At 48.4% G+C, this 264017-nt stretch overlaps 3 protein-coding genes across 3 annotated transcripts; 1 reads left to right on the plus strand and 2 right to left on the minus strand.

Annotated features, from left to right (window-relative positions):
• The first annotated feature begins 23992 nt into the window (after nt 1-23992).
• RMI2 (RecQ mediated genome instability 2) lies at nt 23993-29362 on the plus strand. The gene is made up of 2 exons (XM_040230514.1): nt 23993-24309; nt 28222-29362. The coding sequence occupies exons 1-2, from the start codon at nt 24012-24014 to the stop codon at nt 28407-28409; spliced, it is 486 nt and encodes a 161-aa protein (XP_040086448.1). The 5' UTR covers nt 23993-24011; the 3' UTR covers nt 28410-29362.
• A 22238-nt stretch (nt 29363-51600) lies between these two features.
• Nucleotides 51601-52625, minus strand: LOC120855783 (histone H3.3A-like). Its single transcript, XM_040230529.1, has one exon. It carries the CDS (start codon nt 52538-52540, stop codon nt 52130-52132), a length of 411 nt encoding a protein of 136 aa, XP_040086463.1. The 5' UTR covers nt 52541-52625; the 3' UTR covers nt 51601-52129.
• A 10832-nt stretch (nt 52626-63457) lies between these two features.
• On the minus strand, nt 63458-229172 carry LOC120882450. The gene is given in 70 exon segments (XM_040266466.1): nt 63458-64140; nt 77294-77435; nt 77580-77696; nt 77950-78059; nt 78952-79129; nt 79240-79445; nt 83720-83904; nt 85925-86022; nt 86104-86288; nt 87899-88103; nt 88262-88354; nt 88577-88761; nt 89187-89355; nt 93109-93273; nt 95004-95165; nt 95802-95930; nt 96037-96150; nt 97626-97766; nt 98313-98434; nt 100535-100709; nt 103144-103281; nt 106718-106799; nt 107828-107940; nt 109284-109450; nt 112385-112592; nt 115032-115034; nt 117077-117097; nt 125218-125271; nt 126084-126103; nt 126191-126332; nt 126410-126639; nt 127518-127826; nt 140861-141054; nt 142983-143200; nt 147383-147475; nt 148585-148704; nt 148800-148937; nt 153440-153526; nt 153621-153783; nt 154883-155022; nt 155447-155635; nt 157486-157697; nt 162796-162976; nt 172752-172910; nt 174110-174243; nt 174861-175016; nt 175892-176078; nt 178391-178470; nt 178716-178875; nt 181568-181731; nt 183653-183744; nt 184775-184957; nt 185874-186058; nt 186543-186698; nt 194969-195157; nt 197551-197675; nt 198459-198617; nt 201171-201315; nt 203124-203276; nt 203404-203589; nt 205636-205801; nt 208498-208598; nt 213135-213265; nt 214915-215104; nt 216035-216172; nt 216243-216408; nt 218851-218921; nt 223032-223192; nt 224504-224557; nt 229106-229172. Coding segments are annotated over 70 exon segments (9966 nt in total). The 3' UTR covers nt 63458-64135.
• Nucleotides 229173-264017: the final 34845 nt, after the last annotated feature.

Raw genomic sequence — 264017 nt, forward strand, 5'->3', positions numbered from 1 at the left:
TGTATGATTCCATTTATAGGAAATGTTTAAATACGAATCCGTAGAGGCAGAAAGTAGATTAGCGGCTGCCTAGGGCTGACAGGAGGGGCAGCGGGAAGGGGTCATGAATGGGTACAGGGTGTCTTCTCAGAGCGATGAGAACGTTCTGAAATTGACTGTGGTAATGGTTGTACAACTCTGTGAATACCCTAGAAACCACTTGAAATGGGTGAAGCATAGGGTTTGTGGGTTGTATCTTAATAGAAGTGTTATTTTAAAATTTTCTAGAAGAGGAAAACATCTTTCTCACCCTGCACGAGAACCACAGAGCTGGGGCAGGTGAGCACAGAGGAGGGCCCTGTGCTATGGGCCACCAGTGGCAGAGGAGACCAGGGCCAAGGTAGGCGCTGTGTAGTTCGGACTGTGGCCTCTCCTGCAGTTTCGTTAAAATGCAGCCCCCGCCCTCCGCATCCTATGCTGTAGAGCAATGGGGCTGGAATGTGGATTTTAGCTCGCGTCCACGGGAGAGGACTAAACCCCCTCGTTTAAGATAACTGTGTACGTGAGAGGCCCAGCTGCCCGGGCGCTAGGACCCCTGCCCAGACACTGCTTGCTGCCGAGACCTCAGGGGCTCAAGGACCCCTGGGCCAGGGGGACACAGGACACACTCGCGAACATCTTGTATTCTCGTGCACTTTGGTGTGGTGGCTGCCAGGCTGAGACAGAGAGCCAGCCGCTCCCAGGAGCCCTGCACAGCCAATACCGCCCCTCCCTGGGCCCCGGGGTCATCAGACTCTGTCGCCAGAGTCCCTCCCCTGCCCCCTGTCCCCTGTCCCACGTAAATGCAGTCCTGCGGTGTGTCCTCTTCTGTGTCTGAATGGCGAGTCCGGGTTCCTCCCTCCATGGACGTGTGCTCACCTTCGCTTGTTCTCATCGCTGTATGGTATTCCAGTGTATGAACAGACCACAGTTTCTCTATCTGCCCTAGGGTCCATGAGTTCTGCGTTCCCAGCCTGATCTGAGCACCCTTGTCTGTCTGTGAACATGCAGCTGGGTCTCTGTGAGTCTTGCAGAGACTCAGAGGTGGGCTTGCGAGGTCATAGGCCATGCTCGTGTGCAGCCTGAGTCAGCACTGCCAAACAGCGGTCTGCAGAGTTGGAGCAACTTCATTCCTGCAGCAGCAGTGACTCCCCCTCCTCACCTGCTCTTTCTCATTTTGCACCTTCTGGTGGGTGTGTACTCAGTGGCTCCTTATTTGGGTCGGGGTCACTAGTGAAGCCGAGGCCACAGGCTATGGGGTGGAATTGGGTGCACATAAGACTTTTTGTGAAGGATCCCTGGTCTGATGCCCCTGATGACCCACTCATACCTACAGAGTCAGGAACTCAGGGGGTGGCCCAGCACAGTGTGGTTTAATAAGCGACCCCACCCTGGGGGTGCTGCTGGGGCTCACCCACCTATGAGCGCCGCTGCCCACAGCTTAATGGTGAGGACGTGGACTCCCCCTCAATAGCTGTGTCCCCTTGATGTGGTTCTTAGCCTGTTGGGCCTCAGTTTCTTCATCTGTAAAATGGGCACAATGACCAGGCCTACCTCACAGTATATTTTCAAGGATCAGATGAACTAATATCTACACTCTCACTGGAACTTGAAATGAATGTTGGTGCCTAGCTAGCACTCAACAAATAGCTATAAAAGTAAAAGATGGGGCTCTGCCTAGCCCAAGGGAGGTTGGCACCAGCAGGGCCTTGCACATCCGTACCTATGACTGTCAATGAAGTGAACATGCAGGAAATCTTCTGTGGCCTTCCAGGCCCTGGTCCTAGGCAAAACTCAAGTCTGAGAGTCTTCGAGAGCTGTGAGTGGGGCAAGAGTGTGACAGGGCTGTCCCCTGAGATGTTCAGAGAAAGAGAGGCTCCAGACCCTTATCTCTGGAGAAGACAACAGCCGGGTCCCTCTCGCCTAACAAGCTGCTCCCACCTTTCTCTGGTTCCGTTTTCAGTTTCCTGGAAAACACCTTCCCTCCCCTGGGCCCCTCCCCCAGCCCCCACCCAGGATCTGGGCACCAGAGGCGCCAGGCATCTTGAGCCCTGTCCAAGGCTGGCAGATAAGAAATGCCCCTTGTATCTGCCAGGGCTGAAATCACACACACCCAGAGCTGGGTGGTTCCGCCTCTGGGTGGCATCGTACAGAAATGCTCATAGACGCTTGAAAGAAGTGCAAGCAGCCTTGGCACAGACACGTTGTGGTCATAAAAGACTGAAGCCAAGCAAGTGCCCAGCAGTCTGGAGGTGGCGAAGTGGGTTAGCACACAGCCACACCACAACCCGGGCTTTATGTGCTGACAGGGAGACCAAGCGGTGAAGGCAATGGCACGCCACTCCAGTACTCTTGCCTAGAAAATCCCATGGACGGAGGAGCCTGGTGGGCTGCAGTCCATGGGGTCGCTAAGGGTCGGACATGACTGAGTGACTTCACTTTCAGTTTTCACTTTCACGCATTGGAGAAGGAAATGGCAACCCACTCCAGTGTTCTTGCCTGGAGAATCCCAGGGACGGAGGAGCCTGGTGGGCTGCCATCTATGGGGTCGCACAGAGTTAGACACAACTGAAGCGACTTAGCAGCAGCAGCAGGGTGACCAAGTGCAGGGTGATAAAAGCAAGAGGCAGGTCTGAATATATCAGGCACTCAGTCCTGTCTGACTCTGCCACCCCATGGACTGCAGCACGCCAGGCCTCCCTGTCTATCACCAACTCCCAGAGCTTGCTGAAACTCATGTCCATCGAGTCAGTGATGCCACCCAACCATCTCATCCTCTGTTGTCCCCTTCTCCTCCCGCCTTCAGTCTTTCCCAGCATCAGGGTCTTTCTAAGGAGTCAGTTCTTCACATCAAGTGGTCAAATTATTGGAGTTTCAGCTTCAGCATCAGTCTTTCCAATGAATATTCAGGACCGATTTCCTTTAGGATGGACTGGTTTGCTCTCCTTGCATGGACTGGTTTGCTCTCCTTGCTGTCCCAGGGACTCTCAAGAGTCTTTTCCAACACCACACTTCAAAAACATCAATTTTTCGGCACTCAGCTTTCTTTATAGTCCAACTCTTACATCCATACACAACTATTGGAAAAACCATAGCTTTGACTAGAAGGACCTTTGTTGGCAAAGTAATGTCTCTGCTTTTTAATATGCTCTCTAGCTTGGTCATAGCTTTTCTTCCAAGGAGCAAGAGTCTTTTAATTTCATGGCTGCAGTCACCATCTGCAGTGATTTTGGAGCCCAAAAAATAAAGTCTGTCACGGTTTCCATTATTTCCCCATTTATTTGCCATGAAGTGATGGGACTGGATGCCATGATCTTAGTTTTCTGAATGTTGAGGGGTTTTTTTCTTTGAATGTTGAGTTTTAAGCCAAGTTTTTCACTTTCCTCTTTCTCTTTCATCAAGAGGCTCTTTAGTTCTTCTTCTTTCTGCCATAAGGGTGGTATCATCTGCGTATCTGAGGTTATTGATGTTTCTCTGATACATATCAATACATGTAGTCATGTACATGAGATCAGTACATGACCACTGGAAAAATCATAGCTCTGAATACACACACACACACACACACACACACACACACACACACGGAGGAGACACAGGTTTGATCTCTGGGTTGGGAAGGTCTCCTGGAGAAGGAAATGGCAACCCACTCCAGTATTCTTGCCCGAAAAATCCCATGGACAGAGGATCCTGGTGGGCTACAGTCCAAAGGTTTGCTCAGTTGGACACTACTGAGTGACTAAGCACAGACGCACACATATGTTTGAGTATATGCTCCCGTTTGTATACATGAGGAAATACAGTATGGATTCCCATGTACTGGTCCACACAGAGCATCCTTGAAAAGGGGCGCAAGAAATTGATCACGGGGACTGCCTCCGGGAGGACAGGGGGAGGCTGGGGATGGCATGAGAGGGAAGCTGACTTTCTCCTCAACAGCCTTTGGCCATTTGGAATTTTTCTTTAAGTCATGTGCATGCATTATTATTGTGATTGACTTTTCCGGTTGGTTTTTGCTTTTTCCCCGAAGGAAGAAAGATGCTTTCTTTCTTTAGCTTGCTGGAGGGACATCCGCTATTGTTCACTGTGTGAGAGACTGAGGTTAAAATCAGGTAGGGCTCTGGATTCAGACAGAATGGATTCAGATATAGGCTGCACCGCTTGATAGCTGTCTGGGTAAAGTTGTCTAACCTCTCCAAGCCTTGGTTTTCTCCCCTGTAAAATGGCCCATTATGGATACGATATACTCACATTGATATGTGGATATTAAAAATAGTTCCTTTGGGATTTCCCTGGCAGTCCAGTAGTTAAGACTCCCCTCTCCTAGTGCAGGTGGCGTGGGTTCAATCCCAGTTCGGGGAACTAAGATTTTGAATGCCCCATGGTGTGCCCCACCCCCCAAAAGTCCTTTTTTTCACTTCGAACCAATTAATCCTAAAGGAAATCAACCCTGAATATTCGGTGGAAGGACTGATGCTGAAGCTGAAGTTCCAATACTTTAGCCACCTGATGTGAAGAGCCGACTCATTGGAAAAGACCCTGATGCTGGGAAAGATTGAGGGCAGGTGGAAAAGGGGGCAAAAGAGAATGAGACAGTTGGATAGCGTCACTGACTCAACGGACATGAGTTTGAGCAAACTCTGGGAGATAGTGGAGGGCAGAGGAGCGTGGTGTGCTGCAGCCCACGGGGTCAAAGAGTGACTGAACAACAACGGCAAGGTGAACAACAATGATGAAGCTTGTTCACCAAAGTGAGGCTGTGCACAGACATGCCTGAGAAGGTGCCAGGTGGGCACAAGTCCCCAGTGTTGCCAGGGTTCCCACTGCTGTGGGAGACGGTTGGGCAGAGATCTTTATGCCTATTTGCAGATGGGTAAGTTGAGGCACAAAGTAGCAGTAGCAGTGTCTAGGGCAAAAGGTCTGATTGGGGCATCTGGTGCCCTGCACCCATCAATTATCTGCTCTGTGACCGCTTTCCCTCCTTAGTGATTCATGGTGGGGGCAGTTAGAAGGCTCCCTGGGCCGTTGTAAGATGCTGTGCTAGTGAGAGCATGGGTCCAGGCCCAGCTGAGCTTGCTTCCAGGGGCGGGACATGATCCCCTGGGGTTTTGTTTGGTGGAAGCAGATTCTGACCCAGGAGATGCTGCTGGGAGAATCCCAGGGACGGGGGGACCCTGGTGGGCTGCCATCTATGGGGTCGCACAGAGTCATGACTGAAGCGACTTAGCAGCAGCAGCAGCAGCTGCAGCTCTGCATTCCAAGAGCTCCCTGGAGAGGGGGCTGCTGCTGGCCCAAGGATCACACTTAGAGGATCTGGGGCTCGAACGTTGATCTGGGTCACGGCTTATGCGCGTGTACATAGGTGTAAAACTTCAAGCCGTACGCTTTATGTGGGTTGTAGATTTTTTTTCGTTTTGTTGTTTAGCTGCTAAGTTGTGTCCAGCTCTGTTGCAGCCCGCCAGGCTCCTCTGTCTGTGGGCTTTCCCAGGTAAGAATACTGGAGTGGGTTGCCATGTCCTTCTCCAGGGGATGTTCCTGACCCAGGGATCGAACCTGTGTCTCCTGCACCACAGGCAGATTCTTGAATCCTGAGCCACCATATACCTTGATGAAAAAGATCTCTCTCTTAACACATACACTCACTCACACACATACACGTGATTTTGGGTGCCGCCAGGAAAAGGAATTAAACAGTATTAAATAACATTTAGAAAAAAAATAATCCAGCCCAAGAATGGTCTCAAGAGGAACTCAGAATAGTTAATAAAGCCCCGCCTGGGCCTGGCCACCCACAGTGCCCTTCAGCCCTCTGCCTTCCAACCCCCCAGTTACCTCATTCATCACCCTCCTCCCACCCACCCTTCCCCCCAGGTGCTGGGGGGAGGGGAGCGCCTCACACCAGCAGCCTTGCCTTTCTCAGGAAATGCGTGTGGTCCCTGGGCTGGGAGACAAAGCCACCCTCTTAGTAGCTTATCCCCCAAGAGGAGGAAGGGGAGAATTTCCTTAGGAGAGTTTCCAAGAAGTGGGATTACGTACTGCTGCGAAGGCAATGTACAGTTAAGTCCTCTGATAACTGCAGTGCCGCCTTCCGGGAGGGCCCAGACACGCCCTCCTTAGCTTAGTGAGGCCTGGGCGGGGGGTAGTCTGCAGGGTGGGGGTGGAGTCCCTCTGCCACGGTCTCCCTCCCTAGGGCCTTCTGCCCATCAGCCCTTGGCTGCCCTAGCTGTGTTCTGCCCTTCTGCCTCACTCTATTCCTTTATTTCTTCACTGAGTTTCTGGTCTCCCAGGGCCACAGAATTGAGTGGTACCAAGTGTGGGCTCTGGAACCAACCAGTATGGGCGGTCAAAACGCCGCACTGACCTGCTGTGTGACCGTGGGACACTAACTGACTTCTCTGTGCCTTGGTTTTCTCGCCTGTAAAAACTGACCTCATGGGGTATTTTGTGAGAATGAAATGCGCAAATGAAGGAGCCTTTAGGGGACTTCCCTGAGTCCAGTGGTTCAGACTCTGCTCCTAATGAAAGGAGCCAGGTTCGATCCCTGGGCCGAGAGCTGGATCCCGCATGCCACAACCAAGAGTTTGAATATTGCAACAAAGAGCAGATCCCGCGGGAGCAACTGAGACCCAGCACAGCCAAGTAGATATGTAAAACGATAGATTAGTTTTAAAAATAATTAAGCTGAACATATTTTTAAAAAAATGTGAGCCCTTAAAATTCTCAACACACAGTACGTGCTCAACAACCACCCACCTGGGGTCCGAATGGTCAGGTCATCTGTTGGCCTGAGGTTTGGCCACACCCCACCCTCCTCTGGGCTGGGGATCCAAACTACCCCCAGCACCCCCTCCTCCTGGTCCCCACTCCCTTCCTGTCTGCGGAGGCCAGCAGCTGGTCAACAAAGGATTCGCTGTTCCTGGAACGTGCCTGGCTGTGTTTGGAGCTTCCCTGCCTGTCCCTGGCTCTCTGGGGACCACAGGCAGAGACTAGATGACCATGGAATGGGTATTGCTTTTTTTGCAGCTTACTAGAAATTCCGAGACTCCCAGATGGAGAATGTGAAAATTGGGGCTGGAACATGGGGAGGGCTCTGCCAGGTACTGACCCTGGCTAATCGGGTGTAGGGGTTTAAATAGTGGCCCCTCAAAAGATAGGTCTGTGTCCTAAACCCCACAACCTGTGAATGTGCCTTTATTTGAGGGAAGAAAAGCAGGGGACTTCCCTGGTGGTGCTTAAGAATCTGTCTTGCAATGCAGGGAATACAGGTTTGATCCGTTTGGAGAACTAAGATGCCACATGCCAGGAGCAGCTAAGCCAGTGCCTTGAAACTAATACTCAACGCTAAATAAAAAGAGAAAATAGATAAATAAATGTCTTTGCAGATATAATTAATTAAGGATCTGGAAATGAGACCATCCCTGGATGTAGGGTGGGGAAGCAAATGGCAACCCACTCCAGTATTCTTCCCTGGGAAATCTCAGGGACAGAGAAGAGCCTGGTGGGCTACAGTCCATGGAATCACAAAGAGCTAGACACAACTGAGCGACTTCAGTTTCAGTTTCTGGATGTAGGGTGAAAAGCGGGAGACTGGGTTTTCACCTAAACCCAGTGAATGGTGTCCTTATAAGAAAAAAGGAGAGGGAGATTTGAGTCACACAGACATGGGGATGGGTGGTAAGGACTGAGGCGGGGAGGGGCCATGTGAAGATAGAGGCAAAGGGGAATCATTCGGCCACCTTGATTTCAGAGACTTCCAGAACCGAAAGAGAATCCATTTCTATGGTTTTAAGCTGTTAGGTCCATTTGTTGAAGCAGCCCTAGGAAACGGATATGCTGGGTGACCCTGGGCAAGTCCCCTCCTGTCTCTGGCCCCCTCTGTCCTCTTTTCAGCCCCCACTGTGCACCTGCCAGGCCCCTGGCTCACTGGCCTCTGACCCCAGCTGCCCAGGGACCCCTTCTGGACCTGTGGGGAGTGTGGTGGGCCGGGGAGCCTCCCTGGGACTGCCTTGGGCAGGCCCCCGTGGGTTTGTTACTGAGATCTGCCTGCCTGCAGACACATGAAGCTGGGGTCCGGAGATGCGGTCTCTGCTGCCGAACTTGGCGACTCGGACAAGACACCACCCCCCCCCAGGGCCTCAGTGTCCTCTTCTGTGAAATGAGCACCCTCTGGCCTCCTGGGACTGCTGGGGAGCGATCACAGGGCTCCTCCTGTAAACACAGTTGGCACTCATCTACCACCAGTGGTGTTCTCATTCCTTTAACAAGCTTTTACTGAGCACCCACTGCTTGCTTGGCTGGTCACACGACCCCTCTTGAGAACGAGGGTTCTTATTATGATTACAATCATCTCAGCTTTAGTGATGAGGGAGGCTGGAGTCCAAAAAAGGGTAAGCCCTCTGTGGAAGGCACCAAGCTAGCAGAGACACAGCCAGGAGGGCAGCCCAGTTCTCCCCACCTTCTGAGCAGTGATGGTGGCTAGAGGAGGGGGTGCGTCCTGGTGGGTGGGGCTGGTGAGCCCTGACCACTTGGATTGGCAGTGGTTTGCAGGGAGAGGAGCCTGTGATCAACTGTGCACGTGCCCGGATGGGAGAGGTGCACACACACACATATATGTGCACACACACATATGTCCCTCCGTGTGTGTGTCTGTGTGTGTGTGTGTCTGTGTCTGTGAGTTTTGCTTTCATATTCAGTGCTGCTCAGAGGCTCCGATTCCTGTAAACCTTCTGGTCTGGTTTCCAGCAGACGCCGTGCATCAGTGGCGGGGGACACCGAGGCCTCAGCTTGGTCTGATCTGTGGCTTCCTATTCTTGTTCCTCTGGCTGCAGCGGGTGGAGGGGATGTAAATGAGGGCAGGACGTCTGTCCCCACTGCCAGCTGCAAGCCTTGCCGGCTGTGGCATCTGTGGTCATGAAGCCAACTGTAAGAGCCCAAGGGAAGTCACACTCACCCCGGGGTGGCGAGCGCACAGCTGCCTCAGGAAATGAGGGTGCATCTTAGGGACCCATCGTGGGGGTCACTCAGGCCCAGTTGGCCAGAGAGAAAGACTAGTGAAGAAATCCACCGATCAGGACTTCCGTGATGATCCAGTGGCTCAGACTCCATGTTCCCAGTGCAGGGGGCCAAGTTCAATCCCTGGCTGGCGAACTAGGTTCCTCATGCCATAACTAAAGATCCTGCATGCCGCAGCTAAGACCGTATGCATCAAAAGGAAGAAAGAGAGAAGGAGGGACGTGGAGGGGGGAGGGAGGAAGAGGAAAGAGGAAGGAAGAAAGACCCAGGCATGGACCTTGGTCTCAGTTTCCCCTCCTGCAAAAGAGCGGTAGTAAGTCTTCCATGCAGGGGAGCAGGCAATCACTCATGCATCCATCGGTGAGACCTTGGAGACCGAACCATGAGTGGGACAGTCTTCATGGGCTCTTGGCTCTTCTGCACCCACACCTGCTTCCCCAAGTGAGCATAAAGGGGATTAAAGAGCAGCTACTTCCCTACCAAAGAGCGGCTACTTCCCTAAAACTTGACATTCACAAAACTAAGATCATGGCATCCAGTCCCATCACTTCATGGCAAATAGATGGGGAAACAAAGGAAACAGTGACAGACTTTATTTTGGGGGGCTCCAAAATCACTGCAGATGGTGACTGCAGCCATGAAATTAAAAGACACTTGCTCCTTGGAAGAAAAGCTATGACCGACCTGCTGCTGCTACTGCTGCTAAGTTGCTTTAGTCGTGTCCGACTCTGTGCGACGCCATAGACGGCAGCCCACCAGGCTCCGCTGTCCCTGGGATTCACCAGGCAAGAACACTGGAGTGGGTTGCCTAGATAGCATATTAAAAAGCAGAGACATTACTTTGCCAACAAAGGTCCATCTAGTCAAAGCTATTGTTTTTCTAGTAGTCATGTATGGATGTGAGAGTTGGACAATAAGAAATCTGAGTGCCGAAGAATTGATGCTTTTGAAATGTGGTGTTGGAGAAGACTCGAGAGTCCCTTGGACTGCAAGGAGATCGAACCAGTCAACCCTAAAGGAAATCAGTCCTGAATATTCATTGGAAGGACTGATGCTAAAGCTGAAGCTCCAATAATTTGGCCACCTGATGCGAAGAACTGACTCATTTGAAAAGACCCTGATGCTGAGAAAGATTGAAGGCAGGAAGAGAAGGGAACAACAGAGGATGAGATGGTTGGATGGGATCACCGACTCAATGGACATGAGTTTGAGCAAGCTCTGGGAGTTGGTGATGGACAGGGGAGCCTGGCGTGCTGCAGTCCATGAGGTTGCAAAGAGTCAGACACGACTGAGCAACTGAACTGACTGACTTCCCTATGACACTTCTGCTCCACCCAGAAATAACACTGGCTACCCCTAGTTATGTTCCAGGGGCCAGATGAGTGAGCAGTTCTTTGTTAATCCTGCCCCTACCCCCATATGGTGGGCACTTTTATTTCCAACCCATTTTGCAGATGAAGAAATTGGATCCCTTAAGGAACTCGCTCAGCATTGGGCACTAGGAGGTGGCCCCATGGGAATTCCAGTCAAGTAAGGGCTGGCTTCAGAGCAGCTACTCAGAAGAGCTCTTCAGAGGCCTCCGAGGCAGGGGTGGGGCTTCCACTGGGCCCCAGGAGAAGGGAGGGCCCTCAGACAGGAGGAAGGGCTGGAGGAAGGGAGAAAGCAAAGATGAGGTGGTGGGACCCAGTGTGAGCGTGGGGGTCAAGGGAAGAGCGCTTTGGGGAGCAGTGTGAGGTCAGGAGGAGGATGGAGAGGCCAGAGGAAGTCGGAGCACAGTGGTCCTCAAATCCGGCCCTGAGTATGATGGGCTTTTCCGGGGTGGGGGGTGGGATGGGGTTGGGGGGGGTGGCGTGGAGCAGGTGAAGAGAGTCACCGGGGAAGGGCGGATAGTCAGTTCTTGGCTGGGTGATTTGTTCACTTCCCCCTTGTCTCAGGCACCCAGTTGCTCAGTCTCCAAACCAGGGCATCATCCTCGACTCCTCTCTCTGTCATCGTTTATTGGGCCACCAGGGGGTTGAGCTGAAACAAGCCACTTGCCCTGTCTCCTTGTACCTGCTGCTCAAACCTCAGCATCTCCACTCACTGCAGCTACAGCCTCCTGGCTGGTCTCCCGGAGCCTCTGCCCGCTCCTTGACCTCATCACCGGCTACCCCTCTCTCAGGCCACCCGCCCATGCTGGCCTCACTGTTCCTCTCATTTCAGGTCTTTCCCACCTCAGAGCCCTTGCACCTGCCATTCCCTCTGCCAGGAGTGCCCTTCCCTGAATCCCTGGTTCTTTCTCATCCTTCTGGTCTCAGACTAAGCATCGCCAACTGCGGTTGTTCAGTTGCTCAGTCGTGTCCGACTCTTTGTGACCCCATGGACTGCAGCACACCAGGCTTCCTTGTCCTTCACTATCTCCCTGAGTTTGCTCAAACTCATATCCATTGAGTCAGTGATGCCATCCAACCATCTCATCCTCTGTTGCCCCCTTCTCCTCTTGCCGTCAATCTTTCCCAGCATCAGGGTCTTTTCTAATGAGTCAGGTCTTCACACCAAAGTACTGGAGCTCAGTCCTTCCAATAAATATTCAGTGTTGATTTCCTTTAGGGTTGACTGGTTCGATCTCCTTGCAGTCCAAGGGACTCTCAAGAGTCTTCTCTAGCACCACAATTTGGAAGCATCAATTCTTCTGCGCTCAGCCTTTTTTGTAGTCCAACTCTCATATCCCTTCCAAATAAAGACCCTCTCCGTGGCCCCTGCATACATATCACCCAAAACAGTGTCTGTCTCCCCACCCTTCACGAAGCTCTAAAGTTCATGAAATCAGTTTTTGTTTACTCCTGCATCCCACTGCCTGGCATATTGCAGGGCATTTGGTGAATGCTTGTTGAATGGAGAAATGAGTAAAGAGATCAGACTCAGTCTGTCACTCTGTAAAATGGGGGCAATTCAGACCCCCTGGCAGGGAGGTGTGGCTCAGAGGTAATGCTTACACACAGTTGAAGTTCTTCTCCCTCATCCAATGGCTCCCTGGAAGGAAGGGCTGTCCTACAAGCTCCTGGACTGGCACTGCCCAGCCCCTGTGCAGCCGGCCCTCTGCCGACAGGTCCCTGAGGATGGCGGCAGTCTTGTCTTGGCCCCCAGGGCCCAGCCTCAGGCTGGCACACACCATCTCCCACCCCAGTGGCTCTGGCAACCTAATACAGCCTTTTTAAAAGAAACTTTGGGGGTTGACTCACACTTCCTTTGTCTCCAGCTGTGTTCACTCAACAGTGCTGCTGTTTTGCAAGGCTGAGGTTTGGGTCTGCCTCAGTGACCCTGTCAGGCGGGTCATGCCCCTCCCCCAAACCTCAGTCTCAGGACAGTTGAGAAACAACTCTTTCAGGCACTCGGGGCATTCCACTTTGGAGAAACCGCTTTTGAGGCTTACGCGGGCAGTCATCATGACCATCTCTCTGCCTCCCAGCCTAAGCCCTCCTGAAACCCACCAGAAAAAGACACCTGCTACCCTTGTGGGGAGGGGCATTTCAACATCTCACCCAGTTTTCCTTTCTATTCCATCATCCCAGTTTTCCTTTCTATTCCATCATCCCAGTTTTCCTTTCTATTCCATCATCCCAGTTTTCCTTTCTATTCCATCATCCCAGTTTTCCTTTCTATTCCGTGAAATAAGGCATTCCCTTTTCCCTGCCTTGCTCAGAAGTTTTGAAGTATGTGTGTGTGTGTGTTTCTTTCTGTGCAAATGTGCATGGTGACACTCAGCCTCTCTTTTCTAGAATAGTTCCACTTTCACAGAACTGTGATCCTTTTGGGAAAGGAGTTCATTACAGTACAATATATTGGCCCAGGTTTCTTGTTTACAACCCTGGAAGACTTCATGTAAATCAGGTCACACTATCCAGAGGGGAAGGGATCCTGGCCTGAACTCTATGTCCCTAGTTGCAGTTTGAAAAATATGTTCTCTGAAGTCACGCGTATACTGATCAGAGGTCATCCTCGGCAAAGGAGACAAGGTCAGCTAGAGCTTCTAGGTAATAACCAGTCACTTTCTGGGGTAATATTTAACTCATTTAATCACATCTGCTCATGAAAAGGACTCAAGCTTTGAAGGCAGACTGACTCAGGGTCAGCCTCCTACTTCCTGTGTGGTCTTGGGCAGTTACTTAACCTCTCTGAGGCCTGGTTTCTTTGGGATAGATTTAGGGTATGGTTAACCCTGAACACTCCCCCCCCACACCCCCAGCCTTGGAACTTGAAAAAGATGAAATTCACAAAGCATAAAATTAACCATTTTAAAGTGAACGATTCCATGTGTTTAGTACATTCACAATATTGTACAACCACCACATTCATCTAGTTCCAAAACATTTTCAGCAGCTCCAAAGGAGACACTCCACCCATTAGCAGCCACCCCACCCCCATCTCCTTAAGCATTCATTTGCATACTTCTGAACTTTCCTGGGTTTCCTAGGCTTAGTCCCTTGAAGAAGAAATAGTGTTTCCCACTTGGGCCACAGTCAGTGATGGTAGGCAACCTGTTGTCAGTATCGTGTAGTTATCTATCCTGGGGCGCTCTGTTTGTGTGTGTGTGCGCGTGCGCGCGTGTACAGTTCTGTGAATTTTTCAAGATGTAATTGATTTATCGGAAAAGGCAATGGCACCCCTGACTTAGCAGGGTCTTCATCGCTGTGCACAGGCTTCTCATTGCAGCGGCTTCTCTTGTTGCACAGCATGGGCTCTAGAGCGATTAGGCTCTGTAGTCGTGGCACAGGGGCTTAGCTGCCCCACAGCAGGTGGGATCTTCCCAGACCAGAGATCGAACCGGTGTACCCTGCATTGGCAGGCAAACTCTCAACCACTGGACCACCAGGGATGTCCAGTGCTGGGAGTTTTAACACGGGTAGAGACTGTGTGATATAACTACCACCACAACCAGCACACAAAATAATCCCAGTACCCTAAAAGTTCTCTCCTGACACCTCTTTGCAGTCAGCCCCTCCATCTCCCCCAGCCCCTGGCAACCACTCATCATCTGTTTTCTGTCCCTATAGTTTTAGCCATTGGAGAATGTCATATAAATGGAATCTTATACAATATGTCAATGTTTTAAAAGTGAGCTTTTAAAAATTAATTAATATTGTTTATTTTTGGCCATGCTGGGTCTTGGTTGCTGCCCACAGGCTTGCTGCCCACAGTTGCGGTGAGTGGAGGCTACTCTTCATTGCGATGCTTGAGCTTCTCTTGTTGCAGAGCACAGGCTCTAGGCACGTGGGCTCAGTAGCTGCAGCGCACAGACCTAGTTGCCCCAGGGCATGTGGAATCTTTCCGGACCAGTGATCAAAGCCAAGCCCCTGCAGGGGTTCGCAGATTCTTAACCGCTGGACTACCAGGGAAGCTCCAGTGTGTCAACGTTTTTTTTTTAAGCGAGCTAATTTTTTAAATAATTAATTGATTAATTAATTTGTTTATTCTTGGCTGCACCGGGTCTTCGTTGCTGTGTTCAGGCTTCCTCTAGTTGCGGCGAGTGGGGGCTACTCTGCCCTGTGGTTTGAGGGCTTCCCACTGTGGCGGCCTCTCTTGTTGCAGAGCCTGGGCTCTAGGGAGGGTGGATGCAGTAGTTGTGGTTCACGGGTCAAGTTGCCCCATGGCATGTGGAATATTCCTGGATCAGGGATCAAACCCGCGTCCTCTGCATTGGAAGGTGATTCTTAACTGCTGGACGACCAGGGAAGCCCCCGTATGTCAGCTTTTGGGTCTGACTTCCTTTGCCCAGCGTAATGGATTTCAGATTTGTCCAGGCTGCTGTGTGTCTCAGTTGTGCATTCCTGGCTATGGCTGAGGAGTCTTTCACGGTGTGTGTGTACCGTAGTTTGCTTCCCTGTTCACCTGTTGAATGGCGTCTGGGTTGTCTTTGGCTTTGGGTGATAATGAGTAGACTGTTATCAACATCTGTATGTTTGTGTGCACCCAAGTTTTCATTTCTCCGGGCTCGACGCTCAAGAATGGGAACGCTGGGTTGTAAGGTGAGTGTGCATGACTCTTCTCCATTTGACCTTGAATAAGTTAAACTGCACTGGGCCTCAGTCTCCTAAATCTGTAAAATGGGTGTAATAACACTGCTGCCTCATGAGGATGAAGCGAGATGACATATGTGAGGCATAAAGCAAATGTTCAATAACTGTTACCTCTAGCTCTTAAGGGGGAAGGTCGTCCATGGTTTTGGCCATAATTTCACCTGCAGTGGGGGGGTTACCAGCTAGGGTTGTCATGAGAGGCAAGGTGTGAGGATCTCCTTGCCTTGGACCAGAGGATTTTCTTTCTGAACCCAGAGGTTGACGTCCTGGGGAGCTCATTATCAAGTCGGGGGGAGTTGTGAGTTAGGGTGGTCTAGCTCCTTAATTCCCCAGAAGGGGAAGCTGAAGCTCAGAAACTGTTTAATGGATGTTGGCCACCAGGTGCTCAGATTTCATGATCAACTCATCTCCCAGCCCCACCTTTGGCCAGCACCTCCCTCACCCCTCAGCCAGGAGATCTGGTTGTGCTTCAGCAACCTGGACTGGCCCATAGAGGCCCTTAGAGGGTGTGGGCTCGTGTCGGGGGAGTAAGAAGCAGACCTGGGACGGTCAGCTCTTTGGAGTCAGACAACATCCATGCATGCTCAGTCGTGTCAGTCATGTCCGACTCTTTGCGACCCTATGGACCGTAGTCTGCCAGGCTCCTCTGTCTGTGGGATTCTCCAGGCAAGGGTACTGACAGTGCTTTTTTTCATTTCCCTAATGACTCATGACATTGAGCATCTATTCGTGTCTTACTAGCCATTTGTATACCTTCTTTGGAGAAAATTTCTTTCAAGTCCTTTGGCCATTTTTAAATTGAGTTGCCTTTTTGTTACTGAGTTGCAAATATTCTTTAATATATTCTGGATACTGGACTTTCATCAGATTTGTGATTTATAAACGTTTTCTCCCATTCTGTAGATTGTTCTTTCTTTATAATGTCCTTTGTTGTGCCAACATTTTTCATTTTGATGAAGTCCAATTTGTTTTTTTCTTTTGTTGCTTGTGCTTTTGATGTCATTTCCAAGAGTTCATTGTCATATACAAAATCATGTATATGTCTTTGATCCATGTTGTATGTGGTATGAGGTAGAGGGGAGTCCAGTGGGCTCCCCAGGTGGCTGTAGTGTTAAAGAACCTGCCTGTCAATGCAGGAGACATAAAAGATGCAGGTTCAATCCCTGGGTTGGGAAGATTCTCTGAAAAAGGGCATGGCAACCCACTCCAGTATTCTTGCCTGGAGAATCCCATGGACAGAGCAGCCTGGCAGGCTACAGTCCACAGAGTCGTAAAGAGTCAGACACAACTAAAGTGACTTAGCACACAGGGGTCCAACTTTCATCTTTTGCATCTTGTTTCAGAACCATTCATCGAACAGACTGTTTTTTCCTCACTGAATGATCTTGTCTCCCTTATCAAAAAATAACTAGCCCTAGACATATGAGTTTATGTCTGGACCCTCAGTTCCATTCCATTGATGTATTTGCCTCTCCCATGTCAGTGCCGCATGGGTTTGATCGCTTTCGTTTCTTTTTCATTTCCTTCTCTGTAAAGTGGAGGTGGAGTTAGGTCCCTGGCAGAGGTTTGTGGATGAAATGAGCTGATATAGATATAGCAGCTGGCACCATGCCTAGCTTCTAGTGGTCATGGCGGAAGCAGTTGCTCTTATCATTAGCCTGGAAGTATGGATCTTACTTCTAAAATGTGGGTTATGATGGACTTCCCTGATGATCCAGTGGTTAAGATTCCCCTTCCACTGCAGGATAGCTTCCCTGGTAGCTCAGTTGGTAAACGATCCACCTACAAGGCAGGAGACCTGGGTTCAATCCCTGGGTTGGGACGATCCCCTGGAGAAGGGAAAGGCTACCCACTCTAGTATTCTGGTCTAGAGAATTCCATGCACAGTCCATGGGGTCTCAAAGAGTCAGACATGACTAAGCGACTTTCACTTCCACTGCAGAGGGCACAGATTCAATCCCTGGTCAGGAAACTAAGACCACACTTGCTGCACAATGAAGCCAAAAAATAAAAACAAGAAGTAAAAAATATATATATATATATATATATATATATATATATATATATATATATATGGACAGTGCTTCAAGGCTCCTCCAAGAAGCTGCAAAAAGGCTGGCCACCTTGAGTGTGCAGTGGAGAACAGACATCACCATTGGTGCAAGGGGCCCGGGAGTGCCGGCCACCATGCATAAAGGCATGACACTCTGCTTCTTCCTCCTGATCTCTGAGCCCACCCCAGAGCTGGCTGCACTGCAGCTTCCGTGGCTGGGGCCTGTGGCAAGGAGGACCCCACGCTCTGGCGTGGAGTCATGGAAAAGGGGCTCCAGAGACCAATAAGCGGCAGTCTGTCCAGTGACCTTCTGGTGATATTCTGTGATGAAGGCATAGGAAGCATGCTAGTCACTGGGTGGGGCTGGATATTGACTGGGCTTCAGAGTCATTCTAGGGTCCCATTCCCCAAGATTCTGATGTAGGAAGGCTGTGGGGTGGCCCTGGAACCTAGAATTATCCCCCATCTCTGTACTTTTGAAAGAATTGTCCAGTGGGTCCCATGCATCCACCTCTGAGATTCTACAATGAAATGTATCTTACCACAGATCTGGTCTCCTGTCCTTCCCTCTTTCCACCCATCAGTCTACCTTACCTTTTCTTTAATAAGTTTTTTAAAAAATTAATTAGTGTATATTTTGGTTGCGCTGGGTCTTCCTTGCTGCTTTCCTGTAGTTGCAATGAGCGGTGCAGGGGCTTCTCGTTGCAGGGGCTTCTCTTGTTGCGGAGCACAGGTTCTAGCAGCGTGGGCTGCGGTAGTTGCGGCACACGGGCTTAGTTGCTCCATGCAAGTGGGATCTTTCTGGACCAGGGATCGAACCCTTGTCCCCTGCATTGGCAAGCAGATTCTTAACCACTGGACCACCAGGGAAGCCCTCTACCTAACTTTTTTTTTTTTAGTTTAAATATTTACTTGTAGTTTATTTTGTTTTTTCTAAATAGACAATCACAGCTGCAAACAATAGGATTTTTTTTCAGCCCCAACCCTCAAGTCCTTACAACTTTTTGTTCTCACATATAGGCCAGAAATGCCATTGTTGTCATTTAGTCGCTAAGTTGTGTCTGACTCTTTGCGACCACATGGACCACAGCCTGCCAGGCTCCTCTCTCCATGGAATTCTCCAGCCAAGAATACTGGAGTGGGTAGCCATTCCCTTCTCCACGGGATCTTCCCAACCCAGGGATCAAACCCGGGTATCCTGCATTACAGGCGAATTCTTTACTGTCTGAGCCACCAGGGAAGCCCCTTTTTGACAGAACCTGTACTTTAAAAAAATTTCCCTGAGGAATTCATCTTGGTGATGACCCAGGATAGTGGGTAAGAGCCCACTTCTCTGAGGTCCTGATTATGGAAAGATATGGGAGAGAGACCCTTTTGTCCAGGTCCCGAGCCTTGGAATCCCTAGCCCTACCTCTTACCAGCTGTGTGGTTTTGGGCAGGTCACATCACCTGTCCATACCTCAGTTTCCCCATCTATAAAATGGGCTTAAGAAAAGCACTTACAGACTTCTTTGATGGTACAGTGGATAAGAATCCACCTGCCAATGCTGGGGACACGGATTCGATCCCTGCTCCAGGAAGATCCCACATGCCTCGAGCCACAACTCCTGAGCCCGAGCTCTAGAGCCTGCGGGCTGCCCCTACTGAAGCCTGAGTGCCTAGAGCCCATGCTCCGCAACAAGAGAAGCCACACAATGAGAAACTGTGCACCACAACTAGAAAGTGACCCTGGCTTGCCACAACCAGAGAAAGCCCGTGCACAGCAACAAAGACCCAGTGCAACCAAAAATAAATAAATAAAACTTAAAAAAAGAGCAGTTACATCTTAGGGTTGTTCTGAGGAGTTACAGACTCTGCACATAAAGCACTAGGCATGGTGATTAGTATATAGTAAGCGCTCAGCTAATGACAGCTTTTGCCATTTTGTAGATGTTCCGTTCAGTTCAGTGCAGTCGCTCAGTTGTGTCCAACTCTTTGTGACCCCATGGACTGCAGCATGCCAGGCTTCCCTATGCTTTACTATCTCCTGGGGTTTGCTCAGACTCATGTCCATTGAGTCGATGATGCCATCCAACCATCTCATCCTCTGTTGTCCCCTTCTCGTCCTGCCCTCAATCCTTCCCAGCATCAGGGTCTTTTCTCTCTTGTAAATCCTGTTTTTGCCTTTGTTCCTTGACAACAGTCACAAATCAGTGTCCCTTCCAACCATCTCATCCTCTGTTGTTCCCTTCTCTTCCTGCCTTCAGTCTTTCCCAGCATCAGGGTCTTTTCCAATGAGTCAGTTCTTCGCATCAGCTGGCTAAAGCATTGGAGCTTCAGCTTCAGCATCAGTCCTTCCAATGAATATTTAGGGTTGATTTCCTTTCACGTTGACCAGTTTGATCTCCTTGTTATTGCACGGATGATCTTTCAGAGCAAATTCTTTTCCTTGGACATTAGGGTTTGGTTTTGTTCCTAGCAATCAGAAGCATTTTTTATTTGATCTGGTGAATGAGTGGGTTGAGTGTGAGGCCAAGGCACAGAAATTCCCCTTGCCTTACCTTTGTCCTCGTGGCAGGAAACTCCCTTTCAGGAGTTTGTGGTCTCACTGGGAAGCTGGGGCCTGGGAATGCCCTGCACAAGGGTGGCTCCAGGCCCCAGGTAAGGGTGGCAGGAGGGGAGGGAGATAGCCCTCCACCAAGGAAGGGCTCACCCAGCATGTGTTGGCAGACCCCAGCTGTCTACTCACGATAATAATTTGAGACACCCATTTTGCAACTCCTAGAACTGGTGAAACACTTGGCCCAGCCCTCTGGATATTTTGCAGGAGGTTCCAAGGAGCTTTCCATAAATGAACACGCAAGCTGCTCAGTGCCAGGACCAGAGTTCACCTTCCAGGGGCCTCACTTGCAGACTGGCCGCCCTTGGGCCAGGATGACCACAGGCTGCGTTTAGGACCACAGAGTCTTTGTTTGTATGTTTGTCTGTCTGTTTTAGGGGCTTCCCAGGTGGTGCAGTGGTAGAAAAGAAAAAATCTGCCTGCCAATGCAGGAAATTCGAGAGACACAGTTTTGATCCCTGAGTCGGGAAGATCCCCTGGGGGAAAAAATGGCAACCCACTCCAGTCTTCTGGCCTGGGAAATCCCGTGGACAGAGGAGCGTGGCCAGGCTACAGTCTCCATGGGATTGCAAAGAGTTGGACACAACTGAGTATGCACACACACTGTTTTAGAGTTGAATATATTGCCAACTCTTTTTTAAATGTGGAGATTATACATTAAAATGTTAGTGCTTGGACCCACGTTCTCATGTGGCAAACACTGGCTGAGTGTGATCAGCCCCTCGACTGGAGCCTGCGAAGCCCAGCGTGTCACTGCTCCACCAGGGTTACCTGCTCGGCCACTGTTGGCCCCAGAGTTTGAACCTTTGGTCTGCTGGTGAGACAGACTTAGACTCAAGTATTTATAGTTCAAGATAGAACATGGTGAGTCTGCAGATGAGGGCAGTGTCTCTCAGCAGGGGGTGATTTCACCCTCCAGGGGACACTGGTGACACCTGAAGCCACTTTTTGTTGCCACCTTGGGGACAGTGCTACCAGCAGCTAGAGGTGAAGGCCAAAGATGCAGCTCAACATCCCAGAAGGCACATTGGACGACTCCCTCAACACTGCGTTACCTGGCCCCAACTGTCACTCGGGCTGAGGCTGCAAAACCCTGGACTGGGGTGTCAGCTGCCTGGTCTGCAAGGTTAGCGTTGACTCCAGTTGTGGGCTCAAGAGAGCTCCCTAAAGAGAAGTGGTCCTGGTGGTGGCAGGCACGTGGTGACTGAGCCAGCTGGGAGAAGCTGGGGGAAGGCGTGTCGGGCAGAGAGAAGCATGAGCAGAGAGGTCCGGAGGCATCTTTGATGGGGAGGCGGGATGCAGGTGTGGTCCAAGGAGCATGAAGTGTGGGGTCAGATGGATTGAATTCTGACTCTGCCCCTCACCATCTGTGTGGCCTTAACCTTGTCATTGGCCTGAACCTCAGTTTCATCATCTGTTAAAACGGGGATGAAGAGTGAGGTCATTATGTAAGCACAACCTCCTTTATTCCCACTCTTCTGTTTGCACTCTGTGTCCCAGCTGTTCTAAAATCCTAGCCGTTTTTTCGGTGCTTCCTTCTCTCTCTCCTTTCTGGGCCCTCCTGGTGCATTTCACTCTGCCTGGAATGCTCATATTCCAGGTGTAGGAATGACACCATCAGGAGGTTATAAACTGAGCACTGATATGTTCAGGCTTGTGTGTGTGTGTTTTGAATATTATTTATTTATTTGGTTGCTCCAGGTCTTAGTGGCAGCCCCCAGAATCTGCGATCTTTGTTGTGGCAACCGGAATCTTTCATTGCGTGTGTGAACTCTGAGTTGCAGCATTCGGGATCTGTTTTCCTGACCAGGGATCAAGCCTGGACCTTCTGCATTGGGAGCTTGGAGTCTTAGCCACTGGACCACTAGGAAGGTCCCCAGACTTGTGGGGTTGTTTTGTTTTTCAGCTTCAGCATAGGTATTTAATCTCAAAATGATCCAGGTCAGTTCTAAGGAAAAAAACAAAACACAGACCTCTCAGTCACACTACCTAGTTACCGGTTGTCAAGATAAGCAGTCACATGGTAAAGGAAACTGAATAATTTAAACTGAAGGAAGAGGAAAAGTCATAACGCAGGGTAGGTCAACTCTATCTAAGGTTACAGCAGCTCTATATGGGTGAGGGAATGCTGACGTTAGGTCGTGCTCAACACTGTAGGCTAAAGCCTTCTTATGGCCAAAGCAAAGAAGCCCACACTGTTTTTAAGCCTAGAAGTTGATCTAATCTGAGAAAATCTCAAAGAAAGATGATCTGAAGGGCTAGGTTCCCAAGCAGAAGAAACCCTACCGCAGCAGGACATAGTGGGTGTGGCAGAAGCAAAACAATCAAGATACTGTGATCCCTCCTGAAGTTTAAAAACCAAATGGGCCCCAAATCAAAGTCTCAGGTACCAGTCATGTCCAAAGAGTAAGGAAGGAAAAGACTCTCAGGTGTGGTTCAGGCTGCATCTTCGTCCCAGTTCCTTCTTTCCTTCCCTGGGTAAGGCCAATAGGGACCCATCAGGTTAGAAGGGGTGAGACTCTCTCTTGGTTAAAATCCCCACTTCCTTCCAAGTTAGGAATCTGGTTACTCTACAGCTTAGGGTTGAGGTATAGAGCCCAGAACCCTACAGAGGCTACTTCCAGGAAGGCTGTAGGCAAGCCACCTAGCTTCTGTGAACCTCAGTTTCCCCACCTTTGTAGTACACTCTCCCTACAAAGCTCTAAGGACAGAGCCTTGTTCAGTATGTCTTCTTGTTGTTCATTTGCTAAGTTGTGTCTGACTCTTTATGACCCCATGGATCCCAAGCAGCATGCCAGGCTTCCCTGTCCTTCACTATCTCCCAGAGTTTGGGCAAATTTATATCCATTGAGTCAGTGATGCCATCCAACCATCTCATCCTCTCTCGCCCCCTTCTCTTCTTGCCCTCAGTCTTTCCCAGCATGAGGGTCTTTTCCAATACATCTTAGCTGCTTTATAAAAATTGAGCTCTTGATGAAGACTCTAAGCCTGGTATTGCAGTAGGTCCCAGGAGGACAGTCTCCTGACCACTGGTCTTGACTTAAAGGATTGGTTGGTTTAGGATTTGACTGATTGAGGACATGCAAGTTTTAGGGAGCATTTGGGCTTCTCTTGTGGCTCAGGCAGTAAAGAATCTGCCTCCAATGCAGGAGACCTGGGTTCAAGCCCTAAGTTGGGAAGATCCCCTGGAGAAGGGAAGGCTACCCACTCCAGAATTCTGGTCTGAAGAATTTTATGGACTGTATAGTTCATGGGGTCGCAAAGAGTCAGACACAACTGAGCGACTTTCAGTCCACTTCTAGAAATTTATCTGAAACATGAACAAAAAAAGTAGGTTCACTGTAAGTTTCACTGTAACAATTTATAAAGTGAAAAACTGGAAATAGCCTATGTCCTCCTCTAGGATATCAGTCATGTAGGTAATGAGACAAATAGAATCTTATACAGTCACTCAAGAGGAAGCAGAGGGATATTTGTTGATATGGAAAGATACTTATTATTAACTGAAAGCAACATACAAAACAATATTTGTGTGTATATATTTTGAAACCTGGATGCTAATACACCAACAGTGGGTGGATATCTCTGAATGATTTCTACAATTCTTTTCTGATTTTAGATTTCCTTTCCTAAATTTTCTATAATGAACATGAATTCCTGAAAAATATAGTCATATATCTTATTAAATTATTTTATAATGTTATTAAAGTATAATAAACATAGTAATAAAAGAATGGTCAATTTTACTAGCTGTACGTGTCCCTCTCTCCAGCCTTATCTCTCCACTCGATTCTTGATAACTGACAATAAACATAGCTTCATCATTGCTACTGTTCATTTCAGTATTTGCTAGTATTTATTGGCTTCAGTCGGACACGACTGAGCGACTGAACTGAACTGATTAGCCTCAGAGAACCGTACGAGGCCAGGCGATGTAAAGATGAATTCTCACATTCTTCAGATGACTTGCGTGCACACCAAATTTTGAGGTACGCGGAGACAAGGAGTTCTTTACCTCCCTCCTTCATTTATTTTTTCTCTTTTAATTCATTTAATCCATTCATTCCTAACTTGGCGGGCGGGGCGTTTAGTTACCTCACATACGCATGCGCACTCCTTCGCGGGGAGGGGGGGCGGGGGGTTGCCGCTCTGCGTGGCGGCCCCGCCTCCCGGCCCCGAACATTGGCCGGCCCCGCCAGCGCGCCCCTGATTGGTAGCCGCGGACCTGGCCTCCCGCTCATCAAAGTTGGCGGGAACGCGAAGGCGGGGCAGAATGGCGGCGCCCACGGACTCGTTGTCCGTCAGCGGCCCCACGGCCGTGAGGCTGCCTCGGTCGCCGCCGCTCAAGGTGCTGGCGGAGCAGCTGCGGCGCGACGCGGAGGGCGGCCCGGGCTCGTGGCGGTTGTCGCGGGCGGCGGCGGGCCGCGAGCCGCTGGAGCTGACGGCCGTGTGGATGCAAGGCACTGTAGTGGAGGCCGGCGGCGGCGAGGCGCGGCTGCGGGACCCAAGCGGGTCCTTCTCGGTTCGCGGCCTGGAGCGGGTGCCGCGCGGGCGGCCTTGCCTCGTCCCAGGTAACAGCCGGATTCGAACCCTCGCTGGCCCTCGGTTTGTACCGCCCGAAGGCGGGGCCAAGCCGTCCCGCCTCCAGGTCTTTTGCAGTGCTGCGGCGGCAGCGTGGTGGTCACCAGGCTCGATACCCTTCCTTCCTGCTCCTTCCCAGCCAGGCGCCACCCAAGCCGTTCTGATGATAAGCATCACCCGCAGCCCATTTAAAAAATACGAGTTCCTAGGATTGCACCAGCCTTTCCAGCTGGAATCTCCAGGAGAGGGACCCCCCCCAGCATCAGGAACAAAGCCTCCTCCGCAGGCATGATTCCCCTCCCCCCTCAAGTTTTGGAAAATACCGTAGTGGGGAACTTCTGTTCATCCCTAATGACTGGACTCAAGGGTACCTTCCTTAGGGAAGCTCTCCCCACTTCCGGGAGTTGGGGGGCCCTGCTGTACCCCTGCCTCATGGGACTGTCAGGCTGTAGTTACTACTCTCCTTTCAAACTGCACATTTGAGCGTGCATCAGACTTACACTGAGGGCTTATTAAAACTGCTGGCAGGCGCCACCCTCACAGTTGGCCTGGGTGGGGCTGAGAACTTTCTAACCAGCTCCCAGGTGCTGCTGGTCTGGGGGCCACACTTTGAGAACCACCGGGCCAGACTACCCCAGGGTGGGGTCTGTGGCTTTCTGACAACTGATCTCAGCATTAGGTTGAACTGGCTCGGGCCCTTTTCGGATGTTCTGCCTGGAGAATTGTTCTTAACGTTTCTGGACTGCCTTTCAAAGGGACTAATAGTTGCTGCCTGTTGTATGGATTCAGTACATTTTTAAAATGGCCTTAGCACAGCTCCTAGGTCATAGTGAGGGTTGTGACCATTGTTTTTTATGTGATGCTCCTGCAGGCTTCTCTCCACACCCCAGCCCCATCCTTCAGCCTCCCTCTCTCTCTGCCCTCCATTGCAGTGTTTATCTAGACATGGTCTGCAAACCTCAGGGTGCCATCTCTTTTTGCTTGGCCTATGAGCAAAGAGTGATTTTTCCGTTTTCAAATGGTTGAGAAAAAACGAAAGACTTCATGACATGTGAAAAGTATAAGAAATTCAAATATTCGGGTCCATAAATAAAGTCTTCACAGAACACAATCATTTAGGTATTGTCTGGGGCTATTTTCTCATTACAGCTACAGACTTGAATAGTTGCAACAGAGACCTTGTGACCTTCAAAGCCTGAAATATTTAGTATCCAACACTTTCCAGAAAATGTTTTCCCGCCCTTGGTGTAGCACGTAGCCTGAGGTGTTTGGTGTCTTGGTCCGTAGGCAATGCTCTTTGAAGGCAAGCTGGGACTGTCTCCCATGGGTGGCTCCAGCCCTGGCTTAAAGTTGGTACCAGTCGGTACCTGAGTGGGCTTCCCTGATGGCTCAGACAGTAAAGAATCTGCCTGCAATGCAGGAGCCCAGGGTTTGATCCCTGGGTTGGGAAGATCCCCTGGAGGAGGGCATGGCAACCCACTCCAGCATTCTGGCCTGGGACATCCCAAGGACAGAGGAGCCTGGAGGGCTGTGGTCCATGGAGTTGCAAAGAGTTGGACAAGACTGAGCACAGCACAGGTACCTCAGTGGTCATTGCACGTTGACGAACCCATCTGACTTACCCACTGGCCTGAATGCCTGCATGCCTGGACCTTGCCATTTCCTCTTGCTAATACCAAGGTTTGATTGACAAGTTGGTAACTACTTTCAGACAGGCAGCCTGAAGAGTAAGCAAGCCAGTAAAACACAAAGTGCTGTGTCATAGGCTTGAGCTTGAGTGCAAGCTGCCGTGGGCGCTGAAGAGGGACAACTGATTCAGGCCTGTGAGGTCATGAGATGAAGGCCAGATGGAAGGGAGTGAGTGGGGAAGGGAGGGGGCACAGTAGGGAAGGAGGGACAGTGGAGAGAGACTCATCAGGGGAGAGGCTGTGGGTAGAAAGAACCAGACCAAGTAACCGGATTGGCTGATCATGAAAGGCAAGAACAACTCAGTCCTTTGGGTTGTGTTATAACACAACCATCCGTCTGTTTGTGTTATATGCCTCGGTGTGTACAGATTTCCCGCGTGGATTACCTCTCCTATTGGGATCTCTGTGGGTTTGTTCTTCCTTTCCTGGGTCTTCAGTCATTTTCCTAGGGTTCCATCTCCCCCAGTATTGCAGGCCTATTCAGAGGGGTATGTCCCAGAGTCACTTGCTCAGGTTGAAAGTAGAGATGGGTTCAGGGAAACCTCAGTATGTACTACAAGGGGCTGATGCCCAGAGGGTAAGGTATCAGCTCTCCTGGCTTCTTTTCGTCAGAGCCCCGGGGCCTGGGTGCAAACCCAGCCCTGATGTTGGAAGCAGTATGATTAAAGCGGCCTTGTAGGGGCACGCGGTGGAGGCTGGCCACGTGCCTGCTTTTCCTGCTGTGTTTGGGTTTTTGTTTTTTTTTTTTTTACACAATTGAGTTTTGTGTGGTTAAGACTGGCCAAGTTTTGCTTTCAAGGAGAGCCACTTCCCCAAGGGAATGGGAAGAGCGTTGCGGTTAATATGTCATGAGATCATTGAATGGCAGCCTGCCCTCTCCATGACTTGCTTGCATGTGCCCAGCTGACGGCAGAAGGCAGTGGAGATTGGTCCCAGGCAGCTGGAACGATAGGGTGTTTTGGGGGGTGCTGCCCCTGCTGAAACAGGAGGGAAGGGGGCAAGGCACAACTTCTGAAAAAAAGACACAGCCCGAGGGTGCGACATAAACCAATTAGAATCAGATGGGTCCAAGATGTCAGACAAGTCAACTTCAACTAGACCTTGATCCTCAATCAGCAAGTGAAATGACACACCCAGAGGCGCCATGACAGTTCCAAGGCTGACCATCAAAGAGCAAAAAGTAGGCCGTGGCCCAACCCCTGGAAGTCCCCCCGCTTCCCCAAAAGAGTTGGAATAATCCTCCCACTCATTAGCCTATGAAATTACCCAGCCCATAAAAGCTAACCATGCCACATTTTGAGGCTGTTGCACTTGCCCTCTGCAATGGCCTGCACTCTTATCTGTGGAGTGTGTTTCTCTCTGAATCAATCCACTTCTTACCTGTCACTTTGTCTCTCACTGAATTCTTTCTGCGATAAGACATCAAGAACCTGAACTTCATCAGGTCCTGAAACCAGGTCTATCATCTCAGTTGGAAGGCCATGGTGTTGGCTGGGTTCGTAATCCCAGTCTGAGGTACGCGGTTTCACTGCCCAGTTCTTGTGGCAACACGAAGGGGAATTAGATTTTTGCTTTGGGGCTGTCAGAGTTGTTGTTCAGTTTCTCAGTCTTGCCCCACTCTTTGTGACCCCATGGACTGCAGCATGCCAGGCTTCCCTGTTCTTCACCATCTCCCAGAGTTTGCTCAAACTCATGTCCATTGAGTCGGTGAAGCCATCCAGCCATCCTCTGTCAGGAGTTGTCTGTGCAGAAAGAGGACCAGCCTTGTGTATGGAGACCAGTCGCAGGCTCGTGAATTGAACAAGAACAGGGAGAAGCGAAAAGCTCAGGGCTTTCTGGCCCTGCCTTAGAGCAGACTGTCGAATTACAACTCATCCTCTGGTATGAGCATCTCTTCCATTTCTTGGGCAGGATAGCTTTATGTAGTGTGCTCTGATTTTAACATTTGAAAATCAGAAGCCAAAGTAGATACGGATGTCATTCTCCAGGTTAAATGTGGAATTTACTATCATTCTCCAGGTTAAATGTGGAATTTACTATCGATATATAAGTATTTTAATCACCTTGGCATTTTGGTATTTACTGTCTGCATTTTTTTTTTTTGGTCTCCAGTTTGCCTCCCTGATAAAGTTAAACCCTCTCTAGGACTCCTGTCTCTGGTTTGTGTTTTCTCTATCAGTGTGGACTTTTACCACCCAGCTTTTCTTCTTCCAGGAAAGTATGTGATGGTGATGGGAGTGGTTCAGGCCTGCAGCCCCGAGCCCTGCCTGCAGGCTGTGAAGATGACAGATCTTTCAGATAATCCCCTCCACGAAAGCTTGTGGGAGCTGGAAGTGGAAGATTTACACAGGCATATATATTCCTTAGATGATGTTGGAACCAGCGATAAAAAAAACAACTGAAGTTCTGGAACAACTTGCATTCTTACCATGTGGATTTCATAGACATCACTCGATATATATTTCTCAAAGGTTTATCAGAAAGCTTTGCTCTGAGGAGTCCAGATGCAGGACCACTAAATGCTGGGACACTCTGGTGAACTCAGCCCCTGCTGCCCTTTGCTTTGACTGTTTGCTGATGAAAAGCAGATGTTTTGTTCTCTCTCTTTTTTTTTTTTTTTGCTCTCTCTGTGTTAATTCTCTCTCCCTGAAGCACACAGAAACTTCATGGTGCCTTTTCCAAGCTTTACAAGTGATGATGCTTTTTCCATTACCACCGTGGCCCTGTTTTACAAGGCCGAATTTGAACCTCAGTCACGGCCCGTGGAGATGAAAAGCGTGGTTATGGGCAGGAAAAGAGGCTGCGTAAAAAAGGAATGACCTCATGGCCCCGCGTCTCCTCCATCCACAGCTTCCATATCCAGCCTGCAAGTCAAACAGCATTTTCTGACTGCAGGCTCTGGGCCCTCTCAGAGACACAGCCCGCTTTCTGCCTCAGATACCACTCAGCCCTAAATGTGAGGTCCCTTCTCCACAGAGCTGGACGTGGATGCCTGCCCTTCTTCCTTCCACTGGGGATGTTGAAACACCCTCAGAACTTCTTGTTGAAACAAAAATCAAGATGAAGAATGACTTGCAGGCATGAACTAAACTCCTGCCTCATAACTTTTGATGAGACGTCGCGAGGGGCAGCCTGCTGGTTAGATAAGAGTCTTCATGGTGTTTTCTGTAGGGAATGGAGTTTGGTTGTGATTGTATTGAATGTTGGGTGGCTGCTCTCTGCTTCTTACCCAACCTTCACTTTTCCTTAGATTGTAAATGTCAAGGGAGGGAGGGAGTCAGGTTTTGTTCCCCATTGCTGTAGACTTTTGCTGGAGTTGATTTTCTACCACCAATAAATTGTTTCCTATGCTGTATTCTTTTAAATAGATTTTCTTTTTTAGGCATCTTAGATTTCTAGGGGGAAAAAAAAGAGCAGAACCTATAGTGAGGTACTTTATATGCCCTCAGGTTTCCCGTTATTAACATCTTACATTGGTGTGATACCTTTGTTAAAATCAAGGAGGCAGCGTTGAATCATTATTATTAACTCAAGTCCATCGATAAGATCGAGTCAGTTTTTGTGACATACAGTATGTATAATATATCTATCGTTACAGCATCATAGGGGATAGCTTTGTTACCCTGAAAGTCCTCTGTGCTCCGACTGTTGGTCCTTGCCTGCCTGGTAACCCCTGGCAACCACTGATTTTCCTGCTGTCTCCATAGTTCATAGTTGGCCTTTTCCAGAACCTCGGATAGTTGGAATTGCAGTCTGTAGCCTTTTCTGACTAGCTTCTCTCAAGTTAGCAATATGCATTTAAGGTTCTTCCTTGTAGTTTTGTAACTCGATAGCTCATTTCTTTTTACTCTGACTAATCCCTCATTGGATGGATGTACCATGGTTTGCTTATCCATTCACTTATTGATGGACACCTGTTTGACTCCAGTTTTTGGCAGTTAATAGGGCTATTGTAAACATTCATGCACAGGTTTGGTATGGTTTTCAGCACACCAGGGTAAATGCCTGGGAGCCCAGTTAGTGTTTATATGGTCAGTCTATGTCTTGACCTTGTAAGAAACTGCCAGACTGCCTCAGTCTGCTATAACAAAGCGCCATAGGCTGCAGCGGGGTGGGTGGGGTGGGGCGCTTAAAAACATCAGAAATTTACTTTTTCTAGTTCTGGAGGCCAGAGTCAAGGTGCTCGCAGATTCAAGGCCTTCTCCCCGTGTCCTTGTGTGATGCCAGAGGTTGAGGTTCTCCCAGGGGCCTCCTATAAGGGCACTGATCCCATCCCGTTCACTTCCCAAAGGCCCCATAAACCGTCACACTGGGGCTGGGTTTCAACTCATGAACTTGGGGCGGGGCGAGGGCACACATTCAGCCTGTGGTCCTTTGGAGGGGACAGCATATTCAGTCTGTAGCACTGTTTTCCAAAGCAGCTACAGCATTTTGCTTTCCCCTCAGCAGTGTGCGGAGCTCCTGTTCTACAGCCTCACCAGCGTGTGGTGTTGTCTGTGTTTTGGATGTGCTGTATATCCACGCTCACACACATACTTGTGTGTGGCGCTCAGTCGTGTCCAGCTCTTTTGCGACCCCATGAACTGCAGCCTGCCAGGTTCCTCTGTCCATGGGATTTTCCAGGCAAGAATGCTAGAGTGGGTTGCCATTTCCTTCTCCAGGAGAACTTCCTGAGCCAGGGATCAAACCCAGGGCTCCTGCATTGGCAGGCAGATTCTTTATCACTGAGCCACCTGGGAAGCCCATATATATTTACATAAATACACATATATGCATATGCATAAGTATATATGTAATCACACACACATATATATTTGGCTGTGTGGGCTCTTCATTGCGGACTGAGAACTTTCTCCAGTTGCAGGGTGCAGGCTCTTTAGTTGTTGCACATGGGCTTAGCTGCCCCACAACATGTGGAATCTTAGTTCCCCAGCACAGATTGAACCCACGTCCCCTGCATTGGAAGGCAGATTCTTAACCACTGGACCCTGAGGGAAGTCCCTAGATATGCTATATTTTTTAACTCTAGCATTTTCTTTTAAAGGTGGGGAAATTGGAAAATGCATATTGTTTTTCCTGCCAGTCTGGGTTTTGTTGCCTGTCTGAAGTTTGTTTCGAGTCAGTTTATGTTCAGAGTTTGGTCAATGTTGCTGAGCTTCACTAGGACCTCTGCAGCCCTGTAGACCTGAATATGAGCCCTTCATCTGTCCCACCTACTCTCTGCTTTAGTTTCCTCATCTATAAAACGCAGATTATACTGAGCTCTCAGCACTGGTGTGAGGAATAAGTGAGGAAGTGTGTAAGTCACTTTTACGTGTGCCTGGCACTCGGTAGGCCCCAAATGATTATTGCTGGTAATAAGTTCAGATTCAGATGCTTCAGTTGCCTCTTAAAAATATATATATATTTTAGAATAGTTTTAGGTCCACAGAAAAATTGCAAAGACAGTACAAAGAGTTCCCATTTACCTGCGCCCAGTCTCCCCTATTATTAACATCAACACAAATATGACACATTAGTTTCAATTAGTGAACCAACACCGAGATGTTATTAACCACATTCTACCCTTTATTCAGATTTCCTTAGTGTTTTTTTCCAGTGTCCTCTTCCTGTTGCTGGAGCCCGTCCAGGACACCCTATGACAGAGTCAGCATGTCTCCTTAGGCTCCCCCTGGCTGGGAAAGAGTTGACCATTTGCTTTTGATTACACTAACATTGCATTCTGATTTGTCCACGCCATCTCTGTCATAGGATTCTTCAGCCAACCGTTTGTTCCACAATTAGCCTGGATTTCCCGATAGTAACCCTGGAGCTGGTTGTATGGTAGCCTCTCTAAGCCCTTAAACTGAAGTCTGCCCTGCTGAGGTCAGGCTCTTCTATCTGAAGCCGGCTCTCTGCTCCAAGACCAACCCAGGCTGCTAAGAACCATATCCTGCCTGCTCCGTCCTCACCTAACTTCTGCTAACAAACGCCTGAATGAAAAATCGCTGATTGGGCCAGGCCGCCTGGCAGTGAACTACCTTAAGAGTGTGGGAGGTGGGGAGACGAGGGTGCCCATGTCTTTCCGACAAGTCCCTGCAGACGCTGATGGCTCCCCAGGGGCTCAGAGCTGGCCCTGGGCCCTCTCGGTGTCTTAGCTGTTAGCTGAGCTCTTGCGGTCTGCCAGAATATTAAGAACTCTCACTGTTTCGCCTCCTGTTTCCTCCTTGACATCACCAAATGAAGATGCATCTCGGGTGGGGGTTTTAGTTTTCTGATGCCAAATCAAAGTTGGTTTATCAGCAAGCTCCCCTCACCAGACAAGGGCAGGCTGTGTGCTCCGGCTGCAAAGCTTCCCTTTTGAAATTGGCTCTTTTCTAAGAACTGAAAATAAGCACCCTGGGCTGTGACTTCACTTTTCTTGGAACTGCTTTACATTAGAAGAAAAAAAGAAGAGAGAGAGAGAAGAAGAAGAAAAAAAAAAAACCCAGCTCATTTAGCTGGTTTTGGATCACTGAGTTCCCTAAATCTTTCTGTTGCATATTCTTGTAAAGCTGTAGTTTTACCACAAAATTCTTATGCATCAGGTAAAGCAGGAAGAAGGAAAGACCACGTGAAAAAAGTCAAGCATTTTGTCTCGTAGCCTGCTGTATGTGATTTAATGGTGAGGAGGAAAAGGATCCTGAGGACACACCATGGACAGAATCGCCTTCTAACCTCGGCGATCGAGCCGTGACTGCGAGGCCCTGAGAAATGTTGGTCACCAAATGGACTAGGACCCAGGGTCACTAAGCCTCGGGCCACAGGCCAGGCTCACTCAGCAGCTGCCCCCGTGTGTCACATCGAGAGGGAAACACATCTTCGGCCATAGTGACCTATATTTAGCAGACATCTTGGAGCCAGTGCAAAGGACCACTTTTGGGGGTCCCTGCCTGCTGAGGCCGAGAGGGGCTTAGCCACACCTGGGCAGTCCCGGCCCTGCCCTCGCTTGTCCGACTTGGGCTTGGAGACCAGTCTGTAGAGTGAATGAGACCCAAGAAGATCATGGGAACCCGAATAGAAGCCCTTTCCCCGCACAGATCTACAGACAGGCACAGAAATTGCTCCAAAAGGTCTGTCAGTATCTCTGTCCCCATCGAAGGGGCCTCCAGTGATGTGACTGTGTCTTAGGTATCCGTCTGTCCATGCACAACACACACGGGCAGTCAGTGCGTGTTCCATGAAAGGCTGGTTTTTCAGGTAGGAAGACGGAGGAAATAGACATGCAAAGACACCGTGTTCTAAATTGACACTCAGCCCTCAAGAGCTCCCCACAGGCAAGGAGCCCCCTTGCAGGCGGCCTCTTGAATCAAACCGGCTCGGGTAATTTCTAATCAGCCCGGGCGCGCCGGCCAGAACGTTGGAGAGCCTACCGAAGTACAAATAGGGAAGACTTGGTGAAAAGGAGACTGGAGGAAAAGGAGAGAGACAGCTGAGTCAAAATAAAAGATTCATGTGGTTTGGGCAGAATCTGAAATGATAGTCCTGCAAGAACCATTAAGCATCTCCTGATAAAGAATGCAAATTCAAGCAAGGGTTAGGAGCCTGTTGTTATTTTATTTCATGTGTCAACGGCCCCGGGGAGGGGCTTCCCCTCCCCTCGTCTCCCCTCCCCTCCCCGCCCCGCCCCGCCCCGTCCCGGCAAAACTGCTGCCAAGAAGATGGAGCTCTCTGCCCAAGGACATGTGGCCAGCAGGCGGTGGCCGAGACGGGCCAGTTGGGTGGCCGTGCCTTTCTGTGGGGGAGGGGACCAGGGCCTCCATTCTGAGAAAATCAGACCCTCTGGGCCCGCTGGGTCTTTACATTTGGGTGCTGGCGCCCCCTGCTGGTTGGCCCCCGGCAGAACTGCCCTGTTCCATCAGAAACGGTCTGCCAGCCAGCGACCAGGATGGAAAGCCAAGGAAGGAAACAAAGGAGCACACCGGGCCATAAGCTTCCTGGCTTTCCACCCCGGGGAGTTTCGCCCACTAGGGCCAAGACCCAACAGCGGCGGGATATGGGGGCGGCGTAGGGTTTGGTAACCAGATGGGTTCTGGCGGTCCCACTTCTGAATCTCAGCCCTGCTCTTTATTTACTGGGTGACCTTAGGTGAGTGGCTTCACCTCTCTGAGCCTTGTTTCTGTCATCTGTAGAAAAGGAGAGTTTGGGGTCAGAGAGGTGAAGCCACTTGTCTGCATGGCCGTTAGAGAATCCAGGTGCTCAAAAAAATATTCGCTTCACTGGTCTGTCACCAAGCACTTCCTGAGAAGGTCCAGGCTCCGAGGATGTGAAAAGTCTCGTAATTGTCTCTCCCTCCCCATCATTGCTCCTTCTTACCGCCCAAGAAGTTTCCCGGCTCTTAAGGACTCCCGTGACTAGATTAGGCTCACTAGGTAATCTCCCTGTTTCTAATCACATCTACAAAGTCTCCTTTGCCGTGTAAGGTAACATATTTACAGGTTCCAGGGACTAGAATGTAGACATCTTTGGCACAAGGCCTTCAGCCTATCCAGTGCCCCCTAAAGATGCAGGTCTGTCCCAAATGCAAAATACACTCACTTGGTTCCAAGGCTCCGAAGGCCTCATCCCATTTACGTGCGTGCAGGCTGTCATTTCATTAATGTCTGACTCTTTGCAACCCTATGGACTGTAGCCTGCCAGACTCCTCCATCCATGGGGTTCTCCAGGGAAGAATACTGGAGTGGGTTGCTATGTCCTCCTCCAGGGGCTCTTCCCGACAGGGATTGAACTTTCATCTCTTTCGTCTCCTACATTGGCAGGCAGGTTCTTTACCACTAGCGCCACCTGGGAACCCCCATCCCATATACAGCACGACTCAGTCTTACATCTCAGCTAAATGTCATTATCTAAATCGTCTGTGTCTGGCTGGTGGGGGGCGGGGGGGCCGGTCTGGGTGGAATTCATCCCGAAAGCGATTCCTCTCCATCTGTGAGCCCGTGGAGCCCAACAAACAAGTTGAGTTCAGTTCAGTCGCTCAGTCGTGTCCGACTCTTTGAGGCCCCATGAATCGCAGCACACCAGGCCTCCTTGTCCATCACAAACTCCTGGAGTTCACTCAAACTCATGTCCATTGAGTCGGTGATGCCATCCAACCATCTCATCCTCTGTCGTCCCCTTCTCCTCCTGCCCCCAATCCCTCCCAGCATCAGAGTCTTTCCCAATGAGTCAACTCTTCACATCAGGTGGCCAAAGTATTGGAGTTTCAGCTTTAGCATCAGTCCCTCCAATGAACACCCGGGACTGATCTTTAGAATGGACTGGTTGTATCTCCTTGCAGTCCAAGGGACTCTCAAGAGTCTTCTCCAGCACCACAGTTCAAAAGCATCAATTCTTCGGCACTCAGCTTTCTTCACAGTTGAACTCTCACATCCATACATGACCACTGGAAAAACCATAGCCTTGACTAGATGGACCTTTGTTGGCAAAGTAATGTCTCTGCTTTTTAATATGCTGTCTAGGTTGGTCATAACTTTCCTTCCAAGGAGTAAGCATCTTTTAATTTCATGGCTGCAATCACCATCTGCAGTGATTTTGGAGCCCCCCAAAATAAAATCTGACACCGTTTCCACTTTTTCCCCATCTATTTCCCATGAAGTGATGGGACCGGATGCCATGATCTTCGTTTTCTGAATGTTGAGCTTTAAGCCAACTTTTTCACTCTCCTCTTACACTTTCATCAACAGGCTTTTTAGTTCCTTTTTACTTTCTGCCATAAGAGTGGTGTCATCTGCATATCTGAGGTTATTGATATTTCTCCCGGCAATCTTGATTCCAGCTTGTGCTTCTTCCAGCCCAGTGTTTCTCATGATGTACTCTGCATATAAGTTAGATAAGCAGCCTTGTTTAAATAAGCCAAGTTAAATATACAGCCTTGACGTACTCCTTTTCCTATTTGGAACCAGACTGTTGTTCCATGTCCAGTTTTAACTGTTGCTTCCTGACCTGCATATAAGTTTCTCAAGAGGCCGGTCAGGTGGTCTGGTATTCCCATCTCTTTCAGAATTTTCCACAGTTTATTGGGATCCACACAGTCAAAGGCTTTGGCATAGTCAAGAAAGCAGAAATAGATGTTTTTCTGGAACTCTCTTGCTTTTTCGATGGTTCAGCGGATGTTGGCAATTTGATCTCTGGTTCCTCTGCCTTTTCTAAAACCAGCTTGAACACCTAGAAGTTTATGGTTCACGTATTGCTGAAGCCTGGCTTGGAGAATTTTGAGCATTGCTTTACTAGCGTGTGAGATGAGTCCAACTGTGTGGTAGTTTGAGCATTCTTTGGCACTGCCTTTCTTTGGGGTTGGAATGAAAACTGACCTTTTCCAGTCAAGTGGCCACTGCTGAGTTTCCCAAATAAATTAACAAACAAGTTAATCTCCCCCAAATACAATGGGTGCAACCCAGAGGGGAGGCAGTCTAGCTCTGGGCCTGATCCCAGGGACCAGAGATGTGATATGCAAGAAAGATACAGAAGAATAAAGAAGGAACAAGGAGGCTCTAGCACCTGGAAGTAAAATACTAAGCTTCGCTTCCTCCAGAAGGAAAGAGGAAAAGGAGTTGCCTCAAACAGGGAGTGCCCTGCTTTGCCCTGGGGTCAGAGAGCCGCCCAGCCTGGGCCTCAGCATGGCAGCCTCAGGAGACTGTCTGAAATGGCTGATGATCAGCCCCAAGGGGCTGCTTTTAACTTCATTTCCACCCACATCATCATTGTTCATTTATTTACTCAATCGAAGTATAGTTGATTTACATATTGTGTTAATTCCTGCTATCCAGCAAGGTGACTCAGTTATACACAGATACAATCGTTTCCATCAGGTTTGTCATAGGATATTGAATCTAGTTCCGCGTATACAGTGGGGCCTGACTGTTGATCCATTCGGCATCTAATAGTTTGCATCTGCTTACCCCCAACTCCCAATCCGTTCGTCCCCTACTCTCCTCTTGGCAACCGCAAGTCTGTTCTCAATGTCTATCGATCTTTTTCAGAGATAGGTTCATGTTTTAGATTCCGCATGTAAGCGATGTCATCTGGTATTTTTCTTTCTCTTTCTGACTTCCTTCACTTAGCATGATCATCTCTAGGTTTATCCATGTTGCTGCAATTGGCATTATTTCATTCCTTTTTATGGCTGAGTAATATGTATATATATGACTTCCCTGGTGGCTCAGACAGTAAAGAGTCTGCCTACAATGTGGGAGACCTGGGTTCAATCCCTGGGTCGGGAAGATCTCCTAGAGAAGGAAATGGCAAATTGCCTGGAAAATCCCATGGACAGAGGAGCCTGGTAGGCTACAGTCCATGGGGTCGCAAAGAGTTAGACACAACTGAGTGACTTCACAGTATATATACATATATATGTACATATGCTATCTTTTCCCATTCATCTATCAATGGACATTTAGGTTGATTCCATGTCTTGGCTGTTGTAAATAGTGCTGCTGTGAATATCGGTCTACCCACATCTTTCATTTGAATCCACGTGGCCAGGGCTCAGGAAAATAGCTTTAGAAAGTTCTCCAAGTGAGTCTTGTAACCAACCAGGTGCAGTGGCTGCAGATCTCCAGCTTCCGGGCCTGGAGGTACCTGGCGGAAGTCAGAGCTACCCCGGCACTCATTGACCCCTGGGCCCTTTGCCTCCTCGGATGGAGATCCTGACGTCCAGAAGAATTGGGCCTTGGCCAGAGGAAGGCCAAGTGAAGAACTCCAAAGCTCATAGGACCAGAGCTAAGGGGGCCACTCACCCTCCTGCTTCCCTGAGGAGGAGGAGAAACAGAGGATGGAGAAAGCAACAGGGAGGAACTGGGCCAGACACCTCCAGGTGTTCTTGGATGTGCTGGGCTGCCACCAACGGAATCTTAGGGTACTGATATCCGGTTTCCTTTTAAAAAAAAAATTTTTTTTTTTTTTTTTTTAATTTTTAGCTGTGCTGGGTCTTCATTGTGGCACAATGCAGGCTCTTCTCTAGTTGCAGCAAGTGGGGGCTTCCCATTGCAGTGGCTTCTCTTGTTGTGGAGCACAGGCTCTAGCATGTAGCTCAGTAGTTGCCACAAGCGAGCTCTGGAGCATGCATCTTCTTTTTAAAGTGAGCTTAATTAAAGGAAAATGTTAAGCGAACAATAGTGGGGGTGGTATGTGAAGAGCCTGTGTTTGGATGGCCTGCGTGCTTTGACTCGATGCTGTCTGCTGTGGCAGCCACTAGCCTCCGGTAGCTGTGGAGCACCTGACATGTGCCGGGTGCCAAATTTAATACAGGAGAGTACAGGATGCCTCCCACTCCTCAAGCATGGGCGGTGCGTGGTGACGCCATGGCAAGGGGGAGGGTATAGGAGGTGGAAACTTGACAAGCACACCCCGACTCAGGGGGGCAAGCTCCACATCAGCTGTGGTAAGTCACGTTGAAAGCATGCGCTCTTTGGGACTTCCCTGGCGGTCCAGTCGTTAGGATTCCGTGCTTCCATTGCAGGGGGCGTGGGTTCGATCCCTGGTTGGGGAACTAAGATCCCCACACACTGCAAGATGCAGCAACCCCCCCTCCCAAAAGAAAAAACCCCAAGCACGTGCCCTTGCTCTGTGTTGAGCTCTGCACTCAACCTCTGTGACCTTCCTCCCCCAAACCCATAACCCCCAGTATAACTCATGAGAAAAACATCAGACAAATCCCAATTGAGGGACATTCTGCAAAGCATTTTTCAAAACTGTCCAGGTCATCAAAAAAAAACAAGAAAAGCTTGAGAAATCGTCATGGCCAGGGCAAGCAACACCATGTGTGGCTACTTAAATCTGGGGGGAACCTAAGGAGGCCTGATGACTCAGCATAACAGGGGGTCATGGGATTGTGGCACAGTGAAAAAAGATGCTTGGAAAAAACTAAGGAGGTCTGAACAGACTATGCACTTTAGTTAATAATAACATTAACAGGGCGCATTCATTGCAATAAATGTAGCATATAAATGTAAGAAGTGATACGGGAGGGAACTGGCTGTGAAGTATGTGGGAACTCTGCTGCTGTCATGATTTTTCTGTAGATCTAAAACTTCTGAAATAGTCTGAAAAAAAGAAAAGACTGCCCAGTTAAATTTGAATGAGAAACAAAACCTTCTTTTAGTGTAAGTATATCCCATGCAGTATCTGGGGCTCAGTTATACTAAAAAATGATCTATTTGTCTGACAATTCAAATTTAACTAGGCAGCCTGTATTTTTATCCAGCAAGCCAACTCACCCAACTGAATTTTTAATTCTACTTAATTTTCATGCATTTGAATTTAAACAGCCGTCTGCAGCTAATGGCTACAGTTGGTCTTGGGCGGCACAGATGTAGGCTGTCTGTCTTACCCTGAGGTCAGCAGTTAAAGCAGATGAGGCACCCGAGAGGCTCAAGACTTGCACAGCATCTTATAGTTTCAAGGGCAGTCCTCTTCTCACCCCACTTACCTGGTTCTGGCCAAGAAGAACAGTGCTCTAAGGGCCTGTGGAAGCTGGAAGGGGCAGCTCAGAGGCCCGGAGAGGCACTGAGGACGTGGGGTCTTTGGCGGCTGTGGCAGCTGGGACTGGTATTCAGACCACGTGCAAGCACTGTAGTGGCTCCTAAGACTCAGCAGCTTGTCTGACTCGGCACGGTTGGTTTTTTGCCCAGGGCTTCACTGGCTGAAGTCAGGGTGTTGGCTGGCTGAGGTCCTTTTTTTTTTTTTTTTTTAAATATTTATTTATTTGGCTGTGCTGAGTCTTAGTTGCAGCATGTGGGATCTTGTTGGGTTTCCCAGGTGGCTGAGTGGGTAAAGAATCCTCCTACAATGCAGGAGATGTAAGACACACAGGTTCAGTCTCTGGGTCGTGAAGATCCCCTAGAGGAGGGCATGGCAACCCACTCCAGTATTCTTGCCTGGAGAGTCCCCATGGACAGAGGAGCCTGCCGGGCCACAGTCTATAGGGTTGCAAAGAGTCGGACACGACTGAGGGACTTAGCACAGGATCTAGTTCTCTGACCAGGAATCAAACCAGGGCCCCCTGTGTTGGGAGCACGGAGTCTTCGCCACCAGATCACCTGGCTGAGGTCTTTTCAGAAGGCTGTGGGAAGAAGCCATTTCCAAGCTCACTCAGGTTCTTGGCAGAACCCAGTTCCTTGTGTTTGTAGGATGAGATCCCCATCTCCTTCCTGGCTGTGAGTCAGGGCCTGCTCTTGGCTCCTGAGCCATCCTCATCCTTTGCCGTGCACCCGCCTCCATTCTTCAAGCCCCAAACAGCGTCAGATTCTTCTCATGCTTCCAGTCTGATCTCATTTGTCCTCATGGCTCCACTTTAAAGGGCTCGTACAATAAGGTCAGGCCCATCCGTCTCAAGGTCAGCTGATTTGAGACTTTCATTACCTCTCCAGATTCCCTTCACAGCCACAACTAGATTAGCATTGGATTGGATGACTGGGAGAAGATGTGTGCACACCGAGGGTGGGATTCTCGGGACTGGGCATCTTTGGAATTCTGTCCAAAGGACCCTCCAAATGCAACAGCTTACGGGCTAAAGCAGGTTCTAAAGACAGACAACATGGTTTTATGGCAGGAAGGGGGACCCCCTTCCAGGGCCTGAGAGTGTGCTCTTGTCTAACACTTGGGAATGAATTGTCCAAGGACACACGTGTGCTGGCAAAGCAAGAGACTTTAATGGGAAGGGGCGCCCCGGGTGGAGAGCAGGAGGGTCAGGGAACCCAGGAGAACTGCTCTGCCACGTGGCTCACAGTCTTGAGTTGTGTGGTAATTGGGTTAGTTTCCAGGCTGTCTCTGGCCAATGACTCTGGCTCAGGGTCCTTCCTGGTGGCACGTGCTTCACTCAGCCGAGAAGGATTCCAGGAGGCTGGCAGGACATATGGACTTGCGTCTCCTCTCTCCTTGTGACCTTCTGTGAATTCTTCTGGTTGGTGGTAGCTTGTTAGTTCTGCATTCCTTACCAGGACCCCCCGTCTAAGATAACTCACGCCCGTGGTCAATAGGGGGCCTGGCCAGGGCAGGCAGTTTCAGTCAGTGGTTTCCCCGTATGGTTTCAGAGCCCAGCTCCACCACTGCGCAAGGTGTGTGTGGCCTGGGACCCTCAACCTCTTCTAGCCTCTGTTTCCTCATCTGCAAAACGGGAGTCAGACTGACCTTGTTAGCTCATATCTGGTGGACATGCCCATGTCTAACACTGACACTCTGGCCATGATCACACACAGCGCTGTTCTCACTTCCTGCTCTCCGAGCTGCCCTGCCCGTTGCGAGACCCACTTTGTAGGCGTGAGAATAGCATTTCCCCTGCTCTCCCCACATTCCCTGCCTTTCCAACAAGGCCCTTTAAGGAGAATGACCTCACGGCTTGGGATCTCGGTCTCCTCTCCTTGGCAGGCTAGACCAGACTTGGCAGGGGGTGAGAAATGTCAGCCAGGGAAATCTTCTTCAAAAACATATGTGTGTAGTAAAATGTATATCCAAATCTAAAACAAAGGTAATTGCTCGCACTGAAGGGTGTTACTCGCCCGAGGTGGGGAATGCTTGTAGGTAGAGGTTAATTTCCATCTCTTCCCTCCTTGCCCGGCTCATGGAGGATGAGACTTTGGACCTTGGTATTCTGGTGTAGGCATTTTGCCACGAGCATCCTATCTATTTCATGGTTATGGGCCTTGAGTACCAAGTCAGCTTAAAAACCTTGTGAATACTAATGAGAAAGAAAGAAGGATGTATCTTGGATAATGTGGAAGCGAGCGGCCAGTTTTGCAAATGTTCCAACATGGGTGGTTTATAACTAATTGGAAAAACATGCCTCTTCTCTGTTGCCTTAATCCTTTCTGCAGTGCTCAGGCTGTAAGTGTTCCCAGAAGGTTTAAGCAGGGAGTAATCGGCTCCCAGGGTGATTATCACAGCGGGCAAAGTTCTCATGCTAGCATCTGAGGGTCCTGCGGCTATTGCCAGCTCCGTCTGGGGGACAAGAGAGCCAGTGGGTCACCAGCGTTCCAGTCAGGCTCCAAGAGACAGGTGTCGGGCATAGCAGAGAGTAGGTGTTCATTCTGGCTTTAAAGTTAGCCTTTGGGTTTCCCCGGTGGCTCAGTCGGTAAAGGGTCTGCCTGCAATGCGGGAGACCCGGGTTCAATCTCTGGGTTTGGAAGAGCCCCTGGAGAAGGACATGGCAACCCACTCCAGTCTTCTTGCCTGGAGAATCCCATGGACAGAGGAGCCTGGTGGGCTACAGTCCATGGGGTCACAAAGAGTCAGACACGACTGAGTGACTAACACTTTGAAAATTCTGGAGGCAGAGTTTGGGACCCAAACGGGAAAAGAAAACTGCCAACTGTTAAGTCGTCTCTAAGCTGAGAAGCCCATGAGGCTTTTTGATTGTAAGCACAGAGCTTGGCTTTTCAGAGATAGAGAAGGCGATGAATGGTCCCACGGTCACTTCCCCATTGGGTTTCTCTGTAAGAGAATGTTCCCAGGGACTGATGATCTGGCTCAGCCCTGGCCCCACCGGTGTCCTTGAGAGGGGAGCCTCCGCCAGCAAAGTGACCCACAACCCAGATGGGCACCACAGCCCCTCTGGTCCGAGCACGGCAGAAGCAAACGACTGACCCCAGATCAGAGAGACCCCGTGTGTCCCTGTCCTGGCTTCGCCGGCCTCTCTCAGCACCTGGTCCTCATCTTGCAGAGCCTACGGTGTTGCTTATAAAATGGGAGAATGACACCCTCCCCTCCCCGGGGGGTGGTTTCAGGATGAAATGTAGCAGGTGCAGCCCCCACCCCCCATCCTCTGCAACCCCCCGCCCCAACTGCACCAGCGTGTCCCCAGGAGAGGGCCGTGGACCAAAAAGCGACGCTGCTATTAGAGTGATAAGGGTTTGCGGTTTCCTCTCTCTGTCTTCACTTCCTTCCCGAAACCCCAGAAGAGGCTTCGCGGGAAAGGAAGGGCCTTTCAGATCCCGGTGCACAGCAGGGAATGGACAGAGCCCAGGATGGTGACTGGGCTGGGTGGTGGGGTTGAGCCACCAAGGCCCCTGAGGCACAGCTGGCCAGCTGCCGGGCGCTGCTGGTCACCCTGCGGACACCACCTCTGCACACCCTGGGAGGTGCCCCGTCACTGCAAAAGGTGTTGGTCGGGTCTTGTTCTGCTCAGGACAGACCCCTCCGAGTAACACAGTAAGGGCAGACTGGGTCCTGTGCGCCCAGGAGTTTTTAACAAAGAACACGTGCAACAGGTCCTGGTCCTTTGGCACTGGCCCCTCTTGCTATTTTATTTTTGGATGTACCACGCAGCCTTGCAAAATCTTAATTCCCAGACCAGGGAGGGAACCCATGCCCCCTGCAGTGGGAGCAGAGAGTCATAACCTCTGGACAGCCAGGGAAGTCCCTTGTTTTTCCCCGCCTCTTGTTACTGTTAATGCCACAGTTATGTGAAACAGATCTGCTCTTGCAGAAGTGGGCTATCAATCTCAAAATAGTCTTGGGGGGTCAGTTACCCAGCTGTTTAAGGCTCCAGTAGGAAGGGGCTCCGAGTCAGTTGAATCTAGAGTCGGGGATGGGTCTCCTTGCTGGGAGGGGCTCCATGGCTGGCCAGCCCCTTGTTTTATGTTAACTCTGATCTGTGCCAGTCACCCGAGCATCTGCATTAGACTCTCTAGCAGGACCTGCTACATAAAGTGGGGGTCCCAGTAAACAATGAAAACGCAGGGCCCCTCATTCAAAAATTAAGATTCAAGACGGAGACTCAGAGCACACAGGAAAGTGTGGAGAGTGGGCGTCTGGACACAGGGCCTGGGCTGCATGCTTTGCTTGCTCATGAAGCCGGCCCTGGTCTGGAGAGAGAGAGCACGAGGCAGGCAGCTGATCCACAGCACACGAATGAATTTGGTCACTCTACTTGGCACTAGGGGGCTTCCCAGGTGGTGCTAGTGGGAAAGAACCCACCTACCAGTGCAAGAGACATAAGAGACACAGGTTCAATCCCTGGGTCAGGAAGATCCCCTGGAGGAGGGCATGGCAACCCACTCCAGTATTCTTGCCTGGAGAGTCCCCGTGGACAGAGGAGACTGGTGGGCTACAAAGGAGTTGGACACAACTTAGTGACTGAATCAGAAGCACGCACACCCTTTGGGTGAGTGAGCACAGCTCTTCTGTTGGTTGGGGAAACCTGGTGAGATGAGCAGAGCTGAGAGGTAGGCTCTGTGTGCCATGTGGGGGTGGGGTGGGGTGGGGGGCAGGGCTCCAGGCAGCGTCTTTCTCTAGAAAGGGAGGTCCCTGGTCTGATCATCTTGTCACGGGGTTCAAAGGAAAATCAGGTAACAATGCGTTACTTGGGGAGTTGTCGCTCCCCAAGTCATTTTCCAAAACCATTTTTCCCTAATTTGTCCTGTCTGTGATTTTGGATTATGCGTTTTGTTTTTTTCGTGTTTTTTTTTTTTTTTTAATTTTACTGCTATCAGATGCCAAATTGATGAACTTTGAAAGCAAATCATCACTGTTAGAATTCACAATAGCATGGAAAGATAAACTAAAACATTACTTCTTGTTTCCTTGGCCTTCAGCCCTCAGCCCTGGACATTCCTGCTGATGCTTTGCCCATTTGTGAAAACCTCAACTTTTCTGTTTTAAGTGAGATTTCAAGATTAACTTAGATTTGCTGGAAAAGGACAGTCCAACTGGAGAGAATTCGTGTCTGAAGAGAATGGGTCAGAGGTTGCTAAGGAAACCATTGTTTGCAAAGTTGGCTTATATAAATTATTGGCGGAAAAAGAAAAGTGCCATTTAATTTTTTCTCCCAGATGATAAACAGGAAGGAAGGCTGTTACTCAGTTAAGTGAGTCATGGACTGTGGGAGGTTCAGATCCCAGGGGAGCTATGGGACTCCTCTCCTTTTACTTGGGGTCCATTTCTGATTTACCTGCCAGGCTCCAAGGCCCCAAATTAAAAGGCAGAACAGGCCTTTTACTGGGTGGAAACAGACACAAAATTCTCTGGGTGGATGGATGAGGAGACGAAGGAAGTGTGCAGAAACTGAAAGAGATTTCCTCTCTTTCTTTTTTTTTTTTAAATCCCTTGTTTTATTATGAAACCAAAGTATCATTTTCAGCACTTTCCTTCTGCTACTAGTCTTTCTACAAGAATTGAGATATAATTCACAGAATATGAAGTTTATGTTTAAAGTGTACAGTCCAGTGGCATTTGGTGTATTCACAAGGTTGTACAACCATCACCAGTGATTCTGAACACTTTCATCACCCCTGAAAGAAACTCCATACCCATAGCTCCCCACCCATCCCCCGCCCATCCCACCATCCTTCTCATGCCTGACAACCACGAGTCTCCTTTCTGTCCCTTCCAATTGATCTATCCTGGACATTTCATGTACGCAGAATTATGTAACATGTGGCACTTTGTGTCTGGCTTCCGTTGCCCTAAAACAATAAAACAGCCAGTTACTTTTACCAGGAAGATAGGTTTATTTGGGAATAGCAAAGAATGGCAATTCAGGACATGCCATCTATGACAAACCACTGGCAAATATATGGAACAGAAGAGAGGTAGGTTCTTTGATAGAGGAGAAAGGAGAGTTGAGAGAAGGTGTTATAAACAGAGAACCCATCGGAGGAAACTGCAAGTTTGAAGTACAGTGGCTTTTCATTGGCTGAATTGTGACAGTCTCTCATTAGCTGGGCAGTTGCTAGGTGAGGAGAAAATCTTCCTTCCTCCTGCTAGGGTAGTAAAGTAGTACCATGGAGACACAGATTACATCTCTTCCTATCGTGTCTCGAATTGACATCTAGTCGTGGGATGTAAGAACTCCCCTTCTGGCTTCCTGACTCCATTTTAAATGAGGTTTCTGTTTTAATTTTTACACTTCTTTCACTTAATGTTTTCATGGCCCATCAATGTTGTAGCATGTTTCAATGTTTCATCCCTTTTAATGATTGAATTATATTCCGTTGCATGGAGAGACCATATTTTGTTTATCTATTCTTCAGTCAATGGGCAGTTTGTTGTTTCTAGTTTTGGGGAAAAGGGACTCCTAACTCTTGAGAGTCCCTTGGACTGCAAGGAGATCCAACCAGTCCATTCTGAAGGAGATCAGCCCTGGGATGGAAGGAATGATGCTAAAGCTGAAACTCCAGTACTTTGGCCACCTCATGCGAAGAGTTGACTCATTGGAAAAGACTTTGATGCTGGGAGGGATTGGGGGCAGGAGGAGAAGGGGACGACCGAGGATGAGATGGCTGGATGGCATCAGTGACTCGATGGACGTGAGTCTGAGTGAACTCCGGGAGTTGGTGATGGACAGGGAGGCCTGGTGTGCTGCGATTCATGGGGTCGCAAAGAGTCAGACACAACTGAGCCACTGAACTGAACTGAAAACCTAATGAAACTGCAAGAATCTCAGAGCTGGGCCTGGCTGCTAGGAAACAGAAACATTCCTGGAAGTTGAGGAAAAGATGGTATAGTATTTGGTATTCCTCATTTTTTAAAAAAGGCCTATTTCTTAGTTTTTAATTATTCCATCCAAAAGTACTGAAAATGTTACGCACTCAGTCGTGCCTGACTCTCTTCAACCCCACGGACTGTATCCCACCAGGCTCCTCTCTGTTCATAGAATTCTCCAGGCAAGAATACTGGAGGGGGTTGCCGTTCCCTTCTCCAGGGATTTTCCCAACCCAGGGATCTAACCAGGGTCTCCTGCATTGCAGGCTGAGTCTCTACCATCTGAGCCACCAGGGAAGGCCCAAAAGTAGGGAAGGGTAACAGAATATGCCACCCCAAATAATGTTTCTTCGACATAAGATTATTTTGAGATAATGGCAGATACATGAGAAGCTTTTAAAACAGAGCAGAAGTTACCCTTTTGTAAAGGGAATTTACATTTTTAAAGGAAATCTCTATTTGTAAAGGTGTCTCCCTCTCTTCCCCTTGTTAATTATGCTCGTAACCTCCCCACAGCTGATTTCATCACATCTTTCTTTTGTCTTTAGTTGATAGTATTTAAGCTGGTAATTCAGGCCACTTTGAGTGTTAACTCATTTTCCCCCTCAATATCTCCCGTTTACATGAGGTGGATATGTTAATAAATCTCTATTCATTTTTCTGTTGTTAATCTGTCTTTTTAAAAAATATTTATTTATTTGGCTGTGTTGGATCTTGTGTTGCGGCCCGTGGGCTTAGTTGCCCTGAGGCACACGGGATCTTAGTTCCCCAACCAGGGATCAAACCCGCATCCCCTGCATTGCAAGACAGATTCTTAACTACTGGACCACCAAGGAAATGCCTCTGCCTTTTATTACAGAGGTCTCAACCAAGAACTCAGAAGGCTAGGGGGGGAAATTATAGTTTTCTCCCCTTCAGTTCCTGGTGACTTAGATGGGACCCTCTGGGATGCTCTTCTTGCCCTGGAGCCTGAAGATGGGATGCTGAGTGAACTGGCAGAAGCCAGTGGAGGATAAAAATTCTTACCAAAGTCCACTCTTCCAGATCTCTCTGTAGTACCCAGTTGAGAGAACAGGGTAAAAATTTCTCATCCTTTCCTTTCCCAGTTCAGATGAGTGGGAGAAAAACATTTGTGAAAATTAGTTCTTTGGATTGTTTCTCATTCTATTCTGTAGATTTGGGCTTCCACATAGGATCATTTTTCTTTAGGCATGAACAACTTTTTCTTTTTTTAGATTTTTAAAAATTTGTTTATTTGGCTGTACTAGGTCTCAGTTGCAAGCATGAGGGATCTTCACTGTGGCATGTGAACTTCTTAGCTGCGGCATGTGTGATCTGGTTCCCTGACCAGGGATCTAACCTGGGCCCCTGCATTGGGAACATGGAGTCTTAGCCACTGGACCATCAGGGAAGTCCCTGAACAACTTCTTTTAATATCTCTTGCACCAAGGATGTGGTAGTGACAAATTCTCTCATCTTTGCATGAAGTGTTCTTTATTTTGCCTTCATTTTGACAGATGCTGTTGTTGGATATAAAATATTCAATTGATAGTGTCATTCCATTTTCTTCTGCCTTTTACTGCTTCTAATGAATTCATCTGTTACTATTGCTGTTATTCCCATGAATGTAATTTATTCATCCTTTAGCTGCCTTTGAGATTTTCTCTTTTTCTTTAATTTCCATTAGTTTCATGTGCTTAGGTGTGGTCTTTGTATTAATCCTGTTTGGGATTTGCTAAGCTTCTTGAATCTGTTTTGAGATCTTCAGTCAACCTTAATAAATTACTGTCTGTTGTCTTTTACCGTTTGAGCTACTCGAGAAGCACCAAAATACTGGATTGAGTAGCCATTCCCTTCTCTAGGGGATCTTCCAGACCCAGAGATAGAACCTGGGTCCCCTGCATTGCAGGCAAATTTTTACCGTCTGAGCCAACAGGGAAGCCTGGTGGATGGCATCACTGACTCAATGGACATGAGTTTGAGCAAGCTCCGGGAGATGGTGAAAGACAGGGAAGCCTGGGGTGCTGCAGTCCATGGGGTGGCAAAGGGTCAGACACGGCTGAGCGACTGAACAACACTCTATCTTAAGATATTCTTCTGCCCTATTTTCTCTCTCTCTTCTCCTTTTAGGACTCCAGTTACATTGCTTAGAATTCTTTCTTTCTTTCTCTTTTCTCTTGTGATTTTATTTTTAATTCTTGTTTATTTCTGTGCTTCTGTTGGATAATTACTACTTACCAGTCCTTAGTCACTGATTCTTTTCTTGGGTTGTGTCCAGTCTGCTATTAAATCCATTCAGTGGATTTTTCATTTCCAACATTTTTTATATTTCATTTCTAAAACTTCTGTTTGGTTCTTTGAATTTCCATTTTCTCTTTTTAAATTTTCACCCATTGTCTTGTTTTACTTCTAGATTCTTTAACACATTTAAAAATCCTATCACACCTATATATATCTGCTAATTCCAACATCTGGGTCATACATGGATCTACTTTTATTAGCAGTGTGCTCCTGTTTCACAGGGCTAGTAATTTGAATTGTATGCTGAGCTTTGTGGATAACATGTAAAACTTCCAGATATATTATTTCTCTAAAGAATATTGAATTTTGTTCTTACAGACAGTTAAATCACTGGCTGGCTGATCACCTTTGACCCTATCAAGGCTTGGTTTTCAGCTTTGTTAGAGTGGGTTTTCCATTACACCTCATAGGGTCTCATTGTGTGCCTGTGCAGTTTAGGATTTGGTCAAGGATCTAAGGATCCTCCTTGCAGATTTCTGTGTGACTCCTTCCCCTCCTGTGCCTTGTCACACAAGTCCAAAATACCTTAGCATCCTTGAACTCTGATCTCCCTTTCCTCTAGTTAGCCAGACTGCTGCTTCTATGTAAGCTATACATCCTCACTCAGCAATCTGAAAAGTGCTCCTTTTTCTGAAGAAAGCTGTGGTGAGATTTCATCTCAGGAACTTCCCTTCTCTCAAGGATTGCAGCTCTGTGCTGCACTGCCCAATTTGTACAAGCAATTGTTTTGTATATTCTGCTTAGTTTTAGAGTTGTTTATGAGAGGGGGAGGGCTTCCCAGGAGGCTGAGTGGGTAAAGAATCCTCCTACAATATAGGAGATGTAAGAGACACGGGTTCAATCCCTATGTCGGGACGATCCCCTGGAGGAGGGCATGGCAACCCACTCCAGTACTCTTGCATGGAGAATCCCAGGGACAGAGGAGCCTGGAGGGCTACAGTCCACGGGGTCACAAAGAGTCAGACATGACTGAGTACATAGCACGTGACAGGGAGAGGATAATCCTTTGGGGCTGGCCCTGCAGACTTTTAAAACTTTTTATTAGTTTGTGTAAAAATGGGATTTCTGGGTTTTGAGTCATGCTTAGAGAGGACTTTCCTAACAAGAGATGGTTTAAAAAATTTCTTCTAGTACTTTTACTATTTAACTTTTTGTGTTTAAATCTTCTATTCAGAATTCATTTTGGTGGAAGGAATAACATAGAGGGTCCTAACAATGTTTTCCCCATATGCTACCCAGTTGTTCTAATACCAATAACTAGAGAGTGCCTACCCCACCTCTGGCTTTGAAGTCTTTAGTGGTATAATAAATTCTTGAATGTATTATGTGTATTTGGCATTTTCTTCTGTGCCATTGATTTGTTATACATATGTATAAATATATATCCATGTATATTTGTTAGTATGAAATTGTTTTAATTATTGCAGTATAATCTGATTTACTATCTATTAGGGTTAGTTTTTCTTCATTGTTCTTTTCAGAAAATTTCTGGTTGTTGTTTAAAATTTCATCAACTTTAGAATCAGCTTGTCTAGTTTAAAAAATATGCACAAACATATATATAGAGACATGTACGTATATCCCTGTCAGATATTTGTATTGAGATCGTGTTAGTCTCTGTTAAATTTATGAAGTTAATTTTTTCACTTCTTTTTAATGGCATTTTTATTTTTAAAATTTATCGGTTTATTTTTGGCTGAATCTTTGCTGCTGCACACAGGCTTTCTCTAGTTGTAGTGAGTGGGGGCTATTCTTTACATGCCAGGGCTTCTCGCTGCAGTGGTTTCTCTTTGTTGCAGAGCACAGCCTCTAGGCTCTCGGCTTGGTAGCTGCTGCCCGTGGGCTCAGTAGTTGCAGTGCGCAGGCTTCGTTGCTCTGCAGCATGTAGAATCTTCCCTGTCCAGGGACTGAACCCATGGCCCTTTCATCGGCAGGCAGATTCTTATCCACTGTACCAACCAGGGAAGTCTTACTGGCTTTATTTTTTTATACAATAAAAATCACTCATTTTAAGTGTACATTACAATGACGTCTAGTGAATTTGGAGTTGTGCCGCCATCTTTACGTATTTGAGAAACTTTTCATCACCCAAGAAGATTTCTCTGTGCCCATCTGCAGCCATTTCCTGTTCCTCCCCCTCAGGTCCAGGCAGCAACCAACCGGTGTTCTCTGTCTATAGTTTCCTTTTCTGGACATTGCATATGAATGGAATCATACAATATGTGGTCTTTTGCATCTGTCTTTCCCTTAGCATAATGCTTTTGAGATTCATCTCTGTTCCTTTTATGTGCATTGGCTCAGATGGTAAAGAATCCGCCTGCAATGCAGGAAACTTGGGTTCGATCCCTGGGTTGGGAAGATCCCTTGGAGAAGGAAATGGCAACCCACTCCAGTATTCTTGCTTGGGGAACCCCTGGACAAAGGAGCCTGGTGGGAGTCCGTGGGGTCGCAAAGAGTTGGACATGACTGAGCGACTAAGCACACCCCGTAGTATGGACATACCACAGTTTGTTCATTCATCGAACAGCTGATGGGGCTGTGTGCACTGTCTTTGTCTAAGTGTATGTTTTCATTTCTCTGGGGTAGGATACTTAGAAGTGGAACTGTGAGCCATATGGTAAATATATTTTTAACTTTTTAAAAAATTGTTAGTTTCCTAGGGTGGCCACACCATCTTACATTCCCTCCAGCATGGGTGAGGGTTCCAATCCCACCATTGCCTAACACCTGGTATTGCTAGTTCCATCTCTTTAGTGTTGAACCTTTCTAAATTGGAACATAGGCAGCACAGCCTTCTTTGCATTTGAAGTGTTTTAGCTCCCTCCTAGCTTTTATTTATTTATTTATTTTTTATTTTTATTTTTTTTTTATAGTTTAATGTATTTTAATAGCAAACTTACAGGAACAGCACAGAAGACAGACAACGTTAAAAACATGTGCTTGCATGTAGGACAACTCAGTTAGAAAAGTATAGTGAATGGATGGAATCTACTGCATGATAAAAATGCTACAAACACCATTTAGTTGCAGTCAATAAGAAATTTACTTGTTTTAAAAAAATCCAAATGCTGGCATTGTCCAGAAAAATTTAACAGGTTTATTTATAATTGTTATAAAGTTGAACTGCTGAAACTTGTTCACTGAAACATTTTGACTTTCATTAATGCTTTATGTCCCCGCATTTATATTAAAAATTCACACACAAATGAAAATGGAAAAACTGCCAATACCTGATTTCTGTCCCCTATTTTCCACTTGCAATCATATACTTAGGTACCTTTTGACCCCATGGAAAAAAAATATCTAACGTTCAGAACTACCAATAACAGGAAGAAGAGAATTTTTTTTTTTTTTTAAAGAATGAAATGTTTCCCATCATAGTGGATTCTTAAGCACGTTCTCCACGTATGCGGCGTGCTAGCTGGATGTCTTTTGGCATAATTGTTACACGTTTGGCATGGATAGCACACAGGTTGGTGTCTTCAAAAAGGCCAACCAGATAGGCCTCACTTGCCTCCTGCAAAGCACCAATAGCTGCACTCTGGAAGCGCAGATCTGTTTTGAAGTCCTGAGCAATTTCCCGCACCAGACGCTGGAAGGGAAGTTTGCGAATCAGAAGTTCAGTGGACTTCTGATAACGTCTAATTTCACGGAGTGCCACAGTACCGGGCCTGTAACGATGAGGTTTCTTCACCCCTCCAGTAGAGGGCGCACTCTTGCGAGTGGCTTTTGTAGCGAGTTGCTTCCTCGGTGCTTTACCACCGGTCGATTTGCGGGCAGTCTGCTTTGTACGAGCCATGGTATAGAGACCTCCTTACTTACCCCCCTTCTCCTTCGGCTGGAGCTCGGCGAGCTAGAGGCGGCGCTGGCGTTGGAGAGCGACGGCGGCGTGGCGGCGGCTGCGAACACCCCTCCTAGCTTTTATAGAGTTCTTCACATAGGTTGTGCACATCTTTGTGCACTTATTGCTTGGGAGATTTATTGGGGGGTTATTCTTGTAAGAGAAGCAGAAGATATTGAGGTGGCAAAAATATACAGAAGAACTGTACAAAAAAGATCTTCACAACCCAGATAGTCACGATGGTGTGATCACTCACCTAGAGCCAGACATCCTGGAATGTGAAGTCAAGTGGGCATAGGAAGCATCACTATGAACAAAGCTAGTGGATGGAATTCCAGTTGAGCTCTTTCAAATCCTGAAAGATGATGCTGTCAAAGTGCTGCACTCAATATGCCAGCAAATTTGGAAAACTCAGCAGTGGCCACAGGACTGGAAAAGGTCAGTTTTCATTCCAATCCCAGAGAAAGGCAATGCCAAAGAATGCTCAAACTACTGCACAATTGCACTCAACTCACACGCTAGTAAAGTAATGCTCAAAATTCTCCAAGCCAGGCTTCAGCAATACGTGAACCGGGAACTTCCAGATGTTCAAGCTGGTTTTAGAAAAGGCAGAGGAACCAGAGATCAAATTGCCAACATCCACTGGATCATGGAAAAAGCAGGAGAGTTCCAGAGAAACATCTATTTCTGCTTTCTTGACTATGCCAAAGCCTTTGACTGTGTGGATCCCAATAAACTGTGGAAAATTCTGAAAGAGATGGGAATACCAGACCACTGGACCAGCCTCTTGAGAAACCTATATGCAGGTCAGGAAGCAACAGTTAGAACTGGACATGGAACAGACTGGTTCCAAATAGGAAAAGGAGTACATCAAGGCTGTATATTGTCACCCTGCTTATTTAACTAATATGCAGAGTACCTCATGAGAAACACTGGGCTGGAAGAAACACAAGCTGGAATCAAGATTGCTGGGAGAAATATCAATAACCTCAGATATGCAGATGATACCACCCTTATGGCAGAAAGTGAAGAGGAACTAAAAAGCCTCTCAATGAAAGTGAAAGAGGAGAGTGAAAAAGTTGGCTTAAAGCTCAATATTCAGAAAACTAAGATCATGGCATCTGGTCCCATCACTTCATGGTAAATAGATGGGGAAACAGTGGAAACAGTGACAGACTTTATTTTGGGGAGCTCCAAAATCACTGCAGATGGTGATTGCAGCCATGAAATTAAAAGACGCTTACTCCTTGGAAGGAAAGTTATGACCAACTTAGATAGCATATTCAAAAGCAGAGACATTACTTTGCCAACAAAGGTCCGTCTAGTCAAGGCTATGGTTTTTCCAGTAGTCATGTATGGATGTGAGAGTTGGACTGTGAAGAAGGCTGAGCACCGAAGAATTGATGCTTTTGAACTCTGGTGTTGGAGAAGACTGTTGAGAGTCCTTTGGACTGCAAGGAGATCCAACCAGTCCATTCTAAAGGAGATCAATCCTGGATGTTCTTTGGAAGGAATGATGCTAAAGCTGAAACTCCAGTACTTTGGTCACCTCTTGTGAAGAGTTGACTCATTGGAAAAGACCCTGATGCTGGGAGGGGTTGGGGGCAGGAGGAGAAGGGGACGACAGAGGATGAGATGGCTGGATGGTATCACTGACTCGATGGATGTGAGTTTGAGTGAACTCCAGGAGTTGGTGATGGACAGGGAGGCCTGGTGTGCTGCAATGCATGGGGCCTCAGAGTCGGACACGACTGAGCAAGTGAACTGATTCTTGTAAGTGGAATATTTTCTTCTAACTTTTCCATGTGCCTGCTGTTTATGCATAGGAATGTGAGGTGTTTTGGTAGGTTACTTCTGTGTCTGACCCCCTAGAGAAATCTCTCACTGCCTGCCACCTTTTCTGGTTGCCTCCCTTGAATTTTTCCAGAGTAAACATAATTATTTGACCTCTTCCTTTCTTCTTAAAGGGCTTCTTTTTTTTTTTTCTCTTGCCTACTTTCATCAGCTAGAAACCTCATACAAAGCAGTGGTGCAGGGCATTGTTTTGTGCCAGAGTCTCATGGAGCCTTCTGTTGCTTCCAGTCATTACAGATGAATCTGATTTGGGGGCTTGGTGCATGTGTGTGTGTGCGTCTGTGTGTATAATTTTATCATGCTAATGATATGTTAATTAGGTACCTCAAATTAGAAGTATACTTTTCTAATTTGATAAAAGATTTTGTTAGTAAATGATAAATGCTGTCAAATGCCTTTTAACATCTATTACAGATGATGATTTTTCTTCTTTAATATATTAATGTAAAGTGAATTAAAATATGTCCTAATATCAAAACTTCCTTGTTATATCATACAAGTCTCACTTGTTTCTGGTGACTTTTTCCCTTTCAATGATCCTGTGGATTTTATTTGCTAATATTTTATTTTGGAGTTTTGCATTGATTTCTTTCTTTTTTTTTTTTTTTTACATAAATGAGGTTGGGCTGTGGTTTTCCTTTGTTGTGCTATAGTGGTTGGTTTTTGGCCTCAACAGATTCCTGATAAAGAATTTGGAAGTATCTCTTCTTCCTCTAGGCACTGGAGCAGTTTACAGAGCGTGGAAGTTAGCGTTTAAGCTGGCTGGTTTCACCTGGGAAGCCATCTCTGCCTGAGGCTGGGGTCCCTTCTCCCCACTCCCACCATGGGGCTTTGGGGATGCTGGTGTCATTTTTAACAGCTTTCTCAGTTTCTCCTGATCTAGTTAGATATTTTCTCCCTTGGTGCTTGTTGGCACCTTGGGCTTCCCAGGTGGTGCCAGTGGTAAATAACCCACCTGCCAATGCAGAGAGACACAAGAGATGAGGGTTCGACCCCTGGGTCAGGAAGATACCCCAGAGAAGGAAATGGTACCCTGCTCCAGTATTCTTGTCTGGAAGATTCCATAGACAGAGGGGCCTGACAGACTACTGTCCATGGGTTTGCAAAGAGCTGAACATGACTGAACATGCACACACTCCTTTTTTTTCCCCTAGATAATATCCATCTCCTCTTGAGTTTTCAGATTTGTTTACATAATCAGCCTCGACAGTCCCCTTTTCATCCTGATCAACTCAACCCCTCTCCCCACCAGTCCCCGTGGACTGACTTAAGGTTGTCATTTTTCTGTTCGTTTATCAATTTGTGAGAACTTTGACATTCGGAGAATGCATACATGCTTCCAGGGAGAAATAAACTAAGACACACATCACATCCCAGATGCCCTGAGTCAGCGGGAACTCACTGGAAAGCATCCTTTATTGGACAGCGCCAGGGATCTTGCTCCTCTCTGGGAAGCTGAATTCCAAGTTTACAGGCCAGAGTGCTTCAGCATGACCTCATTTCCACCCACTCCTTCCCCATCTTTAAAATAATTGAGAAGTGAGATTAGGTAATAAAAGCTGACTCAGTTTTTCCTTAGATGTGGGTTGAGTGGGTCAGCTCTCCTCACTTTGACAAGGGTCCACATGAACTGCTTTTTCTCTTCCACTTCTGTTGTAAACTCAGACTCACCCTTAAACAATGGCCATCCTTTAATGTGGTCATAACCCCAACAGACGGCAAGAAGGGGACTGAGCGGTGAAGGGGAGCACACATGCAACCCCAAAACGTGCCACTTAAGTATAATTGTTGTTTCGAGCTGAAGGCAGTTGTGTTAGTTTTGGTGTGCAGCAAAATGATTCAGTTTTACATGTACGTATATCTATTCTTTTCTTAGATTCTTTTCCCTTCTAGATTATTACAGAGTGTTGAGTAGAGTTCCCTGTGATATACAGTAGGTCTTGTTGATTACCTATTTTATATATAGTAGTGAATATATGGGCTTCCCAGAGAGGTAAAGAATCCACCTGTCAATGCAGGAGATGCTGGTTTGATCCCTCAGTCAGGAAGATCCCCTGGAGGAGGAAATGGTAACCTACTCCAGCATTCTTGCCTGGAGAATCACGTGGATGGAGGAACCTTGCAGGTTATAGGGTCTCAAAGAGTCAGATATGCCTGAGCACGTGTGCGCACACACACACATACACACTCACAGTGCATATATGTTAATTCCAGCCTCCTAATTTATCCCTGCCCCACCAACTTTACCTTTTGGTAACCAAAAGTTTGTTTTCCAAATCTGTGAGTCTGTTTTGTAAATAAGCTCATTTGTATCCCTTTTAGATTCCACATATAAGTGATATCAGATGGTACTTGTGTTTCTCTTTCTGACTTCACTTAGTGTGATCATCTCTAGGTCAATCCATGTTGCTGCAAATGGCATTATTTTATTTTTTTCTATGTAATACTCAATAATATACCACACCTTTATCCATTCATCTGCTGATGCACATTTAGGTTGCTTCCATATCTTGGCTATTGTAAATAAGTGCTGCATTGAACATTGGAGTGCACGTATCTTGGTTTTCTCCAGATATATGCCCAGGAGTGGGATTTCAGGATCATATTATAGCTCTATTTTTAGTTTTTTAAGGAACCTCTATACTGTTCTCCATTGTGAGTACACCAGTTTACATTCCCACCAACAGTGTAGGAGGATTCCCTTTTCTCCATATCCTTTCCAGTGTTTATTTTTGGTAGACTTTTTGATGGTGGTCATCCTGACCAGTCCCTGAGGTGGTACTTCATTGTAGTTTTGATTTGCATTTCTCTAATAATTAGCAGTGTTGAATGTCTTTTCATGTGCTTTTTGGTATTTCTTGCTATCCGTATGTCTTCTTTGGAGCAATGTCTATTTAGATCTTCTGCCTATGTTTTTGATTTTTTTTTTTTTAATTGAGCTGCATGAGCTGTTTGTATATTTTGGAGATTTAACCCCTTGTTGGTCACTTCATTTGCAAATATTTTCTCCCATCTGTCAGTTGTCTTTTTGTTTTGTTTATGGTTTCCTTTGCTGTGCTAAAGCTTTTAAGTTTAATCAAGTCCCATTTGTTTATTTTTTGTTTTTTCTTTACTCTAGGAGGTGGATCAAAAAAGATCTGTGATTTGTGTCAAGGAGTGTTCTGCCTGTGTTTTCCTCTAAGAGTTTTATAATGTACAGCTTTACATCTAGATCTTTAATCTATTTTGAGTTTATCTTTGTGTATGATGCTAAGGAGTGTTCTAATTTCATGTAGCTGTCCAGTTTTCCCAGAACCACTTATTGCAGAGACTGTTTTCTCTCCGTTGTATATTCTTTCCTCCTTTGTTATAGATTAGGTGGCCATAGGATCATGGGCTTGTCTCTGGGCTTCTATCCTGTTCCATTCATCTATATTTCTATTTTTGTGCCTGTACTATACTGTTTTGATTGTTGTATTTTTGTAGTACAGTCTGAAGTGAGAGAGCTTGATTTTTCCAGCTCTGTTTGTTGTTGTTGTCATTTGTTTTTGGCTGTGACACACAGGACCTTAGTTCCCAAACCAGGGATCAAACCCATGCCCCTGCAGTGGAAGTATGGAGTCTTAACCACTGGGCCACAGGAAAGTCCCTGTTTTTCTTTCTCAAGATTACTTGGGCTATTCAGGGTCTTTTGTGTTTCCACACAAATTGTAAAAATTTTTTGTTCTAATTCTGTGACAAATTCTGTTGGTAATTTGATAGTGATTGCATTCAATCTGTAGATTGCTTTGGGTAGTGTAATCATTTTCACAATATTGATTATTCCAATCCAAGAATATGGTATATCTCTTTGTCTGTCTGTGTTGTCTGTGACTTTTTTCATGAGTGTCTTTACTGTGTTACGAGTACAGGTATTTTGCCTCCTTAGGTAGGTTTATTCCTAAGTATTTTATTCTTTCCATTGCAGTGATAAATGCAATTGTTTCCTGAATTACTGATCTTTCATATTGTAAGTGTATAGAAATGCAAGAGATTTCTGTGTGTCAACTTTATACCTTGCGACTTTATCAAGTTCATTGAGCTCTAGTGGTTTTCTGGTGGCATCTTTAGGATTCTCTGTGTATAGCATCATGCCATCTGCAGAGAGTGACAGTTTTACTTCTTTTCCTGTTTGGATCAGTGTTGTTTCTTTTTCTTCTCTGATTGCTGTGGCCAGGACTTCCAAAACTATGTTGAATAAAAGTGGTGAGAATGAACGTCCTTTGTCTTGTTCCTGATCTTAGAGGAGATGCTTTCAGTTTTTCACTATGATGAGTATGATATTAGCTGTAAGTTTGTCATATATAACCTTTATTATGTTGAGATAGGTTTCCTTTATGCCCACTTTCTGGAGAGTTTTTTTTTTTTTTTTAATAATAAGTGGGTGTTGAATTTTGTCAAAAGCATCTACTGAGATAATCATATGGTTTTTATTTTTCAATTTGTTAATGTGTTGGATCACACTAATTGATTTGCAGATATTGAAAAATCCTTGCATGTTGATCCCAAATTTCCTAACCATCCCTTCCCTTATCCTTTCTCCTGGTAACCATAAGTTCATTCTCTATGTCTGTGAGTCTGTTTCTGTTTTATAAATAAGTTCATTGGTATGGTTTCTTTGTAGATTCTGCATATAAGGGAAGTCTGCTCAATATTATGTGGCAGACTGAATGGGGGAAGTTTGGGGGAGAATAGATACATGTATATGTATGGCTGAGTCCCTCTCCTGTCCACTTGAAACTGTCACAACAGTATTAACCATCTGTACTCCAGTATAAAATAAAAAAAGAAAAATCCTTGCATCCCTGGATAAATCGCATTTGATCATGGTGTATGGTCCTTTTAGTGTGCTGTTGGGTTCAGTTTGCTCTATTTTGTTGAGGATTGTTGCAAATATGTTCATCAGTGATGTTGGCATGTCATTTTCTGTGTGATATCTTTGTTGGGTTTTGGTATCAGGGCCTCGTAGAATGAGTTTGGGAGTGTTCCTTCATCTGAAGTTTTTGGAAATAGTTTCAGAAAGATATGTGTGTCAGAAGGATCTCCTCTCTAAATGTTTGATAGGATTTGCCTGTGAAGCCATCTGGTCCTAGACTTTTGTTTGTTGGGAATTTTCTAATCACGGTTTCAATTTCAGTGCTTGTAATTGTGTGGCAGTCACTCAGCTGTGTCTGACTCTTTGCGACCCCGTGGACTGTAGCCCGCCAGGCTTCCTTGGTCCATGGAGTTCTCCAGGTGAGAATACTGGAGTCGGTTGCCATTCCCTTCTGCAGAGGATCTTCCCAACCCAGGGATCAAACCTAGGTCTCCTGCAACAGGCAGATTCTTTACCGCCTGAGCCACCAGCAACCCTTTTGCTTGTGATTGGTGTGTTCATATTTTCTATTTATTCCTGGTTCATTTTGGAAGATTGTATACACCTTCCTAAGAATTTGTCCCAAATCCTCTAAGTTGTCCTTTTAATTTTCCTCTCATGATCTTTTGTATTTCTGTGGTGTCTGTTGTAGCTTCTCCTTTTTCATTTCTAATTTTATTGATTTGAGCTCTGTCCTTTTTTATTCTTGATGAGTCTGGCTAAAGGTTTATCGATTTTGTTTATCTTTTCAAAGAACCAGCATTTAGTTTCATTGATCTTTTCTATTGCTTTCTTCATCTCTATTTCATTTATTTCTGCTCTGATCTTTATGATTTCTTTTGTTCTGCTAACTTTGACTTTTGTTTGTTCTTCTTTCTCTAGTTGCTTTTGGTGTAAGGGTAGGTTGTTTATTTGGGATTTTTCTAGTTTCCTGAGGTAAGATTATACTGTTATAAACTTCCCTCTTAGAACTGCTTTTGCTATGTCCCACAGATTTTGAATCATCATATATTCATTTGTCTCTAAGTATTTTTTGATCTTCTCTTTGATATCTTTAGTGATCCATTGGTAGTTTCATAGCATATTGTTTAGCTTCCATGTGTTTGTGGTTTTTTTTGTTTGTTTGTTTTTGTAGTTGGTTTCTAATCTTGTTAGGGAGAGACCACTTTTAAAATCTGTTTATTCATTGATGGACACTTGGGTTGCTTTCTATCTTCTTCCTTCCTTCGTTTTTAACCTTTAAAAACTCTCAGGGACAAAAAGCATCATGTACACCTGTGGTGGATTCATGTCAATCTATGCCAAAACCAATACAGAATTGTAAAGTAAAAATTAAAAATAAATAAATAAATTTAAAAAATAAAATAAAATAAAATAAAAATAAATTAACTTAAAAAAAAAAAAAAAACCAGCTACACGTCATGCCCTTCCTATATGGAGTTTCCATTTTCTTCTATTCCTAACCATCTTTTGTCCATATGTAGTCATTATTATTACAGATTTTAATGCACTCTTCCGCTTTACTTGGAAGCTAATTCTTTTTTATGTTAAGACATTGCCTGATGCTGAACTTTTTGACAAATGAGTTCAAGATAGTGTTTGCAATACAAGTTAAAAAAAATTTTTTTCCCTGTTGGCTGTCTTTAATTTTTATTATCTGGAGTAATAAAATTATTTTGAAATCTTTTGGAATCATTTGTCTCCTTTCACTCCCTCGTTTTGGATAAAGGCCCGGGAATGGGCTTATCAGGTCAAAGGAAAGAATGGTTTTAAGACTTTCAAAACCTGCTACTGAGGTTGTTCGTAACTGAAACTGCCCTTTACAGAATTTGAGGGGAGGGATTTTGCTGACAGCCTCAACGGTTCTGGGTATTATTATTTATGTGTCTATTTTATAATGTAATAAGTTAGGTTATGATTATTGTTCTCATTCACATTTGATTTCCAGTCTTGTTAAATGTTCTGCCTAATGTTTACTTGTCAGCTGTATTTTTCTACTTTTGAATTGCCTTCTCTGACCCTTTACCAGATTATCTCATGGAGAGTCAATTTCAGAGGAATTTACCTGGACCTGCTCTTAGCTGGCTGCAGGTATAAACATTTATAGGTATTAAATTTTTTTTTTTGGCTGTGCTAGGCTTTCGTTGCTGCATGGGCTTTTGCTTTCTCTAGCTGTGGTGTGCAGGCTTCTCACTGCCGTGGCTTCCCTTGCTGTGAGCGCAGGCTCTAGTGTGCATGGGTTTCAGTAGCTGTGGCTTCCAGGCTTTAGAGCACAGGGTCCATAGTTCTGGCTCATGGGCTACTTATAGGTAATTTTTAATGGAATCCTTCCCTGTTTTTCTAAATGCCACACATGTGCATGCACACCCCCACACACTACAAATCGCCAAGTATTGCTGTTGAGTCAGCCTGGAGAAGGAGGAACTGTGTTCCGTCCTGGGGGCCCCAGTGCCCCGAGCCCACTGCTAGGTTCCTGGTCAGTGTGTGAGGGACAGGGCGGGGAGGCAGGCTGGCAAGTTTTTCTGCAGTTTCCTTTCTGGGCCGGAAATCCCTGAGCCATTGCACAGGTTTAGAAACCTACAGGTGGTTGTAACGTGTGAGCGCAGCCATCTCCGGCCTCTTTAGGCCCCTGCATTCCAGAGGTTTGCCTTCCATCACCCCCTTCCCTCCTCCTCCAGGGCCAAGTTCCAAGGCCCAACACAGCACCTCAGTGGGTGCATTTCTGCTCAGGCATGAGACGGCTTTTGGGTCATTTTGATGCCTATTTTTTTCCTTGTATTTATAATTTTAAAAAATCTTTTTTATTTGGCTGCACCGGGTCTTAGTTGGGGCACACAGGATCTTCAATCTTCATTGCAGCATGTGAGATCTTTAGCATGCATGCAGACTCTTAGTTGTGGCACGTGGGACCTAGTTCCCTGACCAGGGGGATTGAACCCAGGTCCCTGCATTGGGAACGTGGAGTTTTAGCCACTGGACCACTGGGGAAGTCCCTGTTTTGATGCCTATTAGGAAAAAGTGAACAAGCATTCCACATTATGGTTTGGGATACAGCTGAAGTTCATTTAACTCTTTTGTAAAGATCAGACTACAGGCACACCTCGGTGATGTCTGGGTTCAGTTCCAGACCACTGACATAAAGTGAGTCATAGAAACATTTTGGCTTTCCACTGCTTACAACAGTTATGGTTATACTGTAGTCTATTGAGTGTGCAATACCATTGTTTCTAAAGAATAAAAAAAAAGCAGTGTGCATATCTTAATTATTGCTAAAAAAATGCTAGTTGTAGTAGTAACATCACAGATTACCATAACACATACAATAATCGTGAAAAAGTCTGAAATATTGTGAGAATTACCAAAATGTGACACAGAGACACCAAATGAGCGATGCTCTGAGGAAAATGGCACTGACAGGTTTCCTCAACACGGGGCTGCTGCAAACCTTCCATTCATAAAATGTAAGCAACCCCTCCAAGCCCTCAAAATGCAGTGTCTGCAAAGTGCAAAGAAATGAGGTATGCCTATAGACTGTCCAAGGCCGCCGTGAAGTGGAAGGCAGATGGTTGTGGTGGGGCAGACGGGCCCAGATCAGCGCCAGCCTGGCCATCTGCTAGTCGTGTGACCTTGGGTACATGCCCTGGGCTCTCTGAGCCTGCTGCCGCTGCTGCTTCTGGTACTCAGGGATCGTCCACACCTCACTGGGTTATTATAAAGTCAGAGGGAAGAGCAAATGTGTTTTGAAGAGCAGAGCTTGGACTCTGGAGTCTTCTGGTTGTAATAACCACGGCAACACAGCACCCCTTCCAGAGTGTAGGAATGAGCAGGACCAGATCCCCAATTTGCATTCACTGCTGGAAAGTCTAAAACCCTCTCGAGTTCCTCTTTCTAAACTTCACTGAGCACCTGCTGTGTGCCAAGGATTACATGTGGGGAGGCCAAGGAAGCTGAGAACTGGCATCTGGCTTTCTGGTAGCCCCGAGTCTTATGGCTGACAGCTCACCCACTGCTCTGGACTCTTGATTCAGTGTAGAGGGTGTCTTGGGGGCCCCCTACTGGTGAGCGGGTTTCACAGCCACCCACGCCTCCCCCCTCCACCCCATCCCTCCAGTGGAACAGCTGACTCCACCAATCTAATACACGTGTGCTTGGATTCTGCCAGCTTTAATTTTTCAAGAGCAATGCCTTCCCCCAAAGAAAGTGAACAACTCTGCAGGCTGTACCCTTGGGGGCTGAATGCCCAGAGCACAGGTCCGTGGAAACCGGTCCCCTGGAACATTCAGCCTTAGAATCAGGATCTATGCCAAGAGGGAAGCACCCAACCAGGCTTTGATTAAGGGATTTGGGACCATCTGTTCCCCTCAAGGAACCTCATGCCTCAGGGGAAGCCAATCCCAAGCTAGGAAGACCTGGGGCAGCCTGACTCATACAGCAGAGGCTTCAGAAATAGCAGCCAGGCAAATGAAGAAATATCACAGGCAAGAACAGTTCCGAAGTGGCATTCCCTCTCCAGAGCGGGAACCAGTGGGCCAGGCTGTCTCCTGGATCACAGGGCAGGTGTTGAGGGAGATGGAGAATTATCCAGACCAGTGAGGGCTCCATCGCCCCCAGAGGTATTTCAAAATCACGAACAGTCCTTCTTTCCTGGATCCATCTCAGTCCCGATCTTCTCTGACTTCCTGGTATTTTGTGCTCATCATTCTACCCCAGACAAGAATCTTGACCTTGCTGGATGAGATGAGATTGAGCTGGATGAGATGGGATTGTGGCAGAAGGAGAGGAAGTCTCAGATCTTTGGCAAGCCTGGTGCTGGCTCAGGCAGAATCTCAAGCTGCAGAGAAAAGAGGAGAGAAGTATAATGCTTTGTGGACCCAGAGGACAGGGAACTCCCTGTTTCCTGGAATCAAGCTGGGGGCTCTTGTTACAGCCCTTGGCACAGTGCAGGCCCAGTAGGGTCAGGCCTCAAGTGGCCCCCATTAAAAGAGTATCTCCCCCTTCTAATGAGGAGATGGTTCCCAGCCTGGGAGAGGACTGGACCCCAGCACCTGATACTTTGGGAGTACAGATGATGTACCCAAAGTTGGTGGGTAAGGGGGTAAAAGAATCTGCCTGCAATGCAGGAGATGCAGGTTTGATCCCTGGGTCAGGAAAATCTCCTGGAGGAGGGAACCCACTCCAGTATTCTTGCCTGAAGAATCCCATGGACAGGGGAGCCTGGTGGGCTACAGTTCAGGGGGTCACAGAGAGTCAGACACAACTAAGCTATCTAGTCAGTTGGTGAAGGGGGAGTTCAGGAGCTGAATCCTGATGGAGAGAGGGTATCCAGGTCATGAAAGCAGTAGGGATATTCAGATGTTTCTGGAACACTTGGTGACCTCTGGATGACTTCTCTGCACGTTTAGAAAGAGCCACAGCCTTACCCCTTGGATCTCCAGTTCACTCTGAAGCAGGGACCTCTTCAATTTAGGGGTCACAGACCCAGGCAGATCCTCTGCACCTCTCTGAGCAAGACGCCATCAGCAGGTGAGTTTGTAAATTTAAAAAAAAATATTTATTAATTTTGACTGTGCCGGGTCTTAGTTGCAGCACACTGGATCTGTGATCTTGGTTGTGGCACACGGGATCTTTAGTTGCAGCACGCAGGATCTAGCTTCCTGGCCAGGGACTGAGTCTGGGCCCCCCTGCATTGGGAATGCAGAGTCTTAGCCTGTGGACCACCGGGGAAGTTTAGCAGGTGAGTTTTAATCTCTGTTTCTTTCTTTTTCTGGTCTCTGTGTGATGGGGTCATCAATATAATACGAAATAAAAGCAGAGACAAGAGTGTCTGTCTCCTTGCCAACCTGCTTCTGATGTTTGTCCATCAGCTATGATGTTAAAGGCTGGGTACCAAATACCTGAAGTTACCAGGTTAAGGAAGGTCCCTCCCAGACCTCGTTTGGTAAGAGAATGTTTAAAAGGAAAGTATGAGCATTAAAGAAGCTTACTGAATGCCTGTTCTGTCATCTGTTGATATTCTATCTTTGGTTCTTTTTCAGACGTGATATTATACCTTTAATAGTTTCTAGTTCCCTGCCAGAATGTACAGCCTGTGTTGGAAAAACCCACTTCTGGATTCCTGTTTGTGTCTATTGTCTGGTCTGTACTGGTTCTTGCTCTAAGAATTTTGTCTCCTTAAGTGTATCTATTTTTTCTTGATAATTACAGTGGTTGTAAGTACAGTATTTAGAGTTGTATCACCATGCCTAGCATATGAAGTAAGTGCTCAGTAAAAGTTTTTCATTCAAAAGTTTTTAGTTGTGGCAAAATACGCATAACAAAAAAGTTGACCATCTTAACAGGTCAGTAGTGTTAAGTTACTTTCAGTTTGTTGTGCAAACAACCCCCATCTCAGGAACCCTTTTCATCTTGCAAAATTGAAACTCTGTCCCCGTTAAACAACTCCCATTATCCCCTTAGACCAGCTCATGGCAACCACCATCCTATGTTCTATTTCTATGAATCTAACAACTATAGATGCCTCACATAAGGGGAATCAGAGAGTACTGGTCTCTTTGTGACTGGCCTATTTCACTTAGCGTAATGTCCTTGAAGTTCAGCCAGGCTGTGCTGTGTCATAATTGCCTTCCTTTTTAAGACTGAATAATATTCCATGGTACATATACACATATTTTGCTTATCCATTCAGGTGTTGATGGACACTCGGATTCTTGAAACTCATGGCTATTGTGAAGAATGATGTTCTGACAGTTGTACAAACATCTCTTTGAGACCCTGCTTTCACTTCTTTTGTGACATTATACCCAGAAGTGGAATGACTGGATCATAGGGTAATTTAATTTTGGGGGAACTGCCATGCTGTTTTCCATATTGGTTGCGCCATTTTCCATTGCCGCCAACAGTGCACAATGGTGCCAATTTCTTCACATCCTTGCTAACACTGTTCTCTAAGTTTTTGACAGTAGCCACCCTAATGGGTGTGAATTTGTATCTCATTGTGATTTTGATTTGCATTCCCCTAATGATGAGTGATATTGAGCATCTTCTCACGTACTTATTGGTCATTTGTATATCCTGTTTGGAGAAATGTCTAGTCAAATCCTTTGACCAATTTTTAAACAGGTTTTGTTGTTGAGTTGTAGGTATTCTTTGTCTATTTGGAATACTAACCCCCTATCAGATAATGATTTGCAAGTATTTCCTCCCATTCCACGACTTGCCTTTGTACTCTGTTGATCATGTCATTTCACACACAGAAGTTTTTAATTTTGGTGACGTCCAGTTGGCCTGTTTACTCTCGTTTTAAAGATTCATTTATACTTTTGGCTGTGTTGGGTCTTTGTTGCTGCACGTGAGCTTTCTCTAGTTGCGGCACACGGACTTCCCACTGCGGCAGCTTCTCTTGCTGCAGAGCAGCGCGGGCACCCGGGCTTAGCTGCACACACCACGTGGGGTCTTCTCGGATCGAGCCCATGTCCCCTGCAGTGGCAGGCAGATTCTCAACCGCTGGACCCCCAGGGGAGACCCCCCCTTATGTTTCCTTGTAAGAGTTGTACTGTTTTAGTTCTAATGTTTATGTATTTTATCTCTTTTGAGTTAATGCTTTAATATAACATTAGAGATGATCGTGTGTTTTTTTCCCCATCATTCTGTTAATATGGGGCATTGCATTGATTTTCTGTGTTGAACCATCGTTGCATTTCAGGAATAAACCCACCTGGTTATGATGTATAATCCTTTTAACGTGCTCTTGAATTCTGTTCACCAGTACAGTTGTCCCTCAGTATCCAATTGGCTCCAGGACCTCCCATGGATACCAAAATCTGTGGATGCTCAAGTCCCCTATATAAAGTGATGTAATATTTGCATACAGCCCATGTACATCCTCCTGTATAGTTTAAATAATCTCTAGGTTACTTAGAATACCTAAATACAATGTAAATGCTATGTAAATAGTTGCCAGCATGCAACAACTTCAAGATTTGCTTTTTGGAACTTTTCCGGATTTTTTTTTCAAATGTTTTCAATGTATAGTTGATTGAATCTGTGGATGTGGAACTCATAGGTATAGAGGGCCAACCGTTGTTTTTTTTTTTTTTGAGGATTTTTGCATCAGTATTCATCAGGGATATTGTTCTGTAGTTTTCTTGAAGTGTCCTTGTCTGACTTTGGTAACAAGATAATTCTGGCCTCATAAAATGGATTTAAAGATGTTCCCTCTGCTTCAAATTTTTGTAAGAGTTTGAGAAAGCTTGATTTCAATTCCCTAAATCTTCAGTAGAACTAGGCCATCTGGTCCCGGGCTTTCCTCTGTTGGGAGGTTTTTGATTACTGATTCAACTTGCTTGCTAGTTATAGATTTCTTGAAGATTCAGTTTTGGCAGGTAATATGTTTCTAGGAATTTATCCATTTCATCTTGATTGCCCAACTCATCATACAAGTGTTCATAGTACTCTCTCATAATCCTTTTTAGTCCTATAAAAATCAGTTGTAATGTTCCTGATTTCACTTTGGATTTTTACTTACTTGGGTCTTCTCTCTTTTTAAATTAGTCAATCTAGCTAAAGATTTGTCAATTTTGTTGATCTTTAAAAAAAAACAACTTTTGGTTTCATTGACTTTCATTTTTCTACTTTCTACTTCATTTATCTCTGAACTAATCTGTATGATTTCCTTCTTTCTGCAAGCTTTGAGTTTGATTTCCTCTTTTCAAGAATCCTTAAGAAGTTCGGTTGTTGATTTGAGCTCCTTTTTAAATGCAAGGATTTACAGCTATACATTTCCTTCTTAGCACTGCTGCTGCTGCTGCTAAGTCGCTTCAGTCATGTCCGACTCTGTGCGACCCCATAGACGGCAGCCCACCAGGCTCCCCCGTCCCTGGGATTCTGCAGGCAAAAATACTGGAGTGGTGCTTTCCCTCAATTCCATAGTTTTCATTTGTCTCAAGATATTTTCTAATTTAGCCTGTGATTACCATTGGGTGTTTGAGTGTGTTAATTTTGTATAATTTATGATTTGTCCAGTTTTTCCTTCTGCTATTTCTGGTTTCTTTGTGAGTGAAAAAGGGTTTGTATGACTTGAAATTTTAGAGGTTTATTAAGACTTGTTCTATGGCCTAACCTGGACATCGAACATTGAGAACAATGCTGAGAACACTTGAGAACAATGCTGCTATGTATATATATATGTATACGTCAGGTCTGGTTGAGCTGCAGTGTTATTCAAATTCTCTGTTTCCTTATTAATCTTTTCAGTTGTTCTATCCATTATTGAAGTGTACCCTCTTTCAGTTACTATTTGTATGCAATACCTTTTTCCCCATCCTTTCACTTTCAACATGTATGTGTCCTTAGATCTAAAGTGAGTCTCTTGAAGACAGCTCAAATTATTCCAATTTTCAGTTCCTGAACTTATTATTATAATTCCTACTTCTTTGTTGAGAGTCTCATTTTTCTCATACTTTCTCATATTTTCCTAATTTCACTTAGTTGCCTGCCGTCTTTCCTCTCCTTCAGCTTGTTGAGCATATTTGAGACGTTGTTTTGAAACCTATCAGTAAGTAACAGGCCTATGTTTCTTGAGAGTTTCTGGAGATCTACTCTGTTTCTCTGAACGGGCCCAGTCTCCCTGCTTCTTTGTATGTCTTGTCATCTTTTGTTGGAACAGGGCATTTGAAAAGACACCCACCTCTCCCATTCTTTGCAGACTGCCCCTGTTCAGGGGAAGGCCTTCACTAATCAGCCTGGTATGAAAGTTCAGGGTTCTTTCAAATACTTTCTAGAGGGTGTATCTTCCCTGGGCCGGTCTGTGTATACTTTAACTCCAGATTCCCAGCAGACTAGCCGTCTCACCCCCACTTCTCAGGGATTTAGATACAGTGTTGTATCCGTCTGTCCATAATCTTTCCCCCAGTCACCTGCAGGCCTGCAGACTCTTGGCAGCTGTCTCTGGCAGCAGCACCTACCCCTGCTTTCAGCAACCACCCACATGGTATCCAAACCACGCCAGCCTTCTCGTCACCACTGAGTCAGAGACAGGAACCTGTGCCCTGGCAGGTCCCAGACAAGTCAGCACATTGCAAGCCAGTTCCATTCGTTTCCTTCTACCCCAAAGCAGGAGCCAGGAACCGACTGCTTCTCTGAGAGTGTACAGGGAAGGCAAGCAAAAAAACATGCCATGAAATTTCCTACTGTTTGGAGTGAGACTTTTTCTCAGTCAGGCACTCACTTGATTGTTGCTGCTGCTTAACTGGTTTCTAGGGTTCTCACAAAGCTACTTTGGTCCATTTATTGTTCTATAGTCAGTGTTTCCACAGAGGAATAAGGATTTGTAGATTTCTAGCCTGCTGCCTTGCTGATGTCACTCTCCGATCTTCCCCCTGGATTTTGATCAAGATATTTCCAAAACACCATTTTTTGCTGTTTTGTCCAACATTATTAGATATCCTACCAGAAGGATTGTCCTGAATAGTCTAAATTGCCTACTTTAATACACTGGTCTTAAATACCATCCTTGGGTTCCAGAGATTACTTCCAGTTGGTCATGAAGTTCTCCTAGCTTATGTCTCAACACATTTTTGAATTCCACTCACTAACATATTAGTAAGATCTACATTCAAGTTTGCAGTTGGGCTTCTAACTCTCCTCTCTTGCCCTTGAGTTGTCATCTTCCATCAGATAATACTAATTTCATTAAAATGAGTTGGGAAGAGGATGGTTTCATTTTTATATTCTGGAACAGTTGTGGTACATTATTACAACTTGCCTATAAAACTATCTGGGCCTGCTGTTTTATATTTAATTTAAAAATCTATTTAAAAAAAATTATAGATTGGGAGGAAGTTCAAAGATAGTATTGGCTTTCTGGGTGGCGCTAGTGGTAAAGAACTTACCTGCCAATGCTGGAGGTGTAGATTTGATCCCCGGGTTGGAAAGATCCCCTGGAGAAGGGCATGGCAGCCCTCTCCAGCATTCTTGCCTGGAGAATCCCATGGACAGAGGAGCCTGGCAGGCTATAGTCCATAGGGTTGCAAAGAGTTGGACAGGACTGAAGCGACTTACACACACACAGATAGTAGAGAGATGTCCTGTGTATCTTTTATCCCACTCCTCCCAGTGTTTAAATCTTCCACAATTACAGTACAATAACAAAACCCAGAGGCTGACATTGTGTATAGTTCTGTGACATTTTGCCACAGTTGTAGATTCATGTAACCACCACCATCAAACTACAGAACTGTTACATCACCACAAACATCTCCCTTTTTCTACCCTATTGGAGACACACCCACTCCTCCTCCAAGTGGCTACTAATTTGTTCATTTTTATAATTTGTAGTTTTGAGAATGTTATAGAATCATACAGCACATGATCCTTGAATTTGTCTTTTTCCATTCATGCTTTGGAGATCCATCCAAGTCGTTATCTGTATCAATAGTTTGTTCCCTTCTATTGCTGAGTGGTATTCCAGAGTACGGACATACCAGAATTTAACTACGTACTGACCGTAGGCTATTTTGGTGGTTATAAATTGCTCAAGATTCTCCAAACCAGGCTTCAACAGTACATGAACCATGAACTTCCAGATGTTCAAGTTGGATTTTGAAAAGGCAGAAGAACCAGAGATCAAATTGCCAACATCCGCTGAATCATTGAAAAGGCAAGAGAATACCAGAAAAACATCTACTTCTGCTTCATTATGCCAAAGCCTTTGACTGTGTCCAGTTCAGTTCAGTCGCTCAGTCGTGTCCGACTCTTTGCGACCCCATGGACTGCAGCATGCCAGGCCTCCCTGTCCATCACCAACTCCCGGAGTCTACCCAAACCTATGTCCTTTGAGTCGGTGATGCCATCCAACCATCTCATCCTCTGTCGTCCCTTTCTCCTGCCCTCAATCTTTCCCAGCATCAGGATCTTTTCCAATGAGTCAGCTCTTTGCATCAGGTGGCCAAAGTATTGCAGTTTCAGCTTCAACATCAGTCCTTCCAATGAACACCCAGGACTGATCTCCTTTAGGATGGACTGGTTGGATCTCCTTGCAGTCCAAGGGACCCTCAAGAGTCTTTTCCAACACCGCGGTTCCAAAGCATCAATTCTTCGGCGCTCAGCTTTCTTTATAGTCCAACTCTCACATCCACACATAACCACTGGAAAAACCATAGCCTTGACTAGATGGACCTTTGTTGACAAAGTAATGTCTCTGCTTTTTAATATGCTGTCTAGGTTGGTCATAACTTTCCTTCCAAGGAGTAAGTGTCTTTTAATTTTATGGCTGCAATCACCATCTGCAGTGATTTTGGAGCCCCAAAAAATAGCCAGCCACTATTTCCTCATCTATTTGCCATGAAATGATGGGACCGGATGCCATGATCTTGGTTTTCTGAATGTTGAGCTTTAAGCCAACTTTTTCACTCTCCTCTTTCACTTTCATCAAGAGGCTCCTTTAGTTCCTCTTCACTTTCTGCCATAAGGGTGGTGTCATCTGCATATCTGAGGTTATTGATATTTCTCCTGGCAATCTTGATTCCAGCTTGTGCTTCCTCCAGCCCAGCATTTTTCATGATGTACTCTGCATATAAACTAAATAAGCAGGGTGAAAATATACAGCCTTGACGTACTCCTTTTCCTATTTGGAACCAGTCTGTTGTTTCATGTCCCGTTCTAACTGTTGCTTCCTGACCTGCATATAGGTTTCTCAAGAGGCAGGTCAGGTGGTCTGGTATGCCAGTCTCTTTCAGAATTTTCCACAGTTTATTGGGATCCACACAGTTAAAGGCTTTGGCATAGTCAATAAAGCAGAAGTAGATGTTTTTCTGGAATTCTCTTGCTTTTTCGATGGTTCAGCGGATGTTGGCAATTTGATCTCTGGTTCCTCTGCCTTTTCTAAAACCAGCTTGAACATCTGGAAGTTCATGTATTGCTAAAGCCTGGCTTGGAGAATTTTGAGCATTACTTTACTAGCATGTGAGTTGAGTGCAATTGTGCAGTAGTTTGAGCATGCTTTGGCATTGCCTTTCTTTGGGATTGCAATGAAAACTGACCTTTTCCAGTCCTGTGGCCACTGCTGAGTTTTCCAGATTTGCTGGCATACTGAGTGCAGCACTTTCACAGCATCATCTTTCAGAATTTGAAATAGCTCAACTGGAATTCCATCACCTCCACTAGCTTTGTTTTTAGTGATGCTTCCTAAGTCAGCTCTTGGTCTTGTTTTTGCTGACTGTATAGAGCTTTTCCATCTTTGGCTGTGTAGATCACAACAAACTGTGGAAAATTCTTCAAGAGATGGGAATACCAGACCACCTTACTTGCTTCTTGAGAAATCTGTATGCAGGTCAAGAAGCAACAGTTAGAACTGGACATGGAACAACAGACTGGTTCCAAATTCAGAAAGGAGTACGTCAAGCCTGTATATTGTCACCCTGCTTATTTAACTTATATGCAGAGTACATCATGTGAAATGCCAGGCTGGATGAAGCACAAGCTGGAATCAAAATTGCTGGGAGAAATATCAATAACCTCAGATATGCAGATGACACCACCCTTATGGCAGAAGACAAAGAAGAACTAAAGAGCCTCTTGATGAAAGTGAAAGAGAAGAGTGAAAAAGCTGGCTTGAAACTCAGTATTCAAAAAACGAAGATCATGGCATCTGGTCCATGATTATGGCATCACTTCATGGCAAATAGATGGGGAAACAATGGAAAGTGACACACTTTATCTTCTTGGGCTCCCAAATCACTGCAGATGGTGACTGCAGCCATGAAATTAAGACACTTGCTCCTTGGGAGACAAGCTATGACCAACCTAGACAGCATATTAAAAAGCAGAGCCATTATTTTGCCAACAAAGGTCCATCTAGTCAAAGCTATGGTTTTTCTAGTAGTCATGTATGGATATGAGAGTTGGACTATAAAAAAAGCTGAGCACCAAAGAATTGATGCTTTTGAACTGTGGTGTTGGAAAAGACTCTTGAGAGTCCTTCCTTGCAAGGAAATCAAACCAGTCCCTCCTAAAGGAGATCAGTCCTGAATATTCATTGGAAGGACTGGTGCTGAAGCTGAAACTCCAATACTTTGGCCACCTGATGTGAAGAACTGACTCACTGGAAAAGACCCTGATGCTGGAAAAGATTGAAGGCAGGAGGAGAAGGGGACGACAGAGGATGACATGGTTGGACGGCATCACTGACTTGATGGACATGAGTTTGAGCAAGCTCCAGGAGTTGGTGATGGACAGGGAGGCCTGGCATGCTGTAGTTCTTGGGGTCGCAGAGTCAGACACAACTGAGCGACTGAACTGACCTGAATAATAGTGCTATGAATAATCATACACAGGTTTCTGTGTGAACACTTGTTTTCATTTCTCTGGGATAATATCCACGAACGCATTTGCTGGATCACATAGTAAGTGTATGCTTAGCTTTTTTCCCAGTGACTGTAGCATTTTACCTGCCCACAGCAATATATGAGAACAAGTTTCTCCACACTCTTGCCCGCATTTGGTACTGTCCCTGTTTTTCATTTTAACTGTTGTAATAGGTGTGTAAAGTGTTATCTCATTCTCCTACTGGCTGGTACTGCTGAATATCTTTTCAGGTGCTTATTTGCCGTCGTGGGTGAAATGTTTCCATGTGTCTTGTCCATTTTCTATGTAGATTGTTTTTTGACTTAAATTTGTTTTTAGGTTTTTTTTTTTTTTTTTTAAGAAAAGAAACACGGTTATCAAAGGGGAAAGCGATAAATTAGAGGAGTTTGGGATTATTATATCCACACTACTGTATATAAATGTAACAGATAACAAGGTCCTGCTGTATAGCACAGGGAACTAAATTCAATATCGTGTCATAAACTATAATGGAAAAGAACCTAAAAAGAGTGATATATAAATATACACACACACATATAAACTGAACCAGTTTGCTGTACACCTGAAACCAATACAACATTGTAAATCAACTATATTTCAATAGAAAGTTTTCAAAGGGAGGATAATTGCTGGGTTGGTTTCTGCCATACAGCGTAAATCAGCCGTAAGCACACACACGTCCCCTCCCTCTTGCGCCCCCTCTGCGCGCCCATCCCCCACCCCAGGCGGTGGCAGAGCTCTCAGCTGAGCTCCCTGTGCTGTGCAGCAGCGCCCCACTAGCCAGCCATTTACATATGGCGGTGCACACGCATCGGCGCCACTCTCAACTGGCCCTTCCTCTGCTGCGCCCACAAGTCTGCTCTCTGTGTCTCTGTTCCTGCCCTACAAATAGGTTCATCAGTACCCTTCTCCTAGCTCCCATATGTATGCATTAATATCTGATATTGTTTTTCTCTTTCTGACTTCACTGTGCATAACAGGCTCTAGGTTCATCCACTGTTAAATTTTGAGTTGTTCTTGTATTCTAGATATGGGTCCTTTGTCAGGTATCTGGTTTGCAAGTATTTTCTCCCAGGATTTTGTTCTTCCATTCTTTTGACAGGCAACAGCAGACAATTTTGATGAAGTCCGATTTACTGATTATTTTTTTTTCTCTTTTATGAATCAGGCTTTTGGTGTCATGTCTAACAACTCTTCACTAAACCGTACCTGTTGTCTTTCAGGGGTACATTTCAGCCTACAGATGCAGTGAATTTAACAGCTATGAGATACTTTTAGATTTTTAATATTCCTACTGCAATCAGTTTGGGCAGATTGTATTTTTCTGGGAAATATTTTGTTTTGAAATTTATCAGCAAAGTTGAGTCCCCTTTTGAAACCTGTCGTTTTGACTCCTTGTTCCTAGTACTATTTATTTGTGCGTCTCTTTTTTTCTCTCTTGAACCATCCTATTGTTCATTTCTTCATAATTCATTAATTTCCTTCTGCTTTCCTTGGTCTACACCAGGGATCAGCCAACATTTTCTGTAAAGAGCCAGATAGTAAATATTTTAGGCTTGGTGGCTGGAGAGTCTTGGTCACAAATACTCCGCATCATAGCACAAAAGCAGCCACAAACAGCAAGTGAATGAATGCACGGCCGTGTCCCTTAGCACTAATGGACAACTCACCAATGACATTTTCAGGCAGTTCAGTGCTGGAAGTGTCCCATCTTAAATATCACCTGAACTGGGCGTAGAATATAAGTTGACAATTATTTTCTCTTAATGCTGTAAAGGCTTATTCCACCATCTTCTGTCATTGCTGGTAAGAGAATGGTTCCTTGAAAAATCACCTCTTTTCCATTTGTTTTGGTGGCACTGAGGACCTCTGCTTGGGTTTTCCACAGTTCCATGCATCATGGTAGAGGTTTATTTACAGTGTTTGGGAAACACTGTGCTTTTTTGTGGGGGCTGGGCGCACCACACAGCATGTGGGATCTTAGTCCCCTGACCAGGGATCAAATCCACGTGCCCTGCGTTGGAAGCTCAGCGTCTTAACCACTGGACTGCCCGGGGAGTCTCACTGTGCTTCCTGGATCTGAAAACTTTCTCATTCTAAAGTTCTCACTTCATCTTCCTCTTCTCATATTTTCCAGTTAATTTTCTCTTTTGCTATTAGCAAGAAGGCGATGGCACCCCACTCCAGTACTCTTGCCTGGAAAATCCCATGGACAGAGGAGCCTGGTAGGCTGCGGTCAACGGGGTAGTGAAGAGTCGGACACGACTGAGCGACTTCCCTTTCCCTTTTCACTTTCATGCATTGGAGAAGGAAATGGCAACCCACTCCACTGTTCTTGCCTGGAGAATTCCAGGGACGGGGGAGCCTGGTGGGCTGCCGTCTATTGGGTCACACAGAGTCGGACACGACTGAAGCGACTTAGCAGCAGCAGACCAGAGACGAATTAATACATTTTTGTCACCTAAATGTTATGTTATAGAATATTGACACCTATCAATATTTACTTACATAACAAATTCCCAGCCCCAGACATTGGTTTCTGGAAAGATCGCCTGGTTCAATAATGTGTTGTCTTAAATTTCTGTGAATTTTTTTTCATTTCTAGAAATCAGTTCTGGAATTGTGATCATCTTTGATAATCTTTCATGCTAGCATCCAAAAGTCTTGGAGAAAGACTTTCTCCTTGACCAGACTCTACTCAGGCTCCTTTAGAACTCTTCTCAACTAGGTCCTGACTTTTGGGCTTCATGTCTTCATTGTCCAGTTTCAGCAGGTCAGTCCCTTTATCAGGATCTTCCAGAGCTAATCACCTTGACCTCTGCAACTGGGTGATGTCTGATCTCCCTAGCCTGCCTTCAGCAACACTTCTGTTAGGTCAGTTTAGCCAGAATCTCCCTGACCCCTGATCTTTCCTTTTAGTAATCTTCCATCCACTGACCCCTTCTCCCCCCTGCTCCTGGACTCTAAATGCCCACTTCTCCTTGTGAAGAGATGAGCCCAGTCTTTCTGCCCCTACTGCAGTGGTCCCTGCATCTCCAGACCCCCAGTAAAGCCTGCCTAACTGTTCTCTTACAGGTGTCATGGACACTTGCTCCAGTATCAGGGACCCACGGCCACTGTCTGCTGCAGTCGCCAACCTCCCTGTCTGGGTAGTGGGACACGAGCCATGGGAATCGCACACGACTTGGTTGCAGGTGTGCCCGAGGGTTTCCAGACCTTGTAGGGCGTGTATATTCACATCCTCTAAGGGCAGGCCTGTGGCTACTATTTTCAGCAGCTGCCTGACCTCCCCAAGCTCTCGTCTCCTGCACCAGAGGTCACCAGGCTCACTAGACCGAGTCTGGGGCCCCTTTTTGTCTTTCTTAGTAACTTTCTTAATAACTCCTGGGACTTCTCTGGTTAGGGAGCTGGAGCCCACGTGCCACAACGAAGACCTGGCCCAGCCAAATAAAAGTTAAATTTTTTTTAAAAAGTGCTCCTTTGCACATAACTTTGCTTTGCCTTTTAGCTCACTGTACAACAACTGAGTGTGTGTCCTTGGGGCAGAAGCGAAGAGAGAGGAATAGGTTTTCCCTCCGGGATGGAAGCAGGGGGTCAGAGTGCTTGCTGCCGCGGCCACTCACCACATTGTGGAGGCGGGTCCATGGGCACGAAGCCCCTGGCACACAGGTGGACGTAGGCGGCGGCCAGGGTGCAAGCAGGCTGGCGCTCCTGGGTGCCACAGGTGTCCCGGGCGCACAGGCTGAGGAAGGGTGTTGGGTCTACCTGAAATCCAGCACCCAGAGTCAGTGTCCCTGCCCACTGCACCCTGGGGAGTAGCATAGAGGAGGGGCGTAGGCTAGATCGGGGTGAGGGTCTCTTCTATCCCACGGTCCACCTGCTGCACGGCCTCCGCGGCCACACACTCACCACTCCGAAGCAGCTCGCCAGGCTGGAGTGGGGGTCGTGGAAAAAGGCTCGGCAGGTGGGGCTCTGTTCCAGGCATGCTGGCCGAGTCTTCTCCACAGCTCTGCAGTCACCAGCCACCTGGGGGTGTGAACCCAAGACTCAGGCCTCCTGCCTGGACCTCTGTCTCCTGGGCGCCTCCACTGAGTGCCCCAGCTGCAGGAGGGGACCACCACCCCCTCGGCCTAGGATGGAGAACCTCTGAAGCCCTGGAGATGAGGTCCCCACACTGCTCAGGCGCACGGCCAATCCACACGGATGGTTCCCTCTCCACCCCCAGCATCCTAGTGATGATGCCCAGGCCCGCAGAAGGGCGGGCTGGTCAGCAGCTCACCTGCCAGGCCAGGGTGAACTCCTCCAGGCTGCTGGCCACCGTGCCGTCCGGCAGCATCAGCTCGTTGCCAGCCTCATTGTCATTGGTGCCCAGGAGGCCGGCAGACAGGCCTGTGGGGCAGGGAAGGCAGGACGGGCTGTGAGAGCCCGCTGGCCAGGGTCGTGGGCATGGCCAGACCCTGCATCCTCCAAGGCTGACCTCCCTAAACACCAGCCCTGGCTTTGAACCTTCTCTCCAGAGGGAGAGGAGAATAAGGATGGTGAAGGAAGCTTCTGTTCCCCTCCCGGGCCCTTCCCTGTCCACTAGCCCTCTCCCAAGTGGCCGGGATGCAAGCTCTTCAGTGTTCCTGGGATGGCCCAACCAGGTCAAGGGGAGGGGGCAGAACGTGGGGTCAGAGCCCTGGGCTCAAAACCTGGCACCGCTGCTCAAGGCTGGGGACATGGGGGTGAGCAGAGTAACGTGGGTCACCTGTCCCAGGGAACAACAGTGGGGGGATCAAAGAAGGAGCTGACCATGCAGCGTAGCTCCTAAATCAGGGCAACGGTCAACCAGCCGGCCGCACCCAGAGTTGTACACCCCTCAGTTCGATCCCCGGGTCAGGAAGATCCCCCCTGGAGGAAGGCATGGCAACCCACTCCAATACTCTTGCCTGGAGAATCGCATGGACAGAGGAGCCTGGCGGGCTATAGCCCATAGGGTCGCAGAGTCGGACACGACTGAAGCGACCTAGCGTGCACGCACTCCCTGAGGTAGGGGCTGTCCCAGCACTGACCGTGATCAAAGCTGGAAGAGATGGGCTTTGCACCTCTTCCAGTTCTGGGCTGTTCTGATATCCGCTCAGGTTGTGAACCCCCAGGACCAGCAGAGGCCCAAGAGCATCCCTGGGCTTCCCACCCTCACCCTCCCAAGGACACGGAGTAACTGCCCGCTGGGATCGGTCAGCCTCAGCCCCGGAAGCTGACTGCACCGACTCGGAGGCTGCCAGCGGGGGCCCAGACCCACCGTGCTGCCAGATGCTCAGAGTCAGGCTGCAGAGGCCGGTGGGGACGTCGCAGGTGATGGAGACGCCATCCTCACTGGTCAGTTCAATTCTGGGTTCGTCCCTCCTGGTCTTGGCTGGAGGCAGGTCCCTGTCCAGACAGCTGTCCCCAGGCAGGGAGTTGCTGTACAGCCTGTAGGTCTGTGGGCCAGACGGGGGCTCAGACAGGCTTCACGGGGCACATGCATGTGGACATGGCGGGAGGCAGAAAAGATGGCCGGTGACCTTCCCACCCCACTCACCAGGCTCACCTTCAGGCTGGGGTAGAGGGCGAGGATGGTGTGGTTCAGCCCCACGGTCAGTGATGTGAGCCCCGAGCCCGCCCGGGTTAGCATCAGCGAGAACGTGTCGTGAGCAAAGTCCTGGGCCAGCAGCAGGCTGCCACAGCGGTCCCCAATGCCCCACACCCGGCCGTCAAAGGTCACCATGTACCTGGCCCCGGCTACCACGGCGTGGTCTGGGGAGAATAAGCCAGAGGCAGGGTGAGTGGGGCCCACTGAGCCGGCTGCAGGGTGGTGGGGGGCCTGGAGCCCACAGGGCAGCCCAGGGCGTCCCTGCTCCTTGGCTGGTGTCCTCAGGGGCAGCCCACCTGGGGAGTGGGGTCTGTCTCCAGGAACCCCAGCTTCTAGACAACTTGAGCTCTAGGGATGCCCCGAAGTGAACAGTCTACAGCCAAGTCGGCAACAAGAAGGAACCGAGGGGTGATGCACGTTTTAGTACTGGGGACCCTTGGAAACTCCAAGTGAGAAGCCTGGGCACATGTTACATGATGCCGTTCATATAGTTTGTAACAGGCAGATCCACAGACGGAAAGTGGACTGGGGTGTAGTTGAAGGATGGGGACAGACAGCTAAGGGATGCAGGGTGTCTTTTGGGGGTAAGGAAGGTTCTGTAGTTGACCTTGTTGATGGATGCACACCGGCCCCTGAATTGGACACTTTAAATGGACGACCTGCAGCCTCCCAAGGCGATAGAAATACGCAGAAACAAATGGGACCTGATTAAAGTTACAAGCTTTTACATAGCCAAGGAAATCATGAACGAAATGAAAAGACAACCTACGGAATGGGAGAAAACGTTTGCAAACCGATGTGACCAACCAGGGCTTAATTTCCAAAATATAAAACAGTTCATACAGCTCAATAAAAAAAAAAAAATAGAAAAATGTGCAGAAGACCTAAATAAACATGTCACTAAAGAAGAAATAGCCAACAGGCACATGAAAAGATGCTCAACATCATTAATAATTCAAGAAATGCAAGTCAAAACTACAGTGAAACACCATCTCACACTGGTCAGAATGGCTCTCATGAAAAACCACCGTAAATGCTGGAGAGGATATGGAGAAAAGGGAACCCTCCTACACTGTTGGTGGGGATGTAAGTTGATGCAGCCACTATGGAAAACAGTATGGAGGTTGCTCAGAAAAGTAAAAATAGAATTACCACATGATCCAGCGATCCCACTCCTGGGCATATATCCAGACAACTCTAATCCAAAAATTTACATGCAGCCCTGTGTTCATAGCAGCACTGTTCACAAGAGCCAAGACATGGAAACAAACATCCATCAACAGATGAACAAATAAAGAAGATGGGGTACGTGTATACAGTGGAATATCAGCCATTAAAAGGAATGAAATAATGCCATTTGCAGCAACATGGATGGACCCAGAGATGGTCATACTGAGTGAAGTCAGACAGAGAAAGACAGACATATCTTATGTGTAGAATCTTAAAAAAAAAAAAACAGAGATACAAATGAACTTATTTATAAAAGAGCAACAGACTCACAGACTTAGAGAATGAACTTACAGACACCAGAGGGGTCGGGTAGGGGGAGGGACAGTTACGAGAGTTTGGGACTGACATGTACTGGGTTGGCTAAAAGGAACTTTTGGGTTTTTCTGTAAGATGTTACAGAGTGAACTTTTTGGCCAACCCAATACATACCACTATATTTAAAACAGATGACCTACAACAAGGACCTGCTCTATAGCACGGGGAGCTCTGCTCAATATTATGTAACAACCTAAATGGGAAAAGAATTTGAAAACGAGTAAGATATATGTATGGGCTTCCCAGGTGGCTCCACGATAAAGAATCCACCTGCCAGTGCGGGAGATGCAGGGTTGATCTCCGGGTCAGGAGGAGCTCCTGGAAAAGGAAATGGCAACCCACTCCAGTATTCTTGCTTGGGAAACCCCATGGACAGAGCAGCCCGGCGGGCTGCAGTCTATGGGATTGCAAAAGAGTCAGACACAACTTTGAGACTAAACAACAAGATGCGTGCACATGTGTAACTGAATCACTTTGCTGTCCTCCTGAAATAAACACAACACTGTTACTCAACTATACTCCAATATAAAATAAACAGAGACAAATGCCATATGTCACTAGCATGTGGAATCCAAAACATGACGCAAATGAGCCTATCCACAGAACAGACTCACTGTGGCCGAGCGGGAAGGGGAGGGGTGGGGAAAGGACTGGGGTTGGGATCAGTAGAAGCAAACTATTACATGTAGGACAGATCAACAATGCATGTATGGATAGCATAGGGAGCTATATTCCATATCAATAACCATAAATGAAAAGGAATATTTTTAAAAAGCATATGTATAACTGAGTCACTTTGCTGTACAGCAGAAATTAACACAATATTATAAATCAGTGACATCCATACTTCAGAAAACAACAAAAGGATTTACACCAGGTTCCTTGCTGGGAGAAATATCAATAACCTCAGATGTGCAGATGACACCACCCTTATGGCAGAAAGTGAAGAACTAAAGACCCTCTTGATGAAAGTGAAAGAGGAGAGTGGAAAAGTTGGCTTAAAGCTCAACATCCAGAAAACTAAGATCATGGCATCCAGTCCCATCACTTCATGGCAAATAGATGGGGAAAGTGGCTGACTTTATTTTTCTGGGCTCCAAAATCACTGCAGATGGTGATTTGTTTGCAGCCATGAAATTAAAAGACGCTTACTCCTTGGAAGGAAAGTTATGACCAACCTAGATAGCATATTCAAAAGCAGAGACATTACTTTGCCAACAAAGGTCCGTCTAGTCAAGGCTATGGTTTTTCCAGTGGTCATGTATGGATGTGAGAGTTGGACTATAAAGAAAGCTGAGCGCCGAAGAATTGATGTTTTTGAAGTGTGGTGTTGGAGAAGACTCTTGAGAGTCCCTTGGACTGCAAGGAGATCCAACCAGTCCATCCTAAAGGAGATCAGTCCTGGGTGTTCATTGGAAGGACTGATGTTGAAGCTGAAACTGCAACACTTTGGCCACCTGCTGCGAAGAACTGACTCATTTGAAAAGACCCAAATGCTGGGAAAGACTGAAGGCAGGAGGAGAAGGGGACGACAGAGGATGAGATGGTTGGATGGCATCACTAACTCAGTGGACGTGGGTTTGGGTGAACTCCGGGAGTTGGTGATGGACAGGGAGGCCTGCAGTACTGCAGTTCATGGGGTCGCAAAGAGTCAGACATGACTGAGCGACTAAACTGAACTGAACCACACCTCTGCCTCCAAACTGAACTGACCACGTCATTTTATTTATAAAGATGAATGCAAATGGCATTTTTCCATTTGTCTCTCATTTCTTGTCACCCTTGACGGAAGGGTCAGAATTTGTTGAATTGTACCCACAGTTCAAAAAAGACCTGGGTAGCAGGTGGACTGTAACCTCACTGAAGCTACAGCAAAGAGACACAATCACTATTTTAAGAAAAAGTACAAAGGCTCTGTCCCACAGGAGGGAGGTGCCACTTGGGCCAGGCCCTGCCCTCTTCACAGTGAGCAGAAGGGGGCTTGAGACAGGGCGGTTCTGACCTACCGGGCCAGCAGAGGAGCAGAGGCTTGGGTAGGGAGCAGATAAGAGAAGCCCCGTCTGTTGAACACACACCCAGGCCAGCCCATGGTAGCCTCACAAGGAGGGGGTCCCTCTGTCAGGTGTCAGAGCCGAAGGTCATAAGCTGACCCCAGGTCACACATGTGGAACCTGGGGACCGAGCTGTTTCTAGCTGCCCCGCTGCCTGCCAGACAAGTACCCCTGACTCCGGTGGCTCTCACCTGCCCGCATTCCCACCTGTCCTCACCTGTGCGATCACAAGACCCCCCAGGCTACCCACTACTCCTCTCCAAGCCCTGCCCACTGACTTGAGACCCTCCCAGGCGCCAAAGGCATACACCCGTTACCTCCCAAGTGAGCCACGTTGCCCCTCCGGGTGGCAGAGAGGTGGGACGGCTCGCCAGCACACACTTGGAGGAGAGAACGCAAACTCCCAGGCGGTCCCAGCCCCCAGAGTTGTGTCTGCTCCTGGCCCTGCCTCTGGCTCGAAGTCTTGCCTGACAGTCTGGACTCGATTAGTGGCCTTCTGGCTGCAACTGGAGGTCTGTTTTATGCTTTTCCTGCAGAGTCCCCCCCGGAGGGAGCTGGCCTGGTCCTCAGTCGCTCGCCATGCTTCCATGCTGGGCTTCAGGCTCAGGCTGTGACTTTCTGGACAAATGCCTTGGATCTGCAGCCCAGCCCTAGTCCTGTGTGACCCTGGGAAGCCCAGTAGCCTCGCACTCAGCCTGGGAGCAGATGGGCCCAGCACCGTGATGCTAGGGTGTCCCTGTCGTAGCAGGGGATGGTCCCACTGTCCATCTGTCCCTGCCGGGTCAGGCCGCTGCATCCCAAAGGGCAGAGGGGCTCCCAGAGAGGAGGAGCACAGGACTTACATCCAGAGGGGGCCCCCAGCAGGCCATGTTTGAGCCGGTGGTACTCGGCCAGCACACTGGTCCCGTACAGCGCTCGGAGTGGCCGCAGCAGCAGCTCTTCCACCAGGTGGCTGGTCACGCGGGCCACATCCAGGGGCTCGTCCCCTGCCGGCAGCATCGGCAGCATTACCACCACTGAGTGGTCCCTGGAGGGAGCACAGAGGAGCTGGGAGACCCCAGCATGAAGGCCTCCCGACCCTTCCCAAAGTGCTTGATGGCCCAGGCCTCAGAAAGACAGCTTGCCTCAGTGGGGTGTCCGGAGGGCAACTCAAACTCAACAGGCCAGAAAGGAGCCCCACGCCACCCACTTCCAGCACAGCAGGCCGAACAAGAGCCCCAAAGACGCCCAAGCCGCTGAAAGGCTACATCATCTTAGGTGGCCAAAGGGACTTTGTAGGTGTGACCACACTAAAGATTCTGAGACAGGTTAAACATGTGGCCAGTGGAATCACAGTGGACCTTGTAAGAGGCAGGAGGATCAGAGGAAAGATATAAGGACAAAGGTCAGAGGGGAGAAGCTGCTATACTGCTGGCTTTAGAGATGGAGGAGGGGCCACAAGCCAAGGAAAGGTGGCCAGTAGAAGCTGGAAAAGGGAAGGAAAGAACCTGAAATTCATTTTGAAATTCTGACCCCTGCAACCACACGATACTGCATCTGTGTTGCATCAAGCCACTGAACTTTTAGTAACTTGCTGCAGCAGCCACAGGCAACTAAAAAAGCTCTAAGCTGATCCCTGTACCCCAGTCACCCCCCTTACTCCACAGATGAACCCTCCACCCTTTCAGTATCAAAGCCCAAACCCTTGGAGTCATCCCCGCCTCTTCTCTTTCACCACCTACATCCAATCTGTCGGCCAGTCCTACAGGCTGGTTCAGAGTCTGACTGCCTCACGCTCCTCCATGGCTGCCCCTGCCCGGTGCAGCCACCCTCCCATCTTGCCTGGACCATTCTAAACTGGGCTCCCCACCTGTGTCCCCCGCTTCCTGCCCCCAGTCTTTATTCTCTACATGGGGGCCAGAGGGATCTTATTAAATGAAAGGCAGAGCATGTCCTTCCTCAGCTCAAAACCTCCTGTGCATTCCAGAAGCCCGTTATCTCCCTAACTGCTCCCCCTGGCTTCCTTCATACTCCTCCAGCAGCAGGTGCAATTGCTCCCCCAGGCCTTTGCACAGGCTTTGCCCTCCTCCTGGAACTCTCTTCCCATGACTACACCCAGCTCACTTCCTCACCCTTCAAGGCTCAAATGCTGCCTTCTCACTGAAGCCAACCATGGCCTCACTCTTTAAAATGCTCCCATCAGTGTTTTCCCTTGCAGTCCAGTGGTTAAGACTCTGCGCTTCCACCGCAGGGGGCGTGGGTTCAGTCACTGGTTCGGGAACTCAGATCCTGCATGCTGCGCCACATGGCCAAACTAATCAATTCATTTAAAGATTAATGTTTAAAAAATGCCCCATGTCCTTTTTTTTTCCTGTGGCATTTAGATAACATACTAACTCAGGGGCTTCCCAGGTGGCACGAATGGTAAAGAACCTGCCTGCCAGTGCAGGAGATGTAAGAGAATCCCTGGGTCGGGAAGATCCCCTGGAGAAGGGCAAGGCAACCCACTCCAGTATTCTTGTCTGGAAAATTCCATGGACCGGGGAGCCTGGCGGGTCACATCCATGGGTCACAGAGTCATACCTGACTAAGGCGACTTGGCACACACACTACCTCAAAGGTGGGTAGACTACGGTCTGTAGCCAAATCCAGCCTGTGTCCTGTTTTTGGACAGCCTACAAGCTAAGAATGGCTTTGACATGTTCAAAGAATTCTTAACAGAAACAAAAGACCAAGGCTACATGAGAGGCCAGCTAGCTACAAAACCTGTACACATCACTTCTCAGGCCGTTTACAGAAAGGCTTGCTGCCCCCGAGGGGCAGATAACCTGGTCACTGTCTCCCCAGGCAGCCAGGGGGAGGGCCAGAACCTGTCCCACTCACCACTGCGTCTGCAGCATCTAAAACCCCACCTGCTCAGAGAGAGCGCTTATAAAATATCTGCAGAATGAAGACCAGACCTCAGTTTTCTGATCTGTAAAATGGAGATGAAAATGCCTCTGGAAGGGGAGTGGATGAGGTAGAAGGTGTGCCTGGCATGGGGCAGGGCCTCGGAGGGGAAGAGTCACCTGGCCGAGAAGCTGTACAGGTGCAATAGGGGTCTGCAGAGCTGCCTCAGTGCCCGTGAGAGCGTGGCGTCGGCCCAAGACAGCATCTGGTGGGCGGCCTGGATGGGGTGGGGGCCGCGAGAGCAGTCAGGGCCATCCCCGCCTGACAGGCCACCTCCCGCCCCTGTGCCCCACCTCACCAGCTCCAGGGCGCCCCCTGTGGCCTCCAGCACTGTCCCGAGGGGCCCGGACCCCCAGGTGCCCGGCATCCCGGACACCCAGGCCTGCAGCTGCCGCAGGGCCTCCTCTGCCCACTCCCGCCATACACCGTCCAGCGGCTGCACCGTCACCTCCAGGTAGGCGTCCTTCAGCGTGGCCAGGGGCCCTGCAAAGGCAGCCACCGCCCCCCGTGAGGCCTCCTGGGCCTGGCGGCAGGTGCACGCTGCTGGCCGCCTCCCAGGCCCATGCAGGGAAACCAGCCCGCCTCTCCCAGACGACCCGGGCCCCCAGGAAGGAAATAGAGCCTGCAACCTAGAATGAGGTGGCGGCACTAGAGACTGTGGACATCCACCCAGCAGGCCCAGACTGCCCGTCTGCAAGGCCTGTTCGCAGGGCGGCCCCTGGCTGGGTTCTGGGGGCGTCCTACCATTCCCAGACCTAGTGAGAGGGCCTTCCTGGGCCTGGGGTGCACAGACAACACGCTGAACACCCCCTTTCCTTCTGTGAATCTGTGACATCTGTCTGTGCCAGGCAGGGGCTCCCACCTGACTGACCTGCAATGAGAAGCCTGGGTGTGGAGCCTCTAGTGAGCTCCCTTGGGCAGTTGATGTCTGACATGTGTTGCCACAATCTGAAGCTGGGGGTGCTGAGGGCATTCTGTGCACCCCCACTGGGGGACAAGTCTGGGAGCTCGTTGTTGGGGGGGGATCTCCCTGGAGCCTCCTCTACACCTGTCCCTCCACAGTCTGGCTCTGCTTCTTGGCCCTACGGCTGCAGGTGCAGCTCCAAGCTGAGAGCCGAGTCCTAGTGAGTCATCGAGGCCAGGGTGGCCCTGGGATTCTGACTAGACACACAAGCAGGGGTGAGAGGATGCTGAACGGCCAGTCTGGCCCAAGCACCGGCCACTCTCAGGATGGCCACCCTGGTGCTGGGCAGGGTCCTGGGGTCCCCCACTGGGCCAGCTGGTGCTCCCGGACCCTGGGAGAGGCTGGAGGGTCCCGGTGTCGCCAGGAGGGCGCTAGGGACAGCAGCCGTCACAACCGGCGTGGCCTCCCTGGTGCTTATTGCAGAACCAGAAACAGGCCCTGGAATCTACAGCAGTGGGCTTTGCAGAAATAAAGCTGTACGCCCTAAAGAATTCAGGCAGAGGCTGAAGAAACTCGGGCAGAGGTCCCAGAAGAAATAAGGCGGTGAGCACGAGGGATGTGAGCTCGGAGACCTACAAGAACGGACACGGCTGGCTTCCCCGGTGGCTCAGTGGTTAAGAATCTGCCTGCAGTGCAGGAGACGTGGGTTCTGTTCTCAGTCGGGGAAGATCCCACATGCCAAGGAGCCCGTGCAGTGCAACTATGGAGCCTGGGAGCTGTAACTACTGAGTCCATGTGCCGCAACACTGAAGACCCCTCAGCTAGAGCCCGCGCTCCACCACGAGAAGCCTGTGCACCACAGCTAGAGAGTAGCCCCCCTGCCCCGCTCGCTGCAACTAGAGAAAAGCCTGCCCTGCAACAAAGACCTGGCACAGCCAAAAACAGCAATAAATCAGTAGACTCCTTCTTTAAAAAATGCACACTGCTCCCCAAGTCTGAAGGGCGTAGGTCCATGAGAAATAAGGCAGAGGACTCTGAAGGAAGTTGGGGTGCAGGCCTGTTGGAAATCCGGTGGCCTTCCTGCTTGAACCAGTGCCCCGGGCCAAGTGTGAGGGGCCTGGGTCAGGGGCCCTGGGGTCAGGCATGGTTCAATCAGGGCACAGTCACACCCTCCCACCCCTGTACTCACGTTCTAGCTCCTTCTGCAGCTGTTCCAGCCCCGCCCGCAGCCTCTCCAGGGAGAGCTGCATGTGGAGGGTGAGCGCCCACCTGGCAGGGCTCAGGCCCCACAGCGCAGCCACTGCCCTGCTGCCATCCCGCACGGCCCCTAGCCCTGCCTGGCACAGCTGCAGAAGTGGGCCAGCCATGCCATCCAGGGTGCCCGCTGGCTGCACCTGGGCAGGGAGAACAGAGGCTGGATCAGCGTGAGGGTCTGGGGCCACCTGCACCCCTTGTGTCCTCAGAGGGGGCCCCAGACAGAGCAGAGCAACAACCCCACTCAGCCCCACACTCCCTCCCTTCTCTAGCGACACCCCAAGTGCATTCTACCCACCAGGCGCTGGAACCGTCTCACGTAGGCGTCCAAGCTGTGGATCCTCTTCTCCAGCCCGGCTTGCACCTGGGACCCGAGAGCAGCCAGCCTGGACTGCGGACACAGAGGGACAGGCTGGCCCCCTGGGAATGCAGCGGGCAGAAAGCTCTTGCTGCCAGCAGCAGGGCTGCGGACCTGTGTGCCACGCTATGGGCTGTCTGCCTCCGCTTTCCTTGGCTCCACTGGATTCAGGGAGCCTGGGCCTGTGACCTCAGGGTAGGGCTCAGGTGGGGGTGGTAGGAAGGGCCACCCCTCCCCCACCCCCAGCCATCTCACCTCCATGTGGCCCAGCAGGGTCCCCTGGCAGCCGTGTGCAGCCAAGCGGAAGCTCTGGTTGGCAGCCTCCAGGGTCAGGCGAACCAGCGGCTGGACGGGCTGCCCTTGGTCCTGGAGCAGGGCCTCCACCTCTGCCGCCCGCCTGTGGGCACAGGCCCGCAGCAGCACGCTCTCCTCTTGGCTCCCTGGGGCCAGGAAGGGACCTGCAGCTGAGCCCGGGACTCGTCCGTCCACCTCCCAGTTGCCCGCTCCTCTGGCACTGCACAGCTTCCTACAGCTCCCCACTGCCCACAGGCAGAGGCTCAACGGCCCTGGGACTTGAGGGCCTCAAACTGAGCTGCCTACGTCAACCTTCGGACCCCCCACCCCACCCCCAAAGCCTGGTTTCTTCCCCATCCCCACACCCACCTCTGATCCAGACCTTCCACCAGCCTCTGCTGGCATCACAGTCAATCCAGATAGCCATGGAGAGCTCCTCTCCTCCTGGCTGTGGGGGGCCACGAAGCCCTACCAGGGTTGCCTTTGACTTTTGAGCTCACAGCACCCCAATCTCTGACTTCTCCTAGGCCAAGCTGAGCCCCACCGAGCCACACCCAGAGCCTCCACTCACCTTCCTCATGGGCCACCGAGGCCTGGAGGCAGTTAGGGGCCCGAGACACTGACAGCCTCACTTTCTCATCCCCGTCGTCCACACTTCCCTCCAGATGGAGCAGGCTTCGAGAAGCCGAGGTGGAGACGCGGCCCAGCAGGCCAAGCCACTGAGCTTTGGGGCCACGGAGCTGGGGGAGAGGGCAGAGGCCTGAGTGGGACCTGGCCCCTGCCCTCTGCTGCCCCAGACCTGGGGAGAAGTGGCTGGGGAGACAGGTTGAACCTTCCCGGGGAAAGGCAATGCCCACCCCACCCCATACCTTCAGAAGCAAGCGCTGGGTCCCTCTCACCCGACGACCCTGCCACAGGCCTCAGCTCATGCTCACGCGCACTCGCTCAGTCATGTCTGACTCTTGCAACCCCATGGACTGTACCCCGCCAGGCTCCTCTGTCCATGGAATTCTCCAGCCAAGGATACTGGAGTGGGTTGCCATGCCCTCCTCCAGGGGATCTTCCCAACCCGGGGACTGAACCCGGGTCTCCCACATTGCAGGCAGATTCTTTACCGTCTGAGCCACCAGGGAAGCACAGGGCTCAGAATCCCTACTGACTGCATAAATGCTTATTAAAATCCACATCCAGGGACCTAACTGTGCACGGACACGGCATCCAGACGGCTTAAGAATTCCTGATGCTCAGGCCTCACCCCAGAGATTCTGACCTAACTGACTGGGCAAAGGGCTGGACCCTGGCATTTTAACATCCCCAGCACCTGGGTGTCTCCCCCGCCCAGCAAGGTTTTCCGTGTTTGCAGGAGAACCACTGCAAATGTCTCTGCAAGGTCAAGGAGACATGGTGGGTGGCGCCTGAGCAGTTCATCCCAGCCCCTGTAGCCACCAGCCTAGACAGGAGGGGACACAAGACGGGTGGCTGTTCAATCACCAAGTTGTGTCCCACTCTTAGCAACCCCCATGGACAGCCAGTGGAACAACTGTCTGGAACAACTCATGACATGCCAATAAAATAGTACTGAACGTGTGTGCTCAGCCGCGTCTGACTCTCTTGCGACCCCATAGACTGTATGCAGCCCTCCAGGCTCCTCCATCCACGGGACTGCCCAGGCAAGAATACTGGAGTGGGCTGCCTTTTCCTTCTCCAGGGGATCTTCCCGACCCAGGGTGGGGCAGAGTCAGGAAAACCCTCAGCGGCCTAAAGGGAAGGAACCCTGAGGGAGACCCAGGGGGAGGGGAGGCAGCAGGCTGACTGAGATGCAGTTGTCGGGGAGGCGAGCCCCCTCAGGCCTGAACTCAGCTCCTCTGTATTCTGGTCCAAATACTGCATCTCCCAAGCGGTGCAGCCCAGAGTGTGTTACCCCAGTTTCAAAATCTGTAAGATCAGAGGTAGAACAGTGGTTCTCAAAATTTATCAGGAGTCAGAATTCGTGTGTGTGTGTGTATTTGTGTGAATGTGTGCAGGAGGTGTGTTATGGGTTGAATTGTGTTCCTCAAAAAGATCTGATGGAACTCTAACCCCTGGTACCTGTGAACGTGGGGTCATTTGCATGTCTGTCCTTTGCAGATGAAATACATTTGCGATGAAGTCATATAAGGACACCTAAATCCAATGACTGGTGTCCTTATAAGAAGGCCAGGTGGGGACTTCCCTGGTGGTCCAGTGGCTAAGACTCCATGCTCTCAGTGCAGGGGGCCCGGGTTTAATTCCTGGTCAGGGAACTAGATCTCATACCACAACTAAGACCTGGTATAGCCAAATAAATAAAATATTTTTTAAAAAAATACTGGAGTGGATTGCCATTTCCTTCTCCAGGGGTCCCGAGTTCAATCGCTGGTCAGGGAACTACATCCCACATGCTGCAACCAAGACCCAGCACAGCCAAATAAATAAAAATAAACATTAAAAAAGGAGAAGGCCATGTGCAGACAGAGGCAGAGATTGGGATAATGAAGCGACTCCTGGATTGCTGGCAGCCCCTAGCAGCTGGAAGAGACAAGGAAGGATTCTTTCCTGGAGCTTCTAGAGGGAGCATGGCCCCGCTGACACCTTGATTTTAGCCTTCTAACCTCCAGAACTGTGAAAGAAGAAATCTCTGCCGTGTTAAGGCACTCAGTTGGTGGGTAATTTGTTAGCCATAGGAATCCACTTCAGGGTGCTAGCAAAACATGCCATTTCCTGAGTCTCCTTCCAGCAGATTTCTGAGTGGGTGGGAGGAGTGGTGCCCAGGAATTCCTAGGAGATTTCACAGGCTCGGGCAGTGAGCCTGGTGCAGTGGGAGGGGCGGGGTGGGGGGGGAGGTCATGCATCTGCAGACCACACCTGGGGTGTTCCTCGTAGAAGGCCTCCTGCGTCTGAGCTCCATCCTAGTCACTGAGTGGCTGGGGCCCCAGCAGCTGGGGTAAGTGCCTGCCCCCCTGAATTTTGTCCCTCTTCTCCATTTGGTGTGAACACCAAACCAGGCTGAGAAAGCCCTCCCCATGCCACAGACCCCAGAATGGAGCGAGAGGGCCTGGGCAAGGGAGAAGCGGTCAAAGGCAGCCACCCACGGGCTCGGGATGGAAGCAGAGGGACCAGCCGCTCCCTGACCACCCACTGCGGGAGACGTGAACCGGGGGGGCACTGGGATTACACATGTGGGGGCGGCTGGCGGCCTGGCTGGCCAACGGAGAAGTGAGAGCCAGCCTTGGCAAGCCTCAGGAAGGAAAACGCTTTCGAAACCATCACAGCTCCTGGGCTCGGAAACGGGCTGGGTGAGCTCCAGACACAGAAACGCCTCGTCCAGCTCTGGACACTGGCAGGAAATGCCCTGCGCATGAGCACTTCCTGTGTGCGTGTGCTGTGCGAGCTCTGTCTCTTTTTTCCCCAACACTTCTGCAGAGGAGGTGGGATTTGTCCCCATTTGACAGAGGGGAATATTGAGGCTTGTAAAGGGAAAGTCACAAGGTCAAGGTCAGGGAGACACAGAGATAGGCATATGGCAGCACTGATGGGGCACCTACTCTATACCCATGCTGTGTGGGTGGAGAGGAGGGGTGCCCAGAACCCCACTGACCACCTTATGAAATATATCTGACCCCCACTTACAGGTAAGGAAATGGGGCTCAGAGAGGTCCCTTTCCAATACCGTTTGGCCAGATGCGGGCAGAGCAGGTATTGAACCCTTTCTACCTCCCTGGGCTGCCAGGAAAGGGAGAGATTAGAGAAGACTGGGCCAATAATAGCCAATAATAATAGCAGCTGGGGTTTCCCAGGTGGTGCAGTGGTAAAGAATCCACCTGCTGATGCAACAGATGCAGGTTTAATCCCTGGGTCAGGAAGATGCCCTGGAGTAGGAAATGGCAACCACTCCAGTATTCTTGTCTGGAAAATTCCATGGACAGAGGAGCCTGGTGAGCTACAGTCCATGAGGTCACAAAGAGTCAGACATGACTGAGTGACTGAACAGACCCACACAATAAAAGAAGCTAATCCTTAGTGCTGGCTTTGTACCTGGCTCTGTTCTAAGAAATACACACATGGTAACATATTTAATCCTTACAATATTAATCCCATGGGAGGTAGGACAGGTGCAGTGATTGCCCCCCACTTTACAGGTGAGGAAACAGGCACAAAGAGGGGAGGTAAATTGCTAGCTAGGAAGAGGTCGGGCTGGGGTTCAAACCCAGGCAGTCCAGCCATTGCCTCTTGGTTATGGGAAGGGCTGGTGTTGGGGCAGCAGAGGAGCTGTTTTGTCTTGGTGGCAGAGGGTTGGGGGTGGGCAGGTTCAGGGGGTCCCACTACAAGTAAGCTCAGGCCCCCTCCGTGTGCCTGTCTGCAGTTCCAACATTGGCCACTAGATGGCAGGGCTGCCCAGTCAGTGGTGGTCCACTGGCCAGACCGGGACAGATGGTCATCAGGCTCTCTTCCTCTGGGGCAGGCAGCCACCTTACCTCCAGCTCCCCGGAGTAGTCATGTGTCCGGGACCTACTGTGGTTGTGGAGCATCAGGCTGAGGTGCAGGCCGTGATCTGGGTCTGGGGCGAGGCCTAGCTGGCATCTGGAGTGTAACAGGAGCTCACCACTGCCCAGGGTGTGCTCCCCAGAGACCAAGAGGGCCTGGAACAAGAAGGCGGAGGTGTCGGTGGTCAGGGAGGCACAGGAGCACAGCTTCCTCTTGCTAGGCCCTGGTCCAGGTGACAGGCCCTCATGCCAGGACAGTCTCAATAACCTATCCCAGCCTCCACTCCTGTCCCACCCTATAGCCCTTCCTCCATTTTACCTTAAAAAAAAAAAAAAAATGCAAATCAGACACTGTCCCCATGCTCAAAGCCTCTGTCTTCCCATTGCACTTGGAGGAGAAGCCGGTCTCCTTGGCAGGTCCTGTGGACGTGCATTATCTTCCTAACCTCACCTCCTTGCTTTCTCTGTAAAAGCCACCCTGTGCTCCTCAAACACCTATAAGCATGCTCCGGCCACAGGGCCTTTGCACTGGCTGTTCTCACCGCATTCTGCATTCGTCCCCTCTCCCTGCTTCATTCTTTCATAGCATTCACTACCCCTGTCTTGTTTATCTTCTTCTACCCACGGGACTCTGAGCTTCGGGAGGGCGGGCACCTGGTCTATCCCTTTCACCGTCCTTGTCCCTGCACCTAGAACAGAGCCTGGCATAAGTAAGACCCACAAATGCTCTCTGAGTGGATGGACAGGTTGGGGGCTGGCAAACTTCAGCTCATGGGCCAAATCTGGCTCACCGCCTGTTCTTGTAAATACGTTTTTATTGGGACTGGCCATACCCCTTCATTTACACGTCCTCCACAGTGGCCTTCACGGCAGAATGGCAGACTTGAGTGGCTGCAACAGAGCCCATATGGTCTGCAAGACCTGAAATATTTACTGTGACTTCCCTGGTGGCCCAGTGGTTACGAAGCTGCCTGCCAACTTGCACAGCTATAGGAAGCTGTGCCTGCCAAGCTGCAGGGGACACGGGTTCAGTCCCTGGTCCGGGAAGATCTCAGTTGCCACAGAGAAACTAAGCCTGGGCGCCGCAACGGCTGAAGCCCTGGCGCCTACAGCCCACGCTCTGCAACAGGAGAAGCCACCGCAGTAAGAAGCCCGGGCACCGCAGCGAGAGAGCAGCCCCTGCTCGCTGCAACTAGAGGAAGCCCTCACGCGGTGACACAAAGACCAAAGCCCCAACACAAACAAAAGTAAACCGTTTAAATAAATAAAATATTCACTACCTGGCCCTTTGGAGGAAAAGTTTGTGACCCCCAGGACTGTTAGAGAGATGAGAGGGTGTGGGGAATGGGAGAGGGGAAGGATGGATGGAAGGGAGGAGGCTGGAAGACGGGGAGGATGAAGGAATGGATGGATGGATGGGAGGATGGGTTGGAGGGTGGGTAGATGGCTGGCTGGCTGGCTGGCTGCCTGGATAGCTGGCTGGCTGCCTGGATGGCTGGAAAGATGGGTAAAAGGTGGGTGGAGGAAGGCAGAAAAGACCAATCAACTAGCTAACAAACCCAGGGGAATGTTGGGGGATAGGGGTCCCAACACTTCCCCCTAACAACAATGAAAACAGCAGCTTGGTTTACATGTCGAGCACTTTCCCGGTGCCACATCTTAAATCTCCCCATCACCTCACGTGCTAGAACCAACCGTGTCTCCCATCCCTCAGATGAAACACCAGATGCTCAGAGAGGAGAGAGCCCTGCCCGGGGCTGCCTGCAGGCCTGTGCAGACCTGTGATGATGGGACCCGGCTCCCTCACTCACACCCCTGCCCTGGGTGGGCACCCTCCTCTCTCTTCACCCCTGGGTCCCTGGGCCCTTCCCCAGGGACAGACTCACCCTGGGCAGGTGGCAGAGCCCCAGCTGCAGGGAGTGGCGCAGCCAGCGGGCATGGTCCGTCTCCACATCCCCCTGGAAGCTCTGTGTGGGGCAGGGGCCCCCGAGGACGTGCTCCAGCACAGCCTCTGCGTGGATCCTGTCCGGGAGGGACGGCTGGCGCCTCTGGAAGGAAAAGGGCATCTTGGGATGGGGGCTCATCCCAGAAGAGAGAAGGAGACCCTCACGAGAGGAGAGGAGGTGCCAGGAACCCCATCAGAGCCCCGGGCAGCCCCACAGAGGGTGTTTACACTCCGGGCAGGACCTCTGTTGGGAGACGGAGGGGCTGTGGGCCTAAGGAAACCCAGAAGGGACAAGGGCACTTCCAGGCCAGCTGCCCTCATCTCTCCACGGCCCAGCCCCTGCCCTAGGCTCTGAAGAGCAGCACTCAGTCCATCAGGAGCCCTGGGCAGATGGTGACGCTGGCGAGACCTTGACCCTGACACCTCTGGGAACCTGAGCTCCCCACCTCCCCCTACCCCTCTCTGGCAGCCCACTGGGCTCACCCACTCCTCTGTCTGCTCCCCAAGTGCCCACCTCATGCTGGGCACCTTGCTTTTCTGACCTCCCAGTGCTCTCACAACATTACAGTCAGGGAAGGATACTTGTACCCATTTCACAGATGAGAAAACCAAGGTTCACAGTGGAGAAATGAATTGCTCGGGGCCCCCAACACAATGAGCACTTACATCCAGGACCCTATGGCCCCAGAACCAGGCACTTTCTGCAGCCGGTGGGGCCACCCAGCTCCCTGGGCCTCACCTCGTACGTTAGGTTCTGCTGCACCCGGCGTCCATCCCAGGACAGATCCAGCCACTCGCTGAGCACAGCTGGGGTCTGTGTTAAGGCCCCACAGGCCCTGAGGGCGCCCAGGCCCCAGGTGTCCTGGAGCTGACGGGGAAGAGGATGGTAGATGTGACTGGGGCGCAGGGGGGCAGCACAGGGCCCAGGGTTTGGGGGAGCCCGGTGCCGGGTTGGGAGGGCAGGCAGTGCGTACCTGCCCCAGGGAGGCAGCCACGCAACCATCCCAGGAGGTGCTCTGCGTCGAGGACTTGTCGGCCCAGGTGAGCTGCAAGGCCAGCGGCTGCCCTCCGTTCCAGGCAAGCTGCACCTGCGTGGAGACGCGGCCAGTGGCAGGTGGACGGGAGAAGTGGGACGGAGGAGAGGCTGAGGTCCCCCCATCTGTGTGTCGGGGTGGGTAGGTAAGAGGGAAGGAGAGGTGCAGAGCCTGGGCGGGGGGCGGTGGAGAAGCTGGTAGTCCCCTTGCCCACCCTCTAGGGGATGGAGGCGGCAAGCGGGAGTTGAGACAGACTTCTCTTCCGGCTCATGCCTGTAAGAGCGCAGAGCCACGCTCAGACTGCAGACCAGAAGTGTTTACTGGGTGGAAAAATCCTCATTCTCAACACATTTCCCAGAACAGGGAAATCTGAGCCCCTCACTGGGGCCTGTGGGTCGAAGCCCTAAGCTGCAATGTGACAACATCAGGAGGTATTGGGAGGCGATTAGGGTTAGACGGGGTGGGGCGGGGGGGTCACGATGGGATCCATGCTCTGTAAGAAGGACTCCACAGAGCTTTCTCCCCAACGTGTGAGGACACAGAGAGAAGGCTTCAGACCAAGAAGAGGGCTCTTACCAGAACCTGACCGTGCTGGACCCCTTGATCTTGGACTTCTAGCCTCTAGGCTGTGGTTTAAGCCACCCAACCTGTGATGTTTTGTTATGGCAGCCCCGAGCTAAGACAGTTGGTCTGCCCCCTCACCTGACCTCAGCTCTCCCGCCTCACCAGCCCCCACCCCATCATTTCCTCCGTGCTGGTCTTAACTGCCTCTGGCTCCTCCTAAAGCTCCCAGCCTGTTCCCACCTCAGGGGCTTTGCACTTGCTGCTCCTCCAGCTCGTCCGGGCTCCCCTTCATCCAACGGTCCTCAGCTGACAAGCTACCTCCTCCATGAAGCCCTCTCTGACCACCCCATCTAAAGTCCCCTCCCCACCGGACTCCAGTGACTCTCTCTCTTAGTACCCTTCTTGCTTTCTTTATAGAGCTTATCACAACTCTTAATTTTTTATTCACTCGTTCTCTTGAGTTTTGGTCTTTTTGCTGGCACACACTGGCCTACCGTCTCCCATTTTATAGAAAAAAAAAAAACAAAAACTGAGGCTTAGAGAGGTGCTAAAGACTGCCCAAAGCCTCCCGGTCAGATGCAGGGTCCAAGCTGCCCTGTGTGAACCCCTGCAGTGACCAACTAAACAGACCAGCGCATCAGTGATGAACCAGACATCCGCGCGAACTGCTCCTCCCACTAAAATGTGAGCTTTATCAATGCAGGGACTACGCCTGCACCTCAACATGTCCTGGAACACATTAGGTGCTTAATACAGTCCCAGTGAAGGAGTGAATGCATGAAGGCCCCCCTGGGGTTCCAAGCTTCAGGACGCTGTGATTCCAGAGACGTCCTTGTCTCTGATGAACAAACAAGATTCTCCTCCCCCAAACGTGGTCCCAGCTGTCCCACCTGTGGCCTCAGCCATGCGGCTCACCCACCTCCAAGAGCCATCTACCCAGGGCCCCGCGGCTGCTCCCTACTCACCTGCCGGCTCTGCCTGCCGCCTCTGCTCTCAGCAAGGCCACTGGCCTCGGCCCGCCGCCAGGAGAGGCTGAAGGGGTGAGCCAGGGCCAGGCGGGCGGCCAGCTTGCCTTTCCCCAGCCGCAGAGAGGAGGACAGCGCCACCTGGGGAGGGGACAGGCTGAGCGGGAGGCCTCCTCCAGAGAGGCCCTCCCCACCACCCAGTGCAGGTCACCTCCTTCATCACGGTCAAGGGAGTGAGGGCTGCTGGCCCACCACTGGGGGAGGCCCTCTGGGAGCTTCAGCCCATTTTTCAGAGGAGTAAGTTGAGGCTTGGAGAGCAGCAGATAGGGACAAGCATATGATGGAGAGGGGACTGGGGGTTAGAGGCATTTCATGGATCTGAATCCCAGCCCTGCCTTTCAGTAGCTCCATTCCCCTCTGAGCTTCGGTTTCATCTATGAAACAGGGCTGGGCTGCCTAGCACACAAGAGGCCGTCGCTATGCATCAGCCACTGGTCTTCTGTTATCATCCAGGTGGTGCTGGGACCCAGGCTCCCTCCTCCCCGCCAGTGCTCTTCCTGTGGTCCTTTGGGGACCGGGGCTCAGCCCGGTTGGCCCCATAACGCTCCTCGGGCAGGGCAGGGCCCCAAGTGTCCCGCTCAGGCCACAAGGTGGGCTTCCCGGGTCCCCTTCCAGCCAGACGCCTACCTGGTCCTTGCTGTCCCAGCCCACGACCAGGTCATCCTGGTGACGGCGTGTTGAATGCTCAGAGGTCAGGCGGAAGCTGCAGTGCCGTGGCAAGGGCAGGGGCAGCGGGTGGGTGAGCTCCACTGGGCAGGGAGGGGCATACAGGGAGGGGTGGGGGCATCAGCCTGAGGCCAAGAGGGGGCCAGGGGCCATTTTGGGGCCACACACACATGTAATCTGCACAAAACTCAGAAGCTGTCCCCTCTCTTGATCCCCATGCCACTCAACAGTCCATCAGCATCCTCATGAAAGCCCCATGCCAGGACTTCTGCAAGGAGGCCTTGTATTGCCTCCATCAAGAGGTAGAATTTGTTGCCTTGGCCCTGGAACCTGGGCTGGCCTCATGACTGGCTTGTAGAATTTGGTGAAGTTGACACTGCAAATCCCCAGCTTCGGCCTTAAGGCCTCAGCTCCGTCTGGCTCTCTGGGACCCCTGCCCAGCCATCGTGAGATTAAACCAAGGCTGGCCTGCCGGACACTGATGCCACACAGAGGAGAGCCTGGATGTTTCAGCAGAGACTGTCCCGGACCAGGTGACAGCCAACCAGCCCCCAAACAAGTAAGAAAGTGCAGCCGAAATCAGCAGCAGCACCTATCCAAGTTAGGGCCTGACCATGATGCACGAGCAAGACCAGAGAGCTGCCCACAGGCTCGTTAGCAGTGATGAATTCTTACTACTGTAAGCCACTGAGTTTGCAGTCATTTGTTACACAGCAGTAGCTGACAGATACGCCTTCCAATATCACTCTTGGGTCCCTCACACACAGTTACCCCGGCCACTTTGAATGCTCCACACCCGCCTGGTCACACTCAGCTGCTCCGTGCTCTTGTTCCACCCTGGGGTACGACACAGCCCATTGCTGAGACCTCCTTGCCCTCGATTTTCTTCCTTCATCTCTGAAGCCTGAGTCCAGCTGCCCTGACCTCCGGCACCATCTGACTCCATCCCATAAGGCCACCAACTGCTCCTGCCTTCCTAGACCCCCCAGAGCAGGAGTCCACCTGAGACTCCACTGCAGACAAAGACCACCTCTGAACCCTCTGGAAGGGGGCTGTCCCTACATGGACCCTGGGGAGCTGTGCCCAGAGACAGTGGCTCTAAGCTGGTCACCAGTCCAGGAGCACTGACCACATGCAGAGCCGCTACCCCTCCCTCCCTCCGCCTGACCCGCTGCTTTCTGCACCCAGTACCCACACAGCAGGGTCCACAGGCTGCTCAGCCCATCCATGGCCCCCTCAGCATGCACACACTCTCACACATGCACACACTGACATGCACAGCAAACACTGCTTGGTGTGCTGAGGATCCTCTTTTTCTCTGCTTTGCAGGGCACACATGTGGCAACCCTGACCCTGGGGAACCCCACTGGGCCACCCACCAAGCCGTGCTCGCCCCGGGCCAGGGTCTGCACTGCGTCTCCCGCTTGGCAGTCCGGCAGGTCAGTTTCTGCTCTGTGTACGTAGACTCCTCAAACACAAATTGACAGCCTGTGTGTCTGCATGGCCCTTGGGGATGGGGCTGTTTCCTGAAGGGCCTCAGGGGGTCACGGGTGCCCTTGCGGGGGCCACACTCACGTCCCCTGCCAACCTGCAATCTGTCAGCCTCAGCTTGCAACCCCTCGGGGATACAGGGGGTTGCCACGTCTTCCACATGCTAACCTTGCCCTCCTGTCTTATCACACTCAGGAAAAACCCCAACTCCTTGTCAGAGGCTGAGACCCTGTGTGTCCTGGCTCCCCTAACCTCTCCCACCTCATCTCCTCCCCTCTGTCCACTCCAGCCACAAAGCCTGTTCCCACCCCAGGGCCTTTGCACCTGCTGTTCCTCCTTTTCTGCCCACGATGATCTCCCCAGAGCTTCACCTTCTTGTCACTCGGGGCTCAGCTTGAAAGTCACCTCCTGAGAAAAGCCTTCCCAGACCACCCACCTGGAGGAGCTCCACCCCTCCTCCCCCCAAACCAAACCCTGCTTGTTTTCATAGGCGTTCTCACTCCTGGAGACACTCTGATGTTATCTTGTTCAGTGTGTGTCCCTGCTCACAACCCGCCTCCCTGAGATCTGGGACCTGGGCCATCCTGCTTCCCAGTGGAACCCCAGTGCCTGGAACAGTGCCTGGGATAAGCAAGCATGCAGTGATGATGCTCTGAGCGAATGCGTGAATGCCTGGCACCTGGGAGACTCACCCTGCAGACCAAGGGTCCCAGCGGGCTTGAGGAAGGGCATGGAGAGGCTCCCATTGAGGATCCCCTTGAGGGCCACGCCCTGCCCGTCCCACAGCACTATGTGGTGCAGCACTTGGCTGCCACGGGCTCGCTCGTATGAGGTCTGAAGGACCAGCTCCCCAGGAAGGGCGTGGAACTGGGGAAAAAAAAAGAGATGGAGCTGGGTCACTGGGGAGCCCAGCCCATGTTCCTGCTGAGGGTAGCAAAGGAGAGAAGCTTTCAGAAAAGGAAAGACAAGAAACAAAGCTCTAATTGTTTACTGGGCTGGTAGATAATGTAACGGAGTGGAGCAAGGGGGCAGAAGGGGTATGACAAACCAGAGACTGACGCCCCCTGAGAAGAGGACAGCTGCCTCTCAGCTCCACTTCCAAGCTGTGTGGCCTTGGGCTAGTTTCCCAACCTCTCTGAACCTCAGGTTCCTCATTTATAAACTGGGGTAAGAATAATAGTGCTGACTTCAGTGAGACAAGGGGAGTGATGCGCTCAGCTCAGGGCTGGACCCATGGACAGTGCCACGAGGGGCTGCTGTGGTCGGCAGAAGGATTTCTCAAACATTTAATGAGCTGGTGTGATGTTCCTGACCCAGAGCTGGGGGTTGGGGGACAAAGATAACCAAGACTGACCCTGGCCCTTCAGGGACTCCAGGCTGGTGTGGAGACAGTCACAGAATTAGGAAATGATGGGGCAAGGTGACAAGAGAAGCCATGGAAGATATTCAAGGGGGAACGGAACACAGAGAAAGAGGCTGCCTGACAAAACAGGGAAGGGCATTCTAGGCAGAAGGAACAGCCTGTGTGAAGGCTCAGCAAGGGGCACTCTCCCTGCTGTTGGGTGCCACAGGAGGATGGTGGAGGAGACTTTCAGAGGGAGGAAGGGAGTTTACTCTTAAATGTCCCTAAAGCCCATCACCACTGCCCCCATCTCGGTCCAAGACACCATCATTCTTGAGACCCTCAGTTCAGTTCAGTCACTCAGTTGTGTCTGACTCTACAACCCCATGGACTACAGCACACCAGGCCTCCCTGTCCATCACCAACTCCCAGAGTCTACTCAAACTCATGTTCATTGAGTCGGTGATGCCATCCAACCATCTCATCCTCTGTTGCCCCTTCTCCCACCTTCAATCTTTCCCAGCATTAGGGTCTTTTCCAATGAGTCAGTTCTTTGCATCAGGTGGCCAAAGGACTGGAGTTTCAGCTTCAGCATCAGTCCTTCCAATGAATATTCAGGAGTGATTTCCTTTATGATTGATTGGCTTGATTTCCTTGCAGTCCAAGGGACTCTCAAGAGTCTTCTCCAACACCACACTTCAAAAACATCAGTTCTTCGGCGCTCAGCTTTCTTTATAGTCCAACTCTCACATCCATACATGACTACTGGAAAAAGCATAGCTTTGACTAGACGGACCTTTGTTGGTAATGTCTCTGCTTTTTAATATCTTGTCTAGGTTGGTCATCGCTTTTCTTCCAAGGAGCAAGCATCTTTTAATTTCATGGCTGCAGTCACCATCCACTTGAGACTCTGCTCACGGCTTACTCACTGGTGCCTCTGCTGCCCCCTGTAGGTCACTCACTGCACAGCAGCCAGAGGAGTCTGAAAGCACCCTTTGGATCAGGTCCTCAAAGGCCTCCAGTTTCAGAGAGGATACAATCTCAACTCCTCTCTGTGGCCTGACACACCCTGCGTGATTAGATTCCCACTCCTGCCTGCTCTTTTCCCCCTCACCCATCCTGCTCCAGCACAGTGGCTGTTCCTCAAACATGCCAAAGTCATTCCTGCCCCAGGCCCTTTGCACATCTTGTTCCCTCTGCCTGGAAGGCCCTGTCACCAGGCTTCCAAATGGTTAACTCAGGCTAACTCTGTTGTCACCTCCTTAGGGGGGCCTTTGCTGGCCTCCTAAATAGCTCCCCAGTCATGCCCGCTCATATCACCCCATACTGCAGGCAGGGTCTTTACCGTCTGAGCCACCAGGGAAGCCCTTTTCTATACTAGGTATCATCATCTGGTATATTTTTCTTATTCGATTTTCTTTATGTTGTTGGTCAGTCTCCCCACTTTTGGTGGTTTCTTAGTCACCAAGTTGTGTCTGACTCCTGCGTGACCCCATGGACTGTAGCCCACCAGGCTCCTCTGTCCATGGGATTTTTCAGGCAAGAACAGTGGAGTGGGTTGCCATTTCCTTCTTCAGGGGATCTCCCTGACACGTCTCCTGCCCACGTCTCTGATGTTTTGCAGGCACAGTCTCCCCACTAGACTACATTCGATGAGAGGAAGGACTCATCAGACTGCTCTAAGCAACATCCCCAGCTTCTGGAACAGTGTCTGGCCTGGCACCTAGTACATGCTCAGTAAATAACACGAAAGGGAGGGGGAGAAGGAGGGATGGGGGAAGGGAAGAAGGGACATTGAGACCAGCTGAGAATCCACTCCAGAAGATTTTGCCCACACCACAGCCCTGCCTGTAGTGGATCCTCCCAGGAAACAGGACAATTCCTCTTTTCTTAAAGAGCTGGCCCAGGAACATCCCCCTTCCCCCCGCCGCCAAGCCTGCGCTGGCCTCCTCCACGCACCTGGGGGAAGGTCTGCTCCAGCTTGATGATGTTGGTAAGGCTGTTCTTAGCAGCTGCGAGCCTGGCGCCCATGTGGAAATGATGCTCCTCCACCATGAACACAAATGTGCCCTCGGCTCCACCCTCAGAGTATTGTAGCTGGGTCAGAAGGAAAGCAAGGCAGAATTCCTCAGCCAAGTCTCTGACAGAACATTCAGGAAGGTGCTGGAAGTAGGCTCTGCCTCCCAAAGCCCCCAGCCTTAAAGACCCACAGCTCCCTGGATGAGATGCATTGTGATGACGTGAGGTCCAGGGAAGACCCCCTGGAGGAGGGCATGGCAACCCACTCCAGTATTCTTGCCTGGAGAATCCCATGGACAGAGGAGCCTGGTGGGCTGCAATCAATGGGGTCGCAAAGAGTCAGATATGACTGAAGCAACTTAGCATGCACAAGGGTCCTAAGCTCAGGTTAGACCACCAGGTGTGGCCAGGACAACAATCTCCCATGCCCTTCATGCTCTAGCATTGACTTGCAGGTGGCTACCAGCCTGCAGCAGGCAGGCATTCTAATTATCACTGTAAATGGGAAGGGGCAGTCTGGAGCAGAGGATGGCACACAGACAGTGCATCAAACAGCCCAGGATTCAGCTCTGGCTCTTCCAAGCATGGGGTGAGTGACCTCTAGCTAGTTCCATAATCCCTGAGGACGTCACTCTCTAACCAGATAAACTGGGATAATGAAACGCACTTTATTAATGTGTTGATGTGGAAACTATGTGAAATCATGTGCTAATTTCCAGGCTGGTTGAAGAGCAGAATCACTCAGGGCACATGCTAAAAAGATAGACTCTAGGGCCCCACCTAAGACCTGTAAAAAGAGAGCCTCTAGAGACTGGGTCAAGAATTGGGATTTCTAAGAGCTTTCCAGAAACATCATTAATTTAGTGACTCCCCTGTCAAAAACGTCCAACCTGAATCACACCTCACACAATTAATCTGACAAATTCAAACAGAGGATTTTTGCAAAATGATTGCCTGGACACTGCAAAATCGTCCACGTGAAAGTTTTCTTTCTTTTTAAAAACTGAACTATAGTTGATTTACAATATTGTATTAGTTTCAGGTACACAGCTTCAGATTCTTTTCCATTTTAGGTTATTATAAGATATTGATTATAGTTCCCTGTGCTATACAGTAAATCCTTGTTGTTCAATACAGGAGTTCTTCAAGGTGGTTAATGATATGAAATGTTTAGGGGGAAGTATGTCAGTATCAGGAACTTACTTTGAAATGCACTAAAAAGGTGGAGAGCTCTGTGATAAAGTAGAGCGAAATATGAATGAAAAAATCTAGGTGACAGGTATGTGAGTATTTGCTAGGAAGCTGTTTGAATCTTTCAGTGTCTGAAAAATATAATAATAAAATGTTAAAGGAAAGAAAGGTAGGTGGTAGGAAGAGAATCGCTAGATTGGGGTCAGTCTTTGCGCCAAATTTGGCCCACTGCCTGCTTTGTAAATAAAGTTTTATTGGAACACAGCCAAGCCCATTTATTTACATATCGTCTACGGCTGGTGTTTTATTATAATGCAAAATGGAGTGATGACAACAGAGAGGGTATTGGGTATAAAGGCTAAAATATTTATTATCTGGCCTTTTACAGTAAAAGCTTGCAGACCTCTGTCCTAGATATTAAGAAACTAAAGAGACATGACAACTGAATGCCCTGGGTGATCTTGAACTGCATCCCAGATTTAAAACAAACAAAACAGCTCAGAAGGGCCTTATTGAGAAAGCAGAATTACTGCATAACTGGGAAATTTTATGATGAGCTGTATACTCAACAACGATATTATGTCACATGTTAAATTTCCTGAATTTGGTAATTCTACTGTGTTATACAAGAAAATACCCTTGTTATAGGAAACACCAGCTGCAGTATTTAGGAGTAATGAGACGCCTCCAGAAACAGCTCAATATTACAATACAAAAATATGTGTGTGAATATATACAAGTATGTAACATATTAAATAGAAAGATGTGGCAAGATATTAAGACTTGGTGATATAAGATAAATACCAGGGATGTTTGCACAGTCAGATGACTACTGTTAACCCTGCTGGATGATATATTTGAGAGTTAAGAATGGTACAAGTGAACCAGAGTCACAGATGCAAAAAACAAACTTACGGTTACCAAGGGAACGGAGGGATAAACTGGGAGGTTGGGACAGACATATATGCACCTCCAGAGACAAAATAGGGAACTAGTAAGACCCTACTGCGTAGCACAGGGAACTCTACTCAGTACTCTGTAGTGAACTTATACGGGAATAAAATCTAAAAAAGAGTGAGTATATGTATATGTGTGACTGATTCACTTTGCTGTACAGCAGAAACTAAATGTGTAAATCAACCATATTCCAATAAAATTAATTTAAAAAACGAGAGCAAAGAGATCCTAACAGTTGTCATCACAAGATTTTTTTTTCGCTTTTCTTTTTCTATCTCTCTCTGAGATAACAGATTTAACTAACTCATTACAGTCATTTCACAGTAGATGCAAGTCTGATTAATGTGCTGTACACACTAACAGTGCTGTATGTCAATTACATGTTAATAAAACTGGGGGAAAAGCCAATTGGTAAATGGTCACTGCCCTATAGTACCTTCTCTATAGGTTGGAAATTATGAAAAGAAAGATTGGGGGAAAACTAAGAGGTTCCCTGAATGATGGTGAGTGAAGTCTGCAGAGCTCTGAGATTGTGTGTGATGTGCTGGTACACAGCCTGGCACACAGTAGGTGCTCTATAAACAAAGTCAGCCTGGGCCAAGGCCAGTGGGCGGGTGCTTTTTACAAAGCTGGGTGGCTGGTAGGATGAGGAAGCGACCAGCTGGTGTGTGTACTCATTCATTCACTAGTCCCGTCATCCATTATTGCTTCCCTCACTGTCTCTCACTAAGCACCTACTATGTGCTGGGCCCTAGGCCAGGTCCTGGGCACACCTTCCAGGATCTCCCACTTCGAGGAGCAGGAGCAGACAGAAAGAAACAATGGCAGCACCAAGGGAAGGGGAATCGCGGCTCTCACTGGCCCTCCTGTCCACGCCCAGCACCCCCAGATGCTACTCAGAGCAGATGCCCGAGACAGCGACATCCCAGGGTTCCAGGAGAACACGGGACTTGCAGACACAGGGCAGGAAGTCACGCAGAAGCCGTGGGAAAGGCAGATGGGGCACCTGGGAGGGGAGGCTGGCTCAGCTCAAAGGCCGTGTCATCTGATCCAGTGCCCGGGAGCGTGCCAGGCTGAGGGGAAGTGGCACCAGGCACTGGTGGGCAAGACTCCCGTGGCTCCTGGGGGTCTCGTGGGCCCTGCTGGGGGCTGCAGGGCCAGCCCAGGAATGTAAACCTGGGCCTGTTTGGGAAACCTGGAGCCAGGGGTTTCCAAGGGTGGCCCAGCGCGGCCTGCTGCAAGCTGCGGGACACATGTGATGTGTTAACACTCCGCAGCAGTGGGGCCAGCCTGCGCGGCCCCCACCCACCTCGGGCAGGGCATCTGGAACTAGTTAGGGGCTCAGGGGTGGCCAGGACACGGTTACCTTGGCTGAAGCGGAGGCTCTGCTGGGGCAGCGGCCAAGGAGGACGGGGAGGTGATGCCGGCCGGAGAGCCGCAGCTCTTTGCTGGAAGCAAAGAAGGTGTGAGAAGCCTGGCTTGAGGGCGCTCTGTGCAGGCCGGGTCGGGACCAAGCCAACCACCCTAGCAGAGGGCTAGAGACCCAGAAACATGGCAGCAACCCAATGAAGGGCTATTAACATGCCCGGAGGCCTGATGGCCATGGGGTGCAATGGTCAGGGCTGCAGCGACGCGCGTTTGCATTCCAGCTTGGCCTCTGCCTGGTCCTGGCACAGTGGGCAAGTGCCTCCGTTTCCCTCCAGCACAGGGGCTGGGTGGTACTCAGCAGCAGGTCTTCTGTGGGCCCACCCATGGGGCCCCCTCACTTTGGACAGCAAGCTTCAAACCCGGCCCCCTCCTGCAGCCCTGGGCTCACAGCACCCCTCCCTCGCCTCCTCAGGCCAGGCACTCACAGCTCCCCACTGCCGCCTGCCCTGGGGGCTGCCCTGTCCGGGGGTGCCCCTACACCATGGGTGCCAACCTCAGCATGGCTGACACCGCGGGCCACACCAGTCATCGTTGTGGGCTGGCCCGCGCATTACAGGAGGTCTGGCAGTAGCTGCGGCCCCCGCCCGCGAGGAGCCGGTAGACACCCCTTTCTGGCTGTAACAACCAGACCTTTCCCCAGACACCGCCCAACGCCCCCGGGTGAGAACCGCTGGTCTGCATCATTAACAGTGGCTTCTTCATCACCCTCCCTCACCTGGAGCCTGGTGACTCACCTGACTTCATCCGAGTGTTAAGACCCCTGACCCCAGAAGGTTCCCAGAGTGAAGAGCCATACTAGTTATTACTATTCGAGGCCTGGGATGCATTAACTTGCGAGAATAAGAACTCCTTCGTGTCCCGAGCCCCAGAGGTCAAAGATGTTTTGTTAGCTGTGTGACCTCGGGCAAGTCACTTGGCCTCTCTGAGCCTCCCATGCCACCTCTGTGCAGCGGGGCTGTGGGGAGGGTTTGAAGCAGCGCTCAGCTGAGGCCTCTACCTCACCCATTCCTCTCCCCTCGGGGCCCCCAGAGTGTGGCAAAGCCCTCACCTGAGTGCCTGGCTGTGGCCTTGGATGCTGAGGGCCAGGCAGGTTTGAGAACCACACGCCAGCTGCAGGGAAGAATGCATCTCTCCCTTTTCCCAGAGCCCCCGGAGCGTGAGCTGGAGAGGGGACAGGACGGGGAGAGGGTCGGGGGGCAGGCTGGGAGGAGCGGGCCTGAGGACCCTCGCATCCCGTCCGCCCACCAGCCCGGCAGGGCAGATGCCCGTTAGACTCGGCCCCATCTGCCCACCCTTGGATGGTGAGGACCCCCGGGCAGGCCTGGGCTGGCTCTCTCGCTGCAGCCCAGGTTGCCAGCCATGGGTCTCCAGTGTCCACCTGTACTCCAGACATCGGCAAAGAGCCGGCATCCTACAGACCTCCCCACCACCCAGGCTGAGGGCAGGGAAAGGGGATTCAGATGAAGTGCTGCTCAGCGGTGGGTCACAGTGACTCAGTCCCTCTGCGGGAAGAGTGACATCCTGGGGCCCTGGACTCCGGGAACTGCCCCTCCTCCCACGGCAGAGGGGAGTGAGGGGCAGGGGGATTGCCAGATAGCCCAAAGCAGAAGGCTGGAAAAGAGACTTGGATGTACGTGCTCCATGGCTTGTGAGGGAGAGGGAGGCCCCACTAAGCAAGTTGAGTTCACACCAATTGCCACTGGCCCGCTGCCTGGGGACTCAGCACAGTTCCTGTCTTAGAGGGTGTGGGGGCGCATCTCAGGGAAGGACCCGGTACCAAGTCTGAGCCCCTGTTTTGATGCCTACTTGCTACACGACCTTGGGCAGGTCACTGAGAGACGGACCTGTGACCCGAGGATGCTGATGACTACAGCGGCCAGCATCACCAGCACCATCAGAGCAGCAAAGGCTTCTGAAGCATCGGCTCCAGCCACACACCATCCCAGGGGCATCACTGGTACTGACTCACTCCATCCTCACAACCCTCACATTAACAGTACCGGTATTATCCCCATTTCACAGATGAGGAGACTGAGGGCACAGAGGGGCTAAGGAATCTGCCCAAGGACAGCCAGCCAGCAAATGACAGAGCTGGGACTGGCCTCCAGAGATGGCATGTATAACAACTGTGCTGCTCTGCCTCTTACTGGGGTGTTAGGAGATGAGGCAGTGCGAATGGGACCCTCAGAACAGTACCAAGCGTGCAGTAGGTGCTGTACAAACACAAGCTGGAAGGGTGGAAAGGACACAGGACCAGGAGCTGGAACACAGGGGCAGGGGCCCATCCACACCAGCCCCACAGCAGGGAGCACAGAGGCCGCTGGTTACAATTATTATCATTATTAATAAAGCCTTTGCAAACTGTAAAGTGCTGGACAGACACAAGGCAAGACCATTCGCATCAACTGTGCACACAGTGGTCCCTTGCCCCTGGGAACAGGATGGGAGTTGACAGAATTAGCAGGGGCGTCTGCCCCTGCCTGGGCTGGCCACCCACGCCTCACCTGGCTGGCAAAGGGCAGGCCCAGCCTCCGGAGAAGAGGTGCCGTGTGGCTGACATTCACCACCAGCTCCAGGGGGCCATTCACTGGCCGGGCCACCAGGGCTGCCGTGTCCATGCTGATCCCATCGTCCCCACCTTGGAGGACCACACGGGCCTGTGTCTGGGTCTCTAGAGACAGAGAATGGCAAAGGCTGCTGGGAACTGGGGTTCATTTCCCATTCCAGTTTAGGGTCACACCCTGTGGATACCAGTGAGACTGACCTGGGTGAGCCTTTCACCTCTGAGTCCCTGTGACAGCATCTGTCACGAGGCTTCCCCCAGTCTTGGCCTGGCCAGCTCCTTCTCGCATTGGAGTCACTGCTGCTATGACACCTCCTCCGAGCAGCCTCCTCTGATTGCCCCTCTAAAGTACCTCTCAGCCCCTCCTGCTTCCTCCCTCGCCAGAAGGTCAGCTCCATGTGGGCAGGACCTTTAGTCTATTTCCTTCCCTGCTGTGACTCCAGCACTTAGTACTGCCCCAGACACATCACAAGTGCCCAGAACCTAATGAGGGAGTGAACAAACCAATGATGCTTTTCTCCAGGGTTAATATAATATCAAATCAATATCAAATAATATTGACCTGCAGCTTGCCTGGCCCAGGCAGAAGGGTCTGCACCCTCCTCTAGCATGTGCGGGTATTTCTTCCAGTCCCCTGCCTCCAAGCTAGGCCACAACTCAGCTCAGCAGACAGAAGAAACTCCTCCACGAAAGGAGATTCTGGGATCTCGCTCAGTCCCATCACCTGGGAAGCCCTCCTTGGCAGACAAGGACAAGCTGGCAACTCTGAGCCTCAATTTCCTCACCTACAGAGTGGGCATAGGCCACCCACCTCAAGAGACATCGCCAAGATTAACTAAGATAACACATCTGCACACTGGGCACCTAGTAGGTCTCATGAAGGGTCTGTCTCCTTCCTTCATTATGCAGTGTTCACCCATGTGCACCTACTATATGTGGGGCGTGAGTGGGGAGTAAACACACGTCCAAGGGGACTCAGTCCCCTTATGCCTGGGGAGGTTCCTGATTGTGGGGACACCAAGAATATTGACACTAGGCAGAACGTGCCCCCTGAGAGAGAGCAGTGGCGGGGGTGAGAAGCCACCATGGCTGAAGGCTAGCACCCCAGGCCTCCTGGCCCGGGAACTGGGGCCGTGGGGAATCATTCCTGGGACACTTGTCCCATCACTGACCCACAACATCCCTGACAAACCCTTCCTCAGAGCATTCTGTGAGACAGTCCCCTGTCTGATCCAGGTGCCTGCTCACCCTGCAGGAGGCTAAGAACCAAGGCTGGAAAAGTTCAAGGCCAGAAGAGGACCATCCAGGAGACTCGGGGCCATGCAGGGATCCTGATCTCTGCCATCTACGCAGGGGCGGGGGTGGATCAGAGGGTGGCTCTGGAGTCATGCTGCCTGGATTCATCATGAGCCAGCTGTATGGCATGGGACAAGTGACTCAACCTCTCTGAGCTTCTGTTCCTCCCCTGCAGAACAGGGATGGTGTTACTCTCCACTCCCTCCTCTCTGTTCACTCAACAGATGATTAACTGAGCACTTACTATCTGCCACTCTGCAAACAAAGAGTGGAGTGTGGGGTGGATGGAAGGTGGGAAGTGAGAAATAAGGATATTTAAGAAGTGGGTTACACAGCTTGTTAGAATGACAAAGTCTGGGAGAGAGGTGGGGAGAGCTGGAGGGAGGTGGGGATGCAAATAAACAGGGGGAGAGGCAAGGCCTCCATGAGGAGATGGCATTTGAGACGCAGGTGGCGAGGGGCTGTCTCCTTGTTTCTCCCGCAAGGAGACATGTGGGGAAGAGTGTTCCATGCAGACGGAACAGCCTGTGCAAAGGTCCTGAGGCAGGAGTAAGCCTCATGTGTTGGAAGAATATCAAGGAGTGGAATGAGCAGGGGTCAGGAGAGAAGTCAGAGGGTCTGAGGACCCAGAGGCCCCACTGGGGGCTTCAAGCTTCCCTTGGTGTGAACGGGGTTGTCTAGCAGACTCACTGAGCTATGTACTGAGAGCTTGCCTCGGTGATTACATATGCAGTAATCATTCAATCAACGCCGGCTCTTGGGACTTCCCTGGTGGACCAGGGGCTAAGACTCCACAGTCCCAGTGCGGGGAGCATGGGTTTGATCCCTGGTCAGGGAACTAGATCCCACCTGCCGCAACTAAGAACTTGCATGCTGCAACTAAAGATCCCACGTGCCACAGATAAGACCCAGCACGGCCAAATAAATAAAAATAAAATCCCTCATTAAAAAAAAAAACAATAACAAAAACACTGACTCTTATTACTGTTACCTTCCCTTCCTCCTCCAATATGGGTTAAACTATTTCCCCTTAAAAATTATGTTTGAAGTTCTAACTCCCAGGGCCTGTGGATGTGCCCTTATTTGGAAATAGGATTGGTGGCTCAGCTGGTAAAGAATCCACCTGCAATGCAGGAGACCCGGGTTCAGTCCCTGAGTCGGGAAGACTCCCTGGAGAAGAAAGTGGCAACCCATTCTAGTCATCTTGCCTGGAGAATCCCATGGACAGAGGAGCCTGGTGGGATATAGTCCGTGGGGTCGCAAGAGTTGGACACAACTTAATGAGTAAACCACGAAGCAAGCCAAGGTGAGGTGCTGGGTTGGGCTGGGCCATAACCCAATGGCTAGCATCCTTACAGAAAGAAAGGCAGAGACTCGGCAGCAGAGACCAGGGTTATACAGCCCTAAGTGCAAGAATGCTTGGGGCTACCAGGAGCTGGCAGAGGCAGGTAAGGGTTGAATCCTAAAGACTCTGGAGGGAGCATGGCCCTGACCACACCTGGTTTCTGACTTCCAGCCTTTAGAAGTTGGAGAATAATTTTCTGTTGTTTTAAGCCACCCGTTTTATGGTGCGTTGCCTTGGCCACCCTGGGAAGTGAATACCCGCTCCTTTAAGAGTCAGGCTCCAAGGCCAAGGGCATCCTGGTTAGTCCTGAAACTCAGGGTCACACCGGGCCGGAGGCTGGTGGGCAGGTGTCAGTGTAGTGGGGCTGACTCCCGATCCCGGGCAGGGTCTGGCTGTCGTACTCTGCATCTGCAGCTCAGCGCCCAGGCGGGCCTCTTCTGGGAACCCTGCCTGCTGCAGGGCCCAGCTGTTGTGCTCGCTCCAACCAGAGAACTCCAGGTGCCCATCGCGGTGACGGCAGCTCACGGAGTAATTCAGAGACGTGGACCCTGATGAGACGCGTCCTGAATTCTCAAAGCCAGCGCGACTGCTATCAACGTCCGTGGAGACCTGGAACAACACCCAGGAGATGCCAGACCACCCTGAGCAGAGAAAGCCAGCCTGGCGCAGCTAGGACCCGCTCGCCCAAACCCTGGGGTCTTGTACCGTCCACACCACTGGGGTGGGAAGAACTGGGGCCCTGAGCGAGCAGGATGGAGGAACAGCTGGGTTACACTTGGCAAACAACACACGTGCTGCTTGGCACTAGAGGGCGGGGAGGTGCCTGCTGAGGAGTGATTGCTCGTGGGTAACAGGGCTCCCATCTGGGAGGGGGGTGAAAATGCTCTGAATTAGAGAGTAGCTACACGAATTTATCAGTGTACTAAATACCTAAATTGTACACTTTAAAATAGCTCAGGGGACTTCCCTCAAAGTCCAGTCGTTAAGAATTCGCCTTCCAATGCAAAGGGTGAGGATTCAATCCCTGGCCAGGGAACTAAGATCCCCACGGGCAAAAAAACCCAAAACATAAAACAGAAGCAATATTGTAAGAAATCCAATAGAGACTTTAGAAAATGGTCCACATAAAAATATCTTCAAACAAAATAAAACAGTTCAAATGGTAAAGATGTATTTCACCTCAACAAAAGTTAATACATTAAAAAAAAATTTTTTTTTTCAAAAAGTTAAAAATATACCACTTGGAAGACTTTAGACAGGGTGTAAGCTCTCTAGGTCCCCTTACAGCTCACACTGGAGTTCTCCACGGGGCCCCAAAGGCTTTGAGTTTGCAAGCTCCCCACCAGCGTGCCTGTGAGTTAATCACTGAAACCACAACAGCACATTAGCCATTACGATCGGAACACACAGTGCGTGGCAGCAAGTGGCCAGCAGATTCCTGCTTTAAGTCGCCCACTCTATAAAGCGGGAGGTATCACTCCATCACTCCACCATGCCGACTGAACACCTACCACTCGCTGGGTCCTGTTACACCTTCGGAGGCTGCCACATGTGAGACAGACAGAAATGTCTGAACTTTTACATTACCACGTGGAACTTAAACACCGGCAGTGGGAGTCAGACCGGGACCACACCGAAGGCATCACGTGACGGATGATGGGACGTCAATGGAAAAGAAAGCTGGGGAGAGGCGAGTAAGGGCGTGGCACAGTAAAGCTGCAGCTGCGGAGGCCTCTGGTCCCAGTTCCTGCTAACAGTTGGTCTTTGAGCCCAGTTCCTGGCACAGAACTCACAGCTTTGTAGACTGAATGATGGGAGGGGCAGGAGAATGTGACATGGAGCTCACAGGTCCCTTGGAATTTCCTGGGTGATAGGAGAGTCTTTGGTTCTAACGAGGTGACGCTTTAGGGGGTTCCTGGATGAGAGCTTGGCCAATCGAGGTTGATTTCAAGGGTTTGACTACACGGTGGGAAGGATGAACTAGGCATTGCTTGCCAAGATGGAGAGAGACAGGGAGGGGCCGGTCTGGGGGGCTCGCCTGTCTGGTTTTGGAACAGCTAAAGTCGGAGGTGCCTGCCAGGCGCCTGAGTGGAGATACAGTGGGCAGGTGGGCCTACTGATCTGGGGTTCAGGGGAGGAAGAGATGGGGGACACGGCAGTGCAGATACGCCGTTGATATGAGAGAACGGATAAGACCGTGAAGGGAGTGTGTATGGACAACGTGGAAAAAGAGGGCTGAGGACGAGCTCTGGTCTGCCGGGAGTGGGGGAGGGGCTCTAGAGGAGAGAATGTGTAACAGTCCTGGGGGCACGGCTGGGTGAAGGAGATGAATACTGAAAGTGAAACGTGAAGGGAGAGTCACTCAGTCGTGTCCTACTCTTTGTGACCCCATGGACTGTAGCCCCCCAGGCTCCTCTGTCTCCAGGCAAGAATACTGGCACGGGTGGGGGTTCCCTTCTCTAGGGAATCGACCCAACCCAGGGATCGAACCCAGGATCGAACCGAATTGCAGGCGGATTCTTTGCCAGCTGAGTCACCAGGGAAAAATGAGTATCAGCAGCCCCAATTTCCAGATGTAAAGACTGAGGCTCAGAGGGAGGTCTGAAGCTTGTTCTACTATCCCCTTGTCTCAGAGGTACTTCCAAAAAGGTTTGTTGAATGAATGAATGAATGATTGCCATTATCACTGCCGCTCACCAAGGCTGACCTGAAGGGCCACCCTGTCCTCCACCCACAGCGTCCGCAGTACGGGCATGCTGTGCTGGAGTCTGCAGTCCAGGGAGACGTGCTCTGGCCACCGAGTGAAGGTCAGCTCCTCAGATACATGTCAGGGTGGAAGACGTGGGACCAGGGCCGTTGGGCCAGTTCCCAGCCCCACCAAGCACCCCCTCACCCTGGCAGAGCCCCCACCTCTTTGCCATCCACTCTGACCCGCAGGGTGTGTCTGTAGCTGGGCCCGAGCCTCTTGTTGGTCAGGTACAGCAGGATCTGGGCTGGGAGGGCCAAGGGGTTGGGCTGAGGCAGGTTGTGTGTGAGCAGCAAGTTCACCTCCTGCTGGGTCTGTAACAGAGCAAGAAAAACCAAGACTCACATGAGAGATCACCAAGAGATACTTGCACACCCGTGTTCATAGCAGCACTCTTCACAATAGCCAAAAGGTGGAAGCAACCCAGTGTCCACTGATGGATAAATGGATCAACAAAATATGGACCATTCATACAATGCAATATTATTCAGCCTTAAAAAGGAAGGAAATTCAATAGAGCTGGGGGGGTGGGGAGGGCGGGAAATGACAAGTTGTTGTATTGGGGGTAGTTTCAGTTTTGTAAGATGCTGAGAGTTCTGGACACTGATGGTGGTGATGGCTGTACAATCATGTGAATGTAGTTAATGCCACTGAACTGTGCACTTGAAAGTGGTTAAGATGGTAAATTTTGTCGTATTATATCACAATGAAAATATTTTTAAAATAAAAAAAGTATTTACTTAATTAAATATACAATAAAAAACTAGACACTGCCCAAATGCTAATGGATAAGATGAACAGATGAATTGTGATACCAGCACACCATGGAATACTATACAGCAGTGAAAAAGGATACAGACCACGTGAATCCCACAAACATCATGATGAATAAAAGGAGGCAGATGCAAAAGCGAGCAGGCTGTGTGCTTTCGTGAACATGACATTAAAAGTCAGATGAGCGATGGCTCCTGAGGAGTTAGGAAGGGGAAGGGGCAGCTGAGGGACTTCTCCTCGGAAGTCTCATTCCTCTACTCATGGACCCTGAAGCTCTCATCTGCCAGGGTCCTCTCTGGAGCTCAGCTGGTATCCAAATGCTTCTCTCATCAGGAGCACATGGCCCTGGCATCCAGGCCATCCTGGTCTGCACCCTCACCTCGGTGGTACTGAGGACAAGCAGCCCCCGTAACGTGCTGGCATCCACGGTGACCAGCACCTTAGCGTCCATGGCTGTGGAGTTCACCACAATGTAGCCGGAACTGTTGACTTGGCCTGGGACCCCCAGGGCCTGGAAGGGTTGAAAGAGATGGAAGTAGGTCGTCTTAACTAGGGTGGGTCTCAAGTAGGCATCAGGGGTCCCATGATCTCCCTTGAACTGAAAACAAAATGGGGTGAGGATGTGCCCACATGAGTCTCTACAGGAGAGGGTTTGTGACTTGGGTCAGATTTTAGGAGTGCCAGAGGGCCCCACTTCAGTAGCCCTGCACTGTCAAACGAGCTTCCTCCGGCCCCCTTCCCAATTCCCCAAACCACAAAGATCACATCTTTATTCCCAAGCATCCCGTGCTTTTCACGCATCCCATGAAACCAACTGGTCAAGAGCCTTGGAACACTGGCAGCTCTGAAACATGTATTTCCCCTCCTCTCCTCCCCCAACCTCTCCAACTCCCCAGGCTCACAGAACCCAGACCCCTGCTCCCGAGAGGCGATGGGAGCCTGCTCAGGAAGCAGGCTGCAAGGCCGGCCCACGTGGCCATCTCCCTAGGCGCCGCCCACCAGCGCATCGCTGAGCACAGGGTAGGTCCATCTAATCATGACAGTGGAGGAGGTCACTGCACCCCATCTACGGCGATGACTCGGAAGCCCCAGGAGGAACAGGGATGTGCTCAAGGCCACCAGGGACAAGGGGCAGAACCTTAATTCACAGTCTGGGCTTCCTGGCCTCACAGGTGGCCTTCCAGTGCCCAGGACAGCTGCCCGGCTCCACCCGCCTGACACAGCGTTTGATCCTATTAACCCTTTCCTCCCCAGCCTCGAGACCCCTTCTCCCTTGGGGTTCCTCCTCCTCCTGGCTTGTTCTTGGTACCGTTGGCTGTTTCCTTCTCATCTTCCCCAGCTTTGCAACCTGAGTGCCTAGTCTCCACCTACCCCACAGCCATCCCAGCCAGTCTGTGACTTTTTTGAGAGTTTTTTTCTTTTTGATGTAGACCATTTAAAAAATCTTTATTGAATTTGTTACAATATTGCTTCTGTTTTATGTTTCGGTTTTGGGGCCCTGAGGCATGTGGGATTTCACCCCCCGACCAGGGATTGAAACTGCACTCCCTGTATTGGAAGGCGAAGTCTTAACTACTGGACCACCAGGGAAGTCCTCAGTCTGTGGCTTTAAATGTGACCACCGAGAGGAGGACACCTCCAGTTCAGACCACAGCTGACCTGATTGCCCCCACCGTCTCCACTTGGCCGTTTAAGAGCCCTGTCAGATTTAGTTCAGTTTAGTTCGGTCGCTCAGTTGTGTCCGACTCTTTGTGACCCCATGAATCACAGCATGCCAGGCCTCCCTGTCCATCACCAACTCCCGGAGTTCACTCAAACTCACGTCCATCAAATCGGTGATGCCATCCAGCCATCTCATCCTCGGTCGTCCCCTTCTCCTCCTGCCCCCAACCCTCCCAGCATCAGAGTCTTTTCCAATGAGTCAACTCTTCTCATGAGGTGGCCAAAGTACTGGAGTTTCAGCTTTAGCATCATTCCTTCCAAAGAAATCCCAGGGCTGATCTTCAGAATGGACAGGTTGGATCCAGATTTAACACATCCCAAAAGGGCCTGTGAGTCAGCGACACCCCCTTCCCAACTCTCCTTCTCCACCCACATCCTTCCTATCACCAGGAACAGCAGCAGCCCCAGCCCTCTTCTCATAGAGTCGCCATCTGGCCCCCCTATTTCTCACACCTACATCTGACTTCTACCCAATCCTATCTCTCCACCTCTGTGGTAGATCCTGAATCCGAGGGTGCTCCCACCCCTTGGGCTTTTCATAAAACAGAAGTCAGCAAACGCCAGCCCACCAGCCGCATCCAGCCCTCTGCCTGCTGTAAATAAAGCTTTATTGGAACACAGTCATGCCCATTCACCACACACCGCCTATGGCACATAGCACTGCAGCAGCAGCATGGAGTGGTTACAACAGCGGCTGAATGGCCTGCAAGGTCTAAGGTATTTGCCATCTGGACTTTCAGAGAGACGGTCTGCTGATCCCAGCCCCAGAGAATGCCCTTCCCTCTCCAGCTCTGCCTCGAGGCCTTTACACTGGCCATGCCCAGAACATCCTTTCCCCTTGGGACTTCTCTGATGGTCCAGTCACTAAGACTTCACATCCTCAATGCAAGGGTCCTAGGTACGATCCCTGGTCAGGGAACTAGATCCCAAATCCCACAACTAAGAGTTCGCATGCCACAACTAATGATCCCTCATGCCTCAACTAAGACCCGGTGGAACCAAATAAATAAACAGAAATCTTTTTTTTTTTTAAAGAGAAAACCTTCTCCCCAGGTACCCACAGTCCTACTCTCTCCTCTCCTTCAGGCCTGTGCTTAAGTGTCACCCTGTTTGGGGGACCAACCTTGACCGACATAGAAAATTGCAGGATCTGCCCTGTTTTTCATGACCCCCTTTCCCACTTTCTCTCTCTCCTTAGCCCTCACCCCTGTGTAATACACTCCACAGTTCGCTGATTTATCCTGGGGGTTGCCTGTCTGCCCCAGGGAGGCACTCATCTCTGCCATGTTTACAGCTATATGTCTAGGGCTTAGAGGAGGTTCTCCAGTCCTCCAGCGTTCACCCCATCTCTCTCACTTTGGCAGTAGTTAAAAAGGAGGGTTCCCGCCTGGAGACCCTGGCGCTCATCCCTCCCACTCACCCCTGGCACACGTACCTGCAGGCCCTCGCAGGAGCTCTCAGCCACCACCTGCCACTGCAGCCGGCGGTCCAGCTGCAGCTCGCCACTGCCCTGAAGTTCACAGGCCCCCATGTGCAGCTCCAGGCGCAGCTGGCGCCTGGCCTCCCACCCACACTGGACGGTCAGTGAGGTCTCCAGGGGAAGCGCGTGCGGTGCAGGCAGCGTGGGCCTCAGTTTCGCTTGGAGTGTGGCCTCGGATGGATGCAGGGTCACCGCCAAGGTCAAGGAAGCAGTCTGGCTGGCCGCCACAAGGACCCCTGATGCTTCTGCTTCCCCACTGAAGGCCTGCCGGGAGTCGCTGAGCTGCGTCACTGCTGGGAGGCCCAGGCCCTGCTGGACCCCAGAGAGAGGGGTCAGAGGGTGGTCCCACACCAACGAGTGGCCCGATTCTCCATCTTCAACCCTCTTCCTCACCCCTACTCCTCTCCCATTACAGTAACAACAAAACTGCAGCTTCAACCACAACACACAACAGTTGTCCATCAGAGAACACTCAGTACACACACAGTCTCATGTTCTCTTTTCACCCTATTCCAATGACTCTGAGATTGGTAGTTACTAGTCCCCATTTTACAGATGGGAACACTGAGGCTCAACAATGCAAAGTCATTGCCCAGAATCACATAGCTAATAAATAGAGGAGCTAAGGTTTGAACCTGATCTGTCTTCAGTCTGTGCCTCACCTCTATGGTATCCACTAGGATAGTCACTAACCACATGGGGCTGCTGCTGCTGCTAAGTCGCTTCAGTCGTGTCCGACTCTGTGCGACCCCAGAGACGGCAGCCCACCAGGCTCCCCCGTCCCTGGGATTCTTCAGGCAAGAACGCTGGAGTGGGTTGCCATTTCCTTCTCCAATGCATGAAAGTGAAAAGTGAAAGTGAAGTTGCTCAGTCGTGTCCGACTCCTATCGACCTCATGGACTGCAGCCTACCAGGCTCCTCCATCCATGGGATTTGCCAGGCAAGAGTACTGGAGTGGGTTGCCATTGCCTTCTCCACCACATGAGGCTGGTTGCATCTAAATTAAAGTGAAGTCCAAGTAAGAATTCAGTTTCTCTGTAGCATGAGTAAAATCATCTTAAGCCCACAGTAGCTCCCTGTGGCTAGTGGCTACTCTCCTGGATAGCAAAGAACATTTCCATCATTATAGAAAGTCCTAGTGGGTAGGCCTGCTTCACCCCATGATGCTCTGCTCTCTTGTGGACCAATCCTGTGTTGACCTGATTAACACTGACAGAACATCTGCCCGCGCCCAGCCCTATGCTCAGGGATGCTGAGTGGACCAGACCTTGTCTCTGCGCCCAGGAAGCTCCATCAGGAGACACAGGGCAGGGGCCTATGCCACTCAGACAAGGGCACCAGCCCTGTCTGCTGACCTAGACTCCAGCTTCCCCCTTTCCTGAGTCACGGGGTCCCCTTCCCCCAAACATCACAGGACAATTCTCAGACTATCTCTTGGCTCAGATAAAATCCAGTCTGTGGTTTTTAACAGGTTATGAAACCAACATGCAACTGTTTCCAACTGTCATGAGAAGAGTTCCTCTCATTCCCTTCCTGCTCTTAAAATTTTACTAAAAAGACAGACTCTCATAAATTTTGAGTCTGTGGTCCTCAAGTTCCATGGCACTGTGTGCCTCTAATCTCACCCAGCCTCGATCTCCTCATCTGTCAAATGGGAACACAGGATGAGAGATAAGAGGGGTCAAGTGTCCAACAGGGCTTTGGGGAAATAGTAGCTGGTCTTGGGAAGTCCCTGGAGGGGGTGTCAGCCAGGCTCAGGCCTCACGCTGATGCGAAGCTCCTCTCCAGGCTTCTCGCTGGCCCGCTATACGCACCTCCAGCAGCGGGCAACCCGGCTCGGTGGCCAGTGTCCACGTGCTCTGGTTCTCAGTGTGCTGCTCCAGGGCACCCTGCAGCCGGCATGGCCCCATCTGGAGGGACAGGGAGCTGTGGGGGGCGGGGCCAGGCTGGACGATCAGGCTGATGGCACTCTGGGGTGGCAGGCCCAGTTGGCCCAGGAGGGGCAGGGAGTGGGTCAGGTGCCCCAGGACCAAGGTCTGGGGCCCGCAGGTATGGGCCAACTGCAGGTGGGCATCTCCACGGTCACTATGGAAGTCCATGGTCAGGTCGAACTCGCAGGGGCCGCAGCTTAGGCTGCCCTCGGAGCGCAGGGCCCGCGGGATTCCTGTCGCCTGGAATATGGAGAAAGTGGTTGGATTTCAGGTGAGTGCCAGGAGCCAGGTGGCGCCAGTGGTAAAGAACCCGCCTGCCAATGCAGGAGACATAGAGATGCGGGTTCGATCCCTAGGTCGGGAAGACACCCTGGAGGAGGGCATGGAAACCCACCGCAGTATCCTTGCCTGGAGAACCCCATGGACAGAGGAGCCTAGTGGGCTACTGCCCATGGGGTCGCAAAGAGTCGGACATGACTGAAGTGACTCAGCACACACACACACACCAGAAGTCAAGGTGAGGGAGCTGGAGACGCGTCTGGGTGGGAAGAGGGCAGCAGTGGCCCCAGGGCCTAAACTCCATCAGCACCTCCTTCTGCAAGGTGAGCGATACCAAGGGTACCCCATTGAGAGATGTGGGCTCAAATTCCTGTTCTACCACTAACTCGGTCTCTCCAAACCCACGGACTCAGTTTACCCATCTCTAAAATGGGAGTTGATCATAAGTTGCTGGGAAATGGAAGTAAGTTAATCCTTGTGAATCCAGAGCCAGGCATCCAGAAAGCACTGGCTATTGGAATGAGATCACGAGCATCAATGTTCACTTACTGGAGGGCAGAGGCGTTAAGCAACTTGCTCCACCGGGGCCTAAGACACACCCAACATGGGGGCAGAGACCCAACATGGGAATGAAAGGGTCCCCCCAGCTCTCTGGGCCCCAGTGTATCATGGGGGAACGAAGGGGTACAAGCAGCCCTTTCCCCCAGGGGCTAAGGATTCAAGGGGCCTCAGAGGGTACTCAGCATTCATGTTATTACTCTGTACTAGCCTCATTCTTACTCCTGGATCCTTGACCCCAGGGATGCAGGAAGTGAGATATAAGAACAGAACCAACTTGAACCACGGAAAAGATGCAAACCAGTGTCTCAGGAGGGCCCTTTGCAAAAGAGGAGAAAAATTGAATTCTGGTCCTGTTTTTGGCTCAAAGCTTTATAGCCAATGAGTCCCCCAGTTTAAGTGACAACAGCAGAGGAGAAAAATAGCCCAGAGTTTCTCATGCTGAGTGCAGCGCTGGGCATACAGTAGGTAGTTAATAATTTATAAAGGGAGGTGGGAACCCACACTGACATGTGGGGCAGGGGGCTTACCTCCAGCGGAGGGCAGTGATTCACCAGGGCCAGGGTCCAGTTGTGTGTGATGCTGGCCTCTGATCTGAAGTCCCCACGGGCGGTCAGGGTGCACAGGCCCAGGGCCACGTCCAGCTGGGCCCGGGGGGGTTCATCTCCCCCCATGGACACTCGGATGTGGTTGTTGGGGGGAACTCCCAGTGCCTGAAGTGGAGGCCACGCGTGCTGGAGGCCAGTGTCCAGGTGAGCACGGTGGCCACAGGCTGAGTGGATGTGGGTTCGGATGAAGGTGTCCCCAGATGATACCTGAGCCACCAGGCTGGCCCCAAAGGTGTGCACCAGGAAGGAGCTGTTCAGGATCAGCACAGCTGGATTCTGCTGCCAAGAAAGGCCAGGTGAGGGGTCCCTACAGAATCTCATGAAGTGTGTCCACTGTCCGTTTGTCCACAGGTGGTCAAGAAAGCCCTCATCCTCCAGGGGCATCCACACCTCTCTTCTCTTTGAAGAGCTGAAAACAGCCTCCCAGGGGGGTCAAGAAATCTAACCATTGAGAGCAATTTGGGGCTCCTCATGCCCTCCTCACCTGGGGCTTCCCTGGCAGCTCAGATAGTAAAGAATCTGCTTGCAAGGCAGGAGGCCTGGGTTCGATCCCTGGCTTGGGAAGATCTCCTGGAAAAGGGCATGGCAACCCACTCCAGTATTCTTGCCTGCAGAATCCCATGGACAGAGGAGACTGGCAGGCTACAGTCTACGGAGTCGCAAAGAGTCCGACACGACTGAGACTAACAGGAATAAAAAATGCCCCCTCCCCTGAGGTCTCCGTTTTCTCCTCTCTTTTCCACAATAGAGCACGGGCCTCTCAACCTCTCTGGTCTGGACATGTCCCTCTTAACGCCCCAAATGGAAGTCACTTGCGCCTCTAAGTGGTATATTCTCAGGACCTGGGGTTCTTAGGGGAGTCTGCACCCCCAGGACAGAACTGGGAGCTGCCCTCAGCCCCTTCCTGTCACCCAGCACTCTGCCCCAAATGGAAGTCACTGTGCCTCTAAGTGGTATAGTCTCAGGACCTGGGGTTCTAGGGGGAAGTCTGCACCCACAGGACAGAACTGGGAGCCGCCCTCAGCCCCTTCCTGTCACCTAGCACTCATCTGTCTGCCTGGGGTGGGGACAGCGCCGCCGGTGATGGGGTGAACGCACGTATCAGCTCCATCGCGGCCAAATGGAGACCACAAGAGGAGCCACAGAGCTCGGGGTGGCCTCCCATGGGGCCCAGGGCATGGTTCTCCTGCTTGGATGTCACTGGCCTGATGCAGGACTGAGGAATGCCCCCTTTCTAGCCCTTCCCTGGAATTCCAGGCCATGACTCTCAGAGGGAAAGTTCCATCTTCACAGCTTCTGTCCTAACCCTCCTGCGCAGTGAGTCCTTGCAGCAATCACCCTCCCCTCCTGCTGCCAGCTCTGAGTCTTTCTCACACGTGTAGCTATTCATTTCACATGCCCCCTAGTCTTAAGTTTCCTCTGGGGGGAGGCAGCCAATTTGTCCCTTACTGCTACTGCTAAGTCACTTCAGTCGTGTCCAATTCTGTGCGACCCCATAGACGGCAGCCCACCAGGCTCCCCCATCCCTGGGATTCTCCAGGCAAGAACACTGGAGTGGGTTGCCATTTCCTTCTCCAATGCATGAAAGTGAAAAGTCCTCAGTCATGTCCAACCCTCAGCGACCCCATGGACTACAGGCTACCAGGCTCCTCCGTCCATGGGATTTTCCGGGCAGGAGTATGGAGTGGGGTGCCATTGCCTTCTCCTAATTTGTCCCTTAAGACCCCTTCAATCCTGATCCTCAATTCCCTTGGTTAACCCTCGTGCCATCTAGGCCACTGTGCAACCCTAGGATGGTGACTTCACCTCCCTAAGCTTCAGTTTCCACATTTGTAAAATGAGATTATGATTCCCTGGTAGCTGAAACCAGGGCAAAAGAGAGAGTACCCAACTGAGATGGCACTTAATGTGTATTGGTCCACTTCCTGCTCGACAGCGTAAGGTAGGGACGTACTGTATACTGCCACCTGCAGTATACAGATGACAAGGCTGAAGCTCAGAGAGGTTAAGGCCAGGCTAAAAGTCATACAGCAGGTGAGTGGCAGGTCTGGGCAGGAAGCTGTGGTAGTTTGATTTTTCTGGTCCTTGTGTCTCCCTGTGTTGAGTGAAGTCACTACCACTACCAAGCTGGAGGCATGAAAGCATCACACGTTTTGTGCACACAGAGGGGACACTGGCAGAAATCGTCCTCCCCAAGGAGGTTCCCTTTACCTGGACAGCCAGGTGGCGAGCCCACAGCACTGGCTCCCAGGGCCCTCAGGCAGTGCCCCAGGTGGGACACCCAGCAGCACCCATTCAACACCTCCAGATTCGTGTCTCCCTGATCCCCGAGCAGGTCGGTTCCTTCGGGTGGCTCCTCCAGGGGAACCAGCAGGCAGCCAGGCCAGGCGAGTGTGAGCCTCCCCCAGGGCCATCTCCAGGGCCATGGTCACTGGTGGCTGGTGATGCCCCCACAGCCAGCTGGGCTGAAAGCTCTGCTGAGCCAGGCCTAAACCAGCTGTCCGTGCAGCTGCCCACAGGGCAGCCCTGACTGGGTCCACTTCACCCACAGCTCTTGGTCCAGGAGACAGTGGGCGCCGCTGGAGATGAGGGAGTCCAAACCCTGCACGCGGGCCTCCCCACCAGGCTTTGCCTTTGAAGGAGATAACCTACTGTTCACCTGGGCCCTGGCCTGGGAGAGCTCAGAGCTTCCTGGGCCGGGCTGAGGCCCAGCCTGGGCAGCACGTGTGCCTGTAAGGCCCATGCTCTGTCTCCCCCGAAAGGCCCAGATGTGCCTGTCACCAGCCCAGACAACCCCCCCCAACCATTCCCGCCCCCAGGGCAAAGGCTGGCTTGAGACACTTGGATCCTGGGTCCTTGTCACTGTGTTTACAGAAGGAACCACCCATCCACTGTCAGGCTGGGCTGGGCACCCAGATGCATGTCCCTGGGGATGCGAAAGGCTTGCAAGAGGGGACTGTGCAGGTCAGCCTAGCAGTGGCCACTAGCCTTCCCTAAGCCATCCAGCAGGAAGGCCTTGGTGCTCAGACTGTGCCTGCCCCTCCCCAGCCTTTCCCGGAGGCAGACTACCATCTATCACTCCTGCCCTGATGGTGACAGAGACCCTGGCACCTCAAGAAGCCACCCGGTGATGTACCCCCCAGCAAAGCCCTGACAGCTAGGCAGGCACAACGTCTCCTCTGCAGTTGACCTAGGATGGCCAGCAGGGTGGCCACGGGGCATGTGTAAGCATGAGGTGTTTTCCCCAACCTTGACCCTGGACAGAGTGTTAAGATCCAACTGACCCCATCTCTCCTAGTGAAGGCCTCCCTGGGAAGATAAACCTCAAAGAGAGGTTTGTGCAAACTGAAGTGCTAACCCACAGCATCGTCACAATCGGAAGTAACCAGAGCTCACGTCCTCACAGGGCCTGTGTGCCAAGCTCTCACTGGTTCCTCATCGGATCCTCGAGGTAACTGTGGGAGGCAGGCATTATTAACAGTCCCATTTTGCAGATGAGAACACTGAGGCACAGAGAGAGTAAGCAACTGGCCTGAAGTCACGCAATCGGTAAGCGATGAAGCAGCTTGGCTTCAGGTCACACACCTTGCTCACTCACCCTGCCTCCCGCACACTCTGGATGGTTTAGCCACACCCGTGAAGGGCAGAGGTGGTTTCCTATTTTTCGTTCTTGAGACCAATGTAAAAGACAGCTGGCCAGTGTTCCAGGTTTCCCCAAGGGAGGTACTCAGAACATGAACTGATGGGTGCGAGTCTCAGCAGACCAGATAAATCCAGAGTGTCTCCACTCCACTGCCACTTACAGGGGCAGGGGAGGGAGCATTAACAGGACGAGAAGATAAGTGGGCAGAAGAAGAGAAGGCAGGGTGGGGAGGAAGAAAGGACAGGAATGTGGATGAATGGGAGGGGAGGGTGGGAGGAAAGGAGAAAGGATGGATGAGAAGAAGGGAGGATGGGAAATTTGGTGCGAGCCTGGGAAGGAAGGTGGGAGGGAAGGTGGGCGGGGAGATGGGCGGGGCAAGCTGGTGGAAATTGGGTAGGTTACTAGAGACGTTGCAGAGGCAGTGAGCCTGGCTTGGGCCCGACCCACATGAGAAACTAAGGGTCACTTACGTGGAGCCTTATGAGGCTGGGGTTCAGCCCCAGGGTCGGCTCCCGGCCGTCACCTGCTCCCTTCCTCTCCTTGGCTCCACTGAGTTCCTCGCCATCCACGCTCACCACCAGCCCCGCCTCCAGACTGGGTCCCGAGCTCTGGGCAGAAGCACAGCTGTGGGTGTCCCTCGGACCCACTGCCCCCACGAGGCCCCGGGCCCAGCCCTCTCACCCACCTGCAAGTGTCCACGGCCGTCCACGGAGAAGGGGAGGCCCCAGCGCCTGAGGCCGGGCACCGTGTGGCAGAGGCTGGCGCGGAGCTGGCTGCCCGGTGCACTGGTGGCCACGCCCTCCAGGCCAAGGGCCGCATCCAGCTGACCCCCGGAACTTCGCAGCATCATGCTCACTGAGAAGTTGGAAGCCACATGGGTGTGTGACAGGAGCATCCCTGCCTCGGAGGAGAGCCCTGGGGGCGAGAGGAACCACAGAGATGGCATGCCCCACGGGAGCCAGAATGGGGTCTCTGACAGCCCGCCTTCTCTCTTGAGGGTCCCCTGAGCCCTGAGGCGAACTCGCCTCCCAGCTCCTTCCTAAGACCACAATGGCCACACCTAGCAAGTAATAGGCCCCATGTCCCCTTTGGATTCCTCGCTCCCTAAAGGTAGGGTTGGGCTCTTAGGAAGCAGGGGTCTGATCCTGTGCTCTCACCTTGCTGCACCTTCAGGCACCCCCAGGCCCATGGAATTGTCCCCAGGAAGCTAGAGCTGGGGGTGTCTGAGCTATTTCCTAACTGCGGTGCCAAGAACATCCTGGAAGTCCTGCTAAACCAGGTTTCCAAGCCCAGAAGCTGGACTGGGGGTGGGGAGTCCTGGGAGGAGGGGCGGGTGGCAGGGGCTATCTGCCCTCCAGTTTGGAGGTGTGTCTGTGGTGGTGGTGGTGGTAGCTTAGTTGCTAAGTCATGTCCGACTCTTTGAGACCCCATGGCCTGTAGCCCGCCAGGCTCCTCTGTCCATGGGATTTCCCAGGCAAGAATACTGGAGTGGGTTGCCATTTCCTTCTCCAGGGGATCTTCCTGACCCAGGGATCGAACTTATATCTCCTGCTTGGCAGACGGATTTGTTACCACTAAACCACCTGGGGAGCCTGGGTGTGTCTCTACTGGGTTGCAACTGGTGTTCTGGCTGAATAAGAGCCCAGGGAAGATGGAGGCACTGGGAGAAGGTGGTGGGGGAAGGAAATAGAGCTGGGAGGTGGATTTAGGGACTGGGGGCTCTAACTCCCTTGGTTGCAGGCCCTGGGAGTCTTCAGGGAAGGAAGCCACTGGGCTCTCTCAGCCCCTCCTACCTGCCTCACTCAAAGCGCTGATGTTGTGACTCAGGCTACCAGAGAGCTGGCCGTGCCCAGGGCCCCAGGTGCAGACCCCACCCAGGGCCAGGCTGGCTGTGTCAGCACGGACGCTGGCCTGGCCCCCGAGGCTCCCTGTCTGGGCCTGCAGCCGCCCGCTCAGCCGGAGCTCTCCTGGGAAGGCCTGGCTGCTGTTCTGGGCAAGGATGCAGGTCACACTCTGCATGCTGGTGCTGTTCCCTGCCCTCTCGTGCTTGTCCCGCAAGAGGAATCCCAGCACGGCTGAGTCGGCAGTGACCTTGACAGTACCTGCAAAGGATGGGAAATAGTCTGAAAAAAGAAGGGGGTCAGCCCAGGGCACTGGGCTGCTTTGGGAAGGAAGGAATAGAACCCAGGGGAAGGAAGTTCCTAGATTCAAGATGTAACGTTAACTCATGTCAGAGAGAGCATATCTGAGAACAAGACCAAATGAAATCAGCTTCCCCTGCCCCCACGATGCTCTGAGGACCAAACAACCTAATTCACAAATAAAACAGCTTCGGCAAAAAAGTAGTAAGCCTGATAAGGCATGTCTGTTAACACCAGCACTGCTGAATCCTGCTCAAGAGGGTCACATATCACCATGATGGAATGGCCCCATTTTACAGGCAACAAAACTGAGACCTGGAAATTTTGGAATTTTAGGGAGGAAAAGATTGCTCAGAGGTCTCTTCCACCCACCCAGAGAAAAAGATTTCATACCCTTGACCCAGGCCATATATAAGTCATGCATTAGGGATATTCTTGCTCTTATCAAAACCATTTAGGTTTCCTGACCACCACCAGTCTTCACTAGGGCCTTAATGTGGTCCAAGTGCCCAAGTTCCCTCCTGTCATTCAAAGTTTGACTCAGGGGTCACTACCTCCAGGAAGCCTTCCTTGACTCTTCTGCAGCCATAGACCTGGTTAAACACCCTCATTCTATGCTTCCAGACACCAAGCGCATGCTAAACTCTGTTACAGAGTACTTTCCATACAGATAGAACTTTCTCACAGAATCTTGCAATCATCTTTTTTACAGATTCTTTACATTGTAGGGCCCTGTGTCTCCATGTCCTCTAGGATGTTAACCTGTCCTTATCTGGAAAACATGGATAATCAAGAGTAAAACTTCACTTGATAACTGTGAAGAAAAATGAAATAATGTCAATGGAATAGTATAGAATTCAAGAATAAACCCACCACAAATGCTCAGTTATTTTTGACAAAAGTGCAAGTGGAAAAAGGACAGTCTTTTCAAAAAATGTGCTGAATTGATTGGAAGTCCACATGTAAAAAAGCTACCATGAACCTTGCCCAAACCCATACACAAATTAATTAAAAACTGACCACAGAAGAAAAGGGAACCCTCCAACACTGTTAGTAAGAATGCAAACTGGTACAGTCACTAATAGAGAACAGTATGCAGGTCCTTAAAAAAATATAGAACCACTATATGATCCAGCAATTCCACTCTTGAGCATATATCTGGAAAAGATGAAAACTCTAATTTAAAGAGATAAATGTACTCCAATGTTCATAGCAGCACTATTTATAATAGCCGAGACCTAAGGATCCATTAACAGATGAATGGATAAACAAGAAGTGATACACACACACACATATATACACACACGATAGAATATTATTCAGCCATAAAAATAAAATATTGTCATTTGCAGAAACACGGATGGACCTAGAGATTAATAATCTTCACTTAGTATGATTACTAAGTGAAGTAAGTCAGACACAGAAGATGCAATTAGAGAAAAGTCCAACAGCAACAAAGACCCAGCACAGCCAATAAATAAATAAAATCACTTAAAAAAAAAGACTAGCCATAGATATTTTCAAAATACATATCTGATAAAGGACTTGTATAAATGATTCCCACATTCAATAAGAACCCAAGCAACTCAATTTTTCAGATGAGCAAAATGTGTGTTTGTTTTTTGGCCATGGCACCACGAGGCATGGGGCTCTTAGCTCCCCAGCAGGGATTGACCCTGTACCCACTGCACTGGAAGCTCAGAGTCTTAACCTCTGGACCACCCAGGAATTCCCTAAAGTGGGCAAAATGTCTGAACAGACACTTCCCCAAAGAAATTATACAAGTGACAAGCCTATGAAAAGATGTTCAACAAAATTAGTCATTTGTGTGCTTAGTTGCTCAGTCGTGTCTGACTCTGAGACCCCATGGACTGTGGCCTCCTGTCTCTGTCCATGGGGATTCTCCAGGCAAGAAGACTGGAGTGGATTGCCATGCCCTCCTCCAGGGAACCTTCCTAACCCAGGAATCGAACCAGGGTCTCCTACATTGCAGGCAGATTCTTTACCAGCTGAGCTACCAGGGAAGAGGGAAGTCCAAATTAAAACCAAGATGAGATACAATTACAACCCAATTAGAACGATCAAAAGAAAACTCAAAGCCGAAAACTGACAATACAAATTGCTAGCAAAGACACAGAGCAACTAGTATCCTCACACACTGCTGCTGGGAGCAGAAAATGGTACAGCAACTCTAGAAATAGTCTGGCCGTTTCCTATAAATATATACTCGCCATACAACAACACAACAATCCCATTCCTAGGTATTTACCAAAGAGAAATGAAATCACATGTTCCCACAAAAACCGGAACACAACATTTTAAAGTTGTTTTTTTTTTTAAATAAAGCAATAAGTGTTAAGATCAGCATGCGAGTCTGTTATCAGCTGCAAATGACAAACTTCAAAGATGAAGGGGAGACCACCAGAGTAAATCAAAGTAAACTTGAGAACAGTACCCTGATGTCACTTTCTTTACTTGATTAAGTATTTTCAAACCTATGTCCTACAGTCTTAGACAGGTATTTTATTATGAAATTTGCTTTCTTTTTTTTTTTTTAAAGTGGACCATTTTAAAAGTCGTTACTGAATTTGTTATAATATTGCTTCTGTATTATGCTTTGCTTTTTTGGCCATGACGCAAATGGGATCTTAGCTCTCTGACCAGGCATTGAACCTGCACCCGCCTGTGTTGGAAGGCAAAGCCTTCACCACTAGACTGCCAGGGAAGTCCCTGCAATTTGGTTTTACCACAATTTAACCAATTAGGAATTAGGAGGGTTCATGTTAATATTACTCCAAGATGAGAGAATGATTCTATTTCCCCGAGGTTGGTAGAAAAGCAGAGTCTTTAGTTTCTGAAAAACTGGGCCCTGGACAGATGTTCAGGCAGGGCATGACGGTCAAGGATATTTGGGCAAAAAATCCCTTTTTGTGAAATCCTGATTTTTGGAACCCTGTAGTTTCACATAATCAAAAAATAAATACACAAAATTGATAGATTGGAAACTTGAAAATGGAATATAAACAGAAACCAGTGAACCAATTGTATTTCAAATGATTAACAGCATCACACATGATGGGTGGAAGATTAACCACAACTAACGTTTAAACACCATGTTAGTATTTATTTTTTTGTCTTCAGTCATGTCCAACTCTTTGTGGCCTCATGAACTATATACCCCACCAGGCTCCTCTGTCCATGGAAGTTTCCAGGCAAGAATACTGGAGCGGGTTGCCATTTCCTACTCCAGGAGATCTTCCTGACCCAGGGATCGAACCCACGTCTAGTACCTCTCCTGCACTGGCAGGCAGATACTTGACTACTAGCGCCACCTGAGAAGCCCTGTTTGGATTTATACCCTCAGTCTAAAGACAAGAAGAAGTCTAAACAAATGCCGAATTCTAGTTAAAAGGCTTTGTTTTCTCAAAGATATAGGTTAGTAATTCTACTACTTTCTATGTATTCTAGGGCTGAACAAATAAGTAAATGTATTGTGGATAAGTAGAGCCAGGTTTCTTGCCGTTGAAGAGACGAATAAGAAATATGGAAGGGGGGAAGAAACAGAATGAACTTTTTCATGATGGACTGGAATTAAGAGCATCAGTATGAACTAGTAATTGTAAACATATACCTATAGACAGAAAGATATGTGTGTTATGTATGTACACATCCATCTATTTTCTTGGTCTGTTCGCTGAGAAGGCCTAGAAAGACTGATAAACACATCTACATCCCAGATCTTAGTTTTTAAATACTATTTTCGCACAAAAGGAGTCAGGAATCCTTGGAGAAATGGCTTGTTCCGTATCAGGGAAAGTATAACGTGAGACTGAGACATTTTTTTGGCCATAAAGGAAGAAGTGGCCAAGGTATGATAGGGATATATCAAAAAGACACAGGAGATTTATCTCCATTAATGGTGGGATGGTGGGGACACTTCAATTGAGTAACCCTCTCAAGGTAACAATTGCATGTTCTGGACAAAATATATGAAACAATTATCTGAAGTGGCTGCAGAGTGACAATGGAGGGGAGTTAACACTTGGAGGAAAGGACCAGCAATAGTTGAGCTGCATGATTTTACTCTTCTTGGTGCCAAGAAGGATGAGCAAAACTCAGACAGAAATCCATGGTCTTATCAATTATAGAATCAGAGAGCAGAGTTCAGGGTGATGATAGCGAATGGAAAGTGAAGTGAGAAATTCCAGAGAGAGCCACAGGAGAGAATCCCAAATTCTGCCTATGAAGTCTATCCAGAGCTAATCCTTGAACAAGGGTGGGACAGACTTCTAAGCAGATCTCCTAAGATAAAAGAGTTGAAAATTATTTCCACTGCAGCCCACCAGAAGAAAGACAGAGTCTAGATTTTGAGACCAGCCAAGTTTACTGCATGCTAAAAAATTTTTTTTAAATAATAACACTCTTCAGAGAAATAGAAAATAATCAGAGTCTTAACATCATTCAAAACATCTAAAATACAATCTCAAATTACTCAATGTACAAAGAAATAGTAAAATGTAAATCACATTTAAGAGAAAGGGCAATCAATAATCAAGGGAGATCAACCTCAAGATGACCTAGACACTGGAATTAGCAGACAAAGATTTTAAAACAGCCCTTATAACCATGTTCGAAAATATAAGGAAAATATTCTTGTATTGAATGAAAACCAGAAATAAAAATAACCTAGTGGTGATTCTAGAACTAACAAATATTAAATCTGTGATTGAAAAAATCATTGGACGATCTAAAATTTTTTGATTGGGGGGTGTTTGAAGAAGAAAGAGCTAGTGAACTTGAAGATAGATTGATAGATATTTAAAGCAAAGAAAAAAAGGACTAAAAAGATCAACAGAGCCTCAGAGATCTGTGGAACAATATAGAAACTTCTAAAACATGTACAATTGGAATCCACAGAAGAGGACAATGAGAACAGGTCAGAAAGAAATCTTTAAAGAAGCAAATATGAAAGTTTTCCAAATGTGTCAAGAAATATACAATTTAAAAATATCCTTTAAGAATTAAGGCAAAATAGGACCTTTTCAAATAAATAAAAATTAAGGAGATTTATTGTCAGTAAGCCAGCCTTCCAAGAAATGCTAAAGGTGATTCTTTATACTGAAGAGAAATAATACCAGAAACTCTTAAGTAGACTGTGAAAGAATATACAGAGGCATAGTTGAAAGAGGAATAGATAAGTTAAAACTGAGTTCTAAAAATTCTTAAAATCATCAGAAAGAAGGCAAAAGAAAATAATAACAGAGGAAGAAAAAGTATATGATAAAGTAGAAAACAAAACAGCAAAATAGTAGACAAATCGAATCATATCAATAATCATGATAAACATAAATCGACTAAATACTATAATTAAAAAGCAGAGACTGCCAGACTAGATACATAAAGCAAAATCTAACTGTATGTGGGCTATAAAAAAATGTGCCTTAAATATTAAGGAAGTAAATATGTGGGAAGCAAAAGGGTGGAAATATATATATAGTACAAATGCTAATAAAAAGCAAGAGTGGCAACATAAATATCAGACAAAATAGACTTCAAGACAAAGAACTGTGAGAGAGAGAGCAGTCCATTTCATAAGGATAAACCTGGTCACTCACTAAGAATAATAATCATATATGCTTATACACCTAATACCAAAATGCAATGCACATACATGAAGCAAAAACCAAATGAACAAACTAGAGAAATCCATACAGTCGGCAAGTTTACCACCTTTCTCTGCTTGATACAATGACCAGGCAAAAAAATTCAGTAAACTATGTATCAGAACAATACAGCCAAGCATCTTGACTTAACTAACATTTATAGGACATTACACCCAACAACACTACAGAATACAAATTCTTTTTATTGCATAAGATGTGTTCACAAGATAGACATAGATTGGCATATAAAACAAGTCACAATGAATAAAAGGACTGATCCTACAGAAGAAATCCTCTGGCCATAACGAAATTAAATATTACAAAGCTATCTAGAAAAATCTCAAATATTTGGAAATTAAGCAACATACTTCAAATACATGGATGAAAGAAGCAATCATAAGAGAAATCTGAAAATATTTTTAAATAAATCAATAAAAATACACAACATCAAATTTTGTGGGATGCAGCTAAAGGAATATGTATGGTTTTACATGCTTATATTAGAAAAGGAAAAAGGTCTAAAAGTAAATGGCTTGAGGATCTGCCATAAACAAATCATAAAAAGCACAGCAAAGTAAACCCAAATTAAGTGTAAGAAAGGAAATAATAGAGATAATGTCTGAAGTCAGTGGGATTGAAAAGAGACAACAAGAAAAAAATAACAGAACATTTAAAAGAAAAACATTTGGTTCTTTGAACAGATTTTAAAAATTGACAAAATCCTAGTTAGACTACTAAGGAAGAGAGAGATGAAATATAATAATGACTGTCAAGAACAAAAGCGAAGGCATCATTATAGATACCTTAAAAGATTATAATACATATAATAAACAACTACCAATATAGCTGACATCTTAGTTGAGATGGATAAACTCCTTGAAAAACAGAACTTACACAAAATGATAAGGATGAAATAGAAAATATAAATAGATTTATAAATCTATTCATTATCTAAAAAAAATCCCACAAAGAAAATTCCAGACGGCTTCTCTGGTAGCATCCATCAGACAATTACAGGAGTGTTCACACCCATCTTGTACAAGCTCTTTCAGAAAATAGAAGGGAATAAAGTACTTTTCAACTTGGTTTATGAAGTTAGCATACAAAAGGAAAAGATACTTAACAGTGAAGAAACTTAGCAGACACCACTTTAACCAAGTGATCAAGACTGATGTCACCAAGAGTATAGGGACAATCTGACACCAGGTGGCACTCTGCCAACAAGGCTTTTTTGAAAGCATGTAAGGAGTTGGACTGTGAAGAAGGCTGAGCGCCGAAGAACTGATGCTTTTGAACTGTGGTGTTGGAGAAGACTCTTGAGAGTCCCTTGGACTGCAAGGAGATCCAACCAGTCCGTTCTGAAGGAGCTCAACTCTGGGTGTTCTTTGGAAGGAATGATGCTAAAGCTGAAACTCCAGTACTTTGGCCACCTCATACACAGAGTTGACTCATTGGAAAAGACTCTGATGCCGGGAGGGATTGGAGGCAGGAGGAGAAGGGGACGACAGAGGATGAGATGGCTGGATGGCATCACCGACTCGATGGACGTGAATCTGAGTGAACTCCGGGAGTTGGTGATGGACAGGGAGGCCTGGCGTGCTGCGATTCATGGGGTCGCAAAGAGTCGGACACGACTGAGCGACTGAACTGAACTGAACTGAACTGAACTGAAGGAAGCATCCAACAAAGCCCACGTGAGGGATATTCTACAAACTGACTGCCCTGTACCCTTTGAAATGTGATCATGAAAGAGAAAGAAATACAGAAGAACTGATCCAGAATAAGAGACCAAAGAAACAATATAACTTAATGTAATGCACAATTCAGGATTTTCTTTTACTATAAGGGACATGATTGGGACATCCAGTGAAATCTCAATAAAGTCTGTAGCTAACAGCAATATATAAATGCTAATTTTCTGAGTTAAGAACTGTATTGTAGAATGTAGGAGAATGTCTTTATTTTTTTGGAAATAAACGCAACTATTTAGGGGTGAAGAACTGTTACATCTGCAGCTTATTAAAACACAGTTCAAGAATTAAACAATTTTAGGGACTTCCTTGGCAGTCCAGTGGTTAGAAACTCCATGCTTCCTTTGCAGGGGGTGTGCGTTTGATCCCTGGTTGGGGAACTAAGATCCTGCATGATGTGCAATGTGGCCCAAAATTTAAAAATTTGTATGCAAATAATAATGTTCTATACACACATATACACAGAGGGAGACAGAAAAAGAGAGAAAAAAATGATAAAGCAATTGTGATAAATGTCAATAATTGGTGAAGCCAGGTAAAGAGCCTCTGGGATTCTTTGCAATCACTTTTCTGTATGTCTGAAATCATGTCAAAATAAAAAGTATTCGATGTAACCACTTTGAAAAACAGTATAGAGATTCCTCAAAGAGTTAAAAATTGAATACCATGTGATCCAGCAAATTCACTTCTGGGTATTTATCTGAAGAAAATGAAAGCATTAATTAGAACAGATATATGCACCCCTACCTTCATTGCTAAATGAAATCATTCATTTCGTCTCTAAATGAAATTTAGAATATATCCTTCATTAGTAAAGTCCTGAATTTTCATTGGAAGGACTGATGCTGAAGCTGAAACTCCAATATTTTGGCCACCTGACGCGAAGAACTGACTCCTTGGAAAAGACCGTGATGCTGGGAAAGATTGAAGGCAGGAGGAGAAGGGGATGACAGAGGATAAGATGGTTGGATGGCATCACCAACTCGATGGACCTAAGTTTGAGCAAGCTCCGGGAGTTGGTGACGGACAGGGAAGCCTTGCTGAAGTTCACGGGGTTGCAGAGTTGGACACGACTGAGCGACTGAACTGAACTGAACCTTCATTGCAGCATTATTTACAAAAGTCAAGACACGGAAGCAACCTAAGTGTCCACTGATAGATGAATGGCTAACGAAGATACAGTATATATACACATAATGGGATACTACTCAATCATGAGAAGAATGAGATCTTGCCGCTTTCGACAACATAAGGGTGTTATGAGGGACAAATACTATATGATTTCACTTATATACAGAATCTTAAATAAGTGAACAAACATAACACAGAGAAGATGCAGAGAACAAGCAGGTGGTTGCCAGAGGGGAGGTGGGCCAGGGTGGGGGGCAGACAGAAATAGGTAAGGGAGATTAAGAGCTACAAGTTTCCAGTTGCAAAATAAATGAGTCATGGGTATAAAATGTACAGAATGGGAAAGTAGTCAATAACTATGTGATATCTTCGTATGGTAACATATCATAACTAGACTCATCCTGGTGATCAGTTTGAAACATACAGAAGTATCCAGTCACTATTTTGTGTAACAGGAACCAACAGTGTTGTAGGTCAATTACATTTCAAAAACAAACTCATACAAAATGAGATTATTCAATAAGTGGTGCTGGGAAAATTGGACAGCTACATGTAAAAGAATGAAAGTAGAACATTCTCTAAAACCACATACAAAAATAAACTCAACGTGGACTAAAGACCTAAATATAAGACCAGAAACCATAAAACTCCTAGAGGAAAACATAGGCAGAACGCTCTGGCATAAATCGTAGCAATATTTTTTTTGAGTCTGTCTCCTGAAGCAAAGGAAATAAAAGCAAAAATAAACAAATGGACTCTAACTAAACTTGAAAGCTTTTGCACAGCAAATGAAACCATCAGCAAAACAAAAAGACAACCTACTGAATGGGAGATAGTGTTTGTAAATGATATGACCAATGAAAGGTTAATATCCAAAACACATAAACAGCTCACATAATTCAACATCAAGACAAGACCACACAATCTGAGTAAAAAATGGACAGATGACCTGAATAGACATTTTTCCAAAGAGGACATGCAGGTAGCCAATAGACACATGAAAAGATGCTCGACATCATTAACCATCAGAAAAATGCAAATTAAAACCACAGTGGATATCATCCCACATCTGGCAGAATGGCTATCATCAAAAAAATAATAATAATAACAAATGTTGGCAAGCATGTGGAGAAAAAGGAACCTTTGTGCACTGCTGATGGAAATGTAAATTGGTGCAGCCGCTATGGAAATCAGTATGAAGATTTCTCAAAAATTAAAAATAGAACAACCATATGAACCAGAAATTCCACTCCTGGGTATATATCCAAAAAGAAAAAAAAAAGAAAATATTAATTCAAAAAGATGTATGTATCCCAATGCTCATAGCAGTGTTATTTACAATGGCCAAGATATGGAAGCAATTCATCCATCAACAGGCAAATGCATTAAGAAGATATAATACAAACACACACACACACACACACACACACACACACACACAGATGAATACTACTCAGCCATAAAAAGGAAGGAAATTTTGCCATTTCCAACAATATAGATGGACTTGGAGGTTATTATGCCAAGTGAAATAAGTCAGCCAGAGAAAGACAACACTGTATATCACCTATATGTAGAATCTAAAAAATAAAACAAAGTAGTGAATATAATGGGAAAGAAACAGACTTACAAATACAGAGAACAAACTGGTGGTTACCAGGGGGAGAGGGAAGCGGGATGGAGGATTAAGAGGTAAAAACCGTTATGTACAAAGTAAAAGAGCTACAAGGATATATCATACAACATGGGGAATATAGTCAATATTTTATAATAACTTCAAATGGAGTATAACCCTTAAATGGTGAGTCACTATGCTGTTCAACATGTAACTTATATAACATACATCAACTATGCTTCAATGTTAAAAAGATCACATTTATGGTTATCAGAGGCGGGCGATGGGGTATTGGATGAAGGCAATCAAAATGTACACGCTTCTTGGAGGGAATACAAGTTGGTGCAGCCACTGTGCAGTTTTGAGCCAGGATGGGGGTTCTTCAAAAAAATAAAAATAGTATTACCATACGATCCAGCAATCCCACTCCTGGGCATGTATCTGGACAAAACTATAATTCAAAAAGACACATGCACCCCTAAGCTCACAGCAGCACTGTTCACAAGAGCCAAGACAGGAAACAGCCTACATGTCCACTGACGGATGGAGGGATAAAGAAGATGTGGCGCACATGCAACGGAATACTACTCAGCCATAGAAAAAAAATAATGCCCTCTGCAGCAACACGGATGCAACCAGAGACCCCCAGACTAAGTGAAGTAAGTCAGAAAGGGAGGGACAATACCAGATGCTATCACTTATGTGCTGTATCTAAAATACGGCACAAATGAGCCTGTCCATGAAACAGACATGACTTAGCAACCGAACAACAACCACGGCAAAACAGAGACAGAATCACGGACACAGAGTAAGAACAGGTCTGTGCTTGTCCAGGGGAGGGGGTTGGAAAAGGGATGGAGTGGGACCTTGGGGTTAGCAGAGATGGATATATCATACAACACCATATTATGTTATGTGACTAGTGATAACAATATGTCACTATGTTGCATATTCACTATCCTATGATAAGCCATAAAGGGAAATGACATAAGAAAAAGAACATATATATAACTGAATCACTTTGCTGTACAGCAGTAATTAACAACATTGTGAATCAACTATACTTAACATTTTTTAAAAGTTTCGAACTTCCAGTTATAAGATAAAGAGGTACTAGGAATGTAATATGCATGCTCAGTCACTGAGTCCTGTCTGACTCTGAGACTCCATGGACTGCAGCCTGCCAGGCTCGCTGTCCATGGGATTTCCCAGGCAAGAATACTGGAGTGGGTTGCCATTTCCTCCCACAGAAGAATGTCATATACAACATGATAAACATAATTAACATTGCTCTGTGTCATACATGAAAATTAAGAGTATAAAATCCTAAGAGTTCTCACCATAACAAATTTTCTATTTCTTTAATTTTGTGTCTAAATGAGATAGATGATGGATGTTCACTAAACCTACTGTGATTATCATTTCCTAACGTATGTAAGTCAAATCACAATGCTGTACACAAATATCGTGCTACATGACAATTATATTTCAATAAAACTTGAAGAAAAACAAATTGTTAGAGGGACTTCCCTGGTGGTCCAGGGTTAAGAAACTGCCTTCCAGTGCAGGGGATGTGGGTTTGACTCCTAGTTGGTGAACTATTCATTGGAAGGACTGATGCTGAAGCTGAAGCTCCAATACTTTGGCCACATGATTCGAAGAGCTGACTCAATGGAAAAGACCCCGATGCTGGGAAAGACTGAAGGCAGGAGGAGAAAGGGGTGACAGAGGACGAGATGGTTGGATGGCATCACCAACTCAATGGAAATGAGTTTGAGCAAGCTCCAGGAGTTGGTGATGGACAGGGAAGCCTGACTGCAGTCCATGGGATCACAAAGAGTTGGACACGACTGAGCGACTGAACTGAACTGGTGAACTAAGATCCCACATGCTGAGGGGCAACTAAGCCCATGTCCCGCAGCTAGAAAGCCCATACGGCATAAATGAAGAGCTGACATGCCACAACAAAGACCTAGCACAGCCAAAAAGTAAAACAAGTGTTAGAAGGGCACATTGCCCTCAGCCCCCTTCCTGGATATTCACAATATCCATGAGCATGTTAAGGCTCTGACAAGTCCTGTACAAGGTAGCCCGTTTAGTTTGGTTTTCAATTTTAAAAATGTGTTGCATAATTTAAAAAAAGGTAAGATGTACAAAGAAATCATGGGATATTCATACAACAGACTACAATGGAGAAATGACATTTGCTACTTGTGACAACATGGATTAATCTCAAAACACAACAAATCCAGTTTGTCCTCCACCCTCGGAAAAGGAAATTACTCAGTCCCGTGTGTCTCATCCAGTCACTCCCTCTGTTTAGTATTTAGACAGCAGAAGGTTCATTTTTAAAGTGTTGCTCGCTCAGTCGTGTCCAACTCTTTCATGACCCCATGGACTACAGTCTGCTAGTACCTCTGTCCGTGGAGTTCTCCAGGCAAGAATACTGGAGTGGGTTGCCATTCCCTTCTCCAGTGGATCTCCCCAACACAGGGATCGAACTCCAGTCTCCTGCATTGCAGGCAAATTCTTTACCTTCTGAGCTACCAGGGAAGTCCGAAGAATACTGGAGTGGGTTGTCATTTCCTCCTCCAGGGGATCTTCCTGACCCAGGGTTCGACTTGTGTTTCTGGAGTCTCCTGCACTGGCAGGCAGATTCTGTACCAGCTGAGCCCCTAGTGAAGCCCAAGGTACTAACTGCTGATCAAAGGGCATCATGAGTGTGTGTGATGCTGGAACAGAGCATCTGTGGGCTTGAATATGTGTAGGATTTCATCTACATAGAGGACCCACAGAGAGTGCTCGCCCACGATCCCACAGTGCTCCCCAGGCTCTCACCCTCTCTGAGCACCTCCTTCTGCTTCAGCACCCCCATGAGGGTCAGAAGACGGGGCAGGGCTGCCCAGGCAGCCACTGTGTGCTGGGCTTGGCTCCGCAGGGTCAGGACCCGGCCTCCTCTCCGCTCCTCGGAGGCCTTGAGGAAGAGCTGCACTGTGTTCTGGTCCAGCAGGGCTTTGGAAAACAGCCAGATCCTAGGAAGGAAAGTGATGGGGGCGTGGAAAACATTAGCAGCTATCTCTGCAGCAAACGGTGTTTTTCCCTTTCAAGTAAGCCAGTCTGGCCGTATGAAGTGCGTTCCTGAACCCCACGTTCAGACCCATCATGGGATCGCCTTACTGGGCCCTCAGCCTGCAGGGATGCAGCGTAACAGCAGGCTCAGATCACAGGCTTTGAGGTCAGTCAAATGGGAGGTTGAATCCCAGCGCTGCTGCCCACTCACCGTGGGGCCTTGCACAAGGACACAACTCCCTGAACCTCAGTTTCTTCTTCTGTAAAGTGGAGGAAAGCGTGGAACTACTGATGCTGAACTGATATTGCTAATGAGTTATCAGTCTATGTTATTACGGTGGGGGACAAGGGACAAAACAGTCCCAGGAAGCCTGCTGTTACAATTCCTGGAGAATCGGGACAGGTGACAAGGTGCCAATCACCCACACGTTTTTTTGTTTGTTTGGGTTTTTTTCTTTTCTTGACTCAAGTCACATAAGGCTTCCCAGGTGGCGCTAGTGGTAAAGAACCCGACTGCCCACGCAGCAGCTGCAGGAGACACGAGTTTGATCCCTGGGTCGGGAAGATCCCCTGGAGAAGGGCATGGCAATGCACTCCAGCATTCTTGCCTGGAGAATCCCATGGACAGAGGAGCCTGGCAGGCTATAACCCATGGGGTCGCAAAGGGTCGGACATGACTAAAGTGACTTAGCACACACGAAGCATGTAAAAACTTAACTTTCCTGACTAGGGATCGAACCGGTGCCCCCATGTTGGAAGTGCAGAGTCTTAACCACTGGACCACCAGGGAAGTCCCACATGGTATGTTCTATATATGACACCGTGGGAGAGGCTTTCCATGGGAATACCAAGACCAGGGACAAGATCAGCCATGCTTTCCTTGGTGCACACTCACACAGGTGTGAGTGTGTATGTATGAGTGTGTGTGCGTGTGTGTGTGTGTGTGTGTATTTCCCTAAGGAAAGGCACTATTTACAAATAATGCCATTGTTTGGTTGCTTACTTTACAATGGCTGCTAGGGAGCTCAGAGTCAAATCATCAGCTCCACTCTAGAAAAAGGCATGCATTTTGTTTACTGATGCCACTTTGATCACCTTCCCATTTTTCCTTCCCTTCACCCTAATTTCCTCATGTATTTTTTTTTTTAAACCCAGAATAAGAATTGACAAGCTGTGGGCCAAAACCAGCCCACCTGTATAGTAAATAAAGTTTTTTCAGAACTTGGCCATTTGCGTTGCTTTACATGTAGTCTATGATGTTTTTGTGCTACAATAGCAGAGTACCTGTCACAGAGAGCATGTGGCCTGCAGATCTAAAAATATTTACCATCCTGTCCTTCCCTGAAAGTTTGCCAGTTCTTGACCTAGAACAATGTACACTTTCATAATCTACCTCAAACCCTTTGAAGTTTGGGAATAAGGTTTCCCAGGTGGCTAGGCAGTAAAGAACCTGCCTGCCAATGCAGGAGACACGGGTTCAATCTCTGGTCCAGGAAGATCCCCTGGAGGAGGAAATGGCAACCCATTCCAATATTCTTGCCTGGGAAATCCCATGGACAGAGGAGCCTGGCACCCTATAGTTCACTGGGTCAGTAAAGAATCAGATATAACTTAGCAACTTAACAACAATTGTGAATGCTGTTATAACTAAAAAAGAAAGGAAAATAGATCAAAGTGGAAAACTGAATGTCTCCTCCCTCCTCCCTTCTACCCCCTCAAGCCTTAAAATCAAGAATGGCGCGGATGGTCCCATCCCGTTCAGCGATGGTCCCATCCCGTTCACCGATGGTCCCAGAGGGCACTTCTGGGTAATGATTTCCCATCTCCCAGGACGTCAGCCCTTCAACCTCAGAGGCCCCCTCCCTCCTTGAAGCCACCTGGGGATGATCACCTGGCTGGGGCGACCTTGCTGGACAGCTGCAGCTGAACAGCCCTGGGGGCTCTGAGGACCTCCTGGTGTAGGAAGACGCTCATACCCCAGCCCCGGGTGTTCCTCCGGCTGTCCTGGCTCGCACTGGCCTCCAGCAGAACCAGCTCCTCGCCAGACACGTGCACAGACAGGGAGCCGTTGACGCTGCGCTCTCTGTAACGCCTGACAGCCGCCTGCACCTGCAGGGTGAGGACAGAGTTCAGAAGCAGGGGTGTTGGGGGTTCTTCCCTGATGCTCCAGTAGTTAAGAATCTACCTTGCAATGCAGGGGACAGACTAAGATCCCACATGCCACAGAGCAACTTAGTGTGCGAGACACAACTATTGTGCCCTTGAGGCTCAAGTAGAGGATCCGTGTGTTGCAACGAAAGGTCTCCCATGACACAAGGAAGGCACCATGTGCCACAACTAAGACCCAACACAGCCACATGATAAATAAATACAAACTTTTATAAACCAGTAAGAGTGAAAGCATTAGTCACTCAGTCATGTCCGACTCCTTGGGACCCTATAGACTGTAGTCTGCCAGGTTCCTCTGTCCATGGGATTCTCCGGGCAAGAATACTGGAGTGGGAAGCTATTCCCTTCTCCAGAAGATCTTCTCAACCCAGGGATCAAACCTGGCTCTGCCTGCATTACAGGCAGATGCTTTACCATCTGAGCCACTGGGGAGCCCCTCTTTTTTAAAAGATACTATTAAAAAAAAAAAAGCAGAGGAAGGACAGGAAGGGTCTGTGGGATCTGGGTATGTAGGAAGGCCTCTTCTTCCAGGAAGTCTTCCCGAGTCACTCCAGTACTGAGCATCACCAAACACAGTGGACAGCAAACACTCAGGAAGAGAAATAAGACAGAGGGAAGAACAGGGGAAAGCCTTCCCTGACCCCAGGTCCTTGCCCAGGAACAGGATCACCTTGTCCTTCCCACTACCTATGAGGTGGGATTTCTATCTTACAAATGGAGAAACTGAGGCTCAGAGACTCACATATTCAACCTGGGCCTGCCTGGCTCTAGAACTCATGCTTGTGCCTGAAATAGGGCTGCTGGGGGGAGCAGAAGACCCCTGGGCAATTCAGTTACAGAAAAGGATGCTCCATAGCGCCCCTTGGGGCCCAGAGAACCCCTAGAAGCTCTGGAGGTCAAAGGGGAGAGTGTCTGGTGCATAAGGAGGGGTCACACTTGGGGTGAGTTCCCTGGTGGCTCAGAGGGTAAAGCGTCTGCCTGAAAGGCAAGAGACCTGGGTTCCATCCCTGGGTTGGGAAGATCCCCTGGAGAAGGAAATCGCAACCCACTCCAGTATTCTCGCCTGAAAAATCCCATGGACAGAGGAGCCTGGTGCAGGCTACAATCCACGGGGTCACAAAGAGTCGAACATAACTGAGCGACTTCACTTTCACATCTGGGGTGAGGTTGGAGCAAAGGCCTGGCCAGGCTCCCCAGGGTGATGGGGGGAAGAGAAGGGTTCGAGCGGCGGGGCCCACCCTTCTACCAGCTCTGTAGGATCTGAAGCCCACTTCCTGATCTGGGCCTCGGTTCCCCCACTACAGGGTAGAAACTGGCCCGGCCCAGTCTGCACGTTACAATCGCATGGGGAGCTTTTACAAGTATGCCTGGCCCCTCGCTACTTGAATTGATAGACAGTAGTGTTTCCCATGCAAGGCAACAGTACTGAGTGATAAAAGGAAATGAGCTATTAAGCCATGAAAAGACACAAAGGGATTGTAACAGCACATTCTAAATGAAACAAACCGATCTTTCACTTCAAGGCTACAAACTGAATGATCCAACTGTATGATGTTTCCGGGGAAAAGGTGAAACTAAAAATACAGAAAATGGTAACTGGTGGCCAGAGGGTAAGAGAGAGGGGAGGAGGAACCGAAGGATCGCAGAGGGTCTTTAGGGCAGTGAAACCACTGTGTATGATACAGCAAAAGCTGCTTTATGACAGTAGGCACTTGGCAAAACCCACAGAATGTATGGCACAAAGAGAGAACCTTAAAGTAAATGACGCACTTTAGTTCATAATGAATTAATATCGGTCCCTCCATTTTAGCAAATGTACCACACTAAGGCAAGATGTTTGGCTGATTTTTTAAACATTCTCCTTTTATCTATTTATTTTTTTTATTTTGGCCAAGCTGTGTAGCATGCAGGATCTCAGTCCCGGGCCAGGGATGGAACCGGCACCCCACAGCAGTGGAAGCCCAGTCTACCACTGGCCTACCAGGGAAGTCCCACAAGATGTTGATAAGTGGGAAAACCGCGTGGAGAACAGGGGTCTGTGAGAACTCTCCGTACTTCCTGCTCAATTTTCCTGTAAACCTAAAACTGCTGTAAAAACTGAGATTTATTAATTTTTTAAGAGTGCCTGGGATGCCCTAACTAATCAATTCAGCATCTCCAGGTTGCAGTCCAGGTATGTGCTATTAATAAAACTGCCCCCACCTGCTTCTAACATGCGGCTGAGGCTGGGAACTTCCAAGGGACCCCGTGCCTTCTCTGATTGACTCTGTGGGCCCGAGAGGTCTTGTGGAGCGTGCATTCTCAACAGAGGCAATATCGCTTTAAATGCATAAGTGGTTCTGGTGAGGGGGCTTTGGTTAAAAAAAAAATAACTTCTTACACAAGGCACAGATATGCATCCGCACATAACAGAAATACAGGACATGTGTGGACTTAAATTTTCATAGAGGGGACAATTAGGGAAAAAGTGTCTAACAAGCCTCCTTGGTCGGGGATACAGTAATGAAAATTAGGTTGAGAAACATCAGTGAAGAGATACCTGATGTTTTGGGGGGGATGGGTTTAAGAAGGCTGGGTTCCTGCTCTCATTCAAACCCAGAGACAATGTGAGCAAAGGTTCCTGCTGTTTTAAAAAGCAATAATATACTCAATACTCTTAATGGCCTATATGGGAAAAGAACATTAAAAAAGAGTGGAGAGAAAGAAAAAAAAAAAGAGTGGAGATATATATACATATATGAAGTGAAAGTCACTCATTCGTGTCCAACTCTTTGCGACCCCATGGACTATACAGTCCATGGAATTCTCCAGGCCAGAATACTGGAGTGGGTAGCTGTTCCCTTCTCCAAGGATCTTCCCAACCCATATGTATAACTAAATCACTTCGCTGTAGATCTGAAACTAACACAACATTGTAAATCAACTATACTCTAATTTTTAAAAAAGTAATAATAAAGCCTGAATCCATTAGGTGACCCAGCACCCAAGGTTCCAACAGGACTCCTCCTCTCTCTCCATGAGTGCTGGGGCCACACTGGGCTCCACATCCAGACTGCCTGAGTGCCCATCCAAGACCCTCCACTTATGCGCTCCACGACCTTGTACAGGGCACATCACCTCTCTGTGCCTCAGAGTCTCATCTGCAAAATGCTGAGACAGCAGCACCACGAGGCATCCATGAGAAGATCCACGTCAAGGGCTGAGACCAGAGCCTGGCACCCAACAAACATCCAAGGGCCATCAGCTCCTGTTATAACTGACTATGGCGATGGCACATTTTCCAGTCTGACAGGTGCCATGATTTTATACATCTCAAAAGTGAAAAGGCTGCCGCTGAGACAATGAACCAGTGTGGGTCTGAAGACACATCCTGATTTCAGAGATACCAACACATGTGAAAACACACCTCTGAGAGCGATCAGCTTCCATTCTTCAGAGCCCTTCTCGGGCTCCCCTCGAGTTGTCAAAACCCACAGGCACAGGACTGAGGCTACAGCAGGCATTTAAAAATTGCTATCGAATTCTGGTCCTCATCACAGTGGGAGCTACCCACCTACACCTCCATGTCCCCAGCCCACAGCCTAATTCCTGTGTACACAGCATACTCTCAAAGCAACCAAGGTGGGGGGCTTTCTACGGAGCCGGCCCTGGAGGAGCAGAACACAGCCCTCCCACCTGCACGCCTCTCCCTGCCTCTTCCTTTCCCTGGAGAATGAAACCCTATGTTTCTACCCCACACTGGGCAAAATACTCTGGGATCTAAAAAGCCATCCTGAAGGCTCATGCAGTTTCTTCCAGACCCAACCACAGAGCAGGGTTTCGAGGACAATTCTGCCTCTCTCCATTTTCAAGGGTGAAATGTGATCCTTTCACCCTCCAGGGAGCTGAAAACCCTCCTTGCCTGGACAATCACTTCCAAATGACGGATTTGGAAATCTCCTTCCCATCTGTTCTTGATTCTGGAGGGGCTGTCTGGCTAAGCTTAGCATCATGGTGTGGCCCTCCCCCTGCTCCCTCCCCTCCTTCCTCCCTTCCTTCCGCTCCATCTCCCAGCAAGCTGGCTGCTCAAAGACAACACTTGGCAGGTAACTGAGGTCATCCCAAAGGGACCACCATCTGTACCTCTAAGTCTGGAGGAAACGTGAGTCCATGGGGACGTCTGAGCTGCAAGGAAACCACCGAGTGGGAGTCAGATCCGTTCAGCTGGACCGAGACCTGTTGGGAGGGGAAAGTGGAGAAGGGGTGAGGGGGTCAGAAGGAGCAAGGAGTGAGATGCAGAATCCAAGAAGGTGGCTGGTTGGGCACTCAGGAGGGACAGGTTTGGGACAAGTGTCCCAAACCCAGGCCCCACAGCAGATGCCTGAAGCCGCCATCCTTCCAGGACGGTTCTCAGCCTAACTCTTACGGAGACTGCCTTACCTGGAAGCTTGAGAAGTGAGGCCCCAGACACGGGGCTGAGAGGACAGCTCTCGGACTGCAGACTGCATCCTCCCCCTGCCACGGTGTCTGATCATGCCTCCTGTGTTCATGGCTGCCATTTATGTGACCCTTACTATGAACCAGGCACTGGGAAGCAGGTTTTACAATCATCATCTTATTCAATCATCACCCCTGCTCTCACAGGCTGGTATTACTATCCTTCTTCACAGGAGGAAAAACTGATGCTCAGCGAGGTTGAATAATTCACCCAAGGTCACACAGCAAGTCAACAGTGGAGCTAGGATTTGAACCTGAAAGCTCCTTGGAGATGGGAACAGAAACACAGTCATCCGTGCAGTCCCAGTACATCGCACAGAGCCTGGCATGCAGCAGAGACACTATCTACATATGGTGAATTAATGAATATACCCACAGTGGCTGCTATATATTCACCAAAATGCACTTCCTTTCCCTCTAGGACATACAGCTAAAACTACATTTCCCAGCCTCCCTTGCAGCTGGGTGGGGGTCAAGTGATGAGTTCCCACCAGTGGAATTACTTATGCACCTGACCAACAAAAACCTCCTGCAAAATTCTCACCCTCTTTCTCCTCATCTAGCCTGCTGGGGCAGAGCCACAGGGTGGTGGGAGCCTGGGTCCCCGAGTGACTATGTGGAGTAGACCCACAATGAACTGTGACATGACTGCAGAATAAACTTTCACAGTAAAGCAAACTTTTGGCACAGTGGTGCACCCTGATTCATCATAGACACACCGCCAAAATAAAGCCTGTGCTACCAGCTTGCCAGGGCTGATAGCCCTGCCACCTCCCATACAGGACACCCGCATGCTAACATTAAATCCCCTCCTCCCCCAGCTAAGAGGCAGAACTCAGTCTTCTAACCTGGGACGTGACGTTGCGGTTGATGGTAGCTCGTGCATCCACGCCACAGTCAAATGCTCCCTCGTGACTCTGTCTGAAGACAATGTCCCCGTCCACATTCAGGGCTTGGGGAAACCTCAGCTAGGAAAGAACAGACAGTACCTTTTACTCTCGCCAACAGTCAAGCTCTGCTTGGAGGTCACCAACCAGCATTTGCCCAGCCCAGGGATGGGTACCTGGAAGGAGTGAGCCACGTCCAGGGCCAGGTTATGCCAGACTTCACCACGCTGCGATCTGTCATGGTAAAGAGCCTTCACGTGCAGTGAGACTTTCTGGTTGACTTTCAGAGTGGCCTCGACACCTCTGTTCTTAGCCTGTACAAGAACCGACGGCCCTGAGAGAGGGGACTTCCCATCTCTGAGTGCCTGCAGAGGCCACCCTCGGAACCCAGCAATCAAAGTGGTCCCAAGATTGATGGGTGAAAGCAGTCTACACTGTGCCACTCACAGGAAAGAAAGTGGGGCAGGTGCCCAGGAGGTCTTTGATATGTATGGTAAACTCCAGCGCCCACAGGTAGGGCGAGCAGGGTAGGCTTGAGGGCCTGTGTCTCATTCACAAGGGTGATTGTTCTAGTCACTGCTGCAGTTGTAACACTCAGCATGGCACCAGGTGCATAGTAGGTGCTCAACAAATATCTAGACGAATGCAGAATCGCTAGTTGTAGTTATAGCCTGAAATCCCAAGGGCAATGCCATGCTAAGTGGAAGAATGTTTAATTTCTGGCAGGCAGAAAAATACCCACCTTCCCCAAAATGTCCATGTCCTCAACCCTGAACTCTGGGAATCTGTTACTTTACAGGGCAAAAGAGATTTTACAGTTAAGGATCTTGAGATGGGCAGATTATCCTGGATTATCCAATGAGCTGATCACAAGGCTTTTTTGGTCTGTGTTGGATTTTTCTTTTTGGTCAAACAGCACGTGAGATCTTAGTTTCCTGACCAGGTATTGAACCTGCGCCCTCTGCAGTGAAAACATGGAGTCCTAACCACTGGACTTCCCAGGAAGCTTCAAGGATTCATATAAGAGGGAGGCAAGAGAGTCACAGTCAGAGAGAGGAAGATGCTACTCTGTTACCTTTGAAAACAGAGAAAGGGACCATATATCAAGACACATGGGTGGTTTTTAGAAGTTAGAAAAGGCAAAAAAAAAAAAAAAAAGGATTCTCCCCTGGAACTTCTGGAAAGAATGCAATCCTGGAAACACCTTGATTTCAGCCAAGTGAAACCCATTTTTTATTTCAGATCTCAAGAAATGTAAGATAAATTTGTGTTGTGTTAAGCCGCTAAGTTTGTGGCAATTTATTATAGCAGCAACAGGAAATACACACACAGTTAATCACTTATTCACTCAACAACTATTTCACTTCTGCCACATGCTAAGTACAAGCAACAGGCTGCCATCTTTTCTCACCTGTGCTGACTGAGAAGTTAAAAAATGTCTTGCCACTAGAATTTTACCATTGGTGAATGTCTCTAAAAGAATACACAGCTTTATTTTAGAGCCAGGATGGAGAAGGAAGAAACAAAGGTCCAAGAGAAGCAAAAAATGTGTGTCATTAAACACAGATACGGTTTTAAAACCCTGGAGAAGGAAATGGCAACCCACTCCAGTATTCTTGCCTAGATAATCCCATGGACAGAGGAGCCTGGCGGGCTACAGTTCATGGGGTCACAAAGAGTTGGACACGACTGAGTACACAGCGTTTTAGAAAGAATAGTCAAATTAAATTAAATTAAAGGATCTCCACCTACTTGGTTCTAGTCTGTTGGTGTCAGGTGGGGTTTCAGGCCCAGTGGGTCAGATCTTCCAATTTTTTACAATTAGAAGCAGAGATCTGGGTTTTATTCCAAATCCTCTGATTTAAATGTTGACACTTTTTTCCCTTTAATTTAAATGCTAAGCAGGCCAAACAAAACACATCTGCAGGCTAGATTTGGCCCATTCGCCATTTTGCAATCTCCGGTTTAGAAAACAGGACACACCACTGGGAAACATTTGCGCAGGTGTTCTGGGTCGTCATCTTGCCCATGGTTTCCCCTCAGGACCTCCAACTCCCAAACCTGGGGCCTGCTCACAGCTTCAGTTTGACAAGCGGGGAAGTGAGGCCCCAGAAACACAGGTCTCTCTCCATGTACAGCAGCTGGCCCAGCTCCAGCCCGAGACCTGTGGATATCCCCAAGGGAGAAACCACCACTATCTTCCTTCTCCAGGGCCCGGCACACAGCAGTTGCTCAATACATGCTTGCTGGAGAATGGGATCATCTCTTGGAGCGTCTTTTCCTACAGGGGTCAGGAAGGAGACTTGGATGAGGGCCTATAGCCATGTTGTAAGTACTCAAGATTAAACCCAAGTACAATCTTGGAAGGACTGATCCTCCAGCTGAAACTCCAATAGTTTGGCCACCTGATGCAAAAAGCTGACTCACTAAAAAAGACGCTGATGCTGGGAAATACTGAAGGCAAAAGGAGAAGAGGGTGATAGAGGATGAAATGGTTGGATGGCATCACTGATGCAATGGACATGAGTTTCAGCAAACTCCAGGAGACAGTGAAGGACAGAGGAGCCTGGCAGGCTGCCGTCCATTAGGTCACAAAGAGTCAGCCATGACGTAGCAACTGCACAACAAGTACTCAAGAAAGATCAGTGTAATCCATTTCAATCCTCGTAACACTGCGTAAGAGATGAAGATTGCTGTCTCCTCTGCACAGAAAAGGAAACTGAGATCCAGAGACATAAGATGATTTGCAAAGGGCACAGAGGCAAAAATGAATTTCACTCCTAGGAGACAAATGCCAAGACCCTCTGCTGCTGCTGCTAAGTCGCTTCAGTCGTGTCTGACTCTGTGCGACCCCATAGACGGCAGCCCACCAGGCTCCCCCGTCCCTGGGATTCTCCAGGCAAGAACACTGGAGTGGGTTGCCATTTCCTTCTCCAATGCATGAAAGTGAAAAGTGAAAGTGAAGTCGCTCAGTCGTGTCCACCTCTTAGTGACCCCATGGGCTGCAGCCCACCAGGCTCTTCCATCCATGGGGTTTTCCAGGCAAGAGTACTGGAGTGGGGGTGCCATCGCCTTCTCCGAAGACCCTCCAAGTCAGGGGTTAAAAACTACAGACTGGGAGCAGGGGAAACTGGCCAGCCTGGTTTTTTTTAAGCTGCTATAACAGAAAACCACAGACTGCGTGACTCAAACACCAGAAATTTTACATCTCACAGTTCTGGAGGCTGGAAGTCTAAAACCAAGGTGCCAGGCATGGACGGGTTCTGGTGAGAAACCTCTTGCTGGTTTGCAGATGGCTTTTCTCATTGTGTCCTCAGATGGTGGAGAGAAAGCTCAGCTCTGATCCTCTTTTTGGAAGGACACTCATCTTACCATTAAGATTAATCACTTCATGGCAAATAGATGGGGAAAAAATGGAAACAGTGACAGACTTTATTTTCTTAGGCTCCAAAATCACTGCACACAGCGACTACAGCCATAAAATTAAAAGAGGCTAGCTCCTTGGAAGAAAGCTGTATGACAACCTAGACAGTGTATTAAAAAGCAGAGACATCACTTTGCTGACAAAGGTCCATATAGTTAAAGGTATGGTTTTTCCAGTCGTCATGTACGGATGTGAGATTCAGACCATAAAGAAGGCTGAGAACAGAATTGATGCTTTCAAACTGTGGTGCTAGAGAAGACTCTTGAGGGTCTCTTGGATTGCAAGTAGATCAAACCAGTCCATCTTAGAAATCAAACCTGAATATTCATTGGAAGGACTGATGCTGAAGCTCCAATACTTTGGCCACCTGATGCAAAAAGCCGACTCACTGGAAAAACTCTGATGCTGGGAAAGATTGAAGGCAGGAGGAGAAGGGGGGCAACAGAGGATGAGACAGCTGGATGGCATCACCAACTCAAGGCACATGAGCCTGAGCAAACTCTGGGAGATAGTGAAGGAAGGGAAACTTGGTGGGCTGCAGTCCATGGGATGGCAAAGAGTCGGACATGACTGAGCGCTGAGCAGCTGAACAACCATCTTATCATAAGGGCTCCACCCTCACGACCTTAATTACCCAAAGCCCGCACTTCCAAATGCCATCACATTAGAGCTTCAACATATGAATCTGGGGAGGGGGGTGGGTACACAAACATTCAGCCCACAGCAAAAGTTTTATCAGAACACAGTTGTGCCCATTCATTTGTGTGTTTCCTACAATGTTTGTGAGCTACAAAGGCAGAGATGAGCAGTTGCAACACTGGCTGTATGACCTGCAAAGGTTACAATAGTTACCATCTGGTCCTTCAGAGAAAAACTTGATCAACCCCTGCTCTAAATTAGGTATGTAATGCATTTTTTCTTTCTATTTTTAAAATTGTGGTCGCCTGGAACTTCCCCAACCAGGAATTGAACCTGTGCCCCCTGCACTGGAAGCACAGAGTCTTAACCACTGGACTGCCAGGGGAGTCCTAGAATGGACTTGCAACAGCACCAGGCCCAACAGCTATTCATTAAGCACTGACTGTGCGCCAGGCCTTGCGGCTCTCAGGATTACAAAGCAGACACGTCCCAATCACGGTCTCGGACTAGCACAGGGTCCGGGCTGGGGTCTTTCTCCCAAGAGAAGAGGTGAGGGTTTTTAAGTAAGGGGGTGACAATGACTATGCTGGCGTGTTGAAAAACTTCCTCGGGCTCTCAAGTAGATTGAATTAGGCAGACAGCAGAACAGAAAACTCAGGCCGGAATTCTCCGTTTGCTTCGTCCAGTTGAGAGAAGATGGCAACCTGAACCGGGGACCACTGGGATGAAAAGAGCTCTGGGATCTTCACTTACCACATGCCGATTCCACAAAACCACGCACCCATCCAAGCTCCTGGGGATGGCCCTGCCGTCGTACGGGTGGGTCAGGCCCGCGCAGACCTGGGAGGGACAACCACACATATGCACACGTGTGCACACACACACACACACACAGATGGAAGCCCCTCCCCGTTGAACCCTGGAGCCTACTCACATAGGGGTGCCCGGCCTGGTAGCCCAGAACCACGGTCTGCAGGGTCTCCTCCTGGGCACCCAGGACCACCCTGCTCTCCAGGGAGTAACGCTGGTGCCGCCTGTCGGCCGTGAAGGTCTCCTGCAGGAGGATGCGCTGTGGGAGGAGCACAGTCCAGGGGTGCCTGGCATGGAGAGCGGGGAACAGGCCGAAGCCATTAAAGCAGATGGCGGGGTCAGAGGACACCTGTGCCCCAGGGTCCTGTCACTGTCTTGCAGAGTTGAGACTCTGTTACAGGGGACTAGCCTAGTGGTCCAGTGGTTAAGAATCCACCTTCCAATGCATGGGATGTGGGTTTGATCCCTGGTCAGGGAACCAAGATCCCACATGCTGCCTAGCAACTAAGCCCTCACATTCCAACTACTGAGCCCGCGTGCCACAGCTAGAGAGAAGCTTGAGCGATGCAACTAGAGAAGCCTGAGCACTGCAACAATGATCCTGTGTGCCTAGCTAAGACCTGATGCAGCCAAATAAATGTTTTTTTATAAAAGACTTTGTCTATGTGCGTGCATGTGAAGTCCCTTCAGTCATGTCTGACTCTTTGCAACCCTATGGACCATGGCCCACCAGGCTCCTCTGTCCATGGGATTCTCCAGGTGAGAATACTGGAGTGGGCTGCCATTCCCTTCTCCAGGGGATCTTCCAGACCCAGGGATGGAACCCAAGTCTCCTCCATCTCCTGCACTGCAGGCAGATTCTTCACCATCTGAGCCACCAGGGAAACCCTGGAACACAGTAGGTGCTCAATAAATATAAATGTGATTAAAAAGTGGATGAAACCTTGGCAAATGCAGTGGCTGTTAGTTTTGGGTTACTGCTGCTGTTCTGACAGTAGATGGCTAAGGGTCCCCAGCTGGTCAGGGCACAGCCTGGACTTCAGGCTGGGTCTTCTGACTCCAACCCTGTGCTGTTCACCCCCCAACAAAAAACAGGCTTTTCAACCAGCTGGGCCTCCAGGAACTGAAATGGTTCCCCCAGAGCAGCTTTCAGCCTGGCGTGATGAGACTGTTTTCTGCGCCCACCTTGGCACACGAATGAAAGAGGGTGAGGGACATGGGGGCTTTCAGGGAGGGGGCTTGCCTCTGAGCTCTGGGTTCTGTCTGGGCCCCTCCAGGCAGCACAACACACCCCACTCCCTCGTGACCCTCCATGCTGGAGAACAGGAGACCCGGGCAAGCACTACTCCTCGGGGGAAGCAGCCTGGGGGAAGGGGCCCCACATACAGAAGGAAGAAGGTTCCCTGCTTCCGGTACAAACTCCTGTCTCGAACCAGCTCCTCCAGGATGCCCTCCAGCTGCAGGCCCTCAGGATGGCCCCTGGCACCGGTCCCCAGAGCCGTCAGTGATATATGACTCTTCCATGGCTGCAATGAGGACCAGGCTGATGCAGAGGGATGCCCGGAGGGTCCAAGCTGTGAAACATCCTGCCCTGGGAGTCTCCAGGGGCAGCCCCCACTGCCCACTCATCACCCCAGGAATGACCACCAAGAAGGGCTGATCAAATGGGCTGCAGCCTCCACACCATCAGACCTCAAGGTTGCACAGGCACACTGCTATGGCCAGACCTCTCCCGGGGCCCAGCAGGAATGAAGCACTTGGATGTCCAGTACCAGGTGGCCGACCTTTGCTCTGTGGTCAGCGCTAGTATGGCTGGGTTCCATTTTATAGATAAAGAAACTGAGGCTTGGGGAGGCTTATAGGCCAAACTAGTAGCCTTCCCCATCCCAGATATGGGATTCAGGGTCTCTCGATGGCAAAGTCTCCAGCACAGGCCACCTGGACCCTTACCTGCTCCATGTGCCTGTAGGCTGCCGTTAGGTTCAGCTCCCGCTGCGGGCCCTTCAACCAGCAGTGCAGGATCTTACGGTCTCGGCTGTTCTCAGCATGAATCTTGCTCTGCACCGCTTCGCTCCAGGCTGATTCTATTTCACTCTGGCTGCTAAAGAGGCTCTGTGCCAAGGCTGTCACCGTGGAAACCTGCAATGAGGATGAAGAGGCTGACCAAAGCCTTTGCATACCGTATTTCCTCCTCTTGGGATTCCCTTTCTCTCAGTCCCACTTGGCAAACTCGTACTCATCCTTCAAAACCCCTCCAATGAAGGAGGACATACAAGAGAACAGAAGGGTAGCCTTCTCTCCCTGCATCATTGCATGGTTTTCAGAGCCATGGGAGGATCGAGGTGTTACTGGGGCTTGTAATGGAGCTGGGGGAAGTAGAACTCTTTAGCCTTGTGCTGGGCTGTATACCCAGCCCACTACCCTTGGCACAGGCCCCTCTAGGAACAAGGCTCTGCCTTGTGCCCTGCTGGCCTCTGTCCCTTGTTCATACAGCTCCCTCAGGGGACTCATGAGGAGAGGTAATGGGGCCAAGATGGAGTTTGGTAATTACCAAACCTCCTGCCAAATACTACAACTACCCAAGACCTTACCCCGTGCATCACTGACCTCAGGTCACCCCCAGAACCCACGGGCCCCATTTCAGCAAATGGCACCTACTCCTACACAACCTTGTTGTTGCTGTTCAGTCACTCAGTTGTGTCCGACTCTTTGTGACCCCACAGACTGCAGCATGTCAGGCTTCTCTGTCCCACACTATCTCCTAGAGCTTGCTCAAACTCATGTCCATTGAGTCGGTGACGCCATCCAGCCATCTCATCCTCTGTCGTCCCCTTCTCCTCCTGCCTTCAATCCTTCCCAGCATCAGGGTCTTTTCCAATGAGTCAGCTCTTCGAATCAGGTGGCTAAAAGATTGGAGCTTCAGCTCCAGTCCTTCCAGTGAATACGCAGGGTTGATTTCCTTTAGGATGGACTGGTTTGATCTCCTTGCAGTCCAAAAGACTCTCAAAGAGTCTTCTCCAGCACCAGAGTTTGAAAGCATCAACTCAGCACTCAGCCTTCTTTACGGTTCAACTCTTAAATCTGTAGACGACTACTCAAAAAACCATAGCTACACAACTGCTTGAGCCAAAAACTTGGGATCATTTGTCTCTCCCTCACTTCCCCAAACCAATCCATAAGCAAGTCAGTCATCTACACCTTTAAGTAAGTTCTGCAATCTGACCACCTGCCTCTGCTGTCTTCTCCCAGGCCAGGTCACCATCATGCCCCTGAGCTGGGTCACCTGCAGGAACAGGCCAGCTGACCCCTCCTTGCGTCCTGTCCTGGCTTTATCTGTCACATAGCTGCCCTCTCAAGGTCCCTAACCTTGCTGGGAGTCACTTGCTCCTCCTGAGTCCACCCTGGTGCCACCTGGCCCCTGCCTCGAGGGTACTGGGCTGTCCTCAGACATGCCCACCGAGCTGCCTCCTCCTGAGCCGAAGTCAGGCCTGGACCACCCCTCCCTCATGTCCACTCATCATCCCAACACAGGGAGAGGCTTGATGTACCGGGTTCCCACACGTGACACCAGGGAAGTCCTTCTCTTGTTGATTTCCTTTCAAACTCTGCTATGCTGCTTCACTCGTCAGGTGGTATAAAACTGACCTCCATCCTCAAAGTTTTCATTCTGCGTTTTGGTAAAAGCCTCCTATCTATTTGTTTCCAAGGTACCAGCTCAACCTACTTTCATATTTTATTCTATCAGCTGCTAAGCAAGAACATGAGACATTGAGGTTTATTTTGCGGTCCACTCTCCCAAATTCCCTCCGCAACTAACTCTGAAGAGTGTCAATACTGAGTGAGCTAGACCTCACACATCGGGGACCCAGTATGGAAAACCCCCGAACCTCAGTTTTAACCCTTTTCTCAGAAGATTCAAGCCACAAGAAATCAGCCTCCCCGGCCACTGGTGAGGGGGCTGGGCAGGGGGCGTGGCTGAGCATGCGCACCCGAAGGTAGGTGGTAGCTGGGGTGTAGACGTGGATCTTGCCCTGCCTCTGGAGGCCCTGGCCCCTGCAGGCCACGTTCACCACCAAATTCTTCAGGGTCCAGGCCTTGCCCAGCGTCAGCTCCAACACAGCCTGGAACATGGCTCGGTTAGGCCAGTACAGCCTGTGAGCCGTGGAGACCATCAGCCAGGGACTATTCAGGTTCAAGGCTCCTGAGACAGGCAGAGAACAAGAAACTAGTTATCTCCAGGGCAAGAAGGGGGCTTCTGGCAGGCAGCAAGAGCCCCCTGCAGAGTCACCACGGTCACTGCAGGGCACATCTCATCACTGGGAATGACTGGGGGTAGAACATAAGGGAACCTTCTAGAATGACTCAAATGTTCTGAATTTTGACAGGAGCTTGGGTTTCACAGATCTGTGCACCTGTCAAAACTCATCAAATGGTACCCGGGAGATGTTGGCATTTCACCTTAGTGAATGATACCATACTGAAATGTTGAGGGGTGAGATGGACCACGGTTTACAACTTAATTTGACCTGTTACCAACAAATAAGACAGATGGCTAAGTGGACAGATAGGTGACAAGATAGGTGGAGTAAAATGTTCATAGTAGAATCCACACTGAGAATATGTAGGTGTCCCCTGCAGCACTCTTTGCACTTTTCTGTATGTTTGAAATGTTTTCAGGAAGATATGTTAGACAGAAGAAACGCTAGGAAAGTTGGAAAGGGGGCACTCCTGTGAGGTGATCAAGAGCATGGCCTTTACTCTTGCAAGCTATGTGACCTCTTTGAGCCTGTGCTTCCATCATCTGTAAAATGGGTACAATAGTACCAATCACTGTGTCTTGGGACAGAGGAAGCATCCACTCAGAAGAGTAAAGATCAATCATCACCATCATCAAAAAGTTGACATTCTACATAGCACGTTGCCCTTCCACAAGGAACTAAAACCAGTTACTGGACCCCTCTCATACTTTGTAATAAATCTCCCACTTGCTCAAGGACTAATTCAGTAAATATTGCTCCAGACTCTCAGAACTTGGCAGTGAACAGGAGGCATAGTTGCTGCCTTGATGGAACTCGTCGTCTGGGGGCAGTGGTGGCGGAGAAATCTTGAATAAACATATAATGAGACCTGTGCTGTGCTGTGCTTAGTTGCTCAGTCCTGACCAGCTCTTTGCAACCCCATGGAGTATAGCCTGCCAGGCTCCTCTGTCCGTGGGGATTCTCAGGCAAGAATACTGGAGGGGGTTGCCATGCCCTCCTCCAGGGGATCTTCCCAACCCAGGAGTCGAACCCAGGTCTCTCGCATTGCAGGCATATTGTTTACCGTCTGAGCCACCAGGGAAGACCTACCTAGGAGGAAAATGCTGAGTGCTAGGAAGGAAAAGAAAGAGGGAGCTAGACCAAGGTCAGGAGGATCAGTGAAGACTCCCATGAACAGGACCATTGAGCTCAACCCTGAATGAGAGGCAGTGGAGTCTGTCAAAGGGAGGGAGCACTTCCCCACCTCCTAGTGGAGACAGAAGATTCACTATGTGGGGAAACTGAGGCTGAGAGGCCAGGATTCAAGGGGACCCAGCACAGAAAGGGTAGAGGGTGAGCTGCCAAGTTGAGAACAGGGAGATATTGAGTAGAGTGTAGTCAGGTACCCTGACCTGAGGTATCAGTTCCACAGGAAATGAGGAGCTTGCTCCACAGAAGAACAGAGTGACTGGAAAAAAATGGTCCACAGATATGGGGCCCAGGGTCCTCAGGGAGAGCCAGGACCCCACCCAACAGGGAAGTCCATCAGTCAACAAGAGCACCCCCACTCATACATACATACACATATACAAATGAAATACTACTCGGCCATGAAAAAGAATGAAGTAATTCCATTTGCAGCTACATGAATGCAACTAGAGATTATCATCTTAAATGAAGCAAGTGAGAAAGGTAAATACCATGTAATATTACTGAGACATGGAATCTAAAATATGACGCAAATGAACTGATCTATGAAAAAGACTCATAGACACAGAGAACAGACTTATAGTTAACAAGGGGAGGGATGGATTGGGAGTTTGGGATTAAAAGATGGAAACTATTATATATGGAATGGATAAACAACAAGATCCTCCTGTATAGCACAAGGAATAATATTCAATATCCTATGATAAGCCATAATGGAAAATAGAAAAAATGTATATATATATATGTATATAACGGGATCACTTTGCTGTACAGCAGAAATTAATAGAACACTGTAACTCAACTATACTTCAACATTTTTTTTTAAAGAGCACACACACCCTCCACCTCCCATAGAGCCTCCTTCCAAACAAGTTCCAAGTTACTGACTCTTAAACAAAAGCACATACCCTACTCTTACCTGGCATGTGGGAAAGCTACTAAAAGGAACTTCAGAAACATAAAGAAAAAAGAAATTCAGGGGGAACAGATCAAAGCCCCCCCGATTCTATAACTTATGTTCACAGAGAAGAGAAGATAATGTATCATGAAGAACCTGCAGGAACGCAAAAGAGCTCTTGTGAATACAAGCTAAACAAACTAAAAAGGTCAGCAGGAGCGCTGGTGGATGAAGCTGGGGAAATCAGCCCTCAAAACAGAACAAAAGGACAAAGAGACGGAACAGAGGAGAGAAAAGAGAAAATCAGAGGTTTAGTTTCTGAGGACCAACATCTACCCGACCAACAGGAATTCCAGAACACAGAAAGAAATTACCAAAGAAACGGTACAAGAAAACTACCAAGACCCAAATGGTAGGTCTCCACATCGCAAGGTTATATGCCAAGTCCTTAGTACAGTGAATGAAGATAGATCCAAACCAAGGCTCATCATCGTAAGATGTGAAGATATGAGGAATAAGAGCTTCCCTCATAGCTCAGGTGGTAAAGAATCTGCCTGCAATGCAGGAGACCCTGGTTCTATTCCTGGGTCAGGAAGATCTGCTGGAGAAGGGATAGGCTACCGCTCTAGTATTCTGACCTGGAGAATTCCATGGACTTTATAGTCCATGGGGTGGCAAAGAGTCAGACAAGACTGAGCGACTTTCACTTTCAGGAATAAAGAGAAGCTCCTAAAAGCTTCTAGAGAGAGACAAAAGGGTCACAGACAAAGGATGATGGATCAGAAATAGCACCAGACCTCTCAGTTGATTCACATAGACAGTGGAGCGATGTCTTTGAAATCTCAAAGGGAAATCATTTCCGACCTTGAGTTCTCTATTCAGCCAAATCATATGAAGACAGTTTAAACATTCAGGGTTTCAAAATGTTTACATCCTGTTACAGGTTGAATTGTCTCTCTCGAACAGATATGTAGTCTTAACCCTGGGCACCTCAAAATGTGACCTTATTTGGGAATGGGGTCATTGCAGATAAAATTAGTTAAGATGAGATCATACCAGAGTCCCAGGTGACTCAGTGATGGAAGATCCCCTGAAGGAGGAAATGGCACCCCACTGCAGTATCCTTGCCTGAAAAATCCCATGGACAGAGGAGCCTGGTGGACTACAGTCCGTAGGGTCACAAAGAGTCGGACACACTGAGGGTTCACAGACACTTAACGGCATAGGGGAGGCCCGAAGTCTGACATGACTGGTATCTTTATATGAAGAGAGAAGTTTGGACACACACACACAGACACAGAGAACCCTGTAACAACAGAGGCAGAGACTGTTGTTGTTGTTTAGTCGCTAAGTCATGCCCGATTCTTTGCGACCCCATGGACTGTAGCCCACCAGGCTCTCTGTCCATGGGATTTTTCCAGCAAGAATACTGGAGCGGGTTGCCATTTCCTTCTCCAGGAGATCTTCCCAACCCACAGATCGAACTTGTGTCTCCTGCAGGCAGAGATTAGAACAATGTAACTCTAATGTAACTCAATGTACCAACCAAGGAACGTCAAGCATTAATAGCCACCACCAGAAGCTAGGAAGAGGCAGGAAGGATTCTACCCAGGGTCACAGAGAGAACATGGCCCTACTGACGCCTCACCTTCAGAATTCTAGTCTTGGAGACTGTAAGAGAATAAATTAGTTGTTTTAAGCCACCCAGCTTGTGGTGATTGGTTAACACAGCCCTAACTAACAAACACACTTTCCATGTATCCTCTCTCAAGAAGCTACTGGAGGATGTACTCCATCAGAACAAAAGAGTAAAGCAAGAAAGGACATGAACGCAAGAAGCAGGGACTGTGGCCCAGAGAAGTGGAAGGCACTCCCTGAATGATGGTGAGGGGAGGCCCCAGGACACAGCTGGTCTACCCTGGAGCAGCAGTGGCTCCAGGAAGTGTCGACAAGAAAACTAGGAGAACTGATCGAAGCTGACATGTAATCGAAGTGTGTGACCCTCTGGAGAAGAGTTTTGCAGTGTTGCTAAAAATTCTAGGAATAATCATAGGAGGAAAATAGAAAATTAATCAAACAGGGGGGAAAGGCTATTAGAGCTCCAGGAAAAACAAAAAGTTAGAATTCTAGTATACCACATGTCTCAGCTGTGAGGAACACAATTATATCAACAGTGAATATTAACAAACTTTAACCGTTTGGGGGAAGAGAGGGAAATACATATTTTAAAAAGGATGGTGCAAGTTAAATTCTCATCCTCTATAATAAGAAATACATGGAGAATAAAAATTCCTAAGAGAGAAAAAGCAAGAAGTAAGTGTGATTAAAAGATGGAAGGTCTGATAAGAAATAGTAAAAAGAATTTACAGTGATTGCCATTTCAAGCAAAATTTGGGGTAGGAAGACATGAAACAGAAAATTACTGTGTTTGTTATAACTTTAACTTTTAAAACTTTAAAAAATTTTTCAAGTACATACATGAATACAGAGACTATGATGAGATTCCCATGTAACATTCACCCACCTTCAACAATTTCCATGTCATAGTCTAATTCACTTTTCAAACTATGTATTTCTTCAATAAAAATTAATTCAAAGATAAACTATGGTACATCCATCTTTTAAAATGGGAGACAGTGTTCCAAGGAGAAGAAACAACAAGTGCAAAGGCCCTGAGGTATGTCTGGGGAACAGAAAAGAGGCCAGGAGGCTTGCAGGGTGATGGGCAATGGGGAAAGTAGGGTGAGATAAGGTCGGAGAAATGGGCAAGGCCCTGTAATGTAGAGTTCTGTTGGTAAGGGTAAGAAATCGGGATGTGTTTGGGTGTTTCCTGCAACACATTTAAGGCCTGAGTCTGGAGATAGCCAGGTAGACAAAAGGCAAGGGTGCTGCAGATGGTGGGCATGACTTGAGTGAGGACCACTAGCCAAGGCCACCCCATAGATGTCACTCACCTTCCCACTTCCACAGGGCGGCCCTGGACGTGTCCTTCCACTGCAAGCCCGCCACGAAGGGCAGCCGCCCGTTGTACTGCGCCTTCAGGTGTGTGCTGGTCTCCACGTGCGGATGGCGGAGGCTCAGGTGGTGCAGCTGCATTCGGTAATCCACCTGCCTCTCCAGCACCTGTAGCACAAACTGGAGACCCCCACCCACGATGCTGATCAGATCTGGTGCTAACCACGAGGCTGCTTCCGACCTAGAACATTCCACTGGCTCTCCACTGCAGCCTGAGCCCCCTGGCTACCAGGAACTGCCCCAGTCCACCCCAAAGGAAACCCTGCACCCATTAGCAGTCACTCCCCATTGCCTCCTTCCCATACACTCCAGAAACCTACCTTCTGTTTCTATTAATTTACCTCTTCTGGACATTTCTTACAAATAGAATCATATAGTATGTGGCCTTTGGTGTCAGGCTTCTTTAACATGGCATGATGCTTTCAAGGTTCACCCATGTTGTAGCATGTGTCAGAATTTCATCTTTTTCTTTTTAAATTCTACTTATTTTAATTGGAGGATAATTACTTTACAATGTTGTGTTGGTGTGTCATACATCAACATGAATCAGCCATAGATATACATATGTCTTCTCTCCCTTGAACCTTCTTCCCACCTCCAAATCCATCCCACCCCAGAACTTCATTCTTATTACTGAATGATCTTCTATTGTATGGATAAATATATGTGTCAACTTATTCACTGATGAACATTTGGGTTGTTTCTGCTTTGGGGTTATTATGAATAAAGCTGCTATAAATGTTCATGTACAAGTTTTGGGTGGACATAAGTTTTCAATTCTCCTGAGTACCTCCTGAGTAGAATTGTTGGGTCATATGGTAACTCTGTTTAATATTTTAAAGAAACATAAAATTCTTTTTTCTAAACCATCACACCATTTTATGATGCCACCAATATGAGTCCTAATTTCCCTGCATCCTCACGAACCCTTGTTAGTTTCTTTCTTTCTTCATTTCAGCTATTCTAGTGGTGGGCTTCCCAGGTGGTGCTGGTGGTGAAGGAATCCAGCTGCCAATGCAAAAGACTCAAGAGATGTGAGTTCAAGGCCTGGGTCGAGAAGATCCCCTGGAGTAGGAAACAGCACCCCACTCCAGTATTCTTCCCCAGAAAATTCCACGGACAGAGGAGCTACACTCCGTGGGGCTAAAAAGAGTCAGACACAACCGAGCAATTGAGTACGGCCTGATGTTGGTAGCATCTCACTGCGGTTTTGATTTAAATTTCTCTGTGTGGATCACAATAAACTGTGGAAAATTCTGAAAGAGATGGGAATACCAAACCACCTGACCTGCCTCTTGAGAACTCTGTATGCAGGTCAGGAAGCAACAGTTAGAACTGGACATGGAACAACAGACTGGCTCCAAATAGGAAAAGGAGTACGTCAAGGCTGTATATTGTCACCCTGCTTATTTAACTTATATGCAGAGTACATCATGAGAAACACTGGACTGGAAGAAACACAAGCCGGAATCAAGATTGCCGGGAGAAATATCAATAACCTCTGATATGCAGACGACACCACCCTTATGGCAGAAAGTGAAGAGGAGCTAAAAAGCCTCTTGATGAAAGTGAAAGAGGAGAGTGAAAAAGTTGGCTTAAAGCTCAACATTCAGAAAATGAAGATCATGGCATCTGGTCCCATCACTTCATGGGAAATAGATGGGGAAACAGTAGAAATAGTGTCAGACTTTATTTTTGGGGGCTCCAAAATCACTGCAGATGGTGACTGCAGCCATGAAATTAAAAGACGCTTACTCCTTGCTAGAAAAGTTATGACTAACCTAGATAGTATATTCAAAAGCACAGACATTACTTTGCCGACTAAGGTCCATCTAGTCAAGGCTATGGTTTTTTCCTGCGGTCATGTATGGATGTGAGAGTTGGACTGTGAAGAAGGCTGAGCGCCGAAGAATTGATGCTTTTGAACTGTGGTGTTGGAGAAGACTCTTGTGGAAGGAATGATGCTAAAGCTGAAGCTCCAGTACTTTGGCCACCTCATGCGAAGAGTTGACTCATTGGAAAAGACTCTGATGCTGGGAGGGATTGGGGGCAGGAGGAGAAGGGGACGACCCAGGATGAGATGGCTGGATGGCATCACGGACTCGATGGACGTGAGTCTGAGTGAACTCTGGGAGTTGGTTATGGACAGGGAGGCCTGGCGTGCTGTGATTCATGGGGTCACAAAGAGTCAGACACGACTGAGCGACTGAACTGAACTGAACTGAACTGAATAACTAAGCAACTTTTCACATATCTATTGGCCGTTTGTGTACCTTCCTTGGAGAAATATCTGTTCAAATCCTTTGTCATTTTCATGTTGAGTTGTGAGCGTTTTTTGTATATTCTGGAGACAAATCCTCTATCAGACGTACGATTTGCAGATGTTTTCTTCCATTCTGCGGGATGTTACTGCACTTTCGTGACAATGTCCTTTGAAGACAAATTTGGGTTTTCTGTTGTTTTTTTAAATTTTTATTTACTTAGTTTTGACTGCACTGGGTCTTCGTTATAGCCTGTGGGCCTCTCTAGTTGTGGCATGTGGGCTTAGCTGCCCTGTGGCAAATGGGATCTTATTTCCCTGATCAGGGATTGAACCCCCATCCCCTGCATTGAAAGGTGGATTCTTAACCACTGGACCTTCAAGGAAGGGCCAGGTTTTTAAGTTTGATGAAATCCAGTGTATTTTTGTTGTTATACTCTCAGTGTCGTATCTTAGAAATCCAAGGTAATAAAGATTTCCTCTTATGGTTTTTCCTAAGAGTTTCATATCTCTTGTATTTAGGTCTATAGCCTATTTGAGTTAGTTTTTATATATGATATGAAGTGTCCAACTTAATATTCTTAAACATGAATATTCAGAGGTCCCACACCATTTGTTGAAAAGATTGTTCTTTCCCCTCTACAATTACCTTGGCACCCTTGTCGAAGATCAACTAACTGTAAGTAGAAGGGCTTATTTTTCAATTCTGGGTTCTATTCTGTTGGTCTGTATGTCTATCCTTATGCCACTACCATAATACTCTTAATTACTGTAACTTTGCAGTAAGTTTCGAAATTGGGAAGAGTGAATCCTCCAAGTTTGTCCTTTTTCAAGATTGTCTTACCTACCCTGGGTCCCTTGAAATTCCATATGAATTTTAGGATCAGCTATCAAAAAGACAGTACAGATTTTGATAGGGAGATAGAGATTGTTGAATCTGCAGATCAATTTAGGAGGTCTTGTAAACTTCACATTAAATATTCCAATTCAAGTACATGAGATACTCTCCCATTTATTTGGGTTTTCTTTAGTTTTTTAATTAATTTATTTTAATTAGAGGCTAATTACTTTACAATATTGTCGTGGTTCTTGCCATACATTCACATGAATCAGCCATTGGTGTACGTGTGTTCCCCATGCTGAACCCCCCTCCCACCTTCCTCCCCATTTCTTTAGTTTCTTTCAACAATGTTTTGTAGTTTTTGAGAGTATTCATTTTATATTCTTCTGTTAAATTTATTCCTAAGTATTATTCTTTTTATGCTAGTGTAAATGAAATTATTTTAATTTCTTTCTCAGGTTTTTCATTGCTAGTGTAGGGAAATACAACTAATTTTTGTATATTCATTCTGTATCCTGCAACTTTGATGAACTCATTCATGAGCTCTAATAGACTTTTTTTTTTTTGGTGAGTTCATTCAGTTCATTTACTCAGTTGTGTCCGACTCTGTGCGACCCCATGGACTGCAGCACACCAGGCGTCCCTGTCCATCACCAACTTCCAAACCTTACTCAAACTCATGTCCATCGAGTCAGTGACACCATCCAACCATCCCATCGTCTGTTATCCCCTTCTCCTCCTGCCTTCAATCTTTCCCAGCATCAGGGTCTTTTCTAGTGAGTCAGTTCTTTGTATCAGGTGGCCAAAATATTGGAGTTTCAGCTTCAGCATCAGTCCTTCCAAAGAATATTCAGGACTGATCTCCTTTAAGATAGACTGGTTTGATCTCCTTGAAAGGGACTCTCAAGAGTCTACTCCAACACCATAGTTCAAAAGCATCAATTCTTCGGTGCTCAGCTTTCTTTGTAGTCCAACTCTCACATCCATACATGACTACTGGAAAAACCACAGCTTTGACTAGACGGACCTTTGTTGGCAAAGTAATGTCTCTGCTTTTTAATATGCTGTCTAAGTTGATCATAGCTTTCTTTCCAAGGAGCAAGGGTCTTTTAATTTCATGGCTGCAGTCACCATCTGCAGTGATTTTGGAGCCCCCCCAAAATAAATTCTGTCACTGTTTCCATTGTTTCCCTTCTATTTGCCATGATGTGAGGGGACCGGATGCCATGATCTTAGTTTTCTGAATGCTGAGTTTTAAGCCAACTTCTTCACTCTCCTCTTTCACTTTCATCAAGAGGCTCTTTAGTTCTTCTTTGCTTTCTGCCATAAGGATGGTGTCATCTGCATATCTGAGGTTATTGATATTTCTCCTGGCAATCAATTCCAGCTTGTGCTTCATCTAGCCCAGCATTTTGCATGATGTACTCTGCATAAAAGTTAAATAAGCAGGGTGACAATATGCAGCCTTGACATACTCCTTTCCCAATTTGGAACCAGTCTGTTGTTCCATGTCCAGTCCTAACTGTTGCTTCTTGACCTGCATACAGATTTCTCAGAAGGCAGGTCAGGTGGTCTGGTATTCCCATCTCTTTAAGAATTTTACACAGTTTGTTGTGATCCACACAGTCAAAGGCTTTGGCGTAGTCAATAAAGCAGAAATAGATGCTTCTCTGGAACTCTCTTGCTTTTTCTATGATCCAATGGAGTTGGCAATTTGATTTCTGGTTCCTCTGCCTTTTCTAACAGAAGCAGAAGATATTAAGAAGAGGTGGCAAGAATACACAGAAGAACTGTACAGAAAGATCTTCACAACCCAGATAACCATGATGGTGTGATCACTCACCTAGAGCCAGACATCCTGCAATGAGAAGTCAAGTGGTCCTTAGGAAGCATCACTACGAACAAAGCTAGTGTTCTCTGCCAGCTTGAACATCTGGAAGTTCTCGGTTCAGGTACTGTTGAAGCCTGGCTTGGAGAATTTTGAGCATTACTTTACTAGTGTGTGAGATGAGTGCAACTGTGCGGTAATTTGAGCATTCTTTGGCATTGCCTTTCTTTGGGATTGGAATGAAAACTGACCTTTTCCTGTGGCCATTGCTGAGTTTTCCAAATTTGCTGGCATATTGAGTGTAGCACTTTCACAGCATCATCTTTCAGGATCTGAAATAGCTCAACTGGAATTCCATCACCTCCACTAGCTTTGTTCATAGTGATGCTTCCTAAGGACCACTTGACTTCGCATTCCAGGATGTCTGGCTCTAGGTGAGTGATCACACCATCATGGTTATCTGGGTCATGAAGATCTTTTTTGTACAGTTCTTCTGTGTATTCTTGCCACCTCTTCTTAATATCTTCTGATTCTGTTAGGTCCATATCATTTCTGTTCTTTATTGTGCATGAAAGATTCCCTTGGTATCTCTAATTTTCTTGAAGAAATTGCTAGTGTTTCCCATTCTATTGTTTTCCTCTATTTCTTTGCATTGATTACTGAGGAAGGTGAGTTCATTAGGGTCTTCTATTAATATATACAAGATTGGGCTTCCCAGGTGGCGCTAGTGATAAAGAATCCACCTGCCAATGCAGGGGACACAAGAGACATGGGTTCGATCCCTGGATAGGGAAGATCCCCTGGAGAAGGAAATGGCAACCCACTCTAGTATTCTTGCCTGGAAAACTCCATGGACAGAGGAGCCTGGTGGGCTACAATCCACGGTGTTGCAGAGTCAGGCATTACTGAGTGACTGACTACAACACATATACAAGATCATGTCATCTGTAAATAGAAATAATTTTACTTATTTTCCAATCTAAATGGCTTTTCTTTACTCCTTTCTGTTTTATTTCTTTTGGGGCTGAATGTCCTAGCTAGAACCTCCGGTATAATGTTAAATAGAAGTGGTGAAAAGCAGACATCTTATCTTTCTCCTGATCTTAGGGGGAAACCATTTAGCCTCTCACCACTAAGTATGATGTTAGCTGTGGGTTTGTCACAAACGGCCTTTATCAGGTTGAGGAAGTGCCCTTCCACTGCTAGACTGCTGCAGTGTTGTGCCAGATACTTTTCTGCATCTTTTGAAATGATGTGGCTTTTGTCCTTCATTCTATTAATATATTACACTGATGGATATTCAAATGTTAAACCGATCTTGCATTCCTGGGATAAATCTTATTTGGTCATATTGTGTAATTCTTTTTATAGATTGCTCAGTGGAGTTTTGGTAGTGTTTTCTTGAGGACTTTGCATCTGTGTTTATAAGAGATAATGGTCTCTAGTTTTTCTTATGATGTTTTTGTCTTGTTCGGGCATCAGAATAATACTGGTTGCATAGAATGAACTGGGAAGTGTTTTCTCTTGACTGATCATTTAGTCAATTATTTTATAGTAAATTAGTTCTGGCACAATCCAGTCCAGTCAAGAAGTGAAAAGCCTGAGGCAGACTGGACTTTGAATCCCAGTTCTGCCATAAAGTAGCTGAGAGACCTCATACAAGTCTGTTTACACCATTTCTCTTCTATAAAGTGAGAACTGATAATACTTGCTGCCCAAGGGTTAAATGAGATAATACAAACAAAGCACCTGACACGTGGTCTGGTGATACTTTATGACTCATCACTGACCGCTCTGCCTTTCCCTCTTCTACTCACTGTCAGCTTCTTAAAGATAAAGATTACCTTATTCATTCTTGTCTCCCCAGAACCTCACATGGCATCTGCACACTTTGGAAGGCTTGCAGAAATGCTGCTGCCAATCTCTTAATCATTTCACTAAAACCCTGGGGACCAGATGTTTTCCAGAAATAAACTTCCCAACTCAGAACATTAATATGATGTATAAACTGCAATTACATGTAGAATTCCCACCAACCAAAAGCCAAATATACTAATTTTTTCCAAATGTCAAACACTATGAAAAATCAGTTCACAGAAAGGGTAATGCAATAGTAGAATAAATACATAAAACAGTGTCTCCCAGCCTTAAGTCATCAGGAAATGCAAATTCAAACAACGGGATACCGTTTCCACCCACGTCAGCAATATTTTTCAAGTGCTAAAAGTACTGGGGAGAATATGGAACTTGCTCCTGTTGGGCATGGCTCCTGTTGGGAGGCAGGTGATGGGTCTAGACATTCTGGAGGGCAAATTGACATAAAGCCAGCAAATGAAAAATGCCCAAATTTCCAGAAATTCTACATTGTGACATCTGCCCCAGAGACCCCCGACACACGTGCCCAGGGAGGCAAGCCCAAAGATGTTCAGGAATGCACTCTTAGAAACCACCAGGAGGGAAACGGCCTAATAAAATGCAGGACAGAAGCAAATGCAACATGATGCAGGTATTTTAAAAAGATAGAGTAGACTTCTATAAGACAACAAGGGACGTTCTCTAAGATCCACTGCCAAAGGAAGCACAGCATGACGTCCCAAACAAAACTAAGTGTGCGTGACAGGGCCACAGAGCAAATACATAGAAAAAGGTCTCCTCTCCAGTGATGCAAACCATAATTATGGCTTTCTCCAGGCAGCTGAGGAGGGGACCAGGAATAGGGATGATAACTATGAAAGGGAATTTGAGCCTTATTTTAAGTGTATTTTTTTCACAAGAATTTATTCATGGAGTACTGGTATCATTTAAAATCAGCTTAATACTTGGGAATGAAATTAAGCAGGGAGGCACTGAAAACTACAAAACTGCTGAAAGAAATTAGAAAAGGCAAATAAATGGAAAGGCTTCTCTGTTTGTAGACTGGAAGACTTAATATTGCTACGATTCAATACTACCCAAACAATCTATAGACTTAGTGCAATCCTTATCAAAATCTCAATTTTTTTTTTTTTTGGTAGAAATAGAAAAGTCCATCTTAAAATCCATATTGAATCTCAAGGGAACTCCAAATAGCCAAAACAATTTTGAAAAAGAACACAATGCGAGGTCTCACGAAGCTACAGTAATCAAAACAGTATTTTGTGACCTAAAAGACAGACATACAGCCCAATGGACTACAATAGATTGTCCAGAAATAAGCTCACACATTTATGGCTGGGGGAAAGGACAAGCTTTTCAACAAATGGTGCTGGAGAAACTGGGTATTCAATGCAGAAGAAAGAAGTTGGACCCTTATCTTATGCCATATACAGAATTTAGCTCAAAATGGATCAAAGACCTAACTATAAAACTCTTAGAAGAAAACACATGATTGAAAAGCTTCACGAGACTGGATTTGGCAACTGATTTATTGAACATGACACCTAAAACGCAGGCAACAAAAGTAAACATGCTGAACTACGTAAAAATTAAACCCTTTTGTGCAACAAAGATTGCTATTCATAGAGTGAAAAGGCAACTCATGGAATGAGAGAAAATATTTGTAAACCATACATCTGATAAGGGTTTATCCAGGATACATAAAGAACTGCAGCAACAACAAAATCAAAAAAATGACCTGATTCAAAAGGACTAAAGGATTTAAACAGACCTTTCTCTAAAGATGATAATTAAACAGCTAATAAGCCCATGAAAAGATGCTCACCATCATCAATCACTAGGGAAATGCAAATCTAAACTATGAGATCCTCATACCCATTAAGATGACTACTATTTTAAAAAAAATGAAGCCCAGAAAGAAGTGTTGGTGAGGACGTGGAGGGAACGGGAACCCTTGCACACAGATGGTAGGGTGGTAAAATGGTGCAACTGCTATGGAAATCAGTATGACAGTTTCTCAAAATATTAAAAGTAGGATTATTGCATAATTCTACTTCAGGGTATACACCCCCAAAGACTGGAAAGCAGGGACTCAAACAGGTATTTGAAGCCAAGTGTCCGCTGATGGAATGAATGGATCAGCCAAATGGGGTCCATCCATACAAAGGAATTTCATTCAGACTTACAAACCTTGAGGACGTTATGCTTAGTGAAACAGGCCAGTCATGGAAAGGCAGATACTATAGGATCCCACTTCCATGGGGTACCTAGAGTCGGGAAATTCAGAAACAGGAAATAGAATGGTGGTTGCCCGGGGCTGGGGGAGGGGAGTGGAAAGATACTATTTAATGGGTCCAGAGTTTCAGTTCTACAAGATGAAAAAGATGGACCATGGTAACGGCCACACGAATGAGCTTAATGCCGCTGAACTGTACACCTAAAAATGGTGAAAACGGTCTGTTTCATGGTGTGTGTGTGTATATGCTAGTCTCTCAGTTGTTTCCAACTCTTTGTAACCTCGTGGACTGTTGCCCGCCAGGCGCCTCTGTCCATGGAATTCTCCAGGCAAGAACACTGGAGTGGGTTGCCATTTTCTTGTCCAGGGGATCTTCCTGACCCAGGAATCGAACCAGGGCCTCCTGCACTACAGACAGATTCTTTACCGTTTGAGCCACCAGGAAAGCCTTGATGTGATGTATATTTGACCACAATTAAACATTAAAAAAAAAAAAAAAAACAATTGAAAAAGAAACTCAGAAAGATAACATGTGCCTTGTAGGAGCAAGTTCAGAGGCTAGGCCCTCAAGTTACTCCTGATTTACCAAAAAAAGCGTACCTTCCAGGAAACCCTGCAAGTGAACTGTTTCCAAAATGCATTTTTACAGCTGGAAATCTGCATTTCCCAAGCCCCCTTGCAAACTGCCCCACGGCACACCAGCAAATGTTTAACTTCCTCAGGGACATGGGGGCCTGCGATGCCAAAAGGAAGATCTCTGGGCCTGAGTTTTAGCTCCTGCATCCTTGTAACTGAGAACCTGCTGCCCCGTGCATGCTGAGCTCCAGGGACCGGCCCTGCGGGGGCAGGACTCACCTCCAGGAAGTGATTGCTCAGGGCTGGGCCCGAGTCATTCTGGAAGGTGTGGAGGATGCGGAGGCGCCTCCTGTTGCGGCTGTCATCCCAGTGCTTCCCGTAGCTCGCCTCCAGCTCCCAGTGCAGGTGTCCCGAGCCTTCCTCGTGCCTCAGCTGGACCTGGGGACACACCCCCCCAGGGAGACCCCCGAGAAAGCCTTGTACACCCAGTCCTGAGTCTCCTCGCTGCCACCCATCCCAAGATGCAAGGCTTGCTTATTTGGGGAGAGAGTTCTGTAATAGGTATGGATTTTTGTGTGTGTTTTGCACTGATTTTGATTTTATAAAATTTTGCATTCAAATATGATTTACTTTCATGACTATATTTCTAGCACCCTCTATCCCGAGGTGAGAAACTAGAAGGCCCCAACCCAATCCTTATCTATGCCCTGATAAGGAGTAGAAAGAGCCAGCCCACCATGGGAAGATGACTCCTGATCTTCATATAAGCCCAAGACCTCCCCCTGCTCCACTCTCCCACGACAGTCTCTGGTTCCCTGGACTGAATCTATAAGGATCAGGGTTCCCCACCTGGGGGCTCCTGGCACCCTTCTGCTTCCTCCTGCCTCCGAACCACAGGTTGAGGCAACACAGCCTCATCCATTCATTCAATTATTGGACACATTTTCCCCCAGGTACCAGGTAAGCGCTTCACTGGGCACTAAATAGCCAGGAAGGAAGGAGCCAGAAGCCCCACGTTGGTGGAAGCAGTAAGTCGGAGGAAGAGGCAAACTGGAAACAAAGTAATAGCCAAGAAACAGCCACTTCTCCCTTTGGCTTGGCCCGTGCCACTCTGGTAAACTGCCCGTTCCTTAATCCCTCCATTCGCCCTTCAGTCCCAGCATCTTTGCACTTACTGTTCCCTCTGGCTATAGTACACTTCCATGGGAACAGAACTATCTCATTTTTTACTTTTCAGCTTAAAATACATTTACACCAAAGAAGCCTTTCCTGCAGCCCTGTCCAAATGAGACTCCCCTGTGTTTGATCCGTCTTTGCCCTGTTTATCATCCATTGCATTTATAATTCACTCGATTTGGTCCATGTATCTCGCTCTCTGCTCCCCACTCAGCAATGAGATGACAGAGACGGGGGACTGCCCTGAGCACAGCTCTCCCCCAGGGTTGGGCATACAGCAGGTGTTCAATAAACGCCAGCTGAACAGAGGGGAGATCAGACCCAAGTTCCAATCCGTGATCCATCCCCATACCTGACCTTGAGCAATTGACCTCTCTGAAGATGGGTTCTGGGTGCTCACCCACCACTTCCCTGACCCTGGGGGCTCTCTCCAGACCCCCTCAACTGGCTCAGGCACCCACCTTGTGACTGAAAGCTGGGATCTGCGTGCAGTGGAGTTTGTGATTCAGCTCCAGCTTGTAGGAGGCCTCTGAGCCGCTCTCTGCCCATAGCTTCTGGCTGGTGCTGCACTCCTGAGCCAGCTGCTTGGCCTGACCTGTGCAGGGCAACCCAGAGACCCTTGCCCTTCCTCTGCCAGGCAGCCCTCCATCCTCATTCTGAGAAGAGGAACATCCGGCACAGCCCCGCTTCAGCCAGCCCTCTGGAGCTGCCTCAACTAATGTCACTCATTGGAATCTGCCAACTGGGAGGTTTTAAGAGACTGATTTATGCCCAACCCCAACACACTCAGGGCTTCCCAGTGGCTCAGACGGTAAAGAATCCGCCTGCAATGCGGAGACCTGGGCTCGGTCCCTGGGTTGGGAAGATCCCCTGGAGAAGGGCATGGCAACCCACTCCCATATCCTTGCCTAGGGAATCCCCATGGAAAGAGGAGCCTGGTGGGCTACACTTTATGGGGTCACAAAGAGTCGGACACGAATGAGCAACTAAGCAGTGCACTAATACACATACCTGGAGCTTTTCTTGTTTTAACAGGCCGGGACTCAGCTCCATTCAAAGCTAACAGAATGACTCTTTAGCTAAGGAGCTGTGCAGTAAGGCCAAAACACCCAAGGTGACATTGGCACCTAAGCCCTCGGAGCCACCACCCCAGGAAAGGGCACAAGTCCAGCCACTGCCCAGCTCGTCCCCCCCACCAGCACATGGGCATACCCCGGAGGCCGTACTTGATCCTCAGGTAGCTGGTCCAGAGGTGGCCCCGCCGCTGCAACTGGCCCAGGGCACGCAGCCCCACAAGCCCTGGCACAAAGAGCTCACCACCCAGGGACACCACCTGCAGTCCGTCCTTCACCTTCTTCTCCAGCAGCGCTGTGGGGAGAGCAGGTGGAGAGAGGGCAGGTACAGTGTGGTCATGGGCCGGGCCCCAGGGACTGCCCCCCCCCCACCCTAGGGTGCCAGGCGAGCAAGGATGGGGGAGCAGCCCAGGGGGTCCCGGTAGAACCAATGCCTGAGTCTCTACCAAGGACCACTGACATCAGGGCCGCTGACAGCATTTTCACTGTCCAGCTGGCAACCACAAAAGTCGCTTTTGTGGGTCCAGACCAAAAGGTTTTAAATAAAGTAGAATAAGACAAAACAGGATCAGATGGAAAAGAAATGAGTGTGTCAAGGGTCATCAGGTAAATTTCACCTTCTGAAACTTGTTTCTGCTACACATTCATCCTGATCACAGAAGTAGCCATGATGGTTAAGACTATCATAAATGCACAGGCCAGCTGGTCACTGGGGCCAGCCACTCACATCACTCCCTCGGAATTTCCCAGAACACCCCACGAGGAGCACCACTGGGAGGGCTCCACGCCAGCTCCAGCACCAGGGCCGGTACCTGCTCAGGTGGGTGGGTATCCAGACCAGGTTCTGTATTCTAGATCCAAACAGTGCCCTATGCAATTTTGGTCAAAAATGCAAAACATGTTTTTTACACATCCCGTAACACGTAATGTGTGTCAGAACCCAGACAGTCCAGAAGGTGCTGGTTTATGGTTCATGGGGCCAGTTGAGCTCACTGGGGACGGAGGCAGAGGCTGTAAGCAGATATAAGGTCTGGGTTTTCCTTAAGTGGAATGTGAATATTGGGAGTTGGGGGGATGGGGACTACGAGTTGGGTACTCAGCCCTCCCCTCCTCTCCTGAAGCCTGGTCGCTAAGGAAAGGTGGCAGGAAGGGCCCCCACCCTCCTCCTACCTGACACGTGGGCCTCATCACCCAACAGGTTGCTCAGTGACACAGAGAAGGCCAACCGGCTGCCCGCTTGCCGGCTGAGGTTTCCGGTGAGGACCACTGGGCTGCCCGATGTCACCAGTTTCACCTCCAGCTGGGCCTCAAACCGCTGGGCCTCACTGCCCACTGCTGGCCACAGGTTGCTCTGGCCCTGGAAAGGTCCTAGATCACTTGAGGGGACAGGTCCCAGTAACAGGCCCCACCCTGACCGTACACGCTGTCCTTAAAGCCCACAGACTCTCAGTCGACTTTAGCCCAGCCTTTCTGCTTTGTATTCCTGAGTTCATCTGCCTTAGCTTCCTCATTTCCTGTGGGCTTACCAAGAGTACTAAATGAGAGACCCAGGGTCAAAGCCGTATGTGTCCCCTGCCCATCCTAGAAAAGGCTTTGGAAAGTTCTGAAGCTCCAGCTGTTACCAGGATCGTCATGAGTCTGAGGCAGCTAGAACTGGAGTTTCTCTAAAGGCCAGTGCTTTCGGGCTGCAGACAGCCCTCTGGAGAGCAGCAGGCAGGCCTGCAGGGAGGGGCAGGCAATTAGCACTAGTGTGCTTAGCAAAGTGGGATTGCTTCGAGGGCTCCTGGGAGCTCTGAAATGACACGTAGTCTCAGCCAGCAGGCAGCTGGGGTTCTAAGAGGAAGATGCTCTCCCCTGACACTTGGTCTTCGCACCCGGACAGGAAGCAGATTTGGGAGCTGAGAGTGTGTTCATGCTGCAAAAATTCCAACCCTGGCTCTAATTTTCAACTCAGACCTCTCTGAGAATCCACTGGAGACAGATACAGAACAACCAGACTCATGGCCAGAGGGGCCCAGAGGTCCTGCTTGGCAGGAACAAGTCTCCAGCTGCTCTTTTTATCCTTTTTGGAGTCACAGACCTGCTTGAGCATTGGCTGGAAGGTCTAAACCCTCTCCCCAGAAGGAGGACAGACACAAAACTTCTGCACAATTGCAGGGGCTTTAGAGGATCCACTGAGTCCCATTTAGGTCCTCCAGGTTGAAAACCTTAAAAAGTACCTATAGGGCTTCCTTGGTGGTTCAGTGGTAAAGAATCCACCCGCCAATGCAAGGGACACAGGTTTGATTTCCAGTCTGGGAAGAACCCACATGTGGTGAAGCAACTCAGTAGCACGCCACAACTACCGAGCCTGTGCTCTAGCGCCTGGGAGCCACAACAAGAGAAGTCCCCGCACTGCAAAGAGAGGGTAGTCCCTGCTCCCTGCAACCAGAGAAAAGATCACACAGCTACAAAGGGCCAGCACAGTCAAAAATAAATAGATGTTTTTAAAAAACGGAAAGGTTTTTCAAATCTATAATATTATGAGCTGAACTGTGCTTCCCTCCAAAGCTAACCCCCAGGACATATGAACGTGACCATATTTGCAAACAGGATGTTTGCGGATGAAGGCAGGACGAGGTCATTTGTGTGGACCTTAATCCAGCCTGACCGGGAAACTTACAAAAAGAGAGATTTGGGCATAGATACCTACAGAGGGCAGACAATGAGGAGACAAGGCGGAAGACAGTCACTTAAAAGCCAAGGAATCCCCAAGGCTACTAGAAACCAGGAGAGAAGCATGGATTAGAGCCTTAGCAGGAACCAACTCTGCCAGCACATTGATTTTCAACTTCCAGCCTCCAAACTATGAGAGAATTTCCATTGTTTAAGCCCCCTAAAATTCAGGGTACTTTGATAGAGCAGCCCTGGAAAACTCACACAGATTTCTCACTGTATGCCTTGACATTTCTTCTGGAAATCTGGGGAGTAGCACTCCTTGACTTACTATTGTCTACTTACCTTTGTCTACTCTGAATTTTTTAAAGCATGCTCCTGTGTTACTATTATTATCAATTTTTGACATCAATGGTGGTAAGATCTGAACCCATTTTTTTGTTTTCATACTAGATGGTACTAGTAGGTGGATAGAGAAGAACAGCTAAAGCACCAAAGGAGGGACTTCCCTGGAGGTCCAGTGGTTAAGAATCTGCCTACCAATGCAGGGGACTGGGTTTCAATCCCTGGTCAGGAAACTAGATTCCACATGCCTCAGGGCAACTGAACCAACACACTGCAACTGAAAGGTCCTGCATGCCACAGTGAAGATCCCATGTGACTCAACTAAGGCCCAATAAATCAATAAATATTTTTTAAAAATCCACCTTCCAATGCAGGGGACTTGGGTTTGATCCCTGGTCAGTGAACTAAGATCCCACATGCCATGGGGCAACTAAGCCCATGCCCCACAACTACTGAGGCTATGCGTCGCAGCAAAAGATCCCCTATGCTGCAGCAAAGATCTCTCATGCCACAACTAAGACTCGATGCAATCAAACAAATTAATTAATAAATTTAAAAAGAAACGAAAAACACCAAAGGAGGTGGTGATGAGTAAGCAGGGATTGGGACCAGAAGTGTCCTGGGAGGTGGCAGGTGTCAACATCAGGGGTTTGAGGATGGGGTGCAAACCTTGATGTAGTAGACGTCCCTTTCATCCAGGATCAGCTCCAGGTGACCCATGCGGGCCCTCTGGACAGTCTCGATCTTTCCTGGAAGACAAAATGAGAGTTTAGAGACCAGGGCTCAACATCCTGGATCCAGCCCTGCCTTCGCTGGGGGATTGTCCTCCTGGCTTCCTAGTCTCTGAGCCCCGGGGTCCTCATCCATTAAACGGGGCTCTATGTAGTGCCAACCTCAGAAGGTGGCTGAAGAGTCCACAGTGAGCGGGCTGTATCTGGCCCATGGATCCGGCCTGTGGCTGGGGTCAGAGTGACAGGGGGACCACTGTCTTTACCATCAAGCTCAATTCTCTTCTTGGGATGGAGAAGCTTGAGACGGAACTTCCCCTGAGGCCAGCTGTAGCTGATGTCCACCCCGACGTCCCTGGGCACTTCCGATCCGGGCGTGCCCATGAAGATGTGAGCTGAGGCTTCTTGAGGGAGCCAGCAGTCCTTCTGGAAACACGGCAGAGTCCTCAAGACTGAGAACCCATCCAGGTCCCCCCACCTGAAAAAAGCCTGAGTTCCGGGCTTCCCCCGGTTGCTCAGTGGTAAAGAGTCCGCCTGCCAACACAGAAGACACAGGTTCCATCCCTGGTCCAGGAAGATCCCACAATCTGTGGAGCAACTAAGCCCATGCGCCGCAACTACTGAGCCTGTGCTCTGGGGCCTGGGAACTGCAGCTCCTGAGGCTACCTGTGGAAACTACTGCCTGTGCTCAGGGGCCCGGGAACTGCAGCTCTTGAGGCTACCTGTGGAAACTGCTGAAGCCCAGACACTCCAGAGCCCATGATCCGAAATAAGAGAAGCCCCTGCAGTGAGAAGCACAAGCTCTGCAACTGGAGAACAGCTCCCCCTCGCCGCAACTAGAGAAAAGCAACGAAGACCCAAAAATAGATAAATGTATGTTTCCAAAGACCTGAGTTGTTATGGTCATTCTTGTCCTCGAAAGACAAGAACCCTAAAACCAGGAGTCTGGGGCTGTACACCCTGGAGGAGAGTCCTACAGGACAACTCAGGACCACAGGAACAGGCTCTCAGTTTGTTTGGCCAACAACCAGGGGAGCAGCTGCAACACACAACTGCCTGGACCCCCCTGGGCCCCTTCACCAGCTCAGCATGCTCATCTCCCAGCTTTCGTGTGCTTTGCTTTTTTTTTTTTAAGTTTTATTTTGTATTGGGGTGTAACTGATTAACAATGTTGTGACAGTATCAGGTGAAGAATGAAGGGACTCAGCCATGCATACACACGTATCCATTCTCCCCCAAACTCCCCTCCCATCGAGGCTGCCACATAACACTGAGTAGAGTTCCCTGTGCTATACGGCAGATCCGTGTTGGGTGTCCATTTTAAATATAGCTGTTTGTACATGTCCATCCCTAACTCCCTAGCTGTCCCTTGCCCCTATCCTTCCCACTGGCAACCACAAGCTTGTTCTCGGTCTGTGAGTCTGTTTCTGTTTCGTAAGAAAGTTCATTTGTATGATGTCTTTTTGGAGTCCACATATAAGGGCTGTCACCTGATATTTCTCCTGCTTTGACTCACTTCACTCAGCATGACACTCTCTAGGTCCACCCATATTGCTACAAATGGCATTGCTTCATTCTTTTCAAATGGCTGAGTAATAGTCCATTATATATATGCACCACACCCTTATCCACTTCTCTGCTGATGGACATTTAGGTTGCTTCCATGTCTTGGCTATCAGAAACAGTGATGCAATGAACACTGAGGTCTGTGTACTTTGCTCCTAATGCCAGGCACCTGTGACATCCAGAACATTCCTTCCAGCAAAGGAGGGAAAAACATCTAGCTTCTTAGCCCCCAGGGGATCAAACTCTGCTACGTAAGTCCTGCTCCAGGGCTGACCAGGGATCAGGCTGATGCTGCCACTTCATCTGCCATCACTCCTGCTCAGCTTCTTTCCTTTCCCCACCTTCTTTTCTCCACCCTCTTACTGGGTCCTCCTGGAGTATTTTCTTCATCCATCACTTTTACCCAAACCCTTGGTTCTGGTGTGCTTCTGTGAAAAAGCAGCTTAACACATGAGCCCTCTTTAATATCCTGCACCATCGTACATTCACGCAGAACCAATTAACCTCCACTGCTGTGTGCGAGGCACCGTTGCAGGCACAGAGGGTGCAGCTGAGTGTTATACACAAAGTCCTCCCTCCTGGCAGCCACACTCACAGAACCTCCAGACACAGAAGGAAGTCAGATGGCAGCTAGTGGCTGTGAGTGCTCTGCTGACAAACTCAGAGTCAGGGGTCATTGTTCTGGACCGGGTGGTCAGGGAAGGAAGTTGTTTCTGAGGAAGGGGCATTTGATGAGACCAGAAGGCAGCAAGGCACAGAGTCAAGTGGATGACTAGGAAAGAGTGTTCCAGGCAGAAGAAATCGCCAGTGCAAAGGCCCTGGGGCAGCAATGTGCTTGGCATTTAATTAAAAGGAGGTCAGTGTGTCTGGAGAGCGGTGAACCTGGTCAAAAAGTGGGGAGATGGGGACGAGAGGCTGGCACGGCTGGATCATTGAAAGCCTGTCGGTCAGGGCACTCGGCTCCTACTCGGAGAGAAAGGAGCCACTGCAGAGTCCTGAGCAAGGACGGACACAATCCTTTAGGGATTTTGGAAGGTCTGTCTGGCTGCTGGTGGAAAACACATGGGAAGGAGACAAGAATGGGAACTGGGAGGTCAGATAGGAGGCTGCCGAGTGTCTGTTCTGTGCCAGCTGCTGGGGACCCAGGAGTGAGAAAGGCACTGGGTCTGTTCCCAGAAACTGAGTGACTAGTGGGGAAGACAGATCCTAATTAACCAGCTTCAGTAACGAACACAAATGTGACTGAAAGGGGAGGAACAGAGTCCCCTTAGAGTACATAGCAGATGAATATGGCCACTTCAGGGTAATCAGGGCAGGCTTCCCTGAGGAGGTGACCTCTTGAATGGAGCTATGAAGGTTGATTCAGAGTTAGCCAACAAGCCAGAGACAGCATGTGCAAGGGTCTTCAGGCAGGAGGGGAACTACAAGCCCAGCCCAACAGCTCCAGGAAGGAGGCCCCCGTCTTTATGAGTGATGCTCAAGGCTGACCTCTGAGTAGAAGACCTAGGGAGCCCCTGAATCCAGTTGAGAAAGAAGTTTCCCTAGGGCCTACCTGGGGGTGGAGGGTGTAGGCAGCTTCCAGCAGATACTGTTGGAGCCCCCGGTCCTGCTTCTCCAGCGTCACGGCTGCGGACACAGGCACCGGGAGCAGGAAGGGCTGGTCAGGGGCCAGCCAGCACACCTCAGTGCAGAGCTGCCAGCCCCAGCTGCGGGATGCTGTGGGAAAGGGAGCAGGCACCACCAGTCAGGAGAGAGCTGAGGGCTCCGGGCGGGGCCACGGACACTCCCATCAGCAAAGAAAGAGCATCTCCACATTCTTCGGAGAAAGTGTCATTTAGTCATTAATCACAGCAGGTGGTGCTGTGTAGACCAGTGTTTCTCAGCTTTGGCACTCTCAACCGGTGGCCTGGATAACTCCTTGTTGTGGGGGACCGCCCCGGGCTCGACCCACTAGACGCCTTTAGCACCTCCCACAGCAGTATGACAACCAGCAATGTCAACAGACATTGCCAACTGTCCCCTGGCAAGGGTAGGGTCAAAATCACCCCTGGTTCAGGACCCCTCATGTAGACTATCAGAATATCCGGTAGTACGATGTAGGACACAGGCTCGGGAGCAAGAAAGCCTGGATCCGCATCCCCATTCTGCCATTGCCCAGCTGTGTGACTTTGCGCAAGATGTTACCTAACATCTCTGTGCTTTGGTGTTTCTCATCTGTCCATGGGGACTGATAATAGATCCAGCCCCATGCTGTAGCTGGGAGGATTTAGAGCTCAGTGAGTGTTCAGGACACTGTTTAGCCTAAAGAAGTAACTTAAGTAGGCCCCTCCCCCACTTTACCCCCCAAATGATTGCAAGATCTGCAACTGATCTCCCTCCTTCTCTTCCTTCTCGATTTTGTTGCCTTTCACCTGATGTTATCATCAAAGAGTTTTCTTGTGCTATTAAAATGTGAAGTTCAGGACTTCCCTGGTAGTCCAGTGGTCAAGAATCCACCTGCCAATGCAGCGGACACAGGTTTGATCCCTGGCTCGGGAAGATCCCACATGCCATGGGGCAACTAAGCCCGAATGCCACAACTACTGACCCCATGCGCTGTAACTACCGAGCCTCTGCTCCAGGGCCCTCACTCTGCAACAAGAGAAGCCGCCACAGTGAGAAGCCCATGCACCACAAGAAACGGTAGTCCCCACTCACCGCAACTGACAAAAGCCTGCGCACAGCAGTGAAGACCCAGTGCAGCCAAAAATACGTACATACATATATACGTAAAAAAGGAAATGCAAAAAAATCTACTAAAAAATGCCCTTCTTTACAGACTTCAAAAGTTCCAGGATATCTCAGTATTTTATGAAACCAGGAGTTGGCAAACATCTTCAGTAAATGGCCAGATGGTAAATACTTGAGGTTTTGCTGGTCACACAACCGTGACCGCACTTTGCTATTACTCAGCTCTGCTGTTGTTGAAGAAAGGCCACAGACAACGGGAGTGGCTCTGCACCAATAAAACTTCATTTCTGGGCACTGAAATATGAATTTCACTAATTTCTCACATGTTCTGAAATAGTCTTCTTTTGATTATTTTTTCAGTGTTTGGAAATGTAAAAGTCTATTCTTAGCTCAAAGGCCGTCATAATAAGCCATTCTCCTACTGTTGGATATTTGAGTTGCCATCTTTTTTTTTTTTTTGCTCTGTAAATAATGACACAACAAACATCTCTGTGCATTCAGCCCTTTTAAAGCTATTTTGGCTTATTTTCATAAGGTATAGGGAGGGCTTCCCATGTGGTGCTAGTGGTAAGGAACCCACCTGCCCATGCAGGAGATACAAAAGACGTGGGTTCAATCCCTCAGCCGGGAAGATCCCCTGGACAAGGAAATGGCAACCCACTCCAGTATTCTTGCTTGGAAAATTCCATGGACAGAGGAGCCTGGCAGGCTACAGTCCGTGGGGCCACAAAGAGTTGGACATGACTGAGTAACTGGACACAGAGTCTAGACACAGCATCACTGAGTTAAGGGGCATAAGTACTTTCAGGGCAGAAGACAACTCTGGAATTTGGAGCTGTTATCTTACCCCTCAGCCCCCAAGACGCCCATCCTGGGACAATGACACGGAGGGCCTGCTGGCACCCACCTTCCTTGCTGGTACAGGACTGGGCCTTGGAAGGGCTGGGAACGTGATTGAGGCTCCTCATACCATCCCCAGTGACGAGATACAGCTGAGAGCTGGGTGGGAAGGGAGGCAAGTGCCAGGTGAGTCACTGCATTCATCCATAAACCCACCAGGGCGAGGCGCTGGGGCAGGTCCCAGCAGGAACCGGACAGGCCCTTGGGGCACATGCATGCTCGTGGGGGAGTCAGTCCATGAACACAGAGGGTGACATGCGCTATGGAAATCCTAAAATATGGGATGGCATGGGCATAGCATCCATCTTGGGGATACAGCAAGGCATTGGTTAGCTGGGGGGTTTGGAGGGGACACTGCAGAGGTAATATATGGTCAGAGCATCAAAGGATGAGAAGGAGCTGGCATCCCAGAGGGAACGGCAGGTGCAAAGGCCCTGGGGTGAGAATAAAGGACGCTCTTTAGGACCACCTACAAAAGGGTGGTGAAGGGGTCAGAACGGCGGGGAGGGAGTGGGGGGAAGTAGTGGCAGGAGACGAGTGAGGGAGGGGGCAGGGCCTCCATCAGGCAGGGGAAGCATACTGGCTGGGTTATCCTGGATGCAAGCAAGGGATTTTAAATAGGGGAGGGGGAGTGTGATAGGATTTAATTGACAAGTAAAAGGAGACCCCACTGGCCGCTGCCCAGAGAGGGTCAGATGGGCAACAGTGCCTCCAGCAAGGGAAGGGTGGAGGTGGAGGTGGGGGCAGTCTGGCTTCTCCTGTTTCCTCTGAACCCACTGCTCTCTAAGTATCACCTCTCCAGGAGGCTGGGGCAGAGCAGACCCCAGGAGGGACCCCCGGAAAGATCTGAGCACTGTGGGAGTCCCCACCTCCCGGGCTCCCTCAGCCCTTGTCACAGACACACCCACCCTACCCTGACATACACACACACACACGCCACTCACTGACATGGGCAAACTGTCTCACAAACACGCCCACAGACATGCAATCACATACACAGACTCACAGGCACACCCGTAGGCACACACTCTCAGACACAGGCATGTACACTCTCACAGACACCCACACCCACACCAGTGCTCACACACAGACATATTCACACGCTTCCTCCCCGGGTTAGGGAACCCACCTGAAGCGGAACAGCTCCACGACCTCCTCTGGTGTGTTCAGATGCACCCTGAGGTCTTGGCCCTTCCTCGCCTGGATCCCACCATCCAGGCTGGCGGTGCCGCGAACACCAGTCACCCACCTCAGCCCGGCCTGCCCCAGGGCACCCACTGTGCCCATCTGTGCCGAGATCTGGAGCAGCGCGCTAAGGAAGAAGCACACGGCTGCAGCCTATGGCCCCAGGCAACAGCCAAACCAGTGCCAACCCATGCACCACGAACCCCCTGCCAGCTTCACTCCAAGGTCCTGAGTCAGAGCGGCCCCTCCACTGCGGCCATCACTGACCACACACTCCATGTGGGCCAAGAACTCTATACTTTGCCATCGAACCCTCACCATCATTAGCCCCATTTAACAGACAGACAAACGGAGACTCACAGAGGTGACACCACCTGCATGGGTTCCACAGTTGGGACCTGGAACAGCCAGTCTGGAGCCCCGATTGTCAGAGTCCAAGCCCAAGGTCTCTATGCCCAACAAAAGGCAACACAGGACACCCACATTCCCCACATTGGACCCAGAAATGAAAGGCAGGTCAGCTTAGTGACTGGGAGAGTCGCCCAGCTGGCCTGGGACAGGTGAACATTGTTCTGCTCAAAATCCTCGATGCCGTGTGGCCCTGGGTCAGCTGTGCACTCATTGTGAGTCTCAATTTCCTTAACCCTTAATGGAAATAAGAAAAGTGTCCGCCTTGTGTGTGGCCATGTGGGTTCCTGTACCTTAAATGCTCCTCCCTCTCCCTCTCTTCCCACCCTCTCCCCCAAGAGGCAGAGGGGGCAGAGGGAAGAGCCTGGCTGAGACACAGGCTGTGAATCCCAGCTGCTGTGCTACGTTGGGCATGGGGGCTGTACCTTGCTGAGCCTCAGTCTCCTCATCTGTAAAGTGGGCACAACTGCCCAGGATCTCTTTAGTCTCTTGGCACAAAAAATACTCCATCTACAGTAGCTGGTATAAAGGTAGTCGCAGAGCAGGGCTCCCCACTCAGCCCATGCTGATGCCCCAGCTCTCTGCAGGGGAGGTCCTGATCCACCTATCTCCCCCAGATCTGAGGAGCCAGTTACCTGGGCTTGATGTAACCATTCACAGAGAAATCTGAGCGCTGCTGGAAGTCGGCTGTCCCTCGGACCCGGATGCTGACGGCAGCCGAGACGTTGAGGGTCAACCGGGCTGGGAGCCCAGACATGGTGGGAAAGGTGAGCTCTTGCATTGCTAGGTTCAGCCTCCGGTTCACCTGCACCTCCTGGCCCTGCAGTCAGAGAACCGTACAGTGCACATGACCCCCTCACTTGCCCCTCACAACCCTCAGACAGAACCTTATCATTGTCCCCAGTTTCCAGATGAGAAAACAGAGCCCCTAAACAGATAAAAATAACCCAGCCAAGCCCATGTAGCTAGAAACCAGCAGAACTGGGGTTTGAACCAAGACGGGTTACTGCAGGTCATAGTCAGAGGTCAGGCATCCAGGCCCATCCAGGGTGTGGGCCCTCCTTGCACACCTGGTACAGGACACTAGTCTATCATGCCCATTTCACAGATGCAGAAACTGAGGCCACGATAAATTCAACAATACACCCAAGGCGGTAAGCGGTGCAGCCAATTTTTGACCTTGGGCAGTCTGGTTCCAAATTTCATGCTCTTGAGTTTGAAAGTACTTTAGTATTCCCCCAAAGCATCAAAGGAAACATCATCAGGTCAGACGGTAGGGATGGGCCAAGCCCAGCCTGAGGTACCTTCAGGAGTTTGATGGCAAGCTCAGCCAGGTTCAGGGACTGGCGCGTCATGTGGCTCCCCATCACCCCACAGTTCACAAAGCTCAACTCATGCCCGAACACCTTCATGCTCAGCTGACACTTCAGCGCCTGCCGCTCCCCGCGCCTCCGGGCCACCTGTGACCAGGAACAGGTCTGGCTTAGCCGGGCAAGGCACCTGGACCTTGGGAGGGAGAAGGGGCAGCTGGAGAGAAAGGTCAAGGGCTAGTGGGGCTCAGAACAGGACCTGCAAAACTCACAGTCCACGGGCAGAACCTACAGACATATTTTCTTACACCTGCACAGTCTACCCAACACCCAGTGCAATGTGTGTGTATAAATAATACAAGCTTTTAAAAATCCAGGCTGAATATGATCCAGCAATATAGCCAGACAAAACTGCAATTCAAAAACATAGATGTACCCCAGTGTCCATCAGCAGAGTAATAGATAAAGATGTGGTACAATGGAATACTACTCAGCCATTAAAAAGAATGAAATAATGCCCTTTGCAGCAAACCCTAGGTTCATGCCCTTTGGATGAACCTAGAGATTGTTATACTGAGTGGAGTAGGTCAGACAGAGAAAGACAAATATCATATGATATCACTTACACGTGGAATCCAGAAAAATGATACTAAAGTGAACTTATTTACAAAGCAGAAACAGAGTCACAGATATAGAAAACAAACTTATGGTTACCAGAGGGGAAAGGGGGGTGGATAAACTGGGAGATTGAGATTGACACATACAAACTACTACATCTGAAATAGATAATTAATAAGTAACTATATAGCACAGGAAACTCTGCTCAATACTCTGTTAATAACCTATATGTGAAAAGAATCTAAGAAAAGTAGATATACATATGGGGGTTTCCCTGGTGGCTCAGCTGGTAAAGAATCCGTCTGCAGTGTGGGAGACTGGCAATCCCTGGGTCGGGAAGATTCCCTGGAGGAGGGCATGGCAACCCACTCCAGTATTCTTGCCTGGAGAATCCCCATGGACAGAGAGGCCTGGAAGGTCACAGTCCATGGGGTCGCACAGAGAGTCGGACACGACTGAGCCACTAAGCTCAGCAGATTCATATATGGAAAACTGAGTCACTTTGCTGTAAACCTGAAACGAATACTATACTGTAAATCAACTATGAAAGTGAAAGTCGCTCAGTCATGTCTGACTCTTTGCGACCACATGAACTATATATAGTCCATGGAATTCTCCAGGCCAGAATATTGGAGTGGGTAGCCTTTCCCTTCTCCAGGGGATCTTTCCAACCCAGGGATCGAACCCAGGTCTCCCACATGGCAGGCAGATTCTTTACCAGCTGAGCCACAACAATAAAAATTTTTGGAAGAAGTTGCAAAGCTACAGAGAGCTCCCATGCACCTCAGCCTGTTTCCTCCACTGTTAGCATCTTACACAACCAAGACGCACAGTGAAAATGAAGCAACCAACACCAGCATGCTATTAACGAAACTCCAGACTTTACTCGGGTTTCACCGGTTTTTCCATTCCGTCCTCTTTCTGTTCCAGGATTCAATCCAGCACCACGTGGTGTTTAGTATCATGTGTCTTCACTCTCCTCTGATGTGTGACAGTTTCTTGGTCTTTATATTTCAGGCAGTATGTATTTTTAAAAATTTATCTCTACTATTTAAAACCTGGGAGATTTTATATAAAATCCAAATACCCAGCTTCTCAAAAGAAGAGAAATATTGGCCTGTCTCCCACTGCCTCTCACTCTCCCCCTCCCCAAAAGGGCAACAGGCATTCAGAACTGAGTGGTGGCTGCCAGTGAGCCGAGGCCTGAGCTGCAAGCCTGTCTACCACAGTCCCCACCATGCCCTGCCGTCTCTCCAGCACTCAGGCCAAGGACTACTGTCACTCATCACTGAAGAAGTGAAGTTGCTCAGTCGTGCCCGACTCTTTGTGACCCCATGGACAGTAGCCTGCACCAAGCTCCTCCATCCATGGGATTTTCTAGGCAAGAGTACTGGAGTGGGTTGCTGTTTCTTTCTCCAGGGAATCTTCCCGACCCAGGGATCGAACCCAGGTCTCCCGCATTGTAGACAGATGCTTTACCGTCTGAGCCACCAGGGACGTCCCACTCATCACTGCACTTGTGCAAAATATATTTTGCAAAGTGAACATATATCAAAAGCGAGAATACAGGACTTCCCTGGTGGCACAGTGGTTAGGAATCCGCCTGCCAAGGCAGGGAACACAAGTTCAATCACTGGTCCAGGAACATTTCACATGTCACGGAGCAGCTAAGCTGATGCGCCCCAACTACCGAGCGCATACGCTGCAGCTACTGAAGCTCGCGCACCTAGAACCTGTGCTCCACAACGAGAGAAGCCGCTGCAGTGAGAAGGCCGAGCACCGCAGTGAAGAGTAGCCCCCACTCGCCGCAACTAGAGGACCGCGCATAGTAACAAAGACCCAGAGCAGCCAAAAGTTAACTAACTGATTAAAAAAAAACCTAAACCAAAAAAAGCCTTAAAAAAAGTGAGAAAGTAACAGACCAATTGTGTTATTCTAAGAAATTGTGGGATTGTGACTCTAAGAAAAAACATTTATATCCAACCCACAGTCCTCATTCAAGTTACTTACTGGTTTCAGATTTAGTCCAAGAGGCTTTTGACAGCAGGGACCACACCCTGATCATCTTTGTGTTCCACGGCTGTGTGGGGGTCATAGCTGATGGTTAGTGAGTGAACACATGAGGAAATGCCTCAGCCACCACCTTAATCACCCCCAGATGTACATGGAAATGACATTTATAAGACCAAGAAGGGACTAACAACCTCAGTATCCATTGGTGGGGAAAAGGTTATGTAAAGTAAGGTCCCCACCCACAGAATGGGTATTAAAATGTTTGCATACAGTAAGTTTTCAGTAAGAAAAATACTCAAGTACTAGTATCAAGTGGGAAACCAGAGGAAGCACACATACACCCACCCCCTTGCCCAGCAAGTCCACGACTTGCACACATGGAACAAATGTATCCACAGAGATTCACCAAAGGGACACGCGCAAGAACACACTACCTGTAACAAGCCAGAAACTGGCTTCAAAACTGGGTAAGGAAACTGTCAACAGTAAATGGATAGCTGGATAAAGAAACTGTGGTGTGTTCACACCATGGAATGCTATACAGCAAGGAAAAGGAACAAGCTGTAAGTACACACAGCAACACAGATTAATCTCACAACATACTTTAAGCAAAAGAAGTCAGACACAAAAAAGAGGATGTGGACAGCATTATTCACAATCGTCAGAAGATGGGAACAACCCGAAAGTCAGTGGGTAAACGGACATGCAAAATCCATCCATACAATGACTATGATCCAGCCTTAAGAAGGACTGAAGCACAAAACCAGACACATAGGTCAATGGAACAGGTTAGAGAGCCCAGAAATAAACTCACACACCTAAGATCAGTTAATCTATGACAGAGGACACAAGAATATACACTGGAGAAAAGACAGTCTCTTTAGCAACTGGTGCTGGGAGAGCTGTACAGCCGCTTGTCAGTCAATGAAGTTAGAACACATTCTCACATCATACACAAGAATAAACTCAAAATGGCTTAAAGACTTAAACATAAGACATGATACCATAAAACTCCTAGAATATAGGCAAAACTTTCTCTGACATAAATCATAGCAATGTTTTCTTAGGTCAGTCTCCCAAGGCAAAAGAAATAAAAGGGAAAATAAACAGGACCTAACCAAACCTAGAAGCTTTTGCACAGCAAAAGAAACCATAAACAAAAAAAAAAGAAAGCCTATGGACTGAGAGAAAATATTTGCAGATGATGCAATCGACAAAAGATTAATTTCCAAAATACATAAATAGTTCACACAGCTCAGTATCAGAACAACCTAGTCATAAAACGGGCAGAAGACCTAAAGAGACATTTCTCCAAAGAAGACATACAGATGGCCTACAGGCGCATGAAAAGATACTCAACATCACTAATTATTCAGTCAGTTCAGTTCAGTTGCTCAGTCGTGTCCGACTCTTTGTGACCCCATGAATCGCAGCACGCCAGGCCTCCCTGTCCATCACCAACTCCCGGAGTTCACTCAGACTCATGTCCATCGAGTCAGTGATCCAGCCATCTCATCCTCTGTCGTCCCCTTTTCCTCCTGCCCCCAATCCCTCCCAGCATCAGAATCTTTTCCAATGAGTCAACTCTTCATATGAGGTGGCCAAAGTACTGGGGTTTCAGCCTTAGCATCAGTCCTTCCAAAGAAATCCCAGGGCTGATCTCCTTCAGAATGGACTGGTTGGATCTCCTTGCAATCCAAGGGACTCTCAGGAGTCTTCTCCAACACCACAGTTCTAAAGCATCAATTCTTCGCCGCTCAGCTTTCTTCACAGTCCAACTCTCACATCCATACATAACCACTGGAAAAACCATAGCCTTGACTAGACAGACCTTTGTTGGCAAAGTAATGTCTCTGGTTTTGAACATGCTATCTAGGTTGGTCATAACTTTTCTTCCAAGGAGTAAGCGTCTTTTAATTATTTTTTTAGAGAAATGCAAATCAAAACCACTTCACACCATGCACCTTAATGTTTATAGCAGCAACAGCCAAGATATGGAAGCAATCTAAGTGTCTACTGAGAGATAAATGGATAAAGAAGATGTGAGATACACACACACAACGGAATACTACTCAGCCGTAAAAAAGAATGAAGTATGTCATCTGCAGCATTGTGAATGGACCTAGAGATTATCATACTAAGTAAAGTCAGACAAAGACAAACATCGTATGATATTACTTATATGTAGAATCTAAAAAATGATATAAATGAACTTATTTACAAAACAGAAAGAGACCCACAGACATAGAGAACAAACTTACAGTTACCAAAGGGCAAAGGGGGTGGGGAGGGATAAATTAGGAGTTTGGGATTAACATATACTCAGTACTATATATAAAATAGATAAACAAGAGGACTTACTGTACAAAGTGAAAGTGAAGTCATTCAGTCATGTCTGACTCTTCGCAACCCCATGGACTATAGCCCACCAGGTTCTGCTGTCCATGGAATTCTACAGGCAAGAATACTGGAGTGGGCTGCCATTTCCTTCTCCAGGGGATCTTCCTGAAACAGGGATCGAACCCAGGTCTCCTGCAGTGCTAGCAGATTCTTTACCAGCTGAGCCACGAGGGAAGCTCCTAAATTTTGTATTTTTCGGTTGCACCATGAAGCACGTGGAATCTTAGTTTCCTAACCAGGGATTGAACCCTTATCCCCTGCGGTGGAAACACGGAGTCTTAACCACTGTACCACTGCAGGGAAGTTCATGAAGTTCATTCAGGGAAGTTGCTGTATAGCACAGAGAAATATACTCAATATCTTATCATAATCTAGAATGGAAAAGAATCTGAAAAAGTGCAAATGTACACACACACACACACATATATAACTGAATCACTTCACTGTACACCAGAAACTATCACATAAGAAATCAACTATACTTCAATTAAGAAAGGAATTATTTGTGCGATGGAAAAAAAGAATGAAGTACTGATCCATGCTCTGACACAAATAAACCTCAAAAACATGCTTGGTGAGAGAAGCCAGACACAAAAGGCCACACATTGTGTGATTCTGTTTATAAGAAATGTCCAGAATAGATAAATCCATCAAGACAGAAAGCACATTCATGGTTGGCAGGGCTGGGAAATGAGGGCACGGCACGTGACCACTAACGGAGGTGGGGTCTCCTTGGGGTGACGAAAATGTTTTGGAACTAGACAGATGTGGTCGTTGCACAACGCTGTGAATGTATCACGTGTCACTGAATTGTATATTTTTAAATGGCTAACTTTATGTTACGTGAACATCACTTTTTTTTCCAAAAGAGTACGTGTAAATGATTCCGTTTACATAAAGTTCACAAAAGGAACTAGATGTGACTTCTACTATCAACCAAATTGAAGTAATAGAGATTGCATTTACCTCCCCGTGTGGAGCAACTCGAGACTCAGATGAAACAGATTAAACAAAAGTTCCCAAGACATTAGACACCACCAAGTAATGCGAGATGGTGAACCCAAGAGACAGGAAATAGCAAGTGAGCCTCAGCTCCCCGCCTGGAGGGAGTTCACGCTGAGGGGCTGGGAGGGGAACAGAGTGCGGCAGGGCAGACTCTTGGAGTTACGGATCTGGGAGCCTGGGGAGACCAAGGTGACCACATTGCGGGGCAGAGGACAAGAGGGCAAAGAGTTGCGCAGAGAACTCTGGAAGTCTCCAGAGGGTTCCAAGAATCTCGGTAACACTGCTTTAGGCCAAGACTTCTTAGATGCTAACACTCAAAACACTACACATAAAAGAAATGGATAAACCTGACTTTATTCAAATCAAGAATGTCTGCTCTTTAGAAGACACTGTTGGGACTTCCCTGGGGGTCCAGTGGTTAAGAGTCTGCCTTCCAACGCAAGGGACGTGGGTTCGATCCCTGGTTGAGAAACTGAGATACCACATGCTGTGAGGTAACTAAGCACACACACCACAGCCAAGAGAAGCCCACTACTGCAGCTACAGAGCCCGTGCGCTCTAGAGCCTGGGTGCCGCAACTAGGGAAGCCTGCGCACCGCAGTGAAGACCCAGCATGGCCAGAAAAAGACACTGTTAAGGGAATGGAAAGACCATCCACACCCTGGGAGAAAGTATTTGCAAGTCACACAGCTAACAAAAGCCTTGTGTTCTGAATAGATCAAGAATGTTCAAAACTTGCTCTTAAGAAACCAACCCAATTTTTTTTTTTAAAAGGACAAAATATTTGAACATACACTTCACCAAAGACGCATGGATAACAAATAAGCACATGAAAAGATGCTCAACATTAGCAGCATTAGGGAATAAAGCCATGAGATACTACCACACACTATTATAATGGCAAAAACTAAAAAGTCTAATCCTACCAAGTGTTGGCGAGGATGTGGAGGAATTAGACCTTTCCTACACTGCTGGTGAGGATGCAAAATAGTACAACCACTTTGCAAAACAATGTAGGTATCTCTTAAAAAATTAAACATATTATCCAGCCATCCCATTCCTCAATATTTACCCCAAACCTGAAAACATATGTTTATATGAAGATTTGTAATGGTAAGTCAATCCAGTATCTTGCCTGGAAAATCCCATGGATAGAGGAGCCTGACGGGCTACAGTCCATGGGGTTGCAAGAGTTGGACACAACTTAGCAACTAAACCACCACCACGTACATAAATGTGCATAGCAGCCCTACTTGTAATTGCCCCAAAACCGGAAATAATGAAAATGTTCATCAACAGGTGAATACTTAAACGGACTGAGGTCCATCCCTACAATGGAACACTACTTGACCATAGGAAGAAATAAACTACTAGTATACCCTGCATGATGGATAAATCTCAAAATAATTACACTGAGGCCAGAGGAAGTGAGGCCAGAAAGCAGCACATGCTTCAAAGACAAAAGTATATGCTGCATGATTCCATTTATGCAACATTCCAGAAAATGCAAACTCATCTATCGTGACAGAAAAAGCATATCACAATAGGGGGGCAGGGTTGGAGCAGGAAGAAGGGATTAAGGAGACTAAGAAGCCTTTGAGGGTGATGAATATGTTGATTTAGTTGATAGTGGTTTCATGGTGTATTGCTGCTGTCTCTCAGTCACAAAATCATGTCTAACCCTGCAAGCCATGGACTGTAGCCTGCCGGGATCTTCTGTCCATGGGATTTCCCAGGCAAGAACACTAGAGTGGGTCACCATTCCCTCCTCCAGGGCATCTTCCTGACCCAGGGAAGGAGCCCTTGTCCTCTGCATTGGCAGGCAGATTCTTTCCCACTGAGCCATCAGTGAAGCCCCTTCAGTGTTTACATATGTCAAAACTTGTCAAACAGTATGTGTCAACACTCTAAATACATACCATTTATTGTAGGGCAATGACATCTCAACAAAGCTGATTTTCTTTTTTTTAACAAAGCTGTTTTTTAAGGTTACTCAGTGCTATTAGGAGTCAGAACAGTGGTTGCTTACCTCTGGTTATGGGTGGGTAAACCAGAATAGGAAGGCAGAAGGGTGCCTCTGGGGAGCTTATGAGGATCTGGGTGCTGGTTACAAGGATGTTTCACTGATGGAAACACACTTCCCAAGTGGGCACTTTTCTATATCAAATGGTTTTTCAAAAGATGATATATCAAATGGTTTTTCAAAAGAAGGCAGGCTAGCAGCTCCCTGCTGAGATCTAGACCAGCAGTTTGCTTCTGTAAGGTGGTAGGGGTGGGAGGGAAGGGTCAGAGTTCATGGACACCTGCGTCCCCCAGTCCCAAAGCCCAAGCTGGCATCTGACAGGGGGAGGGTGAAATGAGCTGGGCACAGGTGCTTCCCTTACCTTCTGCTGCAAGTCCCTCATCCTTCTGGACCTTTCTCCTGAACAGGCTGGGTCGGCCGGTGTGGGCCCTGGCTCTGCCTCTGGGGGCTCCTTCGCCTGGGCTTGTCTCTCTTCTTCCTGCCCCCAGAATGACTTCGGGCCAAACAGCCTGCGGGCCATTTCCTCGGCATTTTCCAGCCGGAGCCCCAACTGGGAAGGAAAGTCAGGGGCTCAGGGAACAGTAACTTGGTTATAATAGTAACCAAGAGCTGTGGGGCTGGAAGCTTGAACAGGGAGCTCCAGGCTCCCTAGGGCCCATCCAGGCCCCAGTGTCAAGAGATACAATCTCAGCTCCACATCTGCTTGGCAAATGACACATAGAAAGAATTCTGACCAATTCTTTGAGGCCTGGTTCAAATGTCACCACTTCTGGGACGCCTTCCCTGAATTCCTGTATCACCGGCTCCATACATTCCACCTCCCCACCCCCAGCCAAATTTATTACCCCTTCCTCTGAGTGTCAAGCACAATACTCCAAAGTCACACTCAGACTAATTTATGTGTCTCCCTGCAAGATCTTGAGCTCCATGAGAGCAGGGACCTGTGTCTCATTCACCAAGGGCACTCAATGCCTGGTGAGATGGTTAATTCTGTCTCTACATGACTGGGCAATGGGGTGCCCAGATATTCGGTCCAGTGTTATTACAGATGTTTCTGTGAGAGCATTTTTTAATGAGTTTAACATTTACATCAGTGGACTAAGTCAAGCAGATTGCCCTCCATAATGAGGGTGAGCCTCATCTAATCAGTTGAAGGCCTGAATAAAACAAAAGGCTGCCCTTCCTCCAAATAAGAGGGCATTTCTCCTCCCTGACTGCCTTCAGACTGGGACATTGGCTTTTCCTGTCTTCAGACGGGAAATACACCATCAGTTCCCCTGCTGACTGTAGATCTGGGACCTGTCAGCCTCTATAACTCTATTGGTTCTACTTTTCTGGAGAACCCTGACTAACAGATGACCTGAGTGATTCTCAAAATCTGATGGATGAATGAATGAGCCCTTCCTTCATTCCCTCTACCTATCCACCCACCCTCGTGTTCACTCATTCTTACATCGTTTCCTTCCGACCTCTCATCTAGATGTCTATGAGAGCATTTGCAGAGAAATTACCAGAGGTTCAGCCCTTGGCAGATCTAAGCTCAGGTGCCCAGCAGGCAAAGTTTGGATGGTAAGTCCCCAGTTCTCCATAAATTAGAAAGCTCTGGGATAGAGCACAGAGCACCCTCCCTCAGACAAGCTCCAGGGACCTGGGGGGAAGAGATGGAAGGGCCCCAAGGTATTACATTACTTCAAAGCTTGCTGGGCACATGACCTCAGAGATCATCCCTCTTCCAGTGCTGCCCCTTACAAATCATTTTCCACATTCAAATTGCATGTCGCTCCCCAACTTGAAACCCTTCCTCAACATGGTCCTGCTCCCTCCCTGAGCTCCCATCTTACTATTCTCCTCCTGTTCTCTAATCTATTTCTGTTCCTTAAACACATCAAGCCCTCTGTCATCTCAGGAACGTTGCACACACTGCTGACAGGTCCCCTCTTACCTCAGTTTTTCACACGGCTGCTCTCGCTCATCCTTCAGATCTCTAAACTCACTACTTAAAGTTGTCGTTGTTTTATGGACGTGTCTACTCGTTTCTCATCTGTCTACCTCTCTGGGCTGTGAGCACCAAGAAGGCAGGAATTGTATCTCTGCATCATCATCCTATTCTCCAAGCCCAGCACACAGCATAGTACCTGGCACATGTTAGGTAGAAGATGGATACTGTGCAGTTGATGATAGGTTCATAGATGGATGCATAGATGGATAGAAGGGTGGATAGATCAGGAAGAAGAGATGAAGAGAAAGGTGGGTGGGGAGACTGACGGATGTATGGATGGGCAGAAGGGTAGATGAATAAATAGTGGATGAGAGAGTGGACGAAGAGATAGTAGGGGGGTGTGAGTGAATAGATGGATGAGGATAGAAGAATGGATGGAAAGATGGATGGATACAGATGTATAAACATATGGAAGAGTATGTGGACAGATGAGTAGGTATGTAGGTATTAATAAATAGGTGGGTAGATGGGTGGATGACTGAAAGAATAGATGTTCGGGTGAAAGCGTAGATGGAGAGATGGGTGGGAAGGTACATAAATGGATTGGTGGATGAGAAGGATGGATGGGGTGACGGATAGGCAATGGATAGGTGGATGGATAGCTAAGTGGGTGCATAGATAGATAGGTGGGTGGATGGGTGCATGACTGGGAAGATAAATGAGTAGGTGAGAGGGTAGATGGAGAGAGATGGGAGGTACATAGATGGATGAGAGGGAGGGAGAGGAGGAGGGATGGGGGTCATAGATGTATGGATTTATGTATGGTCAGTAGGCTGGATGAGTAGATGGGTGGACGGGCAGATAAATGGGTGGGTGGAGGTTGGGGGCTGGGAGTAGATCGATAGACACAAGAAGTGAGGAATGGAAAGATGGATGGATGGGATGATTTCTGGCCCCAAGCCCAGAAGACACCCTGTAGAGACTGAAGCAAGGCCCCCTCTTACCTCCAGGAGGTTGAAGGCATGACCAAGAGCGTGGATGGTCAGGTTGGCTGTGGCAGAACGGGGGAGGAAGGAGGCTGGAGAGAAGAGAAGGGTCCCCTCCAGGTTGGCTCCCAGGCTGCCTGATGCTGGAAGAGAAAGAAAGGATCAGTGCCCACCACGCCACTCACAGGGCAGGAGCGGACAGCCGAGGGGCTCGAGACAGGGCTAGACACACAGTGCATCCTCTCAGCCAGGACAGGAAGCTCAGAAGTAAGCCTTACCAAGGACAGAGGGAAGGTCACGAATGTACCCACATCTGCTGATAGGTAGGGGGCAGCCAGAGCACCCCACCCTGTCCCCCAGCTTTTTAAGTAGCTGAGGGGGGTTGGATACTTAACCTAGAATGGGGTCTCTTTTTGATTCTGTTTAATTACAAGGAAGCAGTTGTCTCTGGTTGATGCTAATTTCCCTTTCTAACCCAGGGAAAAGCAGTTCTCAAACTCACTGCCCTCAGCAGGCGAGAACCCGTGAGAATTCAACAACAGTGTTTCACAGCCACTGCGTCTCTTTTTAGGACAACCCTATTTTTAGAATTAAACTGATCTTCTGCTAACAGTAGCAATAAGAGGTTTTCTTTTAGCATAACAGTAAGTTTAAAAGAACCAGTTTAGAGAAAAGATGGAAGCACTATTTCATTGAATGCTATGATATGGCTCATATTTAACTATTTTTTACCTCTTCCGACAAAAATGGCAGGTTGCTATGAGGATACAGAAAAAAAAAATCAAGCAGATGGCATGTGAATATCTGGACATTTAGCAACAGACACGCCCTCAGCTTTATCCACATGTCCTCTGGAGTCAGAACTCCAGGGTCCCCAAGCCTTTGTGGTCCCCGAGGAGGACAGTGCTGGTCAGAGATGCCCATACCTGAGCGGAAGGTGGCGTCAGAGTAGGACGAGTGTTTCCACACCTCTGGATGGAACTCCTGGCTGACAATATCTTCAGGGACGGCCTCCCGGAGGCTCTGTTTCAAGGGGTCGTCGGTCTCCAACAGCTGCAGGAGGTGACTCCACACAAAGGAGCCCACTGGCGTCCAGTCGCAGCCGGAGAGGAGGGGAGGGGAAGGGAGGGCGATGAGGGAGGGCCCACAGCTGACACAGCACAAAGAAAGACCCCCAGCCTCCCGCTCCAGGTCCTGCTATTTCTACCCACCAGGGGCTTCTCAGGAGCCTAGCTACTGGGAACCACGTCCTCTTTGTAGATAAATAGCAAACAGAAGTGCCTTAATGGAACTTGGAAATCTAGGCTGCACAGGGCATTCTGATGCACTTTCCTGAAGGAAAAGGGAGCCCACTGGACTGGTTTTAGAGTGTGGGGAAAGCCCTGGTTTGAAAGTCAGACCTGAGCCTGAAACCTAGTTCCACCACTCATGAGCTGTGTGACCTTGGGCTGGTCACTCCACTTCTCTGAGCCTTAGTTTCCTCACTGGTAAAATGAACTATTATGACCTATCTCCCAGGGCAGTTTGCACAGATCAGTCAACAGCAGAGTCTGGACCTAAAGGACTGAGTATCTTTTAGGGTTGGGAAAGGGTAAATACACAGCCCGTGGTGGGGACCCTCTGAGGCTCTCTGAAAAGTTAAAAATGAAATTAGTGCACCGAGGGAAAGGAGTCCAACAGAGGATATTATTCTAATTGCTAACACCAACCCCTTTGTTCATTCCAGGCTCTCAGAATGCCCATCAGGGAGCTTCTAGAACAATCCACCATGAAACACAGCTGAAAATGTTTTTGCTCCCATTAGGCAACACACAAGCCTGATACCGCAGGGTCTCTATTAAGGCTGCCCCTTGGCTGACCCCCTCTGAGGGGCTTGGCCCAGTGGTCTATTGATGTAGAACAGCCCCCCCCCAACCCAACCACCCAAGAAAAAGCCAACAACAAACTGCGGCTTCGAGTAGCAACGTTTCTTTCCCCTTGGGGGCTGGGGAGGTGTCATTTCTTTAGAAAGTAGTTTAGCAGCATCACATCAGACTTCCAAACATGTGTGCACACCTTTATGCTGGCTGAGTGTGTGTGCGCTAAGTCATTTCCATCATGTCCAACTCTTTAAGACCCTATGAACTGTAGCTTGACAGGCTCCTCTGTCCGTGTGGATTTTCCAAGCAAGAATATTGGAGTGGGTTGCATTTCCTCCTCCACAGGATCTTCCCAACCCAGGGATCAAACCCACATCTCTTAACGTCTCCTGCATTGGCAGATGGGCTCTTTAACACTAGCACCACCTGGGAAGCCTCTTGTTGGCTACTTCTGGGAAATCATCCTCCAGCTAGATTAGCAAAAGGGTCTGAAGGGAGATGGACAGAGAGATTTTTGGTTGCTGTTTCTCATGGCAAAAGACTAGAAAAAAAAATCTAAATGCCCATCAGTGGGGACTGGTAAAGTGGACTATGGTTTAAGCTCCTAGTGGCGCATCCCGCAGCTGCAGCTAAGAGCCCAAGTACCCTGATGTGGAAAGAGCTCCCGGACACACTGAAGGCAGAGGCAAGGGGCACAACCAGTGTGTACCCCATGATCCTGAGTTGCTGCTGTTGTTACGGTGATAACACATCCATGTTCATACATGCACTACATGTTCTGATGGGACTCAGAAGAGAATGGTCAAAGTCAGTGCCTTCAGAAAACAGGACTTAGGGATCAGGAGGCAAGGAAGGCAGCCTTTAACTTTCCATTTATATCTTGCTATCTGCTTTGAAATTTTGGCCGCATAATCAAAGCACAGAATGAGATAGTTGCATGGCATAACTGACTCGATGGACATGAGTTTGAGCAAACTCCGGGAGATGGTGAAGGACAGGGAGGCCTGGCATGCTGATGTCCACAGGGTCGCAAAGAGTGGGACACGACTGAATGAAGAACAACAATAACAGCGGCAGTGATAATAACATGGACAGTTAATAGCTATGCATACAGCACTTACAATGTTCTAAATGCCTTCTTGTATTAATTCTTTTTATGCTTCCTTTATGAGGAAGGTACTGTTATTACCCCCATTTCACGGATGGAGAAACTGAGGCTCACAAAGGTTTGGTCATTTTCCCAAAGGCACACAGGTAGGAAGTGGCTGAGCTGGGACCTGAACCCAGTCAGGCAGTCCCCAGACTCAACTCACTGCGAATTAATGTCAAATCACTGTGCACTAGGAAAAACAACTTTTCAAAAGTTAGCTGAGCTTATTTTTTTAAGTTCTACCTGTTTAAAAGGAACTCTCTGACCCCACAAGGGGTCTGAGATTCGCAGACACTGTCCCTGGCCTCAAGTCTCTCCTCTCCTCTCTCCTTTAGGTGGTATGCCATGACCTGGCCAAAGCTAGAAAGGAGCTCAGCGACTGTCACCCCATTGTACAGATGAGGAAACTGAGGACCAGAGGGAAGCAACTTCTCCTGGGTTGTTCAATTGCCACCGGGGTGAGGGGAACATGTGAGGTTACTTGTCCAGATGGCGTGGCAAAAGAAGGGGAACAGAAGGGGATGGGAAGACACCTGAGGGATGGAGGCAGAGTGCTCGTGCTCTGGAAACCCCCACACCCATCTGGTGGCACCCAGGCCAGCCCCTGCCCCCCACCTGCAGCTGCTCACCCTGGGTGGACTGCTCTCCGGCCTGGGTATGCCGCACCTGGGCAAACACCTCCTCGCCCGGGCACCTCATCAGGGCCAGGTAGGCATTGATGCGGATCTCAGAATCCTCCTCGGCGTTTTGGTACAGGCTGGAGAGCACAGATCGCTGCCTCGGGCAAAGGGAAAGCCATCACCCAGAGCCCACCCACCCCCACCCGAGAGCGCCATGTCCCCTTGTCTGCTCTGGCTCCAGCAGGGGTCCCGCTGCCTTGACCCGGCTCTCCCAAAGTCTCCGCTGCTCCCAGACACTCTCACTTGTGGCCCAATTGTGGGACGTGGGAGTTTGCCCAGTCACTGCTAATACCTAACTTCCCAGAGCCCCAGCCCAGAGCCTTATCAACTTCCACAAGTAACAATGGTAAGGGCTTCCCAGGTGGTGCCAGTGGTAAATAATCAGCCTGCCAATGCAGGAGATGACACATAGGTTCGATCCCTGGGTCAGGAAGATCCCCTGGACAAGGAAATGGCAACCCACTCTAGTATTCTTGCCTGGGAAATCCCACGGACAGAGGAGCCTGGTGGGCTACAGTCCATGGGGTCACAGAGTCAGACATGACTTAGCGACTGAGCACCATGCAAACAATGGGTAAACAGGTGGGTGAGGCTACATTCCAAGAAAACATCATCTGTGAAAACACCATAGCAACAGACTCACAGGAGGTATTCCCTCTAAAGATACTCCCCATGCCCCCCTTCCTAAGCAAGCCACTTCCCATGCCCCGTGACTCTCTCCCTAGCACCTGCTGGTTCCCTTCACAGCACAGCCATCTGCCCATCCACTCATGCAGCAACATTAACTGAGCACCTATCACGTGCCCAGGAAGGTGCAAGGGAACAACTGTGAGCAAGATAAACCCCGCTCTGTCCATCTGAAGCTTACATTCTAGTGCAGAGAGACAGATAGTAAACCAGGTGAATATATAGTACATTGCTGCATGCTAAGTCACTTCAGTAGTGTCTGACTCTTTGCAATCCTGTGGGCTGTATCCCTCCAGGCTCCTCTGTCCATGGGATTCTCCAGGCAAGAATACTAGAGCAGGTTGCCATGCCCTCCTCCAGGAGATCTTCCTGACTCAGAGATCGAACCCACGTTTCTTGCATCTCCTGCATTGGCAGACGGGTTCTTTACCACTAGTGCCACCTGGTAAGCCCATAACTGCTAAAAAGGGAAAAATAAAATAGGGCAGCCAGATGCCTGGGGGAGCTTGAAAAGGTCAGTTGCAGGTGAAAGGAAGCCAAGGAAGATCCCCCACAGTAAAGTGGTTTCGAAGTAAAAACCTGTAGATAAAGGAGTGAAGCCTGGGGAAATACAGAGGAAAGGCGTTCCAGGAAAGGAGAAGAGCATGTGTAAATGCCCTGAGGCAGAAGTGAGCCCTGGAGGCAGCATGGCTGGGCAGGAGTAGCGGGGGTGAGGGAAGCAGGAAATGAAGCCAAGAGGTGCTCGTGGATCAGTGGTCAGATCACAGGAAGGACTTTGACTAAATGAGGCAGGAGCTGCTAGTCCAAGGGTCAGCAAACTTCCTACAAAGGGAAAGATGGTCAATTTTTTTGCCTTTGCAGACCATACAGTCGCTCTTGCAACTACTCAATTCCACAGTCATAGCAAGAAAGCAGCCCAGACCACACATCAATGAACAGGCAGAGCTGTGTTTCAACAACACTTTACCTACAAGAACAGGCAATAAGCTGGATGTCGACCATGGACCTTGCTGACCCCTGAACCAGCGGGTTTGCAGCACAGATGGCTTGTGTGGCGTGTTTGTAATCACTCGCTTACTTGGGTATTTGATGAATACAGGCCTCCCTACCCCAGACACAGGCCTGGCACATAGTAGGTGCTCAGTAAATGCAATGAATGAATGAGCAAGCTCCTGCCCAATGCCAACCCCGGTGAAATAACTCCCAGGAGCTCACGTCCGCAGAGCAGGGAACCCTCCGGAAGGCCTGGATGGCCCCCAGCCGGATCTCAGGGGGGCAGCTCCCCAGGGAGGCACAAGTGCTCAGCTTGGGGGTGAGAGCTGTGGCTGCCTGGCCAGCATTGCCAATGGCCTTCAGTACGAACAGGAGCTGAAACAAGATAACGGTGGGGCCTTGAGGCTGGTGGTGGCGCCCAGCCCGCCCGCCCAGTCTATAGCTTGCCTGCTTGGCGGGGATCCCCTCAAAGGCCCATGCCCAGGGTGTGGGCTGTCCTCACCTGATCAGCGTCTGAGGCCTCCCGGAAGGTGCAGTTGGCACCCACGGCATCTCCCAGGATCCTCACAAGGGAGCTGACACCAGAGAGCTGCTCACAGGGCCCGTCCAGAGACACACACAGGTTGTGCACCAGAGCCGAGATGCCCAGGAAGGCGCTGGAGCTGGCCCCCGGGATCTGCAGCAAAGGCTGGGGACAGAAACCGGCCCCCACCCCAGCCAAGAAGCCTGGTAAGGGGTCTTTCACAGGCCTCCCCATGGGACGCTTCCTAAAGATGTCCCAGCCCCCACCCCGCCACTCCTGAGGGTCTGAATAAATTGCCTGTGGTGCAACCTGCAGGGAGCATTTCTTAAAATGCCCCAGGGGCCTTTCTGGTGGCTCAGTGGTAAAGAATTTGCCTGCCAATGCAGGAGACCCTGGTTCGATCCCTGGTCCAGGAAGATTCCACACGCCTCGGGACAACTAAGCCCAAGCGCCACAACGGCTGAGCCTGTGCTCTAGAGCCTGGGAACTGCAACTGCTGAAGCCTGTGCACCCTAGAGCCTGTGCTCCACAATAAGGGCAGTCATGGCAACGAGACCACGCGCCACAGCTAGAGAGGAGCCCCGGCTCGCTGCACCTGGAGAAAAGGCCACGCAGCAGTGAAGACCCAGCACAGCCAAAATTAAATAAACCAATAAAATTATTTGTTTAATGCCCCCAGAAGACCTTTTCTGTGCATCCAGGATGGACAACAGTATCTCAGGCTGACGGGACATTTGGCAAGGCTGGAGACAGCGACTGGGGGTCAGTGCATTCTTGTGATGGGATGAGAGAACAAATACAGTCCAGAGAGGCACAAGCTCTGGGCTAGCAGGATGAGAAGCGGCAGGAGACAGGCGAGTGAAGAGCCTGGGCTCCAACAGCCCAGGGACCCACCTGCTCTGCTCCCTGTGTGTCCCTGGCAAGCGGCCACAGCCGCGACACCAGTGTGTACATAACACTTAGCGCACATCAGAATGACTATCAGTCTGCACCATCCCAAGGCAGAGAAAGCACCTTGCCTGAGGTCGTGCTGGTAAGGGACTAGGCTGGGTTCTAAAGCGGGGTGGGGGTGGTATCGCGCACCAGAGTCTGTGCTTTAAGTCCCCCACCCCTCACACTTCTGCACTTCTGCTGAGCAAAGGAGGGAGAGAAAGGAAAGAAGGGGATGCCCAACCCCGCCCGGCACTGGCTGAGCCCCCACGGACCCTGCAGGGCACTGATGTCTGTGTGGCCACCGAGTCACCTGTTCGGTTGTGAGCAATGCCCCCTGGGCCCAGTCCTAGCCTGGCTCTGACTCAGTGCCCAGTTCCCTGTTGAACGGAGCCAACCACACAGCCTGCATGGACTGGCCCTACTGTAAACGGAGGCATCAGGGGCGGGGGGACAGGGGTGAGTGCGCCTTACACTCCACCTGGACAGTTAGTCAAGAGTCTGACCAGCATGAGGGACTGAGAGATCCTGTTGGAGACCCCTCCCCCCATCAGTCAGCCCAGGGGTCTCCCATACACTCCCCACTGGTGGCCTCTGAATCCTGGTCCCCTGTCAATCTGGGAGGGCAGAGTGAGGAGTGACAAGTGAGCCTGCCCCGTGGTGGGTGAGGACACGCCCCCAGGTGAATGAGGACATGCCCCCCAAGTGAGTGAGGACAGGGCCCATGGTCCAAGAAAAAGGCACAGCAGCTGCATCACCTGGGCCAGCTGCCCAGCCTCCTTGGGCCTCAGTTTCCTCATCTGTAAAATGGGAAGGATAAGAGCACCTACATCATAGAGGCATCATGAGGGTTAAATAGGACCTCCTTGGGTTGTTAAAAATTGCTAGCCTAGTTTCACATGCTTTCTTAATCCTGAGACTCATTAAATACGCTTGATTACAAGAACAATAGCAGCTCTAAACCGCTGGGTCTCCCCACGAGGCATCCAGAGAAGTGCTTTACATTCAGCATCTCATTTCTCACCATGAGCCCAAGAGGCAAATACTGTTCGATCTCCATCTTACAGATCAGAAAAATGGGCTCAGATAGGTCAGGATCACGCAGCTGGCTGGGATATTGCTGAGAGTCAAACCCCGTTTCTCGGATCTGTCTCCACTGGCCCCACCAGGCAGAGGCACAAAGCCTGGAGGACAGCAGGTCCCCAGTCCCTCCCTGCTGAGTCCAATCAGCAGCGGAGCAGGGGCGGGGCCACATAGGTGGGGGCAGGGCACAGGGCTCACCAGCAGCGCGCGGACCATAGCATCTGTGGGCTCCGGGACGAAGGCCAGCGACCAGAGCCACGCCTCTGTCTCGTCTGCCTCCACCTCCCCAGACATGATGAGCTCTGCCATGAGGCCCACGCAGGCCTCGGTGCCACAGGAGGGCAGGGCATCCACCAGCGGCTGCCTGACATGGAGAGAGGCCCAGGGAACGTCACGATGGCGGCCTACACGCCCAAGTGTCCTCCAGGACGCCTCCCTCATGTAGCCTCCGGTCATCTGGGAGCAATCAGAGGCTCAGAGAGGTAAGGCAGGGACGTGTCCATGCTCACACACCCAGAAAGGGGCTGAGCCAGACCCAGGCAGCCTGGCCGGGATTCTGTGCTCTTAGGGCCCCGGAGACACCAGCAGCCCTGAATGAAAGCTAGTCGGTCAGTTGCATCTGACTCTGTACAACCCCATGGACGGTAGCCCACCAGGCTCCTCTGTCCATGGCATTCTCCAGGCAAGAACACTGGAGTGGGTTGCCATTTACCTTCTCCAGGCGATCTTCACAACCCAAGGATTGAACCCAAATCTCCTGCATTGCAGGTAGATTCTTTACCCTCTAACCTGCTGAGGAAGCCCAGTCTAAACCCTGGCAATTCAGCCCACTCTGGAGACACAGCAGTTTGGGGTGATGTGAGTCCTCTGCTCTCCCCAAACCAACCACATTCACCTCATAGAATAAGAATCCCTTGCATAGAACAGGAGTCAACAACTGGCAGGTGGCCCCGCATTAAACAGAAGCCCCTCATTAAACCTCTAATGCTCTCAGCCCAACATCACAATCTTTCTTTTTTTTAAATTACAGAAAGGTTGGTATGTTCGGGAAAGGTTTTGAACCTTTGCACAGTGATGAGTCTAAATGGGGAGATGATGGCTGAATGGGGGTGGGTGCCTCAATTACACTAGGAATGGGAGGCTCCCAGGGCTGGGGTCACACAGGCAGCAGGGTACACAGGGTGGAGCGGATTGGCCCCCCAACCTTATTAACCCTGATGAGTGACATCCATGGCCACAGAGGGCCAGGCAACCCACCCACTCTCGACTCACACACACCATCTGCCCATAAACAGTCTCTGGCATCGATTTATTCATCTGTAAAATGGGAATGCTCATGACTGGGCCAGCTCCAAGATGATCATGAGGTCTCAGGACCACAAGCCTCTTCATCTGGAGATATCCCACCTGCACTTCCCATTTCTTGCCCTTGTATTTCCTCTCTTTCCCTTAGAGATTTGGGCCCAGGAAAACCAGGCTCTGGGCAGAAATGGAGGAGGAGGTGAGGGCAAGAGAAATCTCTCAAGAGTATCAGTCATCTTGGAAACTTCTAGATTTGGGGATAATCTCCCCATCTCCCTGACTCCTAACATCTAGGTAGACAAGCGAGACACAGGGACTTGTGGGAATATCCCAAGTGACAAGTAGGGTGAGTCACCAGGGGAATAGGAAACTCCACATGGAGACTCAGAGGCCCCTCCCTACAGCAAAGACAGCTAAAATGTGCCCAAGTCAAGTATCAATTTATTTAAGACCCTAAGAATTTGATGGATAAGCACAGACCACCTGGATTCAAATCTAAGCTCTTCTGTGTGACTTTGGGCAAGTTTCCTAACTGCTCTGTGCCTTGGTTTCCTTTTACAACTGTTACATAGGAATAAAACCACCTACCTCATGGGGTCATTGTGAGGATTAAATGAGTGAAGGTATCTGTGCATTATTACCTATTTAGTTTGGTAGTCGTTCAAATAGACATGTGATAATGTTGATTCACAGGCTTCCCTGGTGGCTCAGATGGTCTGAAGAATCTGCCTGCAGTGCAGGAGACCTGAGTTTGATCCCTGGGTTTGGAAGATCCCCTGAAGAAGGGAATGGCTACCCACTCCAGTATTTTTGCCTGCAGAATCCCCATGGACAGAGGAGCCTGGTGGGCTACAATCCATGGGGTCACAAAGAGTCAGACACGACTGAGCGATTAACACACTGGTGGCTCAGTGGTAAAGAATCCGCCTGTAATGCAGGAGATGCAGGTTCAATCCCTGGGTCAGGAAGACCTCCTGAACAAAGAAACGGCAACCCACTCCAGCATTCTTGCCTGGGAAATCCCACGGACAGAGAAGCCTGGTGGGCCAAGATGGGGTCGCAAAGAATCAGACACAACTTGGCAACTAAACAACAATGTTGGTATGGTGGGCGGCAGGGGGTTGGGGGGGATTTCTTTCTTATTTCTGAGTCAATAAAATATTTTTCAGGTCTCAAGATCTGAGAGCCTTTGAAAAGCTCACAGACCTGAAATCTGGATCTTGTGGTCCTAGTGAACAGCTGAACTTAGGAAAGGAGCTACAAGTTTCCCCTCTTGATCCTCTACAGTCCTCTGCCCCTGGAGGCACAACCTCAGAACTTCCCCTCCACCCCTGGGGTCTCTCTATACCCCTTGCTGGCCCCACATCAGCAGCGTGTGGGGGTGGATCCCAGCCCTGCCCAGCACCCCCCACTCCCAGCAGAAGGGAACCCAAGGCGCATTGGAATGCTAATTCCAGCTCCCTGCCAGAGGACTCTGTGTCGGGAGGGAACAATGCCTGTCTTTATCCCACCAGGCCCCGCAGCCTCCAGTCTCCAGCCCCCGTGGGAACCTCCAAGCTCCCTGCTTAATCGTCTTCTTGGCAGATGTCCCCAGACTGAAGGACAAGTCAGGAATGAGATAACATATCACAGGGTTGAGCTGAAATGTCACTACCCATCTCTCAATGGCAACCTAGGACAGCAGCAAGCTTATCCAGCCCCACCAGGACCCCTCAGCCAACTCCTGGCCCAGCCCCCAATTCAGGGACAGGCCCTTACCAGTTGTCTCGGCATTTAAAAGCAAGTCCCCAGAGTTCCATGAGCTCATCTGCAGAGAGGCCTCGGAGCTCAGACACCAGCGTCAGGAACAGTTCTGTGGCCTGGAAATCAGAGGGGGCAGCGTGAGAGACTCGAACCCCAAAGGTCACCTCATCCATCCCCCCCCCCGTCTCCAGATGTGCTCGGTCGTGCAGTTGTGTCCGACTCTTTGCAATACCATGGACTGTAGCCACCCAGGCTCCTCTGTCCACGAGACTCTCTGGGTGAGAATACTGGAGTGGTCGCCATTCCCTTTTCCAGGGGATCTTCCCGACACAGGGATCGAACCCATGTCTCCTGCACTGCAGGCAGATTCTTTACCAGCTGAGCCATCAACATGGCTGCAGAGAAGGTGGGAACTGCAGTATCTCCCACAGCTTCACAGACCCAAAGAGATGAGGCTGCTCATATGGGCTTCTTCCCACTGAATCCCAAGCGCCTGGCACACAGGCTGGCCCATTTTTTAGTTTAACAAACATTTATTGGGCACCTACTATGTGCCAGGCATACATGGGCCAGGGACATGGGGGTGAAAAGGAGAGATGGCGTGTATATTCGTGGACTTTATGCTCTAATAAAAGCTCAGTGACTTAGTGGGAAAGAATCCACCTGCAATTCAGGAGACTTGTAGGAGACGGGGTTTCGATCGCTGGGTCAGGAAGATCCCCTGGAGAAGCATATGACAACCCACTCCAGTATTCCTGCCTGGGAAATCCCATGGACAGAGATGCCTGACAGTCTACAGTCAACGGGGTCGCAAAAGAGTCAGACACAACTGAGCAACTAAATAACATGTTACAATGATCATAATTATCATAATGAGTCCTACCATATTTCACAAAGTTTCTGATATTTCCAACTAAAAAAATATGTGAACGTTTTTCAGAATTGTGAACAGTGATGATGGCTAATCTGCAGGGGTTTGCAGCTTTCACCCCTTGTCTACAGGTCTGACCAGCACAGTCACCAAGTCTCCAAACACTCGAGGAAATAAAGGACTATTCAGAGCCCACACCTCTCAGGAGTTTCAGGAGATAGTGAGTTTGGGATGCTGGCCCCACATCCTGTCTTCCCTCCTCCGTGCCCCCTCAGTCTCAGATTTGTTGCCTCAGCCCAAACCCAAAGCCACAGAAAGAGTGATGAGGTTCCTGGCTTCCTGCTGGGTTTGGTCAAGGCCAAGAGTGAGTCCTCACCCCACCCAGCCAGGGGTCCACGGCTGCAGGGATGGGCTTGAGTCACTCAGGCCTCCTCTGCTCTCAGCAGCTAGGACTGAGTTCCATGCACACAGCTTGACTACAGCCGGATGCAAACGGGAAACAGGCCTCATGGGCCAACCCTCCCACCAGAGTGTCTGCCCCCAGGGTAGCCAGCATCCCAACTATGTGACTTTTGCTGGTGGAGCTGGTATGGGTGTGTGGATATGGGTACTTCAGTCATGTCCAATTGTGACTCTATGGACTGTAGCCCGCCAGGCTTCTCTGTCCATGGGATTCTCCAGGCAAGAATGCTGGAGTGGGTTGCCATGCCCTCCTCAGCAACATCGATGCACAACAGTAATAACAACAATGGTTGCTTTGCGTAGAGCCTCCACTGTGGGCCAGGCGCTGTTCAGGCACGTTACAGGCACCACTTCATCTGACCTTGACCCTACAAGGGGCCGTGACTCTCCTCACTTAACAGAGCACTTAAGGCAGGTAACAGCAGCCACAGGGTTACAAAGTGGCAGAGCTGAGACTTGAACCCACGCTCTTAACCAGCATCCTGTACTCAAGGCCCTGGAGAGGGGAGATAAAAAGCCCCGACTGACAGTTTCCGTGGTATCAATATTCCCACTGTGGCCATTACCAGCAGCCCAGGTGCCATCACTGCACGCGGACGTGCAGTCTCTGCACAGAAGCAAGCCATTGCGCCATGTTCTAAGCCACAGTGGATGCCAGTGACCGCCAGCGCAAAGATAAAAATGCAGTAAATAACTAGCAGACGATGATACTGAGTACTCATTACCTTCATTTTGAATATGATTCAGTTTCACTGTAAATGGGTATAACAGTCCTTTGTTGTTGTTGTTAATTTTTTTAATATTTTTATTTATTTCACTACGCCAGGTCTTAGCTGCAGCATGCGGGATCTTTGATCTTCACTGTGACATGCAGGTTCTTTAGTTACAGCATGTGGGATCTAGTTCCCTGATCAGGGATTGAACCCTGGTCCCCTGCGTTGGGAGTGCAGTGTCTTAGCCACTGGACCACAAGGGAAGTCCCCAGTCCTTTGTTTAATTGGAGTATTGTTGCTTCCCTGGTGGCTCAGAGGGTAAAGAATCCACCTGCAATGCAGGAGACCTGGGTTCAATCCCTGGGTTGGGAAGATTCCCCTAGAGGAGGGCATGGCAGTCCCCTCCAGGATTCTTGCCTGGAGAATCCCCATGGACAGAGGAGCCTGATGGACTACAGTTCATGGGAGTCGCAGAGTCAGACACGACTGAAGCGAGTTAGCTTCAGCAGCCGTCTAGGTCACTGCAGAGCACCGATAAAGTTCCCCGTGCTATACGGTAGGCTCTCATTAGAGTATAACTTCATCTCTGGTGATGTCTGCTTAGCAACCAACCTGCAGGATGCCCAGAGGCTAACCATCAGCTCTGGCAAGTCAGTGCAAGCCAGCCTGGCACATCACCGTCCACACTTGGCTGTACACAGTCGGTGCTGAGTCAGTGTCTGTGATGTGGGTGCTCTGAGTACCCCAGATGGTGGTCAGGAGCTGTGCCCTCCTCAGGCGTCCTCCCTGGCAGCCTGGGGGCACGGGGGCACTGACCCGCCCACCTTCTCTCCCCATCCTCTCCTTCACTCCACCAGGCTCTTGGCCACCCCAGGCCTCTGCCCCCTACATCGAAATCCCCGAGGCCTCTCTGCAGAGGGTCAGGCTGGGGAATTTGCTCTCTATTGAGTCCCAAGCCCAGGTTTTGTTTCCAAACCGAAAAACCCATCTTGTCTCCTGCCCACCAACAATGGTGTGGGGCAGAGGCATTCCCAGCCAAAGCCCACGGGCCATTCCCCTGGTAACCGGTGGGCCCTCTCCCGGGGAAGCACTGCTTGATGTGCACTCAGGCATCCCCAAGAAGCTGTGTTCAGGAACAAAGTCCTCAGCAATTCACCCCAGCCCAGGGGACCTCCCTGGTGGGAACAATTTGCTTCCTTGTTAGCGCTATAAAGACAGGACAGCCGCCCCGCGCCCTCTGGGGCCAGCACTGCCAGGCTGCAGGAGGGGAGACAGGCCCGCGACATGCCTGGCCCTGAGCTGCCTCTGCTGGGGAAATGCCTGGTCAGGGGGCCAGGGGTAAGGCTCTGAGGCCAGATGGAAGGAGGCAGGTTGGAACACAGGAGGCAGAGCAGTGGTTCTTAGTGGGGGTGAGCGTGCTCCCCAGGGGACTCAGGTAATATTTGGAGACACTGGGTTATTGTGACAGGGATGGAGGTGATGCTGACACTGGTGGGCAGAGGTCAGGGAGGCGGCTAAGCATCCGACAGTGCATGGGGTTCCCCAAGGGGTCAGGAGTGCCAGGGTGAGAATCCCCGCCATGGGGGCCAGGGTGCCTGGGCGAACTGCCAGTTGTCACCCTCTAGCCACAGGCATGGAGCACCACCTTGCGGGGCTGAGGGCCCTCTCCTTTGGGCTGCTCTCTGACTCCTCTCTGACCCCCACAGAGCCCCCCAGGTCAGGGGTTCCAGAGAGCAATGAGCTGGGGCCTTGGCTCCTGGTCCCTGAAACAGTGAAGAACCAGCTGCAAGCGTGTCTCTGCTACGTACATGCAAAATGTACAATGTGTGTGTGTATCTATGAGTCTTCAATACATACATATATATAGTCTATATTTACTGACTACATGTTCAATATATTTTATACAAATTCAATATATTCCATTTTTTTGGCCACCATGCAGCTTGTGGAATTTTAGTTCCCTAATCAGGGATCGAATTCAGGTCCTCAGCAGTGAAAGTACAGAGTCTTAACCTCTGGACTGCCAGGGAAGTCTCAATATATTCTTGTGTGTGTGTATTCGTTGTTGTTTAGTCACTAAGTCATGTCTGATTCTTTTGTGACCCCATGGACTACAGCCCACCAGACTCTCCTCTCCGTGGGATTATCCTGGCAAGAATACTGGAGTGGGTTGCCATTTTTCCCCCCAGATTGTGTGTGGGGAGGGGTGGGTATGTGGTGTGTGTGTGTGTTGCCATTTCTTCCTTCAGATTGTATGTGTGTGGGGGGGGGGGGTATGCGTGTGCAGTGTGTGTGTCCTGAGAGATCTCTAGGACAGGCCAGGTCCAGAAGGTCAGTCTGGGGCCCAAAAGGCCCATGTGCCCACAGACAGACCGATGAGACGGAGGCCTCCTCCAGGCTCCCATCCAATCAGCACTACGTCAGCTTTGCACACACCTGCTAGAGTTCTTCCTTTTGCTTTCACAACCAGGCACAGCTGTGCAGTGCATAACCCACCCAACAGCACACAGCAGCTCTAATATTGAGTATTCTACCAAGTAGACCTTAAAGGATCTGGTAGGAAGAGGAGGCTGTCCCAGGGCCCCAGGGCTGGAGAAGCCACTTACCTCAAAGCTTGTGGCCCGAGCCAGGCACAGCCTCCTCACTGATGCAGCCCCTGTGGCCACCGTAGCTTGGGACGGGGTCTCCTCCCACTCGTACAACAAGCTGCTTGGGGTTAAGTCTCCACCGTCTGAATCTGAGGTGAGAAGGTCTTAGCAGGGATGACCGCATGGGGGGAAATGTCAGAGTGAGTGGAAAGAGCCCTGGGAGCCGCTCCCACAGCCTGCCAAGGCTTCCTCCACTATGTTTCTGGCAACAGGGGAGGGGAACACACACAAGAAAATCATGCCAGCATTACTGCTGACAGTGAAAGACGGTCCATGCGCCCATCAGTAAGCGACGGGCCCAATAAGGGGACCCCAAAACCCTCTGGGGATTGCCAGAGGACACATGGAAACCTCCTCCAGCAAGAGAAAGAAATGAAACTGTGACGCAGGCTACAACATGGGTGAACCTTGGGAAGACAGGTTCATCCCATAGGATAAACCTATGGGAGGTGAAAGAAGCCAGTTATAAAAGGTCACACACTATCTCACTCCATTTATACAAACTGTCCAGGATGGAAAAATCTAGAGGTAGAAAGTAGATTCGTGGTTGCCAGGAACTGGGGGAATAGGAGGTGATGGCCAAGGGGTGCAAGGTTTCTTCTGGGGTGACGAAAATGTCATAAAGTTGATTCTGATGATGGATGGACAACTCTGGCCCTTAGAAGCCACTGAATTATTCACTTTAAATGCACGAACTACACAGTATGTGAATTACATCTCAATTACACCTGTTTAAAAAAAAAAAAGATGAAAAGCTCATTCAACTCAAAGGTCAACCAACAGGCAGGTCCCGAAACTAGATGCCCCAGTCACGGCCAGTGTCTGTGTTTCAGGGAGCCTCGGGGGGCAGGTCAGCCTAGGATCTCAGCCTGTGCTCCATGGAACCAAACGGAATGCTGGGAAGACCCAGGGCTTCAGTCCCCATCTGCTGGCTTCTCCCTGGGTTGGTGCAGGCAGCGAGTCTGTTCTCTGAGACAAACCTGATTATCCACCAGGGCTGTAGAAAAGACCCCATGGGTCCAAGTCCCAGCTCTGCCTCTCATTAGCTCTGTGACTTCAGACACATCATTTTTACCTCTTGGCCACAGCTTCCTTCAGTGAAAAAAATATAACTAAAAACAACAGTAACTTCCTAATGGGGTCATGATGAGAATTAAATTAAATAATCCACATAAAGCACTCAGCACAGATACTGGCCCACAGTAAATCCTTCCAAACTGTCAGCAGCAAGAATTAACCATCCTTATTTCCTGATTCAGGGAGACAGCCATTTTTTTTCACCGTGGAAAAAAATATATATCTCTTTCCCTCAGATGCATGCCTTGCTTTGTTTCTCTCTGTACAAAAATCATAGAAGGGAACCATGCTCCAGGGGATGCTCTGTGTCGGCAGGAACTTTCCAGAAAACCAGGAAACCTGAGTCAGCTTGCCTCCAAAACGGTCAGGTCATAGGGTCATCAGGTGTAAGGTAGATTCTCCCACAAAAGTTGGGAACCAGAAGATGCCATCTCCCCTGAGAACGACCCAGAGAGGAAGCCAAGACCAAGCCTGGGAGCCATGTGAGCCGACAGAAACTTCCAGAAAAAAGAGGCTGACCCTGGCAATGGCCACTTGCAGAAGGTGTTCAAGGGCATCCAGACAGGGACACAGCAGCGGAGCCTCTGCTTGCTGGAGCCCCTCTGGTCAGAGGGGACTGGGAGGCTCACCTAAGGGTCCAGGGGCCACCCCCCACCCCTACCCCCATCACCTGTGACAGCCGGGTCCTGGGGTACCTCCTGCAGCAGGGAGAGCGAGGAAAATGTCCACATCAGCGCAGCACTTGCCTCCCTGGAGAGGGGCCCTGTGGTGTCCAGCTGCGTGCAGGAGGCCTCCCGCAGCACGCCGGCCTGCAAACTCTGGACGCAGGTCAGATGGGAGGCCAGGCCAGACTGCTGGACCATGTGGGTAAGAGGTGGAGGCTCAAGCTAGGACTTGGGAGTAAGGGAACCCCCCGTAACCCTCAAATTGCTAGCAACAGGCAAGGCTGGGGGAAGCCCACTGGGGACTCCCTTGGAGCTTCAGGATCCCTCTCCCCATAGACAGAGGTGGGAGACCAAGGGAGGCAAGAAAGAGCAGTCAGAGGTCACCCCAAGGGGAGGAAGGATAAAGCCTCAATTGGAAAACGAAGAAAGCCGGCGCCTGCCGCCGCTTCTAGATGCTGAGACTCTATTAGTCGTGTTAACAGTGATCACCTCCCATCCTTATATAGATGCCTACTGTTTAAACTGTGGTGTTGGAGAAGACTCTTGAGTCCCTTGGACTGCAAGGAGATCCAACCAGTCCATTCTATAGGAAATCAGTCCTGACTGTTCATTGGAAGGACTGATGATGAAGCTGAAGCTCCAATACTTTGGCCACCTGATGCAAAGAGCTGACTCATTTGAAAAGACCCTGATGCTGGGAATGATTGAAGGCAGGAGGAGAAGGGGATGACAGAGGATGAGATGGTTGGGTGGCATCACCAACTCAATGGACATGAATTTGAGCAAGCTCTAGAGTTGGTGATGGACAGGGAGGCCTGGTGTGCTCCATGGGATGTGGTCCATGGCGTTCCAAAGAGTTGGACATGACTGAGCGACTGAACTGAACTGTTTACACAACACTTTCATCTGCAGGGAACCGTGGAGGAGAGAGGAGAGGGGGAAAGAGAAGGAGAGGGGAAGAGGAGGGACGGGGAAGTGGAGGAGCCTTAGGGGGTGGGGGAGAGGATGAGAGATGAGGAAGTAGGGGAGGGGAAGGACAGAGCCTGGGAAGGGGCAGAAGAGAACAGGGAGTGGGCCAAGAAGGAAGGACAGGGTGGGGGCAAGCCCCGCTCTCACCTCCTCGGCGGCGGGCAGGGCCTGCGAGCGCAGGGAGGCGCGCACCCTGCGCAGGGAGCACCGTGCCAGGGCCTTGGTCTTGTGCAGCCTGCTTCCGAGTTGCTGGTACGTGGTGGGACACCTGCCCAGGATGTCCACCTGGGCGAGCGGGACCCAGTCAGCACCCTGCTCCCCATCACCCACCACCCTCTCGAGACTCGGAACTCACCTCCTCCACGGTCTGGGGGTCACGGACACCTGGATGACACTGCAGGAGGCTCAGCACCGCCCGCTTCACGTTCAGGGCCCAGCGCGGCTCGGCTCGGGCGGGGCACAGGCGGACCACACGCCCCGCTTGCAGGACGAAGCGCAGCGGCGCCCGGCCCAGGACAGCGCTGCGTGGGGGCGGGAGTCAGGGAGGCCCATCTAAGGCCCCAGGCCACCTCTTCTCTGCTACCGCAACCTTGCTCCTCCAGCGTAGGCCGCTCCCATAGGTCAGTCCCGTAGGAAGCACCCAGCTATCCCCAAACCCTGCTCAAATGGCCTGGCTTCCTAACTCAGCTCAGTTCTCCAGCCAGGTCTCAACGAAACCTCACAAAAGACAGCCAAGTCCATGCTTGAAGCTACTCCCAGCCTTGTCGCCACCTGAATAAAATGGGTGAACCCAGCTTGAAAAAAAAGAAAAAGCTGAGCTTCCCAGGGCGTCCTGCATTGCCAAACTTCTCATTTTCCCAGCCCATTCACGTTATATATTCAGGAAGGAACCTGAGGCTCTGAGCGGTAAGGTGACTTGTTCAGGGCCACAGCTGAGATTCGAACCCAGGCAGGATGGCTCTGGGGTCACCGGTCTCAGACACCCTGAGCTGGAAGTTGTGGAGCCCTGCACCAAGGTCAGAGAAAGCAGTGGCAACCCACTCCAGTACTCTTGCCTGGAAAATCCCATGGACAGAGGAGCCTGGTAGGCTGCAGTCCATGGGGTCGCTAAGAGTCAGACACGACTGAGCGACTTCACTTTCACTTTTCACTTCCATGCATTGGAGAAGGAAATGGCAACCCACTCCAATGTTCTTGCCTGGAGAATCCCAGGGATGGGGGAGCCTGGTGGGCTGCTGTCTATGGGGTTGCACTGAGTTGGACACTGAAGCGACTTAGCAGCAGCAGCAGCAGCAGCAGCAGCAAGGTCACAGGTTAAAAATCTCTGGAACTGACCAAACCCCATAGCAATTGTTGCCATGAGCCTCCAGATCTAACCCTGACCCCCTATTAGGTAAAATACCCACCTTATTACCCACCCTATAGCATCCTAACCAATCACATAATGCCACCCTTCCAGTAGGAATTTTCTCTGTCTTGAGGCTCTAAATAAGTGCCTGCTCGCCTGCAAAAAGGTTCGGCTCTCCCTTGAGCCAGCCTGCTGTTCTATCAGGGTCTCCCACTCTGCTAAACTTTATTCTCCTCTCATTCTGCCTGGTGTCTGGAAATTCTTTTCCAACCCACACACGGACCACGGCAGAAGCGACTTAGGCTCCAGCACTGTAGAAAGGCGGAAACAAGGCCCAGAGAGGGAGAGCGACGGGAGAGGATCACGCAGCAAGTCTGGGAGGAGCTGGGTCCAGAATTCAGCCCAGTGCTCTTCCTGTCTCCCCTCACCTGACCCAGACCAGGAGCCTGTGTCTGGTATGGCCTGGTGAGGGAGAGGATAGGGCAGGTTGGGGGCGAGGGCTTGGGGAGTACTCCTCTTTGTGTGGGGAGCGTTGAAGAGGGAGGTGCCCCGTGATGAAGGGGAAACTGGCAAAGCCCCAAACCCCACCAGCCAGCCAGCAAGCAGAACTTTGGGGGACACAAGTGTCCCTACTGAACTTCCCCAGGGAGGTCACTGACCCCTCCCCAGCTCCACGTGGAGTCTGCCCGCGCCCCCCATCTGCCGTGGCGGCCCCCAGGGCCTCAGGCCTCAAGAGAAATGCTAATGACTCCCGCCCCTTCTAGAATAACTAATGTCTGGTCTCTCCAGGAGCTGACAGCCCTGCGCACTGACTTAGCATTTCTGATGAGACTCCCCAGGGACAATAGCCCTGCCTGCCCCCTCAGAGAGGACCCCTCTAAGCTTTTCAGTGGGGATCCATTTGCCCCTGGCAGCTCCCCCATCCCTGTATCCCTGCACAAAGGCTTTATTATTTTTTTTTAACAAATGAATTTGCAATCAAAAAGGAAGAGGAATCTGTAGAGATGGGCTTGTCTTCAGACTGGCGGCTGGACTGAGCTTTGTGGCCAGGAAACCACTGTCAGGAGTCCCTGGGAAACACGCCAAGGGAGAATTCCAGGCTTGGCTGGGTCACCAAGGGGAGCTTGGCTTGGGAAGGGAGAAAGAAGCTATGGGTCTCCAGGAAAATCCCCCAATCTCAGCATGGGGGAGGAGGAGAAGGGCAGGCCTCAATGGGTGCCCAGTGTCTTCCAGAATGTTCTTAAGGATGAAGCCCAGAGGGTGCTGTGCAAACATAAAATCTGGACATGCTGAGAGTGACAGCCAGGTAAATATGGGGCAAGAGTTCTTCCTCCAGATAAGGGAAGGCCATCCGAAGCTCTTTGGAGCCACTCAAGGCTCCCACATCACAACAACCCCTAGTGGTCCTCATCAATGGCATGGGTGTTTACAAGGTCAAAACAAAGATGGAATCCTCTTTGAACTTTAATCCAAAATGACCTTTCTCTGCTGTAGAGGGATAACCCTAATTGGATTCTTTCAATACAGTCTGGTGCACCCAGCGCCCAGTGGCCATCGGAAAAGGGAGCCGGGCTCACATATGCAGCCCCATGGGGAGCAAGGCCCAGCGTCTTACCTCAAACTCTCCAACTGCTTCAGAACTTCCACCTTGGATCCCAGGATGGATGTCAGCTGGAAGTGCTGGAGCTGAAGCAGGATACACTGAGTTCGTGACCTCTCCTGGGATATTCCAGGACCACACCAGCACCCCCTCCCCCACCTAAAGTAGTTCTGGGCCCCCTCGTGATTCATGCTGGTGAGGGGGCGTAGGCAGGGAGATCTGCCCCTTGAGCAGAAGGTTCTAATGTCAGGTGGTAGCTGTTGACTATCTCCAGGGTAAATAATTTAAACAGTCAGGCCCCTCTGCTCCCCACTCACTGTACAGAAAGTTCTCATTAGCTTCTTCCGCATTGCAGGTGGATTCTTTACCAGCTGAGCCACCAGGGAAGCCCAAGAATACTGGAGTGGGTAGCCTATCCCTTCTCCAGGGGATCTTCCCGACCCAGGGCTCGAACCTGGGTGTCCTGCATTGCAGGCAGATTCTTTACCAGCTGAGCTACCAGGGAAGCCCCATTAGCTTCTCATTTTTCCCCAAAAGGCCCTGGAAGTTTGAGTGAGAGATTCATATGGCTACACAGTATAAACAAAAATAAACTAGGATTGCAAAGCAAACAAAAAATGCTTTGTCATCATGAATAAAAGACTTGGATGTCCCCAAATCACCACGGTTTCACAGATGCGTGTACTTATCGCTAAAGAAGATGGACTCTCTAAAGATGGAAAATAAAATCATCCCTGACACCTGCATCCCGGGCTTCCCTGGCGGCTTAGTGCTAAAGAATCTCCCTGCCAGTGCAGGAGATGTGGGTTTGATCCCTGGGTCAGGAAGATTCCACAAGCTACGGAGCAACTAAGCCTGTGCACCACAACTACTGAGCCTGTGCTCTAGAGCGGGAGCAGCAACTGCTGAGGCCCGAGCACCCTCGAGCCCGTGCTTCGCAACAAGAGAAGCCACCGAAATGAGAAGCCTGCACACTGCAACTGGACAGTAGCCCTTTAGTCACAACTGAAAAAAAGCCCAGGCAGCAGCAAAGAACCAGAACAGCCAAAAACAAGAAAGTTTTAAAAACCCTGCATCCCTAAGCTGACCAATTTCACTTTTATTATTATTATTATTAGAGCAGTTTTAGGTTCATAGCAATACTGAGAGGAAGGTACAGAAATTTCCCATGTACCCCCTGACTTTCCGCATTATCAACATCCCCCACCAGAGTGGGACATTAGTCACAACTGCTGATCCTATACTAATACATAACCACCACCCAAAGCCCCTGATAAAAATGAGGGTTCCTTGGTGTCGTAATTCTATGGGTTTAGACAAACGTATGATGACACGTGTCTGTCATTATAATATCACATAGTTTCACTGCCCCGTGATTTCACGTTTTCAGAGTAACTAATCCTGGCCTTCCCTGGTGGTCCAGAGAGTGTGAATCCACCTTGCAATGCAGGGGACACCTGTTTGATCCCTGGTCTGGGAAGATCACACGTGTCATGGAGCAACTAAGCCCGTGTGCCACAACTACTGAGCCCAGAGCCCATGCTTAGACTCCGAGAGCAGCAACTGCTGACGTCCCTGTGACTTAGAGCCCGTACTTTGAAATGAGAGAAGCCGTGGCAATGAGAAACCCAAGCACCGCAGCTAGAGAGAGCCCACTTGTGACAACAAAGACCCAGCGTAGCCAATAAATGAACTATATATATGTCATTTAAGGGGCACAGTGCTTCTGCTTAGGATGATGAAAACATTCCAGGGGTGGAGGGTGGTGATGGTTACACAACAGGAGCACGTATATTGCTATTGAATTGTACACTTGAAAAGGTTACGATGATAAATTTTATATTACATATATTTTACCATGATCAAACAAAATCAAAATAAAAAATAAGAAGAAACCGGGCACAAAAGAGAACATCCTGCATGATTCCATTAAAGAGAGGTTCAAAGACGAACAAAACTAATCCGTGGTGCTGGAACTCAGGGGAGCCTTTGGGAGAAGGGACTGGAAGAGAGAAAGAGGGAGGTTATGGGAGTTTCTTGATCTGGAGGTGCCTACATAGGAGTGTTCAATCTGTGAAATTCATTGTCCTGAATACTTACATTTACCATTTTCCTACAAAAATATACTTAATGGATTGCCTCCTAAGTGGCTGTAAATTTTCCATTTATGACACAATTTTTTTTTTTTCCACACTGTGTGGCTTTTGGGATCTTAGTTCCCTGACAAGGGATCAAACCTCTGCCCCCCCTGCAGTGGAAGCATGGCGTCCTAAATACTGGACTGCCAGGGAATTCACTATGCCACGAGTCTCTGAAATGAGCCCCTTCTTTCTACCCTTGCCAACATTCAACAGTATCCATTTTTTTTTAATGCTAAAAACAAACCAAACAAACAAAATTGCAGCAGTACACAATTTGCCTTGTGAAGACTGTAGGAAAAACAACCCCTACAGTTTTGATGGACATGAAAGAACAGCAAAGTGGCAATTCTGACCAAAACCAATATTTTGGATAATTTAAGAAGTAAGAGGCAGCTCAGAGCCACCTCGCAAAAGACTCCATCCTGTGGTCCACATGAAAACATAACAAAGCAGTTCTGAGAAACTCTCATCAGCAAGCACTCCCGTCAGTTCAAAAGCCCCTTACAAATGACAAATGGGACATAAGACTTTAGTGGAAACCAGGCAGCCATTTATGCAGAGTGGGAAGGTTTCTCCAGGAAACACATGAATGTCATCAGAAAGAGACCAGAGAAGAGTCAGGCATTTCCGCTTGCAAGAACATGAGAAAACTTCAGGAAAATCTTGATGAAAAAGAAACCTACAACCACTAAGAGAATCTAGCTCATAATTCCACTTAGACCTAAACCAGTACCACCACTGTCCACTATGGCAGACCTCTTTCTACAGTGCTCCACTTAATTGCGCTTCCCAGATACTGCTTTTTTCTTCTCTTTTTTTTTTTTTTACAAATTGAATGTTTGTGGCAACCCTGCATTTAGCAAGTCAAGTCTTTCAGTTTTTCCAAGAGCATTTGTTCATTTCATGTCTGTTACATTTTAGTGGTTTTAACAATATTTCAAACTTTTTCATTACATTTGTTAGCATGGTCTATGATCAGTGATCTTTAATCTTACTACTACAACTCCCTGAATGCTCAGATGATAACTAGCTTTTTTCAGCAATATTTTTAAATTATGTACTTTTTATAGACATGTTATTGCACACTTAATAAACTACAATTTAGTATAAACATAACTTTGATATACACTGGGAAACCAAAAAATTAGTGTGACTCACTTTATTTCAATGTTTGTTTTATTTCAGTCACCTGGAATCAAACTTGCAATATCTCTGTGGTATGCCTGTACAGAGATGCCCAGGGCAGGCCTGGAGTCCCCAACTGGGTCTGGGCTGTCCATCATAGTCTGCTCCTTTGCCTACAAAGCCTTGATTTGGTTTGATTTTGCTCACCCTGGGACCTACAATTTCCCAGTTGTGACCCTCCATTTATGGTTTTTCCAGTAGTCATGTATGGATGTGAGAGTTGGACCATAAAGAAAGCTGAGAGCCAAAGAATTGATGCTTTTGAACTGTGGTGTTAGAGAAGACTCTTGAGAGTCCGTTGGACTGCAAGGAGATCAAGCCAGTCAGTCCTAAAGGAAATTAGTCCTGAATATTCATTGGAAGGACTGATGATGAAGCTGAAGCTCCAATACTTTGGCCACCTGATGCAAAGAGCTGACTCATTAGGAAAGACCCTGATGCTGGGAAAGATTGAAGGCAGGAGGAGAAGGGGACGACAGAAGATAAGATGGTTGGCTGGCATCACTGATTCAATGGACATGAGTTTGAGTAAGCTCTGGGAGTTGGTATGAACAGGGAAGCCTGGTATGCTGCAGTCCATGGGTCACAAAGAGCTGGACACAACTTAGCAACCGAATTGAACTGATTCTCCCAAGGACATAGCTTGATCCTATCCTGTGGCTATACCTGCTCCAAGGAATACCCTTCACTCCTTCTTTAATCTCCACTCCTCCCCACACTGGATCTACCCTGGCACCCTCTACAACCAAAATGGTGCCACATTCCCATATTACTCTAGAGCCCTCACTTGAATTTGATTTCAGGGGCTATGGCTTCCCCTTGGCCCTCCCCCATGCCAACGTGACCCCCTGGTTACTCAGTGATACTCACCCATAAGGCCATCTGGCAAGGGCCCAGCACATCAAGGGTCACCAAGCCTTGCAGACCAAGGCCACTCCCCTCCACCTGGGCCCCCTGCAGGCTGGTGCTGGTGTTAGTGGAAAAGTGATAGATGTATCTGGTGCCCACGGGGAGGTGAGGATCAGCTGACCCTGGAGGGCAGAGAGAGGGCACATGAGGTCACCTTGACAATCTGACACCTTCTGAGACTCAGCTCCACCTGGACTTACTTAGGCATCCTAACTGTCACCTTGCCCTCTCATCTGGCCTGTGAGCTGCCTGCTCCCAGCTCAGGGGAAGGCTGCAGACCCCAAGAGAGTGAAGAAGAAAATGAAGATAATCACAAGCAGTGCTTAATCAACATTGCCTAGTTTTTCGCATGCTAGGCCTTCTTCTAAGGGCTTTATACACTCGAGTTTCTCAGCCTGCATGGTGTCAATATTTTGACACCATATAATTCTGTTGTGGGGGCTGTTCTGTGTATTGTAGGATGCTCGACAGCATCTCCAGACACCAGTGGCACGCCCCAGGTGGGACAAGCAAAAATGTCCCCAGACTTTGCAAAATGTCCCTGGTAGATACGGTCATCCTGGTTGAGAACCACTGATCTATTTTACATTAGCTTTTGGAAGCCTCATAACAACTTTGAAGTGGGTACTCTTATTTTCTCCATCTTACAGAGTGGGAAACCAAGGCTCAGAGAAGTTAACTAACTTACCCAAGGTTGCAGAGCTGGAATCGAAACCTTGGCTGTCTGATGATTCCTCACCTACCGCATTGGTAGATATCAGCATGGACAGGGGGGTGGGTTGGATAGAGTTCCCTGATCTTTTCAGAACATAATGCTGAAGAACTGGCTAGTCTGGAAGTATTGGAGATGGGGGGAGGTGGGGGAGGTACTCGGGTAGACCGGGTCGAGAGAGCAGAGAGTCTGTGATTCCCCGAACCTTCAATTTAGACCACAGACCAATTGTGAAACACCATTAATTATGACAGCTCATCCTTCTCCTGGGCTTTGAAATTGAATGAACACATTTATGTTCATTTGTTTGTGCTCAAAATATAACCACGACTCAGATTCCAAAAATCCTTCCTTCTAAGCCATTTGCCCCCAGTTTCTCTCATCTACTCCACCCCAAGATGCAAATAGAATCACTTGGCTAAAGATTTTACTCCACCTGGGGACCACAGAGTATGAGGGAAAGCCCCAGGGCTTTAGGGCTGGGATGGTTTACAGACATTTTAACCTGAGTGTGTGATTTGCTTCTCTCAATGCTGACAACTGGTTGGCCTTTGCAGAACCAGTCTTGCTCTCCCCCACTGGTCTCCCTGGGAATGTGGCAGAGGCACTCAGGGGTTGTCCCTAATTAGACCTGGCTATGATCAGCTTCGCCTCCCCAGACCCCTGCCCCACCCTGTCTTGAGTCCACCAGAAGTGTGATAAGGTCTCCAGAGAGACTCACCTGTGCAGGAAGTCATGCAGGAGGCCGCCTGCCCCACCAGCGAGTCTGGCATTTCTGAAATCACAAATCGGATGGAACCAGGGCAAGGCCAGGAGGAAACATGCAACAGCCCCCTCCCATGAGCCGCTGACCTGCTCTGGAAAGAGGACATTAAAGGGGCCAGGGGGACAAAAAGAGATAATTCCCGCTCTCCTCTAATTTCCGCTCTCCTGTCTCACTTGGAGCTGGGAGTAACCTCCATGCACCCTCCAGCCGCCCCCCTCTTCCCCATCTTGGGTACTAACACTGCTGTCCTCCCACTGCTCGAGCTGGTAACCTGGAAGCTGTGCTTCCCCTTCTCTCTTCTCATCACCCCAAGCCCCACGTGTCTGCAAGTGCTGCCAATTCCATCAGGTCTCCATCCCCCACCCTCCGTCGGCTCATCCCTCCTTCCCTCCAGTCACCTCTCTGTGGACCCCTCCCTCCCTCCAGCCACCTGTCTCTCTCTCCCTCCCTCTATCCACCCATCCATCCCTCCTTTCATTCATCTGTCTGTCTCTCTCTGTCCATCTTTCTATCCATCTATCCATCCCTCTCTCCCTTACTCCATCCTTCTCTCTCTCCATTCATGTCTCCACCCGCACAGCCATTGCTCCAGGCAAAGCCTCATCTTCTCTCACCTAGACCACTGCAGCAGCCTTCCAGCTGTTCCCTGTATCCACAGTTCACTCCCAACAGTTACAGTCATGTTTTAAAACCCTTAATCTAATCGCACCAGCTCCTAAGTCTCTCCCCAACCACCCCAACCCACATGCATTCATAATAAAATCCTTCCCAAGCCAGCCAGCCTCTGTCTGCCCCTTTGGCCATATCTCACCCCACTCGACCTCCAGCCATGCTGGTCCTTCTCCAGCTCAAGGCCTTTACACATACTGTGCCCTCTGGTCTCAACACTCTTCCTCCAGCTCTCATGTCCTATGCTCCTTCAGACCCCAGCATAAGCATGTCTCCCTGTGCAGAGTAAACCCCACCTGGTCAGTCCCTATCTTAACACTCTATTCTCTTCACAATGCATATTAAAATGTTGATGATTTCACTATCTTGGTCATCTTCATCAAAACTGTATCCCCGAGTGCCTGGTTCCCAGTCGATACTGGAATGAATGAATGAATGTATACAAGTAGCATACAGCACTTATCATGTGCCACGCGCTGTTCCAAACAAGTTATATATTCAGCGCCTTCAATCCTGACAGTTCCCTGTCATGAGGGCGATTATTACTCCCATTTCACGGAGGCCCAGAGATTGAGACACAGTTAGCAGAGAAGCCAGGGTTTGGACCCAGGCATCCTGAGTCAACAGCCTCAGCCACTACATTGTCATGAAGGAATAAGTGAGTGAATAAAGCAATGGGTGAACCAACAAAGGCAAGCCCGAAAGACTGTGGCAGTGAAGGACGGGATGTGGCTCAGCTCCCTGGTCGATCTCATAATACCTCATTCACCCACCATCTAAGCTGCAGAACAACGAGAGTATGAGCAGAACGGCCAGGGACCTCCTCCGGCTGCCGAGGAGGCTCCACAGGGGACCCTTAGACCTCTTCCCTGGAAGGGCCAGCATCTCTCACCTGAAGACTCCCCATTTCCACCTACTATCACTCCTCATCTATCCTTCCTTCCAGCCACATGCCTGGCATTTCCTGGACATCATCCATATCCTTTCAGAACAGCCTTAGCCAGGGGTCCATCTGCAGCCATTTTCATAGAATGACTTTCCAATAAGAGCATTTCTATTCTCAAAACCACCCCACTGTGCCTCAGCTGGTAATCATGACATGTGCCAGCCTGTTTTTAATCCCTTAAGAAAAATATAGTTTCCCAAAATGGGGGGAAAGTGCGTTTTATGCCATTTCATTTAAACCTTTGCAATAATAGAAAATGGTAGGGTATTTGGCAGAGTTTTTGCTTCCCCTGAATGTTTTGGCTCATCCAACAAAATACTCTTTGCATTAAAGTAGAATATCAATGGATAAAACCACATTTCAAAGACATTTAACTCATTCAATTTCCCTGCCAACTTGCCTTCAACTCTTTGATCACTTGAACCCTGGGCTCCAAATTAAACATGTTCGTGCATAACCATTAAACTCCCAGTTGTGCACAGATCCAGCATTCAGCTTCTTTGTTCCACCGATAACCTCTGCATCGGCTTTTTCTGCCCAGCTACGCCAAGAGCAGTGATGCTTGCAAGCCTGGGTCTACCACGAGCTCCCAGGAAGAAGGGGTGTTCAGAGAGCATTCTGCTTGAACCCAGTCTGTTTCCCTTCCATTTTTCAAGCACTTACAAAGACATATCTAAAGCTTTGAAAAAAAGTTTCTGAAGAACAAAGACCATTCAATGATCCTACTAAACGTAACAACCAAGAAGGGGGAAACACTGAACACTGAGGAGTGATAAATCTTCCCATCACTTCTAGGGAGAGACTGGAAATGGACTGAAATTGATGTCATCTCTACCACTCAGGAATGAAATCGAGCCTCATTTCAGCCTTCTCAGAAGTCAGGTCTGATTCCCATTCATTTATTTACCCAGCCAGCACAGACTCACTAAGCACCAACTGTGTGAGGGGCAAATAGGGGAAAATACAATGAGTAAAACAGTTGTGATGAGACCTGCACTGTCCGGGAAGTATCTGCCAGCCACACACGGCTAGTGGACATCTGAAATGTAGCTGGTGCTATGAAGAAGCCTTCCATTTTATGTAATTTTAATAAAATTTAAAACCTATGCTCAAGTCAGTTATTAGAAAACTTTTAAATAAAATTTTTAAAATGTTTTAATTGGACGATTATTGCTTTCCAACGTTGTGTTGGCTTCTGCCATACACCAGTGTGAATCAGCCGTGGGTATCAGCCCTCTTTCTTGAACCTCCCTCCCACTCCCCATGGAAAACTTTAAAAGATGTTTGAAACGACTTAGTATGTGAAAGAATTGGGGGTGGGGATTTGAGCGAATTTTTATTAAATGATGGAATCGTCATTCTCCACAAAGTACATTGTATAAACCAAAGTGATATAGTACTATGATATAAGCCTAGCGTTTTCAAGAATTCCTTGCATGTTTAGCCCCACTCTCGTCTTATCACATTCTACAGAATATACCATAAATAGTCTTGCCTCATGTCCAGATTTACCTTGTTTGATATAATCTGAAGATCCATGCCTTGACTTTAACCCCTACTTCTGTCTTACCCAGAATGGTTGAGATAACTGTTTCATATCTCCCATCTTTATTGTCTCAAATAAGCACTTCTCCACTCAATACTAAAACCTCATCATGCCCCACCCCCAAAGTAAAAAGCATGACCTCATTCGTCTCTTTCAACTCAAAATTTTAAGATATCTAATAAGAGATCAAGCATTTGCAATGAACATTTAGCATTCAAATGTTCTAACTATAAAGGACACACTGGATTTTGAAGAACAGAAAATAAAACTCATTAATAATTTCTATATTGATTACATTTTCTAATGATATTTTAGATATATTGGGTCAAGTACAATAACTCTGGCCACCTGATGCAAAGAGCTGACTCGTTGGAAAAGACCCTGATGCTGGGAATGATTGAAGGCAAAAGGAGAAGGGGGCGGCAGAGGATGAGATGGTTGGACAGCATCACTGACTCAACGGACATGAATTTAAGCAAATTCTGGGAGACGAGGGGGGAAGCCTGGCATGCTGCAGTCCATAGGGTAAAAAAGAGTCAGACATGACCTAGCGACTGAACAATTACAATATACTTTTACATTAAATTTCAGGACTTCCGTGGTGATCCTAGTGGTTAGGAATCCCCACCTGCCAATGCAAGGGACACAGGGTGGATCCCTGGTCCCTGAAGATTCCACATGTTGTGGGACAAGTAAACCCAGGCACCACAGCTACTGAGCCTTGCAGCAAGAGACGCCTCTGCTAGGAGAATGGGCGCATACATACGTATGACGGAGTCCCTGTGCTGTTCACCTGAAACGGCTTCCACAACATTGCTAATCAGCTAAACCCAGTACAAAATTAAAAGTTAAAAAAAAAAAAGCCCCCACTCACAACTAGAGAAAGCCCATGTGCAGCAATGAAGACCAGGGCAACCAAAACAAATAAATTAAAAAAAAATTTTTTTAATTAATTTTACCTTCTAACACTTTTTAAATGTGGCTACTTGAACGTTTAAAATTACATATTAGCTTGCACTGTATTTTTAGTGGATAGAGCTGTCCTATACCTTCCTGCAATAAACAGACAACAAATTAAAGTTCATTTCACATTGTTACCATGCAGACTGCTAAGCATCCTTGCACACAGGCTTGGGGAGCCTAGAAGTCAGCGTTTCCTCACTTAGGATTTCAAATCTGGACTCTGGATTCCAGAGGATGTTGATAGAAGATGGGAGTGAGAGAGAGACGAGGGACCCACTTATAACCTCTCCTTCCTTCTCCCACCATGAATGGTAAAACCAAGGATGTGCAGAAGGACCGTAAACAGGCATCTGGCTATAAAAACACCACCCCAAGTGGATCTGGGCTGCCGCCCCTTCACCTCGACAGAATAGGGTTGAGCAGCTTTACTTACTCCTTGCAGTCACTCGCGCCAGCACCCAGAACAGGACCAGACCAAGGAAGCCCAGGGGCGCTGGCATTGCCGCTGGCCCGAGGGAGCCCCACGCCACCAGCCTCTCTCTGCAGGGCAACTCCAAACAGCCCAGAAAGGAGCCTTCTCTCCCAAAGGAGAGGGTTCAGCTTCAATCCACTCTCCCAGCAACCAGAGGATGGAAAGGGGAGGAGGGGGCTTCCAGCGCAAAGACCCAACCAATCAGAAGCCTCTAAAAAAGTTCTTAGCCCCAGGAGGGAGGGAGGTGGGTGGCTTCTGATCAGTGAGGGGGAAAAAAAAAATCCCTTTTCTGTCAAGGAAAAAAAAAAAAAGATTTGCCTCTTCAAGTCTTGTAAATAGAGCTCTTGGGGCAGAAGGCAGTGTAGCATGGTTGGCCCTTTTTTGTGTGGGGTCTAATGGATAGAACATAACATTGATCATTTTAGCCATTTGAAAGTGGTAATTTGGTGGCACTGAGTATATTCATGACATTATGCAACCATTACCACCATGCTGAGTTCTGAGGTCTGATTTGGGGTTTGCCATTCCCAGTACTTAGGGTGGGCAAAGTAAACAGAAGGGCCAGCCTGGCCAGAAACGGCTCTCAGCAGCTGAGGGTCTTATTTCCATGCTTCAGGCCCAAGGCCTCCCTCCTGCACATGTGAGGACCACCAGCAGAGAAGCAGGGTAAGTCTTCTGGGAAGCCTGAGGGTCCACTCACATGTACCCCAGGCTCCCTGCCATCCACCCGCACCCCTTGGTTTTTGGGCTGCAGGCAGCCAAGCTCCTCAGCTACTGCCTCTTTCAGCCCTTGCAGGTCTCATGGACTAGCCCCTCCTCTTATGTACCTGCTTCCACAATAAGTGTGCTTTCCTTTTTTTTTTCTTTTTGGCTGCAACTCATGACATGCGACATGCAGGGAACTTCCCTAACCAGGGATCGAACACGTGTCCCCTGCAGTGGAAGCACAGAATCTTAACCACTAGACCACCAGGGAAGCCCCCACATGTGCTTTTTCACAAACCCCTTTGAGATGGGTGGCAGAATGGTAAAGAATCCGTCTGCCGGTGCAGGAGACGCAGGTTCAATTGCTGGGTTGGGAAGATCCCCTGGAGAAGGAAATGGCAACCCACTCCAGTATTCTTGCCTGGAAAATCCCACGGACAGAAGAGCCTGGTCAGCTATGGTCCTTGGGGTTGCAAAGAGACACAACTGAGAACACATGCATTGAGACAGATCATACAATTCTCCCATTTAAGGTACACAATTCAGTAGTTCTGGTATACCCACAGGCTTGTACAGCCAATACCAGAACCAATTTTAGAGCATTTTCATCACCGTAAAATATACCCCCACCCTCCACAAACAGTCATTCTTTGTTTCCGTCAGCCCAGTCCCTGGTCCCCAGTGGTCTGCTTCCTGTCTCCATGGATTTGCCATGGATTTGGGACACTTCCTAGAAATGGAATCATTCAACCCATGGCATGTTGTGTCTGGCTTCTTTCACTGGGCACCACGTTTTCAAGGTTCAGCCATGTACTAGCCTATGTCAGTATTTCATTCCTTTTTATAGCTGAATATTGTTCCATCAACCAGTCCATTCTGAAGGAGATCAACCCTGGGATTTCTTTGGAAGGAATGATGCTAAAGCTGAAACTCCAGTACTTTGGCCACCTCATGCGAAGAGTTGACTCACTGGAAAAGACTTTGATGCTGGGAGGGATTGGGGGCAGGAGGAGAAGGGGACAACAGAGGATGAGATGGCTGGATGGGATCACTGACTCAATGGACATGAGTCTGAGTGAACTCCGGGAGATGGTGATGGACAGGGAGGCCTGGCATGTTGCAATTCATGGGGTCACAAAGAGTCAGACACGACTGAGTGACTGAACTGAACTGAACTGATTGTTCCATCTAAGGGGTAAAGCACATTTGTTTGTTCATTCACCTCTTAACAGTTAAATGTAGCGTTCTTAAATGAAGACCAACTTGACTGACATGTTATATTCTATGGAAATAACCGATTATGCTTTTAGACTTGGGCCATTTTCTTTTTTAAATTGTATTCATTTATTTATGGCTGTGCTGGACCCTTGTGGCTGTGGGGGCTTTTCTCTAGCTGCAGTGAGCAGGGGCTCCTCTCTAGCGGTGGTGTGCGGGCTTCTCTTGTTTCAGAACACAGGCTTTAGGAGCTGCCACTCACAGGCTGTATAGCACAAACCCAACAGGTGCAGTGCACGGGCTCGGTTGCTGTGAGGAGTGTGGGATTCTCCTGGACCAGGGATCGAACCTGTGTCCCCTGCATTGGCAGGCGGATTCTGTACCACTGAGCCGCCGAGTCATTTTCTTTTATATTTTGAAACCAGTAATTTCACCTTCCCTTCCTGCAGCTCACGCATTTTTACTGCCTGAGCACAGAAACTCCCAACACACAGGGCTGAAGACTGAAACGGCCCCTGAGCTTACAGCTGCCTGGGGCCCCACGAGGCCTTATGGGCAGGGGGTGCTACTAAATACCGTGAGAAAAAGCACAAAACGATATCCGACTGGGCTGGCCTGGGTGAGCTAAAATTCTTGAAGGGAAATGAGATGCACAAGCAAAAACATGAAATATACTAAGGAGAGCCCTGGTCAGGGAGTCACTGGGAACAGCTTATGGAGGAGAGATTACCCAGGACTTCGAAGACTTGATAGTAATATTGTTAGAAAACTGTATACTTGTGACTGGGCAAGAAATAAGTCCTGGAATCTAATACACAGTACAGTGTTTACAGACAACAAAATGATATTGTAAACACTGAACTTGCTAAGAGTCTAGATCTGAATTTTCCCCCAACACTATAAGAAATACATTATATATGATGCAAGAGAGCTGTTAGCTAAGGCTACAATGGCGACAGCATTGCAGTATAAATGTATCAAACTAATGGGTCACATGCCTTAAGCTCATCCAACGTCAAGTGTCAAACATATCTCAATTTTTTAAAAACTTGAGTGACTTCACTTTTCGCTTTCCTGCATTGGAGAAGGAAATGGCAGCCCTCTCCAGTGTTGTTGCCTGGAGAATCCCAGGGACCGCGGAGCATGGTGGGCTGCCGTCTGTGGGGTCGCACAGAGTCGGACACGACTGAAGCGACTTAGCAGCAGCAGCAGCAGTACAGGTACAAGGCAAAACACTCATTGAATATTAACTCATTCAGTCAAACCTTCCCACTGCTTACCCCCACCAACAACCCACCAGGTTGAACTAGCAGCATCCCATTGTATAGACAAAAAGAAGAGACACAGAGAGGTTAAGTCATTTGCCCAAAGTCACACAGCTTCTGAGGATTTTAACCCAGGGTTGCTCCAGGGTCCCTAAGCTTTTAACTTGGACAGCTTTGCTCAGTGGTTGTCACTTTCTCCATCTCCTCCAGGAGACTCTGGTCTCTGCCCACACGTCTAGATTCCTTCCCCTTTCACAATCAGGAATCTGAAAGAAAACCTTACAGGGACTTCCCTGGTGGTCCAGTGGTTAAGATTCCGTGCTACCAATACAGGGGGTCTAGGGAACTAGACCCCACGTGCCTCAACAAGAGTTTGCATGTTTGCTGCAACTAAAGATCCTGAGTGCGGTAACTAAGACCTACAGCCAAATAAATGCAGATTACTTTTTTAAAAAGCAAAGTTAAAAAAAAAAAAAACAGTTCAACTTTCATATGATGTTTCTCAGTTAACATAACAGCATCACAGTATAGGCCTGGAAAACGAGAACTTGCTAAGTGGTGTGGGAGGGGGCAGCTCTCCCGCTTCCTCTCCCCAGGACATTCTGATGACCATTTGGGTTTGCCATCACCCAGGCTACTGGAATTGACCAGGGTAGGGCTCCCAGCATCTCTGGCCTCGCTTCCCCATGTCCATCATTACCGGACAAAAACATGAGGCACTGGTTGGATGGAGCACCAGGATTCAAGGATCTGATTCACAATCAGCCTCTCCTAGACAAGACTTCCTACCTCCTCATCCTCCCACCAAAAACTAAGCTGCTTCCTCCTTGAAAGAATTTGCAGGATTGGGGTGGCAAAGAACTGGAGGAGAGCTTCTAGTACTGAAATAAGACAGAGGATAAAATAAGGCCCATCACTCCCAAGTCAGAGCCACCAAAAATAAGAAGCCTGCTCTTTAAACCACTGTGGATGGTGACTGCAGCCATCAAATTAAGACACTTGCTCCTTGGAAGAAAGTCAATGACAAACCTAGACAGCGTATCAAAAAGCAGAGACATTACTTTGCCTACAAAGGTCTGTCTAGTCAAAGCTATAGTTTTTCCAGTAGTCATGTATGGACGTGAGAGTTGGACCATAAAGAAAGCTGAGTGCCTAAGAACTGATGCTTTTATAGTGTTGGAGAAGACTTTTGAGAGTCCCTTGGACTGCAAGGAGATCCAACCAGTCCATTCTAAAGGAAATCAACCCTGAATATTCATTGGAAGGACTCATGCTGAAACTAGAGCTCCAGTCCTTTGGCCACCTGATGCGAAGAGCTGATTCATTGGAAAAGACCCTGATGCTGGGAAAGATTGAAGGCAGGAGGAGAAGGGGACGAGAGAGGACGAGATGGTTGGATGGCGTCACCAACTCAGTGGACATGAGTTTGAGCAAACTCCAGGAGATAGTGAAGGACAGGGAAGCCTGGCGTGCTGCAGTCCATGGGGTCACAAAGAGTCGGACACTAGTGAGCCGCTGAACGACAAAGACAGCGTGATTTTATAGAGCTGTGACAGGAGAGGCCGCACTGTAGAAAAGAACTGACCGGCAGGGGGCGCAGTGAGCTCTCCTTACGTGGGTAAAGACTTTTACAGGCGATTTGCCCTTTGTAAAGACTTCAGCCATGTTTCTCGACCTTATTTTTCAGAGCAGTTTTTGGTTCATGGCAAAATCGACAGGAAGGCACAGAGATTTCCCAAATACCCCTGCCTTCATGCATGCCTAGCCTTCCCCACTGTCACTATCCCCCATCAGAAAGGCACATTTGTTACCACTAATGAATCTTTGATGACAGATCATTATCACCTCAAGTCCGTTGTTTACCTTAGGGTCCACTGGGTGCTGAAAGTTCTATGGATTTGGACACATGTATGATGACATTTATCTACCATTATAGTATCACATCACTGCCCTAAAACTCTGTAATCTGCCTGTTCACCCCTCTTTCCCCGAGTCCCTGGTAACCACTGATGTTTTTACTGTCTCCATAGTTTTGCCTTCTCCAAAATGCCATGTAATTGGAATCACACAGTACATAGCCTACTCATATCGGCTTCTTTCATGTAGCAATATGCATTTAAGTTCCCTCCATGTCGTTTTCATGGCTTGATAGCTCATTTCTCTTTAGAGGTGAATCATATTTCATTGTCTAGATGTACCACAGTTTATTTCACCTACGGAAGGATACCTTGGTTGCTCCTAAATGTTAACAATTACACTAAAGCCGTGTGGAGATTTCTGTGTGGATATAAGTTTTCAGTTCACTTGGGTAAATAGTAATATGATCCAGTAAATTGCTGGATCATATGGTGAGACTATAATTAATTTTGTAAGAAATCACTGAACTGTTTTCCAAAGTAGCTGTACTGGGAGTTTGCTGGTTGCCTAATGGTTATGATTCTGGGCTTTTACTGCCTTGGCCTGAGTTCAATTCCTGGCTGGGGAACTAAGATTCCACATGCTACACAGCACATCCTAAGTAAATAAACATGTAATGGTATTCATCATTGCTTTAACTTTCATTTCCCTGATGGCATATGATGCAAAACGTCTTTTCATATGCTTATTTGCCATCTGTACACCTTCTTTAGCGAGGTGTCTGTTAAGGTCTTTGTCCCATACTTTGTTTCTTATTGTTTCAAGGGTTCTTTGGATATGTTAGAGTAATAGTCCTTGATCAGAGGTATTTTTTTGCAAATATTTTCTCCCAGTCTGTAACTGATCTTCTCATTCTCTTGACAGTGTCTTTTGCAAGGCAGACACTTTATATTTTACTTAATTCCAGCTTATCAATTTTTTTCTTCCATAGATCATGTCTTTGGTGTTATATCTGAAATGTTATCATCAAAGCCCAGGTCATCTAGATTTTTTTATAAGAGTTTTATCATTGTGACTTACATTTACCTCCGTGATCCATTTTGAGCTAATTTTTGTGAAAGGTGTGAGGTCTGTGTCTAGTTTTGTTTTTTTTTTTTTGGCAAGTGTTCCAGCACCATTTATTAAAAAGACTGTTGTTCCATTTTATTGCCTTTGCACCTTTACCAGATTAGTTGACTATATTTATGAGGGCCTGTTTCTGGGTTCTGCTGATCTATCTAATACCAATATCACACTCTTGAATTCTGTAGCTTTACTGTAAGTCTTGAAATCAAGTAGTGTCAATCTTCCCACTTTTTCTCCTCCAATATTGTATTAGCTACTCTGGGTCTTTTGCAACTGCATGTTGCCTGGCAGGCTACGGTCCATGAGGTCACAAAGAGTCAGACACATTCGAGTACACACAATATAAATGGTATCAATTTTAATTTCAAATTCCACATGTTCATTGCTAGTAGATAGGAAAGCAGTTGGCTGCTGTATATTAAACTTTTTAATCTTTTGTCCAGGCTGCACGGCACGTGGGATCTTAGTTCCCCAATCAGGGATTGAACCTACACCTCCAACACTGCCAATATAGGGTCGTCACCACTGGACCACCAAAGAAGTCCCTGCTGCATATTAATCTTGCATCCAGCAATCTTTCTATAATTGCTTAATAGTTTCAGATTTCTTTTTGGTTGATATTTTCACATTTTCTATATAGGTGATCATGTCATCTGTGAAGAAAGATAGTTTTATTTCTTCCTGGTATATCCTTCGCTTATATTTTTGAATTACCTAGGACTGTCAATAAGATGTTGAAAAGGAGTAGTGAAAAGAGATGTCAGGTCTCAGGGGGAAAGCTTGGATTGCTAGATTTGATTTGCTAATATTTTGCTGATTTTTTTTTTTTTGTAGCTAGATTCATAAGATATTCTTTTATAATTTTCCTTTTAGTGTCTTTGTCTGATTTTCGTAGGGTAAAGCTGGCCTCCTAGAATTCAGTAGGAATTATTCCCTCTGCTTCTATCTTCTGAAAGAGAATGTAGAAAACTGGTGTAATTTCTTCCTTAAATGTCTGGTAGAATTCATCAGTGAACCCACTTGGTCTGATAATTTCTGTTTTGGAAGGTTATGAATTCTTGATTCAATTTCTATAAAAGATATGTGCATTTAGATTGTTTATTCTCTCATGTGTGGGCTTTGGCAGACTATGTCTTCCAAGGAATTGGTCCATTTCATCTCGTTTATTAGATTTGCGGGCATAGAGTTGTTTATATTCCTTGACTATCTTTTTAACGTACATGGGATCTGTAAAGATGTCTCATCCCTCATTTATGCTGTCAGCAATTTGCGTCCTCTTTTTCCTTAGTTAACCTGGCTAGAGGCTTGTCAATTTGACTTATCTTTTCTAGGAACTAGATTTTGGATCTGTTGATTCTATCTGGTTTCCTGTCCCAACTTCATTGGTCTCTGCTCTGATTTTTATCCCTTCTTTTCTTCTGCTTTCTACAATTTGCTCTTTTCTCTAGTTTCCTCAGGAAGAAGTTTATTGACCTTAGCTATTTCTCCTTTTCTCATATATGCATTCAGTGTTATAAATCCCCCTGTAAGCACTTCTTGCATTGAATCCCACACATTTTGACAAGCTGCATTTTCATTTAGCTCAAAATACTTAAAACTTTCTCTTGAGACTCCTTTTTTGGCTCATGTGTTATTTAGAAGTGTGTGTTTCAGTCTCCAGGTATTTGAGGATTTTTCTAGCAGTTTTTCTGATATTTAGAGATTGATTCCATTGTGATCTGAGACCACTGTGTGACTTCTATTTTTTGCCGTATCTTTTATCTTTGAAGTAAAGACTGCTCCACATTGATTACTAATGTGATTGGAAACACTGGGGTTGGTGGAGAGGGATAGCCCATCTCTTTACTTTTTCATTTAGCTGTGTGATCTTAGAAAAGTCACCTGACCTCTCTGGACTCACTTATTCATTGGCAAAATGAAGGGGTTGTAAATTACCGTTCAGGTGTCCTCTGGCTCCATGTTACGTTCAAGTGGAAAAGAGAGAGGCCCGAAAGGAGCCAAGTACACGTGGGAATTACCATATGATGAAAACAACACTACAAATAGTTAGAGACAGATAACTTAATGGACAGTGTATATGAGCATCCTATTCACAGAAAACAATGCAGAAATAAATTTTTATCAAATGAAAGACGCTTGACCTCAGCCATAAAAGAAATACAAAATAAAGCTACCAGGTGAGTTTCTCCAAAAGTCAAACATACCCCTGCTGTTTGACCCACCCACTCTGTTCTGAGATAATTAACCAACAGTAAAGAAAGCATAGGTCCATGCAAAGACTTGGACACAAATATTCATAACAGCTTTGCTTGTAAAGCTCAAAACTGGAAACAACCCAAATGTCTATCAATAGGTGAATGAATAAACACAGTGTAGTAAATCCATAAAACGAAACACTATTCAGTCATAAAGAGAAACCGACTATTGGTATATACATGGAAAATAGATGAACCTAAAAATAATTATTCTGAAAGATGCTGGAGAGGGGAGAACTGTGTCTCCATTTACATGAAATACTAGAAACTGAAAATTTGGAAAGTAAATCACTGGTTGCATGGAAAGAGGAATTTGCATCATAAAGAATGAGGAAATTTGTGGGTAATGAGTATTTTCCCGATCTTGATTGTGATCATGGTTTTACTGGCATAAACATGTCAAAATGTATCACATTGTACTCTTTAAATATGTGTGGTTTGCTGTATGTCAATTATACCTCAGTAAAACTTCCTAAGTCTACCAGGTGATATCCTGCTCTTCTGCCAGATAGACCACAATAAAGCACTGTGATAAATGGCTACAGTGTGGGAAGCAAGCATCTCATGGACTACAGCAGGGCAGAAATGAGCACGAGCTTTGAGGAGGAAAGGAAAGCTATGACCAACCTAGACAGCATATTCAAAAGTAGAGACATTACTTTGCCAACAAAGGTCTGTCTAGTCAAGGCTATGGTTTTTCCAGTGGTCATGTATGGATGTGAGAGTCGGACTGTGAAAAAAGCTGAGCACCAAAGAATTGATGCTTTTCAATTGTGGTGTTGGAGAAGACTCTTGAGAGTCTCTTGGACTGCAAGGAGATCCAACCAGTCCATCCTAAAGGAGATCAGTCCTGGGTGTTCATTGGAAGGACTGATGTTGAAGCTGAAACTCCAATACTTTGGCCACCTCATGCGAAGAGCTGACTCATTGGAAAAGACCTTGATGCTGGGAGGGATTGAGGGCAGGAGGAGAAGGGGATGACAGAGGATGAGATGGCTGGATGGCATCACTGACTTGATGGACATGAGTCTGAGTGAACTCCGGGAGTTGGTGATGGACAGGGAGGCCTGGCGTGCTGTGATTCATGGGGTCGCAAAGAGTCGGACACGACTGAGCAACTGAACTGAAAATTTAATTGAGAGCCCCTTGGACAGCAAGGAGATCAAACTATACAATCCTAAAGGAAATCAACCCTGAACATTCATCGGAAGGACTAATGCTGAAGCTCCAATTGGCCACCTGCTGTGAAGAGCTGACTCACTGGAAAAGACCTTGATGCTGGGAAAGGTTAAGGGCAGGAGGAGAAGGGGGCAACAGAGGATGAGGTGGTTGGATGGCATCACCGACTCCATGGACATGAGTTTGAGCCAACTCCAGGAGACAGTAAAGAACGGGTAAGCCTGGCGTGCTACAGTCCATAGGGTCCCCAAGAGTCAGACACGACTTGGTGACTGAACAAGAAAATTTAAATACACTTACTTTTGACCTACATCTACAAAAGATACTCTTTTATTTTTGGGAATTACCTAGTTTCCTACTGCTGCTATAACACATTACCACCAGTTCAGTGTCTTAAAACAACACCCATTTATGATCTCAAAGTCTTGGAGGACAGAAGAGCAACAAGTGCAACAGCAGCTCAGCTGCTTCAAACCTCATAGGCTGAGATCAGGTGTTACTTTTTCCTGGTGGATCCTTCCAGGGAATTTTACACGTTGCCAAGCAAAGCCACATGCTCTTTCTTCCTTTTGTCCCGTCTTTTAACGCATAATGGTGACCTGAAGCAACACTGTGCCTGTTTTTTTCTTTAACAAAACATCACAGATCTGACTTGTTCTTTTCTACAGCTGCATAGTACTTCAGTGTTCTTAGATGTGCCATTTATTAATCCACCAAGGGCTGTGTTCTTTCCTGGAGGCTCTAGGATTACTGATGAAAAATTAGTCATTCTAAGAAAGAAATGGACAATTTTACTTGAGCAAACCCAGGAAGAGCACCTCATAAAGCTCTGAGAACTATTATCCCCATTAGAAGTCAAAGCGTAGTTATATAATATTTTTGAGACAGAGGACTGTACACCAGAAGACACTATTGACAGTTTATATAATCTAGATCGAAGCATCACTGTAGTAGGTCATGTGACCCCTTACAAGCTCAAGAAGAAATGTTATCTTTTAGGGAATTGTCATGTTTATGCTGAGAGAATGTTGCTCTTTATGGTTGAGCAGGTATTCCTGCTGAGAAATGGAGTATTTCCTGCCATTTCAGTAAACAAGGACATCACAGTCAATAGTGATTCCAGCCATCCAAAGTGAATTTCTGAGCCCCAGTGGCATTCAGAAAGAACAATCCCTGTGATCCTGAAGTCATTAGGCTGCCACCACTCCCTACAGTGAGCAAGGAACTAAGGATATGAAAAATCACAGGATACTGTCCCCAGATGGTTGAGATGCAGATGAAAGAAATGATTTCAGTTGAACCCAGACTCTTGCATCTTCCCATACATAGAAAAGCACTAAATTCCTTGAGATACCTAGTTTTCGTTAACTAACAAAAATCTTCTGATGCTTAGACTACCCGCCCTTTGCTGCAAACTTCTATATAACCTGACTCCTCCACTGCTCTCCCTATTCCCTTCTCAGAGCAATTATCTCAGGGTTAGTTGAGATGCGGTCCCCTGGGCTTGAAGTCCTAAAATTTTCCACAAAATAAAACAACTCTCAGCTTTCAGATGGCATGTCTTTTCAGGCGACGCTGCTAATAGAAGTTCTGTCAATTTGTTACTGAGTCCAAGCTCGCTGTTCTCGCTGCATGACAAGCCAGTGAGTCCGGAAGATGAAGTGTAGAGGCAACGAAGAGACTTTAATCGGGGAGCCAGCAGACCTAGAAGATGGCAAGCCAGTGCCTCAAAATAACCACTTTATTGGGGTCTGGATGCCAGGTTCTTTTATAGATCAGAGATGAGGGGAAGTGAGGAAGCAAAGTTAAAAGGCCATTAATCTTGCAAACATCTCCAAACCTCAGGCATGGGATGTGTTAATGTCTTCCTTCCTGCCATCTACAAGTGGACATGGTTCTGAACAAAGGCACTTGTGTTTAATAGTCAGGCAGAGGGGCAGAATTTTCTGAGGCAAACCATTGTGTATGATTTTAACAACAAAAGCAACGAAAGGCAAGTCAAAGAAACAGTTCCAATATGGAGTCAGAATTGGCTTCCTCCCTGCAACAGGAAAAGACGCTGATGCTGGGAAAGATTGAGGGCAGGAGGAGAAGGGGATGACCGAGGATGAGATAGTTGGATGGCATCACCAACTCAATGGACATGAGTTTGAGCAAGCTCCGGAAGTTGGCGATGGACAGGGAAGCCTGGCATGCTGCAGTTCTTGGGGTCACAAAGAGTTGGACACGACTGAGTGGCTGAACAGCAACAGCTTCATAATGCAGATACAGAGGGGCAAAGGGAGGCCAAAGAGCAGAAGAGAAATGTTTATGTTTCAAGTTTTCTTGCCATAAGATATGAATTTTATTTCACAGGATGAATCTGCTTCCAAGCTCATCCAGGTTGTTGGCAGCACACAGTTCCTTGCAGTTGTGGGACTGAGGTGTCCATTTCCAGTTGGAAGCCTGACTTTGCTCCCAGAGCCTGCCCACTTTCCTTTTCAGGACTTCCTTGTGGTCCCTTGTGTGCTTTGAGTATTTCCTTCCATCACATCTTTCTACCTCCAGCCAGAGAAAGTTATCTACTCATGTGATAGACTGGGAGAATTTGTTTCCTATGGTTGCTATGATAATAAATTGCCAGAAACAGTGACTTACGACCATGGGCATTTATTTCTCTTACTGTTCTGGAGATCAGATGTCTAACAAGGCTCTATCTTCCTGGGCTAAAATCAAGATGCTGTCTGGACTGATCTCTTCTGGAGGCTCTGAGGGAAGAGAATCTATTTCCTTGCCTTTACCACCTTCTGGAGGCTTCCTATGCTCTCTGGCTTGTGGCCCCTTCTTCCATCTTAAGACCCGTCACTTTAGTCTCTGCTTCAGTCCTGGTACACCTGCTCCTCCAATTCTGACATCTCCCTCTTTCAAGGACCTCTGTCATGACAGTGGGTCCACCAGGATAATCCAGGAACCCCATCTCAAGGTTCTTACCTGTTGACTCCTGCCACTAAGGCCACAGGTACGAGGCTTTGGGAGATCAGAATGTGAATATATTGGGGGGTCATTCTTTAGTTTACCTGGAGGCTTCCCTGAAAACTCAGTTGGTAAAGAATCCGCCTGCAAAGCAGGAGACTCTGATTCGATTCCTGGGTCAGGAAGATCCCCTGGAGAAGGGATAGGCTACCCACTCCAGTATTCTGGCCTGGAGAATTCCCTGGACTATATAGTCCACGGGGTCACAAAGAGTCAGACACAACTAAGCGATGTTCACTCCCACTCCCTTCAGTTTACCACCTTGAAACCACCCAGATAATCCAGGATAATCTCCCTATATTAAAGCCCATAAAATTAACCCCATCTGCAAAGTCCTCTGGCCTTGGGCCAGAAGATGCTCACAGGCTCCAGGATCTTGTGTGTGGACATCTTCAGGGGCCACCTGACCACCACTGTACTCGCTGGAGGGAAAAACAGTAAATCTGTTACCTGAGAACTGGGCTCACCTCTTGGTGGCTGTCAGGCCAAATGACACAACCAAGCCAAAGATCAAGAGAAGGGAGGATTCATTACTTTTTCAAGTAAGGAGAATACCAGTCATCTTTCCCAAAGCAGTGTCTCCTGAACAGCAAAACTGGAGTGGTTTTAAGTTAAGAGTACATGCATATCCATGAAGGGGGAAAATTCAGCATAGCATTGGGACCCAGGTCAACAGAGTCCAATCTTCAGTTGATTGAAATCAGGAAAGTTGACCTCATCATTCCACCCTGCACCTAGGTGGGAGCCTTAGTTTCTACAGAACTCAAAAATGTAGCAGACTGTTACATACATCCCTTGAGGAGGAAGTGGGATTCCGTTTTATTGCTAAACTATTGTTTCTAGACCGCTTTTTCTTTGCTCCTGCATTTCTTCACTTCCCTTAAGAACATTAATTACTGAACCTTGTTCAAGGGCAAGCCTTGTGGCCAGGCCTAGATCACAAGATCGCTTTAGGCTAAAAATGGCTTCTTTTTTGTTAAGAAAGTCATGCCTGGTTCCCTTTCTCTGAAGACCTCCTATCTGCTTACAAATCCACAAGCTCATTCACAGCATCAGTGCCTGTGATAGCTCAAGGCTAGAGGCCACCACGATGTCCTTTGTACAAGGTCAGGTGAATTACACAAAGAAATACATCCACACAATGGAGTAATATGTAACTTTAGGGAAAAATGGGCCAGATTTGTAATATTTGGTTAAAGAAAGAAAAACAACAACAACAAGATGCCGGGTATTGCAGGTTTTATGCCACGATTAAAAGATAGAAGAGAGAAAATGCACTCGTTAATGTATTGAACTCTCTGGAAGGACCCAGCAGGAACTGGTAAGAGTGGTTTCATCTGGGGAAAACAACTGAATAAGGCACCAGAGTTGTGAGGAAAGCCCATGTTCACTTAATGAAACTGTACAACTCACGCTGGGACGTGAACCCACCGTCTTTTAATTGAGATTGCACACTTCATCTCGTCTTCTCCGATGGCTTAGGTGGTAAAGAATCTGCCTGCAATACAGGAGACCTGAGTTCAATCCCTCGGTCCAAAAGATCCCCTGGAGGAAGGCATGGCAACCCTCTCTAGTATTCTTGCCTGGAGAATTCCATGGACAGAGAAGCCTGCTGGGCTTCAGTCCATGGGGTTGCAAAGAGTTGGACACAAGTGAATGACTAACATTTTCACCTGGTCTCAGGACTTCATGAAGTTCAGGTTCTTTATGTCTCACGGCAAAGAGAATTCAATGAGAGACAAAGTGATAGAAGTGAATTTATTTAGAGACATATACATTCCATAGATAGAGTGTGGGCCATCTCAGAAGGTGAAAGGCCATGAAATATGGGGTGGTTAGGTTTTATGAGCTGGGTAACTTCATAGGCTAATGAGTGGGAGGATTCCAGCAATTGGGCCACCTCCCAATTTTGTCCTTTGATGGTCAACCTTGGAACTGTCATGGGGCTGGTGGGTGGGTGTCACTTAGCTCATGCTAATGTATTACAATGAGTGTATAATGAGGTCAAGATCCACTGGGACTCGAATCATCCACCATCTTGGACCTAATTGGTTCTAACCAGTTTGTCATGTCATTCTTTTAAAGGTTATGCCCCGCCCACTTCTCTCCTGTTTCTGTGCCATTTGAACTTTGTTCTGGGGGCATATGTTTATTTAAAAATAGTTTATAAGTGAAAGGGCCAAGAAGTCTGGATGTAATACTGGCAGCTTATGAAGGATGAGGACACAGTGTTGTTTGGGCAAAGAAACATGAAAAGGTGTTTGGACACTTTGCAGGTGAGAGAAAAGAGACCTATAAAGGCCAAGGATATGAAACCCTTGAAAACTGACAGTATATCTTGTCAAGGGCAAACACCACCCCTTCCTCTAGTATTCCTCATCAATGTGGGTGTCAACTGTGATGAAAAAATAGCCATTTTGAGTTGTTGCCTAACGTCAACTGAAAAAAAAAAAAAAAAGTACAACCTAAAAGTTGCATTATATTTTATCTGAGGACCTGACTGAGGGTCATAAACCCCGACATAGGTTCTCAGATAGGTCTAAGGAATTGTTCCAAAGAGGTAAGGGAGGAGCCAGGATGTTTAAGAGTTTTTGCTGAAAAAAAAAAAAAAAAGGAATCGAATATTAAGATGACTGCAAATCACAATGCTGACTTAAAAAAATGCACAGTGTGAGGGTTTGTTGTTGTGGTTTAGTCCCTCAGCCATGTCAGACTCTGTGACCCCAAAGACTGTGTCCCCCCTGGGCTCCTCTGTCCATGGGATTCTCCAGGCAAGAATACTAGAGTGGGTTGCCATTTCTTACTCCAGGGGATCTTCCCGACCCAGGGATCGAATCCTCATCTCCTGTATCTCCTGCACCGGCAGGAGGATTCTTTACCAACTGAGCTGCCAGGGAAGCCCCAAATTACTCCTTTAATATACATCTTACCTAGGGCTGGTATTACAGTAGAGAAGAACAAATCTGACCCCATATTTGGATCTGTTTCTTTAACCTTTGATTTCTATTGCCTTTGCTACAAGTTAATCATGAAAGGAATGTTGCCTAGAAGCTTCAATTATACATTTAGAGGCCCATCTCTGAGAACCCTGCCTTTCACAGAATGAGCCTTAAGCTAAAATACCTTTGTTTATCTTACATCTTGACCTGGCCCACCTGTGAAAGACTGTAGGAGAAAAAAAGGAGTCTCCAGAGTCTCCACAGAACGAGGATTTGACGCCTCGTCCCCATTCCCTTTTAGCAGAAAAGCCTGAATTCTATCTCAGGGAAGATGGTTTGGAGGGGCCACTAGTACACCATCCTCAGTCTGCTGGCTTTCCAGATAAAGTCGCTATTCTTTGTTCAACAATTCATCTCTCAATTTATTGCCCTGTCATGCCCTCAATTTCTCCACCCTGAACTCCCCTCCAGGGCAGCCACAGTGGCTGGTGATCAACAACATTCTTTATTTAATGAAATGACGGGACAGGAAGGGGTTTTTTGTTTTTTGTTTTTTTTTTTTCCCTGTCTACAAACATTTTATAGTATGACAACCCTGCTCACACCTGGAGTCTGGACTTCTAGGCTCTGGGTTTAGGATTCCCCATCCTCTACCCCACTGGCCCCCACCAAGTTCCTGCTTTGCTTTTCCCAGAGCACTTTTAAATAAAATAACCGCTTAGGGCTTCCCTGGTGGCTCAGTGGTAAAGAATCCACCTGCCGATGCAGGCGACACAGGTTGGATCCCTGATCCAGGAAGATCCCACTTGCCTCGGAGCAACTAAGACCATGTACCAGAACTACTAAGTCCATGTGCCCTAGAGGTTAGACTGCCTGACAAGAGAAGCCACCCCAGGGAGAAGCCTGCATGCTGCAACCAGAGAAAAGCCTGAGCAGCAAGAAACACCCCAGCACAGCCAAAAAGAAATTAAAAAGAAACACTCCACCTAAGTCAGGTAAATGCACCTGGTTTACTTTAACCTTTCTCTGCAGTCTTATGCACTGTGGTTTCAGATGTGCAATAATTTGTACAGTGGTTTAATCCCAAGTATGCCTTAAGCAGAACAAATTTTTTTTTCTATACAGTTCTCTGCCTACAAAAAGTATGTAATTTAAATTTAAGCAAACTTCTATTTTGTATATTGGTAAACTACAAAGTAAAAAATTGAACATTTTGTGGTGTTTGTATTTTGCATACTCAAGGTGAGAATTGTTTTAAATAAACCTATACCTGGGTTCCCTTACCCTCCTGCTCTCTGCCCGGGCACCCTTTCCCAATAAAATCTCTTGCTTTGTCAGCACGTGTCTCCTCAAACAATTCATTTCCGAGCATTAGACAAGAGCCCAGTTTCGAGCCCTGGAAGGGGTCTGCCTTCCTGCAACAAATGGTGACTCTGGCGGGGACTCTTCTTCGCTGAGACTGACATCCTGACCTCTCAGGGTACTCAGGGGCCAGCTTGCCTGCCAGTGGACCAGACCCAGAGGCCGCAGCTGGGACCCTTTTGTCCCTGGTCTCCTCCTGACGTGGACAACTGGCCAGAGTGCCCTGACCGCTGGAAATATAGGAGGGCCTAGAGGAGCTACTCCACATTCAAGGTCAGGAGGGGAGGCTATGAGGAGATACCCCTCGTCCAAGGTAAGGAGCAGCAGCTGCGCTTTGCTGGAGCAGCCATGAAGAGATAGCCCACGTCCAAGGTAAGAGAAACCCAAGTAAGACAGTAGGTGTTGCAAGAGGGCATCAGAGGGCAGACACACTGAAACCATACTCACAGAAAACTAGTCAATCTGATCACAGGGACCACAGCCTTGTCTAACTCAATGAAACTAAGCCATGCTGTGTGGGGCCACCCAGGACGGGTGGGTCATGGTGGAGAGATCTGACAGAATGTGGTCCACTGGAGAAGGGAATGGCAAACCACTTCAGTATTCTTGCCTTGAGAACCTCATGAACAGTATGAAAAGGCAAAATGATAGGATACAAAAAGAGGAATTCCCCAGGTCAGTAGGTGCCCAACACGCTACTGGAGATCAGTGGAGAAATAACTCCAGAAAGAATGAAGGGATGGAGCCAAAGCAAAAACAATACCCAGCTGTGGATGGGACTAGTGATAGAAGCAAGCTCCCATGATGTAAAGAGCAATATTGCACAGGGACCTGGAACATTAGGTCCATGAATCAAGGCAAATTGGAAGTGGTCAAACAGGAGATGGCAAGAGTGAATGTTGACATTCTAGGAATCAGTGAACTAAAATGGACTGGAATGGGTGAATTTATCTCAGATGACCATTATATCTACTACTGTGGGCAGGAATCCCTTAGAAGAAATGGAGTAGCCATCATGGTCAACAAAAGAATCCGAAATGCAGTACTTAGATGCAATCTCAAAAATGACAGAATGATCTCTGTTCGTTTCCAAGGCAAACCATTCAATATCACAGTAATCCAAGTCTATGCCCCAACCAGTAATGCTGAAGAAGCTGAAGTTGAACAGTTCTATGAAAACCAATAAGACCTTTTAGAACTAACACCCAAAAAAGATGTCCTTTTCATTATAGGGGACTGGAATGCAAAAGTAGGAAGTCAAGAAACACCTGGAGTAACAGGCAAATTTGGCCTTGGAATGCGGAATGAAGCAGGGCAAAAGCTAATAGAGTTTTGCCAAGAGAACGCACTGGTCATAGCAAACACCCTCTTCCAACAACACAAGAGAAGACTCTGCACATGGACATCACCAGATGATGAACACCGAAATCAGATTGATTATATTCTTTGCAGCCAGAGATGGAGAAGCTCTATACAGTCAGCAAAAACAAGACCAGGAGCTGACTGTGGCTCAGATCATGAGCTTCTTATTGCCAAATTCAGACTTAAATTGAAGAAAGTAGGGAAAACCACTAGACCATTCAGGTATGACCTAAATCAAATCCCTTATGATTATACAGTGGAAGTGAGAAATAGATTTAAGGGACTAGATCTGATAGATAGAGTGCCTGATGAACTATGGACTGAGGTTAGTGACATTGTACAGGAGACAGGGATCAAGACCATCCCCAAGAAAAAGAAATGCAAAAAAGCAAAATGGCTGTCTGGGGAGGCCTTACAAATAGCTGTGAAAAGAAGAGATGTGAAAAGCAAAGAAGAAAAGGAAAGATATAAGCATCTGAATGCAAAATTCCAAAGAATAGCAAGAAGAGATAAGAAAGCCTTCCTCAGTGATGAATGCAAAGAAATAGAGGAAAAGAACAGAATGGGAAAGACTAGAGATCTCTTCAAGAAAATTAGAGATACCAAGGGAACATTTCACACAAAGATGGGTTTGATAAAGGACAGAAATGGTATGGACCTAACAGAAGCAGAAGATATTAAGAAGAGGTGGCAAGAATACACAGAAGAACTGTACAAAAAAGATCTTCATGACCAAGATAGTCACGATGGTGTGATCACTCCCCTAGAGCCAGACATCCTGGAATCTGAAGTCAAGTGAGCCTTAGGAAGCATCACTACAAGCAAAGCTAGTCGAGCTGATGGAATTCCAGTTGAGCTCTTTCAAATCCTGAAAGATGATGCTGTGAAAGTGCTGCACTCAATATGCCAGCAAACCTGGAAAACTCAGCAGCAGTGGCCACAGGACTGGAAAAGGTCAGTTTTCATTCCAATCCCAAAGTAAGGCAATGTCAAAGAATGTTCAAACTACCGCACAATTGCACTCATCTCACACGCTAGTAAAGTAATGCTCAAAATTCTCCAAGCGAGGCTTCAGCAATAGGTGAACCGTGAACTCCCTGATGTTCAAGCTGGTTTTAGAAAAGGCAGAGGAACCAGAGATCAAATTGCCAATATCCGCTGGATCATCGAAAAAGAGAGTTCCATAAAAACATCTATTTCTGCTTTATTGACTATGCCAAAGCCTTTGACTGTGTGGATCACAATAAACTGTGGAAAACTCTGAGAGAGATGGGAATACCAGACCACCTGACCTGCCTCTTGAGAAATCTGTATGCAGGTCAGGAAGCAACAGTTAGAACTGGGCATGGAACAACAGACTGGTTCCAAATAGGAAAAGGAATATGTCAATGCTGTATACTGTCACCCTGCTTATTTAACTTATATGTAGAGTACATCATGAGAAACGCTGGGCTGGAAGAAACACAAGCTGGAATCAAGATTGCCAGGAGAAATATCAATAACCTCACAGATGCAGATGACACCACCGTTATGGCAGAAAGTGAAGAGGAACTAAAAAGCCTCTTGATGAAAGTGAAAGAGGAGAGTGAAAAGCTTGGCTTAAAGCTCAACATTTGGAAAACGAAGATCATGGCATCTGGTCCCATCACTTCATGGGAAATAGATGGGGAAACAGTGGAAACAGTGTCAGACTTCATTGGGGGGGGCTTGAAAATCACTGCAGATGGTGACTGCAGCCATGAAATGAAAAGACGCTTACTCCTTGGAAGGAAAGTTATGAGCAACCTAGATAGCATATTGAAAAACAGAGACATTATTTTGCCAACAAAGGTCCGTCTAGTCAAGGCTATGGTTTTTCCAGTTGTCATGTATGGATGTGAGAGTTGGACTGTGAAGAAAGCTGAGCGCCGAAGAATTGATGCTTTTGAACTGTGGTGTTGGAGAAGATTCTTGAGAGTCCTTGGACTGCAAGGAGATCCAACCCGTCCATTCTGAAGGAGATCAGCCCTGGGATTTCTTTGGAAGAAATGATGCTAAGGCCGAAACTCCAGTACTTTGGCCACCTCATGCAAAGAGCTGACTCATTGGAAAAGACTCTGATGCTGGGAGGGATTAGGGGCAGGAGGAAAAGGGGACAACAGAGGATGAGATGGCTGGATGGCATCACTGACTCGATGGATACAAGTCTGAGTGAACTCCGGGTGTTGGTGATGGACAGGGAGGCCTGGTGTGCTGTGATTCATGGGGTCGCAAAAAGTCGGACATGACTGAGCAACTGAACTGAACTGATAGTATTTTATCTGAAAAAAGTAAATAAAAATAATCAGAAATAAATAAAAATAAAAAATAAAATAGAAATAACAATAAATAAATAAATAAAAATAACCACTTAGAGTTATTTGACTACTTAGAGCCTGGGAAAAGTGACCTCTGCCCCAGCCACAGGTCAGGAGTCATACAGGTGCTCACTTTCTATCTCTTGCTTGCTGTGACCTGGGGTAGAGGACTGTCCTTCCCCCATGAGAAATGGAATATTTCCTGCCATATCAGTAAACAATGGGTGTCACAGTCATCAGTGATTGCAGCCACCACCAATGGTGACCCCTGAGAAGACAGGGAAAGAATGCCCGCCATCTAATAGCCATCAGACTGCAGCCAGTCCCTACCATGAGTCCTAAGGAAACCCAGGATGTGAAAACAGGATACTGGCCCCAGATACAAGATGTATACCAAAGGAATGATTTCAGTGAGCCCAGACTCCTGTATCTACCCATACATAGAAAAGCTCTAAGTTCCTTAAAATACCTGGTTTTCCTTTAATTATCAATAATCTTTTGACATTCAGACTACTTGCCTTTTGTTGCAAAAAAAATAAAAAAATTTTTTTTGCTTCCCTGGGATTTTTAAATTTATTTTTTAATTGAATGCTGCAAATCTATATATCCTGGCTCCCCCACCACTTTGCCTCCTCAGAGTAGTTCTCTCAGGGTTACTTAAGACGGTGCCTCCCAGGCTTGGAGACCTAAAAATTCCCGCCAAATATAATTCATAACTTTTGGGTCATGAATATTTTTTAAGTTGACACCCAGCTGATTGCAAAGCAGCCTACCTCCACTGTTTCTGCAGATAATACATTTGTGACTTTATTTCATTTGCGCGAATGTATGGAAACTATACCTTTAATCAAAACAACCCTGGGTTTTCTCCGTAGAGTGGGAGCTTGGGCCTATTTCGGACAGTCATAGTCTGCATATTCTGAATTTAATACACCAGCTCCACCCCTCCCCACCCCCAGACACCACTTCACAATCAAAGATCCAATCCCCCTTCCAGCTGATATCAGGAGCCCAGCTTCAGCTGGGAGTGAGAGAGCTGAGCTGCCTGGTCAAGCAACCAGCCAGCCCCAAATGAAAGGAGTTAAACTTTGCACCACTTCCTACAGCCAGTAAAGCACTGACTTGCCCCCTGGGAACCAGCACCCTGGGAGGAATCAGCCCAGATGTGAGGCTTTTCTCACTTACTGAGGAAAAAAAGCCTATGGCAGTTTATGGACCCTGAGCTGGAGGGGGAGGAGGGGCGGGGAGTGGAGGCTCTGAGTCCAGTGGGGTCATAGCAGGGGCACCCGAGGCAGACCCCTGCCCTCGACCCCCAGATAGAGGAGGAATGCAGGCTTGCAGAGCAGCCTGGAGGCAGGCCCTGGTCTGCAGTTCCCCTCAGAGACTGCAATTCATTGGCTGTCACCAAACATGCCAGGGAGCACAGCTCCTCTCCGTCCTCCCCCAGGGATGGTCAGATAGAGACTTTGTCATTACTTGACCAGGCCTGAAAAAAATTTACACTTGGGCTTCTCGAGGACCCAGAGTCCTCAGCCCAGGGTCTGCTGAAGGAGACCACTCAGCATTCTCAATTAGCCCCGGAACGAAGGCATCCACCCCTTGGGTTTGCCCAGCACAGCCCCGCTTCACACCCATTGCCTGGTATAATCATAAACAACAGCCCCTTTCACCCTCCAAAGTTCCAACCTCGGCTTGCCACCATAATAAAAGACTTTTCACTGACAAATGGCGCCCAGCTAATTCTTTCTTGAACAGCGGCTACAATGAGTAGTCGTTTTAGACCCATGAATTCCTTAGAAAACAGTAGGCATCACAGGACAGATAAACAAGATGTGGTATATCCACACAAGGGAAGATTATCTGACCATCCAAAGGAATGCAGTACCAGCATGTGCCACAAGGATAAACCTCAGAAATGTGCTAAGAGAAAAGCCAGATGCAAAAACCCACATACTATACAATTCCACCAACTCTACGGATATGAGTTTGAGCATACTCTGGGAGACAGTGAAGGACAGGAAACCCTGGTGTGCTGCAGTCCATGGGGTCGCAAAGAGTCGGACTCAACTGAGCAAGTACAAGTATACAAGTGTACCATTCCAAGCATAAGAAAAGTCCAGAATGGGCCAATCTGTAGAGACAACATAGCTTAGTGGTTGGTTAGGTCTAGGAGTGGGTGGGTGTCTTTTGGGGGTAAGAGAAATGTTAAGACAGATTGTGGTGATAGTTGCAAAATTCTGTGAATACACTAAAAAAAAAAAAAACTGAATTGTACACTTTAAGAGGGTGGATAACATGGTATGTAAATTACATCTCAATAAAGCTGTTACCAAAAGCAAACAAACAAGTTCTTACACAGAAGCCCCGCCGTCAGTAGCCGTTTGCAGAGAAGACTCTACAGTGGCGTCTGAGCACGTCTCTATATTTGGCACACTGGTCCTCCCAGAACCTTCTCTCCCACCACCTGCTACTCAGAGACCCATCAGCCATTGCACCCGCGTCTCAGCTTTCTATTAACCTGGTCCCAACCTCCATCTCCTCCAAACACCTGCCTGGTATTCCATTCACAACAGCTGCGAGCTAATGAGTGAGCTCACGTGAGGAGCTCAAGTATTTATTTGTTTCTACTTTCAGGGGATGGGCTCCATTAATCATGACCCAAGGAAGAAATGCTGTGCCTCGGGTCAGTGAATGTAAAAGAGTCACTGTAAAGGTGGCACTCATGGGCCAGGCAGGGAGGGAGGCGACCCCCATGGCCCACCTATGAAAGGAATGTGGGCTTCACATGACGGCACAGTGACTCCATCCTCCTGTAAGCCGAGTGTGCTGACGCAGACCATGCCTGAAAGCAGATGGCTAGGAGGGCACCCCGGTGGCCAGTTCTCGTTTAGGTTAGTCCAGCAGTCCCCAGCCTCCAGGATCTGATGCCCGATGCGCTGAGGTGGCACTGATATAATACTAGAAATAAAGAGCACAATGGCCTCCTTGGCGGCTCAGATGGTAAAGAATCTGACTGCAATGCAGGAGACTCAGATTCATATTCTGGGTTAGGAAGATCCCCTGGAGAAGGGAATGACAACCCACTCCAGTCTTCTTCCGGAGAATTTCATGGACAGAAGAGGCTGGCGGGCTACAGTCCTTGGGGTCGCAAAGAATCTAATACAACACACGTGAAATGCACGATAAAGGTGCATCCTGAAACCATCCTCCCCACTCCCCGGTCAGTGGAAGATTGTCTTCCACAAAACTTGTCCCTAGTACCAAAAAGTTTGGGACTGCTGGTTTAGTCTACCTGCTAGGTTATTCTGACCCTGTTTATCAAAGCTGGAAACTGCCTGGTCCCGAGACTCTTGTGTTAGGGGAAACAGACTGAAACCACTCATCCTGGCCAGGCACCACAGTATTATAACTATTCGCATGAGTTCCTTTACGACAGCAGAGCCTTGTAAGGAACACAGAACTAGAGCCGCCACCAACCAGAAGAGACCCGGAAAGGACAAAAGGAGACACCACGTGTCTTACCGCCTCCTTCCCGCTGGCATCCGTCTTGGTTGAGCAATGTGTGCCCCACCAGGAAGGACCCTGAGTCATAGTGATTGACCAAAGACAACCGGGGAACTAAATCCATCACCATAAAACCCGAGACGGCAAGCCACATGGCAGAGCAGTTCTCCTGGGTTCCCACACCCTCCTGCTCTCTGCCCGGGCTCCCCTTCCCAATAAAGTCTCTTGCTTTGTCAGCACATGTGTCTCCTCGGACAACTTATGTCAGAATATTAGACAAGAGCCCACTCTTAGGCCGTGGAAGGGGTCCCCCTTCCCGCAACACTTGAACGCCAAGCCTGTGTCCTGAAGGATTTCCTAGCTCACCCAGGAGCTTGCCTCTGATACCCTAACAGAGCCAGCCCGTGGAAATGTTCCAGCATGTTCTGGCATGTTCCAGAGCCTTCCCTTGAATCTGTGCATTTCCCAAGACAGACTTTTAGAACTGGAAGGATCAGCCTGCCTCTTTTTAGAGAAGAGAGGAACTCAACCCAGGAAGTTGAAATGATACACCTCAGCCATACAGCAGGTTGCACGTGGCTCAGTGACAGTTCTTGACGGAGCTGCTTTCAGTTCTTCTGCTTCTCAAATTCAACAAGCTCATATGGCATACTTACTGTAACCCGGCACTGTACCAGTTCCAAAGACAGCAGTACTGAGGTTCAGCCCTCAAATTCTACCCTTGCTTTAAAAATATTACTTAATTACATGTTATGTTTCTTATTACACTGAATGGTCATGACCTCATTTATGCTGCATTCATGATTCAGTCCAGTCCCTTCCTACCAACTATCACTTTATACAAATTGGCACTTTAAAAAAAAAAAACTGAGATGAAACCCTTCTAACATAAAATTAGCTATTGTAAGCCAGTGGGAGTTTGCTGTATGACTCAGGGAACCCAAAATGGGTGCTCTGTGAAAACCAAGAGGGATGGGAGGTGGGTACAAGTGGGAGGGGGCATGTGTATACCCATGGCCAATTCATGGTGATGTATGGCAAAAACTGCCACAATACTGTAATTATCCTACAATTAAAAATAAAATATAAATTTTAAAAACTAGCTGTTGTAAAGTGAACAAGTCAATGGCACTTAGTACGTTTCATGATGTACAACCACCCCCTCTATCTAGTTCCAGAATATTTTCATCACTCCCAAAGGAGACCTCTTGTCCATTAAGTGCTCTCCCTCCTCACCTGCAACCAATCTGTGCTCACTCTCTACGAAGTTACCTATTCTGCACATTCCGTATCAGTGGACTCATATAGGACGTGGCCTTTGTGACTGGCGTCTTTCACTGAGTGCAGGGTTGTCAAGGTTCATCCACTGGGTAGCAGGAGTCTGTGCTCCCTTCCTTTTGATGGAAGTGTTTTTGTTTTTTTTTTTAATTTGATTGTTTATTTGGCTGCACCAAGTTGTGGTACGTGGGATCTTTTCTGTTGTGGCATGAACACTCTTAGTTAAGGCATGTGGGATCTAGTTCCTTGACCAGGGATCGAACCCCAGCTCCCTGCATTAGGAGTATGGAGTCTTACCCACTGGACACCAGGGGAGTCTTGGAAATGGGCATATTTTATGTTTTAAAGACAAGTGCAACCCACTCCAGTATTCTTGCCTGAAAAATCCCATAGACAGAGTCTGGTGGGCTACAGCCCAAGAGGTCACAGAGTCAGACACGACTGAGAACTGAGCACTCACATGGGCAGTGAAGGACACCCCAACTCCCAAACACAGGAAACGATGGGTTCAGCCCATGTACTTAGTCCAGGGGGTTTTCAGTGGGGTGATTCTGTCCCCGTGGGAACACTGAGCAACATCTGGAGAGTTTTTGGTTGTCACGACTGGGGCATGTGCTTCTGTGAGTAGGGGTCAAGGATGCACCTCAACATCCAACAAGGCACAGGACAGCCCCCACCCAAGAAAAGATCTGGACCCAGATGCCAATAGTGCTGAGAGTGGGGCCCTCCCTTGGGCTGCCTTCAGTTCCTCCTCTCAGGCTGATCTGGCCCCAGGCCATATGGAGCAGCATTTCTTAAACTCACCTACCCTTAGGAACCAGCTGGGTGCTTTTATATAAAAATACATATTCCCAGGGCCCTTCCCGGGCCTTCTGAATCCGAATCTCTGAGCAAAAACCCCAGAAATCTGTATTTAATAATACCAAGGTGTATTTTATTAATAGGATCAGAAGTCCTCACTAAGTCGTGGGTCGCTCAGCAGCTTATTCTGTGTCTCTGTTATTATTTTATCTGTAAAATGGTGAAGATGTTTTTCTTTTCCATCTGAAGAGTTCTTGTCTTGGCGAAGGCGATAGAAGTGTTCTACGCAAGATTAACTTTATCGTAACATGCAAAACAATCCTGAAATAATGAAAGGAAAGTGAAGTCACTCTGTTGTGTCCAACTCTTTGCAACCCCATGGACTGTAGCCCTACCAGCCTCCTGTCCATGGGATTTTCCAGGCAAGAATCCTGGAGTGGGTTGCCATTTCCTTCTCCAGGAAATCTTCCCAACCCAGGGATTGAACCCAGGTCTCCCGCATTGTAGGCAGATGCTTTACCATCTGAGCCCTCAGGGAAGTCCAAATGATGAAGTTCTTACTTAAATTTCCCAAGACCAAGGAGGCTATCTCCTTGCACATTGTTGCTGTTATTCAGTGGCTAAGTGGTGTTCGACTCTTTTGCAACCCTGAGGACCACAGCCCATCAGGCTCCTCTGTCGATTGGATTTTCTAGGCAAGAATACTGGAGTGGGTTGCCATTTCCCGAACCAAGGATCCAGTCCGAATCTCCTGCACTGCCAGGCTAATTATTTACCACCGAACCACCTGGGAAGACCTCCCTGCACATTACACGCTCAGTAAAACTTTACTGAAAGAAAGGAGGCAAGATTAATTCTATCCCATTAACAGTAGACCTGGGCCTTTGACCTGTATCCATGTGTAGGCTTCCCTGGGCTCCTCTGTCCTTAAAACTATTCCTATATTGAAAGGTATATTTTCAGGCTTTATTGATAGGAAGAGCAATATAGTCCAGGTTAGAGTCATTACTATATGTTCATTGTTATTTTATTCAGGCTTTTTCCTATTAAAAAATTTTGGACTCTGTGGGAGAGGGAGAGGGTGGGATGATTTGGGAGAATGGCATTGAAACATGTATAATATCATGTAAGAAACGAATCGCCAGTCTAGGTTCGATGCAGGATACAGGATGCTTGGGGCTGGTGCACTGGGATGACCCAGAGAGATGGTATGGGGAGGGAGGTGGGAAAGGGGTTCAGGATTGGGAACTCATGTACACCTGAGGCGGATTCATGTTGATGAATACCAATACAGTATTGTAAAGTAAAATAAAGTAAAATTAAAAAAAAAAGATACAGGGAGAATTTTATGCTCTGCCTTAAATATAGAGAAATAAATGTACGATCTCATTTTCGGTACTCAAAATAATGGTATTTTAAGATATATAGACATAAGAATCTGAAGATGTTACAGAACATTAATAAAAATTATTAAATTCATTTTAAGTAAAAAAAAAAAAAATTTAGGGCTTCCCTGGTGGCTAAAGAATCCACCTGCTAATTCAGGAGATACAGGTTTGATTTCTGGTACAGTAAGATCCCAAATGCTACAGAGCAACGAAGCTCGTGCACCACGACTATTGAGCCTGTGCTCCAGATCCCGGGTCTGCAGCCGCTGCCCATGAACTGCAAATACTGAAGGCCGCACACCCTAGCGCCTGCGCTCCCAACAAGAGGCCACCGCAATGAGGAGCCCCTCCCCGCTCCCTGAAGCCAGAGAAAAGCCCACATGCAACAAACCCCCAGCATGGCCAAAAATAAACAAACACAATTTTAAAAATATTTAAAAAATCATGCCTTTCCCCGAGCCCCTAAAAATATCAAATGCCCCAGGTGCCCAGTAGGGAAGTCAGCCCCACCCTGGGAGGTTCTGATCCAGTAGGCCTGGCATGTGGCCAGACCACATAGGTTTGTAAAGGCTCCCCTGGCCCAGGCTGAGTGCAATGGGCAGGCCTGGTCCTGTAGTGGAGGGTTCAGTAAGAGTCTTTCTCTCAAGCGGAGTCACCTGTCTACCATGGGGAGTGATTGACAAGGTCCGGGAGGCCAGGTGTGTCCACGCCCATGCTGTATTGCAAGTAGCTTACATGTAGGAAGTAGAAAAACCACTGTTCTCACCTTCTCAGTCCCTGAGATCAGCAAGGTGACAGCCATTCCCCAGCTGGGCTGGTTGGCCTGAAGTCCTTGGAGGCCTCTCAAGCTCGGGGACTGCACGGAAACCCGGAGGGAATGCAGCTGCAGCTGGGAGTAGCCCTGTCACTTCTCTCTCCCCTGCACGTGCGCGCGTGCACACATACACACACACACACAGAACCACTCACGGTGACTACAGAGAAACACACATCACACACACCTAGAACTATCCCTCCCCAAACACCCACCAACACACCCAGATACACACAAAGTCCAAACCCCCAAGCACCCCCACAGAGACCACACACACACACACACACACACACACACACACACTGATGAAGCCCAGACACACACTGATGAAGCCCACACACACACACACGCACAATAATGAAGCCCAGACATACACACAATGATGAAGCCCAGACACACACACACACACACACACACGCACAGATGAAGCCCAGAGCTCATCTACAACTTTAGGACAGAGGGCAGGAAGAAGATGAAATGAGGAAGAAAATACCTAGTTAGAAAAACCACAAAGCAGGAAAAAGTAAACCAATACAACCACAACTTATGCGTGGAATCTATAAAGTAAACAAAAGAATATAACAAAATGGAAACAGACACAGAGAACAAACTAATGGTTAGTAGTAAGGAGAAGGAAGTGGGGAGGGACAAGATGGGGTAGGGGATTAAGAGGTACCAACTACTAAGTATAAAACAAGCTACAAGGATATGCTGGACAGCACAGGAATATAACCCATACTTTATATAATGTAATTTATTGAATCACTGTTCTGCAACTGAAACTAACTATAAATCAACTATGTGTGTGTGCATTCAGTCAGTCGTGTCTGACTCTTTGCAACCCCATGGACCGTAGCCCACCAGGCTCTTCTGTCCAGAGGATTTTCCAGGCAAGAATACTGGAGTGGGTTGCCATTTCCTACTCCAGGAGATCTCCTGGACCCAGGGATTGAACGCACATCTCTTATGCCTCCTGCATTGGCAAGCAGATTCTTTATCACTAGCACCACCTGGGAAGCCCAAATTCACTATACTTCCTTAAAAAAAAAAAAAAAAAAAAGCCCTCAGTGAACCTAGAGAAAGTGTCTCTAAGCCACATCATTACAGGCAGCAGTGATCAGATTCCACTGATGAAGCCGATGAGTTCGGAGCCCCACCCCTATCCCACTCCCAACACCCACCCCCAGCTGCTGGGAGATCCCTGCTGTGTAAGGGTTTCAAGTTCAAGCATGTGCAGGAAGGGGAGACCTCAACCCACCACCCCTCCATCAGGCTTATGATAAGGGTTTTTATTTTCCTCCCAGTTTAACTTTAGACATGAACAAGAAATGCAGATTATGGCTTAGAAAATAACCTTACAGAGTTGTTAGGGTTCTTACCTTCCCAGCTCTCTCTGCTGGGACAGCTCCCACCCCTCCCAAGCCCAGAACCAAGTGAAAGAAACATCCCCACTGAAAGCAAAAAAGTAGTGAAAGTGTTGTCACTCAGTCACGTCCGACTCTTAGCAACCCTACGGCCTGTAGCCCACCAGGCTCCTCTGTCCATGGCATTCTACAGGCAAGAATACTGGAGTGGGTAACCATTCCCTTCTCTGGGGGATCTTAATCCAGCGATCAAACCCGTCTCCTGAAGTGCAGGTGGATTCTTAAACATCTGGGCCACCAGGGAAACCCTAAGAACTGACTGTCAAATGTTTCTCACTTTCCTTTTTCTCCACCAAGCTCTTATTGAGGATACTTGGGTTCAAGGTGACCGTGGGCAGGCACCTAGGAGAACCCTGTGGCCCTCTGGGCCAATGGGACATTTTCTACTGACCACACTTGGCCAGAATCCACCCACTTACTCGAAGCCAGCCTTGCCCTTCCTGGTATCAACGGGAAATCCGGAGACAGGAGCTAGAGAAAAGAGTTAGGTTTCATTCTTCCAAAGAAAATGGAAGGCATCCAGCGATTCTACCCGGGGGGGAGACAGAGCAAATGAAATCACACAAAGACACAGAACAGAAATGAACGTTCCTAACACAGCTTTCACACTCTTCTGGCATTGAAACATAAAGGCTGGCCCTCAGAAGAAGAAAACATCAGAATGACTGGATAATTTGAGAGGATGAGGTGCCCTTCCCCCACAAGTAAAATCACTACAATCGGCTATTTTCCTCCACTTTTCCCTCCTGGTTTGTAACAGGTTGGAAATCTTAGGTTTTCTTATTTGATGTCTCTCTCTCGCCCTCTACCATCAATTCCATGAGGCAGAGGACAGCGCTCCCACCCCGCCCTTTACTGTTCCCCATGCTGGGCACACGTGTAAACAAAGGACCAACAGTTGAACCTCTTAGAGAGGCCACACAGAGGAGCCGAGATGCACTGTCCACCCCTCCTTTTTCAGGCTCAGTGGGAGTGAGGTAGGCAGTAGATGGGTCCCCCCAGGGTAAAGCGGTGGGAGATTCACCCCCTGTGGTCCGAAACTCCAAGATGAGACTAGCTGGACAATTACAGGAGAAGGCTAGGCCCTGTCCAGATCACATAAGTCTCTTTCCTGAAGTCAGGAGACCTTCCCAACCACACATACACAGAAAGGCTCCTTGGAGACCAAAGGGGAGTTATGTCAAGGGACATTCCACCCACAGGCCTTTTTGGTAGGATCCACCTTGGCTAAAAGATGCGTGCGCACACATGGGAGGATCCTGAGATATAGAAAATACGGAGAGTGAGCCAGGCAAATCAAAATGATTAACCAAAGGAAACCCGGAAGAAATACCCCATAAAAGTGATTCAAGCTGCCACAAGGGCACGACTCTCTCTCCCCAAGTCCGCTCGTGTTCCATCTACATGTACTGCACTTGTTTTTCCCCTCTTAATAAATACTTTACTTTGCTCACTACTTCCCGTCTTTTCTGCAGCAGCCAAAGGGCCAGGGCCCTTGTCACTGACCACCAACCAGGTGCTTTCACCACAGCAACCTGGCCTCAGTCTCTGGCTGGGAAGCCAAGCCCCGCTGCAAGCCACCCGAGGTCAGAAGTGCCAGAGGACCAAGTGGGGTTCAGGTCAGCTGAGGATCCGGGACGGGCCAGTCCAGGGTGAGGTCTTCTTGCTCCAAGTCCAGCTCTGTGGCTACCAGGCTGCTCCAAACAGTTCACGCTGCAGGCCAGAGCAGAGTCCTCCAGGCCAGAGCAGTTCCAAATAGTAGTCTAAGCCAGAAGCAGCTTTACGAAGCCATTGAGGGAATTCCTCAGTGGGCCAATGGCTAAGACTTTGCACTCCCAATGCTGGAGACCTGGGTTCGATTCCTGGTCAGGGAACTAGATCCCATATGCTGCAACTAAGAGTTCACACGCCACAAGCAAAGATTCTGAGTGCTGCAACTAACACTCTGAGGCAGCCAAATAAATAAATAAATATTAAAAAAAAAAAAAAAAAACCTTAAAAAAGAAGAAGCTATCAGGCAGTTGCTCAAGAAGTTAAATTGAACTACCACGTGACCTAGCAATTCCAACCCAAAGAGAACTGAAAACATACACCCACATAGAAAACTGCCAATAAATGTTCACAGCAGGCTTATTCACAATCACCAAAATGTGGAAATGACTCACATGGGCCACCCATGGATAAAGAGACAAACAAAACGCAGCATACCCCTATAATGGAGTATTATTCAGCCACTGAAAGGAATGAAGCCCTGAGTACCTGCTGCAGTGTGGATGAACTTCGAAAATGTGATGCTCTGTTAAAGAAACCAGATGCGAATGGTCACGCAGTATGACTATGTCTATATGAAGTATCCAGAAGATGTGGTTCCAAAGAAACAGAAGCAAACGGGTGGTTGCCAAGTGCTGGGGCAGGAGGAGTGAGAAGACACTGCTTAATGGGTACGAGGTTTTATGTTGGACTGAGAGAAATGCTTTGAAACTCGATATAAAGGTGGTGGGTTGCCCAACACTGTGCATGCAGCAGGCGTCACTGAATTATAGACTTTAATGTTACACAATGAGGTTTCGATTAACATATACACACTACTATACATAAAATAGATCATCAACAGACCCGCTGTATAGTGTGGGGAGCTCTACTCAATACTCTGTAAGAGCCTATATGGGAAAAGGCTCTAATTCTTTTTCAGATCAGATATATGCATATGTATAATTGAATCACTTTGCTGTATGCCGGAAGCTAACACAACGACTGTTGTACACAACTATATTGTGTTGTACGCAACTATTGTAACACAACTGTAAAGCAACTATTCTCCAATGTAAAATTTTGTTTAAATGTTCCATGAATTTTAGCTTGAAGGAAACAATAAAGAAGCCACCAGAAAATGGTACTGAAGAACCTATTTGCAGGGCAGGAATAGAGACACAGACATAGAGAAGAGACTTGCGAACACAGCGGGGGGAAGAAGCAGGTGATGAACTGAGAGAGCAACACGGACATATGTACACCGCCACATGTGAATAGACAGCTATCAGGAAGCAACTGTACAGCTCAGGGGTCTCAGCTCGGTGCTCTATGACGTCCTAGATGGGTGGGATGTGCAGTTGGGAGAGAGGTTCAAGAGGGAGGGGATACGTGTGTACTTACAGCTGATTCAAGTTACTGCCAACAGCAACCAACACAACACTGTAAAGCAATTGTCCTCCCATTAAACATAAATTTGAAACAACAGCAACAAAAAGCCACGGAAGTGTTGGCACGCAGGGCAGTGCTGGGTCGATGCTCACGCTTTCCAGGCAGGGCTATCTGGCATCCAAGCTGTACAATACCTCGGATACAGCAGAAGTCAATTGATGATACATGTATATGTACGGCTGAGCCCCTCTACTGTTCACCTGAAACTATCACAACATTGTTAATTGGCTCTACCACCAATACAAAACATTTTTTAAAAAATGGTACATGAAAACCACAGATGTGCTAGGCTAGAGGTTCCCAGATGTTGCCCTTGGCACTCACTTTGCACTGTGACCCCCCCCCACCCCCGCTAACAGAGTATCTTCCCAGGACAGACCACTCCATGTCCTCTGCCTGCCTCTTGTCTGTAGAGAAACTTTACCCAAGGAATAAATTTAATCAGAGAAGTGAGAAAATGCAGACACAAAGAAAGAGTCGAGCAAGACAAAATTGCACTAGTGAAGCCATTAAACAAGTCAAGGGCCTTTAGTTTCTCAAGGGCTATCAGTAATATTCTGAGCCATACCCTTTGAGCTGTTTTGCAGACCTAAAACCCCCACCGGGTGAAAGAAGTTAACTGCAGGATGACCAGACAGCAGCAATGACATAAGCTGCTCCAAATTACAAAATTCTGAGAACTGGCCTCAAGCAAACGCTAGCAAACTGACCCTGGAATTTTGTACCTAAAGCAGTCAAGATGATGTTCATCAGGCCACGGCACCACCAGTTTCAAGGTGATTGTGGCAGGGGACTACTGTTCTGCACATAGCTCCGCCCCCTACCTGTGCCTCCCTGAAACTCCCCTTTCAAAGTTCTTGCCCCGATCAACAGTGGGGAGTTGGGTTCTTGAGCAACAAGCAGCTAAACCTAAACCCAGGTTTAGGTTTATACAGTTGTTTATACACACAGCTATATAAACACAGGTTTTACAATCCTGTTTTCTCTGAAGACACCGATACAGCGCACACGAGCTCCAGAGTTTGCCCACTTGAGAAACCAGGTACAAGGAGATCACTGAGACAGGGCGGTTAGAATAGTGTAAGTGCTGGGACTTCCCCGGGTAAATGATCCAGTGGTTAAGATTCCGTGCTTCCCTTGCCAGAAGCGAGGGTTCCATCCCTGATTGGGGAACTAGGACCCTGCAGGCTGTGAGGCACGGCCCCAAAATCCAACCAAACGAACAACAACAAAAAAAAATGAAGGGATATTACCTGAATAATAAAGAAATGAGCTGCCAAGCTATAGAAAGACGTAGAGAACCTGAAATGCATACTCTTAAGTGAAAAAAGCCACTCTGAGAAGGCCGATTCCCGTGCATATGTTTCCAGCTCTACAACAATCTGGGAGAGGCAAAGCTATAGAGCCAGTAAGAACAGTGACTAGGGGCTAGGGGAGGCAGGCAGGAACAGGAAACAGTTTTTAGGGAGTAAAATCACTCTGTAAAATACTCTGTATTATAAAAACACTCTGTAAAATACTGAGATGGTGGATACATGTAATCCACCATTTGTCCAAACACACAGAACGTACAACAGCAAGAGTGAACCCTGATGCCCGTGACGGTCGCCGGATGATGATCACGTATCAGTGTAGGTTTATCAGTTGCAGTAAGTGTGGGGGATGCTGAGAATGGGGGAGGCTATGCATGGGGCAGGGAGTACATGAGAAATCTCTGTATCTTCAGCTCAATTTTACTACAAACCCAAACCTGCTCTAAAAAGATAACCTGAAAGGGTAAAGAAAAATTTTTTAAGGTATTTATATGTGTGAACACTTTTCCTCAAACTGCAGAGAACAGTCACAAAACAG

The sequence above is a fragment of the Oryx dammah genome, unplaced genomic scaffold, assembly GCF_014754425.2.
Source record: "Oryx dammah isolate SB20612 unplaced genomic scaffold, SCBI_Odam_1.1 HiC_scaffold_2, whole genome shotgun sequence".
Taxonomy (NCBI): domain Eukaryota; kingdom Metazoa; phylum Chordata; class Mammalia; order Artiodactyla; family Bovidae; genus Oryx; species Oryx dammah.

Coding starts and splice junctions, on each gene's coding strand:
- RMI2 (XM_040230514.1), top strand. CDS start 24,012: ATGGCGGCGCCCACGGACTCGTTGTCCGTCAGCGGCCCCACGGCCGTG. Junction 24,310..28,221: donor GCGGCCTTGCCTCGTCCCAG/GTAACAGCCGGA, acceptor TTCTTCTTCCAG/GAAAGTATGTGATGGTGATG.
- LOC120855783 (XM_040230529.1), bottom strand. CDS start 52,540: ATGGCTCGTACAAAGCAGACTGCCCGCAAATCGACCGGTGGTAAAGCA.